Source organism: Lepidochelys kempii, chromosome 3 (genome assembly GCF_965140265.1).
Source record: "Lepidochelys kempii isolate rLepKem1 chromosome 3, rLepKem1.hap2, whole genome shotgun sequence".
Taxonomy (NCBI): domain Eukaryota; kingdom Metazoa; phylum Chordata; order Testudines; family Cheloniidae; genus Lepidochelys; species Lepidochelys kempii.
Genome location: NC_133258.1, coordinates 149112099 through 149367590, shown reverse-complemented (window position 1 = coordinate 149367590; position 255492 = coordinate 149112099). Strand labels below are relative to the sequence as shown.

The 255492-nt window shown below is 48.0% G+C and overlaps 1 protein-coding gene and 1 long non-coding RNA gene across 10 annotated transcripts; one reads left to right on the top strand and one right to left on the bottom strand.

Moving 5' to 3' along the window:
* Positions 1-18957: 18957 nt before the first annotated feature.
* LOC140909384 (uncharacterized) lies at positions 18958-22935 on the bottom strand. 2 transcript variants are annotated; one of them, XR_012158192.1, is made up of 2 exons: positions 21782-22935; positions 18958-21441 (listed from the first exon to the last, which is right to left on the bottom strand). It is a non-coding gene; the product is annotated as an uncharacterized lncRNA (long non-coding RNA). The 2 variants fall into 2 exon arrangements; XR_012158191.1 differs by having other exon boundaries at positions 18958-21189.
* A 43-nt stretch (positions 22936-22978) lies between these two features.
* MDGA1 (MAM domain containing glycosylphosphatidylinositol anchor 1) lies at positions 22979-220156 on the top strand. Of its 8 annotated transcripts, none has more exons than XM_073338541.1 (17): positions 22981-23903; positions 88690-88829; positions 95557-95671; positions 100583-100779; positions 104128-104260; positions 110947-111216; positions 111669-111998; positions 115845-116138; positions 152001-152270; positions 157093-157244; positions 180764-180941; positions 181968-181991; positions 190362-190514; positions 192243-192377; positions 210835-210965; positions 212554-212662; positions 214696-220156. In XM_073338541.1, the coding sequence occupies exons 1-17, from the start codon at positions 23837-23839 to the stop codon at positions 214785-214787; spliced, it is 2790 nt and encodes a 929-aa protein (XP_073194642.1). In that variant the 5' UTR covers positions 22981-23836; the 3' UTR covers positions 214788-220156. The 8 variants fall into 8 exon arrangements, with proteins under 8 accessions (XP_073194647.1, XP_073194642.1, XP_073194638.1 ...); XM_073338537.1 differs by having other exon boundaries at positions 95557-95731; XM_073338540.1 differs by lacking the exon at positions 22981-23903 and adding an exon at positions 24342-24466 and having other exon boundaries at positions 95557-95731.
* Positions 220157-255492: the final 35336 nt, after the last annotated feature.

The window sequence follows — 255492 nt, the reverse complement described above, 5'->3', positions numbered from 1 at the left end:
CCTGCCCTCTCAAAACTGCCTCTGGTTGAATGGAATGCGCACTGAGCTAGGACGCCATGAGTTGAAGTCTCAGCTCTTCCTATTACTACTGTTAATATTTCTGGGCACTTCATGAGGTCTCATATTGATCAAGGCCTCCTGCCCCTACCCTAGTAGGCAAGAAAGTATCCTCCATGTGACAGGTGAGGTAATGGTGAAGCTGCATGCACAAGGCATGTTGCAGACCTAGGAATACGACCCAGGTATCATCCACTTAGCCACCGTGTCTTCAAGAAAGTATCTAACAACTCTGTGTATTTGAGTATCATAAGCCAAATCCTCAGCTGGAGTAAAATGGTGTCTAATGATTAACTTCAGTGGAGTTATACTGATTTACACCAGCTATGGATCTGGTCCCCTGACTGTAATTGCACTAACCAGTGCAGCACATTCCCTTCCCAGAGCCAGGAATCCTGATTCCCAACATTCTGCTGGTCTTGAGCAAATACCTGTGTGACCTATTGGCAAAGTGTGTGTCATGTACCTCTTCAGTGGCTTCTCCACAGAGAATCAAAACTTGTCACTGCTACCAGTTACTCCTTGAGCACAAGTGGTAGAGTTCTCTACTGGCTGCTTGAAGGGCCTAGAGTCAAAACGCGCTGATGGCCCCTGTGGTGGGGAGAAACAAAATACATGCCCTCCTCATCAGTAGTGCTAATTTGGAGAGTGGAGACCTCCGAGCATTGCTCATAGATATTAGAGCCATACACCTGTAAGTCACCAGTTTGAATCCAGCCCACTACAGTAGGACCTCAAAGTTGTTCCTATTAAATGGATTTTTAGTGGCCCATATAGGAGATGAATTTGGTGGGCCTCAGTTCTGGCTTCCACATCACAAAGTCACCATCATGCTTTGCACTAACTGGCAGATGCAGTGGAGGCCAAAGACTGCTCTCCTCACATCTGTCCATGGATGCCCTGCCAGCATGCCTCTATGTGTGTGGGAAGCTGGCCCTGCTGCTGGCCTTCATTCACCATGGCTGTCAATCTGACATATTTCACTAGCATTAACTCTACAAGAAAAAAATTAAAATGAAAGTGTATCGTCATCTGCACTTTATTCACTAATATGCAAATTATGATAATCAAGTCATTTGCATACAATATTTGCATGCCAGCAATTAAGCATCCCTATTTTTTCCTCTGAAGGTAATAACCATTGGTGCTGTCAGAAATTAGGGCTTGCAAATGAGCCTGGGACCAGCTAGCTTCGCCTCCCAACTAAGCAACAGAGGACTTGTAGCTGAATCACAACCGGCTTGTAGCAGGATCACCTGATTGACCAGACCACTTGACTGGTTGTAGGAACCAACAGATATGCTCTTAAGCCCACCAGAAGCATTAGGCTCAGTTTACACCCACAGCTGTGATCGCTCCTGCTCCTGCCTTTTTCCCAGGCTTGGACCAGTCCAAATCCTGGCTGCTGTTCTGCTCCAGCCTTACTCCCCTGCTCAGTTCCTGACTCCTGATTCCTGACTCTAGCTTTGACCACGAGGCCTGACCACTACTGCTCAACCATGCCCAGGCCTTGGTCCGTGACAGTTTGAGCAGCCCAAATAAAAGGGGGTAGCTTCCAGGATGGATCCTATGCAGCCTAACATCCCTTTGTTGGGGTTTGGAGACCCCTGCAGAATTTACAAACCCAGATTAGTGCCCTTCAGGTGCAGAACTCTGATTTCCAGACCCAAGCTGTGCCCCAGGTCTATGGAGAACCGAAGCTCCCTTTACTGGGCAAGTTTGACAGGGATCACAGAAAGATCCATGGCTTCTTGAACTAGTGTCTGCGTCTGTTCCTATTATACTTATAAACTAGGGTGGTCCAGGATGGGGCTCATGATCAGCTTGCTGACCATCAAGCTGCTGGCCTGGGCCTTTCCAATACTGGAGAAATCTAGCTCCTTCCTGGGCCAGTTCAAGAATTTTGTCTGTGCCGTGGAGGTAATTTTCAACCACCCAAATCAAGCGCACGTGGTGGAAGCTGCGCTCCAGGCACTGAGACAGGGATGCCGACTGGTTACCAACTACACCACAGACTTTTGGTGCCTGATAACTGATACTGAGTGGAACAAAGCTGTGCAGTGGTACCATTTTTGGCTCGGTCTGAACAACGAGATCAAAGATGAGCTGTTAGAGGTGGAAGCTCTGACTGATTGGGATGCCCTTATCGACCTATGCCAAAGACAGACAATTGCCTGTGGGAATGCCAACAGAAAAAGAGGGCAGTTCCCCAGCTTCTACCTGGATTCTCAGCAGTAGTCAGAAAACCTGCCATATCCAGCCTGAGCCCATGAGCTGGATATGACATGACCCCATCTCTCTCTGATGCAGAGAAACATCAGTTATGGGCATTGGGTCTAGACCTTTACTGTGGAGATGCAGAATATTTTGCTTTGACTTGTCTGGCAAAGTGCTGATCTGTTTTTTGGGTGAGAGAATGCCAGGTTCCAGCCCCCGTATATGGGTCTAGGCAGGGCTGGCATTACCCCCTGCCTCCATTCCTCCTCACTCCTGTCCATCACCCCTGTACTTGTCCTCAAGTATCTTGACAACATTTAATGAGCACCCAGCACACCTTTGGCTCCTGCTCTGTCCATGACACCTCCAATGACAGAGTCAGCCTGGGAGCATTGATGGAGTCTGGTGCGTCCAGTAACTTTCTGGACGTAGAATTTGCCCTAAAACATAAGATCCTGACACAGCATAAGTCTATTCTTGATCTAATAGAAGCTGTTGGCAGTGCTCTCCTATCTTCAGGCCTGGTCACACAAGAAACTGCACCCTTGGAGGTCACCACCTTTGGGGTCATCATGAGTCCCGACAGTTTGGTTGGTACATTCCCTGCACTTTCTGGTCATTCTTGGCATCATGTGGGCTGTCATGCCTGACCCCCACATCCTTTCGGATTCAAGCACAGTGCATTTTAATTCCCTGTACTGCCAGCAGTCCTGTTTTTTCTGAGCCCAGTTGCAGTTTAGTGCTTCTCCCTAGTGTGACTCCAAGTGAGCCTAGCCCAGCCCCCCTGAGGACAAGAACAAAGAACAAAATTGTCAGACACATAGATGAACATAATTTGTTGGGAAGAGTCAGCATGGTTTTTGTAAAGGGAAATCATGCGTCACCAATCTACTAGAATTCTTTGAAGGGGCCAAAAAGCATGTGGACCAGGGGGATTCAGTGGATATAGTGTATTTAGATTTTCAGAAAACCTTTGACAAGGTCCCTCACCAAAGGCTCTTAAGCAAAGTAAGCTGTCCTGGGATAAGAGGGAAGGTCCTCTCATGGATTGGTAACTGGTTAAAAGACAGGAAACAAAGGGTAGGAATAAAGGGTCAGTTTTCAGAATGGAGAGAGGTAAATAGTGGTGCCCCCAGGAGTCTGTACTGGGCCCAGTCCTACTCAACATATTTCTAACTGATCTGGAAAAAGGGGTAAACAGTGAGGTGGCAAAATTTGAAGATGATACAAAACTACTCAAGATACTTAAGTCCCAGGCAGACTGTGAAGAGTGACAAAAGGATCTTTCAGAAGTGGTAATGAAATCGCAGATGAAATTCAATGCTGATAAATGCAAAGTAAAGCACATTGGAAAACATAATCCCAACCATACATATAAAATGATGGGGTCTAAATTAGCTGTTAACACTCAAGAAAGAGATCTTGGAGTCATTGTGGATAGTTCTCTGAAAACATCCACTCAATGTGCAGCAGTCAAAAAAGCGAACAGAATGTTGGGAATCATTAAAAAAGGGATAGATAATAAGGCAGAAAATATCATATTACCTCTATTTAAGTCCATGGTATGCCCACATCTTGAATACTGCGTGCAGATGTGGTCATCCCATCTCAAAAAAGATATATTGGAATTGGAAAAGGTTCAGAAAAGGGCAACAAAAATGATTAGGGGTATGGAATGGCTGCCATATGAGAAGAGATTAATAAGACTGGAACTTTTGAGCTTAGAAAAAAGACGACTATGGGGGGATATGATAGAGGTCTATAAAATCATGACCGGTGTGGAAAAAGTAAATAAGGAAGTGTTATTTTCTCCTGCTCATAACACAAGAACTAGGGGTCACCCAGTGAAATTAATAGGCAGCAGGTATAAAACAAACAAAAGGAAGTATTTTTTCACAATGCACAATCAACTTGTGGAACAATTTGCCAGAGGATGTTATGAAAGCCAAGACTATAACACGGTTCAAAAAAGAACTAGCTAACTTCATGGAGGATAGGTCCATCAATGGCTATTAGCCAGGATAGGCAGGAATGGTGTCCCTAGCCTCTGTTTACCAGAAGCTGGGAATGAGTGACAGGGGATGGATCAGTTGATGATTACCTGTTCTGTTTATTCCCTCTGGGGCACCTGGCATTGGCCACTGCCGGAAGACAGGATACTGGGCTTGTTGGACCTTTGGTCTGACCCAGTATGGCCATTCTTATATTCTTATGACTTCAGAACATGGGGACCCAGTTTGAAGGGATCCCTACTGGCCCCAACAACCACTGTAGCAGCCTTTTTGGGTACCAGCCAAATACCAGGACTTTGACAGGAAGAAGGCTTAACTTCTTGCCCCCTCACCATGCTATGATTGCCCTATAGACCTCCAACATGAAGCCCAGGTTTCCTTTGGGTGTATCTACTCTCTCACTGAACTGTAATGGCAGACACTCAGACTATTTCCCAGAGAATTTGGTAAAGGGTTTCATCCACCCTTCCATGTCCCCAACTGGGCTAAGAAAGATGGCTCTCTGCACCCCTGCCTAGATTAGCAGGTGCTGAATAAAATAACCATCCAGAATCAGTACCCACTGTTGCTTATGAATGAACTCTTTGTGAGGCTTCGCTCCCCCAGGGTCTTTATCAAACTAGGCCTATAAGTTGGTTAGGATTCAGAAAGGGGTCATGGGAAAGACTGCTTTCTGCACCCGCTATGGCTATTTTGAATATCTGGTGATGCCCTTCGGGCTGTGCAATGCCCCAGTGACCTTACAATGTTTTATAACCAATATCTCTAGGGACATGCTAAAGCAGTTTGTGGTGGTATACTTTGACAATATCCTCATCTTTTCCGAAGTCCAGACTCTTTGTGATCAGTGTTTGCACAGAATCCTGGAAAGGCTTTGCCTGAATTGACTCTGCGTGGAATTAGAAAAGTGTGAATTTGATCAGAATATGATTGAGTTCCTAGGTTATATTTCTCCCTGGGGAATAACTATGGATTCCCAAAAAGAAAAGGAGTACTTGTGGCACCTTAGAGACTAACCAATTTATTTGAGCATAAGCTTTCGTGAGCTACAGCTCACTTCATCGGATGCGTACTGTGGAAAGTGTAGAAGATCTTATTATATACACACAAAAAGCATGAAATAATACCTCCTCCCACCCCACTCTCCTGCTGGTAATAGCTTATCTAAAGCGATCACTCTCCTTACAATGTGTATGATAATCAAGTTGGGTCAGAAATGGATAGCTAAGCTTTAGATAAGCTATTACCAGCAGGAGAGTGGGGTGGGAGGAGGTATTTTTTCATGCTTTTTGTGTGTATATAATAAGATCTTCTACACTTTCCACAGTATGCATCCGATGAAGTGAGCTGTAGCTCACGAAAGCTTATGCTCAAATAAGTTGGTTAGTCTCTAAGGTGCCACAAGTACTCCTTTTCTTTTTGCGAATACAGACTAACACAGCTGTTACTCTGAAACCTATGGATTCCCAGAAGGTTGCCACCATTTCGAACTGGACACTTCTCCCACACTATCTCCCCATCTCCAATGTGCATGTTAGCATGTGGTCTTCTGTGTAGTCAGGCATAGCATTTGCACTCGGCCACCATGCCTTCCTTCTTTGCCAGTCCTTCTTCCTCACCCCTTTGCGTGCTGCCCACAATGTAGAATCTCAGATCTTAGATGGGCTTGACAGCAGAGGAAATGTCTGTGATTTTACTTCTGAGAACTTTCTTCTCCATATGCCTTTATGTAAAGAGACTGGGGGAAAGAGGTGATTGGATTGTCGGTTGCTCTTTGGTATCTGCAGAACCTGTTTACCCATCTTCATCTGGAACTTTAAAACAGCTCTTTCAGGAATAAGAGACTGCTCACCAGCTGCAGGTCAGCAGCAAGTCCTTCTCCACAAAGCCAAATTCCTGATCGCGGCTGCCATCACAACAATTTTAAGGCAGACTTTTCCTTTTGTGACCATATTTAACAGTTGACCCTGGTCTGTTTTTTACAGACTCTCAGTGGCTTCCCTTGTAAGAGGGGTAGGCAACCTGCCACCTCATTGCAAATCCCAGTTTAAAATGACCAGTTGGTTCCAGCTAGCAACTAGGGTTTGGAACATGAGCAACTAGTGTATTGGTCTTCCAGTTCCTGAGATGCCAATAAAAACCAATAGAGACCAGCTGAAGGATCCTTGTTAAGTCTCCTGGAGTTTCCAATAGGTCTGCTAGCTAAAGATAGCTCATGGAGTTTTACAATATGGCTGGTTGCCTCCCTAATATTTAATATGGAGGTGTGGCCCACAGAGTGTCTCTGTGAAATGTAGGCGTCTCTTGGCTCAAGATAGAGCATGGTGTGCATTGCCTGCTGGGACCTGTTGTCCCTACAAGCCACCCTTCACCTGGTTCTAGTTTATGCATGTTTGATGCAGCCCTCAGACCTCTGGCAGGTGGCTAGTGCAACCCTCAGCTGGACAGTTGGGCACCCCCTTCCTTATGGTAAAGAGTTTGAAGTTGCACTGACTTCTTCTGGCTTCCATCTGCAACTCAGCTGCTGTGGAAAATGTGGGGAGAGTGGGAGGAGTGCTTGTGAGCTGCAGCTGGAACTAGAGGTCTATGGAGTTGTGCTGCTTGCCTCAAACCCACAGGCAGCATGACAGACACACAAAGGGAGCAACTGGGGTTCTCCAGAGACTCCCAGGCAATGCACATGAAACTGACTCATCTCCAGCTGCCAAGAGGCTCTTCTGTCAGATGGAAAGAGCTGAGCTGTGACAGTTACAGCAGAGGATACAGTAGCAGCTGCAGCACCTTGTCCTCTTCATGAGCTTTTATCTACTCCTCTCTGCCACAATTCACAGCTATTTTGCCTCCTAGCCAATTAAAACCATGCCCTGGATTGTATTATTTGTCTTTGTTTTATTTCTGGCAGTTCTGGTCCAATCTCAACTGCGGTTTACAAAGAGAATCAAAAACTACCCCCTCCCTGCCAATTCCCAGGCTTAATCTCCACATCAGCTATTTTCCACAAATAGCCATCCATATGTATGGATGTGGGCTGCGTGTGAGAGAGTGGGTTGGGGGCAGGGGATGAAATGCAGAGTCTCGGAAGAGATTAGTGTGCAAACACAGCCGTCGGGTTTTCCTGGAGAAGGCAAGATGCTGGAAGTTCAGTATTTCCCCTTCACTGGTGATTGATGGTCTCTAAGTCTTGTGGGGGGATTAGAATTCTGCATTTTGATTCACTCTTGGCAAGTCTAAAGCTAACGAACAGTGTCCCAGAGATGTGAAATTGGGCCTCAGCGTACTCTCAGAAGACACATCTGTCTCTTGACTTTGCAAATATGCTTTTTTAACATACATTATTATCTATAATGTTTAATAATCTCTTATACATGTATGGGCTGTAGCACTTCTCATCCCCAAGCACTTGATAAATGACCATAAAATGAGTAAATGCCGCACATAGTGTTTCCCCAGGCTTTGGCAGATTAGTGCAGATTAAATTCTGCCCTAATATGCCTGAGGCCATGAATGTTCCATTAAATTTTACTGACTTCCAACAACTCTGCTGACAATATTTTTGTGCTCCTTGTGCAATACAAAATATTTTTAAATCAACACTAACTTGTGTGTGTGAACACTCAACATAATAATACAAGGCGCTCGGTGCTGTATAAGGAGTGGACAAGGTCCCTGCCCTGAGGAATTTACAATCTTACATATATTTTTTTTTAATTTATGAGGAAGCTCAATTTATGGGACACCTTTGACTCTGAAACCAAGGGAGAGTGTGTGTGTCTATATATATATATATATATATATATATATATATATATAGTGTGTGTGTGTGTGTGTGTATGCAATATTTGAAGAAAAGTTTCCAAAGATTTGTGAGTTACAGTTAATTAAAAGTGTAACCTCTGACATTTCCCCTTTTGCGTAGACCCTTCAAGCTCACAAATATCTTGTTTATTAATCTTCACATTTTCCATACAGTTAAATCTTGTTGGAAGCTCATGAACTAGCTATAAATGAAGAAAATAGATTGTAAATAAGCAACGTTATTAATGATTTTGTTGGTGCCCTATATTGCTCCCATTGATTTCAGCGGAAATCGCCTGATCCTATTCCCACTGTTGTCAATAGAAGTTTACCATTGATTTCAGAGGTAGCATGAGTGGGCATTATGTTTGTGGGAACATATTGCCCTCTATTCAGCTGGTTAACTATAGGATTTAAAATAAAAGCAAAGGGAGTGCTACCCCTCCTCTCTGTGGCTTGGGTAAGCAACGTTCCTCCACGGCACCCTTCCCCCTTGACAGGTGCAGTGAGCACTCACCTTTTGCTCCAAACCACTGTTGGCTGGTGGGTTGTTGGTGAGAAAGGACATAAAGGTCTGTTCTGTATGAGATAGTGAAATTACACACCTCCTTTAGCTTTGAGACAGGGGTGGGCAAACTTTTTGGCCCAAGGGCCACATCTGGGTATGGAAATTGTATGGCGGGCCATGAATGCTCACAAAATTGGGGGTTGGGGAGCGGGTTCTGGCTGGGGATTTGGGCTCTGGGGTGTGACCAGAAATGAAGAGTTCAGGGTGCAGGAGGGGGCTCTGGGCTGGGGCAGTGGATTGGGATGCAGAGGAAGGGGATGAGGGCTCTGGCTGGAGGTGTGGGCTCTGGGGTGGGCATGAGGGGTTGGGGGTGCAGGAGGGTGCTCCAGGCTGGGACTGAGGGGTTCGGAGGGTGGGAGGGGGGATCAGGGCTGGGGTAGGGGGTTGGGGCATGGGAGGGGGCCAGAGGTGCAGGCTCTGGGCAGTGCATACCTCAAGCAGCTCCCAGAAGCAGTGGCATGTCCCCTCTCCGGCTCCTATGCAGAGGCATGGCCAGGCGTCTCTGCACACTGCCCTGTCCGCAGGCAGAACCCCTGCAGCTCCCATTGGCTGTGGTTCCCCGCTCCTTGACAGAAGTTTGAGGGCCAGATTAAAACATCTGGAGGGCTGGATGCGGCCCCTGGGCCGTAGTCTGCCCACCCCTGCTTTGAGAGATATATTCTGTCTACTTGCCACTGTAGGATAAGAATTCTAGATCCAGTTTCTCAAGTGTATATGTGGCTTGTCAAAGCAAGGTAGCAACCTCCTCAGAGTTAAGATTACAGCTAGGGGGTCATTATGAGGTTGTTTTTGATCCTCTTTGTAAGAAAAAGAAGAAAGAAAATAAAATTCCTCACACTTGCACATTTCTACAATTAAGTTACATTGGCAAAAGAATATTTTTTGAAAATTTTAAATGAATTGAATCGATACGTTTTGAAATTAAAATATTTTAAATGGTCTCCTTTTAAAATGTGTGCAAAGTGCCTACTATTTCTCCCTACCCAGTTAAACCGCATTATATCGCACAACATACAAGATAGGTAGATTTTTACAATGGCTTCTGCAAGAGGCAATTTACAAGGTCAGGAATAGTAAATATTTAATAAATTTCCGTTATTTGAAAATTAGACACTATTCTTCATCAATAAAGCCAAAGGAGAGTCAAGTATTAATGGCAAATATTTTTGTTGTTGGTATCTGAACTTCCCCAAACTCCTTTTCAAAAGAGAGAGGAAACTCTAGGCTCTCATAAAATGATTCTTTCTCTCGCATTTCCCACTAATATGCCCTCTTGATCTAGGACAAAGTTCAGAGTTCCATTTTTCAAGAGATGGCAAATGAGGGACAGAAAGCTTAACTTGAGAAAGGTTAATAAGACATTTTAGGGCAGAGGTGGAAACAGAACCTGCTCTCTGAGTTGGAAGAGTTATATTTTATCCACTAAACCTCATAGCCTCTTATGTCAATTGCTCCAACTCCATGCAGCCAAATGCCATGCATTTGATATAACACTTGAACATTTGGCAACCCTGTCCCACTTTGCCCTGTCCCATCTGCTATAGCCTAACATTCAGATGGGTTTTGGGAGTACAGCTGCAGTTGCTTCTCCTGGCTGCTGGGGGCCCCTGTAGCACTGGGTTCAGGCAGCCAGCTGGCCTTTCTGCATCTCTTCTCTGTGCTCCCCCTGCTGGCATCAGGTGTGTGGTGCCTCTAGGGAGGAGGTGGTGCCTGGGGCAGCTGGTAGGCAGGTGAAGGGAGCAATGGGGGGGGGGAGGGGAAGAGGGGAGGGAGAAGGAGAAGTGGGGGAAGATTGGGGAGGCTAGCGAGGAGAGGGGCAGGAGGAGGCCCAGGGTTATGCACATCCCCAACGTCTTCCCCGGCCCCATAGAATCATAGAATATCAGCGTTGGAAGGGACCCCAGAAGGTCATCTAGTCCAACGCCCTGCTCGAAGCAGGACCAATTCCCAACTCCCATGCTCCTACTGACCTCCTAGCTGCCCTGCCCCACCCCAGTCACCCTTCAGCCTCTTCCCCCTGCCCCTGACATCTTTATTCCAGACCTTTCCCCCCACCAACGTCCCCTTGCCCGCATGTGACCTCTGACTCCTTCCCATCCCCTTGTCCCCATCGCTCCTGGTTGCCCTTGGTTCCTTCCAAACCTGCCTTGCTTCTGGGATGTGGGGGAGTAGGTTTCCTCCCCTCCCCCAACACACACCTACTGCCCCTGATTGAGGGGACTCAGAGGGAGAAATCAGAGACTTTTTCTCACCATTGAGAAATGTCACTCACAGAGCTGCACAAACTTGGCAGCAATGCACATTTCTGTGCTTATCTGTACAGTTCATCGTAACACAACAGCCTTAACTCTGATCCCAGCTGAATAACATTCTCTTAGCGATCAGGTTATTGTGTTGTGGAGCAATATGCATTACTTTATGGTTGATAAGAATAATTGGTTTATTATGTGTGTAGTGTAAAATTTACAGTATCTTTTAACTATTCATTTCCTTGCCTTTAAGTGCTTGAGATTGGTAAATGATACACTAGGGAAGTTGCTGTTGTCACTCAGCAACCATAATTGGATTTTGAAGTGAAGATTTGTCTGGTTTTGCAGTAGGAATCACTTCATCCGCCACTGAAACGCAGCCACCTTTGGGATAGGATGGAGCCACTGTTTAAAAACACGTTGCCACAATATGCAAGAGTTTAGGACAGGATGGGAAGCGAATGAAAAATACTTCAGCTGCTGGAAACTACCGGAGGAATTTTATTCAGCACAGTGGGCACCAGGGATAATGTTGTTGTTCCTTGGGGAAACCTGAGAGTGTTTGGGGGAAATGCATGCTCCTGTTATGAAGATATTATGATTATTGTGAAATAGCTTATTTCAGTGTCTCACAGGATTGCCATCCAGGAAGACAGCTACATTGTGTACAGAAGGCAATTACCAGCTAGAAAAACAAATCTGTAGTATGTGAACAACAGACCTTCCAGAGAGACTAGAGCAGATCACATGACATGTTCAAGCTAGAAAAAGCCTCTCATACAACAAGTAAACTGAGGCCCATCTTGGAAGCCAGATGACAGAGATGCATGGTGGAGCCACTATCCTCTCAAGCGGTCTATATTCTTCCCACCATCCCATTTGCCTTGTGCAATGCTGAGAAAGTGTGCGTCATAAAGTTGGTTTGTTTCGTTGTCTCTAGGGGACTTATTGTAGGGACACTAATGCAGAAACACAAGTCTTACACTTCGTTCTGAAGATGATAACCTCCATGATCACTGTAGTACACAGTGACCTGATTCAAGTGGTCTGCGCTAGTATCAGCTAGCGTGATCATGCTATTTTTGTTTGCAACTGAAAGATCAAACTTCAACCCTTTGGAGGCTGTGAGAAGTGGAGAAGGTTGAAGCTTCCATTGGGGAGGGTTGGTATGTTTATTCCAGGGAATGGGAGGAAGTGCAGGGAAAGAAGAGGTGCGTCTCCTTTGCATTTTCACTAACTTCACTAGGGAGCATGGATCAACGTTCATGGGGCACTCCCCGTCAGTACCTGGCCCAAGCTGGGGAAGCTAATGATCCAACTGGCAGACCAGACTGGGTGATGAATCCTGGTCACGTGCCATCTAAGGCATGTTGCACGTATGCTGAGAAGATTGGTATGATGTACAGTTAATACAGCAAGTAACTATACAGTGGTAAAGTACCTGGCCAGTGATAAAGGGGTTTGGCTGCACTTGCAGTCGGGAATGTGGGAGGGCTGCCTAATTATTAGGGCAGGGGACTAGGCCCCTGGAGTCCTGGATTGTAGCTCTGACTTTGACTCTGATTTGCTTTCTGAACACGTCTCTCATTTTTCCCTATCTCACAAGAGGGGCTAAAGAATTTATGTGTCTAAAGTGCTTAGAGACCCTCAGAGGAATGAGAAGAGCACACATGTGATTGTTATTTCTGTAATCTCCTCACACTCTGATTTCTCACTTTGGTTTGTTTTAGGCACAATCTAACATTACTTGGATTTACAATAATGCCTTACTCTTTTTAAACTGAATCTGTATAGAAATGTACTATGTAAATCGGGACAGCTTGTTTTCTAAAATTTTACACTCTAACAGTTTTGGGGTGAAAAACTGCATAGTCTGCTTCCACTAGGCTTCACGGATGTAGGGCTTTTCTATTGCATTATGTGATGGAGTGGCCTGTCCCTGTAAGGGCAGTGCTGCCTAGGGATTGGCCCACCCTGTAATGTGGCATGGCCCTTTAAGATTTTGGGAGGTCTGATGTATACAAGGACCTAGGATATATTGGGAGAAAGTAAGCAGTGCTGGGAGGAAATCCTGCTGCTGTTTCTTTAAGGCCCTGGGACCAGGAGCCTTGCAGAGTGGGAGGGACAAGGCTCCCCTCTGCACCAGCCAACTGGGATGAGCTTTAGGAAGGGGACCAGCATATATGCTGCTTCCTCCCTTGTAGTAGGATAGACATAAGCAGGAAAAGGCTGGTTTGCTGAGGCAATACTTGGGGAAGAGGGGTAGTTGAAGGAGAAGCTGGTTAAGGCCCTACAGCTGGCCTAAACTGCAACATCAGCTCTGAGGAGGAGAACTGGGTGGGAGGGCCTTCCTGTCTTAAAGCGGAAAACCAGAGAGACTGTTCAAAATAGAGCTCAGCTGCCAGAGAGATTTGTGGAAGCTTCTCAGTAGACAGCAGGGAAGAGGCTGTGAGAAGCCACAAATCCAGTGTGGGAATAGCAGTCTGCAGATCTGGTGAAGACCCTGGCAAACTGGGCAAAGTAGAATAAGCCCAGGCAAGAGACTGAAGGAAGAGTCCTTAGCTACCTAAAGCAGGGTTCCTGGGCTGGAACCCAGGTGAGAGGGTGGGTCTGGGTTCCCCTATCTCTTCCCCCAGACCAAGAAGGGAAATACAAGTTTCAAGAATGAGAGGCTGAGAATGGGGATTCCCAGATAGAGATGAGGGCCTGGCATAGAGGGCACTATGCTTTGGTCTCTTCTGTTTTAGATGTTAACTCCAGAAGGGAACTGGACTGACAGGTGACCTAGCTGAAGGGCTAGACGATGGAAGTAGCAGATCACTTGGAACAAGGGGTGCTGGAGTGGAGGAACCCCTGCAATGCTGTGCAACCGGGTGCTCTGGTGGTGAGTGTGCACCATAAGGGACAACAATACACTTAAAGCATGTAAGGGACAAGCTTGTGGAATTCAGTTGACAGCTCTCCCAAAAGATGTTGAAGGTGCTGTAATCCTTCTGGGGATCTGTAGTTTAAATGGAAGTAGTTCCAAATATTTTATTCACTTCCGTATTTCTTTGCATTCGTGGCTTTGTGTACATCTATTAAAATACATTAAAATATTCACTGGCTTGGCCAATGTGATTAATTTTAAGTGGACTTTTAACTTTTTTCTGGACAGGAGGGGAAGGTGTGAGTGCATATCTCTGTGTAAAGGCATAGGTCATTAGGCCCTTGAGCCCAGAGACCTCCCATGAAGGCCAATCGAATCTGAAAGTAAATAGCCTAAACTCACTTCAAAGGTAGGTGCAGCCTATTTACAGCATCCGACAAAGGTCATTCTGTGTGTGACCCTTCCAAGGCTCTACGGTTGACCTGAATCTTGCCCTGCCTGAAGAATCTAAATCATTTGGGCTGAACACATTGTGAGTTGGTTGCATGCAGTGCCTGGATTTGGGAAACAGCTGGACAATGGCATCTACATATAGTATAGGTAAGAGGTCTCAAGAACCCCTAGTGGTGTCTTCCATGCTTCTCTTGGACATTTTGACTTTTAATGTCCAATATATGCCAAGCTATAAGCAATCAGATTAGCTGAAAGAAGCAGTAAGTACACACATGTGGCACTTGTTTGAGGAAACTGCTGCGAAATGGAAATATGGACTTTGAGACACAAAAAGCAGCTCTGGTACATGAGCTCAAGGAGAATATCCCTTAACTGGTAGCAGTTGTAGCACCTTACATTATCCCTTCAGGCCTGTGACCACTAGCAGGCGAGGCGATTGCAAACCAAAAGCAAGAAAAGCCCAGTAACATGGAAATTTGTCGTGTCCAATAAAGCAGCAACCTATCTCCCCTCTCTGGCTCTGAAAACCCTCTACATCTCAGGAGCGCTCGACTTCCATTTAGGCACCTGAATAAAAGCAGACATTCAAAGTTGCTCAGCACGCTGGGTGTTGCTGTCTTTTGAAAACCTGGGCAAAAGTATCATTTTAAAATTATATAGGTGAACAACCATGTTCTACCACAAATGCCTGACTTTGCTGGCAATGTGGGAAATGGTGAACAACCTGTGAGAGAGCAGAGGTGGAGGTCTGTCATGCTCCTGAGGAACTGTGCTGGCTAAGGTACACTGAATTAAAGCAGCATGTAGTTGAGGTGGGTGGATGGATGGATGATTGACCTAGGTGTGAGTGCATAGGCCTATGGTCAACCCTTCACCGTGGGGTGGAGCTCCTACTGTGTGTGTCGTGATTATTGTTATCTGTGTGGGGCAGTGCATATAGGCCCTATTCACTCTTCTGTTTAAAACTCCTCGGGGGTCTCTTCACTCTTGATGTTATAGAAATCCTGCCTGGAGATGCAATCAGATACCCCACTGATGAGCACAGTATAGATACTTAGATTAGATACAGATCTGGATCAGTTTTGTCACAGAATTTCATGGTATCGCTGCAATAACTCTGCATTGTTGTTGGAATGGCTCCTCTGTTAGCTGCTTCTCATAGCTATTTGCAGTCTATGATCAATAGCGGGGGAGATTCTAGAGTGTTTGACTTGCACGTTCCCCTCTTCCATGTCCTAATGATAGCTGCTCTTCCTCGTCACATAAGGACCTTCTTTTCTGGGGGCATACAGGGACCGTGGGCCCTCACATGCTCACTTTCAAACCCATGCAATGTTGACAGATCAGCTTCCTGTGTATTTAAAGAGGATCCCCAAAACCAGATTTTAGTGACCCCACACTCAGAGGGATGTAACCAATGAGGACAGTCTCCTCTCCAGCAGCTAATCTTAGGGGGGGTGTGCATCTGGCACTCTATTGCAGCCTAGTCTCAAACGGATCCATAAAAAGATGGGCCTACAAGGTGAATCGAAGGGGATGCTCTCCCAGGCAAAGCTGCTGGAAGCCATCCTAAGCTGGTCCTGGCTGGGAGTTGCCTCCCCCCGGGGGCTGAGCAGGTAGGGGCTGTGCTAAACTGGCCTCCACTGGGAATGACTCCTTGCAGATTTTACATGGACTTATGCCAACCTGTTTCCTGTGGTGAGGTGGATTTTAAATGCTTTACAACAAGCAGCTCAAACTGCGCAGTCTCCTTGCAGTGACAATACCGGCTAGAGCTTACACCTCAGGCTGACGCCATCTGTTTCTGGAGCCGCTCTCTTACCCTTTCCAGCGATGTTGTACCATTCCCAAGGCAGAGCTCAGTGGTTTCAGATCATTCATTGGCACCAAAAGGATTAGCAGTCGACGCCATTTACTGATTATGGTGGAGCAGAGGGGAAGGGGAGAATTGAGACCTGGATAGTTCTGGTTCCCTTTGTATGAGGCTTTTTTTTTTTTTTTGCATCACTTTGACTTAGCAGTCAGAGAGGTGTGTGTTAAAATAGGTGGCTGGGGTGATGAGTGGGGGGAGAGAGAGAGAAAGGGAGCATGAATTTCTTTAACTAGCACCAGTTTGTGTGGGGTTTTTTTTTGGTTTGTTCTAAGGGGGAGGGGAGGAGAGAGGAAGAAAGCATAGATACAGAAGGAGGCAGAGAGAAAGGAGAAGGGAGGAAGAAAACAGAGAGCAAGATGCTACATGGCAGTGGTTGGATACCCACACTTTGCATATTGACTTCAGCCCTCCGCTGAGCTGAAGCAGAGAAGCAACAGATCAGTAGCATGTATGACAAACCCTAAGGTAAAAGCAGTGCCAGATTGGAGGGGGGGGAGAGGTAGAGCCCAAAGTCTCCAGTTTTAGAGCACCAGGGGTGGGGCAGGGTAAAGGGCAGGTGCACAGGGTAGAAGAGCAGCTGAATGTACTGACCAAAGAGCTGAGGGCTCACAATGGCAATAGGAGGTCTCCCAAAAACCTTATCAATGAAATGTAAGCATCCCTCCGCCCACCAAGTAGAAAGCAGGTGAAAGCTGGAAAAGGCAAACCCAACAGAATAGTGACCACCTGCAACAACTACCAGCCTGTCACAGGGCAGCTGCCTCAGACTTGGGGGGATGAATATTAAGGGTGAGAAACAGAACTGGATTCGCTTCTCCTTTCTTTCTGTACCGATCATTTGCTGTAAGGAAGGAAGCTAATCAAAAGGGCAGGGAATACTCGAGGGGTTCGGAGGCACTAGTAATGCTGTAAAACGAATCTGGGAAGGAAGCAAACACAGCCTAGGGGTGTATCCCCCAGAGGAGGCCTGATACCTGCTGAGAGCGAAGCAGAGCTCCTCACCTGCATGAGCCCACAGTGCCGCCTTGGCAGGGGGAGCAGCGTGCTCGGATGGGGCAGGCATCCCCCCCCCCCCCACACACACACATAGCATTCAGAGGGAGGGGGAGCTCCTAGGAACTGAAGCACAGAAGGGTGTTGAGGGTACTGGCTTATGTGCTGCCACCTGACAGGTGTCCCCCTGCTGTCCCAGCTCCCCGCTGCTGCAGAGTTACAGGCGTCCGGCTGCCTCCTTGCCTAGGTATCTCCGCTCACACCCGCGCTGCAGCGGTGGGAGTCGCCCTGTGTCCCCACCTGCCTGCCCCAGACCCGCGCTGCCCTGTTTCCCTCCCCCGCCCTTTTTTTTTTTGATTTCTCATTTTAAGCCCTATCAGCGGGACCCTACTGTGCTTGTGCTCACCCCCTGCCCCCGGGGCAGTGGGAATAAGCACAAACCAGCCCTCTGGGTTACGTGGTAGACCCGGGGCAGAGAGGGCGCGGAAATGCCGGACACCAGAAGCAGGAGCTGGCTGGTGCCCAGGAAGAGCGGCTTCCGCCGAGCGGCCCCGCAGCAAAGGGGCGGCCGGATGGAGTGCGCCGGGCGGGCGGCCGCGTGCAAACCCTGACCCCGGGAGAATGGAGGCCTTTGTAACCGGGCCTTGGCCTCGCCCACTGCATCCTTCGTCTCTAGCACGGGGCCGCTGTGCTATGGCCCCGACTGCCTCGCTGCGGGCACCACATCTCTTCCAGCGGCTGCCTGCCTCTGCGGGTCTGCCTGGAATATGCGCTGGAGCGTGTATGAATATTTCAGACGGGCAGGGCTTGTTTGACAAGCGGGGACTGACACAGAGACCAAAGGCACTTCCTTGAGAGGATGGGACAAATGTGTTCTCTATAAACGAGTGGGGGGGGGGGCACCGACCCTGATCTATCTTTCTGACAAGTGGAAACCCCGGAGGTTCTTGGTTCCCTTGTAGTTCTATGGCAGATAAACAGTGCTGGGGAGCGGTAGGAGGTTTTTGCCTTACGCTTCCCGCTGGAAACACTGACAATTAATATTTTTAAAAATGTTACTTGGGTAGACCTGAGCAGATCATTCATAAATAATTCAGCAACTGTCGTCTCTTATTGCTCCCAGAATACCCCACGAACAGAGCTGTTTCTTCTCATGACTCCTGATTCAATTACTTCTCTTAACTCCGTCGACTGACCTCAGCCTGTTCGCTGCAAGTATACCGTATTTGCTATTCAAGCCGCATTGTTCGAGCTCTGATTAGTCAGTTAATTGTGATATTTCTTCCTGGTCCCTAATTGGATGACTTCACAGGTACTTCTGGCACAAAGACTTGCGTGTGCTGATTTAAAATTTGGTGGCTGTACATACTTTGGTGGCTTGCTTTAGAAACGCATTTTCCATGACCACTTGCTCAGTGAAACAGGAGCATGTGAATGTTCGCAGAGAGCTAACATAAAAGGGGTATGACTATAGCGGAAGCAAATTAATGTAAAACTCGGAGTGAATGTTGCTGGATTTGTGCACCATTCAGATAGCTCTATAAGTCGTTGCTGGTACAAATCCTTAATATGGGTTAATAACTAAATTAAAAACCCTGCAAAGGGTTTCATAGGTTACAAACTACCCCATACTTATGCTTATCCCTATAATTATTTAAAAATGTATTAAAGTGTATTTAAAGCTGAAACCCTGTAAACATCTGACACTTCTCACTGTTTGTTTCCTTTTTGTGCTTCACAGTTTTGATCAATTCCACCTTCTGTCTCGAGGCGGTTTCACTTCCCTGCTCTCCGCCTGCACTACCTTAAAGTTTCAGAGTAGCAGCCTGTTAGTTTGTATTCGCAAAAAGAAAAGGAGGACTTGTGGCACCTTAGAGACTAACACATTTATTAGAGCATAAGCTTTCCTGGGCTACAGCCCACTTCATCGGATGCATAGAATGAAACATATAGTAAGAAAATGTATACACATACAGAGTAGGTGGAAGTTGTCATACAAACTGTAAGAGGCAAAGTTGCTCACTTTGACTTTTTGGGTCTCTCTGCAGCTGTCTCATGCGGCCCTCTTTAAGCAGCCGGGTGCAAGCAGCTGGATTTAAATTCCTCCCAAAACCGGGTTTATTGAAACTTCTTAAAAGTCAAGAAGACATTTCTACTTGTATGGAAGTTTGGAATCCCCTCCACTCCAAGCTGTCGTAAACCTATAGGGTTGAAACCTACAAGTACTTGACGAGTGTTCCTTTAACCCATCTTTACAAAACTCCTGATCCTGCTTGGGGGAAGAATATGGGCCTCTTATAAACCCTATCAGCCTTCTCTGCCCCATTAATAGGAAACTGGTCCTTATAATCCAGCTAGTCTGGCTGCTCGTGCTACCTTTGTCGCTGCTGTATGTTATTGCTCCTCTCCATGATTGAATACAGTTTATCATAGAAATACCTGCTTACTAATTAGCGACTCTGTTAATTGCTTATTTGTCAGAGCATGAATTAGTAAGCAGCCGTTCTCTGGGCGATCACTCTTTCTTTCGTGTGTGTGTGTGTGTTTAACCCTGGGTATGATTCTTGTTCACACGATGAATCAATCCCTGCCAGTGCGCCTTTTGCAAGTGCAGTTTTTCCTTTTCTCTCTCTATCTGGCGGCGGCACAGGTTCCCATCAGCGATCCCAGGGACAGAGGGCTGAGTAACACCTCCGCCGGGGGTTCACTGTATAAAAGTGTGTGATTAGCAAAGGCAGCTACTTTCCTTAATGCTCTATTACAAAGTGTCTTCTAAAATCGCGGATAACTACGGCACCGGCGATGCTGGTCTAGAAGCATATTTGGGGCCAAGGCACTAGGAAATCTCCTGTCTAGGCGGACTCTTGAGTGGGTCACTTTGTTTTGTTTTTTTTTTTTAAATAGGGCTCGAGGGTTGAATGATCCTCCTAGGAAATATTCCTAGCGGAACAATCATACCCACTCAGAGAGGTTTCTAGAGATCTGGCTTTACAGCTCTAGAAGGAAACAGCCGGCTGCGCGAGAGACCTCGGGAAAATGGAAACTCCCCTATTTCGGCTTGCCAGGGATAACTTTGCTGGCGGCTCCTCCGTTCGGCGTTTGCTGATTCCCTGCGCCAAGGGAAAGGGGAGAGGCTGGAGACACGCAGAGAGGCTTAAATCCCCTCCCTTGTTAGAGTGTAGTTAACCGCCCCCCTCCCAGTCCTGAAAGATCCTACCGGTATGGCTATCCAAGCCGTGCCCACAAGCAGAGATAAATAACAGTGACAGGATAACGCAGGGATAACGAGACATACCGGGGGGGGGGGGCGGGGCGGGAACTCTAACCTCCCCTTCCCTGCCTCCCCCAATAATCCAGATATCTTGGAATTCCTGATTCGTCTTCGCATGTTTACAAACCCACCGCAAAGAGAGCTGATACAGTCTGCTACTATCTGGAATACAGTTCCTCCGAAACCTCAGCCGTGTGCGCGGTGAGAATAATATGAATGGGTTTCTCTCCTGAAAAACGTCAGGGCACTTGCAGTAGCCCCCACAGGTTCCCTGCTAACACATCCCCCACCCTGAGTCGCGTTGTCTAATCTGCTTCCTGCACAGGCTGGTTGCGAGGAATAAAGAGCGGCGTCTTTCCACGGGAACTCGGGCCAGGGAGCTCGATATTTCATGAGGCAGATTTGGCTTCGATTGGAAGCAAAACTCAGCAGAACTCCTCTCCCAGCAGCTCCTGTGCCCTCCCTGTTTAATATTGCAACCGCTTCTCCTACATCCTGGCTCCATCTTCCCTCCAGCCCCCGAACCAATCGTTTTTAACAACACTGGGGTGGGAATAGATTTGATTCTAGGAGCAACTTTGATTTAATACTCCCCCTACAAGGATGTGAAGGGGGAGGGGGGTGTTTGTCTTTCACATGGCGTTCCTGGAGGGAAAAGAAGCTTCCTGACCTACTGAACAGAAGTAAGACTTTTGCTCCACCACCTAGGAGTAGAGGGGACAGCTGGAGCATCTCATTCACTGGGGCGGAGGAGAAGCGCCTTCTTTCCGCGAAACCAGGCAGAGACGTTGACAAGAAAGGCGGAGTGCTGCCACCGAGGCTCTACAGGGACCTGCAGCAATTGGATTATTATTATTATTATTATTCGAGGGGGTTGGTGTATTTTTCCCCGCCTCTCCGGATTGCTCTCCGCCGGGCTGCAAACTCGGCCGCGGGAGGTTGTCTTTCCCGTTGCCCTGCGAGGAGCACGAACGCACCAGGCGGCTGGCTGACTGCAGCGAAAGCATTAAGGAGCGGAAGGCAGCCTGGTGTAGACTCATCCGCTCCTCCACACGGCTGCCTTCGCGGCCGAGCCCCAGCGCGCCTGCAGACATGAAGGATGCGTAAAGGGAGCCTGACACACACCTGGACGATGTGCACATGCACGCCCCGCGACGCCAGCAGACGCGCAGTGCGGACACATCCCACACAACCCCACCTGTGCACAAGCATCCAGGCGCGCTTCCACCACATGCAAATGCGCAGCCGTGGAACACAACCATGCACGGATACGTGTGCAGAAACGTATACACTACACACGCACACCCCCTTGCCTCCCAGGAACTATGAGCGTGCAGGCCGTGCAACGCACCCAACACCCCGGTGCGTTACCCACCTAGGCACCCTGCCTGCACACATGCTTACTGCACATCACGGCCACGTACCCCAGTGCTACACTACGGACACGGTCCAAGCTGTCTGTGTCGCACACGTCCCCACGCTCATTGCACCAAGCGCGTGCACCACCTGCTCCTCCCGTCTCCTCTGCCCGGGGCCTCGAAGCCGGGTGTGTCCCCAGGATGAATGGATCCTTGCCTGGTTTCTGACATTTCTCTGCAGGGGAAAGGGGAAAAAAGGAGAAAGAATGCGAAAGAAAAGGAGGAAAAAGCCGCGCAGATGCGGGGTTTCCCCCCCCCCGGCCCTGTTTTCTTTTCTCTAATTTGTCCTCGGGGAGGCCGGGGAATTGGGCAGGAGGCAGGGCTGTCTTCAAGCACAGCCGATTTAATTGGCTCTCTCCCCCCTCCCCTTTAACTGGAGGGGGGAACCAAATAGTGGAGAGGAGTCAAAAAATGAAAAGCCCAAAGGGGGGACGGAGTGGGGCGGGGGGTGAGGCAGAACTTGCAGCCGGGGCTTGACGGATTATAGATTCAATTCGGGGGAGAGGCGCCGCGAACAGAGGAGCCACCGTCACTCCGGATCTGCGCAGGGGCCCAGGACACCTCGCTCCGCAGGTCAGCCCGAGGCGGGAGCGAAGAGGCTAGAGAAGCCGGCGGCCAGAGGCGCCCAGCCCGCAAGGGTGGCCGAGTCCCTGCCAGGGCGAGCGGCATTCAAAGGGGCCAAGTGAAGCCGGATCCAGGCACTGGATGGTACAGGCGCACGCAGAGTGAGCCTCAGATGCCGCAGCTGGCTTGAAAGTGCGGGTCCAATACCTTGGGGCGAAGGAAGAAAAGAATCAAACCCCCCCTGCCCCCCGCCCGGACTTTCACACTTTGGGAGGAAGGGGCGGGGCCAGGACCTGTCAAGCGGTGTCTCCAAAGCCTCCTTCAAGAAGAATCCAACTTTCTCCAGCCTCCTCAAGCCGCCGCTGGCTTGGCAGCTCGTAGCCACCAACTGCTAGGAAAGGGGGAGAAGGGCGGGGGGGGGGAAGCACAAAACCATTAAAAAGCCCCCATCAAAACCAGTCAACACGACCTCAGGGAAACTTCGGGAGCCAGAAAGATCTGCCAGGTTGGCTGGGGGAAGAGAGAGGGGGGGGGAGGGGAGAAGAGCCACGCGGAACAGCAAAGCACTAAGCAGGGGGCGTGTGTTGTAGCGATTCCCCCCCCCCCCCCCAGGGCTAGCGGGGCTGATGTGATGCACCTGGGCGACGCCGGGCTGGGGATCGAAGCTCAGCAGCTGGGGGAAGCTGCTGGGAGCTGCTGTTAAAAAAACCAACCCTCCCTGGCTGTAATGAATTACAACACCGCCCCTTCCCCGAAAGAGCTGGAGACTAAAAGAGAGAGTCACCTATTCCGCCCCCTTCCCCTCCCTCCCTCCACCAGCTGGATCGCAGCCTCCCCCCACCCCTTTCTCCTCCTCCTCCCTCACTCCCCCTTGTTCCTTCCTGGGGCTTCAGCCAGCGCCTCCTTAGCGGCAGGGAGAGGACTCTCAAGTTGGCCCCAGTTGGCAGCCAGTTTGGGAAGCCCGGGAGTTCAGGAAGCGCTTGGCGTTTCTTTGTGACCCCCGCCCCCTTTGACAAGAGCGGGGCAGAGCCGCGGCTGGAGTTTGTCTGGGTTCTGCTCCCCACTCGGAGCCGTGTCTTCTGGGCTCCGGTGTGATCGTGCGTGTGAGTGAGTGAGTGCGAGGTTGGGTTTATTTTCCTGGAGCTCCTAAGGAGCCTAAGAGGGAAGAGGGGCCCTGGTTTTGGTTTTTCCACCTTCCCTCCTCTCTTCTCTCCCCCCCCCCCGGTTTATTTTTAACTACTGCTCCTATTTTGGGCTATTTTCCCCCCCTTCGTCCAAGTTGACTGTGCAGAGATCGGCGACTTCCAGGCGGCGCTGGCTGACTTCGCTGGCCGGGCTGAGGCGCTCTGAGCCCGGGCAAGCCTCTCCTGGATCCCTCCCTGCTCAGAGGCTGTGGATGAAGTAGCTTTCGCTTGTTTCTCGTTTCCCGCCGCCGGATGCTGCCTGGCATTTTGGGGGCTGCTTTTCTTCGCCGGCTATGAGGGATCTGCGTTGAAGATGGAGACGATTTGTTTTTTCTTGCTGGCGGTGGTGCCGGTGTCTATCAGGGGAGACGGGGTTTATGGTAAGAGACGTTATTGTTCTATCCCGGTTTGGGAGGGGCGGGGGGCGGACAAGGCGATCGGATCCAAGTTAAAAAGCACCTGCAGGAGAAAGTCAATGATGCTAGTTGCAGCCCGGGGGAGGAGATTGATGCAGCAATAGGGCTTCCAGACCCTGTCGCCACTTCCTAATTCCTGCCTGGAACCCTGCCCTGGCCGCCTGAAATGTACGAGAGCGGGGAGATTGCACCGTGTAACCCTTTCTGAGTCTCTCTGGGTGGATGCTGTTTAAGGGGAAAAGCAGCAAGTTGTGTCCCATGGATCAGCCCTGGGTCTCTTCCATCCCACGCCCCCCTTGCTCAAGGAAGAGACGTTCTAGAGCAGAGATTTGGCTGCAAAACTCGGTGTCACTCTTGTACTGACGTTTGCAACAAGAGCTGAAAGTTGCAATCTTTCCTCTTGGTTTTGTTTGCCTCTGTGCTGCCTTGTTTCCCTCGTCCGAGGACACCACGTCTGTTGGCTCTTTGCAGCTGGGCTTCCTTTGCCTTTAATCTTCCTTGCTGAGGCCGTATGGGAGAAAAGCTCGGTTGGTGTGTGCGTGTTTGGTGTTGAATACTCTTCTAACCGGTCTGGCTTTCATTATCCTGCTGATCTGACAAAGGGCCGCTGCACTGGGAGCCCCCGCTATCACCTGCTGCAGGGAAAGTAGTACAAGACAAATAACATAAAAGCGCTTGTGGGGGCGGGGGGGATGGATGTCAGCCCACTCAGCGCTGGGGGTTTTGAAAGCAAGCGGGTCCCAGGTAATTGCTGCAAGAGTCAGCGCACGTGCAGGGAGGCTATTAGGAGCTAGATAAGAGAGATGCTCAGGGAGCCGTGATCGAGGTGTAGACTGGATGCGCCTGGCTGGGTTAAGAAAGCATCTCCCCCAATCCCCAAGTATGGCACAGTGCTCACATCTAACTGAAAGGGGCGGTGGGGGTGACTTTGCCTTTAAATCCTACTGAGCTGTGTTACTTTGCTGTCATTCTTTAAAATTATTTCCTTGGCAGGGCTCAGGTTTAGCTGCTTTTTGTTGTTGCCATTTGCAAATGAATGCAGGCAGCGAGCAAACTGCAAGCGCGGATGACACCCAGCGTAGTACGGTTCCCACGGACATAGATTATTTATCCCTTCAGCTTCCAGGAGGGCAGCAGGGATGACCAGCAACACATGCTGATGAGAACAGTCCTCTGTCCTGAAGACAGGCTCCAAGTTAACAGTACACCCAGGATTTGCTTTGGCAAGCACTGCAGTTCCAAAATACAGCCTCCCTGCCCCCCTACTGACTCTCACAGTTTTTTGCTTTACAAGGAGAGCTGCATTTCCAGCAAATAAACTACTCTTCCCCCCTCCCACCCCCCCGAACATGCCTCTGACAACAAGCCTGCTTTATCTTGGCTTACAACTCCATTGTGCCTTGCTATAAAGTTCCTCTTGAAGATGTGCCTTTTCCTCTAACAAGGAAAGCGCTCTGAGCATAGACCTTCAGTGAGAGGGCTCCCAATCCCTATGTGTGTGTTGGAAGGTTTTAGCTAACCTCTTGTTTGAGCTCTGATAATGCAGAGTCCAGTCTTACTGACTGTGGCTAAGTCTTTGTAGGTCACTTTTTTTTAATGATGTATTTCTCTGATGGGAAACGAGTCTTCCTCTCCCCCTCAGGGCTGGGATGTTAATCTGAGTTTACATCTGTTTTGTACAATAACTACTTTAAGTAGAGGCTTTACTCTTTTTTTTTTTTTTGGAATGTGTGTGGGTAGAGGAGGGATTGATTGCAGGTTCAGGGGGAAATTGGCGGAAGCACCCAAGAGCAGTGAGATGGGGAGTCTAATGTATTTACGGCAACAGAAAGATGGTATGTGCAGCTTTTTTAATCCCTGAGGATGGGTATTGTGCTCCGGGACAAACTTTTATTTTTAATTACTATGAGTGCTGCCGTCCAACTGTTACTAGTTTTCTTTGCTTTAAAAGGCCTCTTCAATGAGTTTTAAGCGCTCTCACTCTTGTCTCACTCCTGTTCTATTTACACCTTCCTTCGAGTGTGGTTTATTATGCTGTTCATCCAGCCATCCATGCCAGGGAATTCATATTTTAGCAGAGATGCTGCAAAACTAGATCTTCAGAATATCTTCCTGATGTTTTATTTTTTTCAGAAAGAAAGAGACAGATACACTGAGATGAAGGCATCCTTTAAAGTCAGAATGGTGCACTGCCAATATTTATTTTGCTATTTCAACTGCACAAATAAAGGAAAAATCCAGCCTCCTCCCCCCCCACCCCTTAAGCTATCTGTCAAGAGAATCAGGGATTTTAATATAGAGCTGTCTCTGTGAGTACAACTCAGAACATTGGATGCTGAAGTCAGCACACCACAAACTTTTATGGTGACTAATAGTTTCAGATTCTCTTTTCCAATCCTTCCTCCAGTCTCTTTCCTAACACTCGATCTGTGCACTCTCCAGCCAGAGCTGTTTGTTTAGATGTGAAATTGCTGTTATTGCTGGCTCACCCGGTGCTTGAGTGAGGCCATTGTATTTGCAAGAATGTCTAAAACTGGATTAGAAACGCACACTTCCCTTACTTTTGTCCTACATCTTAATCTCCAGCTATAGCCCCAGGCTAAATATAGTTGGAGTATTTTGTGGTTGAAATGCTTGTCTCATGTGGCACTTAATGTGGGAATATTGGGAATTCAAGAATCTTGTTTCAGAACATCTTCCTTCTTTTGAAATATTCTAATGGCGGAGATGGGAGCGGAAGAGAGGCATTTGTAGGAGGATTATAAATATATTTTATTAGAGTAAATCTAGTGTGATTTAAATCAGATTAAACCAGATAAAATAGCCATGTGATGTACCCTTTAAATAATACACCCCCCCGCATGGGTGTGCACAAAAGACTTCTGTCTAGGAGAGCTGAGTTGTTGGAGAGGCTTATTGAGATGGATAGTATAAATAAAATGTATGTGAGGCATTGTAGGGGAAGAAGTGCCTACAAAAGAGACTAAATTTAATTTGGAGTCAAGGTACTTTTATCCTGTTACCTGAAGAGGCTTGTTACATAAATTGGTGTTTGTTATAATGACTGAAGCGTGTCTGAAACCCAATAATCTTCCCTCTCCTTGTTAGCTGATTCCATCTGTTGAACCCTGTTTGCTAAAAGGGCACGGTGAGGCTAGTCAAATTAGTTCATATAGCGTAGTATGGCAGTTCAGTGGCCAAGAGACCATGCTTACTAGCCCACTGCTGACTGTGTGATAGACCCAACCCCAAATGGTGTGTGTGTTTCCAGACAGCTAGCCATGCTCATGCCTCCAAGCCACATGCTGAGGCAAGCAGCAGGTTGTGATACACTTACCAAATGATGCTCCAAAATGCAGAAAAACAGACAGGAAGAAATGCATCCCCTGTCTGGGAAGCTCTGAACGTTTAGAGCAAAGGAACCAAAATGTGGAGCAGGGAGGATTCTCTCTGGCTATTCCTCTACAAATAACGCATTGGGGTTTTTGAAGTGAGATGGGGTGGGCGGGGGGACGGGACGGGACGGGACGGGGATGTGCCCTTTTCCCATCACTTTATTTAAAGTTGGCCCCGAGGACTTCAAAATCTTCTCCAGCTTTGTCTTAGGCTGCTGCTCTGCTTACTCTATGTACAGCAGTTCACAAGCATTGATGGAGTGTTTTTATTGATACGCTGTCAGCTTCCCAGTGTTAACATACTGCTTTTGAGCTGTGTCAAAGTTGGTGGGTTGCTGTCCATTCCACCCAAAGCCCTCCAGCTGTAGAAAACAAGAGAGTACTACCTTTCAGGAATTTCTTAGGGTACAGATAAGGGCTCTAGCAATATGCTAATGGGATGAAAAGGAAGATTTTTAGCCTGGATATCAGGGCAAATGTCCTGAAAGTAAGATGTGATGGCCTCTTAACAGGAGGGGCTGGAAGAGACCTGTCATTTGGGATATATAAATCTGACTGGGCATAGTGCTTGCAATATGGAGCAATCCTGTCTCGGCCTCTGAGGATGGATCTAAATGACGAGTAAATCTCTCTCTCTGAAGATATGACCCTGTGAGTCAGCTGTAGATTTCCCAGTCTGATGGGGTGGGCTGCAGGCAGCATAAAAATCTATGGGGGAATCTTTCCTTGCTTCTGTCATACGAGTGCTTTGGGGAAACATGTCCTAGGCTAGCACACAAACCCTCAATCTCTTTCATTTAACAAACACAGGCATTGTGTTTGTTTCCTGGTTCCTGACCCCTTGTCTCTTAGGCCAGGCCTACAGCTTCTACATCACCTTCACCCAAGCAGGATGACTCCTCATCTCTTGCAAGCTCTGTGTGCTTCGGTGTTGGGCTGTGAGTGCACACAGCTATACTGTAATATTAATCTCTAGCCAGCTGATCTGAACCGACAGCTCCTTTCCCTCCCCTTCCTTTGTCCAGATGTTCTATCAGCTGAGCCACAGTGCCAGATGGCATGCTTTGCAGCCTCTTTGCCATTCTGCCCATCCCATCCTTCGGGGCTGCTTCTTTAGGACCCAATCCTGCTTACGCTGAAGTTGATGAGTTTGAACGTTGACTTAACTGGCAGCAGGGTTGCGTCTGTAAGCTGCTTCTTGTCTGATTTTTATTTTAGAAGGTGTGTTGTAGGTAGTTTGTATAAATACAGCATCTCTCTTGGCTCTACTCAATGTGTCCCTTCCCCTGTGGTCAGTCAGTCTTCCTTGTTAGCCATTGGATTTAGGTCAAAAATACCCTTTGTCTTATATCTATAAATTGCCATTTACGCCTGTGGTGCTGTATAAACATAATCTCCCACAGCATGCAGGTTGGGCCAACTCTTCCTGAGCCTCTCCAGCAACTCCTTAATATCAGTGAGCTAAGTATTCTCAGCACCACTCTACAAATCCAGCTTGACTCATCCTGCCCTCCTCCTGTTGTACAGCATGCTGGTTCCTTCCCTTTGCATAGCCAGAGCCCTGTTTTAGGTCAGTAGAACTGTGCTCCAAACAAACTCTGGGATTATTTTAATATGCAGTACTTGGAAACTGACATTATCCTCCTGACAGGTTGTTTGCAACTTACTGGTAGAAGTCAAAATATTTCACTGTAGGTGTCATCAGAAACCACTATCCTATGCTAATTTTTGTGGGAACTCGAAGACAGATGTTGAATAATTTGACATGAGCAACATAGTTTATAAAATTATCACCATGTCAGGTTTTTGTCGGATTTTGTGGAAATACATATTTCAGATGACTTGAAAAGAGTATGACAGAAGGGTGTGTGGATACAGTAAGCAGCTCCAAAGGAAAACCCAAGGTGCTCCAGGCAAAGGCCCAGGTGGTTCAGTAGGTGGTGCTCTTCCCTATGAGTCTCTTCTACCAAAGAGGTATATCAGCAGTGGTGATGGGGCATGGCACTGCTGGGGCCGTTCTCTTTTGAGTATGAAGTCAGACTGCTACGTAGCTATTAACGATCCTATGACACTTTCTGTAAGCCAGAGCATTGGCCCTCGTGCCCTGCACAGATCTCATTTTGCGTAATTCCATTCCACTTTCCTAAATTCATTCTGCAGTTTCAATTACAGAAATTATTTGTCATTCTTTTATCTCTGTCTGCCCCACGCTGCACCTTCTATTCCCCCCGCCTCCCCCAAAAGAATTTCAAACCCCAACAACAAAACCTTCCATACTACTCTGATTAGCTAGGCCTGGGCTACACTTACAAGTTTTGCCAGCACAGCTATGTCGGGGGGGGGGGGATTACATCCCTAACCTTCGTACCTCTGCCAACCAAAACCTCAGCATAGATGCAGTTTGTTCAGGGAACTGGTATAAGCTATAACAGCAAAAGGATTCTTTTACTGGTATAAGCTTAATCTCAACTAGGAGGGTTTGAACCAAAGTTCAAATCCCTGATCCGATGGCTATTTTATAATTTAAACCCCACGGACCAGTGTCAAGAGGCAGGATTGCGAGAGACCTGCCTGATGCTACCCAATAGTCCAATGGCTAGGACGCTTTGTTGGCATGTGGGAGGCTCATGTTCAAAACCCGCCTCCATGTTAGGCAGAGGGGGGAATTGAACTGCGGTTTCCCACAACCCAGGTGAGTGCCTTAGTAACTAGACTAAAGGTTATAAAGGAGCCAGCTTTCCCCTCCCCCAGTTTTGTGACTGGTGCCTAAGTCCTGCAAAAATATTTTGGCTGAAACTATTTGGTGAATTTGGGTCAAATCCCCAAATGGTTTTGGGTGGGCTGAAACTGCCTTCTTTGGCAAATAAACTATTTATCTCCAATTCTACCCAGTTCTACCAGCAAAGACTTTCTAGTGTGGACAAGGCCTTAGTGTTACTGGTGCAAAAGGGTTGCTGGGAGCCATCCCCAGACGTGACGGCTTATCAGTTGCAGGTGAATGAGAATACTGTTTGTAATGTGCTTTTCTCTTTCCAGATGAAAGGCATTGTACAATGTTATTTTTTGTTAGAAACATAGCAGGTGCATTCACCTAAAAATACCTTGGCGTGCGTATCGTCTCTCTATTGCGTGTTTAGCATGCTCACCAAAGCTGAGACTAGGCTTACTGAGAAGAGCCTTCCAAACTTTCCGCTCCAGAGTGTTCTAGGCCCGGAGTGCAAGAGCCCCTGACCCAGTCACCCTTGTCCAGGTGGTGGCTGCCAGTGCTGCATGAGCAAGTTGTTTCATTCTGAACCGAGCCAATATCCTCCAGGCTTGGGGCATGTGGAGCTGACACCAGGTAGCAGAATGCAGATCTGGCGGATCCACCAGGAGAGAATGAGACATGGTAAGGAGTGCGGGGAGAAAGGGAGAATATTGGTGGGTTTTTGTGTGTGTGCACCAGTGTTTAATTAGAGAGATCTACCCAGTCAGGATCTAAAGTGTTTGTTTAATTTTTTAAAACTGCTTTAATCCTCCCTTTCATTTAAGAGACTCAAAGGTTTGCTTTTGAGCCAATAATTAGCTTAGCAATCAAAATGCTTCTAAAAATGCTTGTTACTCCATGGAGGAGATCAAAACCACAGCATACATTAATAATGAAAGGGATCAATAGTTGGAGCAAGGGAAGGGGAACCTGCTAGTCCTGGCTCAGTAAAAGAGTTAAGCTAGAGAAGGACCACTACCAAAGAGGTAATGGGTTACTTGGGAGTCCCGCTGAGTGCAGCCTGGCAGGACTTGTTGTGAGGCAGTGACCTTCCTTGCCTTGCAGTGTGTGTTCCAAGAAACAAGGGCCCTGATTCTCCTTTTCCTCACTTCACTTTTATACTGCTGCAATTCCATTGACATCAGCTGTGTTACTGTTGATTTTACACCAGTGTGCATGAAAGGTGAATAAGGCTACAAATGAGCTGCAGCCACTGCTGTTCTGCTCCATCTGTAGAGCGGAGAAGTGTCCATCAGCATCAATTCCATTGCAGTATACGGTTCTGTATGAACATCTGCTATGGATCCTGCTTCCCTGAGCTTTTACAACCCTTGTTCTGGTCTGGCCTGTCTCACTTCCGTCCACTCAGGTTTTTCACTGGCCACGGGTGGGTGGTGCACAGCGGACTGGGGAGTCAGTGTTGTTGATTCACATCTGACCAGCAGGGGGAGCTCTTGCCTACAGCATTCCTTCTCTGTAGTTTCGAAAGGTGTGTGTCTGTGTATCTGTCCTAAAGCCTGAGTTCCCCAGGGATCAGATGAACTTGCGATTGCTGTTTTCCATGCTAGTAGAGGTCATCTGAATCGTTGTCACTTGTGCCATGTTCCCACTCATACACACGCACTTGTGAGCGTGCGTGTGTAGATACACTCGTAAAACTGATGATCGTGAAATCGGTGAAAAATGATGAGAAGCTATTTGTTTTATTTCACTGCAGAGTGAAAATGGTGCTTTTAGTGACAGTGGCTCTCTGCTTGTGGGGAAGCTGGTGCATGTGTTTGTGTGTATGTGTGGGGAGGCCCTTTAAGTTGTCCCCTGTGTTTGGAGCTAAGTTTGCACTGAAACGTGCACTTGAAGCAAGACTAAAATCTGTTTCGTATTTGAATGATTGAACTTAGCCTCCATGTTTGGCCCAGTACTGGCCTCTGAGGACCAGCTGAATTTTCTATGTAACCTCCTTGGCAAGTAGTTTACTAATTTTGTGAAAAGAATAATTTTAAAATAGCTCCTTTGAAAAAGCTTGCTCTGTTCTCCTGTTTCTTCGGGTTCCTCTGGCCCAACTCCCACAACCTCCAAATTTCACAAAGTCCTGTTCTGATAGGCCACTTCTGTCCCTTTCCTGTTGTGCTAGGTATGCAGTACAAAGTGAATTTAAAGCAGCTAGAGATTGCTGCTGGAGAATTCCCCCTGTGTTAGCTCCCTCCTCCAAAGTGCCTGAGTGGACTGCGGTGCAGTGGAAAATCGGGCCCATCAAGTTATTCCCCATATTCAGGTTAAACTAATAAAGCTACACCGAGATTAGCCAAAGGAGTTGCTCAGATCCAGCAGCTACTTCCATTTTCCAGTGCTGGCTGCCCAGTGGTGGCTGCCTCTTGACTATCTGTCAGTCTCAACTTTTAGATCGGGGTGGCCAACCTGAGCCTGAGAAGGAGCCAGAATTTACCAATGTACATTGCCAAAGAATCACAGTAATACCTCAGCAGCCCCCCAGCAGCTCCCCCACCCCACTCCCAGCGCCTCCCGCCCGCCAGTGGCTCCGCCGATCAGCGCCTCCCCCTCCCTCCCCGCACCTCCCGATCAGCTGTTTTGTGGCCTGCAGGAGGCTCTAGGGGGGCGAGGGGGAGGAGCAAGGGCATGGCAGGCTCAGGGGAGGGGGCAGAAAGGGGTGGAGAGGGGGTAGGGTCCATGGCAGAGCCAGGGGTTGAGCAGTGAGCACCCCCCGGCACACTGGAAAGTTGGTACCTGTAGCTCCAGCCCCAGAATCGGTGCCTATACAAGGAGCCGCGTATTAACTTCTGAAGAGCCGCATGCAGCTCCGGAGCCACAGGTTGGCCACCCCTGCTTTAGATACTTATGTGGCCCCACTTAGCATAGTATCTGAGCACCTTCTCCAGCATATTTATCCTCCTAGTACTGTCCTACCCCACAGAGATGTTATGACCCCCATTTAACAGATGGGGAACTAAGGCACAAAGAGACTAAGACTATGTCTATGCTGCAATTAGACACCCATGGCTGGCCCTCACCAGCAGACTCGGGATTGCAGGGCTTGGGCTAAGGGGCTGTTTAATTTTGGTGTAGACATTTTGTCTTTCTGGGACCCTTCCACCTTGCAGGGTCCTGGAGCCCAGGCAAATTGTGGTGCGCAAATGTCTGCACCACAGTTAAACAGCCCCTTAGCCCAAGGCCTGTGAGCCAGAGTCAGCTGGTGAGGGCCAGCCATGGGTTTTTAATTGCAGTGTAGACATACCCTGAGTGACCTACCCAGGTAGGAAATCTGGTAGAGCAAGGACTTGAACATAGGTCTACCAAGGCCTAGGTTAGTGCCTGAACCAGTGGACCATCCTTCTTTTCCTCTGCACAGATCCCTGGTCAGGCAGGCAGGCTGAGCAGCGGGGAATATGGAGGTGGGCTCTGGGAGGTGAGCAGAGATGAGGGGAGGAGGGATTTTAAGCAAGGACATGTGGTCTTTTTGGGAGAAGAGGCTGTCCTACAGGGGGGGAGTGGTTGTGGTAGGGACCCTGGTTGGACAGGAAGCCTAGTGTCTTTGCCCAGTGTCTCTGGTGCACTGGGGCAGCAGTGCCATGGAAAGACCTTCATGAGCCAGTGCATCAGCACAGAGACACTTGGCTAATTTGGTGCTGCTACCTTGGCTCTCGGGAACACCATCCACTGAGGCTGAGTGGCTCTGTACCAAAGCATTGTGTGCTTCCCATAGCTCTACTGCCACCTTAACATGCTGGGGAGGCCTTTGTGCCAAAGTGCATTGGATCCACTTCATTCCAGGCTCCTGCTTTACCACCATGAGCTTTTAAACTTGAGCTGTGGCTGGAGAAGAGAAGTAGTTAAGGTTGAGCAGGGGAATGGATGAATGGAGTGTAAATGGGAGTTGAAAACCGAGCTACTTATTTCCATGCCTTTCCCACTTTGCCTTAGTGGGATATGCAGTCTAGCAACTTTAACAGTGTTTTGTGAGGGGATATATCATTAATCTGTAAATCTTTCTGGGGATTTCAGGAACTTTTAAATTCCTCTGAGCGGGGACCTTTGTGCTTGTCTGTGAAGTACCATGCACATTCTTGGTGTTCTATTAATAATAAAAGGCTGTAGACATATGGTGATATCATTTTAGTGGCTTCTAGGTGTAAGGGAAGGTGGACCATCAGGGAATTACAGTGGATCCTGAGAGTCCTGTCTTATAATGATCCCATACTTGCCTTTGCTAAGAGTAAAATTCCCCTTAGAGTGGCTGAGGTCCCCAGATGGCCAAGTCGCTGCTCTGTAGCATTGGAATGCAAAGCTGTAGACAACAGATGGTTTCCTTGTGCTCTGAAATATTACTTAAGTGGCCTGTATGGATCTGGCCATTGTTATGTTTCCTTGTGCTTCTCTCTCATTTTGCAATACACTCAGAGACGCAGTGTGTCTTGCTGCCCTTGGTAGTCTATCCCATAGACTATCATCTTGCATATGGAAGGTCCCACAGAGCTCACTCGGTGACCATTGTATGTGTGAAAATCTGCATCTAGCCAGGGTAAAATGGCTTGTGATTTAAACCACTCTTTGGAACTATTTATATATAGGGTAATCGGGATTGAAGTGCTCCTGTTGGTGTACTGTAAATGGAAAGAATGTCAGGATGAGGATAGAAATCATCCCAAGTGTTACAATCCCTGTAATTTCTGTAGAGAAATTTTGCAAATGTTACACTGAGAGAAACTGACATAGTATTGAACATTAAAGTCAAGCTGCAGGATAAAGGTTTTGAATGTCTGTGGGTGAGTGTAAAATACATGGATAGTTGTTTGCTGTTACTATTTGTTACTAAAGAAATGGGCCTTTGCTAATTGGCAGAGATTGGTTTAACAAGAGAAATCTGGATTGGAATACAGTGCATCACTTGTATGGTCTGGTGATAAAATTCAAAAACCCAGAATCTGTTTTTGATTCAGGCAAAGGCTCAGCGAGAAAGCATAATGGCAAAATGACTTGGACTTAAGAGAATGTGGAATGATATTTTTAATACTCACTCTGTGCCTTGTGTTTTTTTCAAGAACCTGCAGGAAAGCAGTTTGAGGAATTAGAGAAGCAAAGAATGATTTTTGCTGTTGAGTTTAGTGAACGGGCTGCACTGGGTGTGTGTGTATGTGAGAGACAGGGAGGGGGCGTGTTTTCCTAAAACTGATGGCAGGATAAAGATTTTGTGATGTCTATAAAGTCATCATCAAACTCCTGCTTGAGATAGTTCAGTGACTAGTTCCAAACCCATCAGCTGTATTTGCCAGGAGGAGTGAAGTTTACAAAATCTGGCCCAAGCACTTCCACTGGTTGTGTAAAGAGGGTTTGGGGTTTTTTTTAAAAAGGATCTTGCTCTGTCATTGAGTGTACAACTTTGGCTATTTAAGGACTTATATGGCCTCCATCACTGTAGGGTTTGATCATTTCACACATCTTTAGCAGAGCTATCTTTATACTGCCCAGCCTTTGGTAGTGTTACCCCATTTTGAACTTCGGGACTCGAGAGAGAGATTAAGTGAATTTTGCCCACAGGCCCACCATGAATCTATGGCAGAGTTGGGAATAGAGCTCAAATCTACCAAGTCTTAGTCAGGTCTAATGCCTTAACCATCTTTCCAATTTTTGAAAGACTACCACATGGCATAATTAATATCCCAATGAATAATTGATTGAATTCTCCAAAGTTTAAATTTTGTCTGCTAGTTTAGAGGAAATTTTTAAAAAAGTATTAATTTAGGGAAACTGTGGAGAAACCTTGAAGAGGTTCTAAAATGGTTACAAAAATCTAGAATGAGGATTGAGAGAGAAATGTGCTTTCTTCCAGAACTAAGTAGCTTGTTTAGGGCATAGCACAGATTCTGAGTGGATCCATCCTTTCATAGGAAGAAAAGGCCATTGAGACTCTGACTGTAAACCAAAAATATTTCAGCTTTAAGATAACTTTTTAAAGCAATGTTAAACTACTATGGAAGATTCATTCCAAATTTGTCTCCACTAATAAAGCCAAGGGTTGAATTCAGCTGGCTCCTGATGGCTCAGCAAATTGGCATTTATTTTGGAAGCTGCCTTCTGGCAGTGGTCCAGAGTCTGAGCTTTCCTTTACAACAAACAATTGAAGTCTGTAGCAGTCTTTATGGATAAGTAACCCCTCCAAATATGAACTATGTGCAAACTGATGCAGTAGTGTCTGCCTGAGTCTGCAGACAGCCTGAAATATAGCTCTGCGAAATGTGTAAATGGCCCTGTTCATCACAATGGGGCGTTGATTCTAAAGCCCTTGATGATAGCAGTGTTGTTAACTATTTCAGTGGTCAAAGCAAACAAGGAAGGACTGTTTATGCTATGAAGAGCTGGCATTGCAAGGTGTGATAAAAGAGACAGACAGATAAAGGGGGAAAGCAGAGTTTTGCAAGGCCCTGAAAGGAAAGACAAGAAACTTGAATTTGATGCTATAGAGGAGCAGAAGCCAGTGGGCGGGGGAAGGATTCAGAGTTAGGGGGGTGACTTGATCAGAAGATGAACAAGGAGGAGCATCTTGGGAGCAATGTTCTGCACAGACCAGAGGGTGACAACGTGAGTGTCGGGGAAGCCAGGGGTGAGGAGCTCACAGGAATTGAGACTGGGGGTGATGAATGTAAAATAGGTTTGGATGGAAAAGAAAGGCAAAAGTTTTGAAAAGGAAAAGAAAATCTGAGGAATTCCACCATCCGGGTACATTTTAGTCCAGAGTTTATTACTATGAGCAAGTGACGCTCTTCATTATGTGCAGGAGCTGTAATTGTTTACGTGGGTAAAGATGGAAAAGAGAAAGCCATAACTTTTTACTTCACAAATGGTTAACAAAGGCTGCAGTGAATTACACCCTGTGCTGCCTTCTCAACTGAGGTATTTTTGGAACAATTAAAATTCACAAATATACATTTGAAAATAAATCTACCTTGATCACTGATCAACACCTTGAGTGAAAAAGACCGCAAAGAAAGTATTCCACCTATTGCAACAGCTAGGATTCAGAGGTGGGCTATAATCTTAGCTGCATATCCATGTTCTACCCAGCACAAGCCTGAGTGAAACTTGCTCTCTCAGTTGCCTCTAGAAGTAGGGACACAACTGGAAGTAGAATCAGGATATAGACTTTTCCCATTACTGCTTGAGAAAGAGTGGTTACATTTTTCTCCAACATCTAAATGGCTTAGGAGCCTAAGGGCTTGTCTACACAAATACTTAGTTTGCAGCAAGCAGGGGTGTGAATCTACCTCACCCTAGCCTGCTGTGCACTAACTGTCTGTGTGCACCTTGCTGACATGTACTAACAGTTTAGTGTGCTTTGATCTAGTCCCATTTCAAAGCAGGTTAAAGCAAAGTGTACTGTTCGCGCACATCAGCGGGGTCCAGCAGGCTAGCGCAGAGCAAATCCATACCCCAGCTTGCCACAAACTAAATATTCGTGTAGACAAGACCGTAATCCTACTTTGAGAAGTGATTGGAGGTACAGATCCTCAAAGGTAGTTTGGGAACTAAGTTATAAGAATTAGATGCCTAACTACCTTTTGAGGACCTGGAACGTAGTTCTCCTAATTCCCATAAACTTTCAAAGAGATTTAGGTGCCTATGTCACTTTTGAAAGTGGGACTTAGATGCTTTTGAAAATGCTACCCATAGAAATAAGATCTTTCGTTTGATAAGATAATGTGGTGTAGTTTTTCTGGTTGGCCAAATCATATAGCAGGTGAGAAATTTCATCCTTATTCCTGTAGAAAAATGGAGTTGACAGCAGGGAATTATTGTTTACTATCGGTTATAAGATTAATACCATAAAGCATACATGCTAAAATTACATGAACGTCACCAAAGCAAAGCGAAAATGAGAAGTGTGGTGGTCAGACTTAAACCAAGACATAGCAGAAGAAATTAGCCAGTGTGAACTCTGAAACATGCCAGAAATTGCTTCATGGCAGTGGGGTATTAGGCCTTGGCGAAGACAACGCATTGATTTATTTTTCCCCAGATCAGAGTAAGCATATGTATGTACTTGTAGCTGATGCATTTTCCAGGTGGTTGGCAGTAACATGTAGTATATTGCAAATGCTTTGGCTGTGCAGACTATTGAGCCATTGCCGACTATGTTGGCATCGTATGGTTTGTCTAAAAAGATGAGACATTCGGTAAATCACACGTAATCAGTTTTATCTCTTGGCTTCAAGGGGGTCAGTGAGGTGTTTTGTGTGGACGCTTAAAAGCGCAATAGAGAGAAAGGAAGGTAGAGTTTTGCAGTGCATCTTTGACTGGTTGTATAGCTCAGCCCTACAGACCCCAGCCCAGGAAATTCCGGCAGCGCTAACTACTAATAACATCAGGTAAGAATTAAATTTGTTGAAGCAAATCTAGCAAAAGAAAGGAGAGGAATAAACAGCGCAGCAGAAGAAACCCATAATACAAGCCTCCCAGGCTTTTGTGTGTAAACCAAAGAGCATCAGTTTTAAATTACAGGGGAAGACCAAACCAGGGAAAGGTGCTGTAAGAAAAGCATGAGGGCTAGTGACACACTTGGGGAGGTATATAGAGAACGGATGATGAAGAAACATGTTGTCTAGCTGTTACTAGATTAAAATATAGTAATTACATGGTCACCGGCAACCTCAGTTCCTTTTCTAAAAATGAGAACGTTTGTTTCTCTCTCTCTCGCTGGCCTGGTGATGATACCAATGGCATTGTTACGGTTGAAAACAAGGAACTGGAAGAGCAAGTGACAACAGCTGTCCCTGACATGCAAGTCTTGCCAAAGCAGAATCTCAGAGCTTCCAAAAGATGATCTTTGTAACGTGAATATTACACAGGAGGAGTCTGGAGTTCTTAAGAATATGAACCATGTGGTTCCTGCATTTTTTTTTTAATTTTTATTTTTTTTAAGGTCTGGAATGGCATATGACATAGGTAGAAAAGCTGTCATTTGGAAGCAGTTGTAGGCTGAGTCCAAGAATGGGGTAGGATGGGTAGTAGATAAATCCCTCAATGTGTTTGACTCAGATGCTATTGTGATGGGAGCAATGTAAGTACACAGACAGGCAAGCTTGGATTTTGGATGCGGGGGGAGGGGGGACGAGGTCACAGCCTTAGGGGTTTTATGGAAAGGTGTTTGACTTGGGTGACAGAGACTTCAGTAGCTGTTAGGTGTTGGTTCATTGAGACTCTTCTGGAAGCATCTGTTTTTCCAGAAGCTACTGTAACCACCTCCTGTTATCCAGAAGCAACGGGGTGGAGGGGTGTGTGTGTGTGGTTTTGTTTTTTTTTAACATTAGAGGAAAAGTGAGCCAGAATACATTTAGAAGTCTGTAGCCACAGGTTCTGGGAAACCAGTTCTCAGCCAGTTCTTTAACATCTGCTGTGCCACATGTGAAACTCAGTCCTGAGGAAAAAATCTCTGTAGTTTTTAATCAGTGCAGTTATAATGGATTCTTATCCTGGTTCCATACTTTGAACCAATCCATGTATCAGCTTGATTGCAGCCCGCGTACACCCAATGGTACGTGTACCTTAGCTTGAGAATTGCTCTTTTCTGCATGCCAGTTGAGTAGAGCAGTGACTGCGCATGGTCACAATAGAGCAGATGCCCTGTTGGGACTGAATCCGATGCCTGGGTCTGGGGCACAGTTATTGAAGAGTTCTGATGATCTAGGTAATGCTTCTAGAAATGCCGAGCTCTGCACTTTGCTTTTCAGAATCTGTTGCCTGAAGAAGATGGTCTGGAAGGGGTTTCTTCTTTTCCCTGGGTACTAAAGATCCAGTGACCACTCTGGCTTCAGGATTCAATTGGTCCCTAATTGTGGGTGGTTTCTCTTCCTTTTCCCGCTCTCCCACCCACACCATTATCTGTGGCCAGGCTGGAATAGTGGGGCTAGGGGTCTCTCTGTCTCTGTCTCTTTCTCTGAACCAGCAGTGGTTCCCAAATTTATTTGATCGCACCCTCCTCCTTTGTGTCTGTAGTAGATTACGGCCCCATCCTGCCACACAAGAACTTATACCAATTAAAAAAAATCAAGATGCAACTCTCACTAAATATTAAAAATAGTACAGCATTGATTCAAACAGAGCCATTTAAGACTATAATAATGCAAATTTTAAGTGAGATATTGCTTATTGGCATCACACTAGTTACTAGTGCGATGAGTGCGCCTGGTTTTTGGAGCAGAGCAATTCCAACCTGGGTTGGCAATGCCATACCATGCCACCCTTATTTCTCTGCTGCTGCTGGCGGCAGCGCTGCCTTCAGAACTGTGTGGCCAGAAAGCAGCAGCTGCTGGCTGGGTGCCCAGCTCTGAAGGCAGTGTGCCCCCTCCCAACCTCCGCCGAATACATTCTGCACCCCCCAGTTTGAGAATCTCTGCCCCACGGCAGAAGAAGCTGGTGCTGTGTTGCTGCTGGTGGCAGTACCCACCTCTTCCCGGAGCCCAGGGGACTGTAATTGCCATGGTACGCAGCCTGGGGAGGGGGCAGGAGTTTGCTCTCCAACCTTTGCTTTCTTGCATGACCACTTATACTGCTGCTGTGCAGTGCTGGAGTATTAGGAGAATTTCCTTTTCTTTGTTTTATTACATTATTACTCTTAGCTATATCCACTCCCTGCACGTCTCTGGATCACCTTGAACTGCTCCCTGCCCTCCTTGGGGTGGGGTTATAAGCATAAAGACAAATGGAAGTACGGGGGATCATCTTCCAGTCCTGCTGGCTCCATGGGAGCTGATGTTGCTCAGCACCTTGCTAGGCTGAACTGTATGATTTTTATCTGGACAGTTGTTTTCAAAAGGTTGGTCACAAACTGCTAGTGAGTGATGGCTTGAGAGGGAACCCCCAAGAGGCCGTCCCTGAGTCTGTCTCCCATTTGAGGAGGCTGTCTGCTCTTCTCCTTCTCTTCCCAGGGATTACCATAAGGGAGGCAGAACGAACTCCACCTCCTGTTTGTTCATGGTGGCCCTGGCAGATGTGCCACAGCTTCTGGGGGCACAGGTTGCTTCTTTGTTTTGTCCTGCATTTTCTGAACACTCAGCGTGCTGGGTAAGATGCACAGGGAATGTTGCTGCTGACTTGGGGATCTGGGCTGCTCTGTCTTCTACAGGTAGACCTGCAATTATCCCAGGTGAAGGAACAAGAAGATGCAGAGACTAAAAAAAGAGCCGCCTCTGATTGAGAAGAGCTTGGGGATGCTGTATCTCCAAACTCTGCTGCTAATTATTATGAACACACATACTTTCTGGCTGTGCCTCCCTCTCTCCCTTTTCCTGTCAGTCCACCTGCATCGGTTCAAACAAATCGGAGTAGATCAAAATCACTATCAGAGTCTTCCAAAATATCCTCTCTTTAGGAGGAGAATGAGGTGTGGTGGTTAGCAGGGGAACTGGGAGTCAGCTCTTCCTAGGTCTGTCAATGATTTTGTGTGAGACCTTAGGTAAACTCAGGCAAAATGACTTGACCATCTGTTTTTATAATCTAAACCTTGGCTTCCCCCACAAACACACTTGTTACTTCTGCTCATGTCTTTTCACTGCTGAGCATGTGTGGGGCAAGTCATGTTCTCTCAACTGTGCCTTGGTTCTAAACAGCTTTGTCTCTCTTCTCAAACAGCCTCTTCTGTCTCCCATCCTGGCTGATTCTGCTTTGCTTTCTGTTCCTTCTTCTGGCCATTCTCTCAGCTTCCACCTCCTTCTTCACCCTTCCTGCACACAAACTTACTCAGACTTCTTTGCCTAGGTTCTCCCTAGATTCCTGAAAAGCAGATTTGTCAGTATTGAGCAGGATCTCTCACTGGCTCTCTCTCTCTCCTCCCTTTCCAAGCTCCAATTTTATCCTCCTCTGCTTTATTCTTGCTTTTGACTTGCATCTTGCTTCTGTTTGCCTCTCACTCTCCAACAGGTTTGGCAGGACAGACAGTCTTGAATCCTACTTAGTCAAAGGGCTTTCTGTGGCAGTCTGATCTGGCTTACATTGGTTTTATGCTGCAGACTTACTCCTGATTTACACCCATGTATGTATAAGAGAAGGTTTCTTATTGAGTCTCTGGACTGGATTGTGCCCCCAGTTACCTCGTAGAATAAGGCTGGAATAAATGAAGGTTTACAGGTGGGATTTGGCCAGGTGGCAGAATTTTATGTGGCCAGAAGCTGTGGGTTCATCCTGAAGCTGTCTGGTGTAGAGGCTGTCATCTGACTGCTTGGATGAAGAGGGCTCTGGTTTGAAGGGGTGAGATATTTTGGATAACTTGTCCTTCCTGTTGTTAAAGTGTCCTTTCTCTTCACACCAAATTGGGCCCTATAACTTCAGAGGTTGCTCCAGTAGAATTACTTGTCATGACCCTATTCAGACTAACCAGCCCCAGGGACAAGTGTAACCCCGCTCCCCAATTTTTTAAAAGTAATTAATTAAATGAAATCCTCCTTCAAGTGTGGCAAACCAACTTCCTTCCCAGCCTCAGAGGAGGGGGGCATCCCCTTCGCTGCAGTGGATAGTCTCTTCCATCCTCTCCTGTGACTGATTTTGCTCCCTAGTATGGCTTCTTGAAGTATCAGTGCCCACACACTACAGCAGTTAGGTGCCAAAGCGTGAGTATGTATAATAATAAGGCTGCAGTTTGGAGAAGTTTTGGGAGGATTTTTCTCTCCTAATAATCTGTTGGAGTCCATTGGAATCTTTGCCTGGGAAAAGTAGCTGCTTCTGGATTGTTGTGTGTGTATTTTGGCCTTTTCCTCTACAGCCCTCCCAGGGGAAACAGGGTTGCTACTGGGTAATTTTGAAAATCAGTGCCTTTTAGAGAAAAAATATTTTGTTTCCTCAGAGCTGAATTTTGCTGAAAATGGTGGTGCTTGGTCCATCTGTGAGCCTCAGTCTCTGGGATCCCAGGGCTTGGGGATTATAATAAATAGAACTAAAGTCCATATAAAGATTCAACCAGGAACCCAATGGATGGGCTGAGTGAAATTCCTATTCATTGCACGCTCCCCCAAGAAAGGGCCTGTGTAAATAGATGGATTTTCAACAAAGGTGTCGGAGGATTTGGGATCCTCCAAACCAAAGTGTGAACAAGGTTTGGATCAAGCCTTTCATTGAAAATGCCCTGCCAGCAACCCACCGGTATGGCAATCTAGAGACTGTCATTATTAATACAAGTGGTGGTGTTAGGCTAGAGGCAGTCCTCTCTCCTCTTGCTCTAAGGCAGAGAGGACTCAAACCCTAAAGACCACAGTAAGTCAAGGACAACACATTGAGTTGCACTGAGCTATGAACGAGAAGCCAGTGTGCTAAGTGAACTACCAGCGGAATGTGCTCCCTGCAAGGAATACCCCTAAGTGGGCAGCTGCCTTTTGCAGAAGCCTGGATGTGGGTGGTGAGATGCCAAATCCTAGAGAAAAGGTTGCAACCTCCTGGCCAGGAGCAGGTGGGAAATGTGGGGAGAGGACTCCTGGCTATGAGTGCATCCTACAGGAGCCCTGAACGATACACCAACTAACAGAAAGCGGCCAAGCCCTCTCTATGGAAAGGCAGATGGTAGCTTGGGGGCAATGGAATGGGCATGTTGTGGATCTTTAGCTCAGTTTCTGAGGGGGACACACTGCAGAGGGAGCATCAGGGGCTGCTCAGCCTCATGAGGTCTCAGCAGCTTTCAGTGTGGTTAATAAGCAAAAAAGGCCCAGACTCATGTGGTGTGTGCTGGGCCTGCTTTAAGTTTCAAGTTCTCTATACACACCCAGTTGGCAGCTTTGCACTATAGTGTGAAGTGTCGGAGTCTGAGGCTCAGTAACTCGCCTCGCTTTATGTTGGTCTGGTTGTATGTGGCGAGGGTGTTGCTGCGGGGAGGAGGGGGATTTTGTGAGATGCTGCAGGACGGATTTGAGGGGGTTATTTTACTCCCATCCTCAGATTTATTTGGGAAATTTGAGCACTTTTTAAACAATATTTTAAAAAGGTGCTTTAAGGCTTTTGATCACGGACAGCTCCAGATTAAAATGAGGCAGAACTTGCATGCAGACGTCTGGGTTGTGAGGAAGGGGTGGCAAGACTCAGGGGTCTGATGCAAGACCCTTTTGGTCTCCTAATCAAGAGCCAGTGAGAAACTGTTCATAATTTCTCCCTCTTCACTTCCACCCTGCCACTTTCTTACGTGTTGTAATGATCTTTTAAAGGAAAGGGATAGTCTCTGATTTCTATCCCTCCCCCCTCCCGAGGTCTCAGAGCCCGGGCTTCAGCCTGAGCCTGAACGTCTACACTGCAGTTTTACAGCCCTGCAGCTGGAGTTTCATGAGCCCGAGTCAGCTGGCAGATGTGTGACTGCTGTGTAGACGTACCCCAAGTGTCTCTCTGAAATCCAGGCCATGTATAACGACACAGCATTACATTTGGCTAAGCCACCTGACCTGTTTCATTGTGATGTTTGAAACCTTCTCATTGCTGCACCCCTGAGTTTTGTGACAGGCTAATGGGAATCCAATCCCTGCTCCTGTTGTGTGCTGTGGAGCATCTACACTGGCTCTCTGTGGGTAAGAGAGTGAGTGAGTGTATCCCACTGCTACTCCAGAACTCTCTCCTCTCAGGGAGATGGCAGCCCTGCCATTTCACGGGCAAATACTAATGTGTGTAAACATTTTTCAAAAGGCATTACCTCTTTCTGCATGTACTTTGTTACATTCCCACAAACATGACTCGGTTTGATAGATGGGTAAACAGGGAACAAGGAGGGGAGAGGGGCGCGGGAGTGAAATAAACACACGAGCCTGCTGTAATTCAAAGCAAGGCAAAATCAGATTGTGCGCTTTGGCTAATTTTCTTATTCAGCTATTGATCTAGTGGCTGCTCTGGAGTCTATTAGCAGTCAGCCAGTGAAAATATTTCCCACTGGGGGCTCTGACCTGAGACGGGGGTGAATCTATAGCAATTTGTTCAAACAGAGGAAAGCTTTTCCCTCTGATTTGTATTCCAATTTGCACCATGTACAGAGGGGGCCCCTTCCTGGGGGTTTGCCGGACAGTGCTTGTCAAGTGGGAGTCAGGCTCCAGCCAGCTGAAGAAAGCCTGGTTGATACCCAGAGTCACCCTCCATCTGTCTGTCTCTCTCTTCGTTATCCATCCTCAGTATCTGCCCCTGTAACCGGTAAGCATCTGTCTCCCAGGGGAGCATCCTGGCCCTTTGTGCCCAGGCAGCAGTGGGAGGATGTAGGGCTGCATCCTGTCAACGCTGCCCGCGAGGGGCGAGGAGGCACCTCCAAAGAGAACTGTTTATCAAAGAGGAATAGTTGTGCTGTTAAGGGGACATGCACAGACACTCCGCCACTTCTTGCTGAATTTAGTGCTGGTCTAAGGTGTCAGTTTGACAGCAGCCCTGAAGATTTAAGTCATCTATATTGTGGTCCTGGCCACTCGAATCTACCTGCCCTGAAGACTGAATTAAATTGAAGACCATTGAAGTGCTTCCCTTCCTGCCTTTCAAGTAGCCAGGACTGTACAAATGCCAGCAGTACAAGCTTCCTGTGCACCCCCTCCCACCCAGCATGAGCAGTGGTAGTTTAAACTTCGCTTGAAGGCACCCAGAGCCTGCTACCAATACGCTTCAGTTCAGGCTCTCTGCTGGTTAGATCCTTGCCTTTTCTGTTTGACAGTGCACACAAGGGTGCTAATTGTAATGAGTTCTTGTGTTGCGGGCTGTTTTCTATTAGGAGCTCAACTGAAACCCACTGACCCTTTTCATGGGGGGTGCCAAACAGCCATCTGGTAAATTTCAGTCCCTGTCCTCCTGGGATGGATTTGAACCGGTGTCCTAAGGATGAAAAGTTCCCCCTCTTATTCCCCTGAGCTCCTGGTTTCCAGTGAAGGTAATTCTTCAGGGGTAACCTGGGCAAGAGATCATTTCCTTGGCAGCCTTTAGTCTTATTCTTGGTGGTATTTTGTAGAACACTTTGAGATCCTCAGACGGAAAGCCCGAGAGCAGTGGAAAATATCACGGGAGAGCCTGGGGTGCGCAGCTGCTGGCTGGAGAGGTCACAAGCAGCTCCAGTTCTGTCTCCGGTCTCCTACTGAACTGGACTGACTAGATCGGGTGCCAAAAGCTCACTGCAACCCATTGTGTGGATTGCTGTGACTGTCCCTGTCTAGAAATTAGTCCAAAGGTGTCTGGGATGTATTGGATGGACTGGTTAAATGTGGGATCATGATACGAAAGGCTGAGAGGTGGCCCAAAAAGCTCCCTGTTTGTACAGAAGGGGGTGGGTGTGGTGGGGAGAGGAGTGACTCTAGGAATCCCCAAAAGGCTTGGACTCTCCAGTGATCTGATAACCTCCCAAATGCTAGGGGGCACTGGGAATTGGAGGGCATCTTTGGAGGCTGCCTGTATGTTCTAAACTGAATAAATCCCTAATTCTTAGTAGGCCATTAGGCTTCAGTATGGACTGGTGACGACAACTAATACATCTCAGCTGCTTGTGGCCCAGGTGGGAGACTTGTTCTGGGATTTCAGCGTGGAAAGTTCTTTGGCATCCTGTATTTAAAGTGGAGGAAGAGGAGAGGGGTGGAAGAACAGGCAAAGGGAATAGGGGAGACAGGAGGGTTGGATTGACACTCCCATTAATTTTTCAGATTTTGGAAATTGACTAGGGCTTTGCTTGGCCTTTGCTGCTTTTGGCTTTAGTTTAGTGCCAGTCATTGAGACACCTGGACTTATGTAGAGAGAGAAAGCGAGAGAGCGAGAAGAGGTAGAGTGGGGAGGAGAAAATAAATCAGAGCCTTAAATCTTAAATCCATTCAATTTTTAAACCACAAGTTTATTTTTGACTTGGCCATAACTTTCAGGGAACCAGCCTGGATTCCAGGGAGAGCTGTAACTCCAGCTTCAAGAAAGAGTGTGCAAGTTTATGAGCTTTTTAAAGCAGTCAAGCAGAGGTCCCTGTAGGAGCTGACATCAGGGGAATGGGGGAGTCAGTGTGTTGTAATATTTAGGGGATTATTTAACAGTGTCAGGGGCAGGCTGGGACCTGCTTTTTTTATAGGGAGTAGAATGCTCATTAATGTGCTGGGGAGAGGGAGAGAGAATTACCAAAAGAGGCTACATCCCTTCTGTCCAGCCAGGAGGGATGTTGAGTGCAAAGAACCAGAACCAGCTCTTGTTATCTGCCTGTTCCCTACATTTGAGGGAGATCCTGATCCCATCAGCTGAGTACATGGCTTCAGGGCAGTAGGCAGCATGGGTACTACACAGTTAAAGCAAAGGAAGGAAATTAAAATCCAAGGTGATGCTTGATGTACACTGAAGATTAGGTCCCATCAGGAGCAGGCACTTAAGAGTTTCACACCAGATAATTGGTCTAGTAATTCAAGCATCTTGCTTTGGGCATGGCCAGGCCCTGAGACTTTAGAGGAAGGTGGAATGACTCATGTAATGCAGTACATTTGTTATTTTACATCCTCCCCTAGCCTCTTCATTGCACTGAACCTGCTGCCCTTTAATTCCATTGTCTTTTTGTTCTTGGGTTGTGAGACTGGCCCCAAGAGGGAGAACTGAACAGGTTTTCACTGGGTTCTTAACACTTTGACTACTGGCTGCAGTGCCAGTCCCACAACACAGGAAGCAGATTGTTGTCCTGGAGAAGATGCTGCTATGACTGCATAATGCCCTTGTGTGATTCCCATCTGGGATTCTGTGGGCAGGTCAGAGGACCATTCCACAGACAAGAAAGTGTCTTGGTGAGAGGGTACCAGGAGGCAACCAAGATGCACTGTCTTGAGAACTAATTTTAGTGAAAAGTTAAGGGTGTTGAGCTGATTTCCTTTGGAAAGAAAAGACTTGAGGTGATAGTCTCCTCAGATCCTCACATGGACAAGTCCAATGGCTTCCTCTGCTGAAGAGTCTGAAACCCACAGCAAATTGTAACTTTGTTATAGAACTTTTTCTGTAGAAGCCCTCTGGAAAAACATATGGGTTATCTTTAGAAAACCTAATAAGTTACGTATCAGAGCCTGAAGAAGTTCTGTAGAATATTAGCCTCTGGGCTCCATGTGGCTTGGTAAGAGCTCAGGGTTAGTGAATAATCATCCCATTTCTTCTCAGTACTGTTCCATGTCCCATCTAGTTCAGAACCAAGGACAGCAGCCCCCATTTCTTTCCATGGCTTCTGTGGACTCACCCATTCCAATGTATTTCCTTTAAAAAAAACAACCACACATTTTGTACAATATATTATTGTGAGGTAACAGGGCTGGCAGAGGGGTTAGATTCCCTGAAAGGTCAAAGAAAGCCTGTTCTTCACAGGCTTTCACTCCCAGATTCCTGTTTACACGTGTCTGCCCAATCACACTGTAGAGGAAATCAGGCTGCATCAGAAGGGAATGAGAAACTTGATCCTAAGTCTCTTCCCATTCAAAATCATATGCTTCATAAGTGTGTGCACAGTCAGGTGCCAGACACTGATGTCCCCTGGAAAAGCTCAGCACAACCAACAGCAAGGCAAGTTTTCTACATTCCCCTTTTCCATTGTCTCTCCCTTGTCACCCAAGATGTGGACCTCTAGGAATGTGAGGGAGTTCAGATTCCATGCTATGGTGCAGCGATCCCCACCAAGAGGGGCAATAGGTCACAAAATGGGGGCAGTTGGTACTGTAGACATCTGGACACTAGACTGAGAGCCACCAGTTGACTTTCCCACTGGCCCTGAGAGCATAATGACTGTTCTGGGCTGACTGAGAGCCTCTCTGGGTTATGTCCTGAATTTGTGTATAAAGTAGAGAAGGAAGAACACTGGGAGGCAAAGGGAAAGCAACTTAGCCAAGCAGGAGCATTCAGGCCCATCTCTAAACTCCTCTGAGGCTCTGCCCCCAAGGTCACTCTATATTGCAAGAGGTTGAATCTCTTGGGCTACAAACTTGTCTGCTCCCTGATCCATGACTGGTATTGTGTTTGCAGCCCTAGTCAGGAGGAGATTTTGGAGGTAATCTAGAAAAATAGCCAAAAACCAAAGAAACCAAAATTCACTCTAGAATGAAATCAGCCCCTCTAGCTCCCCACAACAGAAGCTCTGCTCTCTCCCCATCACTGATCCCTCTGTCTCCCTCCTCTGAACAAAACAACTGCTTTCCTGGCCCGCAGCCAAGTGTAAGAAATCCCCTCCCCCAAGCAGGCCTAAATCCCCCTGCTTCCTCTCCGATAACAACCCCACTTCCCTGCAAGCAGCCATTCCAGGCTCCTTAACTGTACTTCCTTATCCTGTATTGTCAGAGTGAACCCTCACCAGTTTCTGACTTGAGGCTGGGTTTGGCCACCAGCAGCAATGGGGAGGCGGGGAGTGCTGAGAGAGAAGAACAAGTATGTGTGGGTGGTGGTCTCAGCAGGACTTTAGAGTTCCAGCCTGACTTTGCCTGCTTAAGGCTGGAAACCTTCCCTGCCATGATGCCATTGGTGGCCATTCAAAACCCTTAAGGACTAGCCAGTCTCAGGTGACCACCCAAAGTATACTGGTACCCATGTGCATTCATGGTAGGATTAGCCTGTTTCCAGAAGGTTAATGGAAGAGCATGACACTGGAGGCAGTTCTGGGCTATTTTATGGAGAGCCCATCTACCCACTCCTTAGGTATTGCATATCAGCATGCTCAACCAATGAAATACGAGCCTGAACTCATGAGCACAAATGGAGGGCAGGACACTGTTTTTTGCAGTTGCTTGAAAGTTGCCTGTTACAGGTATTCTATCATTCACATCTTTTATCTGGGAGTGGGAATAATACACTTCCCCCCAGCCCTGTGCATGCTAAGTGTGCTTTGCTCATGTGCCGTTCCATCTGCCCGTCTTTAACCCCATCTCCTGTAGCCGCCGTGGACTGCACGCAGCTGTGTACTTCTGGGAAGTCTCGCTGAGCTCTGATGTGCAGAAGCACCAGATATATAGTTTCTGAGAACTCTTCTCAGCAACTGGAGCTTCTCCAGGAGGGGAAGGAGTGTTCAGCCAAGGAGATGTGCAGAGTACATGCTTGCCTGGTAGTGTGGTGCACCTGGAAAGCTGCAGGCTCTCTCCATTACACTAATGGCCCGACTCACCTGGATACTGTGCGATAGCTCCATTACACTGGTGGATTATTGCTCTGGCTTCTATTCTTCAGCTGAGGAGTCAGTTTCTGCCCATCTCTAATAGGCTGTCATGATGGAAGGGCTCTTTACTTATAGAGCTGATGGCACCCCCTTATGCTGCCCCAGTCTGTGTGTGAGGGCTGCTGAGTGCAGTACAGTTGCTATATTGCCTTGCACAGTTGCTGCTGGTGTCTGACTCGTGACTTTATAGAGCACTTGCTGACCCTGAGACTATGACAAGCGCTAGAGAAACCCCAAGTATCTCTTGATTGATGGTCCTGGTGTCCTGTCATCTGGGGCCACTGCACAAAGGAGATGTGACAGGACAGGAAGAAACCTTTGCTTGATTTTAACCTTACTGGGGAATGGAGGAGCTCCATTTTTGGTACCGATCCCATTAAACAATAGGTGAGGTATTTTTTTCCCCCACTTCCCGTTGTAACAAAGTTCCTCCTCTACCTTGGTGGGTCTTGCAATTATTGGCGGATTTGCTCACCTTGGAGCTTCACGGCAGCCCTCAGTTTGACCGTTTTTGTGAACCCACAGTCCAGGTCGACGACTCCTATGTCTGACTAGGAGTTGGGAGGTTTGGGGGGAACCCAGGCCTGCCCTCTACTCTGGGTTCCAGCCCAGGGCCCTGAGGAATGCAGCTGTCTAGAGTGCCTCCTGGAACAGCTGTGCGACAGCTTCAACTCCCTGGGCTACTTCCCCATGGCCTCCTACCAACACCTTCTTTATCCTCACCCTAGGACCTTCTTCCTGGTGTCTGATAATGCTTGTACTCCTCAGTCCTCCAACAGTCTGCGTTCTCACTCTCAGCTCCTAGCACCTCTTGCTCCCAGCTCCTCACACGCACCACAAACTGAAGTGAGCTCTTTTTTAAACCCAGGTGCCCTGATTAGCCTGCCTTAATTGATTCTAGCAGCTTCTTGATAAGCTGATTAGAACACCTGCAGCCAGTCTGTCTTATTTGTCTCCAGAAGGTTCCTGACTATTCTGGAACCTTCCCTGTTACCTTACCCAGGGAAAAGAGACCTACTTAACCTGGGGCTAATATATCTGCCTTCTATTACTCTCCTATAGCCATCTGGCCTGACCCTGTCACAATACTGTAAATAAATGATGGAGAACAAAAAAAAAACCTTCCCTGTTACCTTACCCAGGGAAAAGAGACCTACTTAACCTGGGGCTAATATATCTGCCTTCTATTACTCTCCTATAGCCATCCAGCCCGACCCTGTCACACTGTCCTAATCAAGTACTGTCTAACGGTGCGGTGCACCATTAAACAGTGGCTGTGCTCTGCCCTGACATGAATGCATATCCATCGGGGTGTTGGGATGGGTACTTGAAACAATTTGTGATGATGGCCCACGAAACTGTCTCTGCATTTCTGGTTATGAAGGAGGAGATAAATGAGAGGCACCACAGCCTCTCACACTGAGGGGCTCTGGGCTACACCAGGAACCCAGGCCTGATGTCAGGTGCATGCTTAGTAGCTGGTCACTTCTTGTTGAAACGGACCTTGTGCCTTTCCCAGGGCAGGATGCAGCCTGGGTCAACTCTGAACTATGTTGATGGGATAACAGGGAAGGCTGCACAGGTGGTTGGTTTTGGGACACAGCTTCCCCAGTTTCCAGCTGACTCATGATCCAAGCTGGCCACTTTTAGCAGCTGATGTGATTTTACTGCTAATAGATGAATGCTACAGCTCTGCCTCCTGTATCTTGCATTTCCCCCAAACTGACCCCCTCATCTATATGGATGCTCCTTTAGCTGGAAAGTGAAACGGTGCCTTTCTGGTAGATACTGCGGCCTGCCTAGCTAGTGCCTGAGGGGCAGAGCCTGCTGGGTGCATGGCTGGATCTCCAGGAGGAGGTCAGCGATTCCTAAGGAGCATGCTCATGCAAGGCGACAGATTGGAAACAAAAGGCTCACAGCTGGGAAGGGAGCCGTCTGCAGCAAAGAGATAGCCAGACGGGAGCGTGATCAGAGGCCCCTGTGAGACCAGTCACATACTGCTTGTGTGCCTAACTCTGCACTAATACTTTTCTCCTGAAAGATTCAATAGCTGTGGAGCAGGCTCCTGCCTGTAGGTGCTGTTTTATAGCCTGAGTGCTACCGTGATCTCAGACTGCGAGAAAGAGTGACTGCCTGTGTTAACAGTTCCTAAGAAGGCTTGCTCCATTATTGCTTGTGTGGCTCTCTTCTTCTGCCCGTTATTCCACTAGGGCCATATCTGTCCACCACCAAAGAGGGTGGTTAGAGATGGAAAAGATTGCCTGGCACTTGCAACACCTTTCTTCCAGAGAGCGCCGTGTCCTGCAGTGCCAGCTCTCTGTGTGTGTGTGTGTGTGTGTGTGGGGAGGACTCGGGCTGTAAGCAGTTGCTGCAATAGCCATAGGGCCCCGGCTGTCAGGTCATGATGTTGCAGGGGTCCTTTGCCTCTAGCGCCCCTATTCCCACCATTCTAGTTCTGCAGCACTCTAGGTCTTCTCAGTCGGAGCCCTTGGGCCAGGCCACCTTTCAGCTCAGTTTCCCCGGCATAACCAAGCTCTCCAAAAGAAAATCAAAACCCTTAGTGAGCAGGTAACAGGCCTTCAGCCCCTGTCTGGGGTCAATGGTCCTTGCCCCTCTCCTGAGGCTTACACTGCCCCTCCTGCAAAGAAGTGGATCTCTTCTCTGGATCTCAGCCTAGGGCCTTTTTGATCAGCAGCTACGGTCTGGTCCTTATGATCCCTTGCTGGCTCCCTGAGCAGCTTCCTGCCTTTGCCTGCTTGCAGGTATTTATGGAGCTGCACTCACCAGGCTGCTCTCCCTGCAGTTTTGTTCCTCCATTGCAGCATTTCCCAGGCTGTTGCTAAGCGGTTTTCCCTGGGTGGCTCCTAGTTTCTCTGGCAGCTGCCTGGAATCCATCACTTTTGCCGGTTTCTCCCTTTAAGGCCAATCTCATGGTATGAGCTCTCCTCTCTGTTCTCCCTCCCTGGCCCTGCAGTCCTTCCTGTATAGGAACCACCCAGTCTGGTTTCTCCTCAGATGGGTCTAATCCTTCATTAGTTGTCTCCCCTCCAGGTGCCACGGGATGGGCCCTCAGACGCCCTATTAACCCTCTACTTGTCAGTGTGGGACATGCACCTTATCACAAAGGCCAGGCAGCTGATGTTAATGCAGCCTGGCTCCTCTACAGCAGAAGGCACTTGCTCTCTCTGCCAGGCTGATTCCGTCGGAGGACAGATTGGTAGACATGTGGCCGAGCTGCTGGAACATAAACAACAGAGTCAGACCACTGGAGACTATTCCCCCTCCCTCCACCACGAATAGCTAGAGCTATCTTCAGGATGAGACAAGGACAGAAAGCTATGGGTTGAACACCAAGAGCCTCCTGACTCTGACACCAACTCCTTCTGTGCCTTGGGCAATTCCTTAATCGCTCTGTGCCCCAGTTCCCCATCGGTAAAATGTGGATACCGATACTGACCTACCACCAAGGCGGGACATGAGGAGTAATCCACTTTTTGAACAGCCCAGTCCTTTGCAGATCAAAGGCCTGCATCACTGCTGAGTGGAGCGGGATTGGACCAAAACCTGGATCCAAGCCCCACCCTCCGATCTCTCCCTAAACTGCAGATTGGCTCAAATGTAGAGCTGGCCTTTGTGTCTCAGGCCCATCTCTAGTGTGTGATTATGGGTGTTATGAGTGTGCCCTTTTCTGTAGCAGAAAGAGAACAGGCCAGGTAATAGTAATTCTCCTGGGGAAACAGATGTGATCACTTTCTTTACACTTGGTATGGAGCCGATTCCCAGAGGGGACCCCACACCAGACGAGAGTAGATGCGATTTATGCAGAAAGCAAGAGTAAGGGGATAATTAGAATTAAGGAGAGGAGGCATCCTCTATTATCTAAGCCTCCAGAGAGCCTCCTTCCATCTGGGTACCCCTAACTGCCCTTGCATAGAGAGACATTCAGTGCATCAATGCATGGGCATTGCTCTGAAAATCTTCTCTCCCAGCTCCTGACAGACTGCCATCATCGTTGCTGACAGCTAATAAAATTATGCTGTTTGTGGCTAACGTGTCCACTAAACAATGTAATCTGTGCACAGTGAGAACAATGCATCATGTGGGTCCGCAGGGCCCAGTGATATTGAGTTACTGTTAGTCAGCAGAGAAGGGATGCTGAATTGAATGCAATAACATTCACTCAGCACTCTCCAGGGAGAGGGGGAGCAGAGGCTGAGTCCTGTAAGGAGGGACATGAATTACATGTAGAATCTCGCTTAATTCATCTCCTGAATTCTTGGGCAACTTGGTGCTCCAGGGTCTGCCTGGCTGTAGAGGATGCTTAGCGAGGTGACTCGGCTTCATTACAGCTGATTGTTCTGCAGCTCCCACCCCATTTCTCAACTCCATTTCCCCTCCTCACGGCTGCTCTGGGGCAATAGGACCAGGCCCAGTTCTCAGGAGTGCCTGAGCTGCTGCTGAAAGAGATCAGTTTTCTGCAAATAGCCCTTGCAAAAGGCTTCAGAGCTACTGAGCCCCACTTGTGTCAGATCTTGACCCCCATTCCTTCCTCCACCCCACAGACACTCTGAATACCTAGTCTCCTGCTCTTTGACCTGTATGATCCACTCGGTGGCTTAGTTAACAGGAAGGAAAAAGTGCAGCCATGGGTAGCGTCCCCAGTTACCAGAGACTCCTCAGCTCATGGTGCTAAGACTTGATAGTAAGGTGTGTAACTCTGACCTTTATTGCTTATGTCAGGAATAGTCTGGGCATCTGCATGGCACTGACTAGACTCAGAGTCCTGTCTCAGCAGGTGGCAGCCACTCCTGCTGTGTTTCTCACTCACTCTCTGCTAATCGTATCTCTTTAAACATATCGTTGGGTTTGCACTGTGACAAGTGACCCATTCTGAATAGAATAAGAAATTACTTGTATCCCAGCTCAGATCTGAGCCTCTCAGAGGTCAGGCAAGGTTGGTTTAAAACCCCTTTGTATGGTGTGTGTGTCTATTCCACTTACCTCACCAGTTTTCTATTTTGGCCAGGAGAAATATCCTTGAAGCAAATCAACACTCACCAGATGGTGCCTCCTGCTGGTTGTCATAGGAATTAGCTCTTGTTTTGCTTCAGATCACCCTCTGCTGGCCAGTGGCTCGCCTGCCTCAGGCCCCATGTCCCTCCCAGACCCTGGTGCCCCTTTACGTCAGGGTTCTGCTTCAGCAGTACCCCTACTCTCTGGGTCTCCCCTCCCAGGGGAACCCCCACCCCTCTATCTCCACCTTGCCTCAGTGACTACTGTGAGTCATCATCTAGCCTCCTTTCACTGGGGCAGACTGCAGTGGCCACTCATCATCAGCAAGGGGGTTAGGACCAGCTGCCTCTGCCTATTCCCAAGCTGCACCTCTGTAGCCCCAGTACCTTTGTAGGACTTCACCAAGGCCTGCAGCCTGGGAGTTTACCAGGTTGGAGCTCCCCAGCTCTGCTTCAGGTACCTTCCTCCCAGGCAGCTAGCCCTTCCCACTCCAGACCTAGAATGAGACCCTGTCTCCTGGCTCACTGCCCTTTTATCAGGGCCAGCTGTGCCCTGATTGAGCTAGCCACACCTGGGGCCAACCAGCCTCCCTCAGCAGCTCTTAATCCCTCTTCTAATTGGGTCCCAGCCACAGCCCTCTCAAAGGGCTGCTTTTAACCCCTGCTTTCCTGGAGTGGGGCAGCTGCCCCATTACGGTCCGCCAGGCAGCTGTTCTCATGGCATTTCTGGCCTGGCTGGAACCAGAAGAGTCTGGAAATCTCCTGATCTACAAAATTTCCAACCCACAATGAGGTCTGAAAGATCTCACCTGCACTGAGCTATGGCCACCGTGGATCCTTGCCAAGTAGGTGGTGGTAGGGGAATCTCACTCATTAGCTCAGTGTAGGTTGGATCTTTATCTAAAGTTGTGTGCTGGAAATCCTGTCGGATCGGACTTGCACAATCATAACATTGATTCTGCCCTCTGTTAAAAAGGTGTAATTCACATCCTCCTTTGTGAGAGCTAAGATTGTGTATCCGAGGGCAGAATTGGATCCATATGTATCAGAAACAGAAAACTCATTGTAGGTCTCCTGTGATCCCTCTCTCCAAAACCATTGGGAGACTCTTCCCTAGTGTCTGTTGACAGGGCTTTATCCAGTCTTGTCTGACCTAGCGCGCTCTCCCTCACACTCCGTGATGTGTTCTAGAGAGCCCCTTCCTAAATTCTGAAATCAAACAGCAGCAAAGTTTGGAGCGAGGTCACTGCTTCTTCTCTCTGGCTGCTCCTAAATGACTTATCCCCGGCTCATAAAAATATTTGGGAACAGCTTGTCTTTTTGCCTTTTGAACTGCAACAGATTGCACCAGATCCTGAGTACTTTCGTTGCATTTCCTAGTAAAAGACATCCCCAGGCCTCACTAAAAGTCCTTCAGCCCCCTCTCTCCACCCACACTCCTAATTACAAAATAGAGCAACAACATTGTTAACTGGAGCCGAGTGAATGATTTTTACCAAATAACAGTCAGTGATTTATTTATGTGTCTTCTCCAGTATATAATTCCTTATAGGAGGAGGGAATCTCCCACCCATCAGCTCCTTCAGGCCCCAGTTCAGCAAAGCACTGAAGCATCTGCTTAAAGTTACTCATGTACCTTGCTGAACTGGGGCTGGGTGACTAATAATAATTCAAATAGTATTTCCTGTATATCACTTTCCAGCAGTAGATCTCAAACCGCTTCAACATCTTTTAATGTATTGCTCCTCAACCCCTGTGTGAGGTTATTATCCCCATTTTGCTGTTCCCAAGAGTTTGCTGGGCAGTGCTGCCTTCGTTCTGGTCAAATCACCTTCCGTAATGGGACTGGGCTGCCTCTGGAGAATCCAAATGAGCAGTTGCAGTGGGATAAGCTGTAGGGTGCCCCTTAACCTGGAATGGTCCACCTGAAAGCTCCCATCCTTGGGGGAGGGGTGCGCTGGGACAGGCTCGGAAGCACAACATGGTTTAGGTGGCATGGTGTGGAGCCCCAGCAATGCAGTACCTCGTCTGCATCTAGAGAAGGGATAGGAAGGAAGGAATAGAGATGTTTGCTGACAAGCTCTCCAGCAATGATTGGGGGGCCGGAGGAGGCAGTACAGCTGTTGTAATCATACATGCTGTCTGTACTCACAAACTGTATATCACCACAGGGCAGCAGGGATAAGGGGGATAGCCTGGCCTCTAGGGTATTAGTCAGGCTCACTGTGATGATATTGGTGCCCTGCCAACTGGTCTGTTTCAAATGGCAGGCCCATATCTTCCAGGAGGTCTGATGGCGGAGTCCCTTCCCCCTGGTCTGGATCCCCAATCAGAACTATATCTCTCACTCACGCTGCTGGGCTGTGATTGGGTAGAGAGCCTGATCTCCATGTATGAGACAACAGGGTGCAGAAGAGTCCAATGCTGAGAGCAGGGAAAGATCTAAGCCCTTTGATTCCCCCGCCACCACCATGTCCCTGAGCCAGTGCTCAAAGGGGAGGTGGAAACATTTAATCCCCCATCCAGCACAAAACTAAAGGGTCTGGATGTGTCTGGCTGGCTACTTATAATGTGTCCCTCCCTGGGGTGTCTGAGCACAGCTCTGTTTGCATGCAGATGAAAACTGTTTGAGTGTCATGTATGTGACATGTTTGAATGTGCTGGTGCACAAAGAATGCAGGTCATACTTACCGGATGGAGGACTCTGTCCAGGGAAGCAGTAACTCTGAAAAAGATTTGGGGGTGACGGTGGATAATCAGCTGAATGTGAATTCCCAGTGTGATGCTGTGGCCAAAAGGACTAATGTGATCCTTGGATGCATAAACAGGGGAATCTCGAGTAGAAGTGGAGATGTTATTTTACCTCTGTATTTGGCACTGGTGTGCCTGCTGCTGGCACACTGTGTGTCCAGTTCTGGTCCCCATAGTTCAAGAAGGATGTAGATAAATTGGAGAGAGCTAGGGGAAGAGCCACGAGAATAATGAAAGGATTCAAAAACAGGCCTTATAGTGATAGATTCAAAGAGCTCAATCTGTTTAGCTTAACAAAGAGAAGGTTCAGGGATAACTTGATGCCAGTCTATACGTATCTAGATGGGGAACAAATAGTTCAAATAGGCTCTTCAATCTAGCAGAGAAAGGTACTGATTTGATCCCGGGGCTGGAAATAGAAGCTAGACAAATTCAGGCTGGAAATAACAGTAAGAAAAATTAACCATCGGAACAACTTAACGAGGGGCTTGGTGGATTCTCCATCAGGATTAGGTGTTTTTCTAAAAGTTCTGCTCTAGGAATTATTTTGGGGCAGTTCTCTGGCCTGTGTTATATAGGAGGTCAGACTAGATGATCACAATGGTTCGTTCTGGCCATGCTGACACAATGCATCTGTGAATGTGTGGGCATAAGTGTACATGACGCTGGGTGGAGCAGAATCCTTTCCTACCGGTCACCATACACTGCAGCAACATGGTCCTTACTCAGCCGGTCCGGGTAACTGCCTACAACAGAGTCCCCAAATGTGTATGTGACTGTTCTGCTGGTGAAGCCGGTGAGCAGCAGATGGGTTGGTTCTTGTGTTGTTCTCTTTTGACTCACAGCCTTTTGTGCATTTTGCTGATCCTTTGGGTCCAGCAGGGACACAGCACATGGAATATCCGAGGAATTTTCCATCCACCACGTACTGCAGACTTTTTCAAATGGAAATTTTGGCGATACCATGCGATCTGTGGATCCGTTAGAATGGGCTGTAACTGTAGGAGACACCATTACAGGCAGAGTGGGAGATGTCAGGTGTGCAACTGAGAAGGTGGAACTCTTTCCACCTAGGCTGTGAAAACAGCCCTCCTGCTCCTTACCCTATTGATTTTCAGAGCTCAGATAGCCGCTTTCCGGCATCTGCTCTCAGTCACAGTGGCTCTTCTCCCCATACTGCCTGACTCCCTAGAAAGCTCAGCAGACTGATGTTTCCAGGAACCCTCACCATGTGCCCTGATTATAAATAGCTGTTGAAGAAAGAGGCAGGCTGGCCTGGAGGGAGTTGGAGCAGTGCCTCTTTTCTCTCTGCTAAAGACTCTATCGCTGCCCTCTGTAGCACTTCCCTTCTCCCTGTGAACACACAGGCTGCCCGTGTAATTACACACCTACGCCAATGGCACTTGCACAAAGGTCCATGTTCCTGGACACGCCCACTCTGCTTGCACAATACAAATCTGGGTGCACAAATGCTCCATATACGCTTGCAACCCTTACCCATGCGTACACCTCTCTGTGCATGCACTTGCATATCTTGGCAGATCTACGCCCTGTTGTGTGTAGGCGCCTATATTTACACACACTTGCACTCCCTCCCCCTCATTCTCAGTCATTCCCCTGTGCACCCGCTTGTGCATGCCCCCCTCTGCAAGCTCCCCCGCACCCGCTGCATGCAGTCACGCTGCAGGGCTACCTCCCCATACCAGCGCTCACCCCCCTGTACAGTGATGTTCCGATGAATAAAAAGCAGCATGTGGCAGGCATCTTTGCTGGATGAAGCCTGCTCCTGGACCAGCACTGAAGTAGTTAATGTACAGGGCCAGAGGTGAAAAGGCAGGAGACTGGCCTAAATGACCTATTGAGGTCCCTTCCCATTCTATAATATGTCACCTACTGGTCCCAAAAGCCAGCATTTCCCAGCCAGTCACATATGTTCATCAGGAATAAGGGAGAGAAGGAGAGACCTCCAGAGGATGAGTGGACACCTGAGGCAGGTGGTTATAGACTGTTCAGGCACATCCCAGTGACGTACAATGGGAATTGGGCACCCTAGACTGCAGAGGGCTGTGAGACCTGGCATGCGCATGCTTTAGCAGATTTAGTTCTAAGGCCATGGAGAGCAAGAGAGGCTGTAGAAGAGTGAATGTCCCCTCACTAGTGCTTTACAAAAGGCCTCCAGAACTAACTGATTAAGGACTGGCTGAGAGTCAGTTGGGTGTAGCTAAATGAGCATTTATTTTATTAAAATCCCCTTCCACCTACAAAATGTATATAAATATCACAATAAAAGTCCTACACTAAGGAGTGTGTTAAGGTTGCAAAGTCAAGCACTCAAAAGTTAGGAAATGCCACAATTAAAGGGACCAGTGCAACTTTAATTCGACTCCATCTGCATGCGCATTATTGATACAGCCTTTAATGACCTGATCACATGTGTAAATCCAGTATTGACTTGAAGGATGCAAGTTAAAGATATACATTGTGTAGATGAGATCAGGATCTGGCCTGGTGTCTTTTGGATGAAATGCACAACTGAGATCTTGATCACTTTTGGGCACTAAAGGGCCAGTGGCTCTTTTTGCAAGAGTACTGGCCAAATTCCAACTTGGGTAATTACATTTTGCCTCCATAATTCCCTGTGTTCCTTCAAATCCAGGCTCCTCCTTCCCTTTACGTCCTAAACTATTGGATAATGTTGTTGTGTACTGTGAAACAGATGCAGTGTACCACCCCAGAGGCAGCGGCATTTCAGTGCTGACTTGAAGTGATCCCTGGGTGTAGCTTGTAAAGCTCTTTTGGCACGAAAGATGCTATAGAAGTGTAAGGCCGCATTATTTCTCTAGTTTTGGGCTATTTTGTTTCTAAACTCTCCGTTAAGGGCGATGTGCTGAAGGGGCCAAATATGCCACCCTTCCCAGAACATGCACCAGCCACCCTGGATGCTTCTGTTAACGGTCACAAGACTGACAAAAGTGCATACAGAGAAGGGGAGTCTCTTGTATTTCAGCAGTGTGAGTGCTGCTTGGAGTAACAGGCTGCAAAGAAGGAAAGAGATAAGGGCTGTGTTGGGAAGGGGAGTGCAGCAGGTGTGACAGATAAAAATTATGATCTGTGATATGGGGCGGGGGCAGGGGGGGGAGTATGATTCTGCCTAATGGCTCCATCACTGCATATATGCATCCAATTCTCCAAGCTGTACTTCTCCGCACAGCAGCTGGTGATGCTAATCCTTTGCCCTTATCAGGCTCACGTAACAGTGATTATAAGTGTGTCCTCTAAGGAAGCATTTTCCCCCAAAGAGGAGGGGTCTGGGAAGTGCAGATGGCAGAGGTTCTTGTGTCCTGGGGGAATGGTTTTGGTTGGACCATGTAGTCTGGGCTGGGAACTAGATTGCAAACAGGTGGGATGTTGCCTGGGTATTTCTCTTGAATGGAAGTTATTGTAAGGAATAATGTCTCTTCTGACTGAGAAGTGAGTGTCAAACGGTGCCTGTTACATTTAAGGATGCTCATTTAGTTTTGCATGGCCCCTTGTGGACTCCTCAAGGGTCTATGTCACTTTCATTGTGGTTTTTTTTATCATGTTGCTGGCCAGTGTTCAGAGTCCTGTTAAATGCAGTCCTGTTTTGTTGGCATTTTTAGCCCAACCAGAAGCTGGAATAATCATTTAGTATTACAGACGCTCCCCGGGTTACGCAAGACCCGACTTATGCAAATCCGCATTTATGGAAAAAGTTCCATAAGCTAGAAATAGGAGTGTGTTTTTTGTTTGTTGGGTTTTTTGTTTTTCTTTTGCGTAATCATGTCTATAAGGGTCGTATCCGAAAGCCTCAACCAGGGTTGGGACCCCATTGCTGGGTGTTTTATGACAGCAGCTGAAGAAACAATCCCCACCCCGGAGACAAGAAATAAACCTTGCACAAGATGGAAGCTCTTTGCATTTGCTTTCCTTCCTTGTTTTGTACATCCAAGCAATGAGGGCAGTTCAGACTGAGTATCAGGGGATAGCTTCCAGTTGCTGAGCTCTATGAAGCTGTAGAACTGTCTCCCCAAGGGAAGCTGGGAGTCCCCTTGTCTGCAACATTTAAAACTAGACTGGACAAAATACTAGACAGCATGCTGTGGGGAAACAATCTGTGGAGATGGGTAGGTGTAAAAAGGCCTGTGTGGCTTCTTCTCAGAACTGTCCCTCTAACCTATCTGAGCTTCACCGGTTAACCCATTGAAACACCCACCCACCAACCCTGGTCTCAGTTTGATCTCCTTGGTGGCTAACCAGAGACAGCTGGCACCAGAAAGCCCCATGTGACCCAATGGAACTCCCGTGAAACAGTGATTAATACTCATTTTTAAAATGGCTTCATTTGGCTGTCCTGTGGATTCATTGGCCTGTGGATTCATGGCTGTGCCTGGGAAGTTGTCGTTGCTAGACTTGGAGTCGCAGACAGGGAACAGTGTGCATATCCCCTTCCACCCAGAAATGGGAAATAAATTGCAGCACTGAGCATCCAGAGGGCTATTTTGTTTAGTGTGTGTTCTGGGGCCTCTCAGCCTTTCAGCATCTGCTGTGTTCAGGAGGCAGCTGGTACTCAAGCAGCTAGTGAAATTGCCACTGATCTCCCTTCTCTGGTGAGAATAATTCTCCAAGAAGATCTCTGAAGGCTCCTGTCTCCCTGCACCGTTTGTAAGCTCTTGGCTTGGCTGCGCAGCACTTTCTGCCTCCACCTCTGTGGGAATTAGCGGAAAGCTGGAATGGTGACAGCCTGGAATGGTTCATGCTGGGGTTTGGGGTCTGTCAAGTCAGCAGCACTTTAATTATACCCCTGTTCCTTTCAGCAGTGTCTCCAGGGAGCAGTCTGGGGAGTTCTCTCTCTATCTACACTCCTCACGTCTCGATCTAGACGGGTAACAATGGACCTCTCTACTCAGACCTTCCATGAGAGAAGCAATAATCGTGATGTTCTAAACACACAGGCACCATGTCTGCCAACTTGTTTTGCACACAAAGCATTCAAGAAGAGCTATCAGATCATGACAGCTTTTGATGACTGTTGATCTGGGCCATATTTGAACCACCAACCTTGGGATGACAGACTCCTAATTCCAATCCCTTGAGCGAGCGAATTGACCTGCCCTAGGATTGGATTGGAGACAGTGTCCTAGAAATCAAATGCCTCCATTGCTCATTTTCAATCCTTTGAGTCACTCAGAGGATTCACTGAGTGCCTTTTGCTTAAATATAGATATTTATTATTTGTATTGCTATAGCGTCTAAGAGCTGCAATGGTGGACCAGTACCCCATTGTGCAAGGTGCTGTACAAAAACAGAACAAGATGGGCCCTGTTTATAATCTTAAGCATAAGACAAGAGGCAACCAGTAGATACAGCAGACAGACAGGAGGGAACAGAAGGAAACAATGAGACAGTACTGGGCAGTAGGCTGGGTAGTTGTCTCATGTAGTAAATATACGTCTCTAAAGTTGGTTTCGTGCATTATATTAAGCTAAAAAGATAGCAGCTGCTGCACTCTAGGACAGGGAGCTTCATTCCACACAGGAGACTTGGCTCACCTTCTGCAATGTGAACGAGCTTTCTTTGCTGTCCTTACACTACTCCACGCCAATGGGCTGGCAGTTGGAGACTGGGAACTTGGAGCACTGGTGAAAGTAGCACAGGTTGCTCTGAGTCTTCGGTGTCTTCCAGATCTGAGACAACTAGGAGCCCTGAGATACAGCTTTGTCTCCCTCTGTTTAGTTCCTCAGGCAATGTTTGCTGTTTAATAAGGTGTGAGGCTCAGAGCTGTTCTTCCTGAGCCTTGTTCTGCATTCTTAATTGTGAAGTGATTCTGTTTAGGGCACTTGCATGTTCCAGTTACCCAAAATGAGTTTGAGGGTTAATGCATGTTCATTGCAGAAGCCAGCAAGTACTTTGTACAATCTTATAAATTGATGGTATCTGCCTTAACACCTCGTGCTGAGCTAGCCATCCACACATCCTTCTTATTGGCAACAGCTGAGACTTGCATTTCAACTTTCAGTTTTATTAAATCAAGTGTTGCACAGAACAATAAAGCCTAGATTAGATTATGGAGCATTTTAATCTTTTGCATATCTCTAGCACATTTCATCTGGTGATCTAGGATTGTTTTACAAACATTAATTATGAAACTGCATGGTCTCCTTCTGAGGAAGATAATAACTGCAATAATACTTAGCATTTACACAGGCTTTGGATGTACAAAACACTGTACAAACAATAAGCTTTAAAATTGAATGCAGGGTAGTAATTATTGTCATTCTTATTACACACGAGAGAAAACTGAGACACAAAGAGGTGAAGTATCTTGGCCAGGGTAATGCATCAAGTCAGTGATGGTCAGAAATAGAGCCCAGGGAGTGTGACTCTAAATTCCTGGCTTTAGTTACAAGGCTACACACCATTCCTTGAGTTGGGTCTGAATGATGAAGTCTCAGGGTGGCATAGATTATGGCAACTACAATTCACTAGCAGAACACAATCTGTAATTGAGCATAATACTGGATTCCACTTCTTCTGAACTTTTTGTTGAGTAGTTTGGTATATCCAGCTCCTGGGCCAATAAAAGATCCTTCATCTGGGTAATCGATTGTCCTTGGTGCTAGATGGTATCAAAGGGTGACTTAGTTGGAATATTTTTGCCATTTCAAGACAACATGAATCCATTTAACTTTTAATTTACTGGGTTTCCCAATTGTTTTCCTATTAGCATTTGAGATCAAAAGAAAAAGCAAGGTAGAAGAGTTGACCAATGACTAAATTTTTATCTCCTTTTAAAAAAAAAAGAGGGGGGGATTGTGGGTTATGATCGTACAAGGGTAGGAGAGTGAAAGGTCATTCATTGCAATGCATGGGTCAGTGAATTCCTTTCCCAGGCAGTCAGCATGCTGCATATTATCATTGCATTATGAAGAAGCCCAGCCTTTGTCTCACCTGTGGCTGCAACAAGGCCAAACCTACCTTTCTTCCCAGCCTTTGTCTATGTGGAGTGTAATCTCTTCAGAGCAGGGGCTGTCTCTTACTATGTGCCTCACACCAGGTGTCCCCGATCTTGGCTGGGGCCTCTAGGTGCTGCTGTAACAGTGCTTTCCTGCACTTTAACTATGCTACTCTGAAGATAAGGTAGACAACCAAATTTGCCCCATCTCAGAGGAGTAGGCTGATTGGTGCTTGAATGATCTGTGAGGTATCTGATTACTCATAGAACAAGTACTGGAGAGTGAATTTTGTTAACAGGGAAGAAAGGAGCTAGGCTTCCTCCAGCTCTGGCCAACACCAATGCCTTCACTGGGCAGCAGAGATGGTCAGACTGAAGCAGCAGGAGGAAGTAGATATGAATAAAATTATGCTCTCATTGATGTGACTAGGAGAACTAGTTATGGTGAAATAAGAACTGGCCAAAACCAACTCTTTGAGGTTCAAATAATTGGATTCCCTTTTAAAAATATTTTTAAATCTCCTGCACTCTGGCCTTAGCCAGAACTTGAAGTGCTGAAATAACTGACCAATGGACCATCTATTTCATGAGAGAGCCTGTTCTCTGTAGACTTGTAGCCCAATTTTGCACACCAAGAGATTCAACTAAGCACACGTTTTGGGACCTTATCAACTTTTTCCTACTTTAGACTTGTGGCTCACCTGTAGTCTTTAGGCTTTTCCTGTTCTTTGGGTCAGCCGCTGCCAGAGCACAGAGAGCCCTTCAGAAGGGCTCCTTGTGTAGGCCTTGAACTAGGAACAAAGGCTGGATTTGGGACTAGATCTTCTTCTTGCTTCTCCTCAGAGGCCAAAGGCCTGTTGTTTTGCTTGCTATGGACTGTACTAGATTAGCTCACCGACAGCCACAGACCCAGAAGTGTTTTTAAAAATCCCAAATGTATGAGAATATCCAATGAAACTCAAGAAAAATGGTATTAAAATATCCCTAGGTCTTAGCCTGCCCCTGGACTTGCCTAACTAGGGCGAAGCCTTTTCAGTTACAGACACGAGAGTAGAAGACTAAAAGCCTTTGTCTTAAGAAATCGTGTGTTTCCATTGCTTGCCTCTCCAGGCTCTGCCTGTCAGCATTTCAGTCTCGCTGAGCTCCATTTCCTCGGTGTCAGAGATCATCTTGCTAACTTTGATGACTTGTCATCTATCCTCTGGTTTCTTTGATGCCACCAGGTGAGTCCCAGAGTCATCTGTTGTATGAGCCGCTTGACAACAGTGAGCTTGTGGAAACGGTATCTTGGGAAGCAAATTAATTTCTGCCCCTCTTCCCAGTGCAATAAGCCAGTTGACAAATACTCTTGTTTTTAAATGTCCCACGCACACGTTACACCTTTCCCAGTTTCCTCCTGGAGGCCCTAGCGTTTCAAATGGTCTTTTTGCTCTGCACAGTTATCAAGTAATAAATTCATAACTTTGCTTTGTATATCTCTTGCTCCAAAGCCCATTTGCATGGGTCTCCCACTGGGGAGGATGGGGGGTGGGGGAGGCTGTGTCAAGCAGCATGCGATTCTTTTTCGGTCTCCGTTGTAAAGGTTCATAGATTCATAGATATTTAGGTCAGAAGGGACCATTATGATCATCTAGTCTGACCTCCTGCACAATGCAGGCCACAGAATTTCACCCACCACTCCTAAAAAAGACCTCACACCTATATCTGTGCTATTGAAGTCCTCAAATTGTAGTTTGAAGACCTCAAGGAGCAGAGAATCCTCCAGCAAGTGACCCGTGCCCCATGCTACAGAGGAAGGCGAAAAACCTCCAGGGCCTTCCAATCTGCCCTGGAGGAAAATTCCTTCCCGACCCCAAATATGGCGATCAGCTAAACCCTGAGCATATGGGCAAGATTCATCAGCCAGATACTACAGAAAATTCTTTCCCGGGTAACTTGGATCTTACCCCATCTAAAAACCCACAATTCCCCATTTTTCAGTATGTATCAAATGTTTCATGATGGACAGTTACAGCTGGACACACCAATGAACAGTGATGGGAGAGGCTCAGATTTGGGGTGGAGCTGATGTGCTCTCTTAGAATTGCCGACAGCTCATGTGTTGTAGGAGTTTGGTGAGCTACAGAAAGCACCAGCTGGAAATTCAGTTTGGAGAGAGCTCTTCACAACCGACAGTGGCCCAAAGCCATTCCCAGGGACAGAACAAATACTGCAATATTTTGAAAGTTAACAGAATATACACAGACTGTGGCTCCAGTTGTACTGAGCAATAGCCCCAGGTACAGTGATGACTGCAGAAGGCCAAAGCAGATAAATAAGTCTTTAAGAAACCAAAAACTGGCCAGGGTTTCATCACTTCTGACATCTCTTGGGAGAGCTGCTCACCCACAGAGCATTCCTTCCTCCCCCAGGGCTGAGCAAAGACAAGCAGAAATACAGGCATGACTGGCATCTGCAGAGTGAAAGCAGCCAGCTGTTCTGCACAGCTGCATGGGAACGTATGGAAAATCTATTAATTGGAGTGGGGACACAATACAAGCAGTTTGTTATGGTGTCAAGGATATTTCATTGCACAATCACACAGCAGATGTGAAGTGATGCAAAATGCTACATATGTACAGATAGCTGGACGGGCGGGGGTGGGGGAATCAGCTCTTTATTCTCTTATAATATGCTGAATGGTATGGAACGATGCCCAGAGTTTGTGATCAGGTAAAGAAACATCCCATTCCTACAATTGTACAAAAGGGGGCAAAGGGGAGATTAAGGTAGGAGCCTCAGCTCTGAATTTGTGATTCTTGTGAAATATAAAATCTCAACTTTAAGTTGTAATATGCTAGCTTTTAGGCATGCATCCCCGCTCCTCTACTGGGTGGAATGCTAGACATGCACAAGTCTGTCTCATAAACCATTTGCTGCTCCACTTAAAAGGGACACTCTCCATTAGTTCGTGACACAGGGAAGGGGCTATGCTTTTGGAGCAGAAGGACCTGAGTTCTGTCCCAACTAATGATCATAAGTCCCTGAATGTCCATAGCATGTATGTTTGTAGGTCCCATCCCAAGCGAGCCTCATATGCCTCAGAAGCATCTCGCTGGCTGGTGCTTCCTTGTGAGTGTGGTGTTGCTGGGCCTTCTCCTTGGTTGTTGCCTCTGTCTGGGTCTTCCATGGCCTAGCCCTCCAGCCAGGTTACTTAAAAGTTCAATCCTCTTCCAGGGCATTCAAGTCCAGCTGTAACTGGACAGACCTCAGGCTGGCTTCTCCCAGCAGACTTCTTTAGATTCTCTTCATCCAGCTTCTCCTGGGCCAGCAGCAAAGTCCTTCCAAAGCAAACAGAATCAAATCAGCCTTTCACAGAGCAGCAGGTTCCAGGGCTTCTCCCTGCCACTCCTCGTTGGAATTTCAAAGTACATTGGCCCCAGGACTTCCTCCCTAGAGTCTGGCCCCTTGTTCTAGGGGCCACCACAGAAGCTGACCCTCCACTCTTGTGGCTTAGCTCTTCAGCCACAACCCAGCTCAACTGGTCTCCTCTACAGCCTGTCCAGAACTGCTGGGCTTCATCTCTTTTAAGTCCTATATCCAGAGCAGCACAGGTGTGTCAGGGTGGGGCTAATGAAACAGGTCGGGCTAGATCTGGGCATCTTGGCTGTGAAAAGCCACCCTGTTATGGTGTGGCATTGTGGTGGCCAGGGACATATTAGTTGCATTGACTTGTGTGCATTATGGAGATGCTGGTTGCAGCTCCGTCGTTAAGGTTGAGTTTGACTTTGCACTTAAAACAGGGATTTAATCGCTTTGTTATGTATGAGAAATGCAGCATACCCTTTCCAGAATTACAGCATTTACTCTTTGAGCAAAGAATGAATTTACCGAACACTTACAAGTAAATCCATTAATTTGAGTTAAGATTAATTTTAAAATGATCCTTTTAAGAAATTTAACATTTGTCAGTCTTGTCTTTGTCCTGAATTATCTTAATAATGGAAAAGCACAGACTATTCAAATATTACATATAATTAAAATTCATTAAATCTTCTGCCTGGATTATATTTGAAGAAAGTAGGTTATAATTACAATAATTGTTAATAACTTAGTTTATCTAATTGTTCTGAGTATATGGGATACAGGCAGGGTCAGGTCAATAGCTCAGGGATTTTGTAGTTTCCAAAATGAAGCATTATAAAACCAGGAAATTCAAAGTTAAGATTACAATGAAAAGAAATCCAAACTACTTAGACTATGTATATGCACAGTTAAAACCCCCAAACAGCCTTAGCTCTGCCCTCTCTTACTGTCATATCATAACCTTGCCATTATGATTTGAGGGATATTTGTGCTTGTTGTCCCAGATTAGATTAAAATTGATTTTTAAAGATGCTATTTCTCTTCCATATGTTTCTTGATTCATGGCATCACTATAGGGCAGACTTAAGTGTGCATTTCTATACCCTGACATGATTGACTTTCTTTAAGTGTAATTGAAATTCCTGGGTGTGTAATATTTGCTTTAGGGATAATTACAGCAGTCCTGTACTTTAACCCTTAATTTACTTGCGTACTTTCAAGTTTAACACCTTTTAAACACTGGTTCTTGTCGTGAAGCTGACTGAACCGCTTTGCATTGTGGGCATCCCAAATCCCCCCTCGCACAGGAGGCAACTCTTACCAGGGAAGTTTTCTCTTCTCCTCCCTCCATCTTTATTTAGAGAAAAGGGGAAGTGGTGAGAAAATAAATAACGGACAAAGATGAATAAACTCCCTGAGATTGTGAATCAAAGCCTCTGGAAATGCCTCTGTCTTTTTAAGCCAGCAGGAGACTTGTACAGTTTCAACTTCACCCCCCTTGGCAAAAAGGCCTAAAAGAATTCGGACGAGAGCCCTTTAAACAGATCTCTCTAGCACTCCTTTGACTTTTTTGCTACAGCTATTTAAAAGAGAAAAGCCTTTTAATATTTAAGCACCATTAACTTGGCTGAATTATTAAATGTCAATTTGTATTATGTGCATAAAAGGATCAATAAACAAAGAGAATAAAACAATAGACTTGGCTGAGGTTAGGGAGATGTCAGCTCCTCTTATCGGAGCTGGAGGGAATCTCTCCCCTGCCTGTCGGGCTGTGGTTATTCATTATTGGCACAGGAGAGGGAAGGAATTAAGGACTGCACAGGACTCTTCACACCAAAGGCTTTGCAGAGATTTAAAGGGATGCTATCAAGATGAAAACTATTTGGCTTGGTTTCCAGGGGTGCTGAGCATCCACAGCCCCCTCAGCATCTCTGGAAAATTCCTTTCTGCAATTCCACTCTATTTACTCGGTGAAACTGGGTTGTGGTGTGTGTCTTTCTGTTTTCTGTCAATTTCACTGCTGATAGTTGCTTTTGGGTTGGAGTTCCATGTGCCGGAAGGGTGGGTGGGGAAAACCCAGTGAAAACACCAGTTTTTGTTTAATAATAAAAAAAAATCCTGAAACTGCATGACAACATTTTTCTGTTTGTGACTGAGTTTAGTGCTGGATTAAACAGCCTTGGAGACTTAAGGCAGGTTTTGCCATTAAAACATTGGACTGGAATTGGGAGAGGTGTATTCAATTCCCTGCTCTGTCATAAACTTTCAGTGTGACCTTGTGCAAATCATTTAATCTCTTTGTACCACAGTTTCCCCATCTGGCAAAGGGTGGTGGTGGTGATACTTCCCAACCTGACAGCAGCAATCTCAGGATAAATGCATCCAGGTTTTGTGAGGTGCTCGGATAGTACAGGCACAGAGGCTGTCTGAGTAGATAGATCATTCTGTTTCCATAGAATGGGTAAAGCATGGGCAGAGGCAGAGCAGGCTTTCCCTGCACCATCCCTAAATGTGCCTCTGCAATCCTGCCCTGAAGGGACAGTGTCTAGATGTCAGAGGGGAGTTCAGTCTCTTTCGCTGACTCCATTCTTCACTTTTCCGCTAGTGCTGCCAGCAAGAGGACTGGTTAATGCCAGTTGTGTTGGGTTTGTGATGTGAACACCAGTCCCCTGGGAGCTGGTTTGAGATCAACCAGCTTCCCTCACGCAAGCCGCAAAACACTCAGATAGCAACAATTCAGTCACTATTGACCTGGGCTGAATTCAGACCTAGGTATCAGTGTGCTTAGATCCTCTGTAAAGACCGCGCCGGACAGAGTGAAATGCTCTGTCCCTGCCGCATACTGTTCTGCAGCAGAAAACCCCGATTGGAAATACTTGAATTTAAGGGAACATTTTTGGTTCCAGCTATTTCAGATCCTAGTGAGATGAAAAAAGAAGGGTTTAAACATATTCTGGTTGGAATCTCCTTCTCCCCTGTCCCCTGCCCTCCATTACAGGGGTTTAAATGGCTTCTGACTTTCAGATAAGGTATGGTCCAGTGGTGGGTAAACAGACCCACATGTTGAATCTTTCCCTTTCAGCTGTACTTTACAGGTGAACCTGTGTGGCACACGTTCAATATCTAGGAGTCTCCACCTTCCCATACCTCGTTTATCTGTACCTCTCCTTCTGAGACAGTCACACCGTCTTAGAGCGGACGCTGAATATACTAGGAGATGTGGAAAATGAGTGTCCTCCAGCTCTCTCTGCAGAAGGTCCCTCACTTTCTTCTGACAATTCCCTTCTCCTTCTCTCCTTCCTTCCGTCTCCTATCCACTTCTTACATTTCTTCTGGATCCCAAGCTCCACCAAGCTGGAAGAGATTGGTCCTTTATTATCTCTCACTTTGAAGGACGTGGCTTGATTTGCATGAAAACTTTCATATTCCTATTCAGTGTAGAGAATTCATAGATTTAAAATGCCAGATGGGCCACTGTGATAATCTAGTCTGACCTCCTGTATAACACAGGCTGTAGGGCTTTCCGGAATTAATTTCTGTTTGAACTAGAGCATATCTTTTAGAAACCCATCAAATCTTGATTTGCTTTTTGAAGTCTCCTCTCCTCATTTGTAAACAAAATGTATGGTTTGGGTCTCCTTTATTTTGGACCTTGTTCTTTTTAAAAATAAACCTGCTAGTTGAGTCTGTACCTGTGTGTCTCTGTGTTTTGGGGGTGGACATGTGATTGTGGTGGTGAAAGTTTGCACTTGTCCCCAAATGTTCTCAGTGCTGCCTGTCAGGAAACCATGTATGGTACTGTTCTCTCTCTGCCTTTTTTTCCAACTTGGAAGTCACAGCTGTTGCCTGATGACTTCTTATATGAAAAGGAGCCCATACCCCCTCATCGATCAGGTCACATGCACCTTCGCTGCTAATCCAGTCGACAGATGATTAGCAAATTGACATTTTCCTTTCCCTTTTGAAGGGCTGAAGGCTGCATGTATGAGCTTGCCTTTCATCTCTGTTACATGGTCTAGCGATAAAACAGCAGCCGGAGTTTCAAAGTGCTCTGCTTTCTGGATCCATAGCCACAGATGCCTTTGTTGAAACATTGCAGTTGTTGTACCAAAGTGTGTGGGTTTTTTGTTTTTTTTTTTAAAAAAAAAGGGAAAAAAGAAGAGAGGAAATAAAACAAACGACGCTAGCAGTGACCTTGGGAGTGAGCTGATCTCAAATGCAGGGATGACAGGAGAGAGGTAAAACCCTTGGGATGGTTAGAGCAAAACACACTTTCTTACAAAGGTTATTAGCATCAAGTGACAGTTTTTCTTAGGACATTCATCTATTAAACTCCACTACCTGCATTATCCAGTTACTGTGCACCTGGCTGACTCTCAAAACTTGCAGGGTGTCTCAGTCACCGCCATTGGGAGGGGAAGGAGAAGAAAGACAGGAAACCAGAGGGCATGAGATTTGCACAGAGTAGCTGGCTCCTAGCTGACTCCTGTTCAGGTCCAGTGGGTTTAGCCCTTCCGGCTCCCCAGGCACAACTGTTGCTGTCAGATCATTTGCAGCATGGTGGTCAATGGGAGCAGAATGGACCTGCTTGCTTGCCATGGGATACAATGGCAGTATGTTGAGATGCAGACAGCAGCCTAAGAGCAGGATGGCTCATGAAATGAAGGATCTTTGAGAGGTTTTCTGACTGTTATCATTTGGTGCTTGTATGGAGGTGCCTGTGTGAAATGAATTGTCGGGTCTCAGCCCAGCTCCTAGTGGGCACTGGTGCTCATCACTAACCACCATCACTACTAGCATTAATCCCTCCCCGCCACATTGGCAGTCTCCATAGAGAAGCTAAGGATTGAATAGGACATGGAGGCTGGACTCCCCTTTCCTTGCTAGAGGAGATTCCTGCAGAGGATGAAGCTCCTTAGAAGTTAAGGTCAGGCTTGACATAGCCCTGGCTGGGATGATTTAGTTGGGGATTGGTCCTGCTTTGAGCAGGGGCTTGGACTAGATGACCTCCTGAGGTCCCTTCCAACCCTGATATTCTATGATTCTATAAGTAAAATGGATGGATGAGTAAGGGAGTGCTCCACTGTCTGTGCTGGCTCCAACCCTTCACCAGTGCTGCATCTAATTGAAATGTTTTTAAAAGTTAAAAAAATTGGTTTGTAATTGCAGCTGGAGTGGAACCCAACTGGGCCACAGCATATCATCTGCTGCATCCCTTTTACTTTGTGGATGCTACAGCGAGATACAGGGATACGGCAAAGCTTTGCTTTTGCAGGCAGGGAAGCAAGGCCCAGGTAGTGAAGGAGGATTGAATCCTTTCCATGGCTGGGCTCAGAGGAGGAGACATTCTTCTTTTCCTCTCATTGTTTGGAGTCTGAGTATAATGTGGCTGCATAATAGGATCCGAATATAGCTAACCTCTACAAACCGTACTTAATGCAAGCGAAAGCAAGTCATTTTCCCCACCTAGAGAATTGCACTAGGGATATAAATATTGAGCTGCTGCAGGCCAAAGGGAAGGGATGGTCCTGCTTGGACAGTTAAATGTTTCATTGAAGCCCACAATATCCTTCCTTGTAAAACGAATCTAATGCCGTTGCCCCAAAACCAAGCCAAGCCTTCTGGGTCACACTCTCTGGGTGATATGTTCTGTGACTCCTGCTGGTTTTTTTTTTCTGTTTGTTTGCTTTGTTTGTTTTTAAAAAAGAGCAATGTTGCCGGAAGAGTCACTGGTGTTTCAGCGGAGGGTTCTCCCCGCATGCTGCTGGGGCAATGTTTTGCTGGAGGTGCCATTGCTTGGAGATGTAAAGCTAAGGTTCTGACCACTTCTGAGTCTTAAAGAGCCCATATTATAAGTGGCTAGCTTGCCTCCTGGGTGATTCCATCCTACATCCCTGAAATTCCTCCGTGCAGTTTCCATCAGAAACAATATTCTTCACTTGTTGTGTAGTGTTCTGGAGTGTCAGGCAGATGTTGCTTTGTGCACCTCCGCGATAGCTAAGTTTCTGTGGTGGGTGGAATGATTCCTGTATATTTATGTAAATGCCACAGAGGCATCTGGCACTTTCCAGATGAAGTAAAGCAAGTTCCCTGCCCCCAAAGTACTGTATTTGTAATTGAATATAAGCAGACAATCCAATGAGCAAAGCTGGTACGAGCACTTGGGGTTCAGGGTGGGAAAAGATGGCTGGCACGCTGGGAAAAGAGATGTGCTCAGCAGAGCTTGGCTTTGTTTTGCACACTCTTTGGGTTGCAATCCTTAGCGTTATCATGTTAGATTAGCATCATGGTGGCTTTGTTTTGTGATCCTCTCCTGTGTGGAGCCAGCTGTGCAGAGCAGCAGAGTCAGGGTAGTGCTGGAAGGGTAGTTAAAAGGAGTTTAGGGGAGTGGCTTGGTCAGTGCTTAAAGAAGTGGAAAAAGTGGAGGGTCTCTCATTTTCTACAGAAACGAGTGACACCACATCTGCCTGTCCCCCCAGCCCTGATCTGTTCTCTTCCGCATCAATGCTGCCCCTCCACATCTGTTCCACACCCCCCCCCCCATCCCCAGCCTCACCTCTGCTCCTCTTGCAATTCCAGGGGCTCTTCATCCCCTCTACCAGGATGGGGAGGCTGCAATGGGGGGGGTCTTTCTCCCTGTCTCCAAGACAGGAGAGCAGCTCCAGGGGCTCTTTACCCCTTCTGCTAGGGTTGTCCACCTCTGAGATGCAGGGAAAAAAAACAGCCACTGGCTACTCACCCACCCACCCACCCACAGAAAGGGTCCCGGTGCTAACTACAGCTGATTCTCTTCCCTCCCCCCACCCCCAGTCATGAACCCCTGCCTCCCCCACCCTCCTTCTCACCCCTCCCCGCTGGTGAGCCTCGTGTCTATCCCACTTCCTGGCCCTCAGTGCTGAGAGGAGCCACCATGGTTTCAATGGGTTGAGGGTCTGGTGTGCACAGCAGGTGCCAGCTGCAGGGCAGTTACAAGATCGCTGCATGTGCACACAAATTTCAGGGAAGGTTGGTCCCAAGTGGGGAAGAACTTGACGCATGAAATATTTTTGCCAGCGACTGCCAAGCCAGGACAAAAACTGTCCAGGTGGCAGCCCCGCCCTGCCCCTTGCCAGCCTGGGTGTTGCAGGGAGGAGAGCAGAGGAATGGTCCCTGTTGCGCATAGAAGGGGAGGAGGACACGGAGCTTCTCTAAGTAGCTGGATTCTTTCTGTTCCCTCCTCCCTCTGTCCTGAGAGCAGTTCCTGAGGGGAGGAGTAGAAAACATTGCCTGCTTCTTTCAGCAGCTCTGGTTGGCTGTTTACACCTCTGGTGGATGGAAAGTGGCCAATCAGAGGAAGTTTTCCCCCAGGCAAGTCTGAAATGTGCTCCTCAGTGACCCAGGAGAAATTTTATTTGCAAGTCTGTCAGCTGCTGCGGCACACTTTACACAGAGGAGAGCAAGGTCACTAGGCCCCCCAGAGGCAGTGGTTTTCCAGGCAGAGGGGAGATGTGAAAGAAGGTCCAGGGCAATGAGTGGGTGGAGTGGGAGGGAGCATGAAGACCCTGCAACTCTTATATCTCCAGAACTCCCCCTCTTGGCATCTGGTTAGTGAGCCTCTTCCCCTCCACCCCCTTCCTGAGTAACCCAGCTCTCTTGGTGTTAAGGGTCTGACACCAACTAGACTCAGAAGTACCCAACTGCCTCAACTCAAGGCTACTCCTGGCTGGGACTCTGAAAACCCCCTGTGATGGGTTCGGACACAGAGACCCTCTTGAGGCTGTCACCTGACATGCTGGAATGACCTCTGAGCCCATTTGCCCTGCCAGCTTGGGACTGCAGAACCCTGCCTTGTTGAGCCAGACATGCTAGCCTGCTGCAACACAGACCCAGGTCTGGTTCATGACCCCAAACCTGCAGCCTTTAACCAGAAACTGCTCAGCAGGTCACCCATCTCCAGCACCTAGACACCCAGCTCCCTGTGGGATCCAAACCCCAAATAAATCCGTTTTACTCTCTATAAAGCTTATACAGGGTAAACTCATAAATTTTCCACCCTCTAGAACACTGATTCATAGATTCATAGATTCATAGATATTTAGGTCAGAAGGGACCATTATGATCATCTAGTCTGACCTCCTGCACAATGCAGGCCACAGAATTTCACCCACCACTCCTAAAAAAGACCTCACACCTATATCTGTGCTATTGAAGTCCTCAAATTGTAGTTTGAAGACCTCAAGGAGCAGAGAATCCTCCAGCAAGTGACCCGTGCCCCATGCTACAGAGGAAGGCGAAAAACCTCCAGGGCCTTCCAATCTGCCCTGGAGGAAAATTCCTTCCCGACCCCAAATATGGCGATCAGCTAAACCCTGAGCATATGGGCAAGATTCATCAGCCAGATACTACAGAAAATTCTTTCCCGGGTAACTTGGATCTTACCCCATCTAAAAACCCATCACAGGCCATTGGGCCTATTTACCATGAATATTTAATTACCAAAACCATGTTATCCCATCATACCATCTCCTCCATAAACTTATCGAGTTTAATCTTAAAGCAAGATAGATCTTTTGCCCCCACTACTTCCCTCGGAAGGCTATTCCAAAACTTCACTCCTCTGATGGTTAGAAACCTTCGTCTAATTTCTAATCTAAATTTCCTAGTGGCCAGTTTATATCCATTTGTTCTTGTGTCCACATTGGTATTGAGTTTAAATAATTCCTCTCCCTCTCTGGTATTTATCCCTCTGATATATTTATAGAGAGCAATATCTCTCTATAAATAGAGAGATAGAGAGATATTCACAGCTGTTTACTCCCCCAGGTATTAATCACTTTGTCTGGGTTAATTAATAAACAAAAGTGATTTTATTAAGTATAAAAAGTAGGATTGAAGTGGTTTTAAGTAATAACACACAGAACAAAGTAAGTTACCAAGCAAAATAAAACAAAACACGCCAGTCTAAGCCTAATACATTTAAGAAATGGAATACAGGTAAATCTCACCCTCAGAGATGTTCCAATAAGCTTCTTTCACAGACTAGACTCCTCCTTAGTCTGGGCCCAATCCTTTCCCCAGGTACAGTTCTTGTTTGTTCCAGCTCAGGTGGTAACTAGAAGATTTCTCATGACTGGCAACCCCCTTTGTTCTGTTCCACCCCCTTTTATAGCTTTGGCACAAAGCGGGAATCTTTTATCTCTCTGGATCTCCACCCATCCTTATAAATGGAAAAGCACCAGGTTTAAGATGGATTCCAGTACCACGTGACACGATCACATGTCCTGTGAGACCCCAAGCCTCCATTCTTTCTGGCCTGACTCACATGAACACAGGAAGGCTTACAAGTAAACAGAGCCATTTGCAACCCATTGTCCTGATTAATGGGAGCCATCAAGATTCTAAATCACCATTAATGGCCCACACTTTGCATAGTTACAATAGGACTTCAGAGTAATAGTTCATATTTCTAGCTTCAGATACAAGAATGATACATTCATACAAATAGGATGAACACACTCGGTAGATTATAAGCTTTGTAATGATACCTTACAAGAGGCCTTTTGCATAAAGCATATTCCAATTACATTATATTTACACTCATTGGCTCAAGGGAGACCTGATAAATGACCTCTAGAAAGCAGTTAAGATCATTCTGATATACACATTCAAATAAATTTGTGCTAAAAAAATTTAAAAGACAGGAGATGTGGTGGTACTCTGGCTTTAATAAAGTGAATAGAAACAACACACAGGATTTGCGCTAATATGGTAGGAAATGCAAGTATTTCAGGATAGCAAGCAGAGACAAACATGGAGCATATTTCCATAAACATATGGAGTGCAATGTCACACCCCCATTAGGATTTAACTCACTGTCTGGTTTGGCAGGGATCTCCTCCTAAGGGTGTCACTGGAGCAGAGCTGCAGAGGAGGCACCAGGCACCCAGGACTTGTTCACGAGGCAGTGGTGGTAGTGCTGACCAATCAGACTCCTCCATTAAAAGATGACATGAAGACATCCGCCACCTGGCTTCAATTAGATATCATCGGCTGCCTCCGCCCTTTCTTCTATTTGTGTTGCAGAGTTAATTCTGACAGACACAGCCCTGTCTTTCTCCAGCCATTAATATGCTATTGATTTGCAGCACTCATGACAGCGTTAATGGACACTGATAGTGTATTATTATTTCCATAATCAGCCTCAAGTCGGAGTGAATTTTCCTTTGCAAATGCTCTATCGATATTGTGCCCAGCTTTCTGGCCTTCCGGGGAAGGAGCCAGCCTGATTTGTTTTGTTTAAAGTTTCAGTGGAGCCTCTGGTTTCTATCATTAATCGCTTAATCAATGACACCTGCTGAATAATGAGAGAATGCCTCCCTGGTCCCCCCCACTGCCCCTCCACCCGAAAAACCCCAAACCTTCCTTCACAGCATTTGCCATCCCTTCCCAGAGCAAGTTTTATCCAGGGCTTCATCTTGAAGGTGCATTTTCATGACTATACAAAACTGTCCCTTTGTGCTAGACGCCCCTGCTCCATGTTCGTCTCTGCTTGCTATGCTGAAATGCTTGCATTTCCTACCATATTAGCGCAAACCCTGTGTGGTGTTTCTATTCACTTTATTAAAGCCAGAGTACCACCACATCTCCTGTCTTTTAAATTTTTTTAGCACAAATTTGTTTGAATGTGTATATCAGAATGATCTTAACTGCTTTCTAGAGGTCATTTATCAGGTCTCCCTTGAGCCAATGGCCATCTAACTTCTATCTTCGCTGGCTCTTATTACTTAGAGGAATGATGTCATTTTCATGTTCTTGCTGCTCTTGTTGCTGCCCTATATCATTTTTTCCTTCAGCCAAGTCTGATCTTGCAGGTAACAATTGCAAATGTCTCCAATTTCATCTATACGCTTGGCCATTACTAGTCATGACATCATAAGATTGAGGTGCGACCTCTTTTGTTACAGTGGCTTTCTGAGCCCAATTTCTACCATTCTAGATATCTGCTCAATCATTTGGTTTCAAATAAGGTAGTTTATGTGATCCTCTATCGTAATCATTCTTTTGATACAAACTTGACTAATATTTATACTTATTCCTTTCCTTATATCCTTTTTGAAAAAGCATAGGTAATCTGTTTCTACATTTCCTGTTACGTAACAACTGTGTAGGTGCTAAACCTTGTCATAATGGCAGTGTTCTATAATTTAACATAAATCAGTTTTGATTTCTTCAGCTTTTGTTAGTAATCTTTTTATTATTTTAACACCATTTTCAACTTGTCCATTATATTGTGGGTAATGTGGACTGGATGTAATATGTCTGAAATATATGCTATGCAAAACTTTTAAACTCTTGACTGTGAAATTGAGATCAATTTTCAGTTATTGCCCTATTGGGAATGCCATGCATTGCAAAAATTGATTTTAATTTTATTAATGACTTATTTGGCACATGTGTTTTTTAGTGTAGATATTTCAGGAAAATGTGAAAAATAATCGAGCTATACTGTATGCATATCCTTTATATTCAAATAGATCTAAATCTACTTTAGACCAGGGTCTTAAGTTTTCTTGAATAAATGTCATAGGTTGTTTAGACTGGGCACATCTATATTTTGATATTATCAATGGCTTGTATTCTTTATGAATCTTTATGAATTATGAGTCAGTGTGTCTTCTAGAAGCATTTATTCTTGCACTCTAAATTTACATTTATTTTTGTTAAGCTTCAATCCTGCTTCTTTTGCTCTAGATAATGCTTTAGTTAATCTTCTATCGTGCTCTTTTAAAGTTCTTCCCCATATTCTTATGTCCTCTATGTACCCTTGTGTGCTACCTATGTTTTCAAAAATCTTTTTATTGCTCTATGAAATATGTCTGGAGCTGAACATAAGCCAGAAGGTAATCTTTTAAAACAGTAATGTCCAAAAAGGTGTGTTAAATGTACATAGCAATTGGCTTTCTTGCTCCGTGATATTTGCCAAAATCCATTTGAAGCATCTAAAAAAGAAAAGTATTTTGCTTCTTACACTTGTCCAAATATTTCTTCCTGGTAGGTATTTTAAAATGTTCCCTTTAGCATACTTAGTTAAGTCTTCTGGATCTAAATATAAATGTAAGTATCCATCTTTCTTTTCTACTGTTACTAATGAATTCACCCACTCAGTTGGCTCTTCCATTCTTTTAATTATATCTAAATTACCTGACCTTTCCAATTCCTTTTGTACCCTACTTCTTAAAGCTAAGGATATTTTTCTAGTTGCATGTATAACTGTTTTTTTTGTTTCATTTAACTCTATTTTATACACTGTATTCAATTTACCAATTTCAAAACATAGTTCTGTAAACTGATGTTCAATTTCCAGTGTTTCAGAATTTTGAATAGTCTGAATTCTACCAGTTAGATCTAGAGAGAACTGTGTTTCTAGAAATATCTTGTCCCTTAACTACTACAGATCTTATGTTTTCTCAATTGCCTTTAACTAAGGCCTGTAATTCACTAATACCCATAACTTGATTTTTTTTCACCACTGAAAGATTGTAAATTAATATGTATTTGTTCTTTCTACAGGTTTTACTTTAGACCTCCTATAATTTCTTCTGAAATTACAGTAGCTTGTGCACCTGTATCTATTGCATACAAAATAAATATTCCATTAGAAGATGGTGTAAGTGCCCAATTCTCCTTGTAATTTATAGAGTGACTTGGTTTCAAAATACCCAGAAACCAGTTTTCTTCATTTGTAATGTTAGTTCTGTATTCCTTACTTGATGTCTTCTCTGACACTTTTTTTAATTTTGAACTAAATGTAAATATCTATATCTTTTCAGACTTCTCTGTTTACAAACTTCTGTGAAATTATTCTGTTTCTTGCAGCTATGACAGGTCTGACCATATGCTGGACATTGTCTAGGTTAGTGCCTCCTTCCACATCTAGAACATTCTTTCATATGCTCATATGTTTTAACTTTAACACGCTATAGACTTGTTTGTTTCCTTTTCCTTAACAAGTCTATATTCACATCAATTTGTTTTCTTTCTAAAATCTGCAATCGTTAATTAAGTTCAGCAGTTTGGCAAATTCTCGCTGCTTTTTTCTAGATTTAGATCTGACTCTAACAGTCTCTTTTGTTACACAGATACCTTTTTATACCCATCATCATTTGATTCCTTATCATTGATTCGGATTCTGAAAATTACTTCTTATCTTTAGATCTGTTTAAAAATTATTCAAAAGTCTCTTCCTCCCTTTGATTCCTTGAGTGAAACTGAAATCTTTCAAATGTTTCATTTCTTTTTGGTAAACAGTATTCCTCAAATATTTTTAAAACAAACTCCTAGTTGGCTCATTTTCTAACGTTAAGCTCAAATGAATTAGATAATGAAATTGCTTTTGTACCTGCAATAGTCAAAAAGATGGCAATCTTTTGTTCATCTTCCTTATGAGTAGATCCGGATGCCCTCAAAAATAAATCAAATTCTTGTGTAAACCTTTTCCAATTTTTCTGCAGCGTTTCTTGACATTTTGAGAAATGTGAGAACTCTTAATTGATCCATCTTATTTCGTTCAAATTTGTTTTCAGTTCTGAGTAACTCTTACCTCCGTTTTTTAAAATTTCTTCCAGTTTTTTATCATTTCCTTCACTCCTGTTACCATGTATTGTTTTATGTTCAAGTAATCCACTAGTCTTCTTATTGGTAATAATAATAATGCATAGCTAGTAATTTAACAAACCTTTATTAGATACATAATTAACATAGATTGAGTTGAATTAAGATGCTCTGTGTGTATCAGTCTAACCTAAAACCAACAGCCTTTTCCCACTGTCCTCTCCCAGACCCTTTAATTAGATACAATCAAAGCCACAGTAACACCACAGCATGTTACCTAGGTCTTTGTGTATGTCACTGTGCCATGTGTGCAAAGGTCTCTGTGGTTGCTCTGAACTCTGTGGCAAAATTGGGGTAAGACTCTGTCTATTGCTGCCAAAGCAGAGGCTCATACCACTTGAGAATCTTCCTTAGCTGTTAGCAGTATAAGGCTTATGACACACAGTGGAGCAGTTGTGATTCCATCCCGGAGAGGATGGTGATACTTAGACTCTGGGTAGCTGATCACAATACTATCTCAGCAAGGAAAATGGAATGATTTATAAGTTAATTCCAATAAACCTCTACACCCTCCATTTGATGCAACATGTTTTAGGATTTTTCTGCTTCTTTCTTGGCACCAACTGCAAAGCTCGTCCACTAGCTGCCTCTTGTGCGAGACAGTAGATGTGAGAGAATATGATTGGCAGCCAGCTGCCTGGCTCTTCAGGGCTTGAGCAGATGGTGCCAATCAGAGTAGAAGTGAGTGTTCAACACTGCCCTCTCCCCACTCCCGTGTTTGCTTTAACTCCAGGGAGATTGACCCAGACAGATCAACAAGGCAGGGAAAGGGCTCTGCCTTCATAGTTTGACCTACTTGCAAAAGAGGATGCTTTATAATCGCACAGGATACATAGAGAGTCATGTGACTGGCAAAACTGGTGTCTTGAGTAGTTCTGAAGAACTGTGTCAATGAGGAGCAGGAGGCTCTAGTCTACAGGGGGCAGCAGGGAGGAGCAAAACAACCCACTTCACACCAGAGGGGGACGGGACTGGAAGCTGTACCTGACGTGTGGATTTTTGGTGCTGAATTAACAGCTTTGGGGGCTGAAGTTCTTTATCCAAGGAGGTAACCCCAGGACAGGTACAGCGAAGGTGGGGGCAGGGCAGCACAGTGTGTAAGGATGAGTTGTCCCCCCAGTCCCCATGTGAAGCACCCTCAGATCTTTCCTGGGATCTGTGTTTAGGAGTGGACGGTGTGCTGCGGAGGAGCTGAGCTGATGACACTTGTGGTCTCCTACTCAGAGACAATGGAGTGTGTAACCTATCCATTTTCTCTGGCCTGAACGGCTATCCAGGGTGAATGGATGCAGGTTTGCTGCTGTTAGGCTTGCTCCTGAGCCTAAGGCTGCTTGTATGGATTTTTCTATCCTTTTTAGAACAAGAATATTGAATATCTGGGCTGGGGAGCAGACTGCAGAGGGAAGTGCACCCAACAATAGCCCATGGAGACGAGAAAACAAAAGGACAGGTCACATTTGCTCACCTGGCTGATGTAACTAAGAGCCTGAGGGGATTTTGTGTAAAATCTGTGAAGAACAGCTTATAACGTAAGCCTCGCTCAGAGCACAGCAGACCTGACAAACTCAGCCCCAAGGGAGCTGACTCCAAGCCGACACTGCACTGAACTGCCTTGGGCCAAACCAGTAGGAGCCATTCTGAGCAGGTCTTAGCTGAGAGTCATCTCCTGGCAGGCTGTGCTGGCATTGTTATAAACTCAGCCCAGCGGGAGAAGACTCCCAGCTCAAAGAAGCTCCTGCCGGGGGAGGCTTCCTTTTGGTACAGCTGACAGAACTGCTGGGCTTGGACCCAGCTCCGATTTCTCTTTGGAGCTTAAGCTGTGGGGCCCCACTCACTTGTCTGGTACAAGATGAGGATCTTGGATAAAACTTCAGCCTCTTCAGTGTCCGGACCCCAGCCAGCTGACCCAGTAGGTTCTCTCCTCCAGGTTGGTTTTAGGGCCCTGTCATGAAATAGAGTCTGGAGGGAAAATGTTGACCTAATATGAGGAAGTGTGGCGTTCTTCCCATTAAATTGTATGGTCTGAGTAGTACATGGCCTTGAGTGCACCCTGGGTGTCTTTCTTCTGCTGCCCCAGCCCTCACTACTCTGTTGCCTCCATCATTGTACTATCTGAGCCTCGTAAACATAAATGGATTGATCCCCACAACCCCCTCTGTGAAATAAGGAAGCAATGTCATCCCCTTTTTATAGCTGGGGAACCAGGGCACTGAGAGATTAAATCCCTTGCCCAAAGTTACACAAGTAGTGTGGCAGAGCAGAGAACGGGACCCAGATCTCCTGAGTCCCAGGCTGCTGCCTTCCCCACAAGACCATTTCTCTCTCCTCTGCTACTTATTATTAACACAATTGACCTCTAAAGAGCAGGTGTCTCATAAACTTCCCACATTATGGTGATAACATTGTACAGTACATTGCACTGGCATAAAGTTATTTTATCCTCTCGAATTTCCTTTCACTTTAATGTGTAAATATATCAAGTGAAAGGCTAGTTTGAAATCTCAGTGCAGAGGCCAAGCGCCCTGTGGGCCAGGCCTTTCAAGAGTGGGAAATATTAGGATGTGCTTTGCTTCGGTCATTGAAAAGTAGACTGAAAGCCTTGGAGAAAAGACTAGGGACACAATCCTGCCCCCGCCTCCAGCACACATTGGAGCGCTTCCTTTTCTGCCTCATGTGGTTCTTTGCATTTTGCACACTCAGAGAGGCATCCAGGTTTAGGGAAATCCACCAAAATAGATTGTGTCTCCCCAGGGCTCATACTTTATGGGACTCTCACAGGGATGACTGCTTCAGTCCCAAGCACCAGCCCCCTTGCCTCACAGTCTGATCTTCCTGTTCCTCACAGGAGAAAGTGGCTTCCACAAAGCTTGTTTATTGTGACAGATGCAGTCCCACCACCTGAGGAGGGAGGTATTCCTGTCTACTGTACTGGGGACCTGTAACCTTTCTGTGTGCTAAAAACCCCATGGGACCCAGGATGATGTGAAATAATAATATTCCTTCCATGTGTGCACCTTGCAAATCCTCATCAGACCATTTTACAGAGGGACAAAGTGACTTTCCCAAGACCATACAGCACATCCCAGCAGAGTTGAGATCAGAACCCAGATCTCACAGCTTCTAATTCTGTGATTTAACCACTAGGATATCTTTCCTGCAAAACACTGAGAGTAGAGTTTGTCCTTGGCTATCTCCCTGCTGTCTCACTGAAGTCAAGACATAACTGATGGCAAAGTTTTTTCTCTGATCAGATTCCCATTATGTGGTAGCCAAGTGCTTTCACAAGCCATCTGCAGATGGTACAGCTGGTTTTCTGAACTCTCCTTTTAGAGACCTGGGCTCAAACTGGGTTTAGAGGACAGATGAAATGACTGTTGTTGTTGCTGGAGACTCAGTGCTGTTACTGCAGGAGAGAGTCTACTGCTTTGTTTGGACCAGGGTTTATCAGCAGCAGTGGTTCACTCTCCCAAGGGCCCCTCTCTGTGATCAGGGGAAGGGGTCCTGCTGCAAAGAGGCTCAACCAGGGGCAGCAGAAGCTTCCTAACCGTGCGGGGGCGGGGGGTGCACTGGTGCTCAACAGTGCCCCTCCCATGCTGCCCCTTCTCCCTGAGACCCTGCCCCTCTTTCCCCCCCGTGTTTCGTCCTTATGGCTGGTAAAAAGTGGGAGAACCATGGCCCCCTGCTCCAGCACCCCTTGGCTCAACCAAGTTACTGATTCTTACCAATAAAGCTAAAAATATAGTCTTGCTTCTGAGCTCTATGGAAACCCACTGGACTAGAGAGAGCTCTGTGAAGTGACAGAGGACAGGGAACATGTCTTAGGGACCGTGTATACATGGAAATGTACCAGCATAATTTTATCACTGTAGTTACCAGTATAACTCCCCCGTGGGCACTCTGTTCCAGAATGAGTGCTTTTTTCTAATTTATCTTATATCACTTCCAGAGCAACATAAACTAACCTGAAAAAGGCACTTTTATTCCAGAGTAAGTGTTTCCACATGGGAAGTTATACCGGTATAACTGTGCTGATAAAATTCCCCACGTAGACTAGCCCATGGAGGCTGTCTTGGAGATAGGGCTGGCAGGAGGGAAATGGTTAATCAGAGAGGAGCAAAAAAAGCGGAGACTTCAGTGGGCATTAACCAAAGAGAAGACAGCCACAGAAATTAGAAGATCTAAAGCGAGCTGGACTATACAGTAAGCAGGGTGCACAGAGGAATTTAGGGAAACATTTAAGTTAACAAGACAGAAGCTGAGCTGTTACCACAAGCTAAAGAGCTCCGAGACGGGAAGAGTCTGTGGGAATGCAGGCAGCCCAGCTTCAAGGAGAGAACTCGGGATGAGATTGGGGCTGGAGGGGTGTCTCTGTTTTAATCAGCAGTGGAGATTCCTCCCGAATCCAGAATTGGGCACAATCAGTGTGACTGATAGTCGGTGCTGTAGAGGCAGGATTGAGGTGCCCTGGCACGTCTGGAGCTGGGGATGGGGGCCCAGGACTGGAATAGCAGAGCAAAGGACTTCTGGTCAGCACTGAGGGGACACGGCAGAGCTGTGTGTGAGAAGATTGCACCACCTTTTCTTACCCCTCACTAGCCATAGTGCTAGCTTACCCTTACAGATACCAAGCCCTTTCTGTTTTTTAAAGTGCTTCCACTTTCTCCCCTCTCCCGACATGGTTAGCGAATAATAATCCCACATCCTTTCAGGAAAGGCAAGTCTCTCATCTGCTCAGTCATATCAATGTAGCTTTGTATCCTGGTTTCAGTGTTTTAGTTTTTAATGATAAGACTCTTGTGAGAGCTATCCCAGGAGATCTCTCCAGACGCTATAGGTAGGAGGGGGAAGGAGCGGCAGAGATGAGTGTCCATATATTTGCTGTAATATTATTCCAATAAATGCATTGATTCTATTAGCTCACAGTTGATTGGACAATACTTATCTGATGATCCTGCAAATAAATTGCCATTGAACTGGACTGAGAGAGGAGAGAAGATGATAGAGGGGGCATGATCACCCAGCATGCAGACCCATTCCAGCACTGCAGTCTTCACCTTTGATGTGTTTTATAAATGGTCACCTGTTGGAACACGGTAGCCAATCATTGAAATGCAACCCTCCTTCCCAGTTGGGGGTGAGAGCTCCGCTATTATAAATTAGCGTAGTTCGGGTAAAGGCAATGGAGCTGCCCCAACTTACATCAACTTTGGTCTCAGTAACACAACTGCAACCCCGCTTTTCCACTGTCCAAGCCCAACCTGGCCTGGGCCTCTGCTGCTAGTGAATACGGAGCTGGCTGTTTACAGCTGCACAAAGCAGTGCTTTCATTTCGCACTGGCTAAAAATATTTTGATTTTTCAACCCTGGTGGTTGCATGGTGACGGGATCTGTGGCTTACTCAAAAAGTCCCTGCACCTCAGCAAACTTTGTGCCAAAGCTGGTATTTAACTCTGCCTGTGTAACGGGGTTTCCTTGCAAACCCTGTGCTTGGTTTGGAGAGTTTTTATAAAATTCTTTGCTTTAAGCCCTTTCTTTGTTTCCCTCTCAAAGTTGTCCTGTATTGAATTATTGGGGCTGAATTCACAGGGAAGTGCTGCAGCAGGAAGGAGACATGCCCCACTGAACTAGTAACATCTGCAGGTTTATCTATGCCTTAAAGTTAGGCTGCAGTTTTCTCTCTGGCCAAGCACTGGTATCCAATGGGCATGCGCACAGTCACATACAACACTCCCCAGCTGCTGCAGTGATCATGAGCGCTCTCAGCATGTGGACCGGATGGTTGTTGATGCAGGTCCTCTCAAGCCAGATTTTTTATATATTCCCCCTTACTACTTGTAGAAATGGCTCCTGTTCTTGTTGATCAGGACTGACTGTTAGGGTTTGGGGTGAGGCATTGGTTTGCTTAAGGAATTGGTAATAGGATATGGAACCTTTCACCTTCACTTCCCTCTTTGTGGGGGGTTGGGGACCAAAAATCTTTCCTTTCAGATGCTGCTGCATTGGCCTCCATGAAAAGCGTTGGTGGTCTCGGTTCAGTTCCTAGTGTTGTCACTAATTGGCCCTTGTTGGAGTCTCAGCAGAAATCTCAAGGATTTAAGGAGCCACAAAAAATGAAGTCCTCTCTCACCCCTAGAGGAGGATCCCTCTAGAACAGGGCTAAGGCATGTTGATGGGACAGCATGGGGGAGACTTGTACCTACTGTGGCCTGTGCTGTAACCTGTTCTGGGGATAAGTACTAATAGCCAGTGCTTATACAGCAATGCAGAGCCCTTTGGAGTGACTGGCTGATTAACTCCCATAACCTCACTGCAAGGTAAATCACAATCATAATCCCTCTTCTACAGGCACAGAGCGCTCCTGATTTGACCAGGTCACACAGCCAGTCCCAGACAACGCTCCTTCTCAGAGCTAGGAATATAGTTCAGAAGTTCCTGGTTCCTATGGATCCCTAGCTTACATTATCTCTCGGAGAGGGGCAGTGTACTCTAGTCTTCAGTCTCCAGAGCTGCTAATCCTAGTTTCTTCCCCTAGATTAAATTCACTGTTGCCAGGGGAGGGAGGAAATACCCCAGTTTTCAGAGCAATGATGCGCTTGCCTCTCCAGTCTTGCTTTCACCTTCTGCAGCCCAGCAGAGGTTGCGTTGCTCCTGGGGCGAGGTGTGGCAAGTCCAACAGCTTTGTGAGGACTTGGATTCCACCTATACTTTGCTGGCATTCCTTTTTCTAATTAGTTCTCTCTTTCCCAGCTCCAGCTCAGGCCCAGATCATCCATGCTGGGCAGGCCTGTGTTGTGAAGGAAGATAATATCAGTGAACGAGTGTACACTATCCGGGAGAGCGACACGCTGGTCTTGCAGTGTCTGGTCACCGGACACCCACGACCACAGGTAACCTTTCTGTAATGTCAGTCACCCTCACCCCTGTGGTTCTCTGTTGGGTTCACTCTAATCTTGCCTCGTAGAGGAGACATTGGGGGTGGTTGGAGGACACCATTCCCCACGACCTTCACTCTTCTACATTTTTGGAGGTAGGTTCCTCTCCTCTCTTTCTCTCCTGGCTTCCTGGGCAGCAGCTGTAACAAAAGAAAGGAAGGGCTGAGGAGCAGAGACACTGGATGAGTTGGTGTCCTCTGGAGCTAGGGCTGCAGCCTACAACGAGGCTAGAAGTCCTACCACTGTGCAGCATATGGAGATTCCCCTGTGGCTCGAGTACTCATGGGAACTGTGTTTTGGGAGCAACAGGACTTGAGGTGAAATATTGCCCAGTTCTGCCTGTGTTTCTGTATATTGGTAGCACAAGGCTCTCTCCAGAGCGCCTACCATTTTAATGGGCCAGAATGAACTAAAAACATGGGCTGTGTTGAATTCAGGGTGATGTAGGTAACACTAGAGACTCCAATCCTCTCTCCACAGGACAGGCACAGCTTGGACAGGGGTAGCGCAAGCTTCCCCTTCACACCTCACCAATGTAGGAGTGGAATCGAACCTTTATGGCCTGTTCAGCCTTGGCCTCTTGGACCAGGCCAGCAAAGGGGATCATTCAGTTTGGGTAACATTGCGGGAGGGGTATTTTTCTGATGTGGACACTTGTCCATGATGACCTGGACTGGGACCCATCAACTCATTTCATACAGTGGACGCCAAGCAGCTGCCAGTGGTGGTAATTTTTGATTGCCGCTGTCCAGAGCTGGATTCAGACACATGCCGTAGAGGTGAGAGGACTGCAGGGAAATTCTTACGTAGCAGCTGGAGTGTGTAAATGACCCCAGAGCATGGGTAAAACTGTGGCTAAACTTGGGCCTTCGGGGCCAGAATAAACCCTGGGGAGTGAGCTACACTGGGAAGGAAGCTCTCCAGGGGAGGGTTATAAGAGGGTTAGTGAGAAGTTCAGCAGTTCCTGCTGCCCCTGCAGCAGCCTTGCCAGCCGTAGGCACTGATGCTGATAAGCTGTAGTTCTGTGTGTGCCAGTCACCCCTTCCCTGCACTAACTGACCAGGCGCTACATGTCTCTAGGGCCTTGGCTGCTAGGAAATGACAAAGGGGAGAGAGCAGCTCAGCCAAGGAATTCAAGTTAGAATTAGCCAACAAAATGTCTTTTAAAAACCAAAAAGATGGAGACAGTTTGAGCCAGGATGTCGGGCAGCCGGGCCACTCAACAGAGCCTCTCCGGTGTCATTGTGGAGGATCACCTAGCCTAGGCACTTGGGCACACGGATCATATGCACAGTGGTCAGATCCTGGGTGTGCAGAATAGAGGCATGGACAGAGAACTGGTGCCCATTCTGCCTGGGAGCATGTAGAGTGTGCAGGCTTTGTGCAGCTCATGGGCGCTCTGAGCCGGGCAGGACTGAGAACAATGATATACCATTGGTGCACACAGAACACTGCTGCACAAGAAGCTGTGGCATCCCCAGAATCTGTTTGTGTGTAACACTAGCACGTGCAGAGCCCAGGTGTGCACACGGGACACTGGCGTGTGTGTCCAAAGAGGGCAGGCAGACATGGAACACTGGCTTACACGGAGCTATGCCCACATCCCAGCTCTCTCTTAACCCCACTCCCACGCATGCTCTCCCCCATTTCCCCCACTACTCCAAATCAAAGCTCTTCTCTTAGCCTTTGTCTAATCTTTTCCCTCCCTTTCTTCCAGTTACTCACTAAAGCTTTAACGTGTAGCCCAGATATTTAAACGAGGTTGAAATGAAAAGGCTGGGGAAAGATTAAAGAGCTGACTGAAGCGGCTGTGCAAACAAGAGCCTCTGAGATTTGGGGCCCTAAAACGATCTCAGCATAAGCCTACCAAGGTTAAATGAATCCATCACAGACGGCCATTAGCTGAGCAAATCTGCCCAGCAGGGGAGTGGACTGTAGAATCCTGCCATCTCTAGAGCAATGGCTCCAGTTCAGCCCCATGTCTACTGGTGGTGGGCATGGACCAAGGTGCCCGCTCCCCTCCAGCAGTTCTGCCTAGCGTGAGGTCAGTCATGAATGAATGTCCTTTTACCGTCTGCTTTGTGTTCAGTGCAAAATGATCTGGTGGATCTCAACCCAGCTGCTAGGGGCTAGGTGTCCAGATTGCCGGAAGCCACCATAGCAACTGGTGCTTCGGGGATTATGGTATTGCAGTCAAAGGCATAAGAACATAAGAATGGCCATACTGGGTCAGACCAAAGGTCCATCCAGCCCAATATCCTGCTTGCCGACAGTGGCCAATACCAGGTGCCCCAGAGGGAATGAACCTAACAGGTAATGATCAAGTGATCTCTCTCCTGCCAGCCATCTCCACCCTCTGGCAGACAGAGGCTAGGGACACCATTCCTTACCCATCCTGGCTAATAGCCATTAATGGACTTAACCTCCACAAATTTATACAGTTCACTTTTAAACCCTGTTGTAGTCCTAGCCTTCACAACCTCCTCAGGCAATGAGTTCCACAGGTTGACTGTGCGCTGAGTGAAGAAGAACTTCCTTTTATTTGTGTTAAACCTGCTGCCCATTAATTTCATTTGGTGGCCCCTAGTTCTTATATTATGGGAACAAGTAAATAACTTTTCCATAGGTGCTGGAAGTAGGGGTGCTGGGGGTTGTGCTGCACCCCCTGGTTTGAAGTGGTTTCCATCCTATACAGGGTTTACAGGTTGGTTCAATGGCTCTCAGAACCCCCACTATACAAATTGTTTCAGCACCCCGGTCAAAGGTGTGACTGTGCCGTGTGTAGATATACCCTAGCTAGCTTGAAAAGCAATAGGAATGAATCTGCAGCAGCATGCGTGGCAGCTCAGGCTAGTCACTCAGGTACATACCTGGAGTCCTGGGTGGGCTTGTACTGAATGTGCGGCCATGCCTTCACAAATATTGTTGTTCAAGCTACCTAGGTCAAAGCTGCCTCAGGTATGTGTACAAGTGCTGCAGTCACACCTCTGGCTGCAGTGTAGCTATACCCTGAGAGCAGAGGCAGTCACCAAAGGAGACTGAGAGGCAAATGAACAAGCGGGCCCTGGGCAGTGACCTCCTTTCATGCTCTCTGGGTTGGGGTAGGGGGAAGCTTGCACCGCTGCTGCCTGTGCTGTACCTTTTATGGGATATACAGATACGACTTCAGCCTCTTGGGGCATGTTTCTCCAGCCCCTCCGTTCATTGTGAAATGACCGACAAATCTGCAGGTGGTGTTTGAAGACTAAACATGTAACAAAAATGAATTCTGAGGGGCTCTTTTTCTTTTATTAAAGTGTGTTTACTACAAAAGAGAGACTTACAAAAATAACCATTGGTGGGGCCCCCTCCAGAGAAGGAGACAACAGGCTAACAGCAGTAACTGCACTTCTCACTTTGGAAGCCAAACAAATGAAATATCCCCATTCATAGAATCACTGAAATGTAGGGCTGGAAGGATCTTGAGAGGTCATCAAGTCCAGCCCCCTGTGCTGAGGCAGGAACAAGTGAACCTAGAATATCCCTGACAGGTGTGTGTCTAACCTTTTCTTAAAAATCTCCAATGACGGGGATTCCACAACCTCCCTTGGAAGCCTATTCCAGCACTTAACTACCCTTATAGTTAGAAAGCTTTTCCTAGTATCTAACCTACATCTCTCAGGCTGCAGATTGAGCCCATTACTTCTTGTCCTACCTTCAGTAGACATGGAGAACAATTGATCACTGTCCTCTTTATAAAAGTCCTTAATATGTTTGAAGACAGTTAGGTCCCCCGTCATGTCATCCTGAGACTAAACATGCCCAGTTTTTTAACCTTTCCTCGAAGGTCAAGTTTTCTATATTTATCAATAATTTTTTTTGCTCTTCTCTGGATTCTCTCCAGTTTTTCCTCACCCTTTCCTAGAGTATGGCACACAGAATAGGCACAGTATTCCAGGCCCCACCAGTGCCAAGGAGAGTGAAATCATTACCTTCCATGTCTTCCATATGACACTTCTGTTAATACATCTCAAAATATATATCTTTTTTCTCAACTGCATCACATTGTTAACTCATCTATTCAACCTGTGATCCACAATAACCCCTTTTCAGCAGTACTGCTGCCTAGCCAGCTACTCCCCATTTTGTAGTTGTGCATTTGGTTTTTTCCCCTTCCTAGATGTAGTACTTTGTACTTATCTTTTACGAGTTTCATCTTGTTGAATTCTGATCAATTCTCTCATTTGTCAAGCTCATTTTAAATTCTAATCCTGTCTTCTAGAGTGCTTACAACCCCTCCGAACTTTGTGTCCTCCTCAAATTTTATAAGCATATTCTCCACTCCATTATTCAAGTTTTTTAATGAAAATATTGAATAGTATTTGGACCAAGACTGACCCCTGCAGAACCCCAGTAGATTCGCTCTCCCAGTTTGACAGCAAACCATTGATAACTACTCTTTGAGTATGGTCTTCCAACCAGCTGTGCACCTGCCTTATATTAGTTTCATCTAGACAACATTTCCCTACATTGCTCATCAGAATGTCATATGGAACTGCATCAAAAGCCTTACTAAAATCAAGATATACCATGTCTACTGCTTTCCCCCAACCACTAAGCCAGTAACCCTGTCAAAGAAGTAAATCAAGCTGGTTTGGCATGATTTGTTCTTGACATAGCTATTCCTTATAACCCTATTATCCTCTAGGTGCTTACAAATTGATAGATTGATTAATAATTTGTTCCAGTAAATTTCCAGGTATAGAAATTTAGGCTAACTAGTCTATAATGCCCCGGTCCCCTTAGTTCCTCTTTTTAAAGATGGTTAACTATGTTTGCTTTTCTCCAGTCCTCTGGCATTCACCCATCCCTGATGAATTCTTGAAAATCATTGTTAACAGTTCTGAGATTGCTTCAGCTAGTTCCTTAAATACCTTAGGATGAATTTCATCAGGCCCTATCGACTTGAATACAGTACTTCTAACTTATCCTGATATTCTTTAACGTGTTCTTTCCCTGTTTTGCCTTGTGTTCCTTTCCCCTTGTTGTTAATATTTAATTGTATGGAGTATCTGGTCACCATTAGTGAAGACTGAAGCAAAATAGGCATTAAATAACTCAGCCTTCTTGATGTCATCAGTTATTAGCTCTTCTTCCCAGCCAAGTAGAGGACCTACACTTTCCTAGGTCTTTCTCTTGCTTTTAATCTATTTAAAGAACCTCTTCATATTGCCTTTTATGTCCATTGCCAGGTGTAACTCATTTTGTGCCTGACGCCTGGTCTGCACTAAAAAGTTAGGGTGACCCAGCTACATCGCTCAGGGGTGTGAAAAATCCACACTCGTGAGCTACATAGTTAAGCTGAACTAACCCCAGTGTAGACAATGCTAGTTCGATGGAAGAATTAGGTAGTGTCCGCATGGAAGCGCTTAAACAGCATTGCTGTTACAGTGGCACAGTTGCAGCGTTTCAAGCGTAGACAAGCCCTTTAGCCTTTCTGATTTTGTCCCTACCTGCTTGCGCTGTCCTTTTGCACTCCTCCTTAGCAGTTCATCTATGTTTCCACTTTTTGTAGGATTCCTTTATAATTTTTCAGGTACTTTTTAAAGAGCTTCTGATGGAGCCATATTGGCCTACTACTATTCTTCTCATCTTTCCTTTGCATCAGAATAGTTTGCAGTTGTGCCTTTTAATATTGTCTCCTTGAGAAACTACCAGCTCTCCTGAATTCCTTTATCCCCTAGATTTTCTGCCGATGGGACCTTACCTACCAGTTCTTTGAGTGTGTTAAAATTTGCTTTTTTGAAGTCCATTGTTTTGTTCACTCCTTTCTTTTGTTAGAGTCATGCAATCAGTCATTCCATGATCACTTTCATTCAAATTGCCTTCAGATTCGCAACCAATTCTTCCCTCTTAGTGTGCATCAAGTCTAAACTGGCCGTCCCCCTGGTTACTTCCTCCACTTTCTGAAACAAATGGTTGTCACCAGTACATTCCAAAAAGTTACTGGAAATGTGTTCTGCTGTATTACTTTTCCAAGGGATGTCTGGGTAGTGAAAGTCCCCCATTACTACGAGGTCTTTGTGTTCTGGAGATTTGCTATATGTTCTGTATGTTTATTTGTTCTCCATTATCTGGAGAATGATGAAAAGGTGCCAAGTGAAGTGGTGATAATAGCTTTGTAGCCATGAGCTAGTTGCCTGAAAGGCCCCCCCCTCCTGGCCACGTACGCTTGGCTTGCAAGCCAGTTTCTGCCCTCCAAGGATTGGCACAGAAAGCCCTGTGTGTGCGAGCACTAAGCAAACTGGGTTTGGCAAAGGTTTTGTGCAGGAGTGAGCAAATGCAATGCACGTTTGAGAATAGTAGAGGGAGTTTAATGGCAGGGGAACACACAGCAAGATGGGAGGAGCTGCTACATTTCGGGGTCACTGCAGGGCACAAGTGTGTTGGGGGTTGGTGATGGGCAGGTGCAGCCATCTGGCAGGGACATTTTGGGATCAGCGGCTAGACCTGCCTAGGTTCCAGTGAACATAGCTGTGCCTGACTGTGTGGGCAAAGGGTGGGGAGTGTTGCCTTCTCAGATGAGGGGAACAAAGGTGAGTGCTGCTATAATCTGAGGTCTTAAAGCTGTGTCCACAGCTCTGAGTCCATTTGTGTGGCCTTTTGCTGTGTTTGCCTCCCTCCCTCTCCTATTCCCCTGCAGGTGAGGTGGACCAAAACTGCTGGTAGTGCCTCGGACAAATTCCAGGAGACATCGGTGTTTAACGAGACCCTTCGGATTGAGAAGATCCAGAGGCTGCAGGGAGGCCGCTATTACTGTAAAGCAGAGAATGGGGTTGGGGTCCCTGCCATCAAGTCCATTCGAGTAGATGTGCAGTGTAAGTCATTTAGCGGCAGCCCAGAGCATCCCACAGCTCTATTGTGTGTCTATAACTAACTGTGTGACCAGCAGGACTCTACATGAACCTAGAACCATGCTCACCCCCTTAGGGACAAAGGGACCAAAGTGGTACCTCCAGAACACACTTCCCCCTGGGATGTTATACCCTTTGTGGGGCAAGATGACTTTGCCTGTCTAAGCCAACCCCTCTCAGCCAAGGGACCATGATCCCCCCAAGGGTCCCCAGTGGTTGTCTGGGGTGGTTTGGCTTCTGTTCCCGTTCATTTTTCTCCTTTTTGACATTGACTTGCTCTCCACTCCAAACTGGATCCACCTCAGATGCCTGGAACACCTCAGAAACCATTGCACTGATTCCCACTGTGCCTCATCTGAAGCACTGTCAGAACAGAGCAAAGGATTCTGGGATGCCCCCGAGGAGGCTGAATTGTGAATGGCTAAATAAGGGGTGAGCATAGGAGGGAAGCCAAGAATCCCTCAATTTAAGCCATAAAGGAAGAGATATAATCTGAAATTCCTCTGGGCTTTTACTGCTCTACCTGGGTCTCTCTCACCTTTGAGATTCCAGTTATTACCCCTTGTAGGGGGCAACATTTATACATGGGTTGTTGTGGCCAGTTATGAGGAAGGTTGGAATGGGGTTGTGCTGCTGTTGGGTGGGTACCCCCTTGTGGGAGAGACCAAAGACCTGGAACCCAGCACAATTTTGAGGGAACTTTACTAGGTAGACACTTTCTGCTTTGCGGAGAATAGGCAGGCACAGTACAGCACAGACTCCCATCAAGCTGCTGCCTTGTGTGGTGGGAATTCTGCTCATTGCATGGGGCCATCAACTGATGCGGTTCCCTTCAAATCCTGATGGCACCAAACCAAGGTCCTCGCTGACCTCAGTTCTGAGGGTCTAATTAAACATTAAGTAAAGTTTTACATTAGAGATGGGCCTGAGCACCCCCACAACTTTGTGTGAATTAGGACCCAGAACTGTATCTTGCAGCCTGGGCAGGTTCCTATTTTAAATCAGCTTTGACTGTTGCCTTCTGCTTTGGTTTGAGTTTCTCTCCTCCCCCATCTTGCCCCATTGCTTTACCCCACTGGGCAGTGTTGGGTGAGTACCATCCTACTACTTAGGCAGTGGACATATGTAACTCCTCCTGCAGCTAATCCTGCTGTGGGTGGGGTCACTGTTTCTCCATGGATTCTAGCTGCCTTTGCTCTGAGAAGTTTCCAAACCATCTAGGAATTCTTGGCTTGTTCACCCTTCCCCTTTCATGTATACAGTTCAGGCATTTAATTGCTCCCCTACAAAGGGAACTTTGGTTTTCTCAGCCCCTGGCACAGCAGCTAGTCTGGGCTCTGTGTCTTTAGGAATGGGATTGTGGGAAGACTCTTGATATGAGCATTGTAAATTGTGGGAGGTCCCTTTGCATCTGGGGTGCAGTTTGGAAGTAGGGTGATGTAGAGTCCTATGGTTCCTCATGCATCTCTGACCTTTAGAACTGTGGGGCCAATGGGGTGGCCAAGGGCTTTCTGATACTAACATCTACTCTGCACATGGACTTGGTAATGCATCTCTTGTTTGTGTGTTTTCTGGGAGAAGAGTCCGCTTTCTTTCACTATTTGCTATGTATAAAAGGGAGCAGTTAGGAAAGATCAGGTAGTCAGTTGAGGGATCACCAGGGCCAGCCTTTAGTCAGCTGAGCCAGAATTTCAAACCATACCCTTCTTTCCCTCCCTCCTAATACATAATTGGAAATAGTCCCCATAATCTCAATGCTGCTCTTGGTTTTAGTGTCCTCAGTGACCAGCCCTGGTGCTCACTGATGCACTCTGGAACATTCAGCAGGATGTATTGCAGATTGCCCAGGGAGCTCCATTAGGCACATGCAGATGGTTCCAAGGAGGGTACAGTAGCCTTCAGTGAATGATCCCACTGCCTTGGGCCAGAATCAGGAGGCTAGCTGCTCCCTGTCCTGGTTTGGTGAGGGCTGTGGTGTGTCAGTCTCTCTTGGGTCAAGATCAAGTGGTTTATGGGAAGAGCAAAACACAAACACACTTTTGGCCACATCCACCCTTAGTGTCGCTCTCCTGAAGTCAGGGAGTTGCACCAGGCATGGATTTGGCCTTGTCATGCTTAGTATGTACAGTCCTGGTTCTGAAGGCATTTTGCTTTCATGAGAAGGAAGCTCTAAACTGACCTGGAGACTGAAGCCCTAAAGAGGCCGAGTCTCATGGATGGAGGGCGTAGGATGTCATTTATGCACCCAGATCTTCCAGAGCTTCTGATCCTTTTGACTTTCACTGAAATAAGTCTTCCTTTGGGGAAAAAGCAAGGGAGTGTGCAGCTGAGTATCAACGGCTGCCAACCAGCCACCTGGGCAGGGGGATCTAGGAGGCTGCAGTTGCCAGCAGAAAGTTCCTAAGTCTCACTGCACTAGGCAGGGATGCTGCTTCCTGGAGCGGTTCCATGCTGGGGAAAGGGAAGACAAATGGAAAGAGGGAGATGCTGTTATTGAAGCATTCCATGCGGTTGGGTCAGTGCTAAATGTATCCCTAGTGCAACTCCATTGACTTCAGCGGAGTTACTGTGCATCAGGGACATATGTGTTTCCTTGGTACTTATTGTAGCTTCTCTCAGGAGGGCTGCACCAAGGGCTGGCGCTATTAAAAGAGGGTTTGAAGGAGGAAATCTAGGAATATAAAGGAAGATAACACTCTGCACTACCATGGGGAGAGTGCAACTGGACGGGGGCTGGGAGTTTTGGGGAGTTGGTGTGCTCTGTCCATGGGGGTTGGAGGAACATCTATTGTAATAATGACCCTCTTGCTTCCCGTTGACTAAGCATTAGAAGGCTGGAAGGATGTTAGCTGTAACTCAAGTCTTCTAATGTCTTGAGGGATAAAGGAAGGAAATGGAGGAGTGGGGTGGTGGCAGGCTCTGCCCAGGGTTATGAATGAAGGGGAAGGATAGTATAAAATTCAGTTAGCTCTCCTGTTAACAACATGTGTAGAGAAGGGTCTCATCTCTCTGTTTTTCTTCTCTCTCTTTCTGTCATTCAGCTAACAGTTCTGCTCATGTCCCTGAGCCATGGTGCTGTCAGGCTAACAAATCTTGGCTCCCATTATAAATGCTGTCTTCAGAACACACGCCTCATTAAAATATGTAAATAGACTGGTCCATGCACACATCTCTGTGGGGAAGGCATGCTAGTCAGAGAGCGCATTAACAGCGATTAACCTTTTCCCTCTGTAGCCGGATTTCCAAAGTTGCAAACATCTGAACCAATATTTTAAGATCCAGAGACATGTAAGAACAAGGAGTGATGGGAATGCATCCTTTCCCTTCATGGACTCTGGGGTGGAGGGAGTCGCAGAGAGGCACAAATGAAGGCAGTGTGCATGAGTTTTACCTGATAGTTACCTCAGATGTAGCATTCACAGTCAAGTTGGGACCTGATTCTGAGCTTGGTGATGGGGGGGATATTCAGAGTCACTCCACTAAGTTCAGTGGCCACCCTCCCCTCAAAATGTGGGGTGTTTGTGAGAGGGGTTGTGGGCATGTCAGATTCAGGGGTCCAGTTTGGTCCCATCTCTCCAAATTAGTACAACTTTAAACGGGGTCTGAATGTCAATTAATCTCAACGGTGATGCTGTCTGATGTTCCAGTCCAGGGGTTCTCCAGCTGCTGGAGTCTGGGAGCCCCTTTGTTTGAGGGAGCCCATCTCCCTTTCCTGCTCCCCCACCAGCCCCTCACAGCGCAGGTGCACAGTTTGAGAAGCCCCTTTCTAGCAGGAAGGTTGCAATGGGCAAAGCCTGCCAGCATGGCGAGCTCCCCAAATGGGACTCTCTGCAGGACTCTTCTTCAGATCCTCTCAAATTAAAGGTTAATCCCATCACTGACAAGGCTGGGATTCACATGATTTTGGTGCAGGGGAAGTGAGAGAGGACTTGGGAGGGTGTTTTTTTCTAGGGAGGGGAGAGAAGAGAGGACAGTCTAATGGATAGTTTTGGGGTAGGGAAGGAAGATATTTACATTGCTTTTTTAATAAGGGGAGGAGGGGATAGTGGAGGGGAGATAGGATCTGTGCACATGGTAATAGGAAGAAGGGGTTGGGGTACACTTTTAATGGGAGAGAAGAGGCTGCATCCAGATGTTCCTCTGTTCTTACATCCCATGTTCCCATGGTGGACATCCTGCCAGACTCTTTCCTGTCTGTGAGATGAATCTCCATCTCTGTCTGTCTGTCTGTCTGTCTGTTCCCATTTGCTCTTCAGCTTTAGGGTTTTTCATGTTTTTTTGCATTGTCTGGCCATGTCCAAGAGAAGACATAGCCCCAACTTCCCAGGAGAAATCCCTTCCTGTTCGGGGACAGAGGCCATGGAAGTAAAGGGTGAGAGCAGAGGGGAACAAGGGTGGGGGAGGAGAGTTCCTGGGGTTTGGCGCCCTTTGCCTGTCAGCTAGAACAGAGGATTGAGATTGGAGTGGGGGGAGGTGATCTGGGAGCATGAATGATGTCATTGGGGTCCTGCCAGATAGCTAATCAGTTCATCTTACTGCCAGCTGGAGGCTGCAAATCGGAGCTTAGTTTCCTGCTCCTGGAATGTTGTGGAGTGGACTGGAGAAGGTTGGTTTCTCCCATCAGTTCCCTTCAGGTGCCATGTTTTGAGTCAGGTCCGCTTCTAGCTTAGTGTTTTCACTGGCTGACTGAGTGTGTGTATGTGGGGTCTCCCCTCTTCTCCTCTCTCCTGGAGCTTTGTCTGCTCACCAGGCTGCGCGTACCCTGGCCTGAACCTTGCTAATGGCCCCCACGGACCTTCCCCCCCTCCCTTCCAGATCTAGATGAGCCCATTCTCACCGTCCACCAGACCATCAGCGATGTACGTGGCAGCTTCTACCAGGAGAAGACGGTCTTCCTCCGGTGCACCGTCAACTCTAACCCTCCTGCTCGCTTCATCTGGAAACGGGGTGCTGAGACACTCTCCCACAGCCAGGATAATGGAGTGGATATCTATGAGCCACTCTACACACAGGTGAGAGAGACATCACCCACCCCCAAACCTCACCACTGGCTTGTGTTGGCAAATCACCCACCAGGACCTGAAGATCATCATGGGTCCATCCCTACCATGCCTGAAGGGGAAATGTTGTCCTCCTCCTGGCACCCACCATAGTTCCCCAATAATCCAGGATCCCTGCAGAGTTTGTCTGTGGGTGATGCTTCTCTCTCCCCTCTTGGCTTGTTGCATATACTAAGGAGAGGGTGGTAGGAGAAGTGTGGATTGCAAGGACACTCCCAATACAGAGGTTGGTGATGGGTCAAGAGGACTCCGCCTGCAGAGCTTCCCCTAAAGTGTTTAGTGTAGACAAAGGGAGAGGAGTGGAGCACGAGGGAGGATCATAGCTGGTAATTTCCTGTCCCACCATCAGAATGATGCCCGTGCCCAAGGGGCACTGCAGCCTCTTTGGGGATGGAGCCAGGGATGGCTAGGCAGGAAACCTCAGGAATCCAGGCCAGGTTATTCTGTTTGATTCTGCTCCTTAAAGAGAGAAATGGAATCCAGTCCATAGGCCCCCGGTACTCTTCCCCTGTCCTCCCATCTCTCCAGCTGCACGTCCCCTAGCCTCCCATTGCCGCGTGCACTATTCACAGCCAACAGATTTTTATCCCTTTTCCCTTTTGGCAAACTGCCTGCAAGCGGCCAGGGTTTTCATGTTTGTGTCAGTTACTCCTAACATTAAATGAAGAGTTTGTGGAAATTAATTTGAATGGTTGAGATGATTCACTGAGCGGGCCATGTGCTTGGTTCCCTAAGTCATGTGGCACTGTTTCTGTTCCTGATTGGATACCATACGTCTCCTATTTATGAAGAGTGTTTCTTGTCTGGAAATAAGCATGGGTGTTTGTAATTGTTGGAACTGACGGTGCTAATAATGAAGAGCTTTTCCGAATGGCAGCATGTGCAGCCCAAATACACATGTACTCTTCCTCTCTGTTTCTCTGTCTTTCCCCCTCTCCCCCCACCTTAATATGCAAGTCAAATTCCTCACGCTTTCTTATGCTTGTTTCCTCCCCCCTCCACACATTGCTCCTTAAGTCCCAGTGTTTTACTTCTCTGCAACTGTAGTGGTGGTGGAAGGGAATGCTCTTGGGTAGTCTGCCATCCAAAGCATTCTGGGAAATGGTGCCCTAAAATCTGCTATGGGTTTCAACGCCCCTCAGTGACTGCCTTGCTGACACTGCTGAAGTTGGTTAATGAGGCAAAACGATGCCATGAGGCAATGAGGAGGAGATGGGGTGAAAGGGTAGTTCTTGAGGGGACAGCTTCATCCCTCACATCTCGCTGCCAACCCAAGGCTCCTGCAACTGGGCCTGGAGCAGATTCTGGCCAGGTTTGATCTTTTTTTCTTTTGAGCCATGTCCCAGGCAAGCTCTCAGTTATTGAGGCATTGTTCATAGTTTATTGTAACAAGCCTTCCCTGCATGCCATGGAAATGGGCAATTGGAAGAAAAACCGAAAGAGAGATAGGGTCAGAGAGAGCACAGCCCTGTGGGTCTGTGATTATATTTTTTTAAAAAATATATTGTAGGTCATTGCTGCTACTTTGGTCTTGAGGGGATTTTCCATCTAGTCCAGTGCTGTCTAATGTCCAGTAAGGAATTTCCAGGCCTTAGAACATCACCTCCTCCTCTGGCTTTCCCTTTTCAGGGAGTCTGAGGCTGACTATCAGGAGAAACTGGATAATGGTGAGATCTTAGGCTGTGGAATAGTGCCCTCCACAATAGTACAGGTCAAAGAAATTCTCTTCTGTGTTGCATCTGTGGGTTCCTGTCAACGGATGTCCCTGCCAGCATGGGTCATTCCTACAGATGCCAGCTAGAAGGAAAGTGGTGTAGGATTGCCCTGTTTATGCAGAGGTGCCCTGATTCTCCTCTTCTTTCTACCTGTTTAAGCCAGAAATTGAAGTTAGCAAAGTTACATGGATATAAAACTGGTGTGATAGCAGAATCAGTCTTGTCACTCAGAAGCCTCATGTTTAACAAATCACAGTTCAGCTACACTTGTACTGTTGTATTCTCAGCCAGTCAGGCCACATACACTGGTGTCAGTATAAGATTTAGATGGCTGACATTTTACAAATGAGCTAAAGGCTTAACAGTTTATGCTTTTGTAAACTGATTTACAATCTAGGTTTATACACATTTACCCGACCCTATATCTACTGATCAATAAACTGGATGCATATGAACCATGTGTAAATCACTAGTTGACATGCACATTGTAAATGCCCTTGTTCATGCAGCATAGCAACGGATCTCCAGGGAAGTGTTTTTCACTTGGGTATTGGTCCCCTAGGAATTTATCTTCTAATTCACTCAGGTCAGATACTACATGTTCAATGTATATTAATGTTTGTGAGCTCCATGTCCTGTCCCATGCAGTCATCTCGGGAAGATTTGTCAAGCTGATATCTTTTCACGTTTACAGATTTTTATTTAAAAAATCTGTAAAAAGAGATTTACACAAATAAAAGGACAAAGGCAAACTGTCATAAAGGCATACAAGTTAGAGGGTACAAACCATGGGGTGCATCTCAGAACTTCCCATAAGCGTGTCTCATAATTGTAAATATACAGAACCCATATCATGTGCATTTAACAGAGTTATTCTGTTTCTGCTGTGTGCCAGTGACTGACAGTGCCAGAATCTGATTTTAGTTACACTTGTATGAAAAATCCAGGGCAACTCCATTAAAGACAGTGTCATTATTCTGGAAATATACCAGTGTAAATGAGATTAGAATCTTGAGCAAAGAGAAAATAAAGGTTTGATCATTTCTTTTAATATTTCTCTTAATTACCCTTTCTTTCCTCTACTGCAAATTTTTACAGTTTAACTGTTGAGCATATATTTAGCCAAGTATTAAAAGACTAAGGGCTGGAATCTGATCTCGGTTACCCTGGTTTTATGACATTGACACTCCACTGACTAGAGCTATTGCTGGATATCCCAGTGCGAGATCAGAATCTAGCTCTAAGTAGTTAAGATCCTTTCAATCCTGCAAGATGATCCTGACAGCAATTGACAAGAGATTATCTATAAAGCTGCTCAGTAATGCTTCCACGTTACATGGTAGTGCTGCTGATTCTATTTATTTATTTATTTTATTTAGACAATGACTAGTGTTGGAATTATCAGCACGAACATTTTATTGCTTCTTTTACAAAGGAATGAGGGGCTGATACAGAGAGGTCCTGGGCGGTCTCAACTCCCATTGATCAGCACGTCTCAGAATCAGATCACAGATTTGTAGCCGAAAGCTGTTTGTTGTACATCTATCATTCAGTTATTCTGTTCCCCTTCTTTCCAAATTCCCAGGGTGAAACCAAAGTTCTGAAGCTGAAAAACCTGAGGCCACAGGATTATGCCAGTTACACATGTCAGGTGTCCGTCCGGAATGTCTGCGGCATCCTTGACAAGTCAATCACTTTCCAGCTCACTAACACAACAGGTAAGAGAGCAGCAACAGAAATGCCTCTAGGTCCTGAGCACCTCTTGCTTGCTGATCAGCTGTCCTCCTTCCAGGGTCTGGTGAAGTGAGATCCAATCCAATACCTATTAAAGTTAGTGGATAGACTCCCACTGACTTCAGTAGGCATGGGATCAAGTCCACAATACAAAACTTAGCATGAGCCAAACAAAGAGTTGGAGCAGGAGGTGTCCAGCAGTCCTTGGAATTCTTATGAGCTCTCAGCTGCCATGGCTGGTGGGATGTCATGAGAACAGTCTCTATTTGGGTGTTGAGGGAACTATGTAGATTTTTAACTAGCCAAGAAAAATAAAAGCAACTTTCCTGATTTGCTTTTTGTACAGTTGATATCTGGGAAAATGCTGCATGAACTTTCCCAAAAATACTCCGTACAATATTTGGATGACTTTGCTCCACCCTGATTCACACCCCTTATGCGGCTGCTTTCCAGAACCACTCAAGCCATCAAGTTCTACTGGCAGAGATGTCTGTGGAAAGCAGATATCAAAACAAATTTCACAACCACATGCACAAATGTTCATGACAGGAATGCTTGAGTGATCATCTAGTCAATGAACAGAAAAAATATCATGTGATCATTCAGAGAGGTCCTGACTAATTAACAACAGAATATCGTATATCAAATCCTTGCAGATAGCTGGTCACAACCAACAGATTAATAATAAACTAAAAAGCAAAAAAATTGTCAAATATTTTAAATAACGAATAAATATGAGAAAATTGCTTTTTTTGCTTTGGGATATTCTGTGATCAAAGAAGAGGCTGAACTAATTTCTGTAATGTCATGTAATGTACTATTCACCTAGCTCTAATATAATACAAAGTAGTTTACATCCCTTGTGTCATTTCTGTACAATGAAGGCAGAACTCTTGATGGTGCCAACTGTTGATGAGAAATAGTTAATACTGTAGAAAAATATGCTTATTGATCTAACTGAGCCTAGGGGCTGAGACAATGAAATGTTTTTATGTATAAATAATTAAATACCTTAATAAAAGAAAAACCTAGGTTAAATATTAGGGGAAAATGCTCCTAACAGTGAGATCTCTACAACTGTCTCAAAAGGTGGAAGCCCCATCACTTGAGTCCTTTCAAACTAAAGAGGACAGAACAGTAGAGCATTCATTATAAGACACAATCCAGCCGTAGTCAAGGGGAATGGGGTCTCATACAGCTTTTCTAGCTCTGACTTCTGAGACGATATGTTTATAGATTTATAGAATCTCATTCCTCTTCAGAACCACGGTCCCCAGATAAATGCAAAGAAAGCATCCTTCTTTTCATTTCAGCCCCTTTATTGAGTGAACAAGAAAGCAGGGTTTTCAAACTGATCATATCTGGTACCAGTACATGTGCAGTACATGGCTATATTGACTCAACTTTTTAGCTACTTGCACCACATCAACATTTGGCCCACACAGTAGATGTGTGTAGCTCTCTTGCTATATATAGATATGTATTCATATTTATACACACACAAATATAAAGTCTTTCTCTGTATATGTGTGAATAATTTTTTAGATTCTCTCTGATCTTGCATAAATCTCTTCCTCCCATCTTCTGCTCATGCATTAGTAACTTCCTTGTAGCATTGGCTGTGTCCAGAATTCTGAACAGCCTTATTCATGATGTCTTTGCTTCTGCACCTAGAGAAAAACTCAGGGAGCACAGAGGTGCGTGGAAATCAGTTTTTAAGTATCTATAGATCCAAATAATATGGACCTTTGAGGGGAAGTGATGGGTCAGGTCAGAGAATCTTCCTTCCCCGTCTTGTTTGCTGCTCCTTTGCCGTTTGGCTATAAAAGTGGCTCCTATGATTCATCAGGGTCCCCTTGCCACTGATTGTCTGTGGTGCAGATCTGTACTTCTCCCTGCCAGGGAGTCCTGCGCTTGGCCCTGAGGGTTAGGAATCTTTTTTTTTTCCTGGCTTGGCTCTTCGATAGTTACCTTGGGCAGCAGCTGAGTGTTGTGGTTGCAGCACAAATGTCTGCAGCACCAGTTTCAATTCCTGTTCTCTATGTGAATCCTCCCCTTGCAGGAGTTTTCTGCCTCCTCTTCCTCCTCCTTCCTGATGATGCTTTTAGATTCTAGAGCTCTGAGGCTGACCAGTGGGTCTGGCTGCAGAACTCAGTCCTGTCTCATGGGCCAGTTTGTTGCAGCCTGTGTGCTGGGATCCAGCTGTGATTGGGGAATGGCTGACATTTTCTTTTTTGATTTCTGAAAAGTTAAGCAGCCCAGCTGGTTAATTCTCCTGCAGTTTTACTGCAGCAAATTGGACTTCAAAGGGAATTGAAAGTGACTCTTTGTTTTTAATGGTCCCCTTGCTCCACAGCAGACTCTGCCAGCAGGTTTTCTGAGCCGAGAACAAAAGGAATCGCCACGGGTTACAAATAAATGAGATTCATCTCCTGCATAACAATGGTTGCATATTGTTATCGTCCATCCGCTAACTAGAGGAGGATGTGATCCAATCTCAGCTCCCAGAGCTGGGGCTGGGTTCATGCTGGAGAAGCATTGCCTTGAAATGTGCTGATGGCCATTTCAGAGGTTCCTCCTCTCCTGGTTACACACACCAACAAGCTGCCCTGAGGAAGCAGCTGCCCCACGAGGTCATATTTTCTGAGTTACCCTGCACAGAACATATCCTCACCCTACAGGATTCTAGCAGTTAGGGCTGGTCAAATAAGTTCAGGTAAACTAAAAGAATAGCCCAAAATCTTTACCAGAACCCGAATAAGATCTGACTCATGCTTCACTGCTGCCTCCCTTTCCTCCTCTCCACCCACTCCCCAAAAAACCCCTCCTTCAAGAAATTGATCTCTGCCACCTTCCAGGTCTGCCCAGGGGGAGATACTCTCTACCAAGACCATGAGTGCAGCTTCTACCAGCTTGACCAAGGAGAAGCAACTTCCAGCCAAGACCAGTTCAGTGTTAGGGGAGGTGACTACTATTCAGTATCAGCTGGACAAGACCAAAGGTCTCTTGGCTCAGGGCAGCCTTACGGATGGTCTTGTACTCTGTGTCATGTGGCGGTTTGTCCATCCAGGATGAGCCAGGTCACCCTATTAGGGGCCTCTTTGGATGTGTGAAGCCCATCAGAGCCTAAAGTTGCCACTGGCAAATACACAAATCATTTTTGCTCCCTATTATACACTGGATTTGATATTTATTTTCCAAAACTCCACGTTGAGAGACCTTCAAGGGACCTGACCTTCAGCCATGGCCCTGAGAAATCAAAGGAATTAAACCCTGTGCCTCCAAACTGATCCTTATGGCTGGCCGCAAAAGATGACAGCCCCCCCCCCCATACAAATATATAGCACTTGCACAGTTAGCCAGCTGCTCCCTGTGCATGTGACAAGAGGGACATTGGCCACTGTTAGAGACGGGACACCAGGCTGCAGTGCTCTGAGCTTTCTGGCCGTAGTTATGCTGCTAAGTTATGCCGCCTGCACGGAGGGGAGAGCAGCCCTCCTAGCCTTGTTTGTATGAGCCGTAATTCAGAGATCCAGCACAGCTCATTAACGCAGAGTCCGGGGAGAGGAGAGGCAGAAATAATGATGCTGTTAAATCAGGCTTCATGAATATGTAACAACATCTTATTTTGCATTATTATGGCCGTTACTTAAAAAGCACTCTCAGCCTTTGTGCTGTCACCGGTTGCTTTCTGAGCTCTGTCTGGAGCCAGCAATGGAGCTGACAAGGGGCGTTAAAGGGCCTTTCTTGAGATGAAGTGGAGAAGGCAGAGGAAAGCTTTTGAGATCAGTTCCTGGGGAGAGCAGGAATGAAAGAAACCAAACAGAAGGATGTGAGCATCCAGAAGACGAGGAGCTGCGCGTGCACTTTGAATTGGCCCAATGTGTTCACCTGTGCCATAAAGGGGAGGCCATCTGGGTTGTACCCCAAGAGTGTAGAACCATGTATTTGACACATGCAGAGAACCAGGAGGGGAGCCACAGTGTTTAGCACCAGCTGGTGGTTGGGATACAGGACCATGAATGATCTAGACCAGCAGTTCCCCAACTTAATTGGCTTATGTGCAGCCTTCTTTAGTGATATTTGAAATATCACGAGCAAATTTCTTCTTTTAGTGCCCACTTCTTTTAGGCCTTAATAGGCATAAGCGTTTCTAGAGTCATAGTAAAATAGATTCCTACAGAAGTCTGAAATGTTAGATTACAGCATTTTTTTAAACATCTCAGGTTTTTAGACCGTGAATAAAAAAGAATAATCAATTATTATGTCTTCCTTGTAATCTAAGTAACACAAAACATTTGTCAAATGACTTGATATATTTTGGTATGCTGCTAAACAAAGCTGGTGGCTTCACGTTTTAATTTGTCTCATTTAAATTCAAAGTTTCTGCTAATTCTTACTTGGATTATTGTGGAAGATAATACAAAGGTGTCGTCTTCTATTGACAATAGGTCCCTGAACCTCACCTGGATACCAGGCAGCTCCAGCTCCAATTCACTGGTTCCAATGCTTCAGGTTCCCAGCTCCCCTTCAGTTCCTCCTGAACCAGGGAACTCTGCCAGTCTCACTGCAGCCTTTGGCCTCTCTGAAGAACCTTTCACACAGATTTCCTCCTTCTCTGGTCCCTGGACGCAACTCTTGCTCCCTTTGTAAGGAACAACACAGCCTTCCTTCATGGGGCTGTGCCATGATTCAAGCAGGCTTCTCCAGCCCACCAGTATCCAGATTCCAGCCTCATTCCACAGAGCCTCCCTTGGTCCTTGGACTCATACACTTCTTCCCCTTGCTTCAGGCCTCCCCGCAGCCCTCCTCCTTAGGGCTGGGTTCTAATTTAGGCAGGCTTTCCCAGTCCACCAATCTCCCTTCTGGTTCTCATTCTGGTGAGCCTCTCTTAACTCAAAAAGAAAAGGAGGACTTGTGGCACCTTAGAGACTAACAAATTTATTTGAGCATAAGCTTTGGTGAGCTACAGCTCACTTTATCGGATGCATGTTATGCTTGTGCTCAAATAAATGTGTTAGTCTCTAAGGTGCCACAAGTACTCCTTTTCTTTTTGCGAATACAGACTAACACGGCTGCTACTCTGAAACCCCTCTTAACTCAGCGCTCCCCTGCAATTCTTCTGTCTAGGCTTTCTGCCCTCTACTACTCCTGGGAGTCACCTGTAGCTCACGAAAGCTTATGCTCAAATAAATTTGTTAGTCTCTAAGGTGTCACAAGTCCTCTTTTTCTTTTTGCTAATCTCTTAAGCTGCTTCCTTAACACCTGCGCCCATTCTGCTGCTCCCTTGAATACCTGCTTCCTTAAAGGGGCCACATTGTGAAACAGGGCTTGGCTGGTCCTGGGACCCACTCCCCTTTAAAGGGGACAGACCACCCTTTTACAGCATACCACTTTCAACAAGCTCCTGTACCACCGGTGGCACATGTACCACAGTTTGGGAACTCATGATCCGGACAAGTTCTGTTCTTCCATCCCTTGGGGCTGAGCTGGCAGGCCCATAGCAATCAGAGGGAAGGTTGAGTGCTTGCCTCAAGGCTAATATGACCTATTTCAATGAATCTCTTATTTTCATATCTTTCCCCACCACCGCTACTTCCACTCAGTCTCCGGTGTGCTGTTTCTGTAGGCGGCATAGAGATATTTGCAGTGACTTACACAACATTTTCAGCAGGGGGTATGCAGAAGCTTAGATAGGAGCCACAATGCAAGTAGCTGAGCTTTTATTCCATCTCAGCGTCTGCAGGCCCCATTTAAAGACTGGGGAAACTGATACAGAAAGAGCAAAATAAATTAACCTGTGTGCTGGGGATTTTGATGTTGTTGTTGTGAAAATAAACTTGGCACTGGTTCCCCATTTCTTTGTCTTCTTGGCTGGTAATGTCCCTCTGAAGTCACAGTTACTTGAACTGGGAGCAAAAATCAACAAGCCTTAGGTCCAGATTCTCCACTGCTTCTGTGTTGCCAATTGTACTTATGCAAAATGGGTGTAAAATACTACTGTTCTGATTTGGAGTGGAGAATTGGGCCCTACATCTATAACAGAGCCAGAGCACCTAGTTAACATGCTGTTACAATGTTCAGTGTAGATGGGACCTAACCACACTCCTAAAGCTTGGACTGTTCAGGGTCTACGCTGCAATCACAAGGTGTCATTGCAGCTCATGTAGACATACCCAAGCAAGTTGTTAATCTCACTAGCTCAGTCCTGGAGCAGGGAAGCTGGGCAGTGCGTGCTTCAGTCCACTGGAACTCTGGGTAATTATTCATGGAGCTAGCCCATGCTGAAGCATGCACTGCTGCAGCTTCTCTGCTCTGGGACCATGAGCTAGCTAGATTCAAGCTAGCTCGGGTATGTCTACCCCAGCTGCAGTCACACCCCCTGATGTGTCCTCAGTTTTGGGTCTCCGTGAGGTCCTGTCTACGCTATGCCTTTTAACCCTGTTATGGCCTGGTCCCCTGACTTGGTTAGAGATGCAGTGTTGATGGGGTCCTAGATTCATACACATCGTGTTTTTAATGAACTCATGTCCAGCCCACACTCACCCAGCCTGGTCCACTCTTTCTCAAGAACAAACTGAGAGTCTCTCCATTCAGATAGAACTGAGCGAAGCCCAGGCTGGTGTGAGTCTCCTCAGAGCTCACTAGTGTTCCCATTTTTCTCTTCCAGCTCCACCCACTCTGAAGCTGTCTGTCAATGAGACCCTGGTGGTGAACCCAGGAGATAATGTCACTATGCAGTGCTCCCTGACAGGTGGCGACCCACTGCCTGAGGTGGTCTGGTCTCATTCACCCAGCCCTATGCCTCACAACAGCCTTATTCAAGAGGGTAACCTCACCATCTGGGGGATCCGCATGGAAGATTCAGGCTACTACAATTGCACGGCCATCAACAATGTGGGGAACCCAGCCAAGAAGACAGTGAATCTGCTGGTGCGATGTACGTCCTTCCACTGCATGCACTTTTAGGGCGAGACTCTGGGTTACCAGCACACATCATTGTTCATTTAAATAGGGGTGAATGTGCTACTCCAGCAAGGGACTGGTAGCACTGACTGGAGAAGGCACTGTGCAAGCTTCCCCACCTACAGCTCTGCTGATGCACCTCACTCCTGACTCTCAGCACCCATGATTATTCCAGTCCTGTCCTTTCACAGCTCTGCTGATGCTTCCTGGTCCTGACATGCAACACCACAGCAGGCCGTGGGGGCGTGGGGCCATTGCTTCACATGGGGATCTCATTTGGGCATAGGCCTGGGGCATCCCTTTGCCCAGAGCGTGTGGAGCCATTGCCTCCCATCGGACAAAGGGTAGATATCTCACACGGGAATCCCCTTTGGGCACAGGGCATTTTGTCTTCACTAACTGGCTTTGCACCTGTGTTCATCCCAGCCATGAAGAACGCCACCTTCCAGATCACCCCTGACGTGATCAAAGAGAGTGAGAGCATCCAGCTAGGGCAGGACCTGAAGCTCTCGTGCCACGTGGATGCCGTCCCCCAAGAGAAGGTCGTCTACTTCTGGTACAAGAATGGGAAACCAGCCAGGGTCTCGGACCGACTGCTTGTTTCTAGGAATGACCCTGAGCTCCCACCAGTGACCAGCAGCCTGGAGATCATTGACCTGCGCTTCAGTGATTATGGCACATATCTGTGCATTGCGTCCTTCCAGGGGGCCCCCATTCCTGACCTCAGTGTTGAGGTGAACATCTCTTCAGAAACAGGTGAGCCTCCTCCATAGAGGCCTGGGGCTTTGAGGGAGTCAGGTTGGGGGTCATAATATGGATTAGAATCATGAAACCAACATATTCTTTCCAGCCTGAGCTCTTGAAGGCCCTCAAATGAGCCTTGATTTCAAGTGTAAGAGCTCTTGTTCCTTCCATTTGGGATGACAGCTATGCTGTGTGACTTGTAGTATCCTGAGATGATCCCTCTCGTGTTCCTGATGAGGAGGCTGGACTAAACCAAAGAGAGCAGCCCCAGCATGCCACATTTTATGCGGGAGCCTGTGTGTGCTGGGCTGGATGCTGTGGGCATGTCTCGTGAGTGGCCAGTGACCCAGCTGGGATAGTTGTGTTCTAAAGTAGCTAGTTCCTTCCTTTAATATAGAGTCTCAATGGGTTAGTTTCAGGCTTCTAGTGACCTAAGACACAACATGACTGAGGATGTCTGATTATGGATTGGGAAGGCCCAGATTGCAGCCCAAACCAACCTCGGAAGGAGATGGTTTTGAAGAAGCCCTGGCCAAGGACTTATCATGAAGGAACAGCGAGGGAATGGGATTTTACCAAATGTCCCAACGCTGGTGGTTGTGGGGAAGGAGGTAGTGGTCTTTCACCTCTTTGCATGGCTTAGGAGAGACACTCCCTCTGATATTTTTCCAGAGACTGAGATGGAAGGACCTGGCTTGTGTCCATGGGAGTGTACAGTGGAAGCTGTGTGATGGGTCTCATAAACCTTCACCCCATAAACAGCTTTAATGTTTAGTGTCCTAACTCTAATCCTCAGGACATCTCTTGAATATTTTCTGCAGGACCCCAGACACTATAAATCTCACCCTCTTTCCCTTCTCCCAGTAGAGTCCATGGCAAAACTTTCTTATTGGTTTCAGTGGGAGCCCCAAATCTGTCAGTCATTTCTTTAGAGCTGGAACGTACAGATAAGACTCTTTCGGTTGTGCTAGCAAAACATCAGGTCAGATTCTGTTTTCAGATACACCCGTGCAGTCCCACTGCCTTCCCTGGGATTGCTCAAGTGTGACTGAGAGCAACGCTGTACCTACCTGTAGCTAAATGGTGAGAGAGCCTGAGGGAAGTCAACTGGCTACAGAATCTGCCCTGATTTTTCCAAACTGCTCCAGAAAGTTTCCTTTTTCATAGTGATGTTAACCAGTTTTGGCTGGTCTGAATCCTGTCCTTGACCGATCTGATTCCCTGCCTTGTCTGTGCCCTTAGCAGAAAGTGTTGGAATTGGCTCTTGTTTTTCTGACAACCTCCCTACTCCGCAAAAATCCTTAGCAATCTGCTCCAAAGAGAATGCCCCCTGATGCTTTGTGATAATGAGATACTGAGCACTTACTGTGTACTGGGCGTTTCAGCATCAAAGAATTTAATTAATTCATCCTCCTAACAGCCCTGGAAGGCAGGGGAATGCTGCTCCTCTTCTTTTTACAGTTGGGGAAACTGAGGCACAAAACGACATGACTTGCTTCAGATCCCATGGTGAGTTAGTGACAAAGCTGGGAATGTAAGCCAGATCTGGCTGTAGCAGTGGAGTTTAGAGAATACTTCTCCAAAAAAACCAACCCCCAATAGCTAATAGAATGTGTGTAGCGGGGTGGCTACCCTGCTCCTAAAATAGAAGGGGTTAAAAGCAGCCCTGGAGAGGGCTGTGGCTGGGGATGGCTGACTGGGAAAGCAGCTGCAGCTGGGCCATGCTCCAATCAGGCCTCAGCTGTCCGTATAAAAAGGCTGTGAGCCAGAGGCCCAAGGAGTCTCTCTCCAGGTTGGGAGAGAGCAGGGCCTGCCAGCCAGGGTACTGGGAGTGAAGCAGGGCTGGGGAAGGAGCAGGCTGAGCGGGGCACTCCAGGCTGGCAACTCTCCAGGCTGTAGGGCCTGGTCCAAGGCCCATAGAGGTACTGGGAGGCAGAGGAAGACAGCAGGTCCGAACCCCCTTGCCTATGATGAGTGGCCTTTACACTGTAGTCTGCCCCAGGGAGTGGGGGCGTGGTGATGACTGGCAGTAGCCCAGACTGAGGCAAGGTGGGGATAGTGGGTTGGGGGTGCCCCAGGAAGGGGAGACCCAGAGGCAGAATGTGGGGGTGCTGCCAGGGGGCAGAACCCAGAGAAAGGGGCACCAGGGTCTGTGAGGGACATGGGGGCCAGAGCTGTGCAGATCACTGGCCTGCAGAGGGCGCTCTATGCTGATAAGAGCTAATTTCCCCAATGACCAGCAGGAGGCACCGCAGGGGGGAGTCTGCTCCTTTACAATGTAATAGCTATAAGGTTATAGGAGTAAAATGGCAAAGGTCTGTATGATCATAGAGTCTTTCCCCACTACAAGGGCTGGACAATATCTGCTGGCCCATATGTAGGCACCAGCTCAAGAGTTAAAAAATCTACAAGAAGCTGGCTGTGGTGGCCCAAAGTTGCTACAACCCCGCTTCCACCAGCAGGAGCAGAAAGGGCCAGCAGAGCACATGGGAGTTGACTGGGAAGAGAACATGGTGAGGCTGATTGAGGAATCCCATCGATAGTCACTGCCAGCTGAGCTCCTCTGGAGCCAGGGAAAGTAAAGCTGCTGTCCCCAGCCAGAACGCCAAGTGAGGGCAAGCACCAGCACCATCACCTGCCTCCCTTCAGGCTGAATCCTCCCTGTCCTGCACACACTGGGTAATGGGGGGGGGTTGTTCATGTTGGGGTATCCGGCCCTCTATGTGCATTTAAGGAGCAATAAAGACCCTCCCCCACTTCGTGTTTGGCTTGAACCCGTTGAGTGTTTCCCCAGAGCCATGGTATTTAAGCAGCAAGGTGGAAACTGCTCTGCATTCCCTGGCCATCTGCTGCCACCCAGCAAAAAAGGCCCCCATTCGCTGAGATGGCAGTCTCCAGTGGGAGGCTCAGAAGAGAGGGCTTTAATTAAAAAAAATTTCCAAATACAATTTGCAGTTTTTCCCTGTGGTGAAAATTGCCTCTCGCCAGGTGAGCATCTGCTGGCGGTGCTGACTAGCGGGGGGGGGGGGCAGTGCTCTCTTCACACCAAACAGGAGAGCATCTGATGAGATTCCATGGCGCACAGGGGACCTGTAAATTGAAAACTCAACTTCTCTGTTGCATAGAGAGGTCACTACCAAAGGAGACTGATGCCAGAGCCATCTTAAATATGCTCTTAATACAGTTATGTGTTGTTTGTGTGTGAAAACCGTCCCAGTGCTCTCTCTCGTGGGCAGAGGGTAAATTGAGAAATAGTGGCCAGTTTGAATTGAGGTGGCCCTGGAGGCTGGGAGTGGAATATATGAAACATGTCTATGGAGGCTGGGAGTGGAATACATGAAGCATGCGCCTGTAGGCCACTGTCTCCAATCCAGCCCGTATAAAGAGATTGGATTTGGCCTCCCGCTTCTGGGTACAGATGGGGAATTAAATGGCTAAAAAGATTGAGACTAGGATGTGGAATCTTCCAGCTCTAGATTATCGGTTCTAGCCTGCTTTAGGCTGATAGTGACTGAACGTGTTTGATAGTAGTTCACTGATGTACGTGAAGTGAGTTGAGGTGTCCTGTCACAGCTGGCACTTTTTGTTGGTGCTGGCACACTCAGAGGCCATGGGGATGAAACACTACTCTCCACCTAGAGGTGGAACCTCCAAGGGATGGCTGACATTGGCTGGGGCAGAGCATGGGGAGCTTTGCTCTGGCACTACCAATGCCATTTTTGATTGGAGGGCTGCAGTCTCCAGAGCTGCCAATATAACATCCTTCCCCACAAGTGCAACCATCCTTCAAAGATTTCCCTCATGCTCTGCTGGAAGGATGTTACCTTGACAAACAGTCCCTTTTTATCTTCTTTTTAGTGCCTCCAACCATCAGTGTCCCCAAAGGCCAGTCCACCATCACCGTTCGGGAGGGCTCCAGGGCCGAGCTGCAGTGCGAGGTTCGAGGGAAGCCCAAGCCACCCATCATCTGGTCCCGGGTAGACAAGGAGGTCCCCATGCCCTCAGGTGCCATGACAGTGGAGACTTACGATGGGAAGCTGCGCCTGGAGAGTGTTAGCCGAGAAATGAGCGGGACCTATAAGTGTCAGACAGCCAGGTACAATGGCTTTAACATCAGACCCCGGGAAGCCTTGGTACAGCTCAACGTGCAGTGTGAGTATAACCGCATGATTCTGTAGCTCCTACCTCTGTGCCAGCATGCACTGGCATCTTGCTAAAGTCTGGGCAGGTGATGCTTATGGTGCTGTTCTCCAATAGGGTTGACGTCTCTTTTTTGGATTGAGTGTGTTTCATCTTGTGGACTTTGAAGGGTTTATTTACCTGACGTCCACACACGAGGAGACATGCTAGCCAACCAACAACATATGCCAGCCAACCGTGGGGGCCTGTTGATCCACTGTTGGTTGGGTTACCTCACTTGTTAACGTAGCACTTGCCTGTGTGTGTGTGTGTGTGTGTGTGTGCATATATGTTACCCCCACAAAAATTACATTAAAAGACCATTATTAGGGTTGCAAAGACAAGCGCTCAGAAGCTAGGAAATGCCAGAATTAAGGCTGCCTGTTCAACCTTGATTCAGCCCTCTTGTACATCTGCATTATGATACAGACTTTAATTACATGATCATATATTACTTTTTCTATAGGACCCTTCGCGCCCCATTCAGGATGGACCTGTTCTGGGGATGAATCAGGGTTGTGTAATGAGGGAAACTGTTGTAGGTAGGTCCCCTGCGTCCTTTCATGCAGAAGTTGGAACATGCATCGTGAACGAGGCAGGGGACTGCAAGAAGAGAAAGGATCGTCTTATGATTAAGACAGTTGAATGCTGCTCTGGAGAACTGGATTCTATCCCTGGCTCTGCCACAGGGTTACTATGTGATGCTAGTCAAGTCACTTAAACCAGACTTTTCAGAGGGGTCACTAATGGTTTGTTCCTCATTTTCCAGGTGCCTGACTTGACATCTTGTGGTGTGGTTTGCAAAAGTGCTGAACATGCACAGCTGCAGCTGAAGTCAATGGGAATTGCGATTTGAACATATAAACTGCTATATAATGCTAAGTACTCCTGAAAATCAGGTCCTAGGTGTCTCAATTTGGGCACCCAAAATTAGTGAATACTTTTGTCCTTAATCTTGCTGACCCAGTTCCCTCTCTAAAATGGGGTTAATGCCACCCACTTGCCTCACAGTGGTGTTGTGAAAATAAATTCATTCATATCTGTGAAGCACTTGGTTACTACAGTGATGAGCCCCATAGGAAAACCAATGAGGAAATTTGTCTTCAGAGCAGGGTCTGAATAGTGTGCAGTAAATAAGGTCTGGGACCACACGCTGAACAACGAGGAGAAAACAAAACCTTGAATAATTACTCATCAAGTGAGCACTGTCTGTTCTGCACACTGAATGAGGCAGGGATCCTGTGCGGGGGGAGGGGAAGCATGTGGTCGTGTAATTAAAGACTGTAGTATAACCCATGTGGACAAGAGGGTCAAATTAAGCTTGCACAGGCAGTCTTAATTCTGGCATTTTCAAATTTTGAGTGCTTGACTTTGCGACCTTAATACTGTTCTTTTAACCTCGCTTTTTGTGTGTGTAATTTCCTAGCTTTTAAAAGAGAAACCTTTTTAAAAAAGGGCGGGGAGAAGAAATTCCATCGTGTGGCATCATATTGACACTCACATGGGTCATCAGCGGGGTTTTAACCTTTAGATCCACCATACAGGCCTTTGCCACATGAGCTAATAGAATAACTGATAGCAGTAGTAGGTTATCATCCTCTCTGTGGACCAGCACGAGAGGAGGATAGTGAACATTGCCAGAGGGTTTCACAGATATTTGTTGACAGCAGAGGAATGGTGAGACTCCGGAATCTTGAGTTCTGTGGAAGCGAGTGTGCTCGACTGAACACAGACTCCTCTTCCCCATTCCCTCCATGACACCCTTCTGCTCCATCCTATTCAACCTATTTCTGTACCAGTCCTATCTCTTCCACTCCTTGTCCCAGTCCCCATTGTCCTCTCCTAGCCAGTTCCAGTCTCCACCCCTCATCCCTGTCCCCTTGCCCAGCCAGTCCCAGCTCTCCCCCAAAACCGTAGAACCTTGTCAGATCTGTATGCCTCACCCTTTAATTCTTCCCCTCAACCCTACTAATTCTCAGTCCCAGTCTCCTTGCTTAGCCAGTCCCTTCGCGATCCTGGTTCCTCAGCCAGTATCTGTTTTCCCCAACCTGCTGGCTCCCAGTCCCCTTGCCCAGCCAGTCCCAGTCTCCCCATCTCATCTTCCAGTTTTCCCTCTTGCCCCCACCAGCCTCTAGTCCCAAATTCCGCCCCCACCCTGTCCTCTTGTCCTAATGTTCTCCCCTGCCCTCCCAGATCCAGCTCTTATTTACTCTGCATTGGAATCAGACAGTTTGCTCCTCCAGATTGCCTGGGCCTAGCAGGGGGACCACTGAGAGCAGATGAGATAGAGGCTCCCTGCTTTCTTTGTTCAGATGCCTGGACCTGGTATGGCCCGCAGCCGCCCAGAGCTGCAGCTGCAGGAAAAGTCCTACTAAGACCTGCAATGAACATGCACGGTGCAGATGGAATCTTCAGGAAATGTAGCTGCCAAAACTCTGTCTTTACTGAGCATGTGCAGACTGTGACCCCTCCCCCGACCCAGGCTTATATCTTGGCCAAATTTGGGCAGATTTTCATGGGGATAGTGGAAGGCACATCTTTGATTTGAAAAGGCCAAATTTGACGTCCCTGCTCCAAAGCATAGGGGGTGCTAAAGCTTCTCAAAGAGAGGTTGCCAGAACTTAACATGGGCAAAACAATGTATTATTCCAAGCCTGGTTCTTGGATGTGGCAGATCCATTTTGGCTGGAATTCAATTTCCCCTCCCCCTTCCTCCCCTCCCTCCCCCCCACCAAAATCAGCCTGAGGCAGGGCACTGGTATGGAAAATTTCAACTTACTTTGTTAAAGTTTGGCAAAGTTGCAAGCAACTGAAAATAGGAAAGTTCAGGTAATATTAATAATGGACCATGCTATCAACCCTACCTATAATATATATACACACCCACATAAACAGGCAGCAGGAGGGTACTGAGTGGTGATAGGGATGTTGCCCTGTACTGCCATCCTTGCTGGTGCCCATGTCATGCCATTCTATTTAGATGCCTTGTTGCTCAGTGATACCTCCCTCGGCAGACGAGTGAGGCTGTTCGAATCCCAGACTGGAGTGTTTAGAAGGTATTGGCAATGTTCTGATGTGTGGAGCAGGTAGGGGTCTGGGATAATCTGTGCTCCCCTCTTAGTAATAGTATCTTCATCAGTCAAGTGCTGCACTGGGTGGAATTCAGATAAGGAGAATCCAAGCCTAGCTCCTTTCACTTTCCAGATTAAAGTGAAGACTGTGCTGAATAATATTGAGTGAGTTGGAGGGCTGAGGCCAGGGTGGTAACCCTGACCATAGAGCTAGTCTCATCAGGAAAGATTCAGTACTGAACTCCTGTGAAGTCCTCTTGATGATGTAGCAAGCATGGGATTTGTGGAGAGAATGTTAATTTGCACTAGCCTGCACCATCCATGGGCTGTGACTAAAGCGCCTAAGTGCTTAGCATAGTCATTCATCAAACACCAACCCCTCTTCCCCCATCCTCCCTCTGTCATGGCTCGAGAAGGGGTGAAACCTACTCCAATAACCTGGACGAAGCTGAGCAGACACACACATTCAGTTTCTTGCTGTCGGCATCTCCCATCAGCTCCACGTAAGGACAAGCAACAGTGAATTTTATTTGGATTCGGGTTTGACCCAAATTCCACTGGAAGCCATGCATGATCCTAGAAATTAACCCCACCCCCTCCACTTCTTCAAGACTGCAGTCTTGGCCAAATACTGAATGGGTCACAGGGACTGAACTCACCAGTCCCACTCACAGCTTGGTTTCTCCGAGGCAGAGCAGCATGGCAGAAGTTTGCAATGCCACTGCCTGCCTGTCCATTTTGTGCCTAAGCAGTGGACTTCAGTCTCCGGTGCTGTCCATCTGGCTCCCTTTACCAGCATGAAATTCCAGTTGTTGAGGTTTGTTTTTAGTGAAAGTGGAGCAAGGCCCAGAGTCACCCCTGCCTCCCAGCTAAACAAACAACCCATCTGTTTATCCAGCTCCCTTTTTTGTGGAAAGAGCCGGGTGCCCCAGCAGGGGCTTGCTCTGGTTAATTGAAATGCTGTTCTCCAGTGCGGGCAGCTCATTAGTTTTGTGGCTTGCTCTGGAATTCTAATCTTGTTGGAAATGGGAATCGTGTGGCTTCTGAAGCCTCTATGATGAGCGTGTTCCCCCCCTCCCTCCCGCCGAGCCTGCTCCTTCCATCTGAGAATCCACTCAGGGTGGGGGGGGGTGTTTGTTTGTGTGAGCTCCTTTTGAACCAGCTAACACAGGGGAGAGTGAATTCTGGGTGATAATATGGTTGTTTTGCTGATTTGTTCCGAAGCTAAAGTTGCAAAATCAATACGGCAGATCTGATTAGATGTCAGAACCTGTTTCTCTGTTTCTTTTTTCTTTTTTTTTTTACCCATATAGTTCCGTATTGTGACGAACAGCCCAGAAATGAGCTTTGCTAGCAGTGCTGCAATATGGGAGAGAGAAAAAGAGATGGGAACAAACCAATCTGCTGCCAAAAAAGTGGTGTTTTGATTCCTTTTTTTATTTATATAGTGTGAAAGTGGGAAAAGTGGTTCTCCTTTCATGGTGCATGCTGGAATTGGCTAAGGGCAGCTCTGTGACAGGCCACACAGTCTGTTCCCTGGACTCAGCAGCTCTAGTGGAATAATAGGTTTACAAGAGTGCTTTCCGGCTTTCATCTCTAAGGCTAGGCTGAGAAAATATGGTATAGTGGTGAGAGCAAGGGAGTAGGAGAGTCAAGACTCCCAGGGTTTGGGTCACAGCTTGGTGTGACTAAGTCACTTCCCATCTCTTTGAAAAGGGGATGAAAGTGACCTACCGCACCAGGTGAGAGTTAATGCCACAAAGCACTTTAAGATTCTTAAATAAAAGGGGCTATAGAAGGACCAAGTATTATTATAATAAATATAAAACTGTTTAGCGGCTTGTTTCAAGGCTTGGTAGTCAGTTTCTGAAGAAGCACAGTATATGTCATAGATGCATATTAAAATTAGGGACAGACAACCAGGTTCAGATAGAGATAGGGCTGATCCACAGATTATGGGCCTGGGTTAGTACCTCTGCAAAGTTCAGCTGTGTTTAGAATCCAAAGTGTGTTTTGGGCCATCTCAAACAGAAAGCAGCAGTAACTAGAATCTGGTCTCGACCACACATCCCAAAGCCAGCAATAACATAGTAACTAATCATGAAAACTATTTGACCTCTGGATTTTAAGTATCCTAAAAGCAAGACAAAGAGTCTTTACAGTTACCAAAAATGGCAGAGGTTGATTTAAGTTCTAACCTCTTTGAAATTATTGTCCTATGTCCACAGACATGACATTTTGTTAGATATTTGCATTGTGGTGTCGCACCAAGATGTAACAAAGCAAACTGTATGATGTTATATCCTAGGTGCAGTATCCTGCAGGGATAATATTAAGTTAATCCAAAAGATTTTTCCGGTCCTGAAAGCCACACCTAGTTTATAAGATGTAGGACAGCTATGTCACAATCTGAATCCACCTATTCCAGTTTCCACCCATGTGCCACACGACACCAGAACATCTGTTCCAGAATGTGTCCTGCTAATACACTGGATAAGATCAGTTGTCCATCTAATTCAACTGCCCCTGGTAGTGGCCTACACTTGGCACTTCAGAGCAAGATATATTGCCCTATGTGACGGGGCTTCACTTACCATGCTGGTGCCGTCTTCTGGTTGTCTTGATGATTAGCTGCGCAGGTTGGTATGCCTATTTCTGGTAATCCTTTACCCGCTGTTACTTCTGCTCCCAGACCCCCATCACTCCAAGGTCCACGGCATCATCTTCATGACACAGCCCTCCCGACAGGTCACAGTCTTATACTGCCCTGCTGAGCTCTGATTGGCTGTTCCTCATAGCTCTTCTACTATTGGCTGCTTCTTGTGCAGCTTCTCTAGGGCCCTCCCTTGCATGCCAGAGTGGGTGGATGCCCCATCACACCCTACAATACAACTGACCATGTGTCTGGGGATTCCCTTCTGGACCCCACAAGTCAACAGCTTATGCAAGAGAACTATTGACCTTTATACTCTAAATTGTCATTCTTTTTCACTAGGAGGGTGGTGAAACACTGGAATGCATTACCTAGGGAGGTGGTGGAATCTCCTTCCTTAGAAGTTTTTAAGGTCAGGCTTGACAAAGCCCTGGCTGGGATGATTTAATTGGGGATCAGCCCTGCTTTGAGCAGGGGGATGGACTAGATGACCTCCTGAGGTCCCTTCCAACCCTGATATTCTATTCTATGATTCATGCTAAGGTTCACAGATCTGTTACAATGGGTTCTTCAGCCTACTTACAACTTGGGGGCAGAACCAGACCACTCAGTCCCTGGCAGCAGGGAAACGCCCCATCCCCTGAAGTTCCCTCCATTTTTTTCTGCTTTTACAGCAGCTGGTGGCTCAGCCAGGCCTCCCTGTTGCAGCACTTTTCTGAGGGAAATGCCAAACTTTATATCCAGTGTTTAGACGAACAGTTTGGCTCAATAATGTGTCTAATTCCCAGCTGTGTCCCAGGGCTGCATTTTGGGGGGATTGTCCCCTCAGCTCTGATTCCCCACGGAAGCATCTGCTGTGGCTGGAGCGAGCTGAGAAAAGCCAGAGGGGAAGGGGCTGTGTCTCCTGCTTCACTCCTTTATTGACTGTCCCGTTAGGGAGCGTGGCCCGCTTTCTGGGCAGGCCACAGTTTTCCTACCATGGCCCCTTCCCCAGGCAGGAAAGGAGTCAGGCTAAACTGGAGAGACCCGCTCTGCCGGACAAGATGCAGCACTGACTGGGTGGGGGTTGTCTTGTCCCCTCCCCTGCCCCCAGCAGGAAAGGAAGTAGGAAGGATTGAAAATGAAAACTTGGATGAACTGATCATTGGTCTCGTGGACCATCAAAAATAAATCAACAAATAGAACTTACTTTACTGGCTGGTGAAACATCCATTGTTAAACCAGTGAAGCAAAGCCTTGTGTGGCCGTAGCCCAAGAGGGCTTTATTGTGGGTGTATAAGAGCGTCCAAGCGAAAAGGTCAAGTCTCCCTAGTATAATACTCTCAATGTACTCAAGAGAGGACAGTTTGTGCAAATCTCTCCATTAAATGCTCCATTAGTGCATCCACCTTATTCCCAACCCTGCGTACTCATAGAGACCGACCTTGGAACCTCTATGCAGCACTACCCAGATGAAACCCCTACAGGAGGTGTTGTTACTTCCTATTCACTAGAGCAGGCTGCCACGTTGGGAGCTTCTCCTTAAAACTCACCTCAGAGTTGTACTTTGAATTCAGGCAGGTAGTCCTTTCAGCTATCACAGCATTCATTCCTGAAGTAAATTCAAGAAATACTCCTCCTTCAGTTAAGCATCTAAATCCAGTCATTAGGAACGCTGACAGTCTCAGGGCAGAGCAGTCGTGTCTGCTGCATTGAGACCTATTAGATGGCCATTAGTTCACCACATTTTGCATATTGGTCATCTAGCCTTAGCCGGTGCCTTTCCTTTCTTTTGGCAGAATTCTTCTCCATGCCTTAGTGCCCAGAGGAAGGTGGAATAATTATGTATAAATCTCCCTCATTTTGGATGTCCATAGTTAAAAGGATAATCCTGCTTCCCACCCTAGAGGCACATTGCTATGAAAATCCCATTATAATGGATTTGTGGAGCTTAGTATGAGGGAGAACAAAAACATTTATCCATGCTTACTTGAGAATTTCCTTTCTTTGAGTAATAAAGTCCAGAGATCTGGCCCATCTGGGAGACAGATGGATCATTGAGAATAGAGATGGAAAGTAACATCCAAAGTGTTTGGGTTTGTTGGGGAGAATTTATCCTCAACCCAAATCAAACCCAATCTGTAACTTAAAGAAGATTTGAATTAGCCTGGTGGTAGAAGTTATCGCAACTAGAAGAGAGGCAGGGCATTTCCCTACTACTAGCAACAAGAAAGAAGGATTAGTTGGTGGTTAGGATAATCGCTTAGGACTTGGGAGACCCAGGGTTGAGTCCCTGCTCTGCAACATACTTAGTGTGACCTTGAGCAAGTCATTTAACTTCTCTGTGCCTCAGTTCCCAAATAGCACTGCCCTACCTCCCTAGTGGTGGTGTGAGGATACATACATTAAAGGTTTTGCAGCACTCAGCTACTACAGTGGGGCCAGATAAGTACCTAAGATACATAGGTCTGGTTCTGCCCCCAACCTGCAAGCAGGCTGAAGTGCCCATTGTAACTATCTGTGGACCTTATTACTCAAAGGAAATTTTCAAGTAAGCACAGATACGTTTTCCTGTTCTAACTCACGCACCTTCAAATGTTATTCCTGGTGACACACAGTTGCTTCATCCCTTTTTGGAATCCTGCTAAGCAGTTTGCAGTGCTGTACATCAGGCAAGTAATAGCCTGCATCAATGTGACCTGTTATCTGTGGTACTAACAGAAGCGCACAAGGGGAAGAAAGGGGCAAAACCGTAAATAAGTAAAAAAGCATCAGTGGATATACACAACTGAAAATGGAAATGCATTAAACTCTGCTTCGATCAGCTTTGGAAGCCATCCCTCAGTGTCGGAGCTTTTTGCGGGTGCCCTACCTCCACTAAACCACAAGCGTGGCTATTCATTGCTCCATTAAAATGCTCTCAAGACTTCCTGGCATGGAGCCTATCCTGGGGGTTGGCTAGAACTGGGCTGTTGGCTCCCATAAACTTCCAACAGCTTTTTGTGATGGTTTATGTGCAGCTAGTTGCAGAGACATGAATCCATGTCTCAGATCTGGGATGCATGACTGCTGGTGAGGTGACCCATATCTCCAACTCAGAGCTGCCTTCTCCATCTTACTAGATTTGGCCATCTGAGCTGGAGTTTGGAACCACCTGCTAAGAATTTTAGCCTTGGGCTGTTTTATTTGTTGCATTATCCTTTTAATTCTCTTTGTCTGTAGTCTGCTGCAGCAAAGCAGTTCTCCTGGAGACCGTTCCCATGGGGCTATGGCTACACTACAGACCTTACGGTGGCGCACCTAGGGCAGACTCTCTAAGTCAACGGGAGAGAGCTCTCTTGTCGACTTAACTACTCCAGCCCCCATGAGCAGTGGTAGCTATGCTGGCGGGGGAAGGTCTCCCGCTGATGTAGCGCTGTCCACACTGGTGTTGAGGTTGGTGTAACTTAGCTCACTCAGGGGGGTGGATTCTTCACACCCTGAGCGAGATAACTTATACCGCCGGAAGCTGTGATGTGTATGTAGATAACGAGGGTCAGAAGATGGCCCTCCTCCCCGCCTTTCTATACCTGCTCCACAAGAGAGACCCTGGAGGGTCTGAGAGCCCCCGACCCCTGCCCAAAACTCTGGGGTTGTGTTTTTTTAGCATCCACATGATTAAAGACCAGCTGAGGTTCTGGGAAGTAAGATCTTTCCTCAAAGCCATGAGGAAATCGTGCCTCATATGCCTCCAAAGTGTTTGCAACCCCAGGGGACTTTCTTAGTGCAAAGGAGAAATTAATTATGGTCACATGCATGCCCTTGGACTGGTACTCTTTAAATAGAATGGCAGCTACTCACAGCAGATGTAAAGTCTGATTCTGTGATCCAGTCCTACTTTGTGATGAACACCTCCCCATGTTCATCCCCTGGCCACACTCTACAGTGGTGAGTTACATGGCAGACTGTTCTCGAGAGTGATATATGTAATTGCCTCTTCTAAGCGAGAGTTTAGTTACTCCCTATGCTTCTGACTAAACATGCTATGATCAACACCCAGTTTCTGTGCCTGGGAATACACTGCCCAGAGTCTGTGTATGTGCGTGCAAATGCACATACCACTGCCCTTTGAATAGTATTAGGACTGCACAGCTGTGTGCCATGGGCCATACGTTGTTAGTAGCTAACGGAGATTCTCCTTTAGCACCAGTTGTAGTGGCTTACCCTGCTGGGGTAGGGTTCAGTTCCATCCCTGCTATTGCAGTGGTGTTCCAGATGGCCACAGTGCAAAGCATAGTGACACCCATGAAAACTTAGGTGACCGTGGGTTTGTTATGCTAGTCAGGGAAGGTATGTACTGTCCAGCAGTCCTGAGGTGTAGGTGACCGAGATCTTGACAGCTGCTCCATTGGCATTTTGGATTGACATTTAGAAATGGATTGTGTCAAATCTGGGAGTTGGTGGATGTAACTCCTGCTGACTATAAGGCATCCTCAGCCTTACCCTCCTGCCAGCCTCATGGCATTGGAGAGGTATTCCATTAGGCCGGTGCACTGCACTCCACACCCTATAGCCCTTTCTGCAATGAAAGAAGCTCCGTCCCTGAGATCTATGGTGTTTGCAGTCATAGCCTTTGCAGGTCTAAACCACAGGATCCCCAGAGTAGCCAGTTCCCGGTCTCTGGCATTCAGTGCTGTGCTGAGCTGTGCCAGGGAGTTGCTCTTTGGAGGTAGTTTGTTCTGAGTTTTGCAGCATAAGAACTGGGAGGATTTAGACTCATTTAATTATGTTTCTCTTTGGTGTGTAATCGTTAGAACTCTCTGAGGGGCATTTCAGTCTCTTTCTTCTCTGCTTGTTGCTTCATGGAAAGGTTCACGCACCCTACCATTAATGGGAATTTTCTTGGGAAGCCTCCTTTGTGCAGTGAGCTCTCTTTTGGTTTTCTTTATGTGATCGAAATTGACCCAGCAAAGCTTGTCTGGACAGTGCTACGGCTGGGGGTTACCGGACATGGGGCAAGGTGAAGAAAGGGGTATCCAAATGGCCTAAAGGGGGCACACACGAGCAGTGGAGAGAGGGAGCCTCTGAAAGCAGTTTGGCAAAGCTGGCATGTTCCAAGCTTAGCACCGGATACATTATACTCAGAGAGGTAAAAGGACTGTCACTGCTGCTCTTGGCTGAGTGGCTGATTGGCAGCTGCGAGGGAAGGAGTTTCTTAGTTGCTCCTGATACCCAAGTCAGGGCTCTGGGTAGATTAGTGCTGCCCCTGCCTACATACCCTAATTGGGGTGGGTACAAGACACCATATGGCAGTCCTGTATCTATATCTGGATGCCAGCAGGAAGGGCAGGGGGAAATGTCCCTGGGATAGGACACATGACTGCTCCTTGGCTAGCATCCTGCCAGTGCTTTCATTCGAACCCTTATGCAGACTGTTGTTCAGCCCGTAAATATCTTTGTAGTTGTAATGAGGGACTGAGGCAAAACTTGGTGTATAAATTCCCAGCGCTGAGAGATTATATTTGTTCGGTTCCAGATGAGAACTGGTTTAAATCTGTTGTTCTATTTCTTGGTTATGGGGGAGGGGGACAAATACACTTTTCTACAAACTGCCTCGATCCTAATTTTTGGCCAGACTCTCCAGCAAAAAAGGATCTAATTTTATATGAGAGAGAGAGAGCGCGAGAGAGCACCCTGCAGATATTGGGTTGGGCCGGTGACTGTCATTTTCTCTGTTCATACTGTGCCTAGTACAACAGGGCCCTCATGTAGTGGAGGTCTCTAGGTGCTGCCATAATGCTCATAGTACTCCATCGTGTCAGATAGCCCTATGGGGATTCATGCTCCAGTAGCTCTCTTCCCTTGGCTGTGGCTGAGCCAGCTGTGTTAAAATAAGCCCCTGGATCCTCCCTGAAGCTTTGCCCCCAAACTGGAATCTGAAATCAACTCCCCTGAGGTTTGTGGATGTTCAATTCTGGTCTAAATAGAAAGTACACATCGGGCACCCATCTCTAATCTATGTGAATGTTCCCAGGATGGAAAGGCTCGCTGGCCCATTTGTAGCATACCCAGCCCTCTGATGAGCTCCCCCACGGAAGGAACCACCATTTTGCCTAGGTCTCAGGGCCTGTCTGGGCTCGGGCCATCTCCTGTGTTGTGGCCTGATCTGTAGCGCTAACATCACTTGGATGCCAGAGAAGAGAGTTGGGAGGCTGCTCTTTGGCCCTCATTCTCTAGGGCTGGGAGCAAGGCAGGGGAAAGAGGGGTATGTCTTTCCATTGCTGAATGCTGCATGCACCCCAGCTAATTCTCAACGCCCTGGAGAGAGCCATGCTGAGTCTGGAAGAAGAGCCACCACAACCCAGGAAGTGTTGTGGGAGCAGAGAAAGAGGAGGTCATTGGGGGAGATAAAAGGAAAATGTGGGAGTCTCCAAAAGAAGTCCCCTCCCAACACTAACCATCAAGCTCTGCCGAAGTGCCTCAGGCACAGTGCAGATAGTCCCTACCCAAGCCCTTAGGCGCTAAACCAGGAAGAAGGGCCACTGGGACTTTGTGACATTGAGAGCTGAAACCCAGCCAGCTCAAACACCTACATTTCCCTGAGGGAGGAGCAGTAACTGCTTGTTGCTGGAGTTCACCAGTTTGGGTATGTCTGTAGCTTTGTCCTTGTCCTAGCTGTAGGCTGTATCTTAGGGCATTTTCCTGTTTCTGCTCACGTGGGTTCTAATTTCCACCCCTACCTCCACTTCCCTGCCGCACAGTCTCCTCTTCTTCCTATCCTCAAATTTCAGCTGTGATTTTTGGGTTTAAATGGTCTCCAAAAATCAGATAAAGTTGGCAAGTAACTTGGTGAGCCGCAAGTGAGGCTGCATATCTTGCATCAGTTCACAGCAGAACCCGCATTGGACCCAGGGATTGACAGCCAGGGCCTGAGTCTTATGTTTCTATGCAGACCCACTGCATTTCATATGGTTTCACGCTTGACTGTGAGACTTTCACACAGCTCTGGTCACAACCGACCTTAGGGAACCTCTCATTGCAACTGACTGGGTGGAATCCTGTCTCTAAGCCTGGATTCTTCTCTTCTGAGCTCCAGGGGTGTGGGGAGGGAAGGTAGTCAGGGAGGGTTGAAAACTCTGCTCAGAAGGGGATGGGAAAATCTTGCATTGCTTCACAGTGACCTATGTGGCTGAACATTGCGTGGCAATGGTGAGTCATTCTGACGACCATTCCAGCCAGTCATCGATAGTCCAAGGAAGGTTGCTGCAACCTATTTCTGCTTCAGATCCGATGAGCTCCATAAATCTCACCCCTTGCAAATGTGCTGAAACATGGGCCCAAGTCTTCTGGGTGCAACTGATAGCAGGAGTTGGCTATCATGCCAAAACTAATGCTGGTTCCAGAGAGTGGCTGAGGGCTAGCTCAAGGGACAATAAATGAAAACGGCATTTGCACTGATCAGGGATTTCCGAACTTAGTGTTTATAGTGAAGAGACACTTTACCATCCTAATTGTGAGCCAGAATATAGTAGTTAATAGCAGTTTAATGCAATATAAATGGGTTCAGAAGTGATGGCCCTGCTGGGATTTCCTTAATAGTTCATAGCATATGCATAGTACATGGCCTCCTGGCCAATTACTTGCTGTGCTGTGAAATGGGAGACTGGGGCTTTGGCAAAGAAGAGAGAGGAAGCAGCACTCAGTATAAGATGTTTTGCTGAGGACAGGATAAAGGAGAATTTGAAGAGATGAGACAATAGCAATCGCTAGTTGGGTCTGAGGAAAATACTGGGACATGTGGGGGCCAATTTTCATTAGGCCTCCAATAGTGATTTGCCACATTTTTTGCTTTGCACTTGTTTGTGCATGCAAAACCTGCATTTGTATGTAGACACAAGCAGTTGTGCATAGGCACCCATCACTGACTTTGCATGTGCACATGAAAAGTATTTTGTGCACACAAATGAAGCTATTTTGTTGGAAACCCATTAGAAATTTGGGCTTCCTTATGGCTAAAGTTGTGCCTCCCAAATTCTCCTCACAGGCAAATAGTGGGGTGGAAGCCCACCTTCTGCAGAATTGTGAGAAAGCAAAAGATTGTTTATTCTCACCTTGAGGTTTTTCTGCTGTCTGCACAGGTGGAAAAATTATTTAATTGCCAAGAATAGTTTTTTCTTCACTAACGGATCTAATAGAGTCAAAAAAAAATTTTTTAATGCCAGAAGGGACCATTATGTTCTAATCTGACCACCTACATAGCTCAAGCTAAAGACCCACACCCAGGAATCGCTGCATCAAAGCCATCACTTTTGTTTGAAATATAGCCATAGGACACAGAGGTGGGGGAGGGGGGGCACATAGGCCATTGCCCAATCACTTTTTGGCCCACAGCAACCCAGCTTGGGGCAGGTGACCCAGTGATGCAAGGACCAGGAAAGGGGCAGGTCAGGGCATCACGGGGGACAGCCCCGCCTGCAAGCCGTGGTGAGAGCCAATGAGGCAAAACAAGGAGCCAGGACAGGAACCACTGTGCGGTAAGTAGTGGTGCAGGCTTGTTCTCTAGTGCCTCTCCAGGGGCAGGACGCCCCCTTGTGAGGTTCCCCTCATTTGAAATGGCACTGTGTAGCCAGGGGCTGTTGTGTATCTTTTAGAAAGACACCCAGTCTTGACTTAGACTGCAAATGAGGGGGAATCCACAATGGCCTAGGAGCTAGGCACCCAAATACCTCAGGACATGGGTCCAGATCCTCAAAGGTAAGTTGTTCCAGTGATTTATTACCCTCCCCATTACAATTTTGTGATTTATTTCTAGTCTAAATTTGTCTAGCTTCAGCTTCCAATCATTGGAGCTCATTATCTCTTTTTCTGCTAGATTAAAGAGCCATTTTCTATTAGAAATCTCTTCCCCATGTAGGTCTTCTAGACTGTGATCAAATCATCTAACATTCTCTTTAACACAGTAAATAGATTGAGCTGCTTTAGTTTCTCACTATAATGCAGGTTTTCCAGGCCTCTAATCATTTTTTGTATTTCTTCTGAATCCTGTCCAATTTGTCAACAGCCTTTTGGAAGTGTGGACACCGTTACTGGACACAGTATTCCACTAATAGTCTCAATACAGAGGTAATACCACCTCCCTACTTGATATTCCCTTGCTTATAGAGCCAAGGATTGCATTTGCCTTCTTAGCTACAGCATTGCATTGAGACCTTATGTTCAGTTAGTTATCATGACCCCTAAGTCGTTCTCAGAGACAGATTTCCAGGATAGCTCTTTTATGTGTGACTTTATATTCTTTGTTCTTAGACACATGACCTTGCATTTGGCTGTGTTTAAAAGACATTATTGTTCAAATGAACCCACCTTGCCAAGCAATCCAGGTTCACCTGTATTACTGACCTGTCCACATCATTATTTACCACGCCACTATTTTATTCTACCAATTAACTGGAAGATAATATAAAAATCATTGTCGGTAAAATTTGCAAAGATATTGATAGCATTGACATTGAATAGCATTGGGCTGAGAAGAGATCCCTGTGGGACTGCACTAGTAACATTCCTCATTTACTATTACTTTTTGCATTCTATTAGTTAACCACTTTTTAATCCATTTAACATGGACTATATAGATTTTTCTATAGTGCTAATGTTTTTTAAATCAGAATGTCCTGCGGGACTAGGTCAACTGTCTTACAGAAATCTAAGGGTGTTATGTCAACAACTTCGCTTTTCTCAAGCAAACTTGTGATCTTTTCAAAAACCAATATAAAATGTATTTGACAAGAGTGATTTTTCCAGAAAACCAAGTTTGGCATTAATTATGCTGCCATCTTTAAATTCTTTACTAACTGCATCCCATATTGGTCTTTTCATAATTTTGCCTAAATCCGTAAAGAATTAAAAGATTTCCTGACATTCAGTCTAAATTTTTATTTTCTTAAGTTGACCCTATTAATCCTGGTTACCCTCCGTTGGTCCATGCTAAATTACTCTCTATCCTTAGTGTTTATATCCTTCAGATATTTGCAAACGATGTTAACTTATCCCTCCCTTCCCCCAACTGTAGCTTAGCCAGGCTAAATATATTTAAATCTCTTAATCTGTTCCCTTAAGTAAGTCCCTCCACCTCTTTGATCATTTTTCTGCTCTTTTCTAAACTCACATCACTTTCACTATCGTTATAGTAATGAAGAGCTCAGAACAGAGAGCTGGAGTTTCCCCAAGAGCTGTAGAGAGAAGGCTCTCCACACTCTGATCTGGGACATGATTCCTCTGAGACCAAGGTTCCCAGATCTGAGTGCAGTATCCCAGGTGGGTTCTCCACAGACAGGTTTAGCCCTTCCCTGATGGGATGGCTCGGCAATCAACATATGTTACCCAAACTCATAAAAATGCCATCGTCACTGCTGAGTTCTTTGAGTGCTAGAGGTGCCCCAGTCAATGAGGGGCATCACAAAGAGGTTTCAAAAAGCTGGATGCCATATTACAGAATGCATGATAACTGCAGCCATCCAGATAAGAACTGCTGAAGAACTGGTTCAAATCTGGAACCTAATCCTGAGTTTTGGTGCCCTGGGTGAGAATGGGGGATGTATGGCTATTCTTGTTGGTGTAATCAGAAGAGCCAGGAATGGGAGTGATTGATGCTTTGTAGCATGGACCCCCATCATTGCCTCCCGGGAATAAAATCCATCCTGCCCTGATGGAATATGGAAAGAAAAGCAACATGAGAGCGCTCCAGTCTGTCACTGGGAAATGTACTTCCTGCCCCTTGCCTTGCAAGCTCCCCTCTGCCACAGATTAAATCCCCTCCACTTGATATTAAAAGGATGACTGTGTGAGGTGCTGCTGCCTCTGCGATAAGTGGACTCAGCTCCTCTGAGATGTTCCTTTGATGCCAGCCCAGTTTGAAGTCTGTCACTGAAGGAGTCTGGCAAATCAAATGTCAAAACGTGTTTATCTGGTGAGTGGGCTAACAAATAAATCTCTCTCTGGGTCTGAGTCCAGATGAAATGAGACAGAGCTGTTGACCAGATGGGGAGGATGAGGGAAGCAGGCACCAGGGGTGGGCAGCAGACAGCGGTCCTTAAGTGGATGCCAGTTCTGTCACTGGTCTCCTTCCGTTGCCCTCTGCTGCAGAAAGCACCCTTGTCAAGGTTCCTTCCCCACTCTGAACTCTAGGGACCTGTATGAAAACCTCCTAAGCTTACTTTTACCAGCTTAGGTTAAAGCTTCCCCAGGGTACAAACTATTTTTACCTTTTGCCCTTGGACTTTCGCTGCCACCACCAAACGTCTAACACCGGTTCCTGGGAACGAGTCCGTTTGGAAACATCTTTGCCCCCCAAAATCCTCCTAAATCTTACACACCCTTTCCTGGGGAAGGTTTGATAAAAATCCTCACCAATTTGCATAGGTGACCACAGACCCAAACCCTTGGATCTTAAGAACAATGAAAAAGCATTCAGTTTCTTAAAAGAAGAATTTTAATAGAAGAAAAAGTAAAAAGAATCACCTCTGTAAAATCAGGATGGTAAATACCTTACAGGGTAATTAGATTCAAAACATAGAGAATCCCTCTAGGCAAAACCTTAAGTTACAAAAAGACACAAAAACAGGAATATCCATTCCATTCAGCACAGCTTATTTTCTCAGCCATTTAAAGAAATCGGAATCTAACGCATCTCTAGCTAGATTACTTACTAAATTCTAAGACTCCATTCCTGTTCTGTCCCCGGCAAAAGCATCACACAGACAGAGAGAGAGGCTTTGTTTTTCCCTCCCCCCAGCTTTTGAAAGTATCTTGTCTCCTCATTGGTCATTTTGGTCAGGTACCAGCGAGGTTATCCTAGCTTCTTAACCCTTTACAGGTGAAAGGGTTTTCCTCTGGCCAGGAGGGATTTTAAAGGTGTTTACCCTTCCCTTTATATTTAGGACAACCCTGAATTCAGAAGAATGATCTCTATGAGTGCACAATGCCTGCAGCTGTCAGAAGCCACAGAGCTCTGAATAATGCAGCTAAAGCCAGTTGCTGTAAGGTGCTCCAGAGTTTCGCTAGTGGGCTTGGGATGTTCCTCCCCTGTAGAAACTGTGTCCAAGAGCGGTAATAGGGAGAGAATATGTCAAGTGTCACAGCTTTGGCAAGAGAGTCCCCATCACAAGGCTCATTGCTCCTCTCTGAGACAGGCAGCATTTGCTAGTAGTCTGAGCACAAGACTGAGGGCCAGGAATCTCCTGAGTTCTGATCCCAGCAGTGACACCGACTCCTGCTGAAAGCTCAGAAAGTAGAGTCAGGCAGTTAGACCTGGAGTCAGGGCTCCTGGATTCTATTCCAAATTCTGCCACTGACTCCTTGTGTGACCTTAAATCATGTAATCCATCTGCCTCTCTGTCCCCACTTAAGTGGTGCTGGTAATACCCCAGCTGACCATTCTTCCCACATTAGTAATGTCCCAAAGCTGTTACCATCTAATGCCTGATGAGAACCAAGTTGAACATTTCCATGAGGACAGATCCACGAGACAAACACCACTTCCAGGGCTGACACTGATTAGCTTCTTTTCCTGGAAGCCTCAACAAAAAGCCCAAGGACTGAAAGAGTCATGGAGACTGAACTTCCCTATTGCCCCAAGATCTGGACGAGCGGCTGAAACCCAATCTGAGGAGAGAGGTGGGGTATGGCGGAAGTTTGCTCTGTCCCTGTTCTGTAGATAAATAGGACTGTTGTTGTTAACCCTTAGCACCCGGCCTCTACATCTTATCTGTATAAAAGGTAATGGTTAAGAATTCAAATTAAACATTGTGACAGACCCAGACCAGTGGGATACAGGAGTCTGGTCGAAGGCAAATATACCGGCCGCTGGATGAACAGTTTTCTGTTCCCTGAGTGACCAGAGCAGGGGCTGCACTAGAGCAATCAGAAACCTGCCGGAACCAATTAAGACAGGCAAGCTAATTAAGACACTTGGTGCCAATTAAGAACATGCTAGAATCAATTATGGCAGACAGTCTAATCAGGACACCTGGTTTAAAAAGGACCTCCCATCAGTTAAGGGAGCGTGTGCAAGGAGTGAGAAGGCATGCTGCTGGAGGACTGAGGAGTACAAGCGTGATCAGGCTTCAGGAGGAAGATCCTGCGGTGAGGATAAAGAAGGTGGTGGGAGGAGGCCATGGGGAAGTAGCCCAGGGAGTTGTAGCTGTCATGCAGCTGTTACAAGAGACACTGTAGACAGTTGCAATCCACAGAGTCCTGGGCTGGAACCTGGAGTAGAGCATGTGCCTGTGTTCCCCCGCCCATCCCCCTCAACTCCCTATCTGAGACAAGAGGAGGTGTCCTGGACTGTGGGTCCCACCAGAGGGAAAGGTCCCTGGCCTATCCCCTGACCCACTAGGTGGGTCAGCAGAGACTGCAGGGATTGTTCTCCTCCCTTTCCCCATCCTGGCCAGTAATGAGGTTAGCTGCGTGAACGGCAGGTTTGAGCCACTAGCAAAAGTGGCCAAACTGAGGGCTGCTGTGAATCTCTGAGGCAAGCAAATCTGCCAATAAGTGCAGGACCCACCAAGGCAGAAGAGGAACTTTGTTGCAACATATTAACGATTAATAGTCAATATTTTGCTATTATAATTGTCTTAAACTGCTTTCCTTCCCCACCAGACTTTTCCTGGATTGGGACCTCGCCCCTTCATACTTTAGGCTCCACTCTTTGAGTTGACACAACTCTGGTTTTTAATAACTTTATCTGTTGCTGGCTGCTTTCCCCTCACTTCCTCTGTCTGTTTTGGGAGCAGTTAGGGAGTGTCTAGTGCTCCCAACTTAGCATGCAGACTCAAAACAGAAAGCAAGGTAAAGCTATAGCCCAGCTGTAAGCAAAAGGCTCTGACCACCTATGGCTTTGAGCATCATTGTGTTTTACAGCAGTAATTCTTCTCCTCCCTTATGACAGGTTTGCTCTTTTCAGCAGCAGTTTACCTGCAGTTTCACTGCTTTTAACTTTCAGTGATTTTTATTAAAAGGCCCAAACATACAGGGGATTGGAATGCCCGGTGGCTGGTAATGGGATACAGAACCTTTCCCTTCCACATTGCTACTTTGAATCCAGCCAGCAATGACCAAGAGCCATTCCTAGCTAATGGCTGTTCTGAGGTCCTTGGGAATTCAGTAGTGGGGGACCAGGGGGTCTCAGCCTGGTTCCTAGTAGGCAGCAATACACCACAGAAATCAAACCCACAGATGTTGGTAATTGGCTGATCGTTTGGCTTCCGCGGTCTGCTCAAGATTTGTCATTTGGTTTGGATGAAAGGTGATGTCTTGGGTGCAAGGAGACTAGTATACAGAAGGGCTGCTCCTATGTGGTTCAGACTCAAGTTATGTCCCGTTTTACTGGGGAATTCCTTAAATCGAGGTGCTGAAACTCCACAGGGAGGTGCATAAGTATGAGCTTTATTGATCAGGTCTGTGTTGCATGGGTATCCCAGCAGCATTCGCTAAGTGCCCAAAGTCCTGTCTCAGCAAGCAATGGGCTCAATATAAAACCTGGGAAGCTTACCAGTCTCTTCTCCCATTATTCCAAAGTCCTGCTTGGGAATCTGGTGGGGCTTGTCCCTGGATCTGAAACACTAGACATTAAAGGTTCTACTTTCACCTTCTCTTCACATTCGTGCTGGGGGCTTAGTTTCCCCACTTTCAGCATAAAATACTCCCTGTTTGTGATTCTTTTCACAGGGTGGAAGTGGTTTCAACTACCCTCAACCATTGCCCTTATTTCTGGGTCTTGTGCATCAATCTCTGGCAGCCATTGAGTGCTGGCTCCCTGCAGCCCTCTGTGATGCTCAGAAGAGTCAGATAGAGCAGCACATTCAATTTTCTTTCTTTTCTCTTTTTCCCTTGTATGTGACTCTTGGCATTTAAAACTCCAAGGCCATGTATGTCCCCAGGGAGAATTAAGCCGGAATATAAAATAAAGCTGTGCTCCTGGTTGGTGACGATCGGAGGGGGAGGAGGAGGGAAAGAGGAAATGTAAAGAGTTAGAATAAATGCCAGAGTGACCTTGTCAAGGGTTTGGATAGTCAGAGTGAAATGTGGCCGAGAGCTTCTCCGGGTGCTTCTTGTGAATGCAGCTGGGGCTGCTGCTTTTCAGTTCTTCCATAGGAACCGCACTGCCTGCCAGCCTGGGTTTGATGGGGTACAGAGGTGTTCATCCATGCTGTGTGGAGGGCACTGGCCTTTGGAACTTCTTGCTGTGCAGAAGACTGGATGCTAACATTGGGACACTTTCATAGGCATGTCAGGCCTGGCATCTTGCCAAATTCTAGTCTGGGTGATCCCATTTGCCTCCCTGAATTCAATCCTGCAGTTTCATCTGGGACTGTGATTCTTTACTTCCTGACCCTAGCTGGACATGTAGCTTTCCTATGCACCATTAAAAAGCAGGATGAAGTGTTTCCTGTCCTAATCTAGAGAGAGAGAGAGAGACATTCGGAAAACATTTTGGGTAGAATATAATTGGCTGATGTTTAATGAGTAGTTGAGTAGAAACACCACATAGACTGTTAGGAGTTGAAGGTTGTCACCATCCTGATGTGACATTAGAAAGGTATTACAATGAATTTGCATGCCTGTGTGTGCATGTACACCAATGTCTCCTAGAGAATGGAAACAGAACCTCGACTGTGTGTCATAGGTCCTATATTGCTAACAGCCAAATGAGATTCTTTTGCTAAAGTTGCAAAGGTGGGTGTTTTTCAGGGTAGGTGAATCAGAGTTCTATCCCAGCTGTTGCCATGAAGTTCCATGCAGCCGCATTTAGCAAAATAGCGAAGCCCTAATTGACTGTGGTTTGGTTACAGTATTTCTCTCTAAATTTGTGCTAAAATCCTCTATTTGCTCTATGCCATTGATGTCCTAGTAACTAAGACACTAGCATGCTGCGTCTTGTTCTAAAATGGGTATATTCATTATTTTAATCTTGCATACATGCCCTTTCTGATCTGGTGATGGGTGGGAGTTATTTGTATACATTTGTGTGTGTGTGCACCTGCTCGATCTTTTTTTGACTCACTTTTTTTTCAATTAAGGAAACCAAGTGTGGTGAAACCTAGCACTTCAAGGTAACAGAGCCATGGGAATGATGTGGCTTTACACTGCAGGGGAGTACTTGTTTGTGTAGTGTGTCATTACCATGAATTAATTGGACACTCCTTCTAAGCAGAGGTCCAGAATGTCTGGACTAGATCTCCTTTTAGGAGGAGCGTATGTGGGGCAAAAGGCCTTGAGATTCCCACCCAGAATGGACTCTTTTCCAACACCTGCTGTGGGAAACGGTGTAATATACTAAGCACTGCAGCTAATCGCAGAGTAAATCACTAAACAAAATCTTTAACTCAACTAGTCAAATCTTATTGTAATAATTGGCTTTGGCAGTTTGTAGAAGAAGAGAGCTGGAAAGCTGAGATTCCGCCGGCGTGTGCCTATGTTTTAACTTGCTTGTGTTTTTAAAAGAGAAACACGTGACTGGCATTAGGACAACCCTGCTCTCCTCTGAATTCCAGCCCCCCCCCCCCCGCCCCGCTCCAAACAGAGAGTGTGCTTAGACAGATTTGTTGTGTTGGTAAGAATGGCAATTCTTAGAGCTTGGCTTCAAAGCATTTTATGGACACACAATCCTTAGGACTCCACTGTGTGAGCATTATTATTATCATCCCCATTTTACAGATGGGGGAAACTGAGTCACAGAGCGGGGAACCGGTTTCAGAGTAGCAGCCGTGTTAGTCTGTATCGGTAAAAAGAAAAGGAGTACTTGTGGCACCTTAGAAACTAACAAATTTATTTGAGCGTAAGCTTTCATGAGCTACAGCTCACTTCATCTGATGCATGCAGTGGAAAATACAGTGGGGGGGGAGATATATATACACAGAGAACACGAAACAATGGGTGTTACCATACACCCTGTAACAAGAGTGATCAGATAAGGTGAGCTATTACCAGCAGGAGAGCCGGGGGCGGGGGAGGGGGACATTTTGTAGTGATAATCAAGGTGGGCCATTTCCAGCAGTTGACAAGAATGTGTGAGGAACAGTGTGGGGGGGGGGAGGGGATAAACATGGGGAAATAGTTTTACTTTGTGTAATAACCCATCCACTCCCAGTCTTTATTCAAGCCTAAATTAATTGTATCCACTTTGCAAATTAATTCCAATTCAGCAGTCTCTTGTTGGAGTCTGGCTTTTGAAGTTTTTTTTGTTGAAGAACTGCCACTTTTAGGTCTCTAATCAAGTGACCAAAGAGATTGAAGTGTTCTCCGACTGGTTTTTGAATGTTATAATTCTTGACCTCTGATCTGTGTCCTTTTCAAAACCACAGAGCATCTGTGTTGGAGCTGAGATTAGAACTGAGAGAGCGTTATTGATGCTCCCCTGCTCTAACCAGTAGGCAGTACCATTTCCTAGTTTACTAAACAGGCATGTGAGGGACATTTACATGTTCAATCTAGCATTTGTTTCCATATGGAAAACTGCTTTGGTTGGGACCTTGTGTGCCTTACTAGCATACTGAGAATAAGTTCTTCAATTAGCTTAGATGTGTGTGCGCGCTACTGGATGGCAGCCAAACGGCTCAGCTCTGTTACAGCAGTACAGAACCAAAGTCCTCTTTAGCTCAGGAGGGTAAGGGTCTGTGCTTCTGGAACAGGAGAATGAGTTCTATCTCTGCTGCTCCCCAGTGTACAGTGTTGTGATGGCCATGGATTTGTTACAATATTGCATGGGATAGGACAGCTGTGAGCAGTTACACAGAGCTCCATGTATCCTAGGGCCCAATAGGCACATATAGCAGTAGCCACAGCAATAGGAGTAGGATCATCATAGACTCCCTTCCACCTTCCCCTGGCCTCTCTGCCTTCCTGTGATCTGGTGCTACAGATAGAAGTGAGGATTCCTGCTTGATTTCACTACTTGGTATGCTGTGCTGCAGGTCAGCTGGTAGGCCCCAGCAACCTTAAACTGGGTGGTGGTGTTAATACTGAACATCAGCGAACAGAAAATGAGGAGGCAGCCACTGTGTGTATGTAATGAGTGCCAGGCAGTTGGCAGCTCCCTCTCACAAGTTAGGAAAGAAATGGATGGGGTCAGGTGTGTCTAATAAGGCCCTGAGACGGGCACATGCTGGTTTCCCTGCCATGGTTAGAAGTTCCATTCATAGATTTTTTTTTTTTTTTTTCTTTTTTGCAAGCACTTGGGATAACTTGTGTAACACAAAACCCAGTTCATAACCATCCCTTTCCAGAAAGGGCAGTCTTTCTCACAGGAGTTTGGGTGTTGGGTTCAGTGGCGGATTTAGAGTTAGTGGGGGCCCTGTGCGCAGCTTCATTTTCGTCGGCCCCCTCCCCCCCACTCCCGTTTTTCATTCTTTTTTTCTTCATCCTCCTATATTATAAGTAATAGGAAGTAAACAAAAATAAAGTGTGGTAGCTTGATTGGGGCTGGGATGCAGGAGGGGGTGAGGCATGCAGGCTCTGGAGGGAGTTTAGAGGCAAGGTGCGGGCTCTGGGCCGGGGTAAGGGGATGGGATGTGGAAGGGGGGCAGAGGGGCGGTGCAGCTCCCTAAGCGACCGGCACACGCACCCCTCTGGCAGCAGCTCCTAGGCGGGGCAGTTCCTGGCCAATGGGAGCTGTGGAGTCGGCGCTCGGGGCGGGGGCAACATGCACAGACCTCACCCCTTCCCCTGGGACAGCAGGGACAAGCCGGCCACTTCCAGGAGTGGCACGGAGGGAGGGAGGCAGAAGGGGCAGGGAGCCACCTTAGCCCTGCCGCTTGCACGTCTCTGTGTGCCCCTTGTGGGGGAGGAGGCAACGGGTCTCCAAGCACTGCCCAAGGTGGGGGCAGTGCATGGAGCCACCTCCACCAGAGGCATGCAGAGACATGCCAGCAGCTGGCCACTTCCGGGAGCGGCGCAGGGCCATCAGTCACGGCATGCAGGCAGCCTGCCTGCTTGAGCCCTGCTGCATTTTGGGGGGGGCCCCTGTCACTGGGGGGCCCCATGCCACCACACAGTGTGTTTAATGGTAATTCCGCTCCTGGTTAGGTTTGTTCTTTTGCAGTGTTAACTGACCCCTTAGTTCCTGGATTATCTCAGCTCAGGCATGTGGGATAAAATGGAATCTGCAGGAGTTGCTTTGTTCCTATTGGCTGTAAGCATCTGGGGTAGATGGTTACAGCTCGCATTTTAAGTTTGGGTCTAAGTTTGGAGGGAGAGTTGTGCAGCACAGCAGTCTGAGGGCTGTGGAGAATAAAACTGCTCCCTAATCAAGAGAGACTTTGCTATTTCTATCACTTGCAGTTGGAATTTATTTTTGTATGTTTTGAATAAGAACTAAGAATTTTCTAAACACATGGCTACAAGGCAATAAAACAATCGGGCTGTCCTGTTTCAGCTCATTCAGGCTCACTGGGCTCAGGCTGCAGGGCTGTAAAATAGCAGTGTAGATGTTTGGGTTTGGGCTGGAGCTGGGGCTCTGGGACCCCACAAAGGGAAGGATCTTGGAGCCCGGGCTCCAGCTTGAGCCCAAACATCTATACTGCAGTTTTATAGCTCCATGACACCAAGTCAGCTGAAATGGGCCAGCTGTGGATGTTTTATTGCAGTGTAGACATACCTCAAGAGGCTCCAAATGGGTACCCTGTGAGAGGGGATGAAGCCTGGTGTGGTGGTTAAAGCACAGAACTAGATGGCAGGACTTCAGGGCTCTGTTCCCAGCTCTGCTGCTGACTGTGTGACTTTAGGCAAGTCAGTTCCCTACCCTGTGCTTCAGTTTCCCTCACTGTAAAATAGTGAGAATACCAGCTCTGAGGCAGCCCTGTAGAGAATTCATTTGTGTTAGTAAAGTGCTTTGAGATCTGAAGAGTATTAGTTGCTTCTTACTTTGTGTTGTTTAATACACTCCACCCTGGACACTTGACATTTCTTCACTCTGCTTCCCTGACTCCTGCTCTTTTTTGCCATGAGCGCCCTGAGACATCTTCTAAAAATAGCCCTGCCACCCCAGCAGCCCCATTTGCTGCAAAGCTCCCAGACTGGCTGCTGTGAGGATGTTGGCTGGGGTCTCTCTTGGCTTTCAGATCCCTGGGATGACTGAGTGAAGCCACTTTACTTTGGTTGGTTTTATTTGTTCCTAACGAGCAGGTGAGTGATTATGGCTTTGACTGTTGCATGATAATTTTGTGGCTAAGGCGGGCTGCCTTGCCCTGTGTTTTCGCAGCAGCATCTGAACAAGCCTGCTGGAGAAGTGTCAAGGTTCCTCCCCCACTCTGAACTCTAGGGTACAGATGTGAGGACCTGCATGAAAACCACCTAAGCTTACTTTTACCAGCTTAGGAGGTTTTCATGCAGGTCCCCACATCTGTACCCTAGAGTTCAGAGTGGGGGAGGAACCAGCTTAGGTGGTTTTCATGCAGGTCCTCACATCTGTACCCTAGAGTTCAGAGTGGGGAGGAACCTTGACATGGTGGCAGAGTGGTGGGATTAACCTGAAATCATTTTGAGATCAATTTGAGATTTTTTTTTTTTTGAACTAGAAATACAGATTTTAAAAAGGAAATTTTTTTTTCCTTTGGAGCTGCTGGAAAGCAGCTTTGTTTTTTCTCTGCTTTGGGGCCAGAGCAGAGACAAAAGGGGATTATCTTTGTGAATTGCAGGTTTTCTTTGCCTGGAGGCAGGGTACTTAACCTCCTGCAGGGAAATTCACAGTCTTGGTAAACCAGAAGGTTTTTTTCCTAAAAGTAAATGGGGGGGGGGGTGTTCTACCCATTTGCCTGGAGACAAAAGTGGCAGGGGCTTGCTTTTTGATTTTTTTTTACAAGGAGCACAAGTTTGAAAAGGAATTCTTTTCCTTTGCGCTGCTGGTAAGCAGGTTTCCAAGTAGTTGAAGGTTTTTTGCTTTGATTTGGGGCCAGAGCAGAGACAAAGGGAATTGTCTTTTTGTGTAGGCTGACAATCACTATCAGAGAATAGGTATTCTATTCCAGCACAGCAAAATTTTACAACCAAGTTTTGTTTGTTTCTAAACCTTGGGTGTAAAGTTAGTTAAAAACAGAGAGGTTAGGATGACAAAATCCACGGCTCAACAAAAGCTGGAATTAGCCAGATTTCAGGCTGAGGAAAAACAAAGGAAACATGAAAGACAGATAGAACTCATGCGGCTGGTGGAGGAGGAGAGGGAAAAAGAGAGGAAGCATGCACTGGAGATGGAGAAGGTAAAGGCTCAGCAGAATATACCAACAAACCCCAGCAATACTTCTCCAGGTACCACTTCCCATCCCAGAAAGTTCCCCACCTACAAGGCAGGCGATGATACTGAGGCCTTCTTAGAAAACTTCGAAAGGGCCTGCCTTGGGTACAGCATTTCTACCGACCAATACATGGTAGAGCTGAGGCCGCAGCTCAGTGGACCCTTAGCTGAGGTGGCAGCTGAAATGCCTAAGGAATACATGAACAAGTATGAACTGTTTAAATCTAAGGCGAGAGTCAGAATGGGGATAACACCCGAGCAGTCTCGTTGGAGGTTCAGAGCCCTAAGGTGGAAACCAGATGTGTCATTTACCTGACATGCCTACCACATTGGGATGCCTGGATATCAGGAGCAAGTTTTGAATCTCCAGTAAATTTGCCCTTCCTAATGCAAATGAAACAATTCTTCGAGGGTGTTCCTGAGGAAATAGAAAGATACATCCTAGATGGGAAACCCAAAACTGTAATTGAGGCAGGAGAGATTGGAGCCAGATGGGTGGAGGTGGCAGAGAAGAAGAAAACTGGTCGCCGTTGGAGCGGAGACCAGAAGGGACAACCCCAGACCACACCCTATTAGCGGGGGCCGCCCAAAGCCCCACCTACCTCCCAAAGAACCCTCCAGACCCCTTATCATCCTGCCACCCCGTTCTCCAGCAACCCACCTCGCCCAAGTGACCCGTCAGCTGGACAGTGTTTTAAATGTAACGAGCTGGGGCATGTAAAGGCCAACTGCCCCAAGAACCCCAACAGATTACAGTTCATTGCACCAGAATCACACCAGAGGTCCGCAGGCCCAGATACCCTTGGAGCGGAGGGAAACTGTGAGTGTGGGCGAGAAGAAGGTCACCACATGGAGGGACACCGGAGCACAAGTGTCAGCTATCCATGCTTCCTTAGTGGACCCCAATTTAATCAACCCAGAGATCCAAGTGACGATTCAACCCTTCAAGTCCAACTCTTTCGATTTGCCTACAGCCAAGTTGCCTGTCCAGTACCAGGGCTGGTCAGGAACGTGGACTTTTGCAGTCTATGATGATTATCCCATCCCCATGCTGTTGGGGGAAGACTTGGCCAATCATGTGAAGCTAGCCAAGAGGGTGGGAGTGGTCACCCGCAGCCAGGCTAAACAAGCCATGAAGCCTAGCTCTGTTCCGGAAACTTCTATCAGGACCTGGTCAGAGGTGATGGACCCGTACCCCAGGCCAATGTCTGTAACAGCAGTAGTGGATCCAGTCCCAGAGACCCAGATGGAACCAGTCCCAGAACCGGAACCAGCGGAACAACCAACACCAGACCCATTGCCAGCACTGAATCCAGTACTTGCAACCTCAACACCAGAGGGCCCCGCCGAACCTGAACCGGCAGCAGCCTATAACCCTACACAGAGGCTCAGCCAGAGCCTGAACCCCAACATAGTGTCCCAGCGGAAAGCGGTTCACAGTCAATGGAAACAGCCCCATCCCCTATATTGCTTCCAGAGGGACCAAGCATAGGTCCACAATCCAATGAGGAACTGATGTCTCCAGCATCAAGGGAACAGTTCCAGACCAAACAGGAAGCAGATGAAAGCCTCCAGAGAGCTTGGACGGTGGCACGGAGCAACCCACCGCCTCTCAGCTCTTCTAATCGATCCAGGTTTGTTGTAGAAAGAGGACATTTATACAAGGAAACTCTTTCTGGTGGACACCAGGAAGACTGGCATCCTCAGACAGTTGGTAGTTCCAACTAAATACCGGGCCAAGCTCTTGAGCTTAGCCCATGATCACCCTAGTGGCCATGCTGGGGTGAACAGGACCAAAGACCGTTTTGGGGGGGGGTCATTCCACTGGGAGGGAATGGGCAAGGATGTTTCTACCTATGACCAGTTTTGTGAAGTATGCCAAAAAGTGGGAAAAGCCCAAGACCAGGTCAAAGCCCCTCTCCAGCCACTCCCCATCATTGAAGTTCCATTTCAGCGAGTAGCTGTGGATATTCTGGGTCCTTTTCCAAAAAAGACACCCAGAGGAAAGCAGTACATACTGACTTTCATGGACTTTGCCACCCGATGGCCAGAAGCAGTAGCTCTAAGCAACACCAGGGCTAAAAGTGTGTGCCAGGCACTAGCAGACATTTTTTGCCAGGGTAGGTTGGCCCTCTGACATCCTCACAGATGCAGGAACTATGGAAAACCTTTGGGAAGCTCATGGGGTAAATCACTTGGTTGCCACTCCTTACCACCATCAAACAAATGGTATGGTAGAGAAGTTTAATGGCACTTTGGGGGCCATGATACGTAAATTCGTAAATGAGCACTCCAATGATTGGGGACCTAGTGTTGCAGCAGTTGCTCTTTGCCTACAGAGCTGTACCACACCCCAGTTTAGGGTTTTCCCCATTTGAACTTGTATATGGCCGTGAGGTTAAGGGGCCATTACAGTTGGTGAAGCAGCAATGGGAGGGATTTACACCTTCTCCAGGAACTAACATTCTGGACTTTGTAACCAACCCACAAAACACCCTCCGAACCTCTTTAGCCCTTGCTAAAGAAAACTTACAGGATACTCAAAAAGAGCAAAAAGTCTGGTATGATAAACATGCCAGAGAGCGTTCCTTCAAAGTAGGGGACCAGGTCATGGTCTTAAAGGCACTCCAGGCCCATAAAATGGAAGCATTGTGGGAAGGGCCATTCACGGTCCAGGAGTGCCTGGGAGCTGTTAATTATCTCCTAGCATTCCCCACCTCCAACCGAAAGCCTAAGGTGTACCATATTAATTCTCTAAAGCCCTTTTATTCCAGAGAATTCAAGGTTTGTCAGTTTACAGCCCAGGGAGGAGACGATGCTGAGTGGCCTGAAGGTGTCTGCTATGAAGGGAAAAGTGCTGGTGGCGTGGAAGAGGTGAACCTCTCCATGACCCTTGGGCGTATGCAGTGACAGCAGATCAAGGAGCTGTGCACTAGCTACGCACCAACGTTCTCAGCCACCCCAGGACTGACTGAACGGGCATACCACTCCATTGACACAGGTAATGCTCGCCCAATTAAAGTCCAGCCTTACCGGGTGTCTCCTCAAGCTAAAACTGCTATAGAACGGGAGATCCAGGATATGTTACAGATGGGTGTAATCCGCCCCTCTGGCAGTGCATGGGCATCTCCAGTGGTTCTAGTTCCCAAACCAGATGGGGAAATACGTTTTTGCGTGGACTACCGTAAGCTAAATGCTGTAACTCGCCCAGACAACTATCCGATGCCACACACAGATGAACAGTTGGAGAAACTGGGACGGGCCAAGTTCATCTCTACCTTGGACTTAACCAAGGGGTACTGGCAGGTACCACTAGATGAATCTGCCAAGGAAAGGTCAGCCTTCACCACACATCTCGGGCTGTATGAATTTAATGTACTCCCTTTTGGGCTGCGAAATGTACCCGCCACCTTCCAAAGACTTGTAAATGGTCTCCTAGCGGGATTAGGAGAATATGCAGTCACCTACTTTGACGATGTGGCCATATCTTCGGATTCCTGGGCAGACCACCTGGAACATCTACAAAAAGTCCTTGAGCGCATAAGGGAGGCAGGACTAACTGTTAAGGCTAAGAAGTGTCAAATAGGCCTAAACAGAGTGACCCACCTTTGACACCAGGTGGGTCAAGAAACTATCAGCCCCCTACAGGCCAAAGTGGATGCTATCCAATAGTGGCCTGTCCCAAAGTCAAAGAAACAGGTTCAATCCTTCTTAGGCTTGGCCGGTTATTACAGATGATTTGTACCGCAATACAGCCAAATCGCCGCCCCACTGACAGACCTAACCAAAAAGAAACAGCCAAATGCTGTTCAGTGGACCGAAAAGTGTCAGAAGGCCTTTAACAAGCTTAAAGCGACACTCATGTCTGACCCTGTACTAAGGGCCCCAGACTTTAACAAACCGTTCCTAGTAACCACAGATGCATCCGAGCGTGGTGGGGGAGCAGTTTTAATGCAGAAAGGACCTGGTCAAGAATTCCACCCTGCAGTGTTTCTCAGCAAAAAACTGTCTGAGAGGGAAAGCAACTGGTCACTCAGTGAAAAAGAATGTTACGCCATTGTCTAAGCTCTGGAAAAGCTACGCCCATATGTTTGGGGACGGCGTTTCCACCTGCAAACCAACCATGCTGCACTGAAGTGGCTTCACACCATCAAAGAAAATAACAAAAAACTTCTTCGGTGGAGTTTAGCTCTCCAAGATTTTGATTGACATCCAACACCTCTCAGGAGCTTCTAACAAAGTGGCTGATGCACTCTCCCGTGAAAGTTTCCCAGAATCAACTGGTTAAAATCGTCCTTGAGATGTGGAAAATATTGTTAGTCTTTATGTACTTGGTAGTATATTTAGAGATGCATGTGTCTTATTAACTCTGTTTTTCCTAGAGCTCCAGAAAGAAATCCCAGCCAGAGTTTCACCCTAGCTGAGATTTGGGGGGGCATGTCATAAACATAAAGGGAAGGGTAAACCCTTTTAAAATCCCTCCTCGCCAGAGGAAAAATCCTCTCACCTGTAAAGGGTTAAGAAGCTAAAGGTAACCTCACTGGCACCTGACCAAAATGACCAATGAGGAGACAAGATACTTTCAAAAGCTGGGAGGAGGGAGAGAAACAAAGGGTCTGTGTCTATCAGTATGCTGCTTTTGCTGGGGATAGAACAGGAATGGAGTCTTAGAACTTTTAGTAAGTAATCTAGCTAGGTATGTGTTAGATTATGATTTCTTTAAATGGCTGAGAAAGGAATTGTGCTGAATAGAATGACCATTTCTGTCTGTGTATCTTAAGCTTTTGCCTAGAGGGATTCTCTATGTTTTGAATCTAATTACCCTGTAAGGTATCTACCATCCTGATTTTACAGGGGTGATTCCTTTACTTCTATTTCTATTAAAAGTCTTCTTGTAAGAAAACTGAATGCTTTTTCATTGTTCTCAGATCCAAGGGTTTGGGTCTGTGGTCACCTGTGCAAATTGGTGAGGATTTTTACCAAACCTTTCCCAGGAAGTGGGGTGCAAGGGTTGGGAGGATTTTGGGGGGGAAAGACGTGTCCAAACTACATTTCCCAGTAAACCCAGTTAGAGTTTGGTGGTGGCAGTGGATATTCCAAGGACAAAGGATAAAATTAATTTGTACCTTGGGGAAGTTTTAACGTAAGCTGGTAAAAGTAAGCTTAGGAGGTTTTCATGCAGGTCCCCACATCTGTACCCTAGAGTTCAGAGTGGGGGAGGAACCTTGACAAGAAGTATTGCTGCTTTAATGCTGGCTGGCAGGGCAATGCTCTGCCCTCTTCACCCCTTTCATAATACTTCTCACCACATTGCTGTTCTCCCGTTTATTTGGCGCCAGAGGAAACCAATCGTCCTTGTACATTTGCATAGCGCATTTCATGCAAACGTATCCTGGAATGCTGCGTATGGAGAAAGTGCTCACCCAGTGCTGAATGCAGCCACCCCTGGGGTGGAACATAGCCCGCACTTTACGGCGCACACCAGCACTATACAAGCGGGTTTCGGGGAGAAATGGAAGGGAGTTTAGGGAACCTGTATGTAGTGGCCCATGTTGGAATTTGGCCAGGAAACCAGGGCTAGCTCTCTAACTCCCTAAAGCATGTAACCAGAGCTGAATGGCCACAAGCAGCCAGGACGTTGGCTTTATGGTACTTCTAGCAGGACAGCTCCCACAGCCCCATGCATTAAAGTTTGTGAGGTGCTGCTTTGTGTTTGAGGAGGTGGGCATCTCCATCCAGGGGAAAAAGTGATTAGAGGCAGCAGCTTATTTTACCCCTGCATGCGCACACGAGAGAGTGATGGTCACAGATTCTGGTTGCCTTGCAGTCTGAGTAGGGAATCTTCATTCCCTCCCCCATGCTGCAGAATGGTGGCAGAGACCCAGAGCATCCTCTGCACATTCAGAGCTGCAGTAGCCCCTGCAGCTTCTGGGCCCTGAGGAAAGAGCTGGGTTCTACCAGCCCTGCCCCTACTCCCTTGTCCCTCTTCTGTCCTCATACAATCATAGAATATCAGGGTTGGAAGGGACCCCAGAAGGTCATCTAGTCCAACCCCCTGCTCGAAGCAGGACCAATTCCCAGTTAAATCATCCCAGCCAGGGCTTTGTCAAGCCTGACCTTAAAAACCTCTAAGGAAGGAGATTCTACCACCTCCCTAGGTAACGCATTCCAGTGTTTCACCACCCTCTTAGTGAAAAAGTTTTTCCTAATATCCAATCTAAACCTCCCCCACTGCAACTTGAGACCATTACTCCTCGTTCTGTCATCTGCTACCATTGAGAACAGTCTAGAGCCATCCTCTTTGGAACCCCTTTTCAGGTAGTTGAAAGCAGCTATCAAATCCCTCCTCATTCTTCTCTTCTGCAGGCTAAACAATCCCAGCTCCCTCAGCCTCTCCTCATAACTCATGTGTTCCAGACCCCTAATCATTTTTGTTGCCCTTCACTGGACTCTCCCCAATTTATCCACATCCTTCTTGTAGTGTGGGGCCCAAAACTGGACACAGTACTCCAGATGAGGCCTCACCAATGTCGAATAGAGGGGAACGATCACGTCCCTCGATCTGCTCGCTATGCCCCTACTTATACATCCCAAAATGCCATTGGCCTTCTTGGCAACAAGGGCACACTGCTGACTCATATCCAGCTTCTCGTCCACTGTCACCCCAGGTCCTTTTCCGCAGAACTGCTGCCTAGCCATTCGGTCCCTAGTCTGTAGCTGTGCATTGGGTTCGTCCATCCTAAGTGCAGAACCCTGCACTTATCCTTATTGAACCTCATCAGATTTCTTTTGGCCCAATCCTCCAATTTGTCTAGGTCCTTCTGTATCCTATCCCTCCCCTCCAGCGTATCTACCACTCCTCCCAGTTTAGTATCATCCGCAAATTTGCTGAGAGTGCAATCCACACCCTCTTTACTAAATCTCTTTACAAATCCCTCTTTACTAGGGCACAGGGTGTTCCTGGAGCCAGGAAGGGGACCTTTTGTTTAGCTCCTAGCCCCCCTCTCCAGCATAATGACCTCCACTGCTTCCACAGATCTCACAGACCTCCATAGCCTCCTTAGTGCTATGAAATGGCGACTCCCCCTGCTAGCTCATTTGCTTTAGCTGAGTGTCTGTCGCCACCACGTCACTTTTGAAGCCTTCTCTTTTTCACTTCCCCAGCCGGTCTCAATTAGAACATGAGGCCCTGCTGGCTTCAACTGAGGAGCAGATGTGACCCAAGAAATGGGAGAGCAGCTGGGGATGAAGATGACACTATATCAAATCAAACAACATCTCACATTCTAACTCTGTGAGGTGGGAGACTGGCAAGCCAAAGGCAAGTCAGTACTTGGAGCACCTGCTGAGACACGCCACTAGCAAGCCATCTGTAATGAGCTGACCATGCCACTCAACAGGGCAAGGCACGCTCCATCCAGGGCTGTTTTTAATCCATTTAATTGCAGAGAAAGACCAAACAGCTGAGAGTTGGGCCAGGTACCTGGAAAATAAGATGGTTACTGTCAAGCAAAGGTGACCTGGCAGAGGAGGTGCTGTTGTACCAGACCTGGAGATGCTCTTGCCCCGCTTAGCAGAGGAGATCTTTTCACATTAAACATCTAGGTGGCCTATGTTGCCCACAGGACTGTAGAGGATACCAGGCTCATGGAGGAAGAGTAGTTTTTGTACTAGATGTACATAAAGACATCTCTGCTTTCTCTATTGGAGCTCGGGCCATCCCAGAGCCAGATTCTGCCCTCACTTACACTGGGGCAGCCCCACTCATTTTAGCAAGAGAGCTTTTGTGTTTTCTCTTATTCTTAATCAAAAGTTTCATGCTGGTGGAAGGTGCTGGATTGATAGCCCTGGCGACTGAAGTCCTCTGTTAATACATAAAATAGGTACAGCCCACGCAGTACTACTACTGTTAATACATAAAATAGGTACTACCCCTATGCCATGTCCCATCTGCATGCCTCACTCCTACATTCCAGAGGTCTCTGAGTGTTACAGACGCTAATGGATTTTCATAGCCTTCTTACCCCCGGAAGGCAAATATATGTTGTTAGCCCCTTGTGACTGATAAGGAGACTGAGGCATGGAGAGGGGAAGTGATTTGCCTTTCAAGGTCAGTCAGTCAATGGTAAACATGAAAACAGAACCTGAAGTCCTGACAACCAGGCCCCTGATCTAACCACTAGACTGCGCTGTCATGCATATCTCTGGCTTCTTGCATCCACTTTAGCCTTCTAATGCCCCACAGCCCTCCCAAGGGCTCTGTGTTCTGTGAGGGTGGACAGGTTTTATCCTAACTAGGGACAGGGATTTTATATAGCTGATATATTTTTTTTTAAACCCTCCTCTGTATTAAGTTGCACAGGAGAAAACCGATTTCAGTGTTTAGGAGCTACTTTGCTATGCTTTATGATTGCAGATCACACTGGCTTGGAGGAATTACTACTGCTCTTGTTCTGATTTAGGGCTTGCAGGGCAAATGCCAGCTGTGGAGCTTAACAATGTGGGCTGTACATTTTAATACGAAGGTGCAGCCTGCTGATGACCCAGGACTCGGCATACAATGTCCCACCTTGGCAGAGTGGATGTAGATGAAGTATTGTATCCTAAGACCTGTGTTCTCCATAGGCTGCCCCTACATATTGTATATGAGGGTGGCTACAACCTGCTCCAGCCCAGTCACAAGTTGCTGGGAAATGGCTGATGCAGCTGTTGCTTGGGCACACCCTAGCAAAGGGGAGCAATATGCAGTCAAGAGTAGCAGGGGCATGTGTACCGGGAGATGATATGGCAGCCATTGAGGGTCTAGCTTAGGAGACAGACTGCTGCTCCAATGACGGGTTTTCTTCCTGTTCTTGTCATTATGATTTCAGTCCCCCCAGTTGTGGAACCAACTTCTCAGGACATCCGCCAGGGCATGGGCCGTAGCGTCACCCTGCGGTGCACCATGCTGAAGGGGAGCCCCATGAAGGTAGCCACAGCCGTCTGGCGCTTCAATGGGAACCTCTTGACACTGCTCCCCACAGAACAGCAGGACTACTCGGAGCTGAAGGTGGACAGCGTGAACCGGGAGACCAGTGGTAGCTACGAGTGCAGCATCTCCAACGATGTGGGGGTCGCCATCTGCCTCTTCCAGGTGTCTGGTAAGTCTCACAGATTGACTCCTTATGTTTTTAATTGACTTGCTTATAGCGAGTTTGGTGGCTGGCGAGCCCTGGAGACGGACACCCTCTCTCCGTAGACTGGATACAGTACAGGCAAGCTTCCGCCATGCACTCTCCCCACCAGGGTGCTTCAGTTGTGTTCTGGGAGGACTCCCTCTAGGACTGAGTAGGGAGCTCAGCCTCCACGGCTCATGCAGTCCTTGGTGCCTCTGCTGCCACTGCCTAGAAGGGGGCTAGTTAGTGCCAATTGGGTTGGAGCATTTTTGTGGTGTGAAAACTTGCTCGAAAGGAACAGGAGTGACAAACACCAAACTCATTTCACGTAGGCCACTGTACAGCTATCTGTTAGTATCCACTCTCAGCTAAAGACAACCTGAATCGGATTTAAATGTTGACCAAGCAGGTGTGTAAGACTCAGCATCCCATCGCCCTCCAGTTCTTTCTTTTAAAACAAAACCCTTCTTTTAGTGTGTTTCCCCCGAGTTTTGTGCAGCGACATCTGCTTAGATAAAAACTAGGCAGGGTCTAATGCTGTTACTCGGTGGATTTGCTGCTGGGATTTGTGCGAATCCAGCATGTACAGTGAGTGAAATCCTTTCCGACTCCATGGGCAGTAAAAAGGGGGAGTGGCGCTTGAGTTCAAACCACACGTCTGATCCAGCCACTTCTGCTGATTGTTAAAGCTGTTTTTTCCCTTGACCTTAGGTTTGACTTGGGCCCCAGTTTCTACAGAGGTAGATTTACACCCCATCTTGCGGCAGATTAAGTATTTGTACCGACAAGCCCTTAGTGTGTGTGTGTGCTGGCAGGGAGTGGTTGGAAGGTTGGTGAGATCTATTTTATTTCACACCTTCCACTTAGTCATTTCTCAGGCACTGGTACCATGCTGGCCTTAGTCTTTTCCCTTGACACGCTCCCAGAACATCCTATTTTGACCAGCTACATCCCCTTCTCCAGTGACCCCTCCCCTATCCCTTCAGACCTCTGCACATTTGTGTGGCATTAGGTTTCTTTCCGTAACTTATGCCCCTTTCTTCACTAGCCTGCAGCCAGCACTTATGCTATCACTGCAAAATGAAGTCCATTGTGCTCTGTCAAACAGAACTGACTCTAGAAAGCTTACTCATTCCTAGGGGACTTGGAAATGCTTCCGGCACATGGATTCCTTTCTGGAGCTGGTACTTAATGGATTAATGCCATTCAGTTTGTGGTGCTCAGTCCCATGAGACAGGATCCCGTTAGCAGCCAGCGTGTTCCTTTTTCTCCAGCCTCTCTCAACAGCCAGGGCATAGCTTTCTAGTGCTAGCTTTCGGATTCCAAACTTCTTTGCCCATTCTTATGACCAAACATCTACAGGTCCAGGGAAAACCTCGGCACTCATACAGCTGACTGAAACTTTTGAATTCTTTCTTAGCACATATATCTGAGAAGGATAGCCCAGTGATTAGGGCATGAGTCTAGGTCTTGGGCCGCTTGGGGATCTATTCCTTGCTCTGCCACAAACTTCTAGCATAACCTTGGGCAAATCACTTAGCCCTTCTGTGCTTCAGTTCCCCATCTGTAAAATGAGGATAATACTGTTCTACTTTACGGGGTGTTGTGATTCATTAAAGATTGTGAGGTGCTCAGATACTGTGGTCATGGGGGCAATGTCAGTACCTAAAATGGATGGGTGTATGGGGGTGTTAGCTTCTTCCACAGCTAAAAATTTTTAGCTTTGTTACAAAGTTTTACAGGCACAATGTGACTTCTAGACTGTCCCGCACCCATTCCATGCCTCCTCCCTTCCCCCCACAGCTTTGTATAGGCAAGCAGCACTACCATCACACTCCTATGGTCTGGTCAGTGCTAATCCACTCTCCAGCTTCACCTACATATAAGGCCCAAAATATAATCTGAGTGTGTATCTGGTCTGGTTCTCCTTTCACCCAAAAACAAAGTCCAGCAACAGTTCAACTTTCCAGAAGCGAAGTTTTAAAAGTATCGGATATGCTGCAGTCATTATTAAAGGATTTCTTTTTTCCTCCCTCTTTGCTGCCACTTCCATCTCAGAGTCAATTAATAAGGAATTAATGTTATGCAAGATGATGATTATCATTTCGGAATCCATTATGAAACTCAACTTCCACAGTCAATACAAAGTTGAATATGCAGTAATTAATCTCTGAGGTGGTTCTGAACTTCTTACTTATTATTTTTATCAACAAATTTTTGCACAAGCAAGAAAAAAAGGCTTGGACATAACTCTGATGGATAATATGAATGTTTAACAGAAAACACGGAATCCTTCTAAGTCTGATTACCCCTCCACAGAATGACAGGGGCCCATGCTTTGAGTGTAAAGTGACAGTGTGCTCTGCCAATGGGAGTGTTTGTGGGGGTGATATTTATGCTCTGCACTCCAGCAGTCCATGCTATTTAGAGATGGCCCCAATCTGGGAAATTCACACCTGCATCTGGACTCCCCCAAAGTCCAGGGAGAGTTCTGATTCAAGGCCATCTCTTGCCTTGCCTCTTTGGGGCCAGATTTTGAGCTCAGTCACAACAGTGTAAATCTGGAGCTACTCCATTAAGCTGGGTGCAGTGACTCTATTAATAATTTTATCAATGACCTGGAAGAAAACGTAAAATCATCATTGAAAAAGTTTGCAGATGACACAAATGGAGGGATTGGTAAACAATGAAGAGGACAGGTCACGGATTCAGTGTGATCTGGATAGCATGGTACCTGAGCGCAAGCAAACAATGTGTGTGTTAATGTGGCTAAATGTAAATGTCGTCTTCTAGGCACAAAGAATGTAGGGCGTCCTTAGAGAATGGGGGAATCTATCCTGGGAAGCAATGACCCTGGAAAGATTTGGGGGTTGTGGTGGATAATCAGCTGAACACGAGCTCCTGGTGTGACACCATGGCCAAAAGAACAAATGCAATCCTGGGATACACAAACAGGGGGATCTGGAATAGGTGCAGAGTGGTTATTTTAACTCTGTATTTGGCAACAGGTGCAGCCCTGGAGCACCCACGGAGAAAACTTGGTAGGTGCTCTGCACCCACTGGCAGTTCCCTGCCCTGCCCCCCAACTCTCCTCCCCTGGAGCACGCTGCATGCCCAGTTTTTCCCCCTAGCTCCCAGCGCTTGTGCTGTGAAACAGCTGTTTTGCACGGCAAGCACTGGGAGCAGGGAGGAGGAGGAACGCAGCGTGCTCGGGGAAGAGGCGGGGCCAGGGCAGGGATTTGAGGAAGGGGCCCAATAGGGGTGGGGAGGGGGTGGAGTTGGGGCAGGGACTTTGGGGAAGGGGTTGGAATGGGGGCGGGGCAGGGGTGGGGAAAGGATGGAGTAGGGGCAGGGCCAGGGCGGCGCCAGGAAAAGTTGGTGCCCACAATTCAAGAAGGAAGTTGATAAATGGAGTGGGCTCAGAGAAGAGCCATGAGAATGATTAAGGATTCAAAAACTCATAGTGATAGACTCAAGGAGCTTAATCTATGTAGCTTAGCAAAGAGAAGGTTAAATGATGACTTGATTCCAGTCTGTGAATACCTACGTGTGGAACAGATGTTTAACAATGGGGTCTTCAGTCTAACAAAGAAAAGTGTAAAATGATCTAATGGCTGGAAGTTGAAGCTAGACAAATTCAGACTGGAAATAAGGTGTATATTTGTAATTATTGGAACAATTTACTAAGGGTTCTGGTGGATTCTCCATCACTGACATTTTTTATAAATTGAGATTGGATGTTCTTATAACAGATCTGCTCTAGGAATTATTCTGGGGAAGTTCTCTGGCCTGTTATACAGGAGGTCAGACCAGATGATCACAATGGTCCTTTCTGGCCTTGGAATCTGTATGTTCAAAATCACATTTTGGTGCCTTCATTGGTGTCCAAGGATGGGCAGCTCTCTCCAGTGATGGCTGAACCTCACGAGGCACAGGATTCCATTCAATTAAGACCTTGAAAGTTTGGGCACTTCCCTGAATCCTATTCAAACTCTTCAAGGCTGGAGAGCAGCTGAAAGCAGCTTTCCATGTGGTATTTTGGTGATTGTCACCAGAAGCCCAGGAGCACAGAGGAAAGGGGTTCAGGGCCAATCTTGAGGAAGGTTTTGGGTTGGGTCTTTGACCCAACCCAGTTCCTACCACAAAGCCAACTCACTTTGATCTTATCTGTGGAAGCAGAGGCAGATAAAGGGCTGCTGCTGCCCCCATGGAAAATCCTTCTGTTACCAACCATCTAGCTTCTTTCTAGTGCATATTTTCCCCTCTCTCTCTCTCTCTTCATTTTCTAGGAGGAGTCATTGGCTCAGAAACACTATCTTTCCCACTTAAAGTATAAATATGATCTATTGGCCAAAGGATATTTTCCCCAGGGATTGTTAGCAGGAGGCTCTCTGAAGCAGCCGATGAAACAGGGGTTACAAAAATACTACTTTAAAGTTGCCTCAATCTAAACTGTTGCCTCAATCGGAGATCAGAGTTAGTTCAACCACAGAACTAAACCCATTGCCACCTTCACTGGTGCGGTGTCATGGTGTGCTGGGGGTCACTGGGTTGTTACCTTCCCCCCAGTACCTTAGCCAGTGGAAGTGGAAGCATAGAAACATATGGTTTGAATGGCTTTTAAAATGTAAATGAGGTGTTTGGCATGATGCCAGCCTGTGCCCCTGGGTACAGAGGACCTCCTCGGCTGCAGTGGGCTGATGAGTTGGTCAGTGAAGTCTCGCTACCCTTGCCATCTCACTTTGTAACTTTTTAAGTTCCCACCCCCACACCCATCCCCTTTCTCTTCTTTCTTTTTCTTTCCCAGCAAAAGCTTACAACCCAGAGTTTTACTACGACACTCCCAACCCCACCCACAGCCAGAAGCAATCCAAGAACTACTCTTATGTCTTGCAGTGGACACAAAAGGAACCTGATGCAGTGGATCCCATTCTCAAGTACCGGCTGGATGTCCGGCAGGTAAGATCCCTAATCGCTCTTCTCCAGCACCATGCTCGTACTTGGGAAGACCAGCTTTCAGTGAGAGCTGTGAGGTGCTCACCTCCGATGATACCTGCAGATTGGGAGCTGCTCTTAGCAGAGTAGCCAGAAGTAGCCACTCTTTCCTCTAAGAAATAGAAAAGGAAAGTCAATTGTGCAGGTCAGTGTTTACGTTCAAGTCTGTTGTAGGGAGGGATTGAGAGCTAAAAGGTCCCACTTCTTGGTCTTTTCATGCTCTATCTTCTGAAAGGGGTTTTAATATGAATACCCTCCCTCCCCCTCCCCAGTCATCAGTAAAGTAGTGTAGATTATATAGGTTGGAGACTCAGGCAAGTGGAATTTCAGCCTCTTCACTAGTTAAAATAAAGGGAATAAAGTGACGAGCTCTCCAGGCTGGAACTGCAGGGAAAAGCCATTCTTTGTGTTACACAAGGACTTTCATACAGTCACAGTAATGAAGTCATTGGAATTATATAAACTCTGCAGGAGTAGGGGTTTTGGTTTCTAGTTCTGTACAGGCTGAAGGGCAATTGTGGAGGGCCAGAGAGGATCAGGGGAAGATATGAGAGGGCACTGGCTAGAAAGGATCACAGTTTGACACTTTTAAGAGTGTGGGAAGCTAACCAAGTATCACAGGACACTTCCATCCAGGCTTCGCTGCCTTATTTGGGGCAAAATGCCCAGATCTCTCCAGTGTTTTATAAATCCCAGGTTTTTAAGATTGATGCTTCTTGGGGCCTGGTAGTAAATGTGTTTGCGTGATGTTTGGGAGTAAAAGATTATTTACTGTACATACAAAACAAAATAATTAAAAAAGAATCCAAGTGCCTCCCTCCTTTGGGTCACATAGTGAGTCTCATCTTTATGTCTGTTTGATTGTGAGCTCTCCAGGGAAGGGACTTCTTATATTTGTTTCTCGTACAGCGCAGAGCACATTTTCCATGCTTAGCAAATAATCACCACAATACAGGACACAGGGGGCCTTCTTATAATGAAGTCACTTTATCACTGAACAGTTTCACTGTAAAATGAGATTCACTGTAACCAGAGTTGCCATTTCCGCCTTTGCAAGTCTCTGAAATAATTTAGGATTTTCATTCTTTTTCATCCTCAACCAAGTTCCTCTCCACCTATAAGGTGAGTACATGTAGTCTCAGATCTGATTCTCATTTACACTGAGGCCCCTTTACACCTTTGCCTGGAAGAGGAGGAAAATGACATTTACTCTATTGGAGTGGTAGGAAGGCCTTTGTGGAAAGGAGAATTAGTGCTATTGTCTTTGTCTGCATTTCACAATATATCGCTGTTGGCATTATCTGTTTCTCTTTTGGCATCATTACATTCTTATAATGAATATTTTCCTGCACTTGCAATCTAAACACGTTTGCATAAATTTATTACTGGTTGAATGCTGCATCAATAGCTAAAGCTCCCATGGGGGGGAGAAGGGGTAGGCACTGAACATTGGGGGCCAGGGGGAGGGTAAAAGATAGACTGTTCATTCCCCATTCAAGGCAGTGCTTGTCCACATGCAGACCAAGTGGAAGGCAATAAGTTTCCACGATACTGCACTGGTCTGGTTCTTCTCCCACAATGCTGATCAGTGTTCTCGCTCAGTGGGTGTGTTCCTCCTCCACTTTCCATAGTGGGGTTCACCTTTCTGTTCCTCCCCTCACTTTCCACCCTCTTTCTGGGTGATCTCATCCGCTCTCATGTTCTTCATGCTGGTGACTCTCAGATCTCTCTCTCTACACTCCCAACTTGTTTCTCTGCATCCAGTCCGTGCATCTCAGCCTGTCTCTCTGACCTTTCCCCGGATCTCTCATCATCAGCTAACACTAAACATGGCCAAAACAGAGCTTCCGGTCTGTCCTCTGAAGCCCTGCCCATCTTCCAGTTCTTATGTCACTGCAACGCCATGCTGCTCCCTGTCACTTGGGCCTGTCAGGAGGGAGTCCCATCTTCAACTCCTTACTTGTTTATGTTGTTTTCCCCAAGGGGCGATGGCAGGGTAAACAAAAGGCAAAAAGATGTTGATGTAATCTCCTGGGTTCCTCGCCTAGTGGGGAACATGAGGATGCTGGTGAATACAACTGTGAAAAGCAAAAAAGGTGCTTTCCTCTGAAGAGCCCTTAAGGGAAGAAAATTTGTGTGGATAAATTATAAGAGTGTGTTTTGTCTGTGAACTCTTCTCCCTGGATACTACCTAGCTTCAAGATGCTACCTATGGTGGAATGAAAGTTCTATTATGGGAAGTCTGAGAGTAAGGATTTCCCTCCTCTCCCATTGTGATGGAACATTCTGCTTGGAGAAAATATGCTTTCTGATCAGTCACGTGCAGTGTCGGTCCCAGGACATGAGAGACAAGGTGGGTGAGGTAATATCTTTTATTGGACCCACTTCTGTTGGTGAAAGACATGCTTTTGAGCTTCACAGAGCTCTTCTTCAGGCCTAAGAAAAAGGTACTCATCAGTCAGCTATTCCTAATTAGAGATCCTAATTTACCAGCCAGCTGGAATTCATCAATTCCTCAGCATCCTGGGAGCTGCTTGGGTTCACTGGCCTGTCAGAATTCATTCCTCAGCACCATGACACACCCTGAACACGTCTGAGCCAAGAGAGGGGAGTTTTGGCTGCTGACTGGTGAGGGGCAGCCAGGCGATGACTAACTCTTCCTGAGCTGGAATTACAGGAGGTGCAGGAGGAGTAAATGTAATCATCATTGCTGGGTCTCATTTCAGTTGCCTCAGTTTGGTTTAAGGGCTCTTGGGGCAGGGGGGGAGTGTAATATATAATGCAAAGATCCCTAAACAGCAGCATGCTCTGCAGCGCCCCAGGGACCCCTTGAATTGAAATTGCCTACTGCAGTTGTTGTTAAACTCTGCCAGTCAAACAATAAGCAACGCTTCTTCTCCCACCCAACAGAGTGGCTCCTAGCCTTCTGTCTCTTCCTGTGCAGCAGCTTTGGACAGACAGTAGGGTTCGATGGGGCTGCACATTCCAGGGTGACGGATCTAAGAGAATCAAGTACTTCAGAGATGCTGGTGTTTCCAGCATGGGGACTCAACACAGAAGGCCTGTGCATTTTAGATGGGATTTGATCATTCAGGGCGCTGCTGATGATGATTATAATGACAGACAAACCAGTTCCATTTGGATACAAATTAACCTAAACTTAAAAAATAGCCTGAGAGCTTGGAGCCACCCCCCAGGGACAGCACCAGTAGTAGCAGTTCAAGCCTCTTGAAAAGCCTCAGTTCTGTAAGCAGTGTCAGGATGAGCTCCACCCTGACATCTGGTGGAGAGGTGTGGCAAGTTGTGGAAAAGAACTTCAGGGGTCGATCTCATTTGCATAGGCACACCCACCACGCCTAGAATGAGGCCATAGCTGCCCAAATGGTCACTTTGGCTGCTGTGGGATCCCCAGTGTCTCTGTTATTGGGGCAGGAAGAATAAATTGTTATTACCCTGATTATGGGAACTGTGCTTGGAACTGTACGTGGCCTTTTGTTATGATGGAGGGACTCACCATCAACTAAGTAGCACTCGCTAGGCAAGGGTCATGGGTTCCAAAACTGTGTGAATGGAGAGAGGCTGGGGACAAGTAGTAATACTTGGTGGCATGGGCCCCTTGGTGAGGGCCTTACATGCTAATTGCACTTCCTCCTCTCTCCACTGTGGAATATCAGAGCTAATTTTGATTTCATTAGAAGTCTAGTTATAGGCTGCTGAGCTCACTTTGGGCTGACAGTGCACCAGCACTGGGGCTCCCCTACTATAAGCTGAATTCACCCAAGAGCTGAAATCACTGAGTGTTGTGTTAAGTAGTGGGGGAGCCTGAAGATATATTGTGGAGCAGTTTGCGGGACAGCTGGTGAAGCAGTTCGACGCGGAGCAGTGTGTGGATGGCAGGAGCTGCTTGTGGGGCCGTGGAGCTGAGCGAAGGAGTTCGTGGGGCGGCTGGTGGGGCCGTGGAGTGGAGCGAAGGAGTTCGTGGGGCGGCTGGCGGAGTGGAGCGCCGCTATGGGGCGGTCAGCTTCAGATCACGTAAGGTGCCTCTTACCCCCGTCCCATTTCCACCCAGGTTGGGAGGTAAAGCTCTGCAGATAAACTTTCGAACTCTGGAGCTGCCCTGACCAGGGACAGAGACTTTTGGGGCATTGGACTTTTGGGACTTTGGGTGATTTGGGGTTGCTGGACTCAAGAACCAAAGGGAAAAGGGCATGCCCCAATTTGCCTGGGGTGGGGTTGTTTTTTGCTCATGGGTTGTGTTATGAATCCTGTTGGTGGTGTTTCCCCAACATAATGCCACATTGTTTCTCTCTGTTATTAAAAGGCTTTTGCTACACTCAGACTCTGTGCTTGCGAGAGGGGAAGTATTGCCTCTTGGAGGCGCCCAGCGGGGGTGGTATATATTTGTCCCAGGTCACTGGGTGGGGGCTCGAGCCGGTTTGCATTGTGTTATTGGAATGGAACCCCTAGATATTGAACCCGGCCCTTGTTGCTGCCAACTCTGATGGGCAGAAGGGTTACAGTTCTATCTCTCACTTGAACAACCACTCCTCCAGCAGCCCACCACCCAACTGCACCATGCAGCAGCACTGGCCTCATTAGTGCTTTGGAGGGAAGCTCATTCTGTACCAAAGACTCTGCAAAGCCCTACAGTGTTCTGTTGGGGGATTCTTTTATTTCTTGCTCCAGGAGGTATCCCCTTGCAGTGCTGACCAAGGTCGATCCTGCTTATGAAGTCTAGTGAGTTGCAGCCTCAGGTGGCTTGACTGTGAGCAGACTGTAAGGCCTAGGGTTATTTTTCTTCCAAGCATAGATATGTTCCTTTAGCATGGAAAGGCACCTGGCACTCTCTGAAAGCTTCCTGCATCACTTGGGGATTTGGAGCAGCCCACTCAAACCAAACCCTGGCTTAAAAATATTAAAAAAAAAAACAACAACCCTCTCAGTTGCTTGTTTCTCTGTGTGGTTTATGCCCTCCTAGGGCTCTGCTCTAATATTAAAGGGAAATGAAAAGCCTTCTAATATTGCGTGCAGGTTGCATCCTGGAGGAAGGAGCTGAGCTGGTGGTTACAGGGGACAATGGCAGAATTACTCTGCGCTCAGTGAGATGGAACCTATCCCACCCAAGGTGGAGGGAGAAAGAGGCAGGAGAAGGTACCAGCGCAGAAGGAGTGTTTAATCTTCATGCAGCCCCTCAGGGGGACCTGAGGCTAACGTTTTCTCCTTAAATTCTGATGTGTGTCCTCAGACCAAAAGCGGACCAGTTTAACACATTCCTGCTATTCCTCTGATTAGCACAACCTCAGATTTGCCTGGCAAAGTGTTCCTCGGACCCCCTCAGCAGCCTGCGCCAGCCAACCATCTGCAATGTAGGCTGCTTGCTTCCCCATTTAACTCTAAAGAGCACTCCCCTCCTAGACCCACACACTAAAGTAGCTAACCAGGTGGCTATCTCCAATTAATTCCTGCCAGGAAACCCAGTCTGGTTTTAATGAGAGCGGCCCTGTGCAACATCAGAGTGGCTGGAGGGGGGGAGAGAGTGACTTTCTCTTTGTTGGTGCTTTCATCCTCTCACTATTTGATTAAACCTCCTCACTTGTCTACAAAACTGAGCAGGGCTTGGGAGCCAGCTGCTGCTCACACCATCAGCCAGCCAGAGGGTGTTAATGAGAGCTAAGGCGGTGGGGAGCCAGGCTCACCACCTTGGAGGTGACAGACAGACAGCCGCTAGGCCATACATAGGACAGGGGCGTTAGCAGGGATTTAATGATGGAGATTAGAGTGGAAGGTTAACTCTGCTGATGACCATTGCAGCATAGCAGGAGGTGTATACTGAGTTCTGTTTACTGTAACATGGTCTCTTTCTTTCTTGCCTCTAATGTGTTTTTACCCTCCTCCAACCCCACGCCATCAGTGTCTCTTTAGATGTTTTTCTGTCTCATTAGTGCAGAAAGCCAAAAGCCCCTGCAGGGGCAGACAGGGCAGGAGGAGATCCCTTAACTGTGCTCTCTAGTTCCTCCTCCTGGCTGACTGAAGCCATGGCATTGGAGCTCCAAAGTGAGGTGTCACCAGCCCTCCATGCTGTTTGCTTTCATTTTAAGAACCAGAGTTCTCAGCTCAGCACACAAGCCAGCCTGTAGTAACCCACCAGTGTATGTATTTCCCCATTCAGGAGCAACCTCAGAGCGACAAGCTCATGTACGCAATCCCGTGCTCATGAGCAACTGAACCCTAACAAACATAAATGTCCCAGCACTCACCAGCTAATGTGTGCGTCCCAGCAGGTACAGACAACCCTTCAATGACAACCCAATGGGCCCAGCCCAGCACTCACAAACAGTAATAAACCAGGGCTCGGTTCAGAGCTCATGCTTTAGGAAGGGTTCTGAACCAGTGAAGAAGGAAAACACAGTGGTGGGTGCCTCTCCTAGCATTTGGCACTCAAGGCCGGGAGATGAACCAGGCCCCTTTTCCGGACATGGTCGCCGCTTCGGGTGAAACTGCTCTGGAAATGGTACCAAGATGCCTTGAGGGGGAAGGGTTACCTTGGGGCTACAAAAACTGAAACTCGTCCTAAGATGGACTCAGGTGTCTGAACTCGCTTTACAAAAACAAGGCTAATATTTTGCCAGCTCCTGGGGATTATGCGCCGTCTAGGCAACACCATGATCATCACCAAGGAAACGTCACCACATGAGGCTATAATGATAGGCCTGTGTCCATAACATAATTATCCTGAGGTTCATTGCTTGTGCACATATTGGGCCACAGTCTGCTCTCCCACACATTTGTGTCTGACAGGATTTTCATCTCAAGAGTCCCTGCAGGACTGGAACGGAACGGAGCACAGTCAGAGGAACCTAGTTCAAGTTCTTAAATTTAAGTAGGATTTAGTGAAAACCGATCAGTCCCTTTTGCCTAATAGTATCCTATAATGTTAGAACAAGAGGTCAGAGAATTTACCAGTGGCTGGTAAATTTTCAAAGACACAAGTAAAAGTTCTACACCTAGGAATGAATTAAGCCGACTTAGAGTTACACATGGAATGGGTATGGCCCACGGTGGGTCGTCTGCCTGCAGAGTTACTTCTGGAAGTGGTTGAGTCCCACACAGAAAAGCTACATAGCTTTGGGTATGTCTACACTGCAGTCAGAGGTATGATCACAGCACATGTAAACACACCCGAGCGAACTTTGATCCGGCTAGCTCCAATAATAATTAGCTGTGAAGCTGAGGCTGCACAGGCTAGCCACTTGAGTACACTCCCAAGCAGGCTTATACAGCCCGTGCTGCTGCTTTGGCTTCACTGCTACCGTTTGAGCTAGCTAGCTTGGGTGTGTCTAGATGTACTGCAATCCCACCTGTCGCTGCAGTGCAGCCGTACCCTTTGTGACCAGTAATTGTAGTTATGAGGTAATCGCAGCTCAGGGCATAAATTCATTGCTTTGTGGGTTGAGAAGGTCATTTCTAGAGCTGATCAAAAAAATTTCAATGAAACAATTTTCCGTCCAAAACGTTTAAATTTAAGTTTTGACAGAATTTTCATCTAGGTATCTCAGATCCAGGGTAGACTTTCTGGTCAAAACCAGAGAGCGAGAGACCCAGACTAGCTCCAGAATTGCCAATGCTCACCTGGGATGTGGAAGACCCAGATGCATATTCCTGCTCTGAATCGGGCTGAGCAAGGATATTAACCTGGGTCTCCTCCCACACCCCAGCGGAGTGCCCTAACCACCGGATTATAGAGTTAGACTTCTCTCACGTACAATGAATATTCATTTATACAAGGTGGAGTAACTCCAACAAGCGAGATTGAGAGTCAGTTTCATCAGCTTGCCAGTACCTCCCTTTCCCATACAGCTGTGGTGAGGACTGGGAACTGCAGATACCTGGCCACAAAGGGCCAAGTGCAGGCACGAGATTGAGTTTCATAAAGACGTCTCATATATGGGATGGCTTATGACTCTGGAAAGGTTTTTTTTATCAACTTCCTTTTTGCCTTCCCTAGCCACCAGGCTGGTATCTGCTCATGAAGTGCTGCTATAATAGGACACCATCAAAGTAAAAATTGCATTGGCTGCAGAAATGTCCTCCCCTACAGTGAGTAACACCTGGAGAAGGTTCTCGGATCTAATTTACTTTCCACCATTGATGCAATTTGTTTACTTTTTTGCTCAGTCAGTGACACTAGACTGGTCAGTTTCACTTTCTAGCACCATTGCCTTCTTGAGGCTACATTAAGGGTGTGCAGGACAAAGCCCTTAATGAGGCAGAGGCCATTGGAGGAGGGTAAACAGCAGGTGGGGGTGGTTTGAAGTTCTTGGTTCACGCGGCCATGAGGCAGAAAAAGCAGGAAGGAGGTGACTGCGTCTTTAAGGTCCGCGAGAGGAAAAGTGGTTTGGGATGCTCAGTAGAATTGAATGACAGCTGTGCTGGGCGAAAGGGGACCTGTAGGCAGAGATCAATAGCGCATGATGGACAAGACTCCTCCTGAAGCATAATAAGATTTCTGTGTCAGGCCCCGGGAAAAGCAGCAGCATCCCCATTGATATTTGGGAACAGAGGGGGCAGGATCATGCTCTATCTGCTCCCACCACTGCTCAGTACTGGGCACGCAGCTGCAGTCGCGTCTGCTGACAAGTGTTTAGTCTTCTCTGCTTTCCACTCTGGATGTCTGTCAGTGGGTTGTGTGTGTGAGGGCAGCTGCTAGCATGCAGGCTTCTCTGCTAGATCTGAAGGGTTGGAAAGACTCCAAACTAGTTGCATATTTTGGGGCTGGGAGAGGAGGGAGCTCCCGTCTAGTTTCAAATATATATGCTACGCGGACCAATTTCTGTGCTAGCTAACTCCACAAAGGTTTGCTTCCACTTGGGACTAGCACAGTGGCGCCAGGGGAGGTGACTCCCACCTGGGGCTGGCTCACTGCAGCCACGCGATGGGGGCAGGAGGATGTTTGCTAAATAATGCAGTATGGTTCCAAAGGGCTCTGCCAGGGAGAGGCTCAGAGTGATACCTGCAAGCTTAGCAGTTTACTGCAGAATCCTGTATGCCAGCAGCATCTCCAAGCTGATACCGGTTCAGCTTGGTGCCTGTTGGATGGGCCAGGGGAAGGTAAATCCGACATTAGATCAGCCTGACATCTGTCAGCTCTGCTAGTGAGATTCTGTTTTAGTGCACCTAGGAGGAGTTCAGCAAATTATTCACAACAAATAATTTGATTAATTTTGACTTGTTTTATTCACAAATTGCTCATGAGCAATCATTAAACGGTCAGATTTATTTGTAATTGAATGTGATTCAGGAAGGTATGCAGCCAATAATGCTGGGTCTGCAGCTCATTTGCAAGTGCTTAGTTGGGAACACTGGCAATTTCAGCTGTGCAGGTTAGTTACATCAGTTCTGTGGCGTTTCTGTTCTCTGACTGGCTGATTTCTATAACTAATCTACACAGCCCAGAGAGTAACTTGTGGGTGTTATTTAGCAATTCAGAATTTACTTTTCAGTGAAAATTTGATCTTAAAATTCACTTTTCATGAGTATTTGTGCTAGTAAAGCTGAAGTGCTTGGTTGTCCGAGAGAAAACACAGAAAGTGGGTTAACTTTCTAATACAAACAAATAATTATGGATAATTTTTTTCCATCATTAGCTCCACTCTAATTTGGGTTATTATCAGAGTTTGACTAGGACAATAGAACTAACGCTCCAACTTTTATAAAAGGGCCATATGCTCTCTAGTGACTGCTAATTGCAGGGCCTTGTCTACCTGTCTATCTTCAGCAGCACAGCACCTCCAAGTGCCAGAAGCTGGGAGTGGATGAGGGGATGGATCACTCGATTGCCTGTTCTGTTCGTTCCCTCTGAAGCACCTGGCACTGGCTACTGTCGGAAGACAGGATACTGGGCTGGATGGACCTTTGGTGTGCCCCAGCATGGCCATTCTTATGTTCTTTCCTTGCTGGGGCTTTGGCTCAGTGCTAATTCAGGAACGGCGGGGAGCAAAGAGCACCCGCACTGTATCCCTATGCCAGCCTTACAGGTGTGAGATGTTGAGTCCACCTTGGCTGTTCCTGTCCAGCTGGCTGTTCACATAGTCGGTCTATATTGTACAGAGCTGAGCACAGGAAGAGAAATGCAAGCCAGGCATCAAAGAGAAAAGCAAGAGAGTCTTTCACGCCTATCTCTTATCCCCCTGCCCCCCTCCCTTTGGTGCTTTTAAGGAGTACACGCTAGTTACTGAGTCTTTCTGAGAGTCCCTGTTGGAAGGTTGGGACGCTGCTTGGGGATGCTTCCTTTCTTTACTTCATTTACCATTTTCAATAGCTTCCTCCACTGTTCGCCCACCCTTCTTGCCCTTTTTCATGTATATTTGCCCTCTCCTCCCCTCACTTTCTTTTCTTTTTGTTCTCTTTTTCTCTCCTCTGGTTCATTCATGAAAGCTGGCTGTGTGTGGCTGTGGAGGAGAGAGAGGAGCCAAAGCAGGGGGAGTGCACGTTGGGGTTTGCAATCTCTCCCGTAGCAAGTATCAGCTAGCCAGGGGCATACTCCCCGTGGTGCATAGAGGTGTTTCTTTGTAAGAGAGTGAGCTGAGTGCCTTGTGGGAGGAACATACTCTGTGGCTATGCTTTGGTGGAAGAGTACATTATCTTGTCAAAAAGAGGAAAAAAATCCTCCTCTCTAGAGCTAGACTATGAAACGGTTGCAGGCTGGGTAGCTGGATTTTCACAGCCCAGAAGCAGGGTTATAGTCACTGCTAGAAATTGCTTTCTGTAACTGTTGGAAATTATGTACAATGACCTTTTCCCATCAAATAAAACACTAAAAAGCTTCATAGCCCAGGGGTTCCCAAAGTGCGGCTCACAGAGCTCAATAATGAGACCTCTGGCCAGCCACCTTTCATATCCAGGTTAGGGCCATGGGGATGACAATCCCAGTCTGTAAAGCTCCATCTTGAGCCAATTGGGCAGGTGGCTTGGATCAAGAAGGATTTTGTGCCGAACTCTGTATTCTCCCTTTGTACTAAAGGTGAGGGCAATTGCAACGAAATTAGGGATAGCCCTTGGGGACCCAGCCATTTGCCAGCATGCCCTGCTGTAGGATTGACTTAGGTAAGTGGTTTCATTAGGCCGGGTGGTGTGCCAGCAGGTTCCATTTAAGGAACGCTGGGCTCGAATAATAAACAGTTCTGCACTTTGTTTTGTTTTAAAATAAGTCTCCTTGCCAACCCTCCCACAATGGATTCTGTCATCGGCAGGGAGGCCAAGTGGGCAGGCTGTGCCGATGGCATTCCCCTCTGACTCCTAGATATTGTGTCTCTTTGGCAGGAGCAGAGCCCGTTGGTGCAGCGGTGGCCCTGACCCGGGCTCTGCCTCTGCTGGGGATAAAGTGAGAACTTCAGGCTGTGTGGTGTGAATTCGGGCACCTCCCAACATGGGTAGATGAAGACAGGATCTTGGGATCTTGGCCTTGTGGTCTGAGAGGCCCTAGCCCAAACAGCAGGGCCCACTGAGAGAGAAAGATAATGGAGCATAGGGAGAAATGAGGAGGAAGAGCCTGTTGGAGCACAGGGGTAGGAGGATCAATCTGAAAGGAAGTGTTTCTGTGATGGGGAGGTGGGGTAGTTTGGGGGCACCAACATTCTGGTTGAGCTAGGTCCCACTCATGCTTGGTACACACCTGGCTTTCACTAGCACTAAATTCATTTAAATTCAAGGGGAGAAGGAGCAGGAGTCCGTGGTGTCTCCTCCTTTCCTGTCCTGATGTCTGACCAGATACCTTTATCCCAGCCCCAGGCTCCCGCTCACCTTGGGATCGGTGGTGTGGTGCAATCTCTGTAAGGCCCAAAGCTCAGACATCTGCCAGGCATCCTTTAGCTTGGCTGAACATTTCACTTGATTGTCTTTCTGAAGAAGTGAAGATTAGGTCTGTTCTTCTTACAGGGGGGACATATGTTAATAAAATACATATTGCTTTCTCATCAGCCCCTAATGAAAGACATCATTGAAGAGTGTGGAACAAGCCATTACAGTAATTCATGACAGCACCAATTTGGCTTCTCTGGGAAGCTGTAAACTGCTGCTCTTGGCACCTAATGAGGATGGGCAGCTGATTGTGTGGGTGAGAGAGCGGGAGAGAGACTGTCTCCTGCCTTCACTGGCTCAGGCCCTCCCCTGCAGCCCAGCTGAAGATCGCAATGGCTTTTCCATTTGGAACTGGGATTTCTTTTCCACTCAGCCCAGGAGGGGAATAACTCTCCTAATAACAGTTTACTGCCAGCCGAAATATGTTTCGGGACCATTCATTTGGCTTTGATAATGAATTTGCTTTGGATGTCGTGCTCGCTTACCAGCGACATTCAAACCATCGTATTTGACTAGATCAAGAGCTCACAAAACAGAAAGACATGAATTTTTAGTTCACCCATGTGCATGTCTGTGCAAAGTGGATTTTATATCTGTAAGCAATGATTATTTTCCCCCTAAAGCCTAAAATTTGAATCATGCTTATCCAGTGGGGGAAATGGAAACCAAACCAGTTGGGAAATTTCCTCCAGTCCTGGGACCTCTTCTCTTGACATATGTCCATCCAAGAGGACAGCATGGCAGTGAACTAACACTCATTCTGCAGACTTAAAGCATATTCTTAACTTTATGCATTGTGCGTAGTCCCATTGGCTTTAAGTATGTGGGTATTTTTTTGTAGGATTGGGGCCTAAATCTCTTTGCTTTATGAAGCTGTGCTATCTGTGAAGTTAAACTACAGCAGTGTTACCTAGATTACTTCAACTGTATTTATGGCCAATATAAAATATATTACACAAAATAACACTACTTAAATACTTAAGTATAGCTTTTTGTATTTAAGCTTCTCTCATGCATTTTGTAGCTCTAAACCAAACAAGAATAACGTTTGTTTGTTTGTTTGTGGTCTTCCAAGTGTTGTAATGTGCTACAACTTCCATAGGAAGCAGTTTTTAAATGTACCTCATGTGTTCCATTTGTAATGTTCCTTATTTTCCCCCTTGATGTAGTGTTTATACTCCTATAACTTTGTCTTCAAAATATTTTAAAAGCATTAACTAGATGCTCACAACATAGAGGGAATTTTACAGGTGGGGAAACTGAGCCACACAATGACTTGTTCTAGTCTGGGACAAGCAGAAAGGATGACACAGTTGTTAGGCACTAGCTTGGGACTTGGGAGACCCAGGGTGAGTTCCTTACCCTACACAGACTTCCTCTGTGACCTTGGGTAAATAATTTAATCTCTCTGGGTCATAGTTGCTCATCTGTAAAATGGAGATAGGGCAATGTTACTATCTCACAGGGGTACTGAGGATAAATACAGTAAAGATTATGAGGTGCTTAGATACTGCTGTAATGGGGGACTGGATATGTTCTAAAGATATGGGAAAATAGCGTCAGGACTGATGAGAATTTGGGGAGTTCTAGCTCCCATCTCCAGTCAGAATGTTTTCTGAGATTCGTGAACCTTTCAGGTGAATCAAGGCTCGGTCTGGAGCAAAACTGCTATTCCCAGCTTTGCCATTGATTCACTGTGTGCCTTCTTAAACAAGTCAGTCCATACAGAATGCAGCTGCCCAAACTCCTCCTCTTAGCCCATCAATTTGATCATGTCTCTCCACTCTTTGAATCCCTACACTGGCTCCCCATCTGCCATATTTAAGCTTCTTGTTGTCCCCTTCAAAGCTCTAGAGAACTCTGCCCCAAATACGTATCTTCTCTTGCTGAGCTTGTCACCCCCCTACTCCACCAGCATTCCCATCTTCCTCAGCCTGCTTGTCAGCTTCTTGCACAGTGCCTCCGGGCCTTTTTCCACATGGTCCCTTATGCATGGACAACTTCTCCGAGCTCCTCAGCAAAGCCCCTCACCTGTCCATGCTTAAGTCCCTTAAAATCCCACTGCTGCTGTGCTGCCTACAATTAATCTAGTTGATTTATATAGAAATGTCTGGGGAGTGGCCAGCACATTATGGGCCCTACCATTAATAAGTAGCAATAATCACTTAAACTCTGTATGTTGTTGTAGGCGAGTTGCTTACCCACTCTGTGCCTCGGTTTCCCCATCTAGGAAATATGGATGCGTGCCCTTGTCGTAAAGAATGCTGAGGCTTAATTAGTGTGAACAAGTCTTTGAAGATGTAAAGCTATACAAATTCCTTATTTTTATTTTAACAAGGCCATGAACACCTGGGAGCTTCACAGTTCCCTATACAGGGCTCCTTTCAGCTTCACAGCAGCAGCCGGAATAGAACTTCAGGGCAGGGCCTGTCTGCTCTGTGTCTGTACAATGCCTTGGTAATGGAGCCCTGTCCTTCACTGGTTCCTAGGCACTACTGTAATAAACATGATTAATAACGGAATTCGCATCCTCCACATTCCGAAACACAGACAACTCTACCACAAGCCAAAGGAGACTCTCCATCAGCTGTTAGCAGCAGAGGGTTGATGATGCATGGCTGGGTGAGTCTGAGTCCCTCCTGTAGAAGGCCGTGATGCAGTTCATTACAGCGTTGTTGGTTTTATGTATGGGGAACCACTTGGAACTCACTGGGTTTGTCTGAGCTGGCGCTTGTTCTGTTAAACTCCCAGACAAAGGAAAGGTTTGCAGGCGTGCCTGTGAGATCACAGCCCTAGGGGAAGGAGCTCACTTGGTATCATGGGTCCTTCTCCTGCTCCACTCAGACAGGCTGAACTGGAAGGGGAGGCTGTTTTGCATCCTGATTTGTGCAATTTGTGATTTACTTTCAGAGTAAAAGTCCCTCTTTGCTGCCATCACCTTGTTCTCAATCACAGCCCAAGCACCTGCATGGCTACTCCCGGACTGGACATAAATAGGCTGGTTGGTTGAGGCTGTGAGGTGCTAGTGGGCATGCAGGAGAGACCAACCGGACTCATCGCTGCCAGCGTCATTGCATTTGAAGCAGTTCTTAATTGCCTACTGTTGCAAAGAGGCTGTCGCAGAGGCAGCACTGGTTGCTGGGTGTTATTTACTCAGCTCTGTTGCTGATGGGTTGTTTTTTATTTCCAAGCCCCTTTGAGCAGCCTGTTCCCCAGCAGGCAGGAGTAATTACAGGCCTCGCACTCTCCTGGCCCCAGCTCTGTTATCACTCCTGTCTGTGCTTGATTGAGATCAGCTCAGGAGAGCCCAGCTGCTTACTCGTAACAGGATCACTGCCAGCAGGGCAGCTCCAAAGGCAGCTGGCTCCTAACAGTCCAGTGGGGAGAGGTGGGCATCTTACCACATTGCACGTGTGTGTATGCCTGAGAGAGACGGTTTGTCTACAGAGCTGTGTGTGAGAGAGAAAGAGAGAGAGAGAGAGACTGGGTGGGGGAGGGAACAAGACTGAATGGAGTCTGTGTGCCTGTGGTTTTGCACCAGCTTGTGTTTATGCATCTATCTTCTCTCCCTTCGTTCCCTGCACAGGGGCCCATGTGATTGAAGATGGGAGTTGGGAGTTCTTTTCCCAATACCCTAGCTATGTGCTCAGCCGATGATGATCGTGTGCACTCAGCCACCCTCTCCTCATTTGCTGCCTAGGAAGGAATGTCCAGGAGAATTAGAATGATTTAAAGAACAGAGGCAAGAGATAAAGGGTTGCGAGAGGAGATATAGGAGAGGAGGGCTAGTGCTCACGCTCCAAGCTGAGACGTAGCAGGGAGCTGGGACAAATAAGGGCAGAGTGTGGCAGGAATGAGTAATGACTCTGGGAATCATGATGTTTGTGGTTGTTTGTGTCCCTTTGCTCTAATCTGCTTGTCGTGTATTCAGCAAAATTTTAATATACTTTTTTTTTCTCGTCAGTTTTGATAATCCCTCTGAGGCTTGGGACTGAAACTGGTTTCCTTACTGCTTGCTTGCTTCTCCATCACACACACACTGCTGGTTTGTTAATAGAAGATTGCTTGTGAGGCTGCATATACTGCTGTAGGGAGACTCGCCAGCACTAGTTATGGCTATGTTATTGTAGGGTTGAATGCAAACACTGCGTGTTGTATGGCTTACTGTATTGGTGCACACCCTGGTTTGTTCGTGTAGGGTTGCTCGTGAATCCCAAACCCACACAAATGCAGATTTGTTATTGTAGGGTTGCTCATGATGGCTGTCCGGTGTGCTCTTGCGTTTGTTATTACAGAGCTGTGCAAGAATACCGGGATGACTCACTGATTTGAGATAGGGTTGCTTGTGACTGCTAGGCTGAATGTACTCTTGTGTTTTGGCAAGGTTCTTCAGAAGTGCCGTGCTGCACAGAAACGTTTATTATTGTAGGGCTGCTAGTGTTGGCCAGGAACGCCGTTTTCTTGTTGTAGGATCATTTGTAGCACTTAGCTATTGACAGACATTTTATTTATTTATGTGTGAGTAAAACATAATTTGATTTGAAAAGAAAAGCCCCTACTCCACAATGCCATGGGCTTTGCAAGCAGAAGAAATGGCAAGGAACGGGCCTCTTGCATTCAACATGTCCCTGTGTGATTGATTTTTTTTTTTTTTTAAGCAGCTGGGAGGGGTAAGCTAAACCAGCCCAACTCCATGCATCTCAATTTGAGGCCCCTGAACATGGAGTCTGTCCTCTGTCAGCCTGCCCAATGGCCATGCTGGAAGCTGCACCTTGTAAATGCCAAAGGTATTAGGTCAAGGGACAAGACTGGTTCTTTAGCAGGGGATGAGCCTGGAGGACCTGCTGGCAGTGTGTGATGGTGAAGGATTAGAACTAGGAGACACAGTCCTGGATGCTCTTGTGCAGGCAGCTGTCAGTTGGTGGGGTTTGGGTATGTAAAGCTTCCTGCAATGGCTCAAGAGCATGAGTGCCAAGTAGGAAAAGAAACCAGAGAGTTATGTATAAAGTGAAAGCAGATACGTACGTACGTACGTTACAGTCTTAAGTTTCAAAAAGTAATAGAAGCTTCTGTAATCAGCCAGTCCTATATATCCCTTAGTGCTTCGCCTGAGTTAGCACTGAGGATCTCTTGTTTCTGCACAGTAAACCTTGCACTCCCTTGCCACCCCCCAAATTCAATCAGCACAGAGATACAGTTCCTTCTTGTTAAGGGTTTTTATTCCCTCCTCCCTTGTGCTCTGAGCTGTGAATTCAGCTGATGGGAGGAATCCTCTTGTATGACTTGTCTTCAGAGCGGGGAGGGCAGAACAACCAACATCTTTTTGTCCTCTTTCACGTCCCACAATCATCTGTCTGGTGTTGATATATCCTGCCCAACAGGAAATGTCTAACACTTCCTGTTGTTGGTGTCACACTCTTGTCTGATGATTTACACAGTCACAGCACCTCACAACACAACTGCTCAAATATTACCTTACAATATGCAGACGTTAGAAGTGAGATTAATTCATGCAGCAACTCCTAAGCAACTATAAAGTATAAAGACTAAACACATTCTTCTCCTTCTCATATCTCTTTTAACAATACTAAGACACAGGTGAGCTGGACTGCTTCCAGCAATGTATTTGTCCGTGTTCAGTGGAGACAGGGGGACCTTGGCATGAGCCAGCATCACAGGGCATTTATATGCTTGTGGGATATTCATGACTGTGTATGTGTCCACGTGTATATGAATGCAGGAGTGTGTGCACCTGTTTGTGAGTACACACATGTTGATTGTATGGGTGACTTCACCCTTCCCAAGCACTTTGGTGCACCATTCTCCACATGTGCTCTTCCCCTCCCCCCACATCAGCCTGCATAATGTCTGCAGCAGGCACTTGGAGACTGATGGGAATGGTATGTTTTTTCCTCCCTCTCCTTATTGTAAATGGAAGGAGGTGAAGGCAGAGATGAGACTGTGCATTGCTCTGGCTCCCCTGGCAGCTTCCCGTGTCCTGTGATGAATGAGCTCGTTGCTGAGTCTTGTGTGCGCCCCTCCGCCGCGGCTTGGGAATTTCTAATAAGGGGGCCAGCCTCAATGCTGGTGCGCGTGCGTTGTTAACGGCACAGAGTGATATTAGCTCACAGCGCTGGGGCAGCATGAGCAGGAGGAGAAAAGAGAGTGGAAGGGAGAGAGTGAGCCAGAGCAGCACGCAGTGGAGTACAGATTTAGGGGAGAATGGAGCTGGCAGCCTGGCATTCCAATGCAAGAATAACAGAAACTACTCCCAGATTGCTGTGCGCAGCTGCAACCTGCTCTGCACAGAACTGCTGCTGTCAGTCCTGGATGGAAGCACTCCGGAGAGCTGGATCCGGCCTCCACCCTGCTATTGTTATCTGCTGGGCCTGAGCTGGTCATCATTACCAAGCATCTGCTCCAGGCTTACAGAGCAAATGGGTGGCTGAGGCTGCCTGGAACCAGCCATTATTCTCGCTCATGCTGCAGTTTTGCACTTTAGACGGTGCCTTTACCAGTGGCCATGGCCCCTCCCCTCCTTCGTAGCAAGTTTGGGTTTGTGCTGCCACTGATGCATAGACACCCGTATTTCCAAAAACTGTGCCAGGTCAATTCTGCAAGGATCCCAGGCCGTGGGGACTGCAGAGCGGGTGCTTAGTGAGTTCTGGGGCTTCAGGAGGTAGGAGGCGATCCCTGGCAGGAGTGGGCTCCACTCATCCCAGGCTGCATGAGGGCCAGCAGGAGGCTGAAAGGAGAGCTGCTCAGTAATTGCTCTGCCCATTCCTGCCAGTCACCCCAGGACATAGAGAGGGATGTCTCTCTTGCCAGGGTGGGTGTTTGAAAACTCAGGATCATTGGCAGGGAAGATATTGGCACCTGTCTCCACCCAGAGCACCTCCGGACAATCCTAGCAAGCTGCAGCAGCTCTGGGCTGCTCTCTTTGATCTACCCCTGTAACACTTATGTCACCTGTGTGAAATGTGCTGGTTGGTGCCTGTGAAACTGATAATGTGGATGAAATGACCAGGGCTCTATATCAATTGCTCTGAATGCCAATAGAACTGCCTGTGACCTCCTGGCTGTAGGAATTTTGAAGCATTCTGTAGATGTCTAGGGTATTCTATTAAAAGACTATAGGACCCTGCTGCTGGGTCAGCCCAGTTCCCAAGGAACAGGGGTCCACAGCCTGAGAACTGCCGCCACATATTGGCACTTGTTGGCCCTACTGTGGACAGTCTCAGCAGAGGAACCAAAGTCTGAATGGGCCATGGAGAGTGAGTTTCCCTCTCACGCCTAGCGAGGGCCATAGGAGTTGGAACTATGGATGCTGGGAGGGCTGCTGCAATCCCTGGCTTGAAACAGTTTTCATCCTATACAGGGTTTACACTTTGGTTCAATGGCTCTCAGCACCCCCACTATACAAATTGTTCCAGCACCCCTGGCAAGGGCCTCTCCAGGCCAAGGGAATGTTGGTGGGGCAGTGTGGGGAAAGAGAAAGTATTTTTAAGTGCATTTCAAACTACTGAGTAAAGCAAGCAGGCCCCTGTGCGCTGTTTTCCTCCCCTCCCTCTCATGTCTAGGGAAAAGCTAAGATCTCCAAACACCCCAGATGTCACCGGCTGACATCCACTGTGCTTTGATCGCACCAGGCCTCACAAACTGAGCAAGGCCAGACCAGTTCTGCCTTGGATAGGAACCCTTGAAGGACAGCCTGGGTGCTGCAGGAAGTAGTGCTGGTGATTTAGTAGGGGATGGGCTCTACTGCAAGTCAATGCCCAACCCAGTAGAGAGCCATGCAGTTCAGACCACCCCGCTCCCACCCCCTGACCAGCCAAAGTGCCCTGGTGTTTTCATGTCTTTTGGCTTCTCTCTAGTCCTACCTTTCTATTTGTTTCTCCACTAAGGGGAATGGCTAGAACAGGGAAATGATCCCTGGCTCCTGACCACCTTCTCCTGGCTGGCTGTGTCTGCCCAGGGACTGAGGCAGGTGAACACAACAGCCTTAAAGGAGGAGTTGGCCCTAGCCTTTGGATCAGGCTCCCCCTATCAAAGAGCCCCAACTCAGGACTGTATTTATCTTTCCATTTTGGCATCATACATCCCCCTGCCTCTGGCTCATGAGCTGCCATTGCTTCCATGGAGTTGCTGGTGTGGCACTAGCCAGCGCATGTGGGGTCACTGCCACTGGGAGCTGGGTACTCTCCAGCCTGGCAGAGCACGTGGGAGAGGTGCTGACAGCTGGGCGGGCTGAGCTGCAGGGATGCCAGCTAGATCAGCCCCCAATGTGCTCGTGTGCAGATGCGCCACTACTAATGCAAAATGGATCCTGACCGCATCCAGGTCACGCTCTATTCCAAGAGAGGCTACCCCGGTCCTGCCTCTTACACAAGAGGAGCCTTACACACGAGGGAATCAAAACGGGGCTTGTACCTGCAACAATTCCAGCAGCTGAGCAGGATTATGCAATGACCAGTCTTCCAAATGTTCATTTGGGAGCTGTGGCCAAACAACCTGGGGTGAAGGAACTAGGTCTTAGCTACTCCAGGAGTGCACCGGGCTCTGGCATAAGGACACTGTGGTGGTAGCCACTGTTTTGAATTCTATGAGTGCATTCAGTGTCTGTCGGTGAGGGGCTGGAACCTGATAGAGAAGAGAGTGCGTAGGCCTTCTCTCCCAACAGCTATGCTACTGCACTGCAGTCCTCACCAGCAGCCCCCAGTGCTGGATCCTAGATACACAGCTCTGCTGCGGCCCCTCACCAAGGCCAGAGTAACCCATTCCTGAGGCCTAGGCAAACATTCACTTCTGGGCCCCTACCGTGTTGGAGAAAGAGCAGTTTGTTTACTCAGTGCCCTTGGCTCTGTTGGGCGTGGCACAGTGTGGCTCAGCTGGGTGTTAGGACTTCCTCTGCCAGCCCAGCCACTGGGGCCGATTTGTGCGCACGCTGAAAGAACTTCACTTACTCGAATGAGCGGCGTTGCAGCCTGAAGCACGGGGTCACAGTGTCACTCAGCTTTGGCCTGGTTAACCCCTTGTCATGGTGGAGGAACGTCCGGGCCAAATTTGAGTGGTGGCGTGACGCTGTGTTCCAGCTCGCTATACCATTAACTCAAGTATGTGAAGTTCTTTCAGGTCAGGGGCAAACCCACATCGGTTTTTAAAAAAAATCGGGGCCTTAAGCATGTGCCTCATTTGCCTATGTGTTAATCTTGTCCTGCCCCTCAATCCTGACCTATGGCTCCCCATTCTCTCCCCTGACCTTCCAAGTCTGGGTGCCGCACACACAACTTTGCCCATATATTTCGGCCCCAGCCTACCCTACCCACCTCCACCCCTCTGCTATTCCAGTCGAATCAATTCAAAATTAAAGCTGAACAGGTAGGCTGAATATCAGGTTGTGGGATAGTCAATCAAACGAAGTGGAGGAAGCCCCGTTGCTTGGGACGTTGAACACCGGACTGGGCAAGGCAGTGTTAAAGAGACTATTAGCAGGGCCCCATGTTCTCTGCAGCACAATGGGACCAAATGTTGTGGCCAAGGGCCCCCCTAAATTCTGCATCAAGAATCCCTACATTGCTCAGCAACGTTAGTGAATTTAATGTATTTCCATGAAATACACTCCATTCCCACCCCTCTGACACCCAAGCACACGCCGCTATGAGTCATCATTTAAAACACTCATATGATAGATCATTCACCAGGGATCGTTTTCAGCAACAGGCATTTTTGACAATGGATTTTGTTGCTCATTTCTCCACAGATCCCAGCACTCTGGGCTGCCTTCAGGCATCATGATGTTATCTGGGCAGCCTGATTTAGTCTCCCATCCATGATCATTGCAGGAACCATCCTACCAATATGACTCTCAGGTCTCTGCTGGACCGTCCATACCAACACAGCCTAGCCTCACCCAACTTGTCTTCAGTTGGGCCAACCTGGATTAGACCCCTCCCAACCTTATTTCATTTCTTATCACAGAGCATCCAACTATTTGACCATCTCAACATCTTCATTTCCATGGTTGAGAGCACACTGATTTCATGTCTTGTGGCTGGCCAGGTCTCTGTTCCATGCATTCGAATGGGTCGAATTACAGTTTTGTACACTCTGCCTTTTAACTTTACTGGTATCTTTGTATCACTGAGAACTGGGGTCAGCTCCTGCATTTGCACCAAGCAGCTTTGGTACGATGCCAGCCATCACTCAGGAGAATGCCCTTGTCCACAACCATTGATCCTAGCTATTTCAGTTCTTCCACTCTTCTAAGCTCTCTGCCTGTGCTATCCTTTATGGTAGGTCCTCCTTTCTCAGCCTTACCAATGCTCACACTAAGTCCTGCCTACTGAAAACTGTATTGTCACTGTTAAGTGTTGGTTTGCAGGGTCTCATAGTCTTCTGCACATATCACTAAGTTATCCGCGAATCGCATTTTTCAAGGCAGTTCCCTTCCGGGATTCTCACTTATCACAGCCAGGAGAGCTGCAAACAAAAACGGACTCAGCGCAGACCCTGGTGCAGGCCAACATTTACTGGAAATTCTCTCCATTCACCCCATTTGGTTTTTGACTACAGTATTCGCTACATCATACGTATCCTGGATAAGATGGACATATCCTTCCAGTACACCTTTCCATCACAAACTAATTCTTTTAGAGTACGACCATACCCCTTATCCAAGTCCACACAGACCAGGCCTAGTTGCTGTCTCTTTACTCTGACCTTCTCCATGGCGATCCATAAAGCAAATATGGCATCAGCTATGCTCCTTTCCATCATAAAGCCATGCTGACCCTTCCAAATTTCAACTCTTCCTCATGGATACTTTTCAGTAATCATCTCCCACACCTTCATAGCAGGTGACGTCCACTTAAGTGGGCGATAATTAACACACAGTGTAATATCTCCTTTCTTTTTAAACGTGAGCACCACAAAGGTTTTACATCATTCATTCAGCATTTTCTTTTTCTTAAGAATATCATGGAACGGACTTGTAAAATCCTTGATGCCGTCCCTTCCCAGTGACTTCAGCACATCCAGACTTCATCTGGTCCAGGTGCTTTCTCCTTTTTCATTTTCCTACATGTCTCTACAACTTCTTCCTCCTTTATGGAGGGGAAAAGGGAAACTCTTATTTCAAACCCAGGGTGTGGGGCTTGAACAGCTGACCTGTACTGCTTGTCCAGTAGATATACTCATGGGAACTGATACCTGGTGTGCCTGGCTGCAGCAATTTAATGGAATGTGCAGCAAAAATGCTGAGTTCTGTGCTACGTTGTGGAAAGGCCATATTCCATGCGCATGGAGTTATGGAGCCCATGGGCCCTGACTGAGAAAAATGGGGCAATTCTCCTCGGAACCAGTGTTTCAGGTTTTCTGTCGCATTTTTGAGGTTATCTTCCCACCTGTAAGGGCTAGAAGTTTCTTTTCTTTTAAATGAAAGCTGAGATTCTGGAGCACAGTTCAGTGGCAAGAAGTGACTTCTACAGCCAATTTTATGGCCGTGGATTACACAGGGCCTTGACTGTGAGGGAACGGAGGCCTGGGCTGGATGGCCCTCAGAGCCTTTCAGACTCTCATTTGCAGGACACTAACATTGATTCCATGGACTCTAATTTTTTTCCTTGCAGCTGAATCAGAGGAACACTGTCCAAACGTTAATTCCTGTGAAGAAGATGGAGAAAGGCCTGCTGCTGGAGCACATCCTGCGCAACCTGAAGGTTCCCCAAAGCTATGAGGTTCGCCTGACGCCCATCACCGATTTTGGGGCTGGTGATATGGCTGCCCGCATCATCCGATACATGGAACGTAGGTATCTTCCCCCTACATCCCACCCAACAGAGCAGGGGCAGGATCCTTTTCAGCATCGGGTTGTTGGGTTATGATTACGGGAGGGAGTCTCAGGGTGATGAAGTGTTGTGGTGACGCAGTGCCATCGATGCCCTTTGACCATGGCTCTGCAGCCTTCCTCACCATGGGACCCCATGCAAAGACTTGGGGTAGGGGGCCAAATTCATTTTACATAATGTTATGTTCTTTGACTTCCAGCCTGTTCCCAGTCAGGCTACATGGCCCCTTTACTGGTGGATGATATTGGGCTCCTCCGTTCATGTTAGGGCACAAGCCATGGGCATTGTGTTGTAGCCGGACTGACCACAAAGGAGAGAGGATCTGGGGGGGCCTTGGAGCAGTTTGTTCCACAACTCTTTTCGTAGCTAAGCCAATGTGTTGTAGCTGTGTTCTAACTCCTGTGGAGCACAGGGCCCTCTCCCTGATCCTGCGGATCACTGGACATACACTCCGCTCCCACACCACATTCCTGCAGGACACCAAGCTGCTTTGATATGCTGTCAGATAGTTGCCCTCTCAGTTTCACTCAGGAGTTCGGGCTCCATCAGTTCAGCATGGAAAACCCACCTATTTCAGTTCCATGTGATTTTGCACAACTTTCCATTCCCACGGGGTACTAATGTGCCTTAGTTTCCCTAGGGATTCCAGTCCCCTTTAGTTGCACACCAGCAACTAGGCCCTATTGATTTCCTGCAGGGTGGCAGACCCTATTCTAAGAGCTACCTCAGTTTTCCACCGGGTGTTAAGCAATGTTGCGCTGAACAAAAGTTTTGCATCTGTGGTTCTGTCTGCATTTTGAAAATAGAACTGTGAACCCACAAACTCAGGACCTTGGTGTGTCCCAAACACAGGGATTCTCTCATTTGCAGCTTAGGGGCTGTGGGTGCTTTGGGCATTAGTCACATTTCTCAGTTTTGATTTTTTTTTTCCCTTGGGGAAACACATGCTGTTCTAAACCCTCTTGTTTTCTGTTTCCTTTCCCAGCGATTAACTATCCCAACCCGGCAGGTAAGCAACGAGGCCTCCAGTTTTATTTTTGACTATACTGAGCAATACCTGCTGGGGCAGCCATGGGCAACTACCAGACTTGCCAGAAAGAATGGGGAGGTTGCAGCCATGCCTGGGGTGCTGTGTGGCACAGGTGGCTTTGCCAGTTCCCTTCCCCTAAAACAGCATGAAATTTACAAGCACTGAAAATTTCCTCCACCAACAAGTGCTCTTTGTTGTAACCCTTCATGTCGACAGGAGAAATACGGCAAAGAAACACATCCCACTTACACCTGCTGTACATATGACCTCCAACACAACTCTCCTAACTTTAGCAACATGCTCCTATCAAGAGGGGCATCAGCAACTCGGCATTGTCCCAACAATGTCTGGCTTTTTCGGAATAACCCGTCTGGTCTGAATTGGGAAGGGAGCTGCCTAATACCCCTGCGGGATGTTGGAGAATGTTTTTTCCAGCATGGATCTTCTTCCCCTGCAAACACCCACTCCCCCGTTCCTTATTCTCCTTTCCCAGCATTGTTCTTTTGCCCAGCAATTGCTCTTCCAGTTATGCCCTCTGGGGGATACACTTCCAGCCCAAAGCTTTAAGAGCTGGCTGCAGGGCCTGATTTTTCTTAGGTACTGGGCACCCATAGTTCCCGTTGACTTTGAGCTGAAAGTCCTCAGCATCTCTGGATAATTAACAGGAATAGGACGGTGCCCAGATTTCTTGAGAGAGAATTGTTTAGGGTGGTCCCAGAAAGTTAGAACTAGTGGTGGAATCATCTCCTCCGGGTGGAGGAGGGGATGCCCCACTGGCTGAATCACAGGGAACTTGGCAAGGTAAATTGGGGAGAAGTTCCCAGGTTGACAGAGCACTGACTGGTGGTCCACAGAGAGCAGGCTGGTCCCGTAGTGGTGGCTCCTCCTCCTGGTTTCTAGCTGCCAAATTGAATGGAATGAAATGAAATGAATGAAACAAGGTGTGGTCCACACTCTGAAGAGGTTTTTGAGCCCCTGCGCTAGGGAGTTTTCTGTAGGAAAAGGTTCTGCCCTAGCTAGGGGCAATAGCTTCCTATCTAGTCATGAGGCTTTTCTGTCTGTAATTCGTATGATTCTGGGACTTCCCTCCTACTAGCATGTCCCTTCCCACACGCTGCAGCGTGGCATCTCAAGTGTCTCATGTGCTTCCAATTCCCACGTCTCTTGAGTGAGGGCTGCAGCTTTGCCCCTTCTCCCAGCTCTGGTGAAGACGCACTGGGAAACATTAAACAAATTGCCAGGGTCCTGTATTCTGTGCATCCAGAACACGTTCCCTTCTGCACCTGGCCTGGAGAGAGATCCCATCTCAGTGAATGGGGGAAATCTTTCCTTCTGCCACTGCTTTTCATGTACACACAGCTCTCGGGAAATCCCGCGGGGGCCTCTATCTCAAGAGTGACCATGTCCTTGAGCACTTGAGAAGTGGGGCCTCCAAAATCTGCCATTTTGGCTGCTTGACAAGGGCCACGAGACTAAAACAGACCTGATGCAAATGGGTACGGTTACAGCCCCCCTTATATTTCAATACAGGAGAACAGTCGCAGGTCCCACATGGTGTGCTCCATCTTGAGGCAAGCTGCACTGAATGCTGGGAGCTATATGCTGCTCCTTGTGGGTCCTGCCCACCGCATGAAAAATGTGAGAACAACTGCATTGTCGTTGCTTTGGCCATCCCCACTTTATAACAACACCCCTTCTCTTCAGACCTGCTGACCAGCGAAATATGGTCACAAAGGCTGCTAGCTTTGTGTCCATGCTGCAAAGATGATAACCCAGAATGGTACCCCACCCTTTGGAGCTGCTGGCTCCACAGATCAGCAGAGTGTGCCTCTTTGCCCTTAACTCTCCTTCCTTCCACTTTGAATTCCCTCCCGAATACCCAGCTGTCTGGAGCAAAAGGCAAAGATGAGATGATTAATGCCCACAGCAGCCTGATCTAGGGCACACATAATGGTGATTAATGTACAGACTTGGAGTGTCACTTAATATAATTATTTCTTCATGCATGTTCTCTTCTGGCCTAATAAGATGTTAATGATGTTGGGCCATGCATGCATGTGGCATGGTTACAGGTGCTGGGGTTATACAGTATCAGCGATCCAAAGGGAGGGAAAGGGATACTTAAGTTTCATGCACTTTGAGGTTAGAGACAGGAGTGACCATAACCAATAAAAAATACATCCAACTCTAAGAAGTTAAGTGATACCTTCTGTTGTTTTTACTGGATCCCTAACTCCCTGTGGTCAGTAAAGATCTCTTGGCACTTACTGTAAGACTAAGAGTGTTAACCCAGGGCCAAATTCTAGCTCGGGTGAGTCTGTTCTTTCTCCCAGAACTCCTCCTGCTGGTTCAGTTGATTACAATCTTCACTTCCTATTCTAAACTCTTCTTACTCTTGTGCAGAGCTTGTGTGTGCAGTCAAACAGCTGCCATGTTCCACTCCAGAAGTGGTTGGTGAAATGATTTCTTCGTATGTCCAGTCCAGCATTCTGACATCCTTGGAAATTATTCCTAGTGAAATAGAAGAGATTATTGTTTTCTCTGCCACAGGTCATCCCCTTCCTGAGCAGGAGCAGTGTTCCAGTCTCAATGCACTTTGTGCTAACGCGATCTGTCATCTATTGCACGCAATAAAGGGTGATTAGCCCATAGGATTTACCATGCCTGAATAGACCTAAGGAGATTGATTCATCCAGGCCATTGTTTACACTTAGTGCTTCTAGCCCTGCCTCTGACAATGGCCAATGGCAGATGCTCTGGAGAAAGTTGTACCTCCTCCCACACTGTGAATGTGCGGGAGTAAGAAATGAGTTGAGTGGTTAGAGCATGGGTCTGAGATTCAGATTTCTCGAGTTCTGTGCCCAGCCTTGGGAAAGGAGTATGTGTGCCTAGTGGCTCGAGCACTAGACTGAAGTTGGAGACTCCTGTTTCTATTCCCTGCTCTGTCATTGGCTCTTTGTGCAATGAGTGCAAATCAGGCTGTACATCGTGCTCTGTCTTAATTTGCCCACCTGTAATATGGAGATAATGGTTACGTATCTCCTCGGGGTGTTCTGAAGCTCACTGAATGAATGTTTATAAAGCACTTTGAGATCCTTAAGTGGAATGCATTATGGGTCTAATAATACTGAACACTCTTATATAGTGCTCTTCATCCTGGCATCCCAAAGCACTTTACAAAAGGCGATTAAGCATCACTGTCCTCACTGTACAGCTGGGGAAACTGCCACACCGAGGGGAAGTGACTTGTCTATAGTCACACAGGAAGTCAGTGGTAGAGTGGGGATAGAACCCAGCTCCAGACAGTTCCATGTCTTAGCCATCAAACCACTTCTACTATATCCTTTTTGAGACGGGGTGACCAGAACTGCACACTGTATTGAAGACGTGGATTTATTTTGTGGCATTATGGTATTTTCTGTCTTATTATCTGTCCCTTTCCTAATGGTTCCTAACATTCCATTAGCTTTTTTGACTCTTGCTGCCCATGGAGTAGATGTTTTCAGAGAACTGTCTCAGAGCCCAGAGAAATGTTGACCTCTTCAGCAGTTGCTTGGTTTTGCTGTTTGGCTTGGATGGAGTGGAAGCATGGTCTTCTATTTTAAAGCACAGGACTAGGAGTCAGGACTCCTGGGTCCTATTTTCAGCTCTGCCTCTGACTGTCTGTAACCTTGGATGAGTCCCATCCTATATTTGTGCCTTGGTTTCTCCATTCATAACATGGAGATCATTATATTTCCCTACCTCAGAGAGGGACTGAAAGGCCTAGTTCGTTAATATTTGAAAAATGCTTTAAGAGCCTCAGGTGAGAAGTGCTAGAGACTGGCAAAGCATTACACATATTAAGGTCCCCACCACAGATTCTCAGCAGCCTGTGTGTGCATGCCTCACAAGCATTGTCAGGTTCTGGTATCTATTGGCTCTGGGATGGTTCTTCACTTCCTGCCCTGGTGTGAGAGGTGCTTCCTTGAACCTGAGAATTGGGTACATTTCAGTGAAGGGGAAGGGATTCCAGCCTGGGGGTATTTTAATATTAAAGGAGTTACAGGCCATAGTTCTGTTTCATGCCCAGGAATCTATGTCTTGGGCTGTGGCAGGTGGTCCCCTGTGGAACAGTAATAGTGGTTTCTAATGTTAACTGCTCAAGTTTTCTGTCCCATTCTGTGAGGGGCTTCATCTCACAGGGTCTCCATTCACGTGGCTGTTTTCACAGCAATTCTGTCCCTCCTCACCATCGACCCTGGTCTCACAGGCTCCTGGGCACGCCCTGTTGTTCACCCTCAGAGGCCCAGCTAGCTCTAAGAGCCACCCAGAAAGATGACTCCACATACATCTGTACTAGCCGCACCTGGTCTTGAGTATTCCCTGGGCCCTGATAAGTCACAGTTCAGTATCTGCCTTTCTGTTCTCTCCTCCCACCCCTCTGCCATCTTGAGGGGTTTTTTGGGGGGGGGGTCCCCGTGTTCAAGTTCAGTGAATTTTGCGCTGGTGAAAAGTACAGCCTGTCACCCCAGAGACAGAATTGCTCTGCCCGTTCCTAGGACAGGCTTCCCAATCTCCTAGCATGCCCTGCCCCTGCCAATGTGCCTTTTCATGGAGCTGTTCCTTGACACAGTCATTTACAAAGATGTAACTTCAGTGGATGTCACCGTGTAGGGCAATGCCGTTGTAAAGCGAACTCTGTGTCCAGACAGCCACAAGGCACAGGTGGACATGGAGCTGAGTCCTCACCAGCACCCCCAAGCCCTTAAGGGTGTCCCCACAATTCAGATGCTGTTCCTTTCCATGTTTTCACTGTGTCACACACCAGCCTGCGTGCTCAGTCACTCTGAGTGGGAAGTATGTTTTGGGTAATGACACACAAATGAGCACACCTTGCATTCAGCGAACCACAACCAGCAACCCGTGAACTGTAGTTGGGATTACCCAGGGGCTAAACCATGGCAAGTAGTTCACTCTGGCAGGGCTGATTGTGCTGGTTTGGGAGCTGGGCCTGCTGGAGGTGAAGCCAGGCATGTTGGTACAACCTAAGCACATTGGATACTGGTGGGTACCAGCCTCCTCTGTCGTGATCTGAAGGTCTCAGCGCATCCAGCAGCACAGCAGGTCTGGATCTCAGCCATCTTATTCACATAACCCCCTGGAAAGGACACGAAGCAGCGGCTGTCTCGCTTCTTCCCCTGCCTTTTGGAGCTGAAGATAAACCAGCCATGGAGAACATATGACTGTGATCCCCATGCCTCCAATCTCCCAGGCTCTTGCCAGGTCCAGTCCCCACTTCTCCCTCCTCCTCTTCCAGCTTCAGCTGCAGAGCAGCCCCCTGCGCTCAGCACTACAAAGCAATAGCTAATTTGGATTAGGATGCTAATTAGAAATGAATGGACTGAACGGAGAACACTTAGCCAGGGTTAATCAGAAGTTAAATGGGCAGCCGAGCTCCCTATGACTGCATTCGGCAGTTTCCTGCTGAGCTCCAGGGGCCTGCATTCAGCAGCAAAACCCAGCTGCCCTGGTCAGTGAACCACTGTGGTTGAGTCCCTCAATGGACAGAGCATATGGCTCAGGTGGTAGTAAGGACCGTGTATGGATCCCAGTGGATCTCAGAAGAGGTCAATTTTTCTTCCTTTTAACGCTCCCAAGTCTAACAAGGTGGGTGCTATCCAGTCCCCATAATGATGTGCCATCAAGGAGAGACAGGCATACAGTAGAAAGAGGGGACAACAATTTAGAGCCCCAAGTTCTATACTCCAGATAAGGTCTCCGGAGACACTGACTGAGCCACTGAAATCCACATGACCCCAGGCTCTCTCCCAGCCAGTTCCTGAAGCAAGCCACATCTGGAATCACACTTGCTGGGGATACAGGAATTTGGAAACATAGGAACTGATGTCAGAGCACAATTCTCATTTACATACACATAGGGAAATGTGTTGCTGGTGCTTAGTGCTCAGCTTGTGTCCCAAAGCAGGAGGATTGCTAGCCCCTGTCAGTTTCTCCTTTTAAACGTGTTGCTTCCCAATTTCATTGGGTGCCCCTTGTAGAGAGGAGCTCCTGGTGGACCTCTCCTGCAGTAGCTCAGGGCAGACTGTTAAGAACCAGGGCACAAACGCCCCATTGGCTGTGAGTGCTATACTTCGATTTCACCAGCCAATTATCAAGTGTAAACACCTCAGGCGCTACAACTTAACATGGAGTCCCAAACAGTCCCCTTCGGTACTCCAGGTAAGCCTGCCTTTGTGATAGATACACCATGAATCACAGGAATATTCAGGTCACTCACAGTCCCAAAGAATCAGTCACTTACTCCAGGTCAGTTGCACTTCAGCTCGCATACCAGAGACAATGTTTGTAGCCGATCCTATACTAAACTATCTAAAGATTTATTAACTAGGGAAAGGAAATGAGTTATTTACAAGATTAAAGCAGGTGAACATACATACACAAATGAGTTACAATCTTAAAATTCAAAAGGTAATAGAAGCTTCTATAATAAGCAAATTCTATATGTCCTTTAGGTCTAACCGAAGCTAAGCAGCTGGGGATCCCTTGCTTATGCCTAGAAACCTTCTCCCCCTCCCCCCCGAGTCGAAGCAGCAGAGACATCATTCCTCCTTGTTAGGGGGTTTTATTCCCTTTCCCCCACCCCTATCTGCTTTGAGCTGCAAACTCAGCTCATGAGAGGAATTCACTTGCGTGACTCATCTTCGTGGGGTGGGCAGGGGAGAGTAAACAACAAAGTCTTTTGTCCTCTTTAATGGTCCACTCTAGTCCTTCTGATGTTGATGGGCCTTCCTTGTCAGTCAGGACATAACAGCTTCTGTTGGATGCTTGTGTTTCACACTAGTTTATGTCTCTGTCCTGTCTGGTATTTACACAGTTACAGAGGCTTACAGTGCAAATGCTCAAATATTACTTTGCAATATGGGATACTGATGTTGTAAGTGAGATCATGTTGAAACACTAAACACATCCTTCTAATTCTAATGCCTATTTTAACAATACTAAGACACAAGTGAGGCAGACTGATTCTAGCAATGTATTTGTCAGTGTTCAGTGGAAACATGGGGACCTTGGCATGAACTGGCACCTGGTCTGTCAGGGTCACAATCCTTACCTTTGCTGCATCATTCACTAGTTTTTATAGCTCACTTGTGTTCCCTCCAATTCGCTTCCTCTCTAAACTGAGCAGTCGCAGTCTTATCCAATTTCCTGACCTATGGATCTCTCTCTCCAGCCTCTAATCATTTCAACTGCCATCACTGGACCCTGTTCTATTTCTGTTCTATTTCTTTCCTACATACAGCTCCCATTGGCTTCAACAGAATCCCAGTGCAGGCATCCAACGTCAGTGGATGGGCCTTGATCTCCTTGACCTAGGACTAGTCCTTTATCATAAAAGTTAAAGGTGGCGAAGCCTTGTCAGGTCCCATTTGGTCCACTCTGTGGGAACCAATGTAACGTCAGGTCTACTCTAGAAGCTTTTGCGGAGTAGTATTGTTCGTTGCGGGAGGAGGGTGACTTTTTAAAAAAAATTTCTGTACCAGCAAAAGTGTCCAGGCAGTTACATTAGCATAAAAGTGCTTTTGCTTGTATAGCTTGTTTCACACCAGATCTACTCTACAAAGATTTGCTGCCATAACAGAGTGACGAGAAAAAATCATTCTCTAACCAACACAACTGTGCTGGCAAAATCCCCTGTGTAGATGCAGCTTATATCAGCAAACGAGTCCTTTGGCCGATGTAGCTTTTATGTCATTCGGGGAAGTGGTTTAACTACACAAGCAAAGGAACTTCTTTGCCAATATAAGTTGTGTCTCCACTAGGGGGCTTTGCTGTTATAGCTATGTCTGCAAACCTCTTCTAGAGTAGCCCTGGCTTCAGATTCTTCCCTACGGTGCATTTGCTTGTGTTTGGTCCAGTCTGGTTTCAAATACCCTGGCGATGTGGCTTCTACTGGGAGATGATTCCACAACCTAGCAGATATCGCTTTCAGGAAACTTTTCTGGTATATTTAGCTTACATGCTCCTTTTACCCCTCTATAGCTCTTCCCCTGTGGAGCACCTACTGATTCTCCTTTCTCCTTGGTCTTAATACCCTTATTCCACTGTTGTAGACAATTGCATCCTCTACCCAAGCTATATGTGTTTAAGCTGATTAAGCTTTCCTCCCTGGTTAGTACCCTGCCCACCTATCCCTGCGATGACATAGATTCCTTCTGCCCTGACGCAGCATTACAGTGCAGAGTCACAGACACTGACTTGCACACTCCCCCCAAGTGAAAAAGGCAACCCAGCAGGTTTGGGGAGTGGTGAAGCTCAGTAACTGATCAGCCCCTTTTCTGCCCACAGATAATACCTGCCGCTTTGAGGACGAGAAGATCTGTGGCTTCATGCAAGACAAGATGGACAACTTTGACTGGACCCGTCAGAATGCCTTGACTCAGAACCCCAAGCGCACTGTCAACACAGGGCCACCCACAGATATCAGTGGCACGCAAGAAGGTATGCAGGCTTCCAGTTTTCCTGTTGCTCAGCTCTGTGCGTATTGTGAGGGTGGAGAGCCACTGAACTGTGTCTTGCCAAACCCTTGTCAGGGGCTCCTTAGCCCTCAGCCCCCTGCCCCCCCCACCCCCATTCCCAGGATCCCGAGGATGGAGTGCTGATCTGCTTTCCAGGCACACACGTCTGCTCTGCATGGGGTGCAGGGAGCAGGCGGTTAATTTGCATGCTACTGATTGGCATTAAATATACAATTAAAACGCCCACAACTTTGTTTAAAGGAATAGTGAGAGCTCGTTACCAGCTAATTGCCCGCTGCAAAATGCCCTTGTCCTATCTGATGCTTGTTTTGAAGTCAAAGAGGGAGAAGAAAGTAGGAAACTGCTCTAGTACTTAGGAATGTCCAAGTTGATTCCAACCAGATGTTATCTTAAGGAGGGAACCCAGTGAGGCCACCAGCCCACTAAGTCTCCTCTGTGCTGCATCCACTTGGAAGCGGTTTGGGTGAGCCCTCGAAGGCTGGGATTATAAATGTGAATGGTGAGGGTAAGTACTGAGCACCCTGCTTTGGAACAGCCTCCTTATCTCTGCTTTGTGGTCTCCTCTGATTGCCAAGTCTCTGGTGCAGTGCAGATGTGGACGGAGCCCCCTGGATGGGCAGGGAGCATATTCTGCTGTTTTAACCTAGCAGTATTACATTCCTCCTTCCGTAGGAAGGGAAATGAGCACAAATATCTGAACCAAGAGCACATGGGAATCACCCATTTACCATCCAAGTAAATTGTTTGTCCTGTAATTGTTCTCCAGCATGAAAGGGACACTGGTAAAATAAACAGCTGGATTCTAAATCTGTATTGCATTGTAAAGCTGTTCTTCTTCCCTGCATTACTAAGAGGAGGCCTACACTTAAAACACCGTATCGCTGTAGCGCTTTAATGAAGACGCTCTGTGCAAACGGGAGAGCGCTCCCCCCTCGGCTTAGCTAAGCCGCCTCGCCGAGAGGTGGTAGCTATGGCAACAGGCGAAGCTCTCCTGCTGTCATAGCATTGTCTACACTGGGGGCTAGGTTGGTATAACTGGGTTGCTCGGGGGTGTGGATTTTTCACACCCTGGAGTGACAGTTATACCAGTATAGGTCTGTAGCGTAGACCAGTTCTAAGAACCCCTCTGATATTGTTATTTAAAGATCTTGCCACCCAGGGCAAATTTGTTGGAGCTTCTCACTCTACTGGGCAGAGTGAAATTAGAGTGATCAGTTTCACTTTTTCCTCTCTCTCATCCATTTCGCTCCCCAGTTCTCCTCCTGCACAAAGCAGTCAGATTTGGGGTTCCCAGTGCGACAGGGGTAGGACTTAATCTCTCTTCCCCACCCCGCCCCATCCCCAAATTTGAAAGGCACGAGCTCTGCTATGCCAGCTCAAACTGCTGGCCCATCTAGTTTACTGTCCTGCTGCCACTCCTCAGGACACTCCAATGGCAGGTGAAAAACACCTGAGCAGGATCAGCATGGCACGGCTGGCCAAGAACATGGCTGGGTGCTTTCAAAGCAAAGGCTGCTCAGCCAGGGGTGAGAAGAGCAAGGCTGACTCCTTCTCCCAGCATTTCTCTCCATGTTAGGTTAGTTCAGAGCCTGCCCTAAATGTTGGTTCTCAGTTGTCAGCATCTCCTTTGCTTTGCAAGGAGGGAGACCCAGTGCGTTGCCTTTCCCCACCTTTCCCTCTTGGTCTGTAGGTTATTACATGTTCATTGAGGCCTCCCGGCCCCGGGTGACAGGAGACAAGGCCCGGCTCATCAGCCCCCTATACAACATCACCGCCAAGTACTTCTGCGTCTCCTTCTTCTACCACATGTACGGGAAGCACATTGGTGAGTCACCTGAGAAGGGGCAACACTGGCCTGGGGTGGGAATCCCCCATGGAGGAGGGTCTTCCAGCCATGTCTGCTCTGTGATCCTCTGTTATCCTCAAATAGTCCTTTTCCACTGCCCCAGTGCAGAGCTGAATGGGGCTGTGAGCCCTACATTTAAAGCCTTCTCTGAAAAGGGCACCAGTTCCCTGCAGTGCCTACCCTGTACCTTGCAATAGCCCTTCCACCCCTGAGTCTCACCCTCCCTACCACACCAGCACCATGCCGCATTCCCGCATGAAACAGTGCTGTGCTCCCTTGATCACCCCCCTTGCTGTAGAATACCTGCTCCCCATCACCATCCCCTACAGCAGCCCCTCACCCCTACTCTTCTATCCCCAGCACTGGAGCATAACGTCACACCCTTGCATCTGAGCTCTCGTTCTCTCGCCACACCGCAGCCATCCCACAATCCCCCTCATTCCCTTCTTGGCCAGCTGTGGGTGTTCCCGTCTCTCCCCTTGTAACAGTGAGGTGTGATATCACAGGAGAGACTGTGGGCCTGGAGGGGTGCAGAGGGAATTGTATCAGGGGCGTATTGTCCCTTTGTGGGACAGAAAGGGAGAATGGGGCTCCGTGGTTCCTGGAGTGGTTTTGGGGTGGAAGCCAGTTCTGGCAGGATGACAGATCTGCGGGGAGGGGATTGCATCCTGAGGCAAAGCTATTCTGAGGAGGCATCTTCCCCCATCCTGCTCCTCTGACTACTGAGTTGGAGCCCATGTGCTTAGCAAGCACCATGGAAGAGCCTGGCACGCTAATGAGTTTCCATATACAGTCATGGAGTAATTGCTAATTTGTCACCTCTTGATTATAATTTCATTAATTTGAATAATAGATGCACTCTTCCCAGAGTGCACCGGGTTATTAATCACCTGCTGGACTGGAGCCTGACTGAAAAATCACAGCCCAGACAGGAGTGTGTCCGCCTCCTGGTAAATGGGGTTAATTAACAGCTCTGCCTCAATGCTATTGAGGTCAATGGCATGGAACATACTCCAGGGACCAGTCCCTTCCTTACACCATGGCTCCTGTGTGTGGCAAGACAGAAGAGGCTGGGGTGCAGGATCTGGGCACTTCCTGCCTGGCTTGGATGATTCTGATTATGTGGCTGTGAACTGCTTCCCAGCAATGAGGAGGTGAAGGTTGTCCCAGCAGTCACTTAGAAGGTGTCCACCCCTTGACCTTCAATGAGGACTCAGGGATGGTCTAGATCAGTGGCTCTCAACCAGATGTACACATACCCTTGGGGGTACGCAGAGATCTTTCAGGGGGTACATCAACTCATCTAAGATATTTGCCTAGTTGTACAACAGGCTACATAAAAAGCACTAGTGAAGTCAGTACAAACTAAAATTTCATACCGACAGGGACTTAATACTGCTCTATATACTATACACTGATATGGAAGTGCAATACTTATATTCCAGTCAATTTATTTTATAACTCTATGGTAACAATGAGAAAGTAAGCCATGTTTCAGTAATCGTGAGCTTTGTGACGATTTTTTCTGTATTTTTTCTGATTTTGTAAGCAAGTAGTTTTTAAGTGAGGTGAAACTTGGCTTACGCAAGACAAATCAGACTCCTGAAAGGGGTCCGGTAGCCTGGAAAGGTCGAGAGCCACTGATCTAGGTAATACTTAGTCCTGCCAGGAGTGCAGGGGACTGGACTAGATGACCTCTCAAGGCCCCTTCCAGTCCTATGAGTCTATGATTTTGCCTCGCACTCTCAATGTCGTGACGATTCAGCGGGATCTCAGTATGCTCGTACTTGCTGTATGAGTGGGCGGGACTGTGCTAGGCTCTCAGGGGTAGGTTGTGCTGAATTTACACCCATGTCAGTCCCACTTCACACCAGGATTTTCTGTGCCTGCTGGACTCCTCCAATCGCTCCACAGCGATTGGGTCACAACGGGGTACTGGCATGGCTTTGTGCATGGACGATCCTGACCTCCTCTGATCAGGGCAGCCACAATTGCCTGTTGAGCGAATCAGGAGCTTTTGCTGCGGACTGACCAGTGTCTGTTTTTACCCAGCCCTTCTCCAGACATCATAGGGCTAGTCTACTCTGGCAATGTTAAAGTGCACTGTTTACACCGGCGCTTTACAGCGCTGAAACTTGCTGCGCTCAGAGGGGTGTTTGTTCACACCCCGGAGCGAGAAGGTTGCAGTGCTGTGAAGCCAGTGCAGACAAACCCTTAGAAGGCTTTTCCCCTTCATCAGTCCAGCGCAGAGTGAGACAGACCAGTGGCAGAAGGAGAAGTGGCAGGGGGAAAAAGCTCCTCCGGCCTTGCTTAGTTTGGACATAGGGCATTGTGTCTCATACAGGGCACTACAAGAAACCCCTTCTGCAGGACAGAAAAAGACCCTCTTCCCGTTGGAACCGTGAAGCACCCACATTTAACACGGTGGTCTGGGTTTGGTTTGGAGAGAGGATGAAATGGATGCAGATGGGAACAGATGCACTGGAGTTCTTTTGCTATGGGCATTTTAACCCTTTCTGCATTGACTCCAGCTACTAAGAAGCCAGAAAGACTCAGTGACTCCAGAGATTTGGGAAAACCACTGGGTCCCATTTCCATGCCCCACCCTCAGGAATCTTTCAGCTTCTGTTCATTTCTCCATTCAGACTTAATATGATCCTTCCTGTCTGGTCCCCGCTCCCTTCTTGGCTCCCAAAGGGGCTGTTAAATTTGTGCAAGGTGGCTGGATTGGTTCATGTTCATGGTATGTGATGATTTCCCAGGGTGGGTGCTGCTGAGCTGACGGTGAATTGATTCTTTAAAATGCAGACTGACTGGATAGAGTCAGAGGGGAGAGAGGATGAGAGAGAATTCTTTTCCCTCTGCCTGATGGAGCTGTGGCCCATGTGCTGTGGCCCAACAATGCATCCTTCCATAAATCTGAGTTCATATACTTACCTTCTCTCTGTTTTAGGGTAGTGCCCATCACTACAGTCTCGAATCATTCTGGCTTCAGTATAATTTGCTGGGACACCAGGGCAAAATCAGCATGTTCCCCATAAATCCGAGCACCCACTAACCCTAACACTGCCCTGCCTGTCTCACCAAATCTTGTTCTGTAAGGTGACCTACTATCCTACTGCTAGCATGAAGCTGACTAGTCTTCCAGTGGTGGCATGTCACCAGCTCCTCTTCTCATCCCTCTGGAATCTGACCCAGCATTGGGGATCTCCACTAGTATCCACCACATTTTTGCACCTGATCCTTCCCTGGATGCTCCTGCCTTCAGCAGCCCTCCAGCCTGAGGGCTCTCTGGGCAGTAGCTAATCTCCCCTGTTGAGGACACACTGTGTTCCCTACAGAAGGCTCTATGGTTAAATCTTGAGTTCCAGTCTGTATTTCTTGCTCTAAGAGCAGTTTTGCTTGCACGATCAGGGGATCAAGTGCGGCCAGGCCCTGCAGCTTTAGCACTGCTGAAGGGTGCCAAATGTGATGTCCCTTGAGGCTGAAGTCATCCAGCCACAGAGCAGGACCAGCCCAGTCAGGGCTCCAGCTTTCCAGTTCATTCAGTCATTTGTCTCTTCACTGGGACCTGTTGTGCCAAATGAGGAACTGGACTGAGACCTCCCACCCAGCCATGTGTCACACCTGACAATCTGATGGCGATGACTTAGTCACTGCACATCTGAGCCACTTTCCTTTCACTCCCCCTAAGCCGTCCCCACGTGCACCGTGCACACTGGTGTTTATATCCGGGCCAGCACAGCTGTATCAGACCCAGCACTAGCATGGGCCCATCATATCAGTGCCAGCCTGTGTCCCATTTGCATGACCAGAAGTATGACAGCAGGCCCAGGGCCAGCATGCATATGAGCCCCAGCTTCTCCTGGCAGCTGGCCCTCCACCATGGCGCCATGCAGTCCTGTGCCACCATGGAAAGAAGCAGGGTAAAAGTCAACATTTATTTCTTTTTAATCACTTGTTTATTACCTTTTATTCCCCACCACCACCACCAGGACTTGGAAGCTGCTTTACTCTCACAATTTGACTATAAAATATCCATAGCCATCCATGCAAATCTTCCCTGGGAGAGTTCTAAGCCACTGCTCGTTTATAATAGATATGATGAAGGAGAGAAACCGAATACAAATGGAGAGTTTGTAGCCGGGGTATAAAATATTCAGTGACTAACAGAGCAGGGCAATGTTGAATGTCTTTCAGCTGAGCCGAGAGCTGGATGGAGGGGAGCTCTCTGGGGGCACTTCCCATTCCCCTTGAGTTATTTGGCTGTTGCTTCTTCCACACACACACACACCGCCTCAGAATTAGGGTTCCCGGTGTCCTGTGATCTTGAGATGCCCTGAGGAACCTAGAGGTGGGGGATCCCCTTTCTACAATGCAGGGTGGCAAAGCATTTTGTTTGCAGTAGAAGGAAATCTAGAAAACAATTATCCTTAGCCCTTCTTTGGTGTGTCTCATTCAAGGATCCCTTTACATTTCACTTCACCCACATGAATGAACGAATTCACACACCCCATGAAAGGGTTCAGTACCATTAGTCCTGTTTAACAGCAGAGGAAGCTGAGAACCAGAGAAGAGTCTTGCCCAAAGTATCACGAAAAGTCAGTGCCACAGCTGGGAATAAAACCCCGGAGTCCTGACTGCCAGTTCCCCACTTCAACCATTACACTAAACTCCCTCCCTACAGGATACTAGCATAAGAGATTAATTGCTGGAGCTGCAACAGTCTCTCTTACCATGACTAATCATATCCAGATCCACAGCTATTTATCTATGGTGCTTCTTGCTGTAGTAGTGGTTGGGCTTTTGATCAATGCTGTGCAAATGATCCACTGTTCCAGGACAGCACCACGTCTCTTATCTCCTGACACACACACACACACGCCCTCTACCTTACAGTGAAGATTGGGATGCCTCCTTCAGTTACTCGTGTTGTCCGTTGCAGTCCCAGATGGTGAATGGTTTGGGGGTCTCTCAGAGCAGGGGATTTGGCTCCTCTCAGGCATAGCAAGTTAATGTGTGGGGCCACCATGGTAGTTGGCTTCATTAGCACAGTCAAGTGCCAAGACTCCAGCCCAGAATGCTTCCTGTCTCATAAAGCAGTAACTGTGCACGCATTGGAGGTGCTTGGGCTGAATAGCCAGTCATATGACTACTTTCATCCAATCAGTGAAAGGGATTTTTTCCCCTGCCTTCGGATTCATGATGTCACTGCTAGCCAGGGTCAAAATGTTCAGGTTTTTTGCTACATTTTTACCAGTGCTAGTCGCTGCCATGTGAGGTCTGCATCCGGGCTCATGGTGGGATGTGGCCACAGAGAGGGAGGGTGGGAAATACCCCTCCTCCTATCAGATGACCAGTATTAAAGGTGCTTTTAATCCAATCCACCTCTGACTGTGATCCTGTCTGGTCACCAAGTTAAATGGGGTCTGGCCTGGCCATTAGCTGGATGGGACGCCTCTAAGGGAAACGTGAAGTGATGCTGGTGATTCAGCGGGAGCTGGGTTTTTTGGGTCAGTATTGAAACAATGGTACAGGGATGGGGGCAGAGAGGTACCTAGGTAGACAGAGGTGTCAGCTTTCAGATGAAACAGAGGCCCTGATATTTGCAGGCATTAATGATCCCAGAGCACTTGTCACAAGATTCAGGATGTTAGCCTCCAGGCTCCTGACCAGCCTGCAGGGTCGGTAAATTCATCCTGTAGACCTGTATGTTCATCACTTCCTGTGTTGTGTAGTGTTACTGAGCAGGGTTAAAAACAGCTGCTACTTTCCACCCTGCAGGTGGCTGCTTTTTAGTAGTGGGTGAAGGGGGTCCCACTAGATAACACATCGTTTCTGAAACATGTTGAATTATCTTTAGAGGTCACAGCACTGTCTCATGTAAGATTCTGTCATTGAGCTGAACTAGAGAAGGCATATTTCTCCACATGGGCATGATTCACATCCCTCGAGGCTCTTGGGAAATAAGTTGCAATAGGAGCTGAGTGAACAATTTGTTATGAATAATTTATTCTTTACATTTAACCCTTTTTTTGTTCACGAATCATCCCTAAATAGGCTCTGCCTTTCCCTGATTTGTTTGTTTGTTCAAAATGTATTTGACTATTTTATGCAAACAAATATCAGTTCACAGGTTGCTTGCTGTGGGCGAGGAGCATTCAATCCTCTGCTATACTTCAGTGTACTCTGATAGCAGCTGTTTGCTTGTTTATTTTATTTTTTGGAAGTTGCTCAAATGTCATGATGAGGAGCAGGGTTATAAATACTTGGCAAGATAACCAGATATTTGTACAATGTTGTTCAGACTCTCTTGATTGAACACATAGGGGCTGACCCAAAGCTCATTGAAGTCAATATGAGTTTTTCTGTGGATTTCAATGAGCTTTGGATTAGGACCATAGATTATTAAGGCCAGGAGGGACCAATAGATCATCTTGTCTGACCTCCTTTATGTCACAGACTGAGAAATCCAGTTACTCCAACTTGAGCCCAATAACTAGTATGTGTCTATCTTCTGATTGGATGAGCTTGATTCTTATTGTTATTTATTTGCATACAGCACCTAAAGCGTGCCTGACACGTTACAGATGTAAAACAAAACTGTCGCCTGCCCCGAGAGCTTAGAGTCTAAAAACTAAAGAACTCATCAAGGACAAAGAAAAGATTCACTTGATTTTTAATTCTGTGACTAAAACCCCTTCTTCCCTCCCTCTTTTTACCATAAATCCATCTGCCCTTACCTGCCCACTCCCCTGTGCTCCCCCACACTGAAAGTGTGGTCCCACAGCATCAAGTTTCCAGTGCACATACAAATACACATTCAGCATTTGTATTCTTCAAACATGCTCTCATGTTTGCTTACAATTCACTGTTTTGGCAGCATTCCTGCCGGGGAATTCGTTTACAGGAACATCAGTGGGAAATGAATCGTCATCGGATACAAACAGGCAATGCAGATTCACCTACAGACACCAGTGAATATCTGCAGATTGCCTTTGGCACTGTTCACCCACTTCGAGTTGCCATGAAGGGTGTCCCTGGGGGAAGCAGCTTAACCCAGTCACCCCCAGCTGCTCAGAGGAGACCCCACTCCGTCTCCAAGTATGGCCCTGGTTTAGGATTACAGAACCTTTGCACCAGGTTGAGCAGCTGTTTCTAACTGCAGCCCAACCACCTCTCCAGGGCACGAGGAGTTTTCATCAATTATGCAAACCCTCTAATCAAAACTTATCAAGCATTTAAGAGAAATAACAAGAACGTGGGATATCTACCTGCACAGCCGCATTCCCCTTAAGTATTTCTAGGCTACCTTTCTTTTCTCTAAGTGGAGTTTTAATGGCTTCACCACTGCCCAGTGATAGAGCTATGTTAATGAAGAGTGCATCTATCCTGTAGTTAGCTGATCTAGGTACCTTTCAGCAGAACAACCAGATGTGCTAGTGTTCATTCCTGCTGCACCAGCTGGATGTCCCCGGTGTGTCAAAGTACAGTACTGCCTTTTGGCTGCTGAGGCTAAAATCTTCCAACAGGCCTTAGGGAGGCACAATTGTGCATTGGGAATTAGCACTTTTTACATGAAAAATCCTAAAATACATGAACCTGTTGATGCAGGTGCAGCTACCGCCATCACTTCCAGTCATGGCTGCCCAGCTAGTAAAAGGCTTTGAGAGATTGGGGAGGCACCCCAACATCTAAACCTTTTGAGGTTGCAGGAGCAGGGTGGGAATCCCATCAGAACAGCCTGTCTCCTGCAGAATTTCCAGTCGCAGCCCAGAATGGGAAGGGTCTGTCTTGCTATAATCTGATCCTGCCAGAAAACCAGAAGTAGAACAAATTGGAACATGTTAAAACATCCTCCCTGGACTGAACCATGAGGCCGCTACCCTCTCCTGCATGCTGTCCTTTGGCGAGGCTTACCTCTGATCGGCTACTGAGGGTGGGGAGTGAGTGAGAAGACAGAGAATGGACTTGGAGCAGCACCTTCAGTTCCACAGCAAAGATAAGTGCTCTCTCCTGCTCTTCTTTCACCTGCTCCTCCCCGCTGTTTGCCTGCTGGGGCATTGCACTGAGCCATCCCAGCCATCTGGCATGCACCAGCTGCTACAGATCTGGGGCCCAGAAACTGTCCTGCACTTGGCCTCTGGTCTTGGGGTTGAGAGACCACAGGGAGCCCAAGCAGTGTGTAAATTGTGCATCCACTGAGTAGCTGGCTGAGTGGCTGAAGGTGCAGGGAGCTACTCTCCACAAAGCAAGGTGAGAGTGTGCCAGGAGCTACATGCGAGTATGTGACCCATAGCCCAGGCCTAGAGGAAATGGCGGGAGAAGGATGCTGACAGGCAGAGAACAGGGATGGGCAAATCCTCCCCAGTAAAACATAAGTCAGTTTCATCCTGGTCTGTGGTATGTTCCCAGTTCCATCTCCGCCTGCTCATTGCAGGCTCCAGGAAGCTTTTTACCCTCTGACTCTGTGACTAAAGACCCAGCTAAGGCAGTGCCTGAAAGTGAAGCAGCCAAGCCTCTCTCTCTCTCTGCCTCCAGCTGCTCTGCTCTTTTGAACCCTCTGTATCTTAATGAAGCAGACTTCTGTTTCAGCTAGACTGAGAGTGAGCCCAGCACCGTGCTCTGGCCAAGGGAGCTGAGAACATGAAGGGAGCGAGGGCCTGGCTGTCTCCTACGGCAGAGATGAAAGGGGCGGCAATCAAAGCAGCGAGGGAGGGCTCTGTGTTGCGTTGCACTGCCAAGGAGAATTCTCCTGGAGGCAACTGAACACATCCTGGAACAAACAGCGGGTGAGCGAGTGACTGGCAATCCTGAGAAGGGTCAGCGTTCCCTCTGGCTCGATCCCAGCCTCTTCGTCTGCAAAGCATGACAGCCTCTGAGCATAGGCTCCCTCTTGGCAAGTACTGCCCATTTCCCCTCCTGGCAGAAACAGCCCCAACATCTCTCCTCTCTGCTAGTATCCAGTACTTCTGGGACACTCCTGGTCGAGAGGTGCCACACACAGGAACAATCAAAGTGTGGGGGAAGATAAACCTTTCAAAACCCTCCAGAGGGCCTGGTTCTAGAACTAGGCAAAGCTTCCAGAGGGAAGGGCCCCTGTGATTTCTGAACCGATCACCCATTGTGGAGAACATGAGAAGTGTCTGTATTTGTTTTATAAAGCAATGTGTGACTCAGTTTACTCACTCACTTTGTGGTGTTACCCACTGGGTGTGGAGGTGTTAATTTCTTCTCTGAGGTGGGGGGGAAGAGTAAGAGATGGGTGTTGGTCCTGTAGGCAGTCTGGGTTGGTATGAATGAACTATCAGGGGCTGTCAACAGATGACTGGAGTTGCCTTGAAGACCAATGACTGGCCATTAACTGTTAACAACTGGCAGCCAGGGGAAGGAGAACATGTGGAAGCTGCATGATTTGAATTGGAAACAAAGATCTGAGGTGTGAGCAGACTGGAACAGGAATCCTACACTGCCCAGTGCAGGGGAAGGACTGATCCAGGACTGATGGGCAAGGCAAGGCAGTTTGGCTGCAAGCCTGGAGTCCGCTTCCCAGGCCAGGGCAAGGAGGGGCTGCCTAACTGGAAAAGCAGAAAGCTAGCAAGTTAGGTGAGATCCTAAAATACTGTACTCCAGTTGACTAATCAATAGCAGTGGCAAAGGCTAGCTGCCCCATGTCCAAACCGGCCTGGATCCTGCTCACTGCTGCCCATGCTACTGCAGTGACACTCCCCTTTTCAGAGTGCTAGGTGGATGAAAGAGCTAGCCTGAGTATGTCTGCATGAGCGGGGAGTCACATCCCCAGCTCCATGGGTAAAAAGAGCCTAAGGGTGAAGAGAAAACCAAAGTCGTGCCTACCAGTAGCTGGTGTTCTGGTCCTCTACCCTGAACAGGATGTGAAAGCTGAGCTCCACATTGGTTCGATGGCAGTGCCATTGGAGAGACATTTTAGATCCGAGGAAAGGTGGCCGGCTAGGTAATAAAATGTAGATCAGAACTGGAGTCTGGGATGCAAATCTCCTGAATCTTCTCAGGTGCCCTACAGAAATTCCTGCAGAATCCACTGAGACTGGGTATATTCCCTATCTGTGTGGGGATCTAGCACATGGTGCTGGCGGCCAGCCCCACTCCCCCAGGATTCATTATATCTGCCCTGCAAAGGGTATTTTGAAATGATTTCTCTTCCTCCCTTCCCTCACCATGGTGCTGCAGTTGAGAACACAAGCCTGGTGCTGATCGCTTTCCATTATTGCTCATATAAATGAGCCAGAGGATGTCCATGTTTGTTCTCAGGATTATGAAGAGTAATAGAGTCCTTTTGAGGACTGCAGCTCGCTCCTGGGATTGACCCTGCACTGAGCTTCAGGCTTGTGCTTGATGATCAGCTGCATTACAGATAAACCTAGTGGAGGGTTGGGGGAAGCCATTGCAGGCACTAGAGGCAGGCGGATGGGTTTTCTTTGGTGTGGGTTGCGATGTGTGGCCCTTTTGAAAGGAGGTGTGTCAGGAATTGGCATCAGGGTCTGCATGCAGGCATGCTGTCTGTCCTTTATGATGGTAAAAATCCAATTTCTCTCTTCTGTACCATGATCAGTCTTCCCATGACAGTCTGCGCCTCCGGGTGTATATTTTATTTCACTATGGGTCCATGCCAGGGCTTTTTTCTTAAAAAAATGTGTTTTTTTGGATGAATTTGATCCATCTGCCTAATTTGTCTGTCACTGCGGTATCTAGGCACCCAATACAGTAATTAAGAACAGTAGCTCCCATTGTGTGGGGAGGGGCCATTTTCTCTGCCCCCTATCCTTCTCCCCTTCCCCCCATAGGTTGTATGGCTGTGGGTTAGACTGGAGAAAGATCACAAGGAGCAGGAACAGTCATACTTGCTTTGTGTAGCCTGCTTTGGAGCAGGATGGGGGTATGGAAAGATTGCTCTGTGATGTGAGGGCCTCATCCTGCTGGAGGAGCTTTGCCATAGACTTCAATAGGGGCCGTGTCAAGCCCTAAACCAAGTGACGCCCTTTCCTCCTAATCTCTAGAGTTGGAGTTCCAGTGTAGGGCTATCTGCTCAAATATCAGCCTGGCCTCTTTCAGAATCAATGTTCCTCTAGATTGTTGATCAGGGATGCTGAAGGAGGGCGGTCCCTGAAGTAGCTGGGCCTTTGTCACTCTCAGAGCTCTGAGAGTGACAACTAGACCCTTGAAACTGACTTGGGCTGAAGATGAGCAAGACTAAAAGGCTATTTACTGTAGTATATGGACAATAGTTCCTTATAATGGAAATGCCTTCCCTTCCCTGACTATGACATTTCTAAAAGGATAATAGATACCAGGGATGGGGCTCTTGGTAGATAGGTGCTATACAATGTCATATGTCCAATGTATAGCGGAAAGCCATGTTTCAGGAACAGGTCTATTAGCAATATCCAAAATACCATGGTAGGGTGATTGAGAGTCCTGTTGAGTAGGGATGCTGTCTCCCGGTACTCTCAGTACTAAAAGAACAACAGCACTGCAGTTGGGACCCAGTCCTTAGCCTGCCGTCAGCTGATTGGAAGCATCTAGGGGGAGCTGGTGTGAAGTGGAGTCCATAAGGGAATGACAACTCTGGCCAGAGGCACAACCTGCCTGTGTCAGCACATTGGCAGCACAGAGCAGCCCACAGAGAAGGTAAGGGGAGGCTCAGCTCTTCATGACATTGAAAGAGACCTGAGGGCCCTGAGCTTCAATTCCTTATCTCAGGGGAAGGAAGCACCTCCACCTCACCAGGGATAGAGGCTAGTCCTATTGAGAGAGGTAGAGAGCAGGTATGGTCTCCAAAGACGCCAGCTGAGATACAGAGCTGTAATCGAGGCTCTCCCAACCCTTCCTCGGGCTGCCTGGGGGAATGCAGGGGTTTGAAGACTCATTCAGTTCAAGTTGCTCTTTATTTTCCACATTGCTGGGCTGTAAATAATCAAGTGTCCAGCTGAGAGAGTGGCTGGCTCTGTGCTCCTCTCTTGCCTTCCTTATCCCTGTCAGGGAGGGGAGCTCCAGAAGAGACTGATGGACTCATAAGCCCAAACGACTGTTCTGAGGGCATCCAAGGATGGGCCCAAGCTGGTGACAGGAAATGGGAATCTGCTATCAAGGCAGATTTAGTTCCCACTATACTCTGTTTGAGCTTTGTAAATGAGCCTTGGGTCTGGTGTGAGTGATCCCACAGACAGGACTAGGGCTCGAGAGAGCTTGGATGGAATCCCATCTATTAAAATAGGAGTGAAATGAAGCGTTGAGCAAGCAGGCTTGGGAGGCTGTTGAGAGTCTGTAATTGTGTTTATTACACATATGTTGCTATACAAAGCATCATTAGAGACAATGGAAGAGTAAATACCTCTTATCATGGCACAGAGACAAATTACAGTCCTATAAATTACAGCTCAGTGCAGCTTGATAGTATTTCTCTCCCTCCATCACCAATATGATCATTTTCCCCACTCTGTGTCTCACCTCTGAGTGGTAACTTTCTGCCAGAGCACCATAATGAGAACGCAAGCCTGCCGCTGATTGCTTTTCATTATCATTCATTTAAATGAGAAAGAGAAAGGCCTGTGTTTGTTCCCGGGATTATGAACAGTAATAGGTTCCTTCTGAGGGCTTTAGCTCGCTCCAGGGATTTGCCTGCTCTGAGCTTTGGGCTTGCTTTATGATCAGCTGTGTTAAAATAAACAATAGTGCCGGGGATGCAGTCAGAGGCCTGGTTACAGGAGGAAGGGCTTCGTCTCTCTGGGCTGGGTCAAGGTCTGTGGCCCTTGTGTGAGGCTTACAGTTGGCTCTACCCTGTACATCTACTGTATGGAAGATCACTTTGTTATTTACATCTCTGTTTCTCTAACCTAGAATCCAACCCCCTTTTGAGTTTCTGGGATTTGAATCCCCAGACTTGATTGGTTTGAAGTTGGACCCGAGTCTAATTTCTGGCTGCAGCCAAAATCGCCTATGAACAGCTGATCTCATGAGATTTCCACCTTTTGGGGCTGCAATATTACAGGGACATCTGTTCTGAGTTTCAGCACCATTGAATCTGAAACTGTACCCCCGCCTACAGCTAATCTGGGTCTGTTCTGTGATCCCAAACACCACCTGGCTTCACACTCCACTCCATCAAGCTAGAGGGATACAGTGTTATGCATACTACTCTGTGGGTCTCTCTCCACTCGCCGTACCCTCCTCCTTTTCCTAGCTAGACCTCATCTCTCAGTTACTTTCCTTCCTTCCAGCCATACTTTTTAGATCTATTATCCCTTTGGTTAGTATGTTAGTCTCGCCGTACAGCTCTGTGTTGCCTAAAACTGCTGTGGAAAATGCCACACTGCTGCTTAAGCTGCCATTTTTCCCAGGGGTTGAGCCTGTCCTCAGGTACTGTGCCCACCCTCATTCCCTGGCTCATTGGCCCACCCGTGCCAGCTGTTCCTGACTTTTGTCGCGGTTCCGACAGAGTGAAGTTTCTATCCCATGGCAACTGAAATAAGACCTTTTCATCCTGCAAGCAGGTAACATTTAGCAGCATCCCCTTGGGTTACTGTATCTGTCATCCCAGATGGTGCTCTTTTGTGTACACGCCACTCTTCTGAAATGCCAGCTCTGGGCTAAAAGGAGCCAGCAGAAGGCACAGCTTACTCACACAGTAATTGATTCCCCCTCATTTATTACAGGTCTTTATTTTCCCCTCTGATTAGAAAAGATGAAATAATACAGATAACAAATAAAATACCAAGATCGCCCCATTGGAGGGAGATACCAATGAGACTGGCAGTGCCCAGGGATTTCCTCTGTATCTCTCTGTCACTATGGGCTCCGACCTGCTGCGATGTTCTAGCAACAGACACCTGGCCTCCCCTTATCTGTGTATCACTAGCAGGTGTTTTGAGGAAAGGTCAAACAGATGGGGAGGAGGTGGGGGAATGAAAAGAGGCAACAAAACTACCAGTAAGAATGTGGATTTCTAAATGAGAAACTACATCACGGTAAAATCAAACTAGGTTGGTGGCTAGATTGCAAGTACAGATGGTCGGGAATTTTTTTGGCAAAACGTTTTTTGCTGAAAAATGCTGATTTGGCAAGACCAACACACTTTGTGAACCAGGATCAGAGTCCGCGAAGCACTCGACTCAACACAGTTTTGGTAACAAAAATAAGTTTGAGCTTGTTGAACCAGAAGGTTTGGGGGTTTTGAGTTTGAAGCAACTTTTTGTTGGGAAATATTAGTAAATCTACACTTTTTTAATAAAAGGAAAAATGTCAAAATTGAAACATCCTTTCAAAATTATTGAAACATTTCGATTGACTCGAATCTTTTTTTTTTTTTTTTAGATTTTCTGTTTGTGAAAATTTTCGAGATTTCAACTTTGCACCCAATTTCAGATGGGAAAATTTCAAACATTCTCATAAGCTAGGAAAAATGTTTCCTGTCCTGCCCTAACTGCAGGCAGCCATCCTGCACTGGCCCCCAGGGAATGAACAGAACAGGCCTTGCCCATCTCTGGTGCCTGTGAGCTGAGGACTGGAGGCATCTCCCAGTTAGATTTTTCTCCTACGTGGAGCCATTGGAAAGTCAGTATAATTACTACTCTCCCACTCACTGGCATCTTCCACCCAAGGATCACAAAGCATTTGCAAAGTATTAATTAATCCTCATAATCCTGCTCTGTGAAGTGAGTTAATAGCATTATCCCCATTTCACAGATGGGGAAAACTAAAGCACAGAGCAAGAGGGAGTAACTTGCTCAAGATCTCACAGCAAGTCATAGAGGGATAGAGCTGGGAATGGAACCCAGGAGTCCTGATTCCCTGGCCTGTGCTGTAACCACCAGAGTATCCTTCCTTATCCCAGGAACTGTACAGTGTCTGCTACTGAGGAATGCCCACCTAGAGCTGTTAGGCAGCCTTTATAAACAACTGGTTGGACATGCAGCCTCTGTTCTAGGAGAAGAACATTTGGTCCCCTTACAAGCGTAAGGTGTTTGGCTTGACCTGAACCCATCTGAAGTATTTATCAGGGGGTTGAAAATTATGCAGGGAGTAAGGAGGATTAGAAGGGATGAGAGAAGTGTCCTGTTACACAGAGGTGCCTAGTCACCAGAGCTGCACGTGGTCACTGGTCAGGACTTTGTGGATTTCAGCTGGGTCCTGCTCGCAGAGTTTGTTTTCAGAGAAATATCCTGGAAAGCATGAGGCCGTGTGCCATGGGCTCCATTGATCACATCCAGCACTCTGGGCAGGATCAGCGTGGCTCATGACACAGGGCCCTCTCCTGGTGCCTTCCTCACCCCCATACACACAAAACCTTCTGCTAGGCAGAAGGTTGTTGGCAGTGGGCCACATATGTTCACAGCCCATCTGCTGGGGTGGGATGGAGCAGACCTGCCTTTGCTGATCTTCAGGCTGTCTGGGATTTACCTTCTCAGCCTGTTGTTCCATCTCTTCAAGTAAGCTGGGGTCTGGTCTAGGAAGAAAGAACCTTCAGTCCCCCACAATCCCAGCAGAGGGCGTCTGTGTGTGTCATGCCACCCCGGCTGCCCCATCAGAAGACGAGGGGTGGGGTGGAGCAGGAGGCACCACTGTCATCTCAGTGGAGCTCCACCACGCCACCTGTCTTCCCAGCTAAGTATTCCCAGCTGTTACACTAGAATGGAAGCTGGGAATATCTCAGCTTTTTATAGCCCAGGACCAACAATACCAGATAGTCCTATCTGGAGGCCAGAGCCAAGGGTTTGTTGCCAAGAGGAGGTACTCCCGTCATGAGGCATTTAAGATAGGCTGGACCTTGAGAGCATTCTAGGAAACAAACCAGCACTGACTGAGTGAAGAAATGGACTCAAAGGCCTCATAAATCTTCCAAATCTTTCATTTCTATGACTCTGAGCCAGATCAAGAACTGGCGTAAGTAGCTGCAACCCTGTTGATTTCAAAGGGCTTGCACTCTTTTTGCCATGTCTGAACATGGCCCTATGAATCCATCAGAGTAGCGAGCAGAAGGCCATAGTCACTGAGACCGGCGAGGGGAATGTCTTTCCAGGCACGCTCAGGGAGGCAGCGTGGGTTAGTAATTAGAGCACAGGGCTGGGAGTCAGCAGACTTTGGTTCTCTTCGCAGCTCTAACACTGATTTGTAATATAATATTGGGCAAGTGACTTAGCTTCTCTGTGACTCAGTTTCCTCCTCTGTAGACTAGGGCTAGTGATACTGACCCATCTCACAGGGGAGTTGTGAGGCTTCACAGATGTTTGTAAAATGTTCCGAGATCCTCATCTGGGAAGTGCATATTAATTATTATTATTTTATTTATTTATTTTATTAGTATTATTTTTATTACTGGAGATCTTTGTTGGGCAAAAGGTAATAGCCTTGCTCCTTTTCCCTTGTTACTGCAGAGCAGAGGCTTGGAGTTGACAGTCAGGAGTGTGCTCAGGATTGGTTTGGGCTTCGACCAGGAGTTCACAGACAGTGCTTAGTTGGCACCAATTCACATTCCAGTGCTCCTTTTAGTCCCTTTCCATTTTGCCTTCTCTTTTTTCCTAGGGCACCAAAATCCATTTACTGAACAATTTGTCCCACCAGTGGCTGTTCAGCCAGGCTCTTACATGGCAGATCCTAGCGTCAGTCACTGAATGAGGTTAGAATAGAGGGTGGCTGTTTTTAATCCTGACTCGCTGGCAGCTTCATGCAAATTCTTTCCTCTCTCTGCACCTCTCACCTTCCCAGCTCTAGTGGCTGTAATTAGCTGTGCTCAACATAACCCCATAGATCAATGTCAATGAGACTATTTAGTTCCTTCTTGGACCATCAATTCACCCTACAGCCTCAATGAGATTTAGGCTTCATTCTTCTTCAATCAGACATTCCTTCACTGGGAGTTTCTGAGGCCAGTGGGCAGGGAGGACATAAGGACACCTGTGGCTCAAAGCTGTCTTTTGCTAGAGACACGCACAGTGACTTTCCTCATTCCAGTCTCTGTGTTTCCACGGAGGAGAGCCTCGATTCACTTATCTCAGTCTTCCCAAGGTCACGCAATGCCAGCTGACCTCTCCAGAGAGCGATGTGCTGGGTCACATGTCACCTCGGCTCGTGGTGTCAATCCAAGTGCAAAATGGGCGCCTCCAGGGAAAGAATCTGCTCTTACCATTCGAAGGATTTTTTTTTTCCCCTGACTTGTTCAAATTTCCTCCTAGGAATCAGAGATGGAATGTTTAGATCAGCTGATCCATCCTGCCTCCTCACCAGTCCTGGCTTAAACCCAAGGTGATGTTTGAATAACACCAGACATGGGGGTTTCCTTTCCTTCTCTTTGGAGATTGTTCCACAGTCTTGTGTCTCACCATGTTGGGAACTTTTTCTTGATGTTCAGCTTGTTATAATCCCATAACTCCTACTACCAGTCCCTCGGACCTCCCTGACCAATCCCTCTTCCCCATTCATGCTGACACTCTTTGGCCATTTCTAGGCAATCTCTCTCCCTTCCCCCTTAGTGTATGTCTACACTGCACCTGGGAACTAGCCTCCCAGCCTAAGTAGACAGATTTGCACTATTTTGCTAAAAACAGCAGCATTGTAGTTGCGGCTGAGTCTCCCCGGCTCACCCAACCCCTGGGTCTGAGCTCAGGTGGGTAGCTCACGTCTTTGCTGGAGCTGCAACATGTATGCTGCTATTTTTAGCGCACTAGCTCAAGCTAAGCTAGTGCATGTCTGTCTACCTGGGCTGGGAGGCTTGCTCCCGGCTACAGTGTCACTGTGCCTGTAGTGATGTGTTAGCCAAGTTACAGATATTTCATGCTTTTAACCTTTCCTTCTGAGTCAGCCACTCCAAGTCTAAACGTTTCATCATCTTTATTACACATCCCTGAACATCCTCCAACTCTATAGCTTTCTGACAGTGCAGCACCCCGATGGGGTCCTTCCACAACCAGAGAGAGAGAGCGAGACATCAGCTGCTATGTGCCAGCCTACCTCTGAGACTTGGCTGCCACGTATGAAATGCTCCTAGGTGCAGTGTGACCAGAGCTGTATGGAAGGGGGCTGCTCCCTCCCTGCCCTGTGCCTGATGCCTCTGAGAGTGAAGTACCGAGGTCAGAACACAGCAGCCCAGCCCTTCAGGAGCAGCAGTGGCTTCAGCCCAGCCCTTCAGTGCAGGGGCTGGAGATGCCACGATTCTATTCAAGTCCTACAGACCTCCCCGGTTCCCATCCCCTTCTGTCCTCTTGCTCTAGGAGCATAGTCCTGCCCTGGATGGTCTCTGTGGCCCAGATTTTCAAAGGTATAGGCAACTGACCCTTGTTGAAATCATTGGGCAGCTCTGTTGGGCCACTGACAAAGGGTCCTTAATGTCAGCAGGACTCTCTGGGACACTTGCAAGCTGATGGAGCCTGACCCAGGCCTCCAGTGTCCAGTTTCTTTCTTGCAGGCTCCTTGAATCTTCTGGTTCGTTTGCGGAACAAACGGGCCATTGACACCCAAGTCTGGTCGCTCAGCGGGAACAGAGGAAATGAGTGGCAACAAGCACACGTCCCCATCAACCCCCCAGGACCCTTTCAGGTAAGCAGGCACAAGATCCTCCCCTCCTTCCCCCCATCCCAGATGCATTTTATGCCCAGGAAGAGCCATCACCCGAACAGCCCTAATAGGGAACAGGGGAGGGCACAGAGCAGTTCCCCCCGCTCCCAGGGTTGTGGGGAGGGAGTGTGTTAAAAGTCACAACCAGTTTCAGGGAGGGAAGAGAATGGAGTTTCATGCCTCTGCAGACCTCTTGCCCAATTCCATCATGCACAAGCACAGATTTGTTACTATCAATCTGTGGTTGAACACTGGCCTGGGAACTGGTCTGATACTGCGGGGTTGCTTGTGAGTGCCAGATCTGTGCGCACTGGTCTGTTACTGTAGCACTTGTGAGCTTGTTGTTGGGGATGGGGTTGTGAGCTCTGGAGCCCTGCACACTGGTTTGTTGTTGTAGGGTTGCTTGTGAGCACTGGGCTTGGCACTCTTTTGGGGCTTGTGAGTGCAGGGGCATTCACCCATTAGTTGTTGTAGGGTGCTTAATGCAATGCCCTGCATGCTGGGTTGGTGTTGTAGGGTTACTTGTGAGTGCTGAGTCTGTGTGCGTTGATCTGTTGTACAGTCGTGAAGGGCCTATACTTTGGGGTGCTATAAAATCACAAAGAAGAATGTAGTTACTCATGAGAGTAACTATGTGAGTCTGCGTGCAGCTCTGTGCTGAGGGGTGAGCAGGGCGTGTGTGCTCTCTCCAGGGTAGCTGGGCAGGGATTATAGTGGCCGTGCAGGACTAGTGTGGGTGGGGGCAGAAGAGGGGACGAGCCCGAAGCTGGGTTTTACCCCTCTGCACAGTGAGTGAGAGCTGGCCCCAATTGTGTCCTCCCTGCCGCCAGCAGGTAGTGATTGAGTCTCTGCCCCTGGGCTGCCGGCAGAGTTTGGTAACCATGGGAACAGAAGAGGGAGCTCAGGCTGATGAATGACAGGCTCTGAGAAGGAAGCAGCCAGTCTCTCCAGGATTCCTGACCAGGGTGGGGGGCATAGGGAGGGGAGCCCTACAGCCCCCAAATGGAGATGCCCCAAAGGTGGAGTGGGAATCGCTGTCTGCTATCTGTGGGGAGCAGGGGCTGCCCCAGTTCAACTTACTCCCACCCCAGGGCTTTGGTGACACTAGGTCCCTCACTGGCCTGCCCAGGGGCACTTAGGAGAGGGACCCTCTGCGCAGTGCAGGCGTGTCAGGTGATGAGCACAAGGAACCCCACGCGGATGCAGCCGGGGGACGGGGGCTTGGAGAGGGAGAAGGGCCCCATGGGGAACAGCCCAGGGGCTGTGGGGGAGTGACCAGAGGGCTGGGAGAGCAACAAATCCCGCTCAGGGGGCTCAGCCAGGGGGGCAGCCATGTTGCTGTAGGGAACGGAGACTGTTCCGGGGGGTGACCAGTGGGCTATAGGAGTCTGGGGCCCTGGGCTGGCGGTGGGACCCCCTCACAGTCAGGGCACCTCTGCTGGGCAGTTGGTGACTGTGGATGTGGCACTCTGTGTCCTACCTGTTCTGTATACATGGGCCTGGCCCGTCGGTGAGGCCATTCCCCTGTCTCGGGGCAGCCCCCCTCACTGCTCATTGTCTCCGTCCGCAGATCATCTTTGAAGGCGTGCGCGGCACGAGCTACGAGGGGGATATTGCCATTGACGATGTCACTCTGAAAACGGGAGACTGCCCAAGGAAGCCGATTGGCCCAAATAAAGGTGAGTATGTGACCCGGCTTGAGTATACATGTGAGTGGGCACCTGGGGGGCTGCTAAAGGAAGAAAGGGCATGGGGGGGATCTGATGCATTGATATGAGCATGTATCAGTGAACAGAGAGGGAACACATGTAAGTATAAGTACCCAGTGTGTGTCGCTCAGTGAGTGTTAGTGGGATGTTTGTGGCTGTGGTGTTTTTATGTCAGTGTTGCTTGGCATGGGTGGCTTGGTGTGTGTGCTGGGGAGGTGTTGGTTGTCAATGGGGTCTGTGTGAGTGTTTGAGTTGAGGGGATGTTGGTTGGTTTTTGTAGGGTGGGTGTTGGATGTTAAGTGGGTCTGAGTGGATGCTAGTGCAATGGGAGGTATGTAGAATTGGGTGTCTGGTATGTTGGGGGGAGTTGGATATCAACTAGATCTGTGTGGGTTTTGGGAGGGGTGTTAGATGTCAGTTGGGTCTGTGTGGGTGTTTGTGTTGGGTGGACAGTGTGTAAGGTAGGTGTTGGTTGGGTGTCAGAAAGGTTGTGTTGGATGGGTGGCATGTAGGGTGACTGGATGTTGGTTGGGTGTGGGGGAGGTTGCTTTGGGTGGGTGGTGTGTAGGGTGGCTGTTGGGTGTTGGTTGGATCTGTGGGGGATTGTGTTGGGTGGGTGGTGTGTAGGGTGGGTGTTGGATGTCTGTTGGGTCTGTGGGGGAGGGTTGAGTTGGAGGGTGTGGAGGGTTTTATGGGGAAGTATTTGGTTTACTGCTCAGTGTATGATGACACATTATTAAAGCAAAGCCTTCCAACAGGAAAGGGGAGGAGGGTTTAGCTGCCTGATAGGGTAGGACAGAGATCTCTCATGGTCAACTTGACATTGCTGTTGGGTTGCTCCAGAATCTCTAACCCCTGAACTGGCAAGTAACAGCCCAGGGTCAACGTGACCTTAAAGAATGATGCAGAATCCATATGGATGGTGTTGCTGGACCTGCTAGCTGGTCAGAAGCCTGCAACTGGGCACTGAACTCTGTATTAATATGCCAAGGTTTTGGCCAGGGTATTGGGCAGTTTCAAGATCACTATTTCTGGAGAGGCTTATGAAGTATCACAGATCTTGTACCAGTGGAGCTGGTTAACACTAGTTATGTGAGCAGCCTTGGAGAGGGGGCAGATCTTCTTTGAGCCTTTAAGGCTCAAGTCCTGCAATGAGGGACAGACTGCACCAGAACAGAGGGTCCAGCTAACCCGAGAATCCTAGAATTTCGAGATTGGACAGAAGTAGCTGTACTGGGGCCTATTTAGTCCACCTCTGAGGCCCAGGCAGGACTGTTCCCTAGAGTATATGCCAGGGTTGCTTGTTCAGGCTCATTCAAAATGTCCTTAGCAATGTGCCTTTTCCCCGGGGAGACAGTTCCCCAGCCTAATGAATCTTACGGTCAGGAAATATGTTCTGATATTCAGCCAATGTTTTACTTGGCTTTATTTCACCATACAGCCCATCCCACTCTGAACAATCTCTCTTGTTACTTACAAAATGAACCTTTCACATACAAGTAGGTGGATCTCACATCACCCTCAGTCATTGTTTAGGCAAGAAAGATTTAGTCTTTCATCTTCACTCAGAAATAAACCCCTCTAGCCCCATGATCATTTGTGGTCCTCTTCTCTAAGCCTCTCCAGTTTGCCAATATCTTCCTGACATGAGAGGTTTCTAAAGAGGGATCCTTCCCTGCTGGCTGTAGGATGTGCAGCCATGGCTGTACTATACTAGCCAGTTTGATGCCACGTTGCACTGGGAAAGAGGGACGTTGTTTTTTCCTTGACTTCTGCCCCTGAGCGTGAATGCTGGTGTCCTATGAGCTTAGTCCCAGCTACGGTCTCAACCGGATCCCCAAGAAGAAAAGAATGAGGGTAGGATGGCAGGTATCTAGTGTATGCTGAGCTTGCAGTTTCCTGTGGGGCCAGCTGGCACTGACATTGGTTGACTTGCTCTACAGGGTATGTCTCGTTTCCATAACCAATCTCTCTCTCTCTCTCTCTCTCTCTCTGGCCTGCAGCAGTCGCCCTTCCGGGGAACAGTGTCCCAACCCTGCACAGGTCTTCTCTCGGTGGGCCACTGACTTTTTTCCTTTACGTGCTGCTCAGATGATGGCAAGCAAGTGCTCCGGTCTTCTGGCCAAGACATTCCTGCTCCTTTCCTACTCAGCCACCTCTGCTCCTCTTCCTCCCCCTCCTCACTGGCACACCAAAGTGTCCATACGTTACCAAAGACTGACAAGCATGACCACGCAAAGGGATCTGCTCAGGACCTGGTGGATTCCTCAAGAAAGTCATAATGTCTAAAAATAAATAAATAAATAAAAACAGAAAATGAGAGAGAGAGAGAGAGAGAGAGGAAGGAAGGAAGGAAGAAAACAATCACACAAGAAGGAATGAAGAAAAATGGGAATGACAAAAATGTAAAGAACGAATGAAGGAGGAAACTCCCCCTCCCCGTGTTTCCTTGGGAACATTGGACAGGACTTCCTCAGGGAAGTGGGAACTTTGTTTTAAACAATATATATATATATATATATATATATTAAAGCACAAATTTCTACCAGAACTGTTACCTTCTTTACTGCAGAGCCCACAGCTTAGGAGACGGTGTACCGCAGCGCTCCCCTTTTGGCTCTCTGTGTTCCACCTTTATCCTTCTGGCTCTGGCTACCGTGTACCAGCTGCAGTGCCCCTACGGTAACATCCCACCTGCCTCCATGTGGGGCAGCTCACCTCCCGAGTGCTGGTTGGCCATAGCCTCTCGCTCCATGCTGCATGTGCTTCAGTGTCTCCATCTGCATCTTCCAGACTTCCGTGTATTCAACTGTCTATGTGTGATTTGCTTTAATCCACACCGCACTCCCCCACTCTCTGTGTCCTCCCGCCCCGACTCCAACCCAAAGAAGACAACAGCGGAGTGGACCCATCATCTGGATTGTACTGAGTGGTGGAAAAACCCTGGGTCGATCCAATTGCAGGACCAGCCACCGAATGCTCCCAGGTGCTTCTCTCTCTGCATCTCTCACTTCCCACTGCTGGGTGCACAAACTCTGATGATGGAGCCGAGGCTGCAAACAAAAGCTGCAGGTGGCAGGGTGGTGACATGCGGACAGCACTTGTCAGTCAGTGGACATTGGAGTGGAGCTGCAGCAGCCTTGGGGCCAGGATCTCCTCTCAGCTTTTTTTGGTTAACTAACTTATTTCTTTCTTCATTCCATTGTTAGCCTTCCTCGCCCCCAAGCTCCTATTTCCTTTCAGACTGTGGGGAGGGGCATGGATTTGCACCCTTTACATCCCCCCACCCCAAACCACAGGCCTCTCCTAGTCTCCAACCCTTGTGCCCACTGAATGGATCTGAAATTGCAGCTGCTGCCTTGAGCTCCCAGGACTTGTGGTTCCCCAGCTGTGTTCCCTTCGCCGGAGTAACAGAGGAGCCAGGGGATGGAATGGGCACTAAAGCTCCTGGGTAACTGGGCAGAGCAGGTGGCTGGATCCCAAAGAGGGGATCGTTCTGGTTTTCACTTCTGTTGGCTGCTGGGGAAGAGGGTGCAGGTAGGGAGAAAGTTGGGATTTCTTCGTCATGGAGTTCATGCTGCCACCATGAAGGAATAAAGCCAATGTCTCAGGAGAGTTGCCTCTTGGCTCTGACCCTGTTCCAGCCAGATCCATCCTGCTCCCTACAGCAGCCATGGCTTTAGCCTGGGGATGACGTGGTGGGTAGGCATCTGCTGTACCATGTGAACTCAGGAGCAAGGTCTCCCATAGGCTAGCCAAGTAGGAGCCATGCTGACCTTGTTGTGGCTGGAAACAGCTCTAGGCCTATCTTGGTCTCATCCCTCCCTCCAAAGAATAATGTTAGCTGTACCTGTGTGGATGGCTCTCAGGGGGAGTGCATCAGTGCGTGCTGGGGAGATTCAGTGAGGTGACATGCTTTCCTCTGAGGCACACCCAGTCTGCATGTTACTCCCAGGGCACAGCAGAGGTACACTGACCTGTCTCAGGTGTAGAGTCAACAGCACACGTGTCCCCACCCCACCCTCTCTGATGACTTTATCATAAATTTAGGCTTCTCTGGACAATAGCATGTCACTAAATCAACTCAAAGTATCACCTGCCCAAAGCCTTCTGCAGTGCTTGGCTTCCCAAAATGCCTGAGGCCTGGCTTCCCCCTCACCGCCCAGTGGGGAGGCCTGTGTTCAGTGCACTACCTTACTGTCCAAGAGACCCATCCTCCAGTGCTGGATCCAACTGCTCACTCCTCAGGCCTCTAGGAGATGACATCTTGAGTCATTCTGCAGTGACCCTTGTGGCCAGCGTAGGATGTGTGCTGATGGGCTCCAAAGGGAGTCCCATCCAGTCATCCTCAGCCCAAAAAAAGGGTGTTGGGTTGAGGAGATCCTTCACAGAGGACTTCCCAAAAGATATCAAAGGGTCCAGCCACGGGGTTCCAAAACTCCATTCCCTCTATGGCTAACTGATGGTTTTCCTGCTCTCCAGGACTGAGGACTCTGCCCTCTTCATCTGCTTAGTCCCTCCATCTCCTGAGCCAAGATCTTTGTTGCAGTGAACATTTAGCAAGGGAACATGGTACCATTGCCATTGGCCAGGTATTGCAGTGGGGCCCTTGCAGAGTAACCTCTCCCCACTGCCAGCAGACCCCAGGGAATGCAACCAACCAGCCCCCAGCTTTTTAGAAAGTCTCCTTCAATTCTATGCCCTGGAATGTGGTCTCTCCAGGAAGCAGCTTTCTTTCCTCCTTATATGCTTTCCAGGGGGTCTGATCTTAATCCTTGGAGGAGAGTTGGTGCTCTCCCCAGGCAGTGCAGGGGCCTAGTGCTGTCTAATGATTTGGGTCAGCTGCAAAAGTTCCCTCTCATGTTGCAGCAGGCCTTGGAGTGGGGTGGAGTATGTTCCCTTCCAAAAGAGCTAGCCATGAGAGCCCATATTTCCTTCTCGATGTGGGGGTGGGGAGGAGGCAGGTCATGAATTTGCACCTTTTGACATTTTGGGGGGATGTGGGTGAGCTCTTGTGATAACGTTCCCCTGAAGAGGAACAGCGGGAGGCATCCTGCAGAGCTGGCAGGGGAGGTGGAGGAGAGGGATCAAGGTCTTGAGCAAGAACTATCCCTGAACAGACATAGGTGAGAATGGACTGATTCTAAAAAGGGAAACCTGTGACCCCTACGTCCCTGCTCTACTGCAGCATCTGGCCCATTCACCACACACGCAGGAATGTGCCAGAGCCACTGAGCTGACCCACCACGCTCAAGGTCACCGTCCAGTCCGTGGTATTGGAGCAGCGTAGATTTTCCTTTAGACAGCAATTGCCTTCTCCAGCCACTGGGTTCAAATGATCACTGCTTTTTGGCCAATTTGCCCTTGTATAAATCTCAGGGAGCCCCTGTTCATCCCTCCCTTCCTAGATTCCTTTCCCCTTTATGTGTGGCTTGAAAGCAGCTGGTGTTGTGTTTACCAGAGATTCATTAACCCAAGTGCCTCAGCTTGTCAGATGTATTAAGGATGAAAGGAAGGAATTCATTGCACTGTCAGCAGTGGTGAGTGTGCGGGAGCAGAGGAAGGAGCCAGTTCAGCAGCAAGGCTGCCTAAATTCAGGCGGATGGAGGCTGCACATGAGAGTGGGAACATGCTGTTATTCCTGAGAGGCCTGGCCACCTTGGCCTGGGACCTCACAAACTAAGCTGGGTTGTGTTAAATAGATGGGAGACTCCGTGGAAACTCCAGGTCCTGCAAGAAATAGTATTTTTGGTTAGGTAACCCCAGCCTCTGCACTGAGCTTTCGGAAGAGGTCTAAAACTATATTCTGTATCCCATGTCATTAAAGATCGCCTGGCACTTTACACTGATGTTAAACCCAGTGTCCTGGGCAAATTATAATCCTTACATTTCATTAGTGTCCTTCCTTCAGTTTCTGATGCAGTTTCAATGAGATACATTATCCTTCACTTCCTGACCTTCACTGTTGTTGTGTGACTCTTAAGTTCCATTCCAGAGGTGGCTGCATTTCAGATTATTACTCGCTATAGTTAGGAAACTCCTGCAGGAGAAAAGGTGCTTATATCTATGTTCGTGACTGTGTTTATTTACAGGGCAATCTTTGGTAGGTAGGTGTAGAGATGAAGTAGGGCAATTGCTATGTGGGTGTAATCCAATATATACTCAGCCCTTTTTTTTTCAGTACGTGAAACAAAATGTGCGTGCACAGGCATAGATTGCAGGTATCCGATGTCGTGAGTGATATTGTATAGTTAGGCTTGCAAGGGAAGTTTTATTTGAAACCTCTCTGCAGTTGCTCATTGCATTCTGAAAAAAATATTTTGTTTTTATTGTAATTTCCCACATTTGAGTAACAGCCCCAGTCACAGATCACCAACCTAGGATTTTCAGCTCTGCAAGCATGCATTATCACCCCTTGCAGTACAGGTGCAACTTCTTTTGCTGGTGCAGTAGTAGGCTTTTATCCTTTTATGTGGCTCAGCCACTAGAAGGCAACACAACTGGCATGTTACATTTGATCTCAGGTCATGAGCAAGTACATTGGAAAGTCTGAGGGAAAATCTTTCCAGCCACTTTGGAATGAAAGCGAGCAGGAAAAGAAATACGTCTTTTTTGCATTATTTAAAAAATTATTCAAACTTTTTTTTAACTCACAACAAGTTCAAAAACAACTGAAGTTTAAAACATTACGTTTGACACGTGTACAAATCTAACTCTGTATCATCTCTCAGTGCACCAGCTAAGAATCAGTCTTGAAAAAATGTTACCCTGGGGGAAGCAGTTTTATCGGGTTGGGGGGGCGGTGTTGGGGAAGCAGTACAATACAAATGTTTGTTCACAGGATTAGCCTGGTACATTTCATGATAGTTTTGCAAGGCTGATTGATGGCATGTATATGTATTAATAATCATGCTACAAATGGCATTTCGTTCCCAGCTGCTATTCAAGGCCACTGAAATTTTAACTTCTTAGTATACTAGGCCCTTTAGGCCCCAGCCCACTCAGAAACACTGCAAAGAGTCTTCAGTATCTGTGAGAGAGCAGGCACCCTACTTCACCTCCTAGCCTGGTCTGTTCCTAGTCCCTGCAAGCCAGCAGCACCAGGAAAGCTGCTGTATCTCTGGACTGGTGTTTTGTGCTTCTCAGCCAACAGACGGTACTGGGTTTACAATGGTGCCAGTGGTGCCATGGAGCCGGGCCCATGCTCAGAAGGGGCCCCGGCCTGCTCCGCTTGCACTGTGCCCCAAGACCCTGCCAGCCCGTTGTTCCCCTCCACACACTCTCACTTGCTCCTCTTGGCCTGCCCGCCACGGACTCCTCTCTGCCCCCTGGCCGGACTCCAGTGCACCTCCGGCTCCGGGCAGTCTCTCCTTCCCACCGCCCCTGGGACCCCACCTGTCTCCTCGGAGCTGATCCTCCTGGGACTGGTACAGAAGCCTGGCCAGTCTCGGGCAGTCGGAGGGGGAAGGAGGGGACAGTGGGGGGGGGGGGCTGGCTGGGCCCCTCCAGGCAAGTGGGTCCTGAGGGAGCCCTGGCCGGGGCAGTCCCTGGCCTGGATGATTGCGCCACTCCTGAGGGGCCAGAGCGATTCCCTGCCCCGGGACCAGCCCTGGCTGCGCTGCTGGCTCAGCCCAGCAGACACAGTCGCCTCCCAGCAGGGCTGGTGAATGTGACCAGGAGGCAGGGGGTGGGGGAGTGGGTCTCTGGGGGCTCTCAGGGGAGGGTGCTGGGAAGATGTGTGTGTTGGGGTGCTGGGCAGTTGTGATGGGGCTGTGGACAGGGGGGCACTGGGTAAGGGTGGTGTTGTGCGGGACACTGTGCATTTGTGGGAGGACCCGGGAGGGGAGCTAGACATAGCGAGTCTGGGCGGGATCTGGCCATCGGGAGTGGGGGGGGGCTGCGTGGCATGGCATGGGCCCACCCCCGACAGGAACAGGCACGCTGTCAGCACAGGGCCAGGCGGGACACTATTTACAAACCGGCAGTTGCCAGTTGCAGAGTGCCCTCGTGCTGGGCGGAGTGGGGCCGCCCCCGCCGTATCATGCCCCCGGCCAGCCCCTCGCTCCAGGGACTGATCTCCCCGCACCATGTTCCATTGCCCCTATGGGGCCGCAAATATGTTTGGCACCAGGCCCACAAAAGGTTAATCCGACCCTGCCTGTAGAGGGGATGGGCACTGGTGATTATGGACCAGGTTCTGTTCCAAGATGTCCATTTGGATGTTGCCATATAGCTAGAAAATCCCCTACTGAGCACTGAGTCTCCACTTTGAATCAGTCCCTGTTTTCAGTCATTGGCAAGGGCCAGTTGCTAGTGCCTGTTTCTCCCACGCTCCCAGCAAAGTTGAGGCAGCAAGTTGAGCCTGCACTGGTGAAGGGGGAAAGATGGCACCTCCTGCTGCTCTGAGTGACTCCCTGTGCAGAGTGGCATTGACAGGTGCCCAAAGCAGTGGCCCCAGGACCCTTTGTAGAAGGGCATGAATGGATCTGTGCCTCACCCCACTCAAAGAGGGGCTTTTGCCTTAATTATTATTTATTATTTCCTTTTCTGTAGCCCCTAGGAGCCCCAGCCATGGACCAGGACCCCATAGTGCTAGGCACTGTACAAACACAGAACAAAAAGATGGTCCCTACCCAGAAAGTTTTCAGTCTGTGTATTGGGCAAGAGACAGTGGCTGCAAACAGACAGACCAACAGGGGGAGGACGAGGAACCAGTATTGATCAGCGTGACAGGCAATGGTGTCTGCACACCTGCAGCGTAGCCACGGACACGTGTTTTGCAGGCCTCGTGGCAAAGGCGAGTTTGGAAGGAGGATACAGAGGTGGCTTTCTGGATGTTTAAAGTGCGTGGCCTGCCAAGCAGCATGAGAGGAGGCGTGCTGGCTTGTTTGAAAATGGAACAAGCCGGTGGTGGAGGCTGCCAGCATGGGCTGATCAGAGGCAAGAGTTGACGTCTCAATAGTAAATGAGAGAGGATAGGGCGGGTGGGACAGGCCATGAAGGGCCTTAAAAGTGAAAACAGGCAGCTTGCGTTTGATACGATATGGGAGGAGCAGCCAATGGAGGGATGCAAAGAGGGGTGACGTGGTCAAAGGGATGGGCTAGGGAAATGATGGGCTAAGCAGCATTCTGAATGGCTACAGGCAAGCCAGCAGTTGTCAAGGCCAGAGAGAAGAATGATGCAGTGACTGAGACACAAGGGGATGAGACACAGGGGATGAGAACCTGGGTGAGAGTTTTACCTGTGTGGATAGGAAAAGCCGCATCTTAGGCTATGTCTACATTACTGCAGTAAGTCAACCTATGCTATACAACTCCAGCTCTGTCTGTAGCTCACGAAAACTTATGCTCAAATAAATGTGTTAGTCGCTAAGGTGCCACAAGTCCTCCTGTTCTTTTTGCGGATGCAGACTAACACGGCTGCTACTCTGATAGCTGGAGTCGACGTACTTAGGTCGAGTTACCCTCGGGTCCGCACCACAGGGGGTTGACGGGAGAAACTCTCCCGTCGACTTACCTTACTCTTCTTGTCGCGGGTAGAATACAGATGTTGACTGGAGATCAATCTGCAGAGAGAATCTGCAAGATTGGGACGTAGCCTGAATGTAAGAACCTGGAGAGAGGTCTGAGTTAAAGATGACGCCCACCTCACAGGCCTGAGTGACGGGCATGATGGTGGTGCTGCCTACAGCAATCAAGAAAGGAGAGATTGGGAAAGGGAACGGAGAACTGTGTTTTACGCACATTGAGCTTGAGCTGATGGCTAGACATCCATGAAGAGATGTCCAAGGGAGAGGCCAAGATTTTACCATGGACAGAAGGAGACATCTTTGGAGCAGAGGTAGATCTGGTCGTCATGAGCAGGGACCCGGCAGTCGAATTTGTGTTTGCAGATGAGATTAGCCAGAGCTGAACAAGGAGCTGAGAGTGGTGTTATTTCGATCCCCTTTGTATGCTGCAGCCCAGCCAATGAGAGACACCCATCCTTCCCCCAAACTGCAGTATCTCCATGCCACCAGTGCCAGGGACGGGACAGGCCGGTCACTGCTGGCTCTGCCCCTGGAGGCTGGGTTCTGTGGGGAGTGGTATTATAGCTCCAGGCAACTGAGATCTGTTCCTGGAAGCTTTCCCCTGCCTTTTTGGTGGCAGTGTTGAGAGGCACCAACTTCCCCAAGAAACCCAGCAGCCCTGCCCCCACTCCACATCCCTCCTTGAACCCCCTCTCCATGATTCCAATCCCTCTCTGCATCACACTGTCACTATTCTCTTCTTGGGTGCCCCCTGCATACAGCGCTCTCTGCCTCTCAGAAGCACAGAGCACGTTGCAGCTGGAAACCTGCATGTCCCAGTAGGGCTGGAGCTGCCAACCCTTGTAGTTTTACCTTTGTCCGATTGTTTTTGCCTTCGCCCTGTTCGACCTTGGACGATGCTAAATAAATGAGCAAGACATTTGCAGAGAAACAAGTCCCACAGTGCTTTGGAAATTGCATTTTAACAGGCCCCAATTTACGCTCCACCAGTAATAGCCAGGAGATGGTGGTTCACAGCAGGAAGCTGATAGCACCAATCCACTCAGCAGCCTGCGGTGAGGGCAAGGGCCTTCGACTGCCGCTGAGTCCCCCTTGAAGGACGTGCAGTGAGTCGGCTCCCAGCCGTCAGAAAGGAGATGTGCCAGAGCCAGTCCATCACTTTGTTTCTGTGCAATGGGATTCTGGGGGCTGTGAATGGCAACTCAATGCCTGGCAGTGTTGCTTTAACCCAGCAGCAGCAAAGTGTGGCCCCAAGGCCACATCTAACCTCTGGAGGTATAGGGCAGCCTTGAGCTGCCTTCATCTTTAACACGACTGGGGGTCCTGCAGAAACCCTGCTACTGTAGGCCGTGTGCTCAGGCTGCTAAGGAAGGTAGCATGTTGGGAACGGTCGTCTCCGAGGGCCGCACCTCCATTCGAGAGCAGCAGCAATCTGCTCCGTTTCGGTCTAGTTTGGTGTGGCCCCTGAGGATCCCAATACTTAGCAATGGAACCCTGGGTCGGGCTTAATTTGCAAGTGAACCCTGCTTTCACCTTTGGGTCCCTCCTAAACTAGGATGTTACATCCCTCCAGCTCTGATGGGCTGCAGCGTGGCAGGAAGTCAGAGCTCCCCAGTCCCCGCCCTTTAAGGCTGGAGGCAGCCTGAGCACGCAGGTGCCTTTTCAGCAGAGATCCTTTACAGAAAAGAAGGGAAGCCAGAGAGAGGCAGAGCAGTTTAGCCAGGCGAAGCATTGCTTGCCAGCCTTGCCGCAGGCTGTGTGGCTGAGTGAACTTGCAGCCACATACAGCATGTGTTGTGCTCTGCATTCATTTGGTGTGGGACCCCCATGTTAGGAAAGCTCTCCCTCCCACTTGCCTCCTAGCCTTGCCTTAGCCTGTGTTGGCCTGAGGGTGTCATTTAAACTACCTAATGATTGAGGATGGGGCTAGTAGCCAGGAACGCCTCCGTTCAAATCTGGACCCCTGCTGTGGCCTTGGGCAAGTCACTTAATAGCTTGATGCCTCAGTTTCCCCACTGGTAAAAGGAGGATTGTAGCTGCTCCCGTGGGTGTGCCGGAAGTAGGGAACGTTGGTAATGTGTGTTGTAATGGTGAAGCTCTAAGATTAGAGAGGTGATGGACAGTAAGGAAATCTGAACTTCCCAGCTGGCCCCCGGTAAAATGGGCTGGCCCAAATACCCAGCTCCAAACTCCACATCCTTGCAGGAGCTCTGAGCAAAGTCTGCAGCTCAGGCCTAGCTGTTAAGTGCTAAGCTGGCTGCCAATCAAACCGCAGGCCTCACTTCAGTGACTAGCAAATGGGGCCCCATGCCACCTCAGTAGTCACACTCCCTGGGGTGGCAGTGCCCAGGAGGGAGCAGGGGCTTACCTGCTGGATAAGCCACCTCACCCCCTCCTCGAGCCCCACTCAGCCGGGTAGCGAGCTGTGCAGTGTTTCCTTTGCGAGCACATGGCACCAACGCACTGCCTGTACAGACTAGGCCTCGGGGAAGGCTGTGCAACTGCAGAGGGAGTTAGAGCTGAGCTCGCAGCCACAGGCGTGCTCTCGCTAACCCTGCTTCCTTTCATGGTGGAGATTTGCTGTGTGGGGGACAGAAGAGCAAGAGTCAGGGTATGGCCGGGGCTGTTAGGAACAGAGAGCCTGGCAAACGGGGGGGGGGGGGGGTGGCTCTGAGGGCAGAGCTGTGAAGGCCTAGGGCTTAGCCAGTTCTGCTAGGTTTGGGCTGGCTTAGGAGCCATGTGCTCCCATGGGAGGAGGTGGAACCTCATTTCGCCATAAGCTCTAGTCATAGGATAGGGGATTTCCCCGCCAGCCCGTGTATAGCACAATCCTTCCCCTAGGATGGCTGAGACACAGCGTGGCTCATAGAAGGTAGCACAGGACAGGGAACTGGCCTGCAGCCCTTCATATCATTTGCTTTCGTTGGCTGTGGCAACTGCCTGCTCTTTAACTTAAGCAATGAGCAGAGGGCAGGGCTGCATCAGCTGGGGTTGTGTGTGTGAGAGATGTTACCCTCTCGTGGCTGGGCCTGCCGAGAAGATAGGAAACCTCCTTCTGCCACCAGGAGTTCTTTAATTGACGGAGTTGGGTTCTAGTCTGGCTCCCAGCTCTGGCTGTGATTCAGGCAGTAATTGTGGCTGCTATTTGCAGAACAGTGATGTGTTACAGCATTAGGTGCTACAAGAGGGATTTTTCCATCGGTGCCAGGAGCTTAGAGCCAGGAACTGTTGCCCTGGGGCTCAGCAAAGCTAGGGGAACAGGCCCTGAGTAGGAGCTGCAATGGGCCAGACATTAGCAGCCCTTACCTTCTGTCCCTGTCTGGACGCTGAGGGTGAGGGGTGCCTTCTGTGCTCTCAAAGGAAAAGATGAATGTCTAGTCAGGCCAACCAACCAGGTCTCAAAGCAGCCGTGAACAGACCGTCTGCCACTTTCCCGTCCTGCGTCTCAAACACGGCTCACCTTGATCAGTTCTGGCTGGTTTTCTCTTGGGCACCCAGGCAGTGTCGTACCTGGGTGCAGGTATTGCCGTTGCCTCTGCGGGACGGGTAAAGGGATGGAAGAGTTGTTGACAGCATGCTAGGGCGTCAGGGTTGGGAACTGACGGACAGCTGCTGCTAACACTGCACTGGGGAGGGACTGCAAGCAGGGGATTGAAAGGATGCATCCAAAGGCAGCATTGTCAGCAACTGTTCCAGGCCCCTGTGCTAATTTACCAGGCAAGACTGCGGCTGGGGGCACTTAATACATTGCATGACTGGGCCCTAGGGTAGGGAACCAGTCACAGAAAGCTGCCCTACCAACACTGAGACATAGAGCAGTGGCAGGAAACCACTGTAGTGCCATTTCTGTTTCATAAATACTGAGCAACACTGAGACCCCCCTGCAGCACTCACTAAACCAGGCAATGCTGCAGCGTATTCTCCTCAGACTGTGCACACATTTTAGTGGGAGAGCAAGATCAGTTTCTGTATCTTTTAAACGCCACAAACACTGGCGAGCTGTCATATTGTAAATCTTCTGCATACACCACCGAGGCGGAAATGATCAGAAAGGCAGAGATTTTCCCTTGGGCCGTTCAGCTGCTGGAGTTAGAAGGACTTTCAAGCTGGGGAAATGTTCATACAGCAGGGAGTCCCGAAACCTTCTCATGCATTTTTCTGATTGTCCTTATGGATACTTTGTTTGTTACTGAGCGGAGTAGTAGGAATCTCCAAACATTCACCAGGGATAATCCTGCCTCCTGTCCCCCCAAACCTGGATGTTTTTTCTTACACCTCCTAGGTGTATCCTTATAGGTGGAACCGTAGCAACACTGATACTAAGGTTGCCTAGCAGAAATGTTTTCAATTAGATTAGCTTTTGACCTACATTCCCTGCTCTTAGAACCCCGGGGTTTGCGAAACCAAGCTAGAGCTCTCCCCAGTACGTACTCACACTCTCTGATGCCATTTGCAGTGCAGGCCAGAAATGCGGCAGGAATGTGGCCTTTTTGTATTGTGAGTCCCAACTACACCCTTGCGCTGTAGCAGAAGCAGCCAAAATGGAAAATCCTTAGACAACATTAATCACCTGCTTTTGGATCTGAGAAATGTCTCCACTCAGGTCAGGAAGATCAGCCCTGTGGGGTTAGTTTTGTTTTTCCAGTCAGAACCTTGCCTATTTACCAAAGCAGGGTGCATCAGAGAGCTGTCACCCCAACAAGCGATTGTCCCATGGGGAACTGGCTGCCGCGGGGGTATGTTCCAACCAGCATTCCACATTCCCTCCTCCCGAATTTGTGTCACCACCCATTTCATTTCCAGTCCGGAGAGATTGGGGAAAACTTCCCTGCTGCGTCCCACAAAGGGGATCACACCAAAATCCTGTCCTCGACTGCAGGAGTGATGGACAGAATCAGCTCAGGCCAAACTGTGAGCCACTTCAGTGGGATTTGGAGCAGGGAGACCCTGCCGCCCCCACCCTTCTGCTTCTAGGTCATCACAGCCAGTAGAAAGAACACGTTGACCTGACCAAAGCATTAGAAACCCATGACGATGCCACAAACAGACTCTGTGTATTTGGGGGTTTGTGTGGGCACTGGGGAGGTTCTCTGATGTCTGTTGTTTTTCCCATTGGTATCCTGGGTGGAGCCCGGGAAAACGGCCCCGTTTTCCGCCATTTGTCTCATAGCCACATCAGCCCATGCTCCTACTCTGTTCCTCGTCGGGTGGCCTGTCGCCAGCACCTACCGCAACATCAAAGGTCACAATTCTAAAAGCACAAACTACAAAGGGACCGAAGGAGGAACCTTTGAAACAGGGTGAGATGTTTTATAAACAATCCCCCGCCCTTCTTCCCCTCCATGTAACCGATAGATTCTCAGCGTGGATTGGTTCATTCAAATAAAGCTGCAGTATTCAAATGACCGTGCACGTGTGTCAGTCTGTGCTGGGTGTGCATGGAGCTTAATACCTCCAGACACGTGGGAGCACTTGGGCCTGGGAACACAAAGGGGTGGTTAGCTCCAGGGCCACACTGCAATGTGTGAGGGTGTTGCTAATGAGGGTGTTGCTAATGCTTAGCTCTTGGGAATGCACTCAAAGGGTTGGGGGTGCTGCTATTGGGGGATTGCTTAGATCTGAGTCACCCCATTGAAATGTTGGGGGGGGGAGCTCACATCATTGACACTTTTGTAACACAGGGTGCTGACAAGATTTCTTTTCCAAAGCCCCAGCTGCCCAGCCAGAGGCTGTGCGGTTGCTGCTGTTGCTAAGCAGTAGCAGGTCTCTTTCTTTCTCGCACACAGACCTCGCCCACCAAGGACTGGGCAGCAGCTCGAAAACAATTCTAGTCTGTGAAACAAGCATGGGGCTGTCTGACTTTATAGCAGCGCTATCCCCAGCAGGGATGTTCCGCCAAGGGACCAGGTCACATATGCACTGGGCCTTGTTCTACCTGTGTATGGACATCCCCATGGCCCAAGCACCCAAGAGGGATTCTCAGGGGGAGACGACTGTTCCCTACCCAGGGAAAAGTCCTGTCTCTGTGTGCATTGCTTTATTAGGGCACTGTGGGTAGAGCGCCACTCTGCCACCCAAGAGACCTGGGCTTGATGCTTGTGCTCAGATTCTCATGCCCTGGGCTAGCGGGAGCTGGATGCACTGGCCTGGGACTTAGTAGATGAAAAAGCCATAGCTGCTAACTGCAAGGTGCCCACCCACAAGACTAATGGCAAACAGTAGGGGCAGCTCTGCTGCAACTGGGGACAAGCAGACTATTTAAGCAATAGCCATGCTGACTACCTTTGTATTATTAATGCATTAACTCAATGCCAGCTAGGAGTTTCATAGAATAGCCGGATTGGAAGGGACCTCAGGAGGTCATCTAGTCCAACCCCCTGCTCAAAGTACACACTACAGCTACTTGGAATTTGATAGTTCTGGCACCGATGGAACTCAGACCCTCCTGCTTCAAAAGCACAGCCCCACTAGCACGTGTGCCATAGGAAAATCCTCATTAGTCTTATCAGTACAGGACACATGATATGCAATTGAGCAGTTCTAATTCCAGCCAGCAGAGGGCAGCAGGGTGTGTGTGCACATGCACACACAGACACATGCTATCTATTTACATCTTTAGAGGTGGAGCCGGTCACGCTGCCTAGAGTTAAGGTTATCTAACACTTTCCATTTTTAGGCCCTGTTTTCAGTTGGTTATAACTTTACTAAATGTTAATTACGCAGGCTGAACTTTCTTACATGGGGTGTCTGCTTCAGGCAGGTGGATTTTCTTTTTTTTTTTAAGTTTCAACTCAAACAGTTCAGCTGTTTCTGAGACTGAGGCTAGGAGGGAAAAAAACACATTGTTTTGTCCAGTTTAAAAATTCTTACAGCTGCTTAGTTGAGAAGCTCTAGTCCCTCCATGCTCTGGCACAGGGAGTTGAAATCTTTAATGTCATGATCACACACTATTTTTTCCCCAGTGGACCACTTCTGCCTCATTCAGCACACAGGCTGGACCTGCTCTGGGGATGACTCAGGGGTGGGTAATGAAGGAAACGGTTGTAGGTAGGACCCCTGCCTCCTTCACTGCAGAAGTTGGAAGGTGCGTAGTGAATGAGGCAGGGAATTGCAGGAAGAGAAAGGATGGTGAAGACAGCTGAATGCTGCCCTAGAGAACTGGATTCTCTCTCTACATCTGCCACAGTTACTGGTGAAGTCACTTGAACCAAACTTTTCACAGGTGGCCACTAGTTGTTTGCTCCTCATTTTCGAGGCATACAATTTGAGACACCTGGAACTCAATTTGCAGAAGTGCTGAGCACTCCCACCTGCAACTGAAGTCAGTGGGAGCTGTGCTTTGACCAGCTAAAGTGCAATGTAATGCTAAGAAGTCTGAAACAGTATGTCCAATGTGTCTCATGTTGGGAGTCTCACATTGATGGTTTTTGACCTTAATCTCGCTGGGCTGCAGGTCTGCGTGTGTAACATGGAGGTAATACTAATAATATCACTTCCCCCAAGCAGCTGCTGTGATGTTAATTTCATTAAAGTTTGTGAACAGTATGAATGCACCAGAGAAGTGTCCATGATGATATTACTAAGTGTTTATTCCAGGCAGGGATTGGATAGTGTATGTAAATAAGGCCTCAGGCCAGACGTTGAACGATGAGGATAAAAAGAAATATTGACTAACTAGACATTAATTGAGTAGCATCCATGCTGTGCACTGAATGAGAATGGAGCGGTCCAGTATTAAAAACAGTAGGTGATCATGTAATTAAAGATTGTATCATAATGCATATGCATGCAGGGGCTGCTTTAAGATAGGAAGGTGGTCTGGCCAAACTTTCGAGTGCTTGATTTTGCCACTTTACGTAGCTTCTTTTGGCTGCAAGGCAAAGCTCCAGTGTCATAGATGCACAGAGCACTTCACAGTAGGTAAAATGAGCTCTGGCCCCAAAGGAATGGTGGCTGAGGCCATTTCCACAGGTGCTCGGCCCCTTTCTGCAAAGCCAAGCCCAGCCCTGCAACCCCAGCTCCCTGAATCAGAGGAGCAACTGCCATTCTTATTTGTAAGCAGCATGGCATGTGCCTCTTTTACGTCAGGTGTCCCTCACACTCCCTGAATCTCTTCCACAGTAAAGAGGGCCCCCACTGGCATTGGAGAGGGTTTCAGACAATGGCTGTCACACCAGCACCCAGGTGGGGTGTTTCGAGAGGACTCGTGCCTTCTGGGACGTGAAACGCAGGCGGCTGCAGCGGGAGGCAAGCTGTCAGACAAACCAATTATAGATATTAAGCGGCATGGCCAGCAAAGAACAGGCCTGGCTCTGCAGAGCATGCAAGTGCCACAGGATGGGCACAGATTTTACAATGCTGCTACCCTGCTCAGTCAGCCTCACTGGGGCTCCGTGTGCCTCAGCCCGTCTCTCCCCGGCCCCTACGTAGGTGGAAGAAAAGTTGGGGGAGGTGTGTGGGAGGGAGGGTGAGGGGTGTGGAATTCACCAGAGAAAATATCTCCAGCTGCTTCAAGCAAATCACTGCTAGATGCTGGCGGGGAAGGTATGGCATGTGCCTCATCTCTCACCCCTAGGGTTACCAGGTGTCCAGTTTTCAACCAGCACACCAAAAGGGACCCTAGCGACACCGGTCAGCACTGCTGACCAAGCCGTTAAAATTCCAGTTGGCGCTGGGCTGGCAGGCTCCCGACCGGGCACTGTATGGCTCCAGCTAGCATTTCCCTCCAGCTCCTAGGCATAGGGGCAGCCACAGGGGCTCTGAGCACTGCTCCTGCCCTGAGCACTGGCTCTGCAGCTCCCATTGGCTGTGAAGCACGTCCAATGAGAGCTGCGGGGCCAGCACCTGCAGACAGGAGCAGCTGCAGAGCCTCCTGGCTGCGCTTCTGCCTAAGAGCCAGAGTGACATGCCTGCCACTTCCTGGGAGCTGCCTGAGGTAAGCGCTGCCCAGACCATGCACCCCAAAACCCCTCCTGCACCCCAAACCTCTGCTCCAGCCCAGTGAAAATTAACAAGTGAGAGAGGGTGGGGGGAGAGCAAGCAATGGCAGGAGGGGGGAATGGTGAAAGCAGGGGTGGGGCCTCAGAAAAGGGACAGGGCAGAGGGCAGGGCAAGGGTGTTTGGTTTTCTGCCATTAGAAAATTGGCAACCCTACTCACCCCCTTCAGATGCCCCGCCTTCCTCGGGTGGTGCATTGGACTAGAGGGGTGGGGACTCAGCACAGGAGTAAAAACCAGGACACCTGGGTGCTCTACTCCAGACTCTGCCACCAATTCACTGCACACCCTTGAGGGCAAGTCCCTGCCCCTCCCTGTGCCTCAGCTGTAACATGGGGATAATGCACGGGGCGGGAGGTGGGGGGGGAGGCTGCATCAGCTACTCTTACTGCCTTGAAGCTGGAACATACAAGAGAAATACTGATTCTCTGCCTGGCTGGCAGGACCAGGCAGCAGCATCCCCCACACAGCAGCTAGACTTGGGCGTGTGCGTATGGGGCCTGCAAGCTGCCACAACAGAGACGCAGGTCAGGACACTGGTGGTGCAATGACAACTTCTCTACTTGGGAGTTTCCCCAGGCAAAACCTGTAGGTCTCAGACAGGAGTCACCATCGGCTGCTGTCATACAATGGGGCCACGCTAGGCTTGTGGGTAGGTGACGACCGTGGGACCAGGAAGGGGAGAGAAAGCAAGACGCCAGCAGGGCCAGGGAGGAGCACGTGTAACCCATGGGCAAGCGTACATTACAGAGGATATGAGCTGTGACAGCCAACAGCCAGGGAGGACTGGCTCCTGAGCTCACGCTAGAGCAGCTCTTACTTTTTTGGTCATCGGGTCCCTAGTTCAGTCCCCGGTGTGAGGGCAAGAGGGTGGTGATCACACAGTCCCTGTGTGGAACAAACAGGGAGAGCGAAGAGCGCTCAGCCTCGCGACAAACAGATTCTTGCCTAACCTTATTTGCCCTTGGGAAGCTCGACAAAAGGCTCACCCAACCTCCTTCACATGTGTGGGGCTGAACTGCAGAACCCCTGCTCCAGATACACCCTCACTGAAGCCATGTGCCCAAAGGATCAGGGCACAGAAACTTAAGGAAGGTTCCTGTGTCCCACTCCAGGGCGCTGATCCCAGCCAAGAGCAGCAACATCTCATCTGGTTGCAAGTGAGGCGTGGCAAGCGCGACAATCTGGGCTGGGCTGTGGGACACCAGTGCACAACTGCGGTGAGGGGGAATGGAGTGGTCTCTGTCTGCACACTGTGTCCTCAGGCATGTGCAGCATGTGGTTAGGGAAATTCCTGGCAGGGATTGAAGATACTTTTGTGCTGGCCAGGTGCAGGCTTGTGCTCCCTGTCCCTGCTCCAGGGGAAATTGCTGCCAGAGAGGACTTGGCTCCTTGCACTGACAATGATCTATTAGGCCTCATCCGTGAGCACATGCCTGTGTGCAGTAATATCCTGCACAGGGCAATGCCAATGCCAATTCCAATCAGAGCGAGAAATTCACGCATCCTGGGTACACCCCGATGAGGTGAGCTGCTATTTCTCACACAGCCGCTGGTAATAGTTACGTTACCTCTGCAGCTCAACAGCTAAAACTGGCAGGTGGGCCGGGGGGAAGCATTAGCAAAAGCAAAAGCATCTGGCAATCCAGCATCTTAGAGTACTGGCAAGTTCAAAGGCTCCCACAGCGCTTCCTAGACTGATATGCAAATCCCTCAGTCCACCACTGCAATGCAGCCAATTCTGGGGTGAAGTAAGTGGTAGATAATTTGAAGGGGGCATAGCGATCCCACGTAACAGTTTAGGACAGGAAGTAAAACAGACTATTGTATCAAACTGGAGCTTTGGGATGCATTTAGCAATGCATTGTAATTTACCCAGGGCTAACTCCTTGATTCTTACAAAAGTCACCATGGAATCATTACTGATGAACCACCCACAGCTTTGGCTAGTCAAGGTTTAGTTGTTGCAAGCCATGGGGCTTCAACCACTTTCCTTGGGAGTGGATCCTAATGCAGCTCATGGTTTCCTTTGCTTGGTTTCATCCCATTCATCTTGGCCTACGCCAGCCCCTGCCTCGCCCTTCTTGGTGTTCATCCTTTTCAAAGACTCTCACAAGATCATCCCGCATCCTTATAGTCACTGGTTTGCCACACAACAGAGCCTCTCTCTGCAGAACAATGCAGCTGCATCCCTGAGCTCCTGCCGCATACCCAGCCCTGGAGAGCTAGAAGGGGCACGTAGCGCCATGAGTGCAACACTCCAGCGGTAGGAGGTGTTTTGCCTTGCTCTCGGGCGCTGGTTTCAGACTCCCAGCTGCAGCAGTCTGTTCCACCTGTCCCCAGGCTTCCAGACGTTCCTTCCTCAGCTCAGCTCGCCATGCTGTTTTCCAGCAAAGTTCCCCTTCGGAGCCTTGTGCAATGACTGCAGGGGAGCAGCAGTGCAGCCCAGATCGCGCCATGGCGGGAGCCGAACCTCTAGGAAGGGACGTTGGGCCAATCTGGCAGCAAGCCCCAAAACACTTTTCCTAGGGAAGGGAGAGGCAAGCATGTGGGCAGCAGGGGCTAAGGCACCTGGTCTGTTGATTGCAGGACAGACGCCAGGTCCAATAGAACCAGCCAGCCAGGAGACCAAAATTATGGCTCCACCTTTCTTCCGTCTCACATAGTCACTATCCTACACTTACACAGGTGCCTACGGATTATCAGAAAATGACCAGCACCTCCTAAAACAGAGGGAGTTGGCTTAGTCCCCTTAATGTCTGAAAGGAGAACTGCCGGCCCTAGCCACACATGCCACGCTGCTCCATCTCCGTCCTTTCACCCACAGCCTCTGAATTTTGGGATGCAAAAGACACTAGCTTCTTAGGTGGCCATATCCATCTGTCACCCTCCCTCCTCCCCACCCCCCCAGGTCTGTTCTCTGCAGCCACACCTCTCCCTGCCTCTCTAGAGCTATGGCTGCCTTTGAAGAGAATAAAAAGGAGGAGGGAAACCATTCTCTCTGGCCTATTTTCAGTCAGGCACTACAACTAACAGATGCAGCACCGTCTGTCAGGAAAAGCAGCTGGCAAACTACAGTTCCCCTAGGTTAGCTCCATCCTAAGGGGTGTGCACTGTTGTAACTGATTGGATCCAAAAGCTCTTCCTCAGTGCTGGGCCCAAAAGGGTTAAATTGCAATCTCAAGATGAACAGGAATAAGTCACCATGAGCAGGACCCTAGCCTGCAGACAGGGGAGCAACGGAACGCGAGAGCTGCCCGAGTTCATGCCGGAAATCCAGTTCAAGTTCTTCGCCTGCTGGGTGCACAGGCTGCCCTCAAAGCCCAGGTGCAGAGCGTGAATCCCTTGCCAGCTGTTGCCTTTCGTGCTAGCATCCCCTGGCTGAGAGCACTCCGCTGCCGCATGCGTTACAGCAGGGGTCATTAGCACCAATGGTCGGTACCGATGGGGTGGTACTGGGTGTGGTTCCCCTACCATGGCCTAAGGTCATTCCAGAGGCCCCAGGAAATATCAGACCAGCCATTACCCCCGTACAAGCGAGGAAAGAAGAGGCCAGAGTGCAGCTCTGCAGTGCCGGCTGTCTGCCTCAGAGGCCTGCACTCCCAGGCAAGGAGTCCCGTTTACCTCCTTGCAGTGTAGGTTCACTGCCCTGCGCAAGTGGCAGGAGGGCTCTGCTTTGCTCTGGCCTATCCCTCATGCTGCGAGCCACCTCCCACAGAGGGAGAGAGTCTTCACACCGCGAGCACTTACCTCAGAACACAGTGAACTACCGCGCCCTGCCCTGCCACCCGGGGCGCCATGGGGGGCCAGAGGGAGAGAGCAGCAGCCAGGTCCTCTCGGTCAGAGGCAGGCTTGACGCGACAGCAAGCAAACCAAAACAGCTGGCCTCTGTCTGCGTGGAGTTCCCCAGGACTCTCGCCCAGCCCCTAGCCAGCGGCGTTTCACAGAGACACTGGCGTGTGATCGGAGAGGGCTGCACAGGAGGCTCTAGCAGCCAGAATTGGGAAGGGATTGCCCCGTTTTTAGCCTCCGCATATTCAGATCCTCTGGGCTGCACTCTTAATATCCATCTTTTCTTTGTTCTGCCAGTGAAAACTGCCTCTTGCTTTCAGGAACAACAACAAACACAAACTCAAAAAAAAGCCTGAAAAGAGCAATTCCTATTATCAGCACTCCCCGGCTCTGCCAAAACCTCAATCCTGACTCACAGACCCACCCCTGCTATTCCAGTGCCACACACACAGCTCTGCCCATGCCCCTCACCCCTGACCTGCAGCCCCCCTGCTATCCCAGCCCTGGGCTCCCCACACCCAGCTCTGCCAGTGCCCCGCACCCCTGACCTGCAGCCCCCCCACCGCTATCCCAGCCCTGGGCTCCCCACACCCAGCTCTGCCAGTGCCCCGCACCCCTGACCTGCAGCCCCCCCCCCCCGCTATCCCAGCCCTGGGCTCCCCACACCCAGCTCTGCCAGTGCCCTGCACCCCTGACCTGCAGCCCCCCCCCGCTATCCCAGCCCTGGGCTCCCCACACCCAGCTCTGCCAGTGCCCCATACCCCTGACCTGCAGCCCCCCTGCTATTCCAGTTCCACCCCAACTCCACAAGTTCTGCTAAATGTCCCTCATTCTTCAGCAAGATCACTCAGCTAGCAATTCACACCCGGGCCGTGAGGAAATCAAAGAGCCTGAAACCATTTGGTCCCTTTTTTCGAAGAAGCTGACAGCAAAGGCATAAAAATGAAAGATTCTTAAAATAACATGCAGCACGGAGAAGTCATGCAACTCCAGTGCCCACCACCTCTCCCTCCCGACGTTCCTAGATGCCTGCACCAGCCTCATCAGCCTTCTTCATGACTGTCTCTGTGATTTATGGTGTTAATAACCAAGCCTGAATCCAGCTGCACCCCTGGGGCTCAGAGCCAGCCACTCAAATGCATCACGTTGCGTGCTCCAGTGCAGCACAGAACATCGCTTCAGAATGACTCCGTCATTACTCGTCTGCCCAGGAGGGCTCTCTGGACATACTGTCCCTCTTGCTGGGCTTGGAAGATGGATCTTCCATGTCCTTCCTTGGTGAGAGTGGGATTCTGCATCTTTCCTGGGGGCACCCATCATACCCCAAAGATGGGCCCATGAGACACCAGCCACACCCTCCCCTCCATCCTCCCCTAGGCGATCTCAGGGGTCCAGAAGAAGGCCTGCTGCCTCTTATGGTCAGTCACAGACCCTCCTTACATACACTGGGCAAGTACACTGTGTGTATGGGCAAGGAGAAGTGGGGAGCAGCTGAGGGGACCCAGGACCACCAGGCTCAGCTTGGGTTTGGGGGTTAATTTGACTACTGGGCCATCTGACTAGGTGACCCTTTGCTGTCAGAAGGGCCTTTAGGATGAGAAGAGTGTGGAGGCCAGGCAGATGTGGTCAGGAGGGGGTTTCAGGGGACCAGTGTGGAAGAAGTGAATGCGAGGAACAGCCAGTCTCATGGCTTGGGTGGACATGAGGTGGGAGGCTAACTGTGCGAGGCCCTGAAGCTGGAAGTGGAAGGTGCCTGGTTAGTCTAAGCCAATGAGGCCTTGCCCAGACTGCAACTTCTAGTGGCGTTTGGAACTGCTTCGTGGCCTGGCTGACTGTACACATGGCTTCTCATCACAAACCACCATGTATTTCTGGGTTGGCAACAGGTAGATAACACCACGTCCCTCACCAGCGGCCCAGGCTGGTGCATGGCTGGCAGGGTGTAAGGTTCCATACATGCCCAGGCTGCCCCCAACACCATGCTCAGCAGGAAACATCCTATCACCAGCCCAAGCTCCCCAGGACCTTTTCCCAATAATGCAGGAAGGGCGCTTGGAAGGGAGGATTTTGTCAACAGTCTCCGTGCTCCTGTTCCCCCTCCCCCCACCCTCCGCTCCAGCATGCCCCTAAGCCCCAGCTGGCTCCCCACCCCCCTCGTGCCTGTTCCTCAGGCTTAGCCCCTCTGCTCCCATCTACACTGTGAAGCAAGTCACTTAGAAGCTGCAGCAAGGGGGTGATGGGCTCCAATTAGTCTCTGAAGAGCCCAGCTGCTGCTTTCCGAGCTCTGCTCCTCAGCACAGAGGCAGAGCACTTTGCATGTTTGCCAGCAAGCAGGGAAATGAGACTGTCACCAGCTCCGCACTAAGCGGCTCCCTTTGCTGTCCGTGATATGCCAGCCACTACCACGCTGCAGTCCCAGGGCCCCAGCTCAGCCCCACTGCCACTTGATGTCCTGGCCCTAAGCAAGTCTCACCTTGTGCTGCCAGGAGCCCAAAGGCAGACTGCAGGCCTTTGCTGAGCCCAGCGGTGGAGCATAGGGACGCTGGGACAATTTGTATAGTGGGGTGCTGAAAGCCATTGAACCAAACTGTGAACCCTGTATAGAATGGAAACCACTTCAAGACAGGGGGTACTGAAGCCCACCCAGTACCCCTAGTTCCAGCACCCATGGGGGAGTGGGGAGGAAAGGAAACAGAGGGGAATGGGGAAGTCCCACATCTGTCCAGTCCCTGAGGAACAGGAGCCCATGAGCTGTTCAATTGCGGGCATTTGCTTTGCTTTTAATGCCCTTTAATAACTTCAGCAAGGAATCAAGCCCTTGGGAAGGAATCCCAGTGCCCATAAAGGTGGCATCAATGGGGTTAATGGTATGTGTGGGCAGGTTCCCCTCCTCCCATCCCCATGGGGTCTGATGGAAGCAAGAATTATGTCTGGTCTGAAAGTGGGCCCGACTTTGAGCACTGCAGCTCCCATTGACCTCAGCTGGACTTCTGGATCCTCAGTACTTTGCCAATGAAACCTGTTCCTGCGCTGGGAGGTGCTGGGCCCCGCCCGTCAGTGACTGCCAGGGCATCTTGGTGGAGGAAGCAGAAGCCTGGAACTGCCTCTCTATGCTGCCAAACAAGGGTTCAAAAGTGGAGGTGAAGCAGGGACCTGCCTAGTGCTGAGAGGGGACAACACCCCACCTACCTTGTCACAACGTCACTGGGCCTGCTGAGCCCAGGCACCTTCAGGGGTGGAGCTGGAACAATGGCTAGATGTGTCGTCTCCTGCCTGCCTGGCAATCAGTGCACACTCCCCAGCCCCGCAGAGCAAGTGTTCCACGGACACAGCCCAGGCCACGTGCACAAGTACCAATTTAGACGTGCCTGCAAGAGCAATGGGCAAGCCTCCAAAGGTTGGGGTCTGAGTCCAGCTGAGAGCAGCACCCCAAGATGCACCTGCCCTCCCTGCCGCCATGAAGCTGGAACCGCTCCCGCTCAGACCCGCCCCGTGTCGTTCCCCGAGGGCCCTCCCCTCTCAGCTGGGCCTTGCTCCCGGGCACCGTTTGGGCATTCCCTCTTCAGGAGGACCCAGGCTGGCACTTGTGGAGTGAGCATGAGCCAGGCGAGTGAGCCAGCAAACAAGCCAGCAGGCTGTAAGCAGTTAACAGCTTGAGTCAGTAACAGCATCAGCGGCGCTTTCATGATGAATGAGCCCTGCCCCGTGGAAATGTCAGTGTCTGAACAGCATGTGATCTCATTCTCCTTTGCCTCTGATCCGAACACAGCAGCCGCCTACCCTTGCTGAGCTGCGGTGACGGGGGCAGCCCCAGCCTGCCGTCCCTCCCCGCATCGCCCCAGGGTAGCGAGAAGATGCCCAGGCATTCCTGCAGAGGTGCTGGAAGATTTCATTAACACAGCCTACCCGCTTCAGCCCTGCTAGTTAATGAGACAGGGGCTCCCGCTCCCCTGCCGGAGAGGGGGAAAGTCTAAGGATGAAGGATGGTTTAGTTGAGGATTCAACCTTGTTATCTAATTCAAAACGCGTGCAAATGAGATAATTACGGTGAAATACTGATTCACAGCAACATGCCCCATGACTGCCAAAGCAATAACTCCCAGCTCAGTCGCAACAGCTGCCCCAGCTCCTCCCCCAGCCAGAGGTGCAGCTTCATTCTTTTAGCATGGATGAAAGGTGCTGGATGGACAGCCCTGGAGATGGAGCCACGCTGAACAGGTACAGCCTAGGCAGGGGCAGAGCAAGCTTCCCGCCCAGCAGCGTTTCCTCTCCCACGCCCTGGTTTGCCTCCAAACCCTCTCCTAAAGGCAACACCTCTGGGTGCTCAGATGTCATGCTCAGGGCTCACAGCTGGGAGCAAGACAGAGGAAGAGGGGAGACGAGAGATGGTCTTGTTGAGGCACTGGACTAGGACCCAGAAGATCTGTGTTCAATTCGCCACTCTGCCACGGACTTGCTCTGTGGCCTGGGGGAAGTCATGAATTAGGTGCTGTCTACTTAGGGCCTGCTCCCACTGAAATATAAGTCTCTTCTGCCGCACTTCTCCAGCCGTACAATAGGGATAATATTCCTCACCAGTGTGTTGTGGGGACAACGCCATTAATCAACGTCTGGGAGGTGCCCAGATGCTCTGGTGATGGGAGCCATGTAAGTACCTAGAGGAGCGTTCAGTCTCCAGGACCCTTCAGTCCTGACCAACGACAGGACTGCCAACACGAACATGTCCAGTTAAGTCCTGATCTTCAAAGGCTCCTAACTTCCATGGAAATCAATGAAAATCAGGAGTCTAAATACCGCCGAGGACCTGGGCATTAGTGCACAATGAGATGGGTTATGATAGCAATAGGGATATTGGACTGAGGCCCACACAACGCATTTCACACTGGTCATTGAACAGCCATCAGACTGGAGTGGTCACCACCAGTCTGGGTCAGATGTGAACCTGTGACCCATTGACAACTGGCCAGGCCAGTCCCCCTGGAGCACCAGTGTAAAGGAAATAGAGTTTGCCATGTTCTCCCACGGCCCTGCCCCCTCAGGCAGGAGCATGGCTGTACAGTTCAGACTCCAGTCCCCTGGCCTTGGACTGGCTAGCACTGGAGGAGGGAAACCAGGCACCCGCTTTTCCGTGGCAGATTGATTGATAGTGATTCGTGCCTGAAAGGACTTCTCAGATCCCTGTTAAGCTTGACAGAGTGCTCTTAAAGGGCTCCCGCCCTATGGGCCCCTCACGAGAGGGTTTGGAATAGTGGCACCAAAGACATTGCTCTGTTTAATGGCTTGTGAGTTTCACACAGAGAAGAGGTTAGGACATTTGTGAATATATGTCACAGCTCCAAGTTTGAGCACTCATGGGATATATACAGCATCGAAAGCGCTACCAACCACCATGAATAGGTGCATGCCCTATTTATACAGCATATGATTTACCAAGATATAAGATGACAGATCCCCTGCCCCAGAGAACTTACAATCCAAAGGAACCTGTCTTGTAAGGTGCTAAACACCCTTCACCTTCCAGGACAGTGATGCAGTCAGGAAGTTGATGCTGTATAAGGAGAGGAGGGAAGGCTGTTCCCAGAACTGGGAGTCAGGAGATCTGGGATTTAGTCTGAGCTCTGTCACTTAACCTCAGTTTCTCCATCTGTAAAATGGATGGCCATTATACTTCCCTACCTCCCCGGGGGTGGGGTGGTAACCCTTAATGTAGTCATGTCTTTAAAGTGGTTTGAGATCCTTGGCTAGAGAGTGCGATAGAAATGCAAAGGTTTATTATTATAATTATAAATGGCATCTACTCACTCCTATCGTCTGCTTCTAGTGTAACTTCAAGTCATATGATGATAGTTTCCTGGACACATGAGATTTCACAGACAATTTATGACCTTTTGTTCTAAAAATACAAGCACCTGCTCTTCATGCTAAAGGAGAAGCTACCTTCTTCATAGACATTGCCTTAGGTTTCTCTCCTCCAACTCCAGGTTGGATCCTGTCTGTCCTCTCCACTCCACCAACACTGCTCTCACCAAGGTTTCTAATCATCTTTCTGGCCATCTGTAAGGGCCTCTACTCCATCCTTATCCTCCCTGACTTCTCCATGGCATTTGACACTCAGTCACATCCTTCTTCTCAACATATGGTGCTTCCTGGGCTGTCACAATGTCCTTTCCTGGGTCTCTTGCCTTCTCTGGTCGGTCCTTCAGTATCTCTTATCAGTTCCTCCTCTTTCCCCCTCCCTTCCCTTCTCCGTGGTGATCCCAAAGGACTCTGTCCTGGGGCCCCTCCTTTCCTCCTTCTATACCCTTTCTTTGGGCAATCTCTTCTGCTCATACACCTTCGATCACAAGTATCATACCTTATGTCTCACGAGTCTGCCTGTCCAGTCCCTCCCATCCAATCATGCAACTTGACCTCGTGGACATCTCTTCTTGGGTGTCTCACTGTCAGCTTGACCTCAACCTGGCTGAAACTGAGCAACTGATCTTTGCTACCCCTCCCCACTCCTCCCATTCTCTGTCACCCATGAACACATCCTCCTCCCTGTCACTCACTCAGACCTGTAACCTGGGAGCCACCTTTGACTCTTCCATCTCCCTCAACACTCACACCCAGGCTGTGTCCAAATCCTGTCACTACTCCTGACTTCCTCCTCCCTAAGAGGTGACCTTCTCTCTCTGTCCAGACAGCAAGAATTCTAATCCGGGCCCTCACCTCTCGTCTCCCAGCCTCTGCAGCCTCCCCTTTACTGGAAGATGACCCTATGTGCTGACAGCTCAGAAACAGAGCTTGTGCTGCTTCTCTGTGCAGGGGCAAATTTCACCTGTGGAGAACACAGCTGGATTTTCACATCCTAGGAGAAGCTTACCTTCTGTGTACTTGAGCTTGGTCCTGTTCCCATTGAAATCAATGGGAGTTTTCCAATAAAGACTGCAAAATAGCCTCACCCACTAGCACTAAAGCAGATGCTTTACCAAGGAGTGAAGGGCGTGGTCGCATTTCCTCCTTACTACCCCATTAATGCCCTTAGGGGGGTGGTTTTTATTTTCAAATCTGTTTGATCCTAATAATTCGCAGGTACTTAATAGGCTACACTGAAATAATTCATCAACTCCTTCAGGACACTGGCTGATGATTGTTATTTCAAATTTAACGCTCCCAAACACTGATTAAAAACTATCCACTGATGGAGAAAATATTTGTTTAGTTTACTCCAAGTTTATTAGATGTTAGACCTAATTAAAAGTTCTAATGCGTGGTAAATGCTTCTTTAATTACAGAGAGAGGAGGAACATTAGAATTGTGTTTTTGTAGAGAAAGTACATCTAATTAGGCGGGTATATTTAGGGCATTATTTCTATCTGTTTGAAATACTCTGCACTTTCCAAGTGTTACATATCCCCATCTGAGCTTTAAAACAATTTGTTCCAATTTAAAAATAAGGTTTTAATTTTTTCCCCACCACCAAGGAAATTTATCCCGAATGAAAAGTGTTAGAATGACAGTCATAGATTTAGCGAATCTAAGGCCGAAAGGGCCCACGGTGATCATCCCTCTAGTCTGACCTCCTGGATAGCACAGGCCAGACAACTGCCATAAAACAATTCCTAGAGCAGATCTTTTAGAAAAACATCCAATTTTGATGTAAAAATTGTCAGTGATGGAGAATCCACCATGACCCTTGGTGCGTTGTCCCAATAGTTAATTACCTTCCCTGTTAAAAATGTATGCCTTATTTCCCAGGAGAATGAAGTCCAGTTTATCTGCAGAGCTGGTAATAAGCTTTGCATATATCACTGGAGGGACCTTCTCCTTTAAGAGTGAGAGGGGAGCTCAGTCTACATAGCCCAATTCAGTCCTTCATCTTGCTGCATAGGCAACCAACAAGAAGGTCAGCAGTGGTGGTGGACGTTTGTGAAGGGAACACTTGCTCCCTGGGAACTGGATTGAGACCCCGTCCCCACCCCCCAAGTTGATCCCACCAAGCAGAGGCCACTGATCTGCCACCAGATTTCCTAGGACAATATTGCAAAGCACCCTGATGTGGAAAGCAAATAGTTGTCATAGGGTGAAACTCCCCCCTTCAGTCAGGGCTTATGTGGTGCACAGGCCTGCAGGGGCCATCTGCACAGAGGGTAACCTTCACCACAAAGAGAAGCATCAACAGAAACTGCACAAAACCAATCCATTAACTTCTCTCTCACTGACCTAACACACAGTATTTTGCAGTTCCCTCTGGCTCTCTTGAACAGACAATATCATCAGTGAGACAGGCCTGAGACATTTGTTCCAGGAACAAAAGCTTTGTAGGCTCTGTCTGATAAGCCTCTCAAAGTTCAGTTACTCACCCCCAAGCAATCAGAGCATTTGGGGCCTGCAGCTCTGCTGGGAGATCTCCAGGAGGTCCTGTTTCTAGTGATGCTGGAAATACCTTGAGGTCGGCAACCCGCAAAATGGAAAAACGTAGGAAAGGGAAACATTTACCTTTCCCCTCATCTTTTATAAAACAGTCAACTAGCATTTTCCAAACCTCAGGAAAGCCCGGGGCTCTGGTTTGGGGCAAAGGTTCAGGGCATCACTTATTTGAGCAGGATTAGTTTGTTCCAGATGGAGACAGCAGTTTTTGTCCCAAGAACCCTGACATCACAACTATTTTGTTACAGGTCCAGGACAATGGGGGTTGCACCTTCTCTGCAAGCAGGGGCCCGTACGGAGCTGTCCTGCTGACTCCTGAGTGCTGGCATGGAGCCCCTTTGATCCTCGTTCCTTGCTTACTGTCACACCAGCTAGGCCTAGCAGGTTACACACAGGAGACTAGCTAGATACTCTTTTCTTCTCCACCCCCTAGTTCTAGTCCTAATCTGGACTGACAGCCTTGGACCTCTAGCAAGGGCCCTACTCTGAATGAAACCAAGAGAACCTTACTGGTGAAGTGACGCATTCTCATTCTGGGCCTGGAAAGGCACTTGGGAATATAGGTGTGTATCACATCAGACATGTTCTGATCCAGCCCTCTCCCTCTTTGTGGGGAGACGGGTATGTGGGGAATTTGGTAGGAGCAGGTCTCTCAACATACAGCCTCGGGTTATTCCCAGTAAACATCGGCCATCAAGCCCTCTTCTGTGTGTTCATTTTGGACAGTATCAAATGAGGTTTCACAGCTCTCTGCATTCTGATCAGGCCTATCCATGCCACGAGCCTCTCTCTTTTGTTTGCAGTGGAGATTTTATTAACATTTTGTTATCTGTTGTAATCCACTGAGCAGTCAGTTCTTTCTGTGAGATGCTGATCTATTTGCAGCATGCAGGGATTCACACAGAGTGAGCGCTCTGCTACCCTGGCTCACAGCTCTGCAGAGGTTTTGCTGGGACCCTGAAATCTGGCCCTTGTTGGAGCAGGACATAAAAGTAACAGCTGCCTTTATTAGATGCAAAGCTGACAGGAGAGTGAGTACATTGTAACAGATCCATGCCCGCCTAGGACCCTGGATTTTTATCTGTACAAGTACTTATGCCACCCTCTTCTCTGTGCTATCATATCTGTCATGCTGCACACAGGTACTGCGGCCTCTCGTGACTCCACAGTGACAACAGAACTAGAGCTCAGATCCTCCTGCCATGAAAGTATAGGCCCCAAAGGAGAACCTGTTAGCAGTACAGCCCCTCTGACACACAGATGAGTCTCACCCTCCTGACCTCAGTGTAGAATGATTCAGAATGAAAAGGGTCTAGCGAGAATTGCATTGGCATAAGCACCAGCCGGAACACAACCGACAAGAGTCCTCCATCCTCAGAGCTCCAGGTGCAAGCTGATCAGCGGAGAAGTTTCGCTCCAGGGTAAATCGTGGCACAGGTGGCCAGATGGATCTTTTTATACCTTTCTCTGCAGCATCAGACACAAGCTACTGTTGGGGGATGAGAGAAGGAGCTAGATGGACATTGGCCTTGTCTGGTACAACTTTGCCCTCTTTTATCCTTCCCCCCGCAAACCCTTCCTCTTCTGCTTGTCTTCATAGACGGTGAGCTTCTCCGGGCAGGTGCTGTCTCCCCCTGTGTAGCTGTAGACGGCCGAGCACACTACAGGCACTGCTGTAATACTAACACCACCTAACCCCTCAGCTGCAGCTCCTGGAACACCAAAAGCCTCCCCATATACACAGTGTGGTCCTGCGTGCCCCTACACATGCCAGTGCAGGACCCCTCCCAGTGACATGGTCCCCCAACTGGCTAATACAGACCCTCCTACAAACTGACTGAGGTTTTGTCTTCAGTGCAGAAAAGGTGTTTATTTGTGCAGTGTGAACCATCCCGCCGTAAATACATGTGGTTTGGGGCAGCGAAGAGAGAGCCTCAATATCCCCCACATCAGTACGACAACCTCATTTGATGTGACGCTTGGCCATAGTGTCTCGAAATCCCTCAACCCTGCCAACTGTTGAGTCCCCTCTGGGCCACGAGCACCACTTTCACATCCCTGCTCACCACATCCTGCTGAGGACCGAGCTTCACCTCATCTATCTCCACCCCTTCGCCCCCACTCGCATTCCCTTGGCACTCCCCGGCTAGTGCCTCACCATAGCAGCTCTCCCTTAAGAGTTATTTTCTAGTAAAAGAAATATACAGAGCAGTGTCCAGACTTTGCACTGGTCTTAAATACACCATAAAACATTCAGCAGCTTTTGTGGCTGGCTCCCTGCTCAGCTGCATTACAGATACAGGGCCTCCAGCCACTCATTTGTGCTCTGCCTCATTCTCTCTCCATACAGTTCTCTGGCTTGCGGGGCTGGCACAGCAGAGAATGGGCTATTCTACTGCAGGTTTGGGAGGGAACCTGGACCTGACGGCATAGGCAGGACATGGGACCCCTACCTGTATTTACCTGGCAGAACATTACCAGAGACAAAAGACTGGTGAACCTCAAGAGACGCACCTCAGAGAGTCCCTGCTTCTTGCTCATGTTGGGCTACACTGCTCCTGAGGTGAGGGAATTCTCCTCCAACCCATCATGCCTCTGGAGTGACAGGCCCTTTTGCACAGAGCACCACCGTAGGGCAACTGCAGCCCTGGGGCTACGGCAACTGACTGGCCTGGGATTTCAGTCCAACATGGGCTCCACTACCTATCTGAACCAGTCAGGTCTGCATCTTGCAGCCAGGGCCCCTCCATTCAGACTTCTCTCTCTCACCCTCCCCCCAGTGAAATAGTTACAGGCTGCACAAAGAGGGAGGAGTGGGAGGAAAGCAAGCTGGCAGGGAAATCCGTCTATGAAAGAAAGTGCAGGGGAAAGCAACATGGGGCATGGACGGACTGCTTTCCTAGACGCTTGATCTACTTGGCTGAAGGATCAAAGGCCCCTGCTCAGACCAGAGGGCTGGCATAAAAGGAAGCTTTCAGATAGTAAACTCTGAGCCCAAAGCATGATCCCAGCTGGAGAGAGCGAGACTTACAGAGCAGCCAGATTCACACGGCGCTTTGGCTCAGCCATGTGGAAGGAACTTTAAGAATCCCATTTCCTTCCCTTGTGCCAAAAGAGGTGAGGAAGAGGTTAATATCCACTGCCCCCTGTGGGGTGGGTGAGACCAACCTTGGTTTGCAGGCACCCAGCCTTTTGAAGGGGAGATCTGAGATGCCCCAGTTAAAACAAAACCAGAATCAAAGTCTTCTCAGCCGTTCCATGTGTGATTAGTTATAGAGCATCACCTGGGGATGCAAACGGTTTACTAATCGTTTGTATTACAGTGACTAGATGCCCCAGCTGAGATCAGAGTCCCAGCGGTGCTGTACAAACACACAGCCAGAGACAGTCCCTGCTAGGAAGAGCTTACACTGTAAGTAGACAGGTCAGAAAAAGGGTATGAGGGGAAACAAAGGTGACAAACTCATGCTCCTGGGCAGTGGCGGAGCCAGGACTACAACCCAGCTCTCTTGATTCCCAGCCCAGTGCCCTCGCCAGTAGACAGCACTGCCTCTTTGAAAAGCTGCATGGACAGAATGGTCCCTAGAACTGCAAACATGTCGCTGCAGGGAACGGAACTCCCAACCCTCACCTCCAAAACACACTGACCTGTGCAGAAAGTCAGCTAGTTCTGCCGCTACGCGGAGTGGAGAAACACTTGAGCAGTTCTGGTGGGATCTACCCAGTAGGGGGCAGTGGGACACACACCAGACAGCCAATCACAATTCATTGGAGTGACACAAGGAGGACATATTCCACCCCACGCCTGTGATGACAGCTTCTGAGGCTCTCAATAGAATGAAGTGAGGATTATTTGCTCATCTAAACCTAAGGGAACTGGGTGACTGACAAATGTAATCTGTAACTCCTCTGCATGCTCCCGAACAGGATCCCAGAGCACTAGTCAGTTGTGGGCTGGCATAGGAATGTAAGGGCATTTGCACTGAGCTGCTGCTTTCTCTCACTGCTGTGGTTGGAGCTTACTATTTCTGAGTCCGGATACTAACTGGAATAGAAATGTAATTCAACTCCAGGAGCAAGATGGTAGGTGCTCTCTCTGAGCCAGAGAAACCAGCTCAAAGTACTGCAAAGGGACAGTGTGTGACAACACAACCAGCCAACCCCCAGGGAAAAGGATTACATCAGAAGACCACGCATTGACTGCAGATCCTGAGGGCAGAACCCTTGGCAGATGCTGTGCCTGCCAAATCTGGAGTCTCCCAAGCTGGGGTGAAGACACCTTGCTCAGGCACCAGGCTTATATTTCTGCCATTCACCCAGCCCTGGTCAATACCAAATGGCATGTCCTGATGTCTGGTGATTCAATCACAAGGTGACCTCGTGTCAGCCTTGTACTAACCGGCAGGCAGAGAACCAAAGAGCATTATCCTGCACTCTCTGCTGAACTCCTTCTGTCCCGGACAGACCCAGCAGAGAGCCTTGAGATGGCATAATCAGGGAATATTGTGGGTTTTACCCTTTCCTCCAGCATACAGCTGGAGATAGCATACCGGACTAGATGAGCTACAGTCATAGAATCAGAGAAGTTAAAGATGGTGCCCATGGGCTATATTAGAAATGCTGAGGGTTACGTAAAAGAGTCCAGCTATTGGGGCATCTGTCCCTCCCACACAGAGAGTGCAGGATTGTTCTCTGCACCTCTGCTCCTAATCCTAGGGGTTGATGAGTTCAGCTGTGGGCTGCTGGCATGTCAATATCAGAAAGCACACAGATTGACCATTACATGAATATTCAGAGGAGCTTAAGCTGAGAATCTGATGAGATTAATTTTTCTACATAATGAAAATGTTGTTTTTAATGTTGGCCACAAGCTAAATCTGCTTCAGGATTTAAATATGATGAAAAAAAGTAATTTCTTCTTTCCTTGTTTCTGCATTTCTCATTTGGTGTCTTTTTATCTCACATGTCAGTGGGGAAAAATCAACAACAGCACCTGCTTCCATGAACAGAAGGAATATCTGTTGAGGAGTAGAAGGTCATGGGAGGAGGATGATCAGAAAAGCTAAGCCAACCCCAGCCATTCTATCAGAGCAGCCCCTTTCATATCGTCCATCGAGTGGTGTTTGCAATCTGATCAGGCTGGTATCAGAAGCAGCAGCATCCAGAAATGGCAGCTTTGGCAGGATTATGCTAGCAGAAGCTTGCATCACTAATAGCTTTAGCTGCATCCAACTTCCTACAGAACAGCGGAATCTGCTAACTGCATTCTATTAAAAGCCCCTAGCTTTACATTATTTTATGCAATTGTATCAAACTGTGGCCACACATTCATCATCAGCAGGTATCAAACCTCAGACCTTCGGCACTGGCACCTGCCACTTGAGCTGAAAGAGTAACTCCACTAAATGTGAATAACTAGCAGTCTGCTATAATCACTGAGGCCAGCCAGTGTCTAGAGAGAGGCACGACTGCATGCATTAAGCTAGTGTGTTATGCGATATTAGCACCAGGGATATCGAATTCTGTGCCTTATGACTCTCTGGACTGCATCAAATGTACATCTAGATTTACATGATAGAAACATAAAAATCTGGACCCTAATCCCTAGCATCTACTGGTACCAGTTGTATCTTCCCTGGTAAATTAATAGAAATTGCTTGGTGCTGGAGCCACTAGCCAGAGGAACCTGCAGCTGTCAGCTTGTGTGTTAAGTACAGCCTCGCTTATACAGAAACCTCAGGGTCCGGAGGAGGGGAGGGCATTTTATGAACAGCTCCAGTCCCATGAGCTATCACACTGCAAAACTGAAGGGTTGGATATTTGATGAGCCCATCTCCCCAGTGAAACCCTTAGGGGGACCTCTGCATTCTAAATCACAGGGAGAGAGGAACACAGAAAAGAGTGAATTTTGCTGAAGTGCAAGTCTTTTCTCCCCACTCCTAAACAGGGACCATCCTCAAATCAAGAGGGAGCCATTTCATTTGACACCAGAGACAAGACTCCCTCTTTTGGCAGGATTCTAGCATAAGAAAGGTTCAGACCAGCCGGAAAGTGGTTTGGTTCAATATCCCTGAACAAAAAACTGCCTGGTGGATGTTCTGAACGCATGACAGTCACTCTACAGCTAAGTCTGTAGCTGGTTTCAATTATAAACCAAGAATTGCACACTCTCCCCGGAACTATCTTAAAAGCTCCTTGCCCTGTGCTTTCTCCTGTCCAGAAGACAGGTGGATTGCGTGGGTGTCTAGAAAATTTGCTGTTAATGGGACAAGCCATTTTGAGAGTTTGGAAAGGATGAAAACTAGCTTTTATTTGCTCATCCAAAACTCCAAAGCAACTGCAGAGACGACCCTCCCATGTGTTTATGCACTAGCCCTCACTGAGAGCTGCTGCCCAGGGTGATGTCTGACAAATTGAAGAGCAAATTTTTTCAGTTATTAGCAAAGATGGAGCTGATCCAACCCCCCAGACCAGAATCCCACTGAACTTTGGGAACTTTTGGCTCTCAATCTGACCTTTGTGACTCAGGTCTGTCCTTCTTCAATTTCTAAAAATGATCTCCACGTGCACTGATAACATCTCTGAGAGGTCTGGCAAGTGCTACCAGGCCCATTCCAGCTAATCAATGTTTTTCTTTCAATAAAGCGAGTCTCCAGTCCCTATTGTTGCGGAAATCCTGGAGCCTCCAGAACAAATGCTGGGCTTTTAAGTCTGTGTCACAAGGACTCTTCTAATAACTCAAAAGATTATTCAAGGTGAATTTAAAGGGAAAGGGGCCTGATTCAATATTGTGTTACTCAGACGTAAAATTGGAGCAACTCAGTGGTGAATTAGGTCCAATGAGGTTGTCTCACCTAGTCCAAACCTTGTCTGCCCCAGCCCCTGTGCTGAGCTCTTGTTCCTGGCAACCCGCCTCTCTCTGAAGATACAGAGACTAATTCATTCTCATCTCCAGGAATAGGGTTGGTGCAAGCTTTGCTCTTATCACTTCTTGTGTTTCTTTTGATCCTAACTTCCTGGCTGGGATGCAATGGAGGTCTCGGTGGTATGGACCGAGAGGGTGTGTTATGGGTGTGTGAGTCATGCCCATGCCGTGTGGCACCCTGTCTCTCCCTGGCGGTGGTTAGGCCACTTAGGGTATGTCTACTCTGCAAAGAAAAACCCACAGCACCGAGTCTGAGAGCCCAGGTCAATTGATTTGGGCTCACAGAGCTAAAAATAGCAGTGTAGACATTCCCCCTCGGGCTGGAGCCCAGGCTCTGAAATCTGGCGATGGGGGAAGGTCCTGGAGCCCAGGCTCCAGCCTGACCAGGAATGTCTACGCTGCTATTTTTAGCCCCACCAACCGAGGCCCACAAGCCGATTCAATTGACCTAGGCTCTGAGACTCAGGGCATGGCTACGCTGGAAACTTCAAAGCACTCCCACGGCAGCACTTTGAAGTGCAAGTGTGGTCGCACGCCTGGGCACTGCCTACAGAAGGATTGCCCCGAACCCCTCGGAGCAAGTACCATGCTCCAGGGCAGAAAAGCAGCATCCGTAGCAGTTTAATGATCGGCAATCCCAGAAGAGGGGGACTAGGCCTGTGTCATTCTGTGCCCGTAGCAGGCAGCTCGCAGACAGCCTGGGCCCCTTGGTGGCTGCACTGCCTGCCTCATTGGGACATGACAGCATGGCAGCCCTGTGACAAGTGCAGCAGCTTTGATTTGTTGCCAGGTGGCTGTTGACACACATTAAGACCAAGCCCTTAAGGGGCTGCACAGTCAAGCTCCTCCCACCCGTCTTGGGAACTCCGCCAAGGATTTCATTTCTTTCTAGCGAGGTTACATTACAGCTGCCCTCCCCGTCTCTATGAGAATCTCTTCCCTTCCTGCTGCTGCTAATGTGGGAAGTGAGGGGCATGGGATGGGCAAGGAGACCAAGCAGGCTCAGGCGCGCAATGCCACTAATATCTGCAAGTGCTTGAGCCGCTCCAGGCCTTAGTGCCACGTGGGGGATGTTCATCACATAACACCAATCGGGACCACATGACTGACGGGGCACCACACTGATACTTCTAAGTCCATAGGGAGCGAAGCATCACAGCCCCTTCTGGTGCAGCTCCCTGCAAAGCCCTCAGTCTCCTTGCACAGGAATTGGAGCTCCCTTTTAAATAGTTTGTGATCCCTTTAGTGGCCTTCAGAGCCTTCTGCGTTTGAGATGGCACCAGAACCCTGCCGCAGCAGCGGTGCCTATAGGTAGCTAGGTCTTGCATGTGGTGTATAGGTTATTTGGGCCCAGATGCTCCCGGTATTCAGGTGCCTAACTCCCACTGATTTCAACTGGAGTTGGGCTTTAGACTCCACTCTGCCCTCTGGTTCCTTCCTGTGACATTTGCTGTGAAAAAAGCAAAAAACACACTCCTTGGAGAGGAGGATGAGCTCCTGAACCAGGAACACAGTGAATTAGACAGTGATTCCTGAAGCCAAGGGGACATGGAAAGGAAACTCTAGTCTGCAGCCTCTGGGACTGTGAGTAACCTGCTCATTTACAGAAAAATAATTTTAAAAAGGACTAAAATTGTCTGTTTTGGGGAGGGAAATGGCCTTGTTTGATTGCTCAGTAGAGGACTGGCCCAGTTCTATTGAGAGACTAGAACAGTATACAGTAATAGCTAATAGTATAACTGATGAGAAAATGGTGGTGGTTTTACTGACCGTAATGGGGGCTAAGATTTATAACCCACCACGTAACCTAACAGCTTCTATTGAACCTGCAGACAAAACATTTGCTGAGATTGTTTGCTGGAAATTTTACCAAATCACCTCTCCCCAAAGCCACTGGTGATTGCAGAGCCCTTCTGCTTTTAGAAATCGAATCAATAAGAAAATGAAACAAGTTCTGAATATGTGGCTGGATTAAAGAAATTAACAGAGCATTGCCAGTATGGAAAGTGTTTAAATGATGCATTAAGGAACCAGCCAGCGTGTGGTATTCAAAATGAAACAACCCAAAACTGTTATCGACTGAGGCTCATTTGACACCCAAACGTGCTCTAAAAATTGCTGTATCAATAGAAACAGCTACTAACGATGCCAGGGAACTACAACGACATCATGTAATCTGTGCAACAAATTAACTGGGGTCAAGCAGAAAGCACAGCACGGACAACCCTCAAAGACTAAATGCTTTCATTGTGAGAGAGTCGCACCATGCAAATAATGGTCGATTCAAGGACAAGCCCTGTAGAAACACACAGACATTTTCACATGCAGGTCAGTGCAAAAAGCACAACCACCCCACCAGGCCACAGAAACCATTTACTCTTGGCTACACATCAACCACCTCTGATTGCAATTTTTAACCCAAAGACAGTACAAGTAATGGCTGCAGCACAATTATGGGGATGGGCAATATTCCTGGGAACTCTCTGTTAGTGCTGAGTTCAAAAGCATCAACCAACGACCAACGAGTGAATGCAGCTTGCTTGTTACACTTGCCATTGGAAGTTGCAGGTAAGGCTACGGAAGTGAAATCAGAGATGGTCACTCAGTTCTACCTTACAATGAATGGATGGATTTATGTACACAAACAACAGTTTCCAGCTTTCTCTGCCTGTAAAGCACAGTAGAGTATATATCACGGTGTGACCCAAGCCTGATTATTCCTATGGAGCTCAGGTCATGTGTACTCCAAGAATTACATGAAGGCCATTTGGGAATTGTAAAAATGAAAGTCTTTGCCAGGAGTTTTGTGTGGTGGCCACAGATTGATACACAAATAGAGGAAAGGACAAAACAATGTTAAGGTCATCAACAAAACACAACACATGCCCACACATGTTCCTTGGAATCCTTGAGAGCAACCAACTGCTCTGTGCCAGCAAATCCACATAGACTACACTGGACCATTAATAGGACATATATTTTTGATTGTAGTAGATGCCCATTCTAGATAGCCTGAAGTATTCGGTATGAGTTCAGCTAATTCAGCACAGACAGTGGAAGTGCTTAAGACTATTATTTTCATGGATGGGAGTTCCCGAACAGATTGTAAGTGACAATGAAACTCAGTTCACGTCTGAAGAGTTTCAATTGTTTGTCAAAAGAAATGGTATCGAACGTCACATCAGCACCTTCCCATCCAGCCACAAATGGATTAGCGGAAAGGTTTATCCACACATTCAAGCCAGCGATTCATGCTCTGGCTTTGGATAAAAGTAGTATACAACATAAGAGTACAGATTTTTATTTCACCTCTAGAAATGCGGCACATGCTACTACAAATTACACACCAGTTCTGTTGGTTACAGCTGTAATTTAAGGTCTCACCTGAACTTGTTAAAGGCTGATCTAGAAGGGAACATTCACAGAAATAGCCTGATTGAATTGCCACAAGTAGTCACATCCGAGAGTGCAGTTTTCATGTTGGAGAAAATGAAGATACTTTCAAGATAATTCATAGGAACCTGGAGCAATTACATCGCAGATGAGACCCCTGTCTTAGCAGGTAGAAGTGGTACCAAATATGTCATGCAGAAGACATGCACGCCCTGTTGAATGCGTGCTTACAAGCTGATGATCTATCCCCGGGAGGCCTAGTGAAAATAAGCCGATAATAAAGCCGCAGCTGGTGCCTTGTGATAGCACCAGTGAGCCTCAGGTCCCTGTTTCTCCTAAAAGTGACCCTAATACTACAGAGCAGGAAGATGCTGTTGATACAGCTACACCACAAAGTGCAGACATGGTTCCAGACACTGGTGTGATGCCGATGAGACGTTTTCCAGAGAGAAGTCATAATCCAGCTCTCAGATTTGAAGTGGAGCCCTTGTCTATTTAATGGCAGTAAGGCATTGGTAATTCTTCTTTAAAATTATGCCCTTACACATTAAGGGGGAAGGCATATGTACTGCACAACAATGGATCGTATCCTTTAAATAGTTTGTGAGCCCTCAAATGGACCTCATTGTCTTTTATGTTCCAGAAGCCACCAGAACCCTGCCAGAGCAAGTGTGTGTACATAGCTAAGCTTTGCATGTTGTGTATAGTCAGTAAACACCCCACTGAGCCTATTTTGTTCCTTCCTGTTAGGCAAAGAGCAAAAGACACAACAAGAACCATGGCTATTATTAGGGAAGGGGAACTCTGTCAGGCCCTCCAGTCTGCCCGCCTTGGTAAGGACAGCATTGCTCTCTTTCTTGCAGGTTTCCACCTCCTCCATTGAGTAAGCAGTTACATAGCCGCAGTGTTATAATTTGGGTAGGCAGGAACTCAGGACTGATCATCCCATGTGAAGCGTGAGTGGAAATGCATGCAGCCCTGAGATGGGGATATGGCAAACTAACAGAGGAGGAAGGGAGGAACTGTGCTGGAGCCAGTGTCTATCCAGGAGCAGTCTCCTTTTTGGCTCACATAGAGAAGATGCTCAGAGCCAAACCTGACCTGCTCTGGGGACTCTGCTGTCCCTTTGGATACTCACTGGAGTTTTCCCTCACTTGTAACGGACTGAACCACATGACACCCCACAACATGGGTGCCCTCCCTACTCCTCCCTATGGGGGACACAGAGCCATGCTGACACAGGGATATTGGGATAAGTGCCTTGCTGGTGGGGGTGGGATGGGAAAACCTAGGGGCTGCAGGAAGTAACATTAGCTATGGTCTTCCTTCAAAATCAGTGCTGTGGGGGGCACCGAGATGCAGGGAACAGACATGGATGACTCGTATCCTTCTGAATCAATATTGACACCAGTGGTCCAGTGCGGCACGAAGGGGTGGTCCGGTGGTCCAGTGCAGCTGGAGGAGCCGAGCTTCTGTAGCTAGACCCTTGTTTCCTAGGCTCCCATATTCCAAGGGTGGCATTTTAAGATGACTAAACATGTGACCCCCGGTTACATGGAGTGGAGCATGCATGCTCCCTAACAGCATCTCTCCAAGAAGTGCCTCTCTGTCATCACAGCTCTGGCCAGCAAAGGGGCCAGGGACATCCCCTGGCCAACACCTGTTCAATTTCAGTTGGGTTCCCCCTTCCTTGGCACAATCCCCATCTGTCGTCCCATTCCCTCTCTCCCCACCCACATGGCGGGGGGGGGC

What these genes read in the sequence shown, in the direction of transcription:
- MDGA1 (XM_073338537.1), top strand. Translation starts at nt 23,837, where the DNA reads ATGGAGACGATTTGTTTTTTCTTGCTGGCGGTGGTGCCGGTGTCTATC. An exon ending in CCGGACACCCACGACCACAG is followed by an intron (nt 88,830 to 95,556) that starts GTAACCTTTCTG and finishes ATTCCCCTGCAG; the next exon opens with GTGAGGTGGACCAAAACTGC. An exon ending in ATGAGCCACTCTACACACAG is followed by an intron (nt 100,780 to 104,127) that starts GTGAGAGAGACA and finishes CCAAATTCCCAG; the next exon opens with GGTGAAACCAAAGTTCTGAA.